Source organism: Gavia stellata, chromosome 2 (assembly GCF_030936135.1).
Source record: "Gavia stellata isolate bGavSte3 chromosome 2, bGavSte3.hap2, whole genome shotgun sequence".
In the NCBI taxonomy this organism is placed as follows: domain Eukaryota; kingdom Metazoa; phylum Chordata; class Aves; order Gaviiformes; family Gaviidae; genus Gavia; species Gavia stellata.
In genome coordinates this window covers 8,581,771-8,870,128 of record NC_082595.1, presented here as the reverse complement: position 1 = coordinate 8,870,128, position 288,358 = coordinate 8,581,771, and the positions used below count along the sequence as shown (strand labels likewise).

Below are 288,358 nucleotides of genomic sequence, written 5' to 3'. Positions count from 1 at the left end.
TGCATAATATTCCCATATATCAACATTTCAAAGTGTATTATATATACTGTGTATTTTGGGCACTTGATAAATTTTGTCCTTATGTGGCTGTGGCTCCCCTCAAATATGCTGGAAGTAATAAATTGCTATAATCAAATCTAATTTCTGAAAAATACCTGTGGGAGTAACAAACAAAAAAGCACGTCTTGTAAAAAAATGATAAATAACACAGAAGGTAGCAGTTTATTATAATCAGCTTGGCATTGAATTACAAAATTAAAATTATGTGGCCCTTGATAACTAACCCTAGCTATATACATGATCTGTGGAATTATGTTGCCTTATTTTGCATTTCATAGGAACAGTTCAAAGAAATATAATAGAAAAAAATGGATAGATTTATCACAAAGGACCCTGTAGCACAGAATATTTTGAGGAAAAGAATCCATTTATTTTGGTCTATTAAGAAAACTAGCATGGAAACTATTTGCTTAGAACCCATTAAGTATAAAACATTTTGAAAAAGTGTTAATTTCCTAAAAGAAACATCTATGCAGTAAGCAAATTACATTATTTCTGTGACTTATTGGTATGGAGCTATGTAAGCTAATGTAGCTATGCCATAAAGAAACTTCTAAAGGGTTGATTAAACTAAGCTTCAAGCTGTAGTTTGATAGAATTATTAAATTAATAATCTTTCAACAGTTAATTTCATTCATTTTTATAGTCTGCCTTCAGCAAAGAAGTTTACTATACTTTTCATTTAGAAATCAAGTGTGTTTTATTTCCAGAGATAACAAGAAAAATGGCTCCAAACTCTTGCATTACACATACCAATAACATTTGCTTTGCACTTGCACTGGCCTGAATTTTGGTGACAGGTAATATCTCCATTGACTGTCCCAGAGGTATTACAGTTACAGGGACTGCAGCCATCAGGGTTTGACTGTTGTAGATTGTAGAATCCTTCCTGGCACTGATTGCATTGTCTGCCAGACACATGTCTCTTACAATTACACTGGCCTCCAATCTAAAAAGATACAAAATATTATAGAATGATGAACATATCTATTTTTAGATGATACATTCATTAGCAACAAGAATGGGAGCATGAGTCAGGGAGGAGAAAACTTTAAATGGAACAGAAAAGTAAGCCTGTGTAACACATACTTTTTTAATTTGTTGAGAGAGAGAAAAAAAGAGAAATACTAAACAGAGTATAACTACTCAATTTTTAAATAGAGTTTAAAAGTCCTGTTCTTTCAAAACAGAAGGAAAAAAGAACTGGGTAAACAGTGTGGCAATATTTACCATCTGGACAAAGAAAACTGCAAAGAATAATGACAAAATTGCTTTGTATAAATGGTGAATTCTATTAAAACAAACAGTACTTTTTTGAATCACAGTTGCTGCAAATCACTGTATCATTTTCAAAGGTCAAGTTTTGCATTTTTTTGTTCAGATCATATGCTTATTTATTTTAGTGAAAATGTTAGTTAAATAAGAACAAAGCAAAGTTGAAAGATTTCTTTTCTGATTACTCAACCAAGATAAATTTTCTCTTCCTTTACAGAAGGATGTGACCCAACAGCTCAGTATCTGAAACCCTCTCCCTCTTTTCTTGGTTCAGCTGGGATCCAAGCGTTCCACTTCAGTGGTGGGATATAAAGGCCCTCTCCTATTCCCTAAATGGACAGCATTGCTATTTGGAAGGAGCGGAGGCATTCTTTGTTATGCCTGGGCCATGATCTGGGACTATTTGCCTTGCATCTTGTGCAAGATTAAAGTGCTCCTGGAAAGCTATCTCCATTTCAAATCTCTGAAAGCCAGAAAAAACCCCAATGTCTATATTCATCACTTTCCGATATGGTGGGAAAGCTGACCACAGGGAAAGGGCAATGGCACAGGGATGGGGAAACGAATGGAAAACGTCAGGCAACACACAACATAGATGAGAACAGGGAGTGAAAGCAACACAGAGATGCAGGAGATGTGGATTGGCAAAAGGTTTAAGATTCATAACCAAGGAACTGAAACTAACTTTTCTAACTCAAGTGTTCTGGGGAATGCAGAGATGGCAGCAAACAATTAAACTCTTACAAATAATTTTCTTTGGGTCAGAGTATTTTTTTCAGTGCAAATGTTTACAAATATGAAAAAGTATACAGCGATTCAAAACTAGTTATTCATCTACAACAGCTGTAGGTCAGTGTACTTTGCTTTTAATGAGCTACCAGAACAAAAATTTCTCTTAACAGTTTTCTTTTTCATCTTAAACCTATGAGTCAGGCAAAGCTGAAAAAACAGAAGGGTCCTGTGGCACTAAAGACAAAGCTACTTGGAAGTTCCATTTAAAATAAACGTTATTATCACAACCTCCAATCTACAATGAAGCTCTAAGCTTTATTAATACAAGATAAAATAGAGTATTTCAACATCTAATAGTAAATTGTCAGTGCAGAAAACACTGAATGAAAGTTAGAGAAGCATGTATTCCTACCCATTCCTCATAAAAGGATCCTGTAGTCCAATAAAACCTCTTCAATATGCTTTAATGATAGAGATCTATTACTGATTTATCAGCCACATTTTTCAGGAAGATGAAGATATTAAAAAGGCAAGAAAACAATATTTTATAAACACCAGGCAAGACAACAGCAAGTACGAAAAGGTAAGAGTTAAGAGACCACAATAGCAGAAAACACAGCAACAAGTATTTTCAAGTTATTCCCTTTTAGACTGGATTTGATCTAGATATTTAGTTTATTATAAGAGACCCAGTCATGCATCACAGCCATTCATCAGAGAACTCCCATGTGAAAAGCAACTCTGAATTTAATCCTAAATGAAGAAAAATACCTAGTTTAATACATAACTGTAAAAGAAACATTTTGTGTTAGTGATCACAGCATACTCAGATTACACAATAGCAAGTATTGTATAAAGATACCTCATTAGCACTCAACAAACATATAACTCACACCCCAAAAAACTTTAAAGTTACTCCAAAAGCTACCATATGAAGGAAAGCATTACATGCAAAAAATCGTCTTCAAAAAGCGGAAATCAGATCAAAATAAGGAAGTTAAATAAGAGAGGATAACCACAACCAAACTTTAAAACCAGAATAAGGCAATACAAAAATCAGCTTTTAAGGAGCAACATACTTAAGGCATGAAGGGAAAAAAAATATTTTTCAAATGTCAGAAACAAAGGAAGACTACCAGAGAATCAGTGAGGGCAATAAATAATTAAGTGGTATGATCAGCAGATTCAGACTGGACATCAGAACTTTTCACTAAGAGGGAAGTGCAGCATCAGTAAGAGGATGCCCAGAGGAGAGGGTATGTGGAATCTCCGTCCCCAGAGGTATCAAGACTCATCCAGACAAAATCGTGAATGACCAGATCTAGCGCTGACAACAATCCTGCTTTGAGCTGGAGCATATGATCAACTAATGCTTCTATAGTTCTGTGTAGCATTCAGGAAAGATAGAACCACAACAGAGATTGCAAAGACAGTATTTCACAGCTGTTCACTATGAAAGTGGTGTTACCATTCTATATTAGGAATGATTTTCAACACTGGTTTCAAACCAAAATGTCAGAAGTAAAAGATTTTAGCAAAATCTCATCTGTTGAAAAGCGACTACACGTACGTCAAGACTTCTAGATGAAATTAAATATAAAATTACTGAGTTATTAATTGCTTAAATCAACCTCAGTAAAAGAGGAATAAAATCATAAAAGTTACATCAATCTCCTTAAAAGGCTGTAAGGAAGTTTCTGAGATGTACAGATTAGTAGCCTTTTTCTGTACAGAGCAAATTAATAGAAATGAAAACATGAATTTGATATATTGGAAAAGACTGGTACTTTTTTTTGCAAAGAAAAATCATGCTTCATGATTCTACTGCATTTCTTTAAGTCAGCAACGTCTGGAAATATCGCATATACTGAACCAAATGGATGATCAAAAAGTCAAATTAATTTCTACATCAAGAAGTACAAACTTAATGCCTGGGGAAAACCAATGCTGACTATACGTAGACAGTGATGAGCACAAAATTAGCTATTATCACTCAAGAAAGAAGCTGTTAAAGCTTCTCCATTCCCCCTAAAAATAATTTGAAAGCTCTGAGGCAGTTAAAAAGGCAATAGAAATAGTGGAATTATTAGGAAAAGAACTGAAAATTATACAGAAAATGTCATTCTGTCATAAAAATCCACTGTGTATCAACTTTTTGCACAATTTGTGTATCTGGTTACCCTCTTTAAAATAAAATAGGTCAGAATGAGTAGAATAAGCAAAGATACAAATGAAAAGAGACTAAAAAAAAAGAATTTGCAGTTTGGAAGGAGATGACTAAGATGAAGGGAATACACATCTGTAAAATCATTAATGGCTTATAGAATGAATATTCGTTATTTCTCACAATATAAGAAGGAGAGAACACCTAGGAAATCATCAGAAAGCAAACTTGAAAGAATGAAAAAGTACTTTTTCTATACACTTCAAGTGTATAGAAAAAAATACACTTTTTTGAAGTGAATTAAAAAATGAGTTAGATTAATTCCATATATGGACACCAAACATGACAACTCAGATGAAACCACTGAGTTCAGCTCAGGTAGTCCCAAAACCATAAATAATTGGACTCCAGAAAAGTATATCACAGAAGGATCGTGTTTCTTTTTACCACCAGCTTCTGGTAACTATCAGAGAGGATACTGTGCTGCCTCATTTCATTCAGTATGGCTATTCTTATCATAAATACATGGAAACCCAAACCTAAATGTGAGCAGATGGTAGACATTTCCTGATGCAACAAGTGAAATATGTAGATTACTGAGTGCTAAGAGAAGCAAAGAGCACCAGTATCTTCAGCATAATTTTAAGTGTTAAGCTATTACAGGAAGCAGTAATTTCCATCCCATTCAATTGCAGAAAATATATCTTCTCAAACTTTCTCTTAACAGGGTAAAAAATTATGCCAGAAGAATAAATATAACTTTTCAGAAGAAGGGAGAAATATCTGGCCAACTGAAGAATACAATTCAAATTTTCTCCAGGAACCAGCCAATGAAACCATTTGGAGATCTCCCTATATAAATTTCCTCCTACCTTGCTGTCACGTTGAAGAGAGTTTTCCATCTGTAATTAATACAAGTAGCAACTGGTTTCCTGGTTCTAAAAAGAGTAAAAGTCTTTCATGGCAGTTAGAGGAAGATATAGGAAACTAAAGTTTTTCTTAGAGAGGGAAGCTTATCAGATTGCTTCTTAATAGATCTGAAAATAGGTTTCTAACTACCAGATTAGAGGATCTGTAAATAATCCACTGACATTCTTCCATAATACTGATTTCAAAGTCTTGGGGAAAAAAGTCAAGCAGTGGGATGGGGGAGAGAATCGCAAAAATAAAAGTAAGAAAACTTGTGGGGTGAGATAAGAACATTTTAATAATTGAAATAAAATATAAAAATAAATTGTAGTGAAAAGGAAAATAACAAAAAGAGAGAGAAATAAAACCCAAGACAGACAAGTGATGCAAATGAAAACAATTGCTCACCACCCTCTGACGGATGCTCAGCCTGTCCCTGAGCAGCGGCCCCCGGCCAGCTTTCCCCCTAGTTTATATGCTGAGCATGACATCATGTGGTATGGAATATGCCTTTGGTCAGTGGGGGTCAGCTGTCCCGGCTGTGTCCCCTCCCAACTTCTTGCGCACCCCCAGCCTACTCGCTGGCGGGGCAGTGTGAGGACCAGGAAAGGCCTTGGCTCTGTGTAAGCACTGCTCAGCAATAACGAAACCATCCCTGAATTATCAAAGCTGTTTTCAGCACAAATCCAAAATTGTGCTCCTGCTAGCTACTATGAAGAAAATTAACTCTATCCCAGCCAAAACCAGCACATTACATAAAAATCTAATTGAATTATGAAGCAAAGTGGTTGTTGTTATTATTTCTGTATATCTAGCTTACTCCGGAAACCACTGTATCACTGAGAATACTGGTAGCAATTAATATTTAAAGGTTTTGTTAACCAGGATTTCACCAGTTGTGCACTGGAGTTTACTGAACCTTCCCCTCCTCCCCCTGCTCTGTCATTTAAAGAAATAGACTTTAATTATGCTGGTTATAGACGAGCAGAAAGCAATCTGTTCTCCTGTTGCTTATGCCTGAGAGGCCTGGTTCTGACCCAAACAGCATGCAGACAGAAACAGCCTGTCTATTAATATGACCATCTCGGTACTAAATGGAAAATATCTGTCTAGATTTTTCACTACAAAAATGAGTCTAGCCAAGCATTACTACCAAGTGTTGGTGTATCTTGGGACCTCATAATTACAACTGTTATTTGATACAGAAAATCACTGATGCTCAGTTGGCATATATCCCTTGTGTCATTTATAATTTACAGATGAAATATACATTAGTCCCATATCCTTGAATGTAAACAGGTATAAAAAGTATGCAAGCAATTTCCTCCTGCACAAATCACAGCTACAGCATCATTGTCCTTAATCGGGAAGCAAACTACTTGAGATTTCTGAATTTTAGATATACCGAGTAGTTCACATTGCTTTAGACAGTAGTGATAGCACTCTAATTGGGGGACACTTTAATCTAACTCATCACATCTAGAATTACAAATTCAAAGAGGACCCTGTTCAGGAACCCTCCCAATGTCCAATTACTGAACTGATACAAGGACTTAAGAAGATATTTAAGTATCCAGGACAAAGGGTGACATATTCCAAAGAATTGTCTTAATTATTGTTTAGGGTACAGCAAACTATTTAGCCATAGCGCTCATCTAGTAGATATTCAACACGTACATATCATGGTCTCAGAAATATATCTTCCAAGTATTTAAAATCTTGTTGACCATATGTATTCATACATTATAAAATGGGACTTGCTGAAAAAAACAGCTGGCCTAAGCCTTTCTGAAAGTTCAACCCATCTTTTTCTCCTTCGATATCCCTATAATTTCAAATAGCTGTTCTTTGGTGTCCGTAATAGAAGAAACATACTGCCAGAAATGTAATCAGAAAGTGTCTCCAATTCTGGAGAATAAATGAGATGTGGCTTGATGTTTCTAAATAAAAAACTAAAGCTGACACTTTCTAAGTTTCTTTTACCAAAGTTAACTTCTGGTTTTGAAGCCCAAATCACATGACAAAAAAACCTTTTGCGACTGGTTGAGTCATTACTAATTTCAGTTATTTACTCTCTACCAGCACAGAAGCACCTTCCCTTGACCAGCTGGCAATGCCTAAAACTTACATTTTAAGATCCATGAGTATATTTAGTTTTCACATGAAATTACTTCTGCTCATCCTGCCACTGCTGGCTTTGCAATTGATTGGTACCGATCTCTATGTTCTGCCTTTTTGATATAAATGCTAATCAGCTACTTCTCACTACCTTCTTACTTGATGCAAATTTGGCAAGGACCCCAGCATCCAGTTGACTGCACTCTCAGGAAGTGGGAGGGGAGCAAAGGGGTTGAGGACTTTTATTTTCTCTTCCTTTTCTTCAGGTTCAGAAATGAGAACTGTAAGGTGTGCTGGCTCACACACATAGGTTAATGGTCTGACCACCAAATACCTGAGAGTATTCTCAGTATGTCAGCTTTGGGAATTGAAAATTGAATAAGCAGCAACAGCAAAGTTCCTTTTCACTCCCCTGCTCTCTCTTCTTGTCATCACATACGATGACTTTCAAAAGTCAGTAGCTTTCTACTACTTCTGCTCAAAATGTAAAATGAGGTGTTTACCCTCTGCCCATGACACTCCAAAGGGTGGGAGTGAACCAAATCCCCAAAATAACTTAAACTATCACAGAAAACTAGCATTTCCATGGTACAAAACCCATCAGAAATTAAGCCATGGAATTATTTAACATAAAAAGCTCATTTTCCTTCATTTTAGCAATAAGATTAAAAGCCTTCAATAAAGGAAAATCTAGGATTCAGAATACACACAGTGTTTTATAATTTGATTTTTTTAATGGACTCCACTATGCACATGAGCTTTTCGTTGACACGTTTGCATCCTTTATATTCCTTATTCTATTTCATATATCTGTTGACTGAAATGCCCTTAATTAACTGCTTTACATATGTTCTTTCCCTTGTAACACATATTCCGGTTATTTATTGTCAAACACAATAAATGGGTTGAAAACTGTGTAGGTGGAAAAATGAGAACAGAGGAATGCTCATTCTAATTTTAGATCAAAGAATTTATCAACTCAGAAATAAAAGTGCTACTTTGGTTTAAAATATGTATACATACATAGCCAGCTTTTACATTATGTTTAAAAACATTAAATCAAACATTCAAAATTCTGAGGGAAAAAATGAAGAAGTTCAACAGAGCAATATTTAGGGAGTGTACAGGGAGGTGAAATCTGAACCCTGTTCAAAGGCTTACTTGGTAGCACTGGAACCTATGTTTTCATTTGACTCCTGAGAGAAAACACAGTAACTAATCTTTTGTTCATCATCATGCCTTAGGAAAAGTTTTCTTGCAACACAAGAAAATACAGTTGCCACCTTGAAAGAAGGCAATTAAGTCTTTGCAACTCTGAACAATACCCTCTGCAGTAAAGTACAGCTTCTTTGCACCAATAAGTATATGATATATATTTATTTGCATGTTAAGAGTAAATTTTTAAAAATCAGCAAAAAGCTGAGTAAAGAAAGATGCCTAAATTCACTGAGACTAGAATGGTACTTCCAAAGACGAGGTAAAAGCAATAGCAGCACTTTCAGCTTTGCTTAGAAACAAACGCCCTGCAAAAGAGTGCTTTTTTCACACCATTATATATGGCATATTATAATAGAATCATGAAAGGACTACAAACTGCTGTGCCTGATTGAATATGTAAGCATTTGTAGAGCAGTCTGGGTAAAAAGCTGCACAGGAAAATGAGTCAAGGATTGTGGTATAAGGGCCAAAAGAAATTAATCTCCAGCTCTCCATACAGAGCAAGAATGATCACATCAGCAGTATTCTGGCAGAATTTTCTCATGTGCGAATGGTTAGGGAGAAGGGAAGAAAGGCAGCCAATTCTTCTTTCACTCTCATAAAACTCAGGCATGTCAAATAATTCATCTGGACTTTTTGATGGTTTGCAATATTTTGTGACAAACATTCACAAAGAGGATGCGACCAATGCGTGTCTTTTCTACACTGATTAGATGTCAATAACCAGCACAGAAGTGGACAAATTTTATCAGGCTGTAGCAATTCTCTCTTGTACCCACCAGTCTCAAGGGAAGACTCTGCAAAAAAGTCTAATGAACTGCTCATAGATGTGCTGCTACACCACTCTTCTAAAAATCCACTCATTACTATAAGTCATAAAGTTAAAATTTTGAAGTTTTTAGTATGTTAGTTTGCACTTTAAAATACAAATGAAGTTACACACTGATCTGTAAGTGGGCATGACCTACAGATGTACGAGAACTGAGAACCTATGCAAGGGAGAAACACTACACACCTACATGCATTTCTCACCAAGGGTAAATAGGTGAACAGAACAGGCATAAAGTTTTCATGATCAGTCCAAAGAACTGAGATGGGAGTAACTGTGTTACAGTAAGTTCTACCCATCCTGTAAACTATCTACATAAACAATACTTCGTTTGATGAGTAAATATTCTGATTGATTCAATAGATTAATTTGTGATTCAATGGATTAGTTTTGGAACTCTCTACCTCTTGGAACTTAGTGACACAACTCGCACTTTGCAGAAAGACAAAAATCTTGATAAACTGCATAAAACGGTAAGTTATGCAGTAAAAGTGTATTCGGTCCCATTTTTGGTGTATTTCCTTGAAAATTATCATTGTGACATGAGAATTAATTTTCATGAGTAGAGTCCTTATTCCTTACAATTCCATCTTCCACAGGTCAAATTAGGAAACACTTCCTTCAATGATGCCTTCCTATTTCATGTAATTCATTTCAGCCTTTAGTCCCCAGCCTTATTAATCTATTCTTTAATGCCTCTTAATCATTTCTGCCTGCTCTGCTTCTACTGCAGCAGTCAACTGATGCTTTATTGAGCAATACAGTCTCCCCCATTTTATCTCCCCGTACACACTTTCATAGTCAAGCATCATCAATGTTCTTGTATATTTCACTATAAAGCAGTGATTTCTGTAAACTACTCTTCCTCTGATTATTCATTACAGCTAAAGTTGGTTTAGGTTAACATTTCACCACAAACCATGGACATGCAAATCAGCATTTGTTTTCATTTCTCCTATACCTTAAAAAATAGTCCTAACATGATAGTTGTGTTTTTCAAGTGGGTTTTTTTTTTTTTTTTTTATTTCTGTGATGCTGGCAAAAAGTATCATCTTCAGAAGACAGAAAATTATAAATTAATTTTTATTTGTACTACAGAGTATTATTTTCAAAAAGACATTGTGCTTAATTTGCATATGACTCAGCATATGCACAAGTCCTGTGAAGGTACACTGAATCAAACTGGGCATGTATTTGTACCACTATAGAACCAAGGATGAAAATGCAACAGGATCCACAAGAGGTTACTGTTAAATGAAATGCAGTAACAAGAGACATCATATGAAAAATGCTAGAGATTGTTTTATGAAAAATGTTTGGAAAAAAGAAGAGACAGGAAATGTGGCAACAAGCTGAAGAAGTTCTATCTCAATTCTCTGCAGAACAAGTTCTACCTTTAAAATGTTTTTTAAATACATTTCAGACAAAGAAGCTGTTTCTTCCCTATTCCTAACAAAATTTGGATTTTGGCAATGGACAGGACACATGTCAATAGAACGTGAACCACAATATATCTTTAATATATGTTCAAGCCTTTAGACACTTTTCCTGCTTTTTTCAACATGCACGTTTTGAAAGTTAAGTAGATTTACTATTGGACTATGTCTTGCATGTCAAGGAGGTCCATAGGCTTAAAAAGCATAGCTGATGGTGTTCTCTTTTCAGCATCACTTTGTGGGTTTGTTTTTTTTTTTTTTTTAAGTGGACTTCATGAATACAATGGGAGCTCGATCCTTGTCTTATTACAGGGAAAACTAGCTTAATTTTAGTTCAATTACAGGCTCAGCTTATTGAATTTTCAAAATCTGTTAGTAATTTTAAGACAGTATCAAGACCTTCAAAAACACTCAAAACCTGAATGTTTTAACATTACTGAGTGCACAGATACCGGTTAGTATCCCAAAACAACTATTGACTTCTGAAAATTCATACAGCATCTTTTATGTTTGTTGCTGATCTAGAGGAAGAAGTCTTCAACAGTATATCTCAAGTTGCTTTCTGTGTTTTCTCGGATTTCAGTCTCTGATGTAAGTCAATTATCATTTTGAAAAGGCTGAACTTAAGCATTTTCTCTAAAGTAGTTACCATCTAAATACACTTTGTAAAAATCTTACTGCTGTCTACCCAGCTGATTAAAATGTTTTGTTGTTTTTCCATATTGAGGATACTTACATTATCACACAGGAGGCTCTGATTTTTGGTGCCTGTTGCGTAACAGTCACAGGGTTTGCAAACATCAATGGCTGAAAGATCTGCACCTGCTTGTCTGTAATGGAAATCCTTGCACAGCTCACAGTTCCTACCTGCATGAAAGAAAGGTTATGCATTATGGCTTCCAATTCATTAAAATTAGCTGTATAATTCAAAATTAAAGACTCTATTCCTTTGAGAGAATTCTATAATTTTCAGGACGTCCATTTTAATGCACCTTTCATCTCTACCTGCCAATTTAGTGATCCAGAGCATATGAAACAATGAACCTGTTACAAACTATGTTTTACTCCATTAAACTTCCATCTGTTATATAATACCACACTTATATAAAAGCTGTGCCATGCAAATGCCTATACATTTTTTGGAAAAATTATCATTGAACCTGAAACTTTTCTTTTTTCCCTTTACTAGACAAAGCCAAGAAAACTGAAATAGAAGCGAACTGTTAAAAAAAGTATTCAAATATACTACTTACCCAGAATAGAAACCTTTACTCAATAAGCAAGAAACTGTCATTAGAACAAAATTTGACAACATTTTTAATGTTATCTGTTAAACTGGTTTAATTAGAAAGACAATATTCTGGATTTAAATGCTCTAGCTCATGTAATGGAAACAGCTTTGAAACTATATGTTCTAATTATTTATTAGAATGTGTTTTGCACGGAAGATTTTATACAAGATTGGATCACATTTTAGCAGTATTTTCCCGTAGCTTAAGTATTGACATAATTGTAATTACTGCACTATCTGGGTAGTTTAAAAATACATATACATGAGAATTTATTGGAATGTCAGCCATTGAGCATTACTAATTTCAGCTGACACAAGACTTAGCCAAAAAGTGACTGTAAAACAAATAGTCCATTCTCTTTTCTGTGACTTACCAACTGTGTTGTGTTGACAGTTATCACACACTCCACCGCTACCTCTGTAGTGTTCCTGAGGAAAAGGGTCCATTGCTAAGTCATAGTGGCAGCTTACTGCATGGCTGTAACATTGACAAGGTTTGCAATTATAGGCATGAACTTGGTCACCTGGACGAAAAGGCTTGTCATTGTACAATGGCATGCAGCGGTCACACTGAAATAAAAAAAATAAAGAAAATAGTTTCTTTGCCTTACAAGAACACTATTATACCTCTATATTCATGTTTTGTTTTATGTGGTTCCCCCCATTTAAATATTACAAATGTTGGTTTCAGACAAGAAGTGAGAAAGCATATAGAGAAATAACAAAACCATTGCTTTTCTTTTATTTTTAATTTTTTAAATTTACCTTAACTACAGATTAAAGTCAAGGAAGGCGGGCAGAAGAATAAAATTTTAAGTATTAGCTACTCAACACAGGCTAACATCCTGAGATTCAGATTCAGTTAAACCTCTAAAGATGCAGAATGGTGCCCAGAAGGGGCACAGAAGACACATTCACTTAATGCATCCATTTGGATGCATTTTAAACAATGTCTGTTATTGTAGTTTGTAGTATTGTAGTAACTGTAGTTTGTACAGTTACCATTTGATCTTGTGAGTGAAACAAAAGGCCTCCTATGACCAAATATGTGATGTTGTACAGAGTATCTGAAATATCAGCACTTCCTAATGTGCATTTATCTCATGAAATTTTCAAGACAGAAATTTTAAACAAAAAACCATAAATCTCTACATATATTCAACTCTGTCAAGTTATATTTTAAATATGACAGCAATGGAATACTAGAATACCAGGTGCATTTTTTAAATAAACATCTAAACAAACTGTCTTGGTTTCTTCAATTCTTTTCAAATTTATTATATGCAAAGACTAATGATATTGAAGTCCTTAATTAGCTTAAATCCAAACCAGTAAAAATATTTTTAAGTAGTTCAGGAGCACCTCAGAAGCTCATTTTTTATTTGGATGAACTCACAATACTACTTTCTAAGTAGAGCTTTGTGAAGAATGTGAAATTGAAATAATCTTCAGTTCATAACAGACTCTACAAAACTTCAAGGAGAAAATTGATTGTTCATCAAGAACTAAAACCAAATTGGATTTCTTAAAGTTAATGAATGGATAGCATTTTGGACAACTACATTCTTATGGTGAACAATCCAACTAGTTTTTATGAAATTGGCTCAAAACACGGCACATGTTGGCACTGGAGAGATGTTTATTTAGAATAATTCTTTTAATTTAATTGGCATTACTAAAAGTTCATTCACAAAATACTGGTACCTTGCTTGATCTAATTTGCAATTATAATTTCCATCTTTCAGAAGGAATTTAAATGCTTCAAAATAAATGGCTTCTGTAAAGTATTTGGGTAACATCTTTCTTCTAAAGGTCCAGAAGTGTGCTTGTTTTTCTTCATGGCTACTATTCCAAGCACTATTATAATTACTTAGGCCCAGCGTGCCCACATGACCTATACGCTGACAATTAGGAAACTACACTGAAGTTTCTAAACTGTTTCACTCACAGGTGATGCTGGGAAAGCATGGACTGTGGGTAAAATGAGAAACTGAATTAAAAAACATAAGCTTAAGATAGTCCAAGAATTGTGAAGCAGTCACAACTCATAACAAAAGCAACTTGGGAAAGAAAATGAAAGCAGAAGAATTTATCCACTGAAATTTAGTTTTAATAAACAAAATTAACAGTAAGAAGTAAGATAACAACCACTGCAACTTTTTGCAATCTGTTAAAAACAAAACAACAAAAGGCACAACATCACCACAGTGAGAAAAAAAGGAGGTTTCAGGATTAAAATTAGCAGGGCTTCACTTGAGACCTTGAACTCTGACCCTTGTTTATCAGAAGAATCACTGCCTAAATTGTGATTAGCCCAGTTTAAGTACACGGAGGGGAACACCTTGACCATGACTGTTACACAAGTTACACAGCTTAAACTTACTCAAGTCCTTCCCTTGTTCACATCCACCTTTCCTCTCTCTAGTCACTCCCTTTGTCTCTATGTTGAGGCAAATCAACATTACACAGCACCAGCAACATGAGACAAGAGGGTTCATTCAGGCATTGCACAACTTCAAAAGTGCAAGAAAGAAACCAGAGCTTCCAGCCAAACCGTCCCACTGATGCAGCTTCCTCCTCGCATGTCTACGGAAATATGTCCTCCTTGAAAGGAAAACCGTACCGGAATTGCTACCAACCTGCCAGCCCTGAGATTCCATTTGTGCATGGCCAGTCACACAGCTGCTGAAAGCATTCATCAGTTCAGTTCAGTTTTAATCTTACATCAGTTACTCATGCACACCTGTGCTTGTACCTATTGTTAAACTACACACAAGCACTAAAGAGTAAGAGAGAAAAAGATGGCATCTGATTACATAGCACACAGTCTCTTTGAACTACCATGTCTCTTTTTCTATGGCTTTTAAAACTTCAACAAAACTTTTTAAAAGCCTTATTAAAACAAGTTGTCATTCAGAAGTTGACAATGTCTGTGAAACAACTGCTGTTCTAGCAGTTGTCACACCTGTATGCATTAAAAAATGTGCACTGGACCCTCACCTCATCCTGCTGAGTTTGTCACACCTTTATTAGGTTAAGAACTGCATTTAACTTTCAGACTGGCTGTGTTCAACTTTCACTTTTGGTAGTATCATGACATATATATGGCAGTCCTCAGGTCTTCGTTCACCAAATGTAAACTCTGCATTTGCCCAAAGCATAGTTATTGAGATTTTCAAAGGTTGAAAAAGTTGAATGTTTTAGAATGTTCAAGAATGTTAATTCTTGACAAAACAAGCCTTTCTCCATAACCATAAAACCCACAAACATGCAGATGTCCTTATTCCCAGTTACATCTAGGCCCTTCAGAAAAGATGTTAAATATATGGCTTTTCCTATGGACAATAACAAACATGTCCTCTTGATATATAGTATCTGAACCGCTCACCTTCTGTGAAAACAGTTTTCTGAGAAAACATTACATGGAGCCAGATGGTCAAAATACCTAGGTCATCTTGGCCCAATTCGTTAGTCTAAAATGATGATTAAAAACTTATTTCTGATAATGAATTCAGGATTTTTTAACTGAAATTATTAATAAAAACTTAGCTTCTCAAAATTCCCGAATCCAGCACACTTACAGAAAGATCACCAGTGACTTCAACCTAAGCTTTTATGTGCCAAGTTCCTTATTAGTCACTAAGAATGCTGAGGACAGTGCCTCTGAAGAAACAGTCAACAACTATTCAAAGAAATACTTCAGAAGGCAACGGTAACAATACTTTAAGACTTGCAATAAGTCATGATCAACTAGAACCTTCTACTCCAACACTTTTAAAATATCCCGCTGCTTGCCTCTGGGTGGCACCTTTTTTTCTTTTTCTAATGTTATATTATGTAGAATTTATTCCTTTTTTTCTTTTCCTAACCTGTGTAGGAGTTCCCATCTCACACGCATCAGTCAAAGTTCAGTTGCAATAACCAGTGTACATACACACCTGTAATACATATATTGTACATATGCTTCTATAATATACATACGTCATTAAGAGTACACAGATTTAAAAATCCACTGAAGTGATATCAAGGTTAGAATGCCACCTTCCCAGGCATTTCGAAATGCTGTCTTGTCTTTGAAAAACTCCATTATGTGTGTCACCCAACCATGTTTGTTTATGCTGACCTGTAAGTGTTGGCTATAACAGGATAGTTAATCACATACTATTTTTCCCTTCCTACAAGATCCCAGTCTGTACCCAAATGGACAGTATACTTTCACTCCATTTAGCTTCATTAGCCAAATAAGTATGGCTTCTAGGCAACATCTAGTCCAGTGCAGCTTAGCCCTGCTCTGAAGACAGTTGTCTTAATTTCCCCACGGCTTTTCCTCAGCACCGTCACTACTGCATTTGACTACCTATCAAGACCGCATGTTAGCAGAGCTTAGAACCGTATCTGTCTCTTATGAACTTCCCAAAGACCAAAGAGCTTTTAAACTCAAAAGCCAGATTTTATTAGGAAAAAATAAAACTAGAACACTCTAAGGGACTCCAAGTGACTAAGGAAGACAGAATGGAAAGGAAGAGTGTCTTACAGGGTTCCATCATAACATTCCACGTACCTTAAAAGGGTGCAACATGATTTTAGAAACTAAGCACAGCCATAACAGATGGTTTACAAATGCCATATGCCAAATAGCATTCTAAGAAAAGATACTACTGCTGCTTTACAATGGCAAAGTGACTGACAAAGAACCTGACTGGCAAAGAACATAAGATCTACCATTCTGAATGCCAGATTCCAATAAGGGGACACAACTGAGATCTCGGACACTGGCACAGATGTTGTCAGGCAGCATAAGCTATATTTCTACTCAATTCCTTTTTTATTTAGACTTTTTTTGGTGAAGTTACTTGAAGCCACACTAAGTTCTACAAAATCAAAGCATATGAAACCACACTAATTCTGACAATCAGGCTGCTCAGTAAATTAATTCACACTTAAATTCTCCAGGATTAAAATTCAAAGCTATTTTCAAATCAGGCATCCACTCCATCTAACTCTCATTTAGACTCCTACCCTGTAGGACTTCTGTAAAACAAAAGAGAGGGAGAAGGTACGTTTTGCAGCTGATGAGTTCGGCATGTTTTCTGTTTTACCAAAGCTCTGACTTGCTCAGGATATTAAATTGTAACAGATCTTGTGTTTATTTTTCCCTCTTTCTACTTTGTCTATTTGGAATAAGCCTTTGAATACCATTCTCCTGTAACATTAGAGAGTGCTGTAGCCACAGTTACTAGGTATTCTAGGATTAATTTCACTCTTCTGAGGAAGCTATTGCATGGGATTTTTTTTTTTTAAATAATAGTTTTAGTGGGGTAAAAGAAAAAAAAAACAGATTGGCTAATCAGTTGGGCACTTATATGGAATATGTGAAAAATCATAGAAATTCAATAAATATATGTGGCACTATGATTTACAACAGCTACTTCCAACAACAGTGAAACACCAGCCCAGTTGTCTCTCAGTTTTCTTTCACATTAAATGAAATAAATACCCTGCACAGTAGATAAACCCCTGAAAATTATTTTCAAACTGGAACAGCCTTCTTAATTTCTGAGAGGTAACAATGACAAACATAATGCTAGTTGCCATCTGCCTACCTTTTAAATAAAACTTACAAACGTTAGATCAAAATGTATAAGGGATAATGACCACTTCACAGTTCCTTCGGCACGTCATCACCTGTGCAACAAATCGTGGGGTATCTGACTGAGACTGCAACAAGTTCTTTCAGTATTTCAGCAATGCTTGTACATGAATTGTTTTAGAAGCCTGGATCTTTGAACTGTGAAATTACATCAGTTTTCCAGGGATGGATTCATGGACAAACCCATAACTTCCACAGACATGTCAAAAGTTATGTAAAATTTTCAGGCAGGTAAGACTGCTAAACTAGGTGCCTTTCTGCTTGCTGTTTCCTAAAACTCCAGTCAAACAACTGCCTGCTTGATTTCCCTTCTTTTTATTCTGATATAACCAGCTTCCTCCCAGGCCTATCCTCGGGATACACAAATTATAGCACAGAGCTTACCAAACAGTGCATTTTTTGTTAGCTTGCTTGCTTCTGCAAGCTAGAGGTCTTTGTTACTGAGTGACCACTTACTGTAGTTAATATTTACAGCTCCTCAGGTACTATGTATCATTAATTCCAACATCTAACATGATGATACAGATTGACCTTTAACTAAGATTTAGATAGATTCTTCTGTAACAACATAAAAAGCCTTATTTAACCAATTCTTGGTAAATCAACAATGCTATATCCAGTTTTCAGATAGCAGATGGTTAATTATTAGCACAGAAACCTCTGAAGAGCTGAAGCCTTTACTGTATATCCAGTCACTCTCTCATTTCCATTCATACCCTCTAAAGCATTTACCAGAGTTGCTTTATTTATTTAAAATTCTATTTTCTATTATTATTTCTACAATTATTCCTGTATATTTTGCCATTGCCCTTCTCTATTAAGTTCTGTATGACCAATTTAAAGGAGGCTCTGAGGTTGTAAGGTAAGGCTGACCTTGTTTGATTGTTGTCTTTTTTCATGGGCAGTTTTTCATGTGACATCATGCAAAGTTTTTGAACATACTATTACTCGTGTCTATAAATTAGTCTTTGCATTATAAATGTTGCCAAAATCTGCACTCTACTCTTGGTGCCTCCATTTCTGTTTGTAAAAGGCAGAGCTATTTCCCAAAGCAGGACACAAGGCATTTACAGAACAATTTGTAAATGGAGAAACTGGACATTTTTTTCATGAGAGACAGACTCTGCGAAGATTTATTTCCTCTTCTTTCTTAATGTGGCCCCTCAACATCTGCAAGTCCTTCTTAAAGCATTCCCTTCTTCCCACTATCTCAAATTTCATAGCAACATATTTCTTCATCAAAACAGAACTCAGTAAAAAAAATCCATTTGGTATGTCAAATTTCATAACATGGTGATACAACTAACTAAACTAAGATTTCCATTCGTAATGAATTATGCAAATTTTTAGTTTCTGGTATTGCTTTGCTGCACAACAGCTAACCAGATGTATATGCCAGATAAATCCAAGATGGTAATTTTAGTTGTATTAAGTGTAAATGTGACAAGGACATACTCTGCCATATGTTAAGGGCTTGTCAAGGGATCTCTGATTTCTGGTGCAAGATACTAAAAAAACCCCAAACCAAAAAACCTTCTTATACCCTCCTCAGTTGTGGTGACTTACTCACTGCTAGCACAGGACAGAAGTTAAAAAAGATTGTTTGCTGACAGTGTATTTTCTTCTCAAAAAAATTTGCCCCCTCCCACCCAAAAAAGTTTGTTTGGAAAGTTCATTCATAAAATGCTTAACTGAATCAAAAATAATAATAATAATAATAATAATAATAATAATAATAATCTTAAAAATGCCTAATTCACTGAGGTGGGAGCCTGAGAAACATAGGTGCAAGTCTGTAAGGCAGGGTTTTATCAATGCCAATGATAGTCAAAAATCAGGAAAGATTTTGGTTTTGCTTTTAAGTGTTTGCCTTACAAAAAATCAAAACCTTTAAGCTGTTTGGATTTCATGTAAATCCTTGATAAAATTCAAAGCAGTTAGTGATATATTTGCAAATATTAATTCTATTTTATTAATACTTCTATTTTATTTTGTATTCAGTAGATACTGACATGGTCATTAAAGAATGAGGAAAATAATTAAACAACATTCTTATTCTACTCTGAAATGCTTAAATTAGCTGTATTCATTCAATTATAGTTACAATGCACATATGCCAAATCAAAAACATGACACTCATTGGAACAACCCATTAACATTGACAGAAAATATCTGATAAGTCAGATACATCATTAAAATGTATTTGGTTTATTTTCACAAGGTAGCATAAGTCTTGCAAAAGTGCTTCGTGAACTTCCAGATCTTATTAAATATTTATAATTAATCCCTACAAAGTAACATTTCACAATGTGTGTTCTAATTAAAGGGACATTGTCAGTTTGAATTTTTTTTCTAATTTGACCCATCTAAAACCTTCAAATTTCTGTTCAAATCCCATTTAGACTGTATATCCTACACTTCTGCTTAAAAAACTAGAAAACTTAGATCACCTATGTTTCACATGATCGTAAGCGCAATATCAAATGCGCTCAGGTTAACACTTCTTGTTCTGTTCTAGCACGGACTGCTTGGGGGTTTTTTGATGCGAGTTTAGTCTCCCCTTTGCTACTGCTGTTGCTATTCCATAACCCCTTCTTAATTTTTAGAAAGCCTATTTCCAAAAAGCATAAATGTAGCAAGGAATACAACACGTACTCATGATGGAAATCTAACATTCAGTGGGATTGCAGGATTCATTCTTTTGATGTAACTAATTTTTTCTTAACCTCAACTTCTTTTCTTTTTCTTTCTTGGGGCTTTTTGGGGTTTTTTGAGATAAATAATTAATCTAGGGACAGAATCTTTTCCATTATTCTAAGCTCTCCTCTACATATTTCTCTAGAAGACCATGACTTATACTAAACATCCCCATTTTGGTTCTCCCATGGCCAAAAATTACAAAACTAGTAGGAAAATTGTAATTTTGCAACTTGGTAAGATTCAACTACACACTACACGTCACAAAAACCCTCTTTATTGAGAAATGCTCTTATTAAGAGCAGAGCAAAGAATGTATTTTCTAGATTGTATCTAAATTTTTTAATATGGCCTTTTAATTAATTCCAAGAAACTTAACCTTAATATCAACTATCTGAAAACACAGAGCAATGAAAAGTAATATTAAGTTTGTTCTTTTATTAGAACAATCATGTTGCTACTACAGATTATTTTAAAGATAACCAAATGTCATATATGACTGTAAAAAGTATGGGAAATTGACATTTCCAGGCTGTCCTTAAAAAAATAAATAAGATCAAAGCTCAGTTTTCAATGTTTTAAAAAGCCACTACCCAATTCACTGGTTAGATCAAAATAATGAATAAGACCCCTAAGAAAACAGCTTCCAAATAAGTAAGTACAGGCATGTCTCAGTATTTTCTTAACTGTGCTCAAATATGCAAGAGACATTTAAAATCAAGACCAAAATGGTTTAACTCTTCATATCTTAGACATATTTTGTAAAACAACTGCATTAAAAGACCACCTTCTTAGCTGAAGTCAGACACTACAATCTACAGATTTCCCAAGTATCTACAGATGTTCCAAGTATCAGAAGGTAAATGGTAGTGTTTTACTTTGGATTAGGCATGCAATTTTGAAATAAATCTCCAGATTTTCTGCATTTACTGTGCTTTGGTTTGCATCATGGAGCTGTCTTGGACCATTTGAACTGTTCCCTTTCAAATGAAACTAAATTGGAAACTGAACTCCAGGACTGTGCCTACTATGCTCCATCTACTGAATGAGTCTGGAGCCCACACGACCAGATTAAAACTACTGTAGAGTTAAAAAAAAAAATCCCTGAAGCACACCTGCTGTGAACGTTGGGTCTTCAATACCTTTTCACTCTACAGATCATTTGCTAGTTGCTACAGCAGGTAGAGCCATAATCTTTATCAGATGCTGACGTTCTAAATTCAGGTTTGCATCTAATGTTTGAAAGTGGCATAATCCACTAACAAGAAATCAAGTCCCTGAACACAGCACTCCTGACGGTCTGTGGCAGAACGGCTTTTAGCAGCAGGGCAGAGAAGTTTTTGTGTCCTTATTTAATACAAACCCTCCTATGAAAAGTTTCTGTGTAAAAGCTGGGACAACACCAACACACATACACACACTCTTTCCCAGGACTAAAATGCCAATTTTGAGGCTGTTCATAGGTGACATAGATAGACAAAGGAGATACTAACATTATTTCCTTCTGTATAGCTTTCCTTCACGCACAGGCACCTATACAGTTCCATAGCTGCGTCGCAATTGTCAGCATGGCCATGACAATTACACCTGAAAGAACAATTGGTAATGAAGAAAAAATTAAAACATGGAAACACATCTGTTCAACAATACATAACATGGTCACAAAGACAATTTTGTGTATTACATAGTCTGGTTCTTTATTAAGAACAAATAAACACCACCAAAGAGAATGTTCTTAAGTGCAGTAACCTACAAAAGGCTACTTTGCTCAACATATTTTTAACTACCAACAATTGCTTTCCAAGAAAATAAAACCTAACATGTAGTAGAGCTACTGTTACCTTATGCAATATGTAATGAAATCTATATTTCAGTATACAACACTAATATGTAAAACTTTATTAAACAAATGGCAAGTATTCATTAATATTAAGCCTTACAGTGTGGCTATAGTTTTTCAAGAAATCTTAAGCGTATCAAGCATCATTTTCTAGTTTAACCCATTTTGATCTCAGTTAAAATGTCCATTTCTTACTAAAATAAAATCTTTATAGAGTATTAGTTAATAGGCAATAACCATCCCACTCTACCTGAAGGGCTGCTCTTCTGGAGGCATGGCATAGCTTTGCAAACTACAGCTGAAATTATTTTACTGTTACATAGTCACCAAGATTATAGCTGTTTTAGTAAAAACACATCTAAATCAATAATCAAAATGTATTAGTAGTGCAGAGAATTTTAAGGTAAACGTGACCTCTAATGGGGTGCTTTCTCTCAAAATGAGAACTACCAAAACAATTTCAGGCATAATACTTATTAACAAAAGTCTGCACCATATGCTTCTTGGAAACTATTTCATGGCCAAATTTGCATATTACTTACAGGGCATAATTAGTCCTTTCAACAAGACAGCACACTTATCATATACAATAAAGTTGTCAGTCACAGATAATGTAACACTTTTACTGACAGCTGCCCAGTTTTAAAAAAAAAGCTACAGCTAAAACAAAGAATGAGCTCTGCATTAAGACTGTTAAAATTGCCATGTCTGGGAATCTATAATGAAACTTGGAAGAGCTACTGAAGTAAAGCACAAGCCATGGTTTCAATCATAAGCCTTTGCTTAGAGGCATCGGTAATTCCAAGGGAAGGACTGCTCTTGACAGATTTGTGTAATAAGTATAATTAATTTTAAAATAACATGTGAGCAAATGTTTAAAAAAACCAGTACACTAATCATTTCAAACTTGATGCACTGCTTCAGACCAAATTCCCTTCTCATTCGTAAATGTAAAAGCAGAACGACTTCATTAAATTTTAGGCAGGTCATTATATACTTTGCACAGGTATAATAGTTGGAGGCAGTGATGGGTGGGGGAAGACTTCCGTAACACTTACCTTCCGCTGACTGTAACTTCATTAAGTCCATAGTATCTATGCCTAAAATTTACCCAAGACTCATTAGTATGATACTGGCCATGGAGATGAATCCTCACTTGTGTAGCTTTTACAAATTCTTGGAGAGATGGAGTATTGTAAAAATCATTGTAACCAGGTCGGTGATTTGGTTCCGGGGTAAGAACACTAAAAGTTAGATTACCACGAGAATACGGTGTAAAGCTGTTTAAATAGAGAGGAAGACAAATGAAAATCAAAATATCACATACTTTACAGATTCTATCTCCTAATATCCTTTTTCTCAGAGAGGGTCTCCACTTAACTATACATAGGGGGTTTTGTGATTTCTGAGGAAAATTCTTATGTCAGTGGATTCCCAGTTACCAGAATTCAAGCACAGGGAAAGAAATGTCCTCTATATATCTGTTTTTCCCCAAACTGCCATGCTCTTCTCCAGACCCTCAGTTTCCAATTAAAAGTAAAGCCTCTAAAGGGCAACTTCAAAATATCAATAAAGTGTGACTGATAGTGTCATCTGTAAGTTTTAAAAAAGTTTAACACGATGTCTTTAAGAAACATGAATTATGCTTGAACTACATATGGAAATCATTCAGATGATTAACATGATAATCAACATGCCCATATTGTTAATTATATACCTGCTAAACAATTATATTTTGAATTCCAGCGTCACTGGACTGTATCATCTCATTCGATGAGTGAGCAGAATTAGAAATACACACCACCCTCCACTGAGTGAAGTGCAAGAGAATTTAATGGAATGTAGCAGGATTGAGAGTAAAACTGTATATTTTAAGCTCAAGAAGTAGAATAACAGTCCTGAGAATTCAAGCAAAGGCTGAGTAAACAAGTATATAAAAACTGCACATTTGCACAATTTGGTATGAATCATATCTCATATTGGTACATTTACTAGGCAAAGTTTAGCTACGAGTAGAACTTGCCTCCGCAAGAGGCAAGAATGCCTACTTATTTGCACACCTACATTGGCTCATTAAAAATAGGTATCCTGGCACCTGACATACAACAGTCAAAAAATGTAATTCTTGTCACTTCAAAATGTCCCTGAGCTTTTGAAGGATGAGACTCATAGTTAGACTAGGTCTGCTGAGTCATATGCTCTGTCTTCATGAAGGATTTTTTAATGTACTGTGCCCCTATCCAGGTCAGTCAGTGCTTCACAAAAAATCTCAGTGGAATATATCTGTATACTTCTGTGAGGGATACTGCCCTCTCTTCCCCTCCGCAGAAAGGTAAATAAAGTATTTTTCTTCCATGACATATAGAGCTGCAATGGAATTGTTAAGATGGGTAATGAATGGCAGATGAATGACACCATCTTGGTATAAAAGCACCAGAAGGAACAGCAGAAGGACTGTAAGGCTGATGGCACCTAGATAAGCAGGTCCTCAAGATCTTAGGGCATCTACACCAGCTTCTCAGGAAACCAAGAAAACAAAGGTGATCCTAAAACAAGGGTCAGCCAATATTCAGACTAAGCAAAGACTCAAGCATCTGATGGGGGGATGAAGGACAGTGAGCAAGTCCTAACTTACAGAGATGGTACAGGATGGAGAAACTAAAACCTTAATCACTTTCATCTCCTAAAGGACACAAAAGAGTCCATTCAGTACTAGCATGTTGTCACCAAACCAAGAACCCTCAAGCCATGGTAAGGATTTCAAAGCCAAGGTCACTTGCCTTCCATGTCAACCCAAGGAGTCCTGGCTAGGCCACCAGGATACAAGGACACTGGTGTCTAGATACTGTACAGACGATTTGGACATGTCTTGGCACTTACAAGTATGCCGGTGAGAGAGAGAGGGAGAGAGAAAAAAAACAGTTTTGTTTTACAATAAACTCATCTTCCTGTCCTATAAAAGTCTCAGCAGGGAGCTCTGCTACACTGCTGACACAAATTTGGAGCATTGTTCCAACTGTAACTTCTCTCTGAGTGCACAGAATACTCACCGTTACAGGGTATATTTCTTATCTTTTAAACAAAGCTTTCTGTGCATCAGCTGTACCCAAAATTATTCATTCGTATCACTTCCTATCATCATTTACGTCATAATCAAAAGGGAGAAACAGTGCTTCTTACAAAACATTTATGGAAACAGTTTATACTTAACTCCTCAGTTTGTTTTAGAAAATAGAAAAATACTTATTTCTGGGCTAAAAAGGGCATTACACCTCATTTGAGTTATTTATCCAGGGATGTTTGGCTTACTTAAGAGATTTCCCTTCTCCTTTACCCTCTGCTCCAAGGATCAGCAATAAAGCTCAAAGTCCTTTGCTGAAAAACGGTGTAACTCAGATGACCTTATGCTCCTCTCCTTAGAATACTGAACTCCTGGAGAACAGACAAAGATGCTGACACTTGAAAAGTCTTAGGAAGGTAGCAAAAGTGAAACAATAAAAAAAGCAAAATGCCTACAGCACCTGGTACTGTATTCTCTGACTGATTTCCAGCCAAGTACTAAAGAAGCCTAATACTGACTGGCATCTGAATTCAGGCAAGAGATGGTGCATTTGAATATACATAGTGGTATAGATTCAAATATATATATCTATATGTACACACACGCGTGTGTAAAATTGTAATATATGGTAACTATATAGGCTCTATGGTATATTTATGAAATGTATATTGTATCTATTATATATTTTTAAATTTGCACATGCTAACTGTCTAGTAAAAAGGCTTGCAACGTGTTTCTAAAAAGGTAATGATCCTTCTCACCATCCAAGTTTTATTTTGGTTCTTGCTTAGAAAGATTAGAAAATGTCTAGATACAATTTTCAACCCATTTCTTACATGATTTGCATGATTAATAGTAAAGCTGAATGGTTGGCTTTTGTACTTAAGTTTGGCCTCTCTAAGCTTCAGAACAAGTTGCACTCTCGGAGATCATAAGGAATACTTTCACATTCACTACATAGTTTAAAACAATCTGTTATATCAGCACTTTTCTCCACTCTTCATTTCAATGTTCTGCAATTCTACTGACAATAGCCCGCCAAAACACAAGCATGTAAAATTTCAAAAGTCTAGCTCAAAAATAACAGAGGAATCAATTGTGTCACATTCCTCAATGTCTGAAATCTGATAAAATTGACAGATGACCTTTTGGCACTCTTCAATTGAAAGGTCAAATTTGGAATCTTTTCTATACTCAGCAGCCCATAACAAATGAGTATACCAAATTAAAAGATTCTAGTTAATTTCTATGTCCCAACGAGATGTGTCAGGATGTTACCTGTTAAAAGCATCTGTATTACGCAGATAATACCCACTCATACCTAGGAAGCTGGAGACAGTTGACAGAGTCTGGTTTTTCCAGAGATCCATTGTTATCCATTCCAAAAATACTGCAATTTTTAGCAAAATACTGCCAGTCTTCCCAGTTTAGATCATCTCTCTTTTTCCTTTCAATTCTTATTGCTTCAGGGTGTGGGCTGAAGAACTGCAGTATAATATAGAATACCTACAAGAAGATAACAAATTTATAAACTGATATTAATGGCTAAGTTGTAAAACAATGGGAATATAAACCTTTTTTCTGCTTTACCTCTTAGAGACAGAAAAAGAACTTATATTTCAGTCCACATATTCCCAATTAAAAACAAAGATAACCTTTTTTGTTAAACAAGCTCTTTGATCTCTCAGACATTATTACACAACTGAACTGCTGCATCAGAACTCCACTTTTTCTTGAAGTCCACTTGAAAATGCACTACAAAGTCAAGTACATGATTTGTAACAGTAAAATTATTTTGGTAAAAATGAAGGGCATAGCTTTGTGTTGCCAACTATTTGATCAGTTGTTTGTCTGATAACAGGTAAATTTTTAAAAAATATATATTTTTTTTTAGGAATCTCCCTATTTTTAGCTTGGAATCTCATCAAATACCCTGTGTTGCATTAAAAAGCACTGCACCCAGCATACTGTTTATGCAGAAATGTGTATGTGTCAAATAAGCCGAGTCTTAGAACTTCATAGACATTTGAACTGACTTTTAACTGAAGGACTAATTCTTACTATGTAGCCAAAACCTGTCATCATATTCTTTCCCTTCTCCCCAATAATGAAAAAAGAATAAAAGATAAGCTCGCAAGGATACACAGAAACTTGGTAGAGCCCCTCTTGTGAATGCAGTCCCACTACTGATATGTCCCTCCTTCCAAGACATCCTGACACTCTTCAACAGTATAGTGAAGTTTTAGGTGTGATCTGGCCTCTTCAGAAACCTTGCCTGCTTATTATATTCTCCTTCCATATGCCTCAGGAGGCTAAACTACCACCTCCAGAACATGTATAAACCAGAAATCCCCTCTGATATGTCAGCATGCTGCAGACATGTGAAATTCTATTTGACTGCAGTCAGTTTTCTACCAAAAAGTGTGAAACAAACACCTTAAGTTTTAATAGAAATTAAAATTAAAGTTGAAATTTACGTAAGTGGGGTTAAAAGGGAGCAACCGATTTCTAAATATGAGTGTCTTCACACAGGATATCCACTGTGGTATATCTATTCTAGATTACTGCTTGTTACAACAGCCAAGGCACATCCAAAGTGAATGACATTCTCTTGCCTTTTGCATTGTTTCATGCCAATAAAGGAAGTATTCTTCCTGGTCCCCTAAGGATAACCTCTTAAAGCATAAAGGTTTGAATTTCCTCAAAATTGTAATGAAATGTCTACAAAAATATCTTCCTAGTTTTGATTTAATAAATAGCAAACGTAATCTTATCATTACCTGATACTGTCCATTTTGTAAATCTATTGTGATAGAAACACCATGATCCAGACCTGCAGTATTAGCAAACACAGATGAAATCCAGGCAGTCCCAATGTCATCATCATTGATGTAATACAGAGGATGAGCTTCTGCATCCAACCTCAGCACTCTGTCATTAGTGGTATCATCTGCACCATTAGGGATGCAGTACCTCTGTACCAATGGGTGTACACGGGGATGACTTCCAGGACAGCGGCACTCAGACTGGGTATGCAGATGAGGAAATTTTCCAGAGAATACTTCCAAAATGTCTCTGTCACAGCATATAAAAAAGTAATTACATACATGATAATAAGGACAAGTGCCGCTTTGTGCCTCCAGGCTCACACAAAGTTCAGCTTAGGTTATAGTAGAAGCCCTACAGGCCTGGTTTAATCTCACATAATTGGGGCAATCAGCTAGGAATCAGGCCACCCAGGGTCCCTATGTGGTAAGCAGCAGGCACCTGCAAAAGGTGTCTGTGAAGAAGTACTCTGGCGTTGCTTTCGTTGCTCCGCAGACATATATGGAGCCAAGGGAAATGAGCTCCTTGCTGGGGTGTCTAAACCTAGGTAGGATGAATCCAGCCCTAGATGCAAGGAGAAGAACTCTAACATTTTATTATGGTATCATGCCCGACTCCCATCAGTGAGTTGAACAGTGTTCTTAAGCATACCATAGCATTGGCATATTGCCTGTAACCACAGATGAGTTGAATGTTTGCGCTCAAATCCTCCAAAAAGACAACCTTGAGCAATATCACATTCCACCCTAGAAAACCTGGATAGAAATATTTTCACTTTTAACTAACTTTAATACAAATGGCCACTTATTTAGCTACCCCAGTCTGTGATCACTCTAGTTACTTCTTACAGCCCGTGTCAAAGTCATTGGGTCACTTTAGTTCCCTCTGACATCAGCAACTGGAACAGATACATAGGTAGGTAGACAAGCAAGCAGCTAGATATATGAACAACATGGGCAGGTTACATCTCTGGGGTAAAAGAATGATTTTGTGAGCCTAGAAGATGCTGAATTTTTGAATTAAAAAACTCTTACTTTTCCCTTTTTCCTGCTTTATTAGTAAGAACATAATTTTTGCATACTTATTAAGCAAATAAATACTTGCTAGCTGCCACTACAAATTCCACAGAACCCAAAGTTACAGGACCTTTTAGATAGTCATAGACTTAAATTAATTGATATGCAGGCAAGACTTTCCTTCACAGTTTATTCCAGATAAACATTTTGGACCAAGTTATTTGTGGATATAAAACTACATCTACAAAGACATCGTTAGGTCACAACATTTTGTAAAATACCTTATCTTTCAATTTTTAAACTTTACTCATTTCACTGAATTAAATTGTAGTTCAAAGGATTTGACAAGCATTGCTCTGAAAGAACACAACCAACATGGTTTTCATATAACTTGGAATTCAGATTCCTATTAATACTTTAAATTCACAGTTCATCGCAATGTCCTGCAGACAGCTGAGCTCCTAGGAAACTGCTCTACATCTTATTGAAAGACTATCACTAAGTAGCCTTAAGGTCTGCAGTCATGAGTGTCACTGCATGTAGCCTACCCAGAAGCACCACGCAGACAAATAGGACCTGACTACTTCTGGCCAGCTTGAATTGACTAGATTAATCCAGCATGAGCTGGATAACAAAGGTAACATTTCTTTGTAATGTGCTAGGAAGGGAGGCTGGAGGGCAACAGAAATTGCAGTGGCAACCATAATTTGGCCTCAGGGATGGAGGAAGTCAAAGCAATTGCCCAGGGCTACGTGGGCTGATCTGGCAAAGTCATTGGCAGCTTATGGTGACAGTCTAATATAGAAAGCAATGAACAGTTAAGACAATAGCACCTCGGGGTGGGGGTGTGTGAGTGTGGTGGAGGGAGCATCAAGAATACCTGACATGGACCTTTGATACCATAGGGAAGCTGAAAACAGAGGAAACAAACTGCTAAGCACAGGAGCCAAGCTCACAGCCACAAAGCCAGCATGCTGACCAGTTGGAGTGCCTGTCCTCTTCACTTGGATCACTAGTATTAAAGTGGTCTAAACTGGACTGGCCTGCTATGTTCCCTTCCTCACCCCACAGTTTACATGGAGCTTTGGGAAAGCTTGGCAAGTCTCATCCAGCAGGACTGAGCTTATCAGCACACACTATTATGTCACAATTATGAAGAGTTGATAAAACCTAGTTTATAAGCACTGAAATCTAGCAACTGGATTGATTCTGCAAGAACACTTACTAAGTCAGGTTGTAACAGGGACAACAATAACAAGGAAAGCACATGTTTATTATTGAGTGTTGAGCTTCACAACATATATGCTACATATACTAGCTATATTTAAGCAAAGGTTCAAAAGCAAAACACATTAAGTTGTTGAATTTATTTTAATTCAAGATTTTTTAGATTAAAAGTCATCTTTGAAATGAGGTTCAGTAAACTACATCATCATAAGCAATCATCTAAAGGAGACATCAGAAAAGCACAATACTTTGGGAAAAAAGCATATTGTTATCTATTCTTTCTTCTCACCACACTTCTGGTTTTTTACAAAAATAAAGGTTCTTTACCTGTTTGTAAGTGCCACTGGGTAAAATCGAAAATCTTGCATTCTTCCAACAAATTGCTCTAAACCTAAGAAAATATACTATCAGTAAGTAATCTATTGAGCAGAAGGCAGCTTTGCACTGCATGAGAGCACCTTTAATTCAGTACTCAGATCTCTCTTGCACAATTACCCCTCCTGAATGAAACCATCTTGGACCTGGACAAAACTATTGAGGGCAGTGACTTAATTTTTTTATAAAAAAAGAATGATTTATAATAACTTTATAAGAACATTTTGTACCTATCTCTTTTCTGATTAGAGAGGTGGCACAAGGATCGGCTCATTAGACAGAAGTAATGAGCCAGTCTATGTGCCACCTCTAATTAGAGAAGAGATACAGTAGGTACAACTGTACCTATCAATTTATACAATAAAGATAAAAAGCATTTAAAAATATTCCTTTCTTTTATACATTTATTAGTTATCCAGTATTCAGAACCAAAATCGTAACAAAACACATTTCCAAATACAAGCTTTAAGAAATGGGGCACAGAATTACTTTCTTGCCCAAGAGCACAATAGAGTTGTTTAAGTGACATATAGTTATATTTAAGAGTTAGCTTCAAATTCTGCATGTTCCTGAAGAGCAATAGTCAGTGTTCTTACATCTACAGAGGCAAGAATTTGTGGAGAGCAACAAAACATCCCTCAGCTGTTCTGCAATGATCATGTTATGCTGTAGTACATATAAAATTCTGTATGTAGATGAAGAGTAACACTATCGAGCATGAGTAGAGGTTGAGGATTTCTCATTCTGGTGGTGGTTTACATGAGTATTGATAGAACTGAAGAACATGAACAGCAAGAAATCTTCAGCTCAATTCCTGACTCTGGAGAGGAGTGTAGTCTAGTGGCCATGCACAATGCCATTCTGTAATAGTTTCATGTATTTACTCAGAAATACTATGATCGTAAATTGATGGCCTGTGTCACTTCACAGACCTATGTTTTGGAGAATGCAGGAAAACCTATCTATATGCAGTAACACATAGAATAAGTTACGAACTTACAGGATCACCTATCAAACTTTCCCTTTCAGCCAATCTTTTGAGAAAGCTAATTGTACAATCGGAATTTTTTCCTGCGGGAAGATATTACTTCTCAGCATATAGATAATTTAATGACTCACACACATTTTTTTAACCACATTGTGCGCATCTTGTTTTCAATATTCCAGTGCATTCCACTAAAATACTACAAGGTTTACCTGTGAAACTTTGTCCAATTTGCAGTGTACCATCAGCATCAGTATCTGCAACTGTTCCTACAAGAATCCTTGAATCAAAAGGTGTGTTGTCATCTTCCCAGCCATTCAAGAAGAAACTAATTCTGCTGTGATGCACCTATAGAATCAATGCAAATGGGGAAACACATGCTTCATTATGCAATCACTGATTTCTCTATATGTTGCATCTATCACTGATTAACCATTAATATTACTTCAACCTACTTGCTGTCTTTATTTTTGGTGCCTACTGGAAGTAGATACCTCTTTTCCATCCATCCATTAGCAATCCAGTTAATAAGATCATCGCTCAGATGCACAGAGTATAACATTTCTACAGCGGTTAAATCAAAGAAGAATCTACAGTACAGTGATCTGGTGGGGAGGGGGAAGAGAGGAAAAGGAGAAGGGTCTGTTTCACAAGGTATGAGGCTGGTTACAGCTACTTCACTACTTCAGGCCATGGGCACATGTTACAGCTGTCAGAGCTCTTCTCATACACATCAACTCATACAGGCCTCGAGGGGTTATCTACCATACTCAGGATAACCAAACGCAGCACGTTTCAGCCAGGCCTCTAACACCCCTCCGAAATGCCTCCCTAACCCCAGCATGTTTCTTTCTACAAGGGCTGAAGGGAATGGTATAGGAACTGGCTACATCTGCTATGCACCCAGTGGGTAATTCTCTTACATCAAGGGAACCCTTGGCTAAGAATATGCACTCAGCCAGCACCCCAGGGTACTGTTTTCTGCAAGCGTTTCCTTCCCTGCCAATTCATTTTAAATTTGAGCTAACGTTCATAGAAATACTTTATGGCATTCTCCCAGCTCCACAAAGTCACAAGACGCTGAGCTTTTACAAAATACTTTTTTGGATTAAAAATCCTCATGTTTAGGTGACATAAAATTAGAAAAAGTTTAATAATATCAGAGTGCTTTTCAGCCTTACATTTTACAAAATTCAATACTCATTTAAAAACTACAGGCACATACAAAATGAAAACTGGAGGCATCAGGGCTATAGTCAGCTTCCCATTAATTAAGTTATTATAGAAACTAAGTTCAACTTATTCAAAACTTCAGAACTCTGTTGAATTGTTTACTGGATAAACTTAATCTCATTTATTTTAGAAAGTGATTTATTTGCAAAACTGAAATGACTTGAATTTTAGCAATTTTTAGCTTGCAGAAGGCTTATTTCACATGAGAGCTTGGTAGCCTTCAGATTTTGAAGCATCGTTTTGTTGTTGCCAATTTAGAGTGTTATTTCCATTTTGCAGATATGGATGCCTGGTGAATCGTGTCTACAGAGGCCAAATAAAACTAGAGTGCTTTAGCCTGTCTTGATACTCATGCTAGTCAAAACAAAATAAACCTGGAATAATTGCTTCCATAAGAACAATATATATGTGAGGACAAATAGAAGGTTTACAAGCCAGAATAATTTGTTGCAAAGAGGAAAGCCAGCACCTGAAAAAATAACAGTTTGGAAACCACAATATAAGCACTCACAATGCTATTCCACCAACAAAGTCTTTCAAATTTCAGACCAAGATAAACAGACACCATTATCTATAAATCTGAGCTCAGATGATCAGCATCAGTGCCTCAGGCAACATGAGTGTATCAGTATTTTAAGAAAGAAAATATGAAACGAGATGGAGATTTTTGTTTGGAATTTTGTTTTATTTAGGCTTCACACAAAAAGACGAATTTTTCTCCTTAAACTGCACTTTCAAACATACAGATGCATGCTGAGCGTTATTGCCATTTCCAGATTCAGTCAATATTTCCCAAATTTAGGCAGGAATATTTATTGCCCTTCCACTGCTGGAAATTTGAAGGCTATTATCATAATTACTAAGCCTTGAGATTTGTTCAAAAAGTTATTGCATATGAGTTTCACTACTCAAAATACATCTCTCCATTTTAAATTATCTTTTGTGTTGACACATCAATGACCTAAATACAACAGTTTTTTATTTAATTTTAATTCAAAGCCCTCTAAACATCTGATGCCCTATTTGCAAAAGCCTGAGTAGATGTATATATGGTGGTTACATTGCATTTTTTTTCTGCATCACATTTTTTACAGCCTGTTACTGTCATTTGGTGTTTGACTGTTATCATCATAAAAGATACAGGCTTTTCTACTTTGTTATTTGTAGCATTATCTCATGTTTTACAACATCTTTGCACAACATGCCCGCACATGAAATATAACTAGTGAAAAGTTCTCAGTGGTATTAATGCATAAAAAAGAATGTGGTTCCATCTCTACTGTCTTTACCCAGCCAAAAGCTGATGAACAGCCAATTTTCCTTTATCACATTAGCACAGCCATGAGGGAAACACATTTGTTCTAGTCAGCTACACTAAAGATACTATTACCAATCTAACATATACATGTTTTATATCAGCAGTATTCTCAGAGTATGAGGGAGCCAACAATATATTAACACTAGCATGACAGTTTATTTAAGAAAAGAAAATTGTCTCTGTAGAGGGACAGAAGTTAGAAATGTATGGCTAAAGCTCAGTGTCACTGGTCTAATAAAGGTAATAATTCTTAAGCTTTCTTTATAGCAGGTAACACTCCTGTGGCAGCTCTGTCATATCATTCAAATAAAAATGTTGTCTTTTACAAGTTTAAGAGTACCTTTATTTTTAGTCAGATATGAAGCATGTTTCCGCTTTCCTGTTTTCACTGTAAAACATTTGTAAGTGGAATTCAGAAATGGGCGCACTCACCCCCATCAGCTCCTTGCAAACTTGCCGTCTCAGCTGCAGCTTCTATAGGACCCGACTCTGCCTCCCCCCGTGGTAAGCAGAGCACTCACCTTCGTGCACCCCTACTAAAATCAGTGGGACTATTTATGACTTAAAAGTGACAGAATCAGGCCCTAAATGACCAGGTATTTTTACTTGTTGAAAAGAGGCGACTAACGACAATTTTAAATCTCCCTCCCCCTTCCTCCCCCACCAATCTCTTTGTATTAAATAGGATTTAGAATAGTTGGGTTTAATATAGCACATCCCCAAGGTAGCCCTAAGCACTTTACAATGCTGAATTGGATATCAGTAGTGCAGTGACTGTGTAAGGCAAAGGCAGCAGTCATTATGCATTTGGCAGTAGCTCAATGTAATGATCCCCCTGCTGGTTATTAAAGGGGGTATGAATATCTGACATGGGAGGAAAATGCGGGAGGGAAACCATGTGTGGTATAAAAAAAATCCCAGCGGCTCTCCACTGTGGGAGGAGAGGAATGTCTCAAAGTTTGGTGTCAGTTTAGACTAAGCTAAATAAGAAGGAAGGCTAGCACCGAATTGGCTGTTTGATGTGGTTATTTAGGGTCTCCTGACCGTTAGCATTAAATTGCATACAATACCACAGAAATAAAAGATGAATTTCACTCCCGACTAGGACAATAGGATTATTCCCCTGTTGTCTTTATTAATAATGTTCTATAGGAATTTGCCCCCAGAGAGTAACAGGAGATGGGTAGGAAAGGCTGGCCTCACTGTTGTGCAGAGCACAGGAACAGAAGCCTGGAACATCAGCACTCTAATCCCAGTTCTGAAGCCACCTCTCTCCCCCATGCTTCCCCATCTGTCAAATACTTAGCAAATCACCTCACAGGGAGGTGGCAAGGATTAGTTACTAAGATAAATTCACTCCGCAACTACATTAGCCACTGCCAATGCAGAGCCTAATACCAATTCCAAGCAATGGAAAATCCATTTGATGGTGAACTGAGATGGTGAAAGATATCCACAATCTTTCCTCTAATAGCATTCTTGTTATGATCCAGAAGAGTTTCAAAGATGAGGGGTGCTGAGCCAATGAGCTAATAGGCAAGTTCCTTCAGTGCACCCCAAATGATGCTCTTACGGTTCTTTGTCACAAGCAAATTGCCCATCAGAGCCAGCAATACCAAATCCAACCACTTCCTACCTAGGAAAAATTTCCCACCCTATGGGTCGCTGCAGTGCAGAATGAACAAGGAGACACTGAAGAACAAGCTACCACTTATAAAATGAGATAGGGACAGACAAGGCATTACAACTGTTTATTTTCTCACCTAAAGATCTGTGCTACTCAGACCCTACCCATGAAAACATAACAATGAAATTTAAAATGAATTTTGCCACTTGGTTTGGATCAGGCAGAGCTGTCATGTAAATAGAAGCCAGTATTTTCATGCATTAACTACTAACAGAAACTTACACTATATTGCAGTAACCTGTGTAGCAAAAAAGAAGCATCACAACCAAATACTGCACTTGTACTGGCTAAGACTGAGGGACTAACTGGCAAAAAGCAGAAGCAGGGGAGCATATAGAAGCATGGTAAGCACGTATGATGCTGCTCCTGAATTCTCTTTGAACTTCAAACCACTGGCAGCTCAGAGACTTCATCAGCCAGCCATGGTTTCTATATATTTAGTAGCTTTCCACGGATTTCTTTTGCATGATTTTGTATAGCCGCTCCTTGAATGCAAAAACTTGTACTTCGCCCAAAGGCACCCACTGTGTAGATTGATTCAAGAATACCACGGGTTTTTCTTTCTCTTTTTTTTTTTAAGCCTTGAACTATAGTGTTATCTACACGTATAATGGTATAATAAATGTATAAATAAATAAATAAATAGTATAACAGGTATACATAAACAGTATTTTTACAGTTTTCACACAGTATTTCAACAATAATTACCAATACTCTTTTCAAAAAAAGCCTAATATTCCTCTTCACTGGTACAGAGACAAAAGACATTTTGGGAATCATGAAAAAGACACAGATATATTGATTCCCCTTTTTTGAGCTACCATGGCACTTTCCAAGCCAAAGCCAACTTGGAGGAATTCTGAGACCCCAATCTACCAAGATTTGCCTTTCAGGTAATAAAAAGCACATATATTTCACTGCAACACACATGTGTGATATCTGGCACATTTAAGCAACATACACTTTTTTTCCACACACATTAATCGTCCTGTCATCAAAATGTCCTGCTACATATATACAAGGCAACTGAGACAATTTTCCATGTAGAACTGAATTGCATCATTCCAGCCAAAATAAATGAAGTGAATTCTTGTTCAGTGGACACTACAATCTTTTTGCATTAATAAGATTTTTTTTCATTAACAATAAGTCCTAATAATAATACTACTCACATACCTGGCAAAATTATTTCCAATAAATAAGATAGAGGAGAGATGTGGCAAAGAATCTTTTATGTTCCATTAAAAAATAATAAAGAATACCTAAATATATCATAGCCAAGCTCAAGATCACTAACCAGAGATCAAAACTCCACTGCACTAAATGAGATACAACCATTAGATGCGGTAATCTCTTCCCCAAATATTTTAGAATTTATAATTATTATATGTTTCAAAGACATACCTGGTTTTTAGTAAGTACAATCTTTTCCTTTAGGTTATTTTTCCTATCCTAATATTTAATGGCACTGGAAAGATTTATTAAAATGTTACAGATAAATTAAAGGGAGTTATTTCAAGGCAACATTAATCTCTTCTACTGGTTAAATATACATTCTTTTTACTCTTATTCATCATAGCTTCTAGTAACCATAAAATACAATTTAATCTTAAAGTTTCTTCTCATCATCTATTGTTCCAATAATTAGATCACAGTGCCTGGCAAGACAGATGAAGAAACCAGATGGATTTCTTCCCAGATTTGCAGGCCATAAATGAGGAGTTCCACAACAGAGACAACTCTGGCACAAAAAATGAAAGGAAAAAAATCTTTTCCAGTCATTCAAGCCAAATGATACCAACCCTGGCCTATTTAGTTGTCCAGCCAACTTAGTGATGGCAAACACTTCAGCTGTAACTTCAGCTCTTAAGGCTATTTATACCATCAAAGAAAGTCTCCGATGGCAGGGGCAAGAATGACCAACACATATAAAACAAGGACAAGGACCAAAAATTCGTCTTCAGATAAATACTAGTAAATGGAATACATTCCAACACATGTAATAGACACCACTGTTTTCAAGTAAGATGAAAAAGAAGCAGTTCAGGGATTTACGATATGTACTGGACAGTGAACAAGTTTCTTCCAAATATCAGGTATCTGCAAACCAAATATAAAAAAAAGCAAGCTAATTTTTAAGTTAAAAATGCAAATTTAGCTAGCTGCAAATGCAAGCTAAGTTTAAAAATTAAATACCAAGTAAAGCATAAAGCCTGTTTCTCAAATATGAGAAAAGCAAATTCTCCTCCAAATAGGTGCACAAAAAATAAACTGTAAGAAAAGTCAAATAAGTCAGTATTAGTTTATCCTTTAAATAAGCTCTATTTGCACAGCAAGAAGTTTCTCAGAAATAGAAATAATTGTATAATTATTATATAGATAATATAAATAATTATAAAGAAGATGATACACAATATGAAGTATTCTAAAGTGCTTTATGAAGAGCAATTAGGTAGCTATACAATTTACCTGTAAGGCATTACAAAAAAAAAGTTCCATTTATTTTCCAGATCAGGAAACTGGCAGACATGACCCCTCCCCTTAGTTGCTATAAAAGCTAAAGCAACTCCGGAATCAATACAGTTACACAGGCTTTACAGAAATGTAAATGAAAGCAGAAGTTAGCATAAATGATTTGCTTAATCATTCAGAAATAACGAGGTATCAGAGATTATGAGAAATCAGGAGAAGCTGTGACTCACCCAGCTCAAAAATTGCTACACAACATACTGTTACAATTGCTTACCATCAGTTAATTTGGTATGGTTCTTATAAAAGTTGCTACCTAAACAGAGCTTGCTATCTGTTAAAATAACCAAGATTCAGAAAATCTTTTTTCCTTCTAAACATACTGCAGATTTGTTGCATCAGGAACTTTTTCAATGAGTTCATTGTATAGAAACAGACAGTGTATTAACATGCTTTCTCCCAAGGTGAGAAAACAGATTAAGGTTATGACCAAAATGACAGGCTTGTGGCTTCCTTGAATACTTTAATAGAGTCAACAAATCAACAGTCGTCACTGATGACAACAGATGAGGGAAGACAATAGATGGAAGGAGGGGAATTAGTGATGCTGCTATAACGGTCTAATCAGAAACTTGAGCATAAAAATCTTTTTCACCTTCAACCTGTCTAAATATGTTCTTTTTGCCTGCTCACATAAAGATATACGGCATATTCTACCACTGGTGGACATGTGGGTTCACATCTCTACTCTGTGAAAGCAGGTGTGAAACAGAAGTGTAACAGTTAATAAAAGATACAGTAAAGGATTTTTGCATATCAAAGAGGTGAGACGCACACAGGTATGTATTTTGGTATTTTCTTGCATAATTGCAAATCTTGCTGAAGCTGCAGTTACAAAGGCTTCCACACATTTTTAATATTTTGTAAGTGAATTTCTGTAAAGAGGAAAGGTCAGTGATATGAGCTTAAGCAACACAAAGTGGACAAATGGAATTCTGGGGAAAAAAACAGGATTAAACCAGTAGCATGAATCCAAGTTTACTTTCAGCCGTGATTTAAGCAGAGCTAGCGATCAAAAAACACAGTGCTGCATTTTACATATTTTTAAAAACCTGGGCATCTATGTGCCCCTAAATTTATGCATCAGAAACAGCAGACAACTTTCTGACACAATTCAACACCTTCTTCACTGAATAAATTGCAGAATTTACACATATTGAACATCCATCTCAAAGGCTCCTTTACTATCCCCCAGTTCTGTCTTATTCTTCTTATTTTGCACTATTCTACTAATTTTTATTTCTCCTTTTTAATCTACTACATTTACTTTTACCTTTCCTTTTTTTTAAAAAAAACACAAAAAATGTAGTGAATACAGGTGGGAGCAGATTCCATGCCCCCAAGAACTATTTTTCTCAAACATTACAAACAGGAAACAAAATAAACTGTTTATCCCAAAATTCTTCTACTCCTCCCAAGCCTTCAGGTAATGTCTCTGTCAGCCATCTTATAACTGCTTTAGAAAATAAAGAGGTGCAGTAGTTTTCGTAGCTTAACCTCTGCAGATGCGTCAGGATTCCACACCACACTCAACGACCTCCTCCTACTCCACACATTACTCACCGGCACTGGTGCCCAGCCTGCTCATAAGTTCTTATATTGCTTACCTCTCCTTACAAAACACCAATTGCAGCCTAACTAAAATGTAAAACCTTAGCTGAATGGATGATTCAGGAATAAGCACCATCATACATTTTTGTAGTGTAAATACATTTTGGCAGTGATGACATTATTGCTAGGGATGTTTGGGCAGATGTCTTACATACATCAAAATCCTCTGTGCTCTTTTCTTTTTTTACTTCCCCCTCTCAATGACAAGGCTTACAAGCCTAAGATAAAGAGAGTTCACTTTTAGTCTTTTGCTCTTTGCATTTTAATTTTTTTATTTGGAATGAAAATTGAGACAACACAGAGGGAACTTGGCAGATCTAAAGCTTGGCAAGAGAGAAGGAATTTATGTAGCAAACATATGAGAACAAGAATACGTCAGGAGGAATTTGTCTGGGATCTTGTTCTCAAACAGAACAAAAAAGATGCTAATAACCATGTTAATAGTGACCAGGGGATGAGGGGAGGGAGGGGTGTGGAAACTAAAGAATAATATCCAGGAGGAAAAGCCAGCTCAGATAATTTATCTGCATTACACTTAACAGATGATTGGTACCTTCTATACCAGTAAAAGAACTTCCTGAGGAGTTTGCCAGTGAGCTTGGTGCTGCTTCAGCTAGAACCCTGTCTCAATTTCAAATGCATTTCTCTTTCTTACCAAGTACAGGAGAAAAGAACTACAACCTTATATAGCCATTACAGCTACTTAAAATCTTCAATGCTGTTTTTATATTGTTTGCCCATTATCTTATAGTAAATGCAAAAGATACACATATAATAAAATTTATTTTACCTGCTATTATTCACATTTCTAAATTCTTGTGTTTCCATATTCAAATCCTATACTACCCTCACATGGCAAAAAATGAAGTTTTTAAGCTACAAGATCTCTGCATCTCTGAGAAAACCCAAGCCTACTACCCACCCCTCAGTATTTCAAGCCTTTGAAGCAACTTGGCTGCAAGCTTGAAGGAAAAGAGCACAAGATAGAGGCAAGCTGCAACCCTGGCATCTACGTAGGTTTCAATGTGATGCTTTTCACACATCTTTGGTTCTCAGGCCAAAGAGCATTCTACAGGAAGAAAACAAAGGCGGCTTGGGGCCATTCATTGCAACCACTGACTTAAGTCACAGCATGGTCAGGGACTTTACTATAATGATTTTAAAAAAGAGAGTGCTTAAGTTAGCATTCCTGGTTAGGGGAGGTTCCTTTGCTTCCAACTATTCTGTCATTTTTAGAAGGAAGCCCTGCCAATGTAGTTCTAGGCTGAGATTCATTATACAACCACAGCCAAAAATTTAAAGTCAACTCTGCCCTTTCACGAGAGCATGCCAGTCTAGATGAAATATGCAACTACAAATGTTTTAATTTATTAAGTATTTTGTATTTAGTTCATTCATATCAAAATTCAAAGATGCTGTATTCCTACTCTTCACTGAGAGAAGGAAGTAAAAACTCTAAAATCTCCGTTTTAGCACCTCCTTAAGCTCTATAGAAAAATCACCTTCGGCTTTTAAAAACAGGAACTGAAGTTGTGAGTGAGTGGAAACAGTATATGCACAAGCTATTTGGTGTTAAATCACTGAATTTTTCTTCAAAATCAGGATGCTGCTTTAAGCTGACTAGGAGCCTGCATAGGGAAATAGTTTGAAATAATTCAAAAATTTAATTTTTCTTCAGCATGCTCCAAATGAAGTTTCAATATATGTAAGTTCACCATAAGCAGGATCGACTAACTGAATCAGTGAATTAAACTGTATTTTAACCCAGACTATTTTAGGACCGTTAGAAGAAAAGACCTGGAAAGGTGCCTTTCTTTACAAGATTTATAGGGTATGCACATACACATCAGCATTTGATGACACTGTGCACAATCTTGTTGCAGAATCCAGAGGGTTTTAACTTTTACTAATATAACAGGGTAAGAACACCTGTGTTGAATATATTTTCCTGCGGGCCAGCAAACTGGTAGAGTACCAGGAAAACATTCTAAAAGGGATAATAATTTTTCATCTTTGGTTTTATCCTCTACTCCTTTCTTTCTTTTATTCTTGCTTTTAGACTTTGACAGACACTTTTCCAGGAGTTCCTGATAAAAAAATCCTCGATTAGATGGCTTTTGAAATTAAAACTGCCTAAATGGGAAAAAACACCATTTTTTTAAATACTGAAATTGACTCATCACAACATTCTGTCCAGAGATAACAAGTGGACTGACTAGTACTTCAGCTGTGAATTTATTTAAATGTAGACATACACATGCAGTATTAGGAAGGCAAAAACAGGATATGAAATAAACATAAGGCATCAGCTCTAAGCTCACTGTCAAGAGTATACCAAGGCTTCTAACCACAGAGTTCAGCTGAAGGTAACTATCTGTCAAATATAATCTGTGCAAGTGAATATGCTTAAGCTGGTGCTATGAATCAACCAAAATTGCTTTGGTCTTATTGACATTCAATTGCAAGAAGTTGCAGCTCATCCAGTCCAATAGACATCTGACAACACCAGAAGTGCTTCAGTGACAGAAAGCTTTAAATACAGATGCAACTATCATCACAATACACATGGAACTAAACTTTATGATCCCTTATACCATCTTCAGAAACTGGTCATCGGCTGGATGCTGTAAGACCACATGATCATCCTGTCTGCCCATTGCCAATTTCTGCAGTTAACGAATCACTGAGACTTAAAAAAAGAAAAAGACAGAATACAGATTGACTGACAGAAAAAGACCACTTGATCTTTCATCACTGTCCCATTAAAGCTTTCTCCGAAATCCACTTTTGCCATTATCATCTTTGTTTGCCTTTTAAAAATAAAACACCAGATCAAAATTTGTTCAAACACTTTGCTTTACTTAAGGGCCAGATCTTCAGCTACTATAAACTGCCTTCAGCTTCAGCAATGCCATTTTACACCTGCCGAGATTCAGACCTCAAATATGTTAAATTTACTTTCTTCCTCACAGCTGTTCTTTGCACCTTGAAATAAGATGTCTGGTAATGTGTGTATGTGAGATGTTGGACAATAAAGCGTCTTGCTTACTGGGTCCCAAAAGACGACTCAATTTGTGTCCTAACTTTGCACAAAAAGAAAGAAACTCCACCTGCAACCATCTATGTGCTTGTTTGACCCTTCTCTCTCAGAGAACTCCTGCCATTTCAGCAGTAGATGCTCCAGCACAATATCTTTTTCTAAAAATATTCATATAGCCCCACTGTCTACATGAGTTGTTACGTACCCACTTGTTTGCCCTCCCCAGTTCCTGCTGCCTTATTCCTTTCCTCACCATTCAGTGAATTGAAATCATCCCAGAGCCACAAACAGATAAAGGAAGTTGGGGAAGAAGAAATATGCTTACTACATACAGCTTGCAACCATGTTTGAGGGGATACACAATGTAAGTATTTTTGGGGGGAAGGGGGGAAGAGAGACTCACACCCATGTTATGAGCACTCTGAGCAGTTATGCCCATGCTCTGAGAAATCCAGTGTATAAAAACCAGAGGCTTGAAGAAGCAGCCTCATCAGGGGACCACAGGGACAGAACTGTCTTAAAACAGAAGGGCTGGAGAGGATAAAGGGGCAGTAGAAGAAATGGTAAAAAACAGCAAAGGGGAAGGAAAAAGCATAAGGTCGGGAGGGGCAAGTTGTCTCTTTGCCTTTCCTTCTTTTGCCTCAGGCCCATATCGGCCTTTCCTTTTCTTGACTTAACTGGGATGAATTTTAATTGCAGCCTCTCTACGTGTTTTATACACTATGTACTCTCTACTCATGTCGAGTGGATTTCCCATTCATCACAGGATTGCAGGCAAAAATCCCGGGAGCATTTTGCTTTCCTTCAAAGTTAGCTTTGCTAAAATCAATAACTTTAGGGCTGCTTCCTCCATCTAGCACATACCCCCACCGCACGACCATTTCAAATTTCATGATTTTATGATCATTTGATTTTGGTTCTTATCTCCATATACAGATTTATGTTTGCAATCTTTCCATGATAACTGAGACAATATTCTATACTGTTTCGATAACAGTATAAAGGCAACAACCTTACAGCAACAGTGGAAACATGCTTTCATTTGTAATTTTAACACAGTCAATATCCTAACTGATCTCTAACAATCTCTCTTCCTACTGTCTCCTCCTCAATACCCCAGCATTCTTCAAATCAAAGTTCTGGTTTTCTTAGGGACCCGTTTTATGTCTTACATATTTTTATTGCTTGGGCTATTTTTCTGACCACCAGCCAAGAATCACAACTACATTAAATTGTCCCTACCTTGTCTAGAAACCACTGAACTTAGTTTAAAAAGAAGGAAAAAAAACCCGACTAGGGGCGGGGGAGGGTGGGGAGGGTGGGTACAGGGGTGTTTCCTACTGCACATTGAGTATCATCCCTCAGCAATATTGTTACATCTCTTCCAGCTTTATATTAGCTCGCCCTTCACTAAAACTGTGTGTCTTGGCATTTTAAATCCCCCTTCATTTTCCTGGTTGTCTCTCTTATTCCAATAATATCTATCTTATCCTTGAAAACATGTCACTCCAATTCAGCAGTCTTATTACATATGGTCCTAGCATTTGTGTAAAATATATTTAGCTTTTCTTTTTGCCCTCCTTTACTTTGCTTTTTCACTATCTCCTACAATGTTAATCCCTTCTCAACAGGAAATGGTTTTCCTTCAATCCAAGTCTTTCTTTTTGTGCATAGATCCACTAGTTCAGCTTGAATTCCCTGAAGAACAACATAAATTAAAAAAAAAAGGTGGGGAGGGCAGAAAGGGGAGAAAAAGGTTGACCCCTGGAGTGCTCCTGAAGCAATTAACTCTCTGTTCAAGAACAAGCCATGTATTAATACAAATTTGACCCCAAACAGTGAAATCAGAAAGCAACTGGAATGCAGACTGAACCATAACGTGGTGTAGAGGCTTAAGACAAACTAATAGCTATTTCATGAATAAAGCCTTTAAGATGCAAAAATGCAAGTAACAGCAAGCAGAAGGATTCAAAATAAGAATCATGTATGTCATTAATTTTTTGGACAAGGGTAATTTTAGTACTGTGTTAAAAACTGAGTGATACAACCCACACCGTCAATTATCTGATAAACAAGGCCGAAGACAAAGAAAGATCGATGTGAAAAGAGACAGCTTTTGAAATGGTCTGTATTTTTAAAGAATTAGTATTTAAATAAGTAAACCTTGTTTTAAAATAAACAGTTGAATCAGAGATTAGAGATCCTTCTGCCACAGAGCACGCATTCCAATTATGGATTGGCAATTTTCATTTAATCTTTTGTTGGTGAGTACTTCACCAGTATTTCAGTACTATGAAGTAATATTAAAATGGTTAACTACAGCTCTGCTGCTTTCTACCCCAACCAGCACTGTACCAATGAAAAATATTCTTTATTGTCTGTGTCAGTAGAGGTCTATCAATCTATTACTGATGCCTCAGGACAGAATAAATGTATCTGGGCAGGGGAATGGCAGAGAGAACCCGACAGCTCAAGATTGCAAATACAGTTTCTGTTAAAAATGAAAGTAATTAACAAATAAGCTTTACTCTAACTATTTTAACCATTGATCAATCTCTGTTCTTTTTACATGGAAAGGTTTAACAAGTGACTCGTGCTGCAAATGAGTTCCAAACAATAAAACATAATAAGAGGACCCTAGTCATCAGATCTGAAAATACGTGGAGAACAATTGCTTTCTTGCTGCATAATGACTCTATTTTCCCCAAGTCACAGAACAAATCAGATCCAAGATCCGATGATCGCTATAGTAACATGAAAGGAGACAAGTATTAAGGATTCAACAAGCTGCTTTTAGCAGCTAAAACAGGTACATAAAATAGGCTTGCCAAAATTAATTGAAACAAAAGGTCTGAAAGTAAATTTTAGATAATCTCATAACAATGCATGTTTTCTCTCTGCCCCCTCCATTTAAAATACAGCACAACCACTGATTCTGAATTTTCCTGAACTACTTGTAATCATGTAAATTAGGGATGAGATGTAGATGTCAAATGAAACGTCCCTTCTGAATAAAGTCTTTGTGCTTCACTAGTCAAAGAATAAGCAGATACCCACACAAATGAAGGGAGCTGTTACTAATAAACAATTATTAACCCTGTATTACACTATCAGCTGTGGACTAAATTCTAGTCTTTTGAATTGCTTATATGTGAAGAATTTTGCACTACTTTGCACTGCTCAGTACTGGGGCTTGTAAGTCATTCCCAAATTTAATGCAAGAATACATTGGTGCAACAATAGCTGAACAGCTCTGCTGGGACTAGAAGGCTGAAAATCCATCCCTCTGTCTCTTTTTGTGATGATTTACATAAGAAGAAAGCAATTATTCTTGCCCTCTGAATGCCTCACCACAAAAGTTCCATGTATCCAGTTAAGGGATTTCTGCAAATAACGTCTCATCTTTTCTTTCAAGGCTTAGTTTCTCTTCATGGTCAAGGATCCACAAAATTCTGCTTTTGATTCCTTTCATATTCCTCCCAACAACCTTACTTCAGGCCCTTCCCTCCTCCTCTGTGCCCTGCTTTCTTCCTTCCATCACAAACTCCTTTAGAAATGGTCATTCAACTATTCCTTTGTACTGTAACTCTCCAACACTCTTTGATGACAATTCACTGTAAGCTTCCATTTTCATTTTTTAATAATAACTGCTTTTCTCCAGAGTTACTAAGCATCTTACCAGCAAAGCTTTGCAGTAGATCGAAACTGTGCTATTAACTGCACATAGACCAAACCTGATTTAGGAGGGCTTTGGTTTTTTGGTAGCTTATTGTTGGTAGCTAATTTTTAGAAAAAGCTCCCTCAACCACATTTTGGTGGAGATGGGCCAGGAGAGGACCAGGGGAGGCTGCTCAGAAAGTTCACAGTGACTTCCTGTGCAATTTAGTATACAGGCATCGAGTTAAGGCATGGAAAGGCCCAGGAGATTACTGATCAACAGCAGAGACATGGAAGCCAATAAACACAATTTAAGAAAAAGGGTAAAAGCCCTTCAAATATAATAAAAATGCACTTAGAAGTCCAACAGAAGATTGGTAATCCAGTTTACCAACCTGTTACATACATAATTACCTGCCTTACAGACAAGAGGTACATGCATAAGCCACAAGTAATTAGTAACTTGAAGAGACAGAATATCTATTATCAAGACTCAAGCAGACTGCCTAGAGAAGCTCAGAGAGATGAGAGACTTTTTCTGTTGACCAGTCCTGACTCCAAGAACCACGAAAGTCCCATGGAACATAGTCATCAAGCTAGAAAAAGAAAGGCACGTATCTCAGAGTACTGAGGATAAATCTTCAGGGTAAGAATTTCAGTGGAAAGAAACAGAAACTTGCAGTTCTGAAATGTCAGATTAGGAGCAATATTGATAGTTCAATCTATGCTGCCACTGAATATCACATGCTGATTTGCCTACAGGTGCAACAACAGTGAACTGCACAAGATATATAGGCCATCTACAATCAGAGTCAATAGCGATGATACACTTAAATACCACTGGAAAGGAGAGAGGAGAGGTTCAAGAGGAAAACATTTTGGCTTTAATTCAGAAGGCAGAAGATCAAAGCCAGTGCCATTCTTTGAAATGCTGCCAGTATCACAAAGGGTCATACAAGCAAGGTCGCACGATTCTACACACAGCCAAGCAAACAGTGCATGGAAAAAAATATTTAGGTCAATTTGGAATTGAGACACTTTTCTGGAATACATAGAATCAAAGAACAGTAAGCTTCTCCTACACCCAAATAGGGCCAGTTTACTTCTTTATCAAAGTAGGAAAGAAACCAATCAAGTTTAGGGAAAAAATAACTTAAAAGTATCTAAAAAAACTTCCTAACTAAGCATGCACATAGAGTGTATTTTTATTAGCCCTGCACAGATCAAAGCACAATACAAAAATCAAAATTATAGACATAATGAGTGACCAGGTCTTGAAGCAATTGTTTTGATAATCCATCAAATCAAGTCTAAACAGGGTGAATTGGTTGGAAAAACAGATGGATAAATATTATATATATAATATATAATGGAAAAGGCAACATGGCTTTTGTGGAAGGAAATCAAGATCCAACTTTGAGTTCTTTGAAGTAGTTAAGATGCACGTGGATAAGGAAGAACTGACCAATATAATATTCTGGCTTTCCAGAAAGGTTTCAAACACAGTAGAGATTAAATGTCCACATTTCACACAGACAGAAGTTTATCAGGAGGTAACTGCAACAATCTCTGCTATTTAACTTTTTGTATAGGCTTGAAAACAGTGGTTAGTGAGGTGAAAAAGGATGTAGTTAATACATCCAGACAGTAAAAGTCAAAGCTTAAAGTTACAAAAGGATCTCAAGGAACACGCAATAAAGTAGCAGACTAAATGTGTTAACCACAAAGTAGTAGACATGAGAAAAACATTCTTAACTATGTAAACAAAGTTCTGAAGCATCACTGCTCAGAAAAAGTGGTCTTGGAGTTACTGTAGGTAGTCATACACTAATGAGCAAAATGCTCAATGGCAAAGAGGAATAAAATTCCTTATTGGGAAAGAAATGAAAAACAGAGCCACAAAACTTCATTGTTTAGAAGTTTATGGTGGAAAGTATCTGGAATAACAAGTGGAGTTCTGACCCTTGCATCCCCAAAATTGTGATGGTATAACCCCAAAAGTTTCAGAAAAGATCAGTGAGGATGACCAACCTGCAGAATGGCTCCAATATAAGGAAAGATCCAGTTTATAAGCAGTTATAACATGCTATCACGTTCTATAACCAAAATATCAAATAGCAAGAGAATGATAAATAGAAAGCAACTGACAAAAGAAATTGGCAAAAACAAATGACTAGACAGCAGATTTAAAATAAAGAACAATTTCATACAGCCATAATTGCATATGAGGAACTCAGTGCCACAAGATACTAGCAATACCAAAACATAAATTATAAAAAAGCACTAGACTATTAAACTAAAAATAGGTCAGTCAGTAGCTACTGAATACAGTCTAGCTTAAGAAGCTTCAAAAACACTGGTTGTCAGAAAACAGATCAGTGATGTATCTAAAAGCAAGCTGTTTCTGTGCATCTACTCTCTTTTCACACTCAAAGACATATTATCTAGACACACAGTTCTTAAACACAGCAAAAACACAGCAGTTCTTAAACAATGCAAAAATTACAGCACTATTGAGCTGAGGTGTTGGAATGAGATACATGGACAGGAGGAGTTCTTCCTCCTCTTTCATCCCAGAACTTACTACTTTCCAGCCAAGCTGATAAGTTTTTCCGTGCCAGGAAATATTCTTTGCTTCCATGAGAAAATGATATATGAAGACTTAGCAGAAGTTTCCTCCTGTGGACTGCCACCAGCACATATAGATTTTTGCATTGTACACATGTAATTTATGTCACCTTCCATTTGTTGCATGCATAGGTGATAATGCAAGATGTACATGAGAGTTTTCACACATAAATAATGGAGGTTGCATAAAGGACAATCTGAAAGTTTCATCTTCCATTTCTCGAGCAGACTTCTGACTTAAGTATCTGTCTTTAAGCTACAGAAACCTGAACCAAATGTAGTAATTACGTTGGTTTTTTTTTTTTTTAAATAATCAGGAAAAGCAGAAGCTGCTCTATTTGGCTGTACTCATGAAGTTTTTAGACTCTTATCAAAAAAGTTTCAAGTATCTTGTGAAAACATCTACTTAGCAACTTGCACAGCATAAAGAGGGAAGGACTATGGTTCAATATCTGTGATCCATCTTTACCAGCAAAGAAGTTCAAACCGGTTGCCAGTTTTCTGCTCACACACTGTGAATGCCAAGAACTACCTTCTGGAGGACCTTCTGCTCACATTGCAAATGGTGTGCTCCAAATGGTGATACTCCAGTGCACAACTTCAAGCTTGGTCTCTCCAGAAAGGAATCAAATTCAGGCACATCAGCAGTGCTCTTCAGTAACGCAAGATTCCAAATAGACAGAAGGCAAACCTATATCAAAAAGAATTCTTCCCATACACAAAACTGATAATGTAGATGTACCCTGTGAGTGTTATCTTAATGTTTAACACCAACAGCCATGTCAAGTACATGCAGCTACTTCCAATCTCTCAAAGCTTGCTCCCTACACAACTCAAGGGCACACAAATGTACAAACGGAAGAGCAGCTGTCCAGCTGCAGAAGTGTACCTTAAGTTACACCAAGAAATACATATCTGGGAACCCACTTACAAGAGGCGTACATAAACATATATTTAAGAGATTAGTTCAGAATCAAGGGCAATCTAGTTTAAACAATATTTCTTTGCTTATGTTTCTCCTACTAGAACTCCAGATTTCTAGCAATCTGAAAATAGTTCATTCCAATGACCACAGTTTAATTCATAGGATGCTGTTAAACAGCACACATCTCTCTCTCTCTCAGTTCTTCTAAATCCAGCTATGCAATTTTTACTATTATTCCTAATATTGAATTTGAACACTTGAAGAACATCTTTTTTTCCCTTTACCTTTCAAAACATTCTCCTCTAAGAAGTAGGCAAGCTGTTTCCGTATGGAATGACACAACTTTTAGATTCATATGCCACCACAATATTAAATAACAATTTTTTCCAACGAAAAATATGCTTACAAATGATATTTTCATGTACTGTAACTACACATGACAGAAATAGATGTATTACTTATTACAATGGTCACTAGAAGTTTGATTCACAGCTATTAATTATCCTAAAAAAAATTATGGTATGCTTAGGAAGAAGACTGAAAGTAATTTTCTAATTAATAAAAAGCAAAACACCCCACCCCCCACAATTCTAGAGTAGCACAGATCATTATTTATGTCTACTTTACTCTTTTTTTATATAAAAAATAAAAATTAAATAAAAAAGCAAAAACACACCAGATGCCAAAAATACACCCTTAAGAGTTGCAGGACCTTCAAAGATTTGAGACTGCAGGAAAAAAAGGCAGCAAATCATTCCTAACAAAGTGCTTCCATTATTAAAAATACAATTAAATTGTCTGCCACATATTTTTATATAAGAAAAAAACTGCTTGTAGAACAAACTGAAACTTAATGGATTACAAATCTCATCTGAAACTCTCCAGACAAATCAGGCATAGCTTCTGCAAACCATTCAATATTACTTCCTCCCAGCACTGGTCATACAAAGGCTTAATTCCATTTCTACCATATATAATATAGAGTCTGTGAAGACTTCAGTGTTTTTGGCATTTGCAATAGAAACAACATTCATAATTTCCAGAAGTGTAGTCAGGATGGCATTGACAAAACCTGTATTTTTGGCATTCTCTGACATTACAAACCTGGCCCAGATGAAGTTCTTTGTCTTATATTCCCAGGCAGCTGTTAGACTGTAAATCTAAATCTGCAAATATGCAAGAACTTGCCTGAACTCATATTCAGGCAAGAAAGGAAGTAGTTTAAGAAACAGTACAAGTGAAGAGAAGATAGAGGCATCTAGAAAACATCCCATTTCCCAAGGAGCTGAAGTTATAACAATAAAGAGCTTTCAAATCAATACAAACAGTCAACATCCTAGTACCCATGGACCAGGAGAAGAGAAGCACCACAGTAGGACCTCTGGATACAGCACAGCAAGTTACAAATATCAAAGAACACCAAGGCTGCAAGTTCAGCAGCAGTATCTGAATGGCCTGCAGCTGTAGCAGATTAAATGATGAACCAGTTGCCAAGAGAGCTATTCTCATTGTTTCTAGGAACAGCTCTGTAAACAGACACTCAAATACATTATACAGACTGTAATGTGTTTTATTTCTGCTGTCTATTGGGACAATAGCACCAACCGTATGGATAGACTGTATCCTCCTAAATATTTTCAACACACAATTGCAATTAATAGATGAAAACTCGAATATGTAGAATTGATGCAAACTCTCCCTCCCTTCTTGGGACTGACAAACTACTCCTAATAGATAGTAAGTGATGACTTCAAGCAGGAGATCCAAGTGATTTCTTAAAATGCTTTCTCATGTCCTTACTAAACTTAGGGAATATACAGTTTAAAACACGTCGTATTTAGTAATACATACAGAGACTATATAGAGTAAATGTTTTCCTCCCTGCTTTTAAGTCTCAGGTTCTTTGCTTTTAATACAAATTTTAAAGTATTCAAAAACTTGTGCAGAAAATAAAAGGATTCCATAAATTGGAAAGGACAAGTTTTCTCTTGATAGTCAAACAGTTATGATGTAAAGCGGTCTCATTAAATCATAAGTACTTTAACCTTTTCTTGAAAGAACTGGAAGATTTAAAGATTTATAAAGAAATTTTGCCTAAACTAGGAAATGAGTCATATTTGACATGTATTGAAATGATAATGCTGATTTCAATAGGCACTCTAAGAGCATTTTCCTCCCAGGAGAGTAATTCAGCCATGGTTACCTCTCTGCATTTAGATTTTAAACTTACTTTCTAAAGCTTTTAATGTGCTATAGTCTGCCAAAACATGGCAGAGTTACATAGATATGATCAGGTAAAATAAAGGCTAGTAAAAAGATTATTTTTATAATTGCAGACACTAAATATGAAACAAATACATCAATCTGACACGTTCTCAAAGAATCTCCCATTTCAGCAGCCTTGTTTGTATCCGAAAATTCATGTTTAAATTCCACTCTTCTTAATTGATTAAATAAATTCTGAAGTATCAAAGGGAAAGTGAGAGACCCTTAACAGTGAATCTGAAAAAGAAAATACATAATGGAGCTGCTGATACTACGTGGCACAAATCTGATATTGGTATTACTATGCAGAGATAGTGAGGTACACAACTGGCCTTAATTATGTATTGCTATGCCTTCAATTTTTTTATTTCTTTAAAAGTTCATTTTTTAAGACACCAGTTTTCCTGAGGTTTCACTTCAGTGTTTATCAGATTCTTTTAATTTAATGCTATATATCCTTTTACTCCACTGTGTCTCTTCAGAGTTTTTGCTAATATATACCTAAAAAGATACAGTGATAAATATCATTAAATCAACATCAAACACACAGAAGGACTCTAAATCTTTCAGAAGCCTGAAGAACTTGATCCTCACCAACTGAAATCAACTAGAATAGTGGCATTAATTTAAAGGAGACAGAATCCACAATTTATGGATGTAAAAAACCAACAAACAAAACTGTTTGAAATAAAAGATAAGCTCCTAAGCAGTGGAAGATAAAGGCAGACATCATTAGAGAAAAATAAGTCATATTAATTGGAGAGCAGAAAAATGGTCAAAATTCACTTTTGTTGCAAATCTACTTCGACTTACCTCAACAGAACATTTCAAGGATGACTTTTCTCAAATGTTTATTGGGTATAAAGAGCTAAGAAATGGATAGCCAATAGCTCTGTCAGCAATATACTGCATATTAAGAAGACTGCATAAACTATTAAAAAGTATGAAGTTACTCTTAGACTGATGCCACCTAGTCTCAAGTAGCTTTTTCAACAGTCCATTCCAAGACTACTAGTGACTCACAACCAACATCCTGCTGGCAGCAGTTGTTACAGTAATATTGCAGGAAAAGGGGGGAAAAAAAAAAAGAAAAAGAAAAAATCCCACAGTCCACCTACCCTACTACATAACAACTGATAATTACTAATTCCCATCTTTTCCTGTTGGATGCACTATACTACATTACCCTTTTTATAAAAGTTACTAAATTTAAATTAAAACAAAACAATAAACCCCAAACATTTTCTTATCCCCACTATTTTGATCAGAATGCTTTTTCAGAAACACTCTGCTGCAATAGAACAGACTCAGTTTCCAACTTAAATAGTCCCTTTTTCTGCCTGGTGTTTACACTCCGACAGATTTAGAGGAGAAAACTCTATGACTTCCTACTCTTCACTATAGTTAATTCCTGAAAGAAGGTTCTCCAAATCATCTTCCGTGTGGCCTGCGTAGGGCCTTTCACTGTCATCATAGGCTTAGTAGCTCTGTTCTGAATTATATTCCTTAAGCATGAATGACAGAAATTTTACCCAACATTTTGCATGAAATCTCACCAGAGCCTGGAGCAGCAGCAATGATACTTTTCTCTCACTACTGGGAACGACTCTCCTGATATGTTTCCCCAACACATGCCTTTTTTGTAGCCATCATGCCAGTAACTCATCATCACTACCTGCGACTACTACTTCAGCAATTTTCTAATGATTAACTACTTAGCAAGAGGTTTTGTGAGGGATTTCAAGTTCAGTACTTTGCATTTTGTAATACCAAATTTTATTTCACACCAGTTACCCTAGTCCTTTCAGTCATGCCATTCTTCCTGTATGACATCTTACTGTTCCTCTTCCTGATGATGCCTCTCCACATTATGTTCCCAGCTAGTATTATCAGTACACTCTTAATATTTCTGCCAATATCATTAATGAAAATATAACATGAGGCTGGTCCAAAGACTAATTCTTAAGGAATTCAATTACTTTTTTGCCTCCCTCCTCCCCCACCCCTGGGATTACAAGCAAGTTCCTTTGAGCACTATCTATTGCCAACCCTCCCTATGAGCATTCCCTTTGACCCTACAACTTCTCATGGGTTGTCACATCAATGCTAAACTGAATTCCAGATAGAGGAAATCTGACATGTTTACTTTGCCTGAAAATCAGTTTTCTCATCAAAAAAGCTAAGAGGTTAGACAGTCATGAGCTATCTTTAGTAAATCCATGCTGCATTTTATCCGCTTTTTCATTTAGTTCCACATCTTTATCTATTCCTTCAAAGATCTTTTCTAAATCCTCATATGCCACTGTGTCAAGACAAATAGGTCTCCATTGCCAAGATCATTTTTCTTTCCTCTTTGTACAGGCTCTGGCTGGGATGGAGTTAACTTTCTTCACAGCACCCTGTATGGTGCTGTGTTCTGAATTTGTGGCTAAAACAGCATTGATAACACACTAATATTTTGGCTATTGCTGAAGAGTGCTTGAACACTGTCAAGCCTTTCTCTTTTCCCACTCCACCCCCCCCCCCCCATCCCACCTCAGCGGTAAACTAGGGTTGGGCCAAGAATTTGGGAGGGGACACAGCCGGGACAGCTGACCCAAACTGACCGAGGGAATATTCCATACTGTCTAGCCTCATGCTTAGCAATAAAAACTGGGGTAGAAGGAGGACTTTGGGGAGACAGGGGTTTTACTTCCAAGGTGGCTGCTGCTTGGAGACCGGCTGGGCAGTGGTCTGCTTGTGGGAGGTGGCAAGTGATTGCCTTTGCATCACTTGTTCCCCTCCCATTCCCTTTCCTTCAGCTGTTAAACTGTCTTCATTTTGACCCATAAGTTTTCTCACTTTTGTTATTGGTATTCTCTCCCCAGTTCCACTGGTGGGGATGAGGGGGCCCTAGCTGCTTGGCTGCTGGCCAGCACCAATGCATGACACTCATCTTCCTAAATGTAAGCATTATAGCTCCACCACTGACTGATTTCCATAAAGTATCCCTTTGTCAAAGGATTTTATATACCAGTTCTTTTAGAATTTTTGGACAAAGACCATCTGATTGCATCAGCATGTACACAATAAGCTTGCAAATTCATGTTTCTCCCTCTTTATGATAACTTCTGTTTCCATACATTAACTTCTGTTACCCAGCTTGTTTTTTGCTCTGTGACTATTATCATTATCCTTATTGAAAACAGAAGCAAAGTATTTATTTAGTTTGGACACCTTACTCAAATCATCCTTAATCTCAAGTACACATTCACTGTACACAGGTCTTGCCTTCTTACACAAAAAAATTGTAAGAACTTTTTACCATTTGACAGCCATTGCAAAGTCTAATTCAGTTTGACATCTTCACAGTTTTATTTCTATTCCTACATAGCATTTTCTGTGAATTTGCTTTTCCATTCCCCAGTGCTTGCAGATTCTGCCATCTCTAACTGCAAAGGTGCTTATTCACTCAGATAAGCCTGGGCACTACCATCTCCAATTTTTTCCTTTGTTAAGGGCAGACATTCCTCTTAATTCTATTGCTTTTATTTTTAATAACCTCCAGGCCTTTTTTCCATTCAATCTCTGGGCTCCACAGTTCACCTTGTTTTATTAAAGTAGTCCTATTTTGTTTGTTCTCTTTGAAACCCAAAAGTGTACCTACAGAACCAAAGAACTGTTTATTCTTCTATTTCATCTGAATCTAGTTATGAATACTCAACATTATTTTTGACACCCACACCTCTAACAACACCCTCATCACTTAACAAAGCTGGTATCCACACTTTCTGCTTCAGCAACTACTTGATGAAGAAACCTTTCATGCAGAACATACAGGAATGTTTGGACCCTGCTTTTGTTAGTAGAACTTTAATTTCCCAGCTATAGACTGGAGAATAAGTCTCTGCAATGACACAGTTCTTAGTAGCAGTTCTCTCTAACAAATTACACATCTAAATCCAAACCCAAGGATTTAAATTCCTAGATTACCTCAGTAGAATTCATTTACTAGCCTTCTCTTCCCCTAGAATTATTTTATTAAAAAAAATATTTTCGATCTGTTCTGTCCTTTCTTCTTTCCTTCTCTCTTATCATTTAATTACTATTTGGTGCTATTCCACCATTTAGCATTCAGTTTTATCATTCCTGAATAGGCATATGCTCCTATACCTGAATTCCAAACATACCTGTCATCCTACCATATTTCTGCTCTCTCTGAACTCAGTTTCACATCTGCAACCAGTACTTCACACTCCTCTGCCACAGTGACTGTTGCCCAGCATTTATGCACAAATATTTCAGTTTTTCCTACTGACCACAGGAACTCCCCTGTTTGCAGGCTCCCAGCTCCTACTAACTGCTTGGCTTTGGAGACCTTTGGCCCAAGTCAGTCTCATATTAGGCATACCTATGTTCAGGGATGGACTTGGACCCTAGCTCCTTGGCAGGGCAGTCTCTCTCATGGTCAGCTACATCACTCACACATACACTCTTCACAAAGTACAACCAACCTGCTAAAAAACAAAAATTCACCAATCTGCCATGAACACTTATCAAAACCAAATCCCACAGTCCCCCTCAGCTGTTATTCCTGTCACCAACTTGGCATGCAAAGCCTTGTGCCTCAATCCCCGATTCTTTGGTTGCAGCCACTGGGTGTGCCAGCCAGCCCGCCCCTGTCCTTTGCCCATGCGCTGTCACAAACAAGATGCATAAAATCCCTGTGAGCCAACCAACAAGTATTTCTTTTTTCTCAGGGGCAGGACACATTAGACAGCCCTATTTGCTAACCGTATTAGTAAGTACTAGCATTTGGTAAAAAAACTTTTGTCCTGAATCAGACATACCTGTAATTTGGTCTGCAGTCACTGAGCAACAAGGCATGATGCCAAAAACTTCTTTTCCTCCCTGTCTACCAGACAAACATGCAATACTGTGCATGGCTTTGAACAATACTTTGCAATACACTGTGGAGAATATCCGGTCAAGTTTATATCCAATACCATTTACGAGGTAACTATTTTGACTCACTGTTGTCACCTGCGTTTCCACACAGGCCAAAACCACCACAGAATTTAAGAGAAAAGCTACACTGTTAAAAAGTTTTGTAGCCTCAGGGAAAACAAGGACCAAATATGCTTCATCTACCAGAAAAGCCCTGCATATTGAAGGCCAGGGATATTAATTGCAGCATTTAATGCTTCTAACTTAAATTTTTGGGAAACCAAACCAACTGTCAATAGGTCAGATGCCCACACCTCTGGCATAAAGTTAAAACATTTTCATAATAAATGAAAGAGATGTTATGACATACACCTTCAGTTACCACCAGTATCTGAATTACATTACCTAAAAGTTGTAAAAGTACATACTTTTTTAAAAAATAATCTGAATAGCTTGTGTCTACTATGCTTAATGCGTAGATAATATAATTTCTTTATGTAAAATTCTGTTCAGCATAGCAGCATCGCATCCCAAACCTCCCCCTCTTAAATTCACAGATGAGGTTTGTAGGGCTCCTACAACTCCAAATATGGCAATGCGGCTATTTGCTCCTTTTTTTTTTTAATTACACTTTTTCCACATACACAAGTTTTGTTACATGCACAAAAACATATCCATTCCACATTTTCAACTGTCTTATCAGGAACAGTTCTTAGTCACCCCGTAAAAGAATATTCACAAACATTACTTTTTTTTTTGTCCAAAAATCATATGAAGCAAGCTGTCAAACAAGTGTGAACAGATTTTTTTTTTTTTTTTTTTTTTACACCAGGACATGTGACCCTGCTCTGGCTAGATCCCCAATAAAAAGAATGCCAAACAATGATCCAAATTCTACAAAGTACCTAAAAAGGTGCTGAATCTACTGTTTAGTTAAACCTAATAGCTTGTGGCTAAACATCACAGCCACATACATGACATTTCACATCCAACAACAATTTCCTTTTTGTTTCTGTAGAAAGAGGTTATATAGCAATTACACTGATAACACCATACCTACTTCAAAACCATCATGGCTGTAGGATGACTGCAAAATTTCCTAATTTACTAGCTACGGAGCTCAGCCCTAGGGCTTGTCTTTGCTAGAAAATAAAGGTCATGCCTACAACAGTGACACAGAACTGGGATTGCTAACCCTTTACAGGTATTGGAAGCAGTTTCACCTCAACAAGACAGCATGGAAGTCTATGTGGTCTGACTTACTTGGAAAAACTCATAAAGTAGTAGTAGGCCATTACTGCACTCAGCCCCCTCTGCTGCCTCTACCCCAGGTAGCTCACCTACAACCCACAGAAGGGTCTCTCCTCCACACTGCAGTGCCCAGACCTACCTCGTAGGTATCACCAGGGGAGAAGGCTCGTTAGTTGAAGAAGTCAAAAGTCACACTTGTGTTAAGAACAGGTGATTTGTACTTTCAGGTGTAAGCTCCAGGCTGTCCCACTGCCTTTAACTGAAATTACTAGTGCCTATAAAACTTCATAGTGCTTTATCTTCAGAAGACTTTTTCATCAGCTTAAGGAAACACCTATATTCAAATATATATCATCATTATATATAAGTATACACCATCATCAAATACTACTATTGTGTGAAGACACAGATGCTGCCATACAAATGTTACTTTTGCATATTTTGTATGGTTTCTCTCATATTCTCATTTTCCATCTATTTCCCCATTTACAGAAAAAATACTTTTGGACAGCTGCTGAAAGGAAAAAACCCCAAAAACAAACAAAAACAAAAAAACCCTTTGCCTAAAGTTTCATAGCCAGACCTAGTGCTAAATGGATGATGCTGCATCCACTGTCATCTTTAATGAGAAGGTGAATCCTGCAATACCACAAACCACAGAATGTAAGGTTCTACCCTATGTAAGGTTCTACCCTGAGCTCAGAAACTTGGAAAAAATATTAAGCCTGCAGTCTCCGTAAGGGTCTGGAAGCTACATTTCTTTACTTCTGCTGTGCATTGAACAACTTTCCCCAAAGAAACAAAGGACCAAATTCTACAGAGTGTTTGAGGGTTCTTTGTAATACAATTTAAGATGTGTGTGCGTGTATTTATATCCAGCCCTTTCACTCTTCACTTTGCTATCCCAGGCTTTAGCAGTTTCTGAGGCTAGTACAAAATGTGGCTGACAACAGCAGCAGTAATATAGCACCCTTGGAGTGTCTGAAGTGTAAAGTTCATTAGTTCTACCTTAAGGTCACTCTTTTAATCCAACAGCCAAAATCTTATTCGCACTACCATGCTGTTATCCTGGAAAAAAGAAAACCGCAAAAAAATCAAGACGTCAGCTTAGATACTTCTTACAAGTGACAAGATCAACACTAAAAATCCAAATCACAGTCAATACCTTTTAGCAAGTTTCAAGAAAGCAGCAAAACTATTCTTGATTGTGCTGTAAACCAAATGAAATTTTATAGAACGGATAAAGGAAATGAAGGAAGGAGAAGATAAACATTTCAATACCTGATAATTGTGTTTTGTAAGTATTAGCTGAACTTGGCTTACAAATAGAATTTACTAGAGCATCTGTTGGGAATTACAAGATATGCAAATAACTGAATTTTAATTTCTTCTGTGTTTGTTTACTGATTTTTGTACATACAGTTTAAATTTTGACAAACTTAATTTTGCTTTATTCTCAGTGGATATGTGTACCCTATTTAAAAAGTTATGTCAACAGAAGACTTTCAGAACACAAGGATTGTATTTTAATAATTCTGAATCATACTTTTAAAATAAGAGGTAATAGCTCTGTAACTTACCAGCTTGATTGATCCTGCACAAACTCATACATGTTTACTTATGTGCACTGTAAGAAGTTCTTAAAATTAAATGGGACACACCTCTGTAAGATACGTACATCAGCATGTATAGATGAGGATGACATTTTCTTTTTTAGGAAATAATCTCAGAGACCCAAGACTTTATCGATAACATTAGAAATAAGTAGCTTTTCCTCACCCCAAATACTCGTGTTCTTCAGGGTGAGATTTTTCAGTCTTGTTTGCTCTGAAGAATGGACACAGAATTTCTTTCCAGTGCAAAATTAGCAATCGCCTCAAAATGAGCTCCCAAATTAAGATCCTTACCTACAAGACTCAAGAGTTACCATTTACATCCCCCAATTTACCCTTTTATATTTATACAGTTATACCATTCTCACACAAATGTTTGTAATTCAACAAATATTAAATGATTTTTATTTTACTCACCTGCACACTAAGATGAATCCATTTCTTCACAAGAATTCTCCCCAGTGTCATTACTTTTATTGGTGGCTGCAAACCATTTACTGTGCGATAATAAAACATGGTCTCTTTCTCAGAGATTGTGAGTTTGAACACAGTCTGCCCATCAATAGCCTTTTCTATCACACACCTTTGGAAATAACCAAGAAAAACAACATAAGGTCAGAGGCACACACATATACACATTCTTGCCAAGGTGCTATCCTGTAAAGTGATGCTAACCAGAATGCATTAAAATAAACGTTAAAAATACAGCTCTTGAGAAGATGCTCAGTGACAGTGAAAGTCACAGGATGTACAAGTGTAAAAGAACTTTAACAAAGATACTTTCTGTCTTAATCTGTGAGATATGTATTTTTTTTTTTAATTTAGTCCATGAAACCCCAGTTCATTTGGGGGTGGAAGAGGGGTCCACTTTGCCTCCTTTCTTTAGGGTTCCATGACAGAAACCGCAGTGGCTGGCGAGCACTGTGGAGGTCTCTACTGCACTTTTCATACAAAGCTGTGCAACATAGTACATCCTGTGGAGGCACTTAAATTTTTCTTAGTCTAACAAGGCAAACGTACTATAACCACAAAAAAGCAGTACGAATGACATGTTCTGGAAATAAGTCTTCCATCTTTCCATCAAATCTGCCCAGGTAAGGTAGCAACAACACCAGCTTCCCCTACAATCTCCCTTTGACACAGCCTTTCTTTAACCCAAGAGAACCAGAGCAAGGCAAGAAGGCTATCCAGCCACTTGTTAGGGTTTTTTTCCCCCAGAGATTTCACTTCAATATCAAATGCAACACTGACATATAAGGTACAAAGAATACCATCCACAGCAACCCATATTGCATATCTAGCTGCTGAAATAATCTTGCCAATCCAATCATCATGATGCCAAGGGTCCTGAGAAAGCATAGGCTATATATGCTTGTGAAACAGCTATGTATTTTATTAAGGTAATCATTAGTATAAGAAAAATCATAAAGTTCTGCATTCCCACTTCAGGAGGGCTAAATTTAATCTCCTCAACAAACTGGTTGGAGAAATCCCATGGGTTAGGGCTCTAGAGGGTAGGGGGGCTCAAGAGAGCTGGGTGATACTCAAGTCCCACTTCCTCCAAGCCCAGGATCGGTGCACCCCTAAGAGCAAGAAATCAGGCAAGGAAAGCAGGAGACCTGCATGGCTGAGCAAGGAGCTTCTGAAAAAGCTCAAGTGGAAGAAGGAAGTTTACAGTACGTGGAAGAAGGGACTGACCACTTGGGAAGATTACAAGAATGCTGTCAGAGCATGCAGGGATGAAACAAGGGAAGCCAAGGCCTCCTCATTTAATTCCAAGCCATGGAATTAAACCTGGCAAGGGATGTCAAGGTCAACAGGAAAGGTTTCTTCGAGTACATCGGAGGCAAAAGGAAGACTAGAGAAAATGTGGGCCCGCTGTAAAACGAGACAGGTGCCATGGTGACAGATGATGCAGAGAAGACAGAGTTACTGAAGGCCTTCCTTGCTTCAGTCTTTACTGCTCCAGCCAGCCTTCAGGAGCCCCAGACTCTGGAGGTAACAGAGAAAGTCTGGAAGGAAGAAGACTTTCCCTTGGTTGAGGAGGATCCAGTTAGAGACCAATTAAGTAAACTGGACATGCACAAATCCATGGGTCCTGACGGGATGCACCCGCGAGTGCCCAGGGAGCTGGCAGAAGTCATTGCTGGGCCACTCTCCATCATCTTTGAAAGGTCCTGGAGAACAGGCAAAGTGCCTGAGGACTCGAGGAAAGCCAACATCACTCCAGTCTTCAAAAAGGGCAAGAAGGAAGACACAGGAAACCACAGGCCAGTCAGCCTCACCTCCACCCCTGGAAAGATGATAGAACAGCTCGTTCTGGGCGTCATCTCAAAGCTTCTGGAGGAAAGAAGGTTATCAGAAGTAGTCAACATGGATTCACCAAGGGGAAGTCATGTCTGACCAATCTGATAGCCTTCTATGATGGCATGACTGGATGGATAGATGAGGGGAGGGCAGTGGATGTGGTCCACCTTGACTTCAGCAAGGCTTTCGACACCGTCTCCCACATCATCCTCATAGACAAGCTTAGGAAGTGTGGGTTAGATGAACGGACAGTGCGGTGGATTGAAAACTGGCTGATAGAGCTCAGAGAGTTGTGATTAGTGGCACAGAGTCTAGTTGGAGGTCTGTAACAAGTGGTGTTCCCCAGGGGTCAGTGCTGGGTCCAGTCCTGTTCAATATATTCATCAATGACCTGGATGAAGGGATAGAGTGTGCCCTCAGCACGTTTGCTGATGACACAGAACTGGGAGGAGTGGCGGACACACTGGAAGGCTGCGCTGCCATTCAGCGTGACCTGGACAGGCTGGAGAGCTGGGCAAACAGGAACCTTATGAAATTCAAAGGCAAGCGTAGGGTACTGCACCTGCGGAGGAATAACCCCATGCATCAGTACAGGTTAGGGGCTGACCTGCTGGAGAGCAGCTCTGTGGAAAGGGACCTGGGAGTCCTGGTGGACAACAGGATGACCATGAGCCAGCAATGTGCCCTTGTGGCCAAGAAGGTCAATGGCATCCTGCGATGCCTCAAGAAGAGTGGGGCAAGCAGGTCGAGGGAGGTTATCCTCCCCCTCTACTCTGCTCTGATGAGGCCGCATCTGGAGTGCTGTGTCCAGTTCTGGGCTCCCCTGTTCAAGAAGGACAGGGAACTGCTGGACAGGGTACAGCAAAGGGCTACAAAGATGATTAGGGGACTGGAACGTCTTTCTTATGAGGAAAGGCTGAGGGACTTGGGTCTTTTTAGTCTCGAGAAGACTGAGGGGGGATCTTATCAATGCTTATAAATACTTAAGGAGTGGGTGCCAGGAGGATGGGGCCAGTCTTTTTTCAGTGGTGCCCAGTGACAGGACAAGAGGTAATGGGCACAAACTTGGCCATAGGAAGTTCCATCTAAACATGAGGAGGAACTTCTTTACTTTGAGGGTGGCAGAGCACTGGAACAGGCTGCCCAGAGGGGTTGTGAAGTCTCCTTCTCTGGAGATATTCAGAACTCGCCTGGATGCATTCCTGTGCAATCTGCTCTAGGTGAACCTGCTCTGGTGGGGGGGGAGTTGGACTAGATGATCTCCAGAGGTCCCTTCCAATGCCTATCATTCTGTGATTCTGTGATTTCAGCTGCTTGAGAAATCCAGTCCTCAATTTACTGACCCATGAAAAGCCAAATATTTTAACAGTTACACCAGACTAAATTAGTGCACTAGGTCCCAAGAGAGAAACATACAAAATTTGTACGAGACCAGGATTTACTTAGACATATTTCAGGGGGTAAAAAAACAGAACAACAAAAGAAAAACCCCAAAACTTATCTACTGATAAGCATCTTCACCTACTATGCATTTATAGAAGAAAAGTATCAAAAACGCTGTTCTTTGATACTGCCATTATTCACTAATTCACCTTTAAATCCAAGAGAAAAATTAATTCATTTTAACTGTTACAATTTCAGCCTGCTGGAATGTTTTCAATAAAACAACTTGCAAAATGCAGACTTCCGTTTTCCAAACCTTACTAAAAACATGTTTCTTAATATATTGTCAACTGGTCTTTTCAATATTTTGTTTGCTTGTAAACATGCTAGTTTTCCTAGATAATAAATGTGAGGGAAGGCTCAGCTAAGTAGCAAAATATTTAGGAATTGGATTTACCCAGTTCCTGGATAAACAATAATTGGATAATCCAGTTTTCTGTTTATTTTAGTTATCTAAAACAAACATCCCCACATTTTTTTTATTCCCAAAGCTGTCATGACTTTAAGAAGGGAAGCGACCTTGATGTACATCACTTTGAAAACTGGAAAGAACAAATGTGAATTGTGACTCACTACTGAAAGAGAAAAATCAAGAGGAAGGAAACGGGGGCGGGGGGGGGGGGGGGTGTAGAAAAAAGGAAAAAAACCCTAACTAGTGCTAACATAGGTGAAGTAGGCATAAGCATTACTTCTGACTCTGAGCAGAATTTTCCATGCCAGCCATGATTACAGAGAGAAACCACTGTTCTTTGTGAAGTTTCCAACTTCTGGTAACCTGCAGTTCCACAGAGCCAATTCCTGACTGCATAATTCTCCGTGATGGGGTTGGAGGGAGAAAAAGCAAACAGTGCAAATCTGCTTGGTCAGCTTTCAAAGAGAAAAATATTCTAGTGAACCTAACACATCTGCACTGGTGATCCCCACACATTAACTGGCGCACTTGCAAATGGGAACAGCTGCACATGTTCAAAATCAGATGTAAGGTATCTTAAGGCAAATCCCCTTTTCAGTCTAATTCCTAAGGTAAAACATCTGAATGGATATAAAGTAATAAGATATGATTTTAGTCCTTTAGATAAATAAAGTTTAAAAAATACACCTACTGCGCACTTCACAAGCAGACCATTCCCCCTGACCCTTTTGCATGTAAAAGGCCCCAGCTCATTTCTCTCCCACCACCAATGTCTTCTGGTCATCTAACTTCCAGTTAGCCCAGTTCATGCTAAATTCATGTAAACTGCCTGTAATGATTACTCATATACACTAAGCTTCTACTCATATTCTTATCCTGTTCCATTGTGAAGGGTTATCATCATACACCATTTCCTATATTGTTCTAAGGCTTACTTACAGACTACGCACAGGCTTACTGAAAGCATTTATATTAACTGATTAGTACATGCAGTAAGAGAGAAAGCATGGGGAAAGAACAAAATTCAGGGACAAGAGCTCTGCTCGCTTATTGCACTTACTGCCTAAAGGGAAAGTAAATTTAAAGACTGGAGTACAAATGTCAGTGTTTTCTCACTATTCTGTTGCTTTTCTTCAAGATTTCCAATATGCAGTGACTTAAAAGCATACCTACAAATATCTATACTATACATCTTAGAACAACATTAGGCTTTCAAATAAATCTGTAACATGACCTGACTTTTCTCTCTCTTTGTATGAAAGTGTATTCTTTCCCAGATTCATGTAAGAAAACTTGGTATATGAAATTGGTGAAGAAAATTCTTGATGTCTTTGATTATCCACATATATTTGCTCTCCCAGAATGTCACAATCTTTAAAGGGCCTTCAGACTTTGGGTCCTCGCATCAGTACCTCTCACTTCAGCCAGCACAGTAACTTCTAGCAGAAAAATCCTGCTATTCTCTTACACGGGCACATGCCTAACAGAGAAATGTCACAGTCTTCACAAGCATGCAATAGGATACTATACAGCAACACACCTAGCTTCTTTCCTAAGCACTCTCTAGCAGCCAGACCATGTTTCTTCATGCTGAATGTTACAACATTAGTATGGCATGTCCAAAAACCATTAGTCTGCTGTACTTGATGTAAGAGCACTTCGCCAGTAAACAAAGTACCTTGTTAAACTTTCAATTATTCTACTGGTAAAATGAGCAGCTGGTTCTGGCTCATCTTCCTAGTGTTGTGATGGCAGCACAAAGACTTTGTTAGAATGAGTCCCAGTTCAGTGAAGTCACAATTTTCAGAACTGGGCTCTACCATTGTCATTTCTATATGTTGAATAGCAGCAGTCTCACAAGGCGGAAGAATGAAGTGATCTATTACAAAAATCAAATAAAAACATTTAGATTTTAAAGTTATCTATAAAACCCACTGAACAGGAATATGTACATTGTGTAGTTATTAACATAGCAGCAATTGGAAGCTAATGTTTTGCACTAGTCCGTGGATAATCAGACATCGGTAGAGTCTGGTTTCTGCACAGCACTTAATCATTTGAAACTAAGGACATACATTTCATTGTTTTAGGCTCCATGAAAGCAAAACCCTATTCCATTGACAAAGAAGTTTCACAGATCTTACTCAACACATCACTACAACAGCTTGCTTGGAAATTAGTAGGACATTTCTGCTTCAAGTTAGGCATATGCTCCGCTGAACAAGACTTTTATATGCCTGCATGTCTGTGGACATGAACTCATGGCATAGGACAACCCCAAGAATAGACTCTCTGGCATTCAAGATTCAAACATTATATAGGAAATGCTGTCTATAAAAGACACTAGGCCAAAGCTCCAGAGACACCTTTACACACATACCTTCAGCTGAGCTGATTTAACTTAAGCTCAAACTAAAGTCTCTTTTGCTCTGCAGATCTCATTTATTTCCCCTCCATAACCACAATTTCTATAGCTAGGTTGATTTTTTTTAAAAGTAACTATCCTTTCATAAAGCAGACTATAATTTTACATATATCATTACAATTTTAGACATTTCTATTATTTCTGATGATTTTCACACCCCTAGACAACTTACTATTTCACAGCAACATGCAAAATAAGTATCAAGAATGCTACAACAGAGCAGATCATTATTTTCGTTCTAAGAATAAGTTATGAGTACAAACACAAAAACACTTGAGACATATACTCTGAAGGAATGTACTATACTTTTTGTCTGCTTCACTTTAAAGAGGATCTGCACAACCAGGGTAAGAATAGGAGGCTCTGCATTTTGTGATAGATGAAGGGAACTTTTTTTGCAGGATTTGCGATGCATTTTTCAAAAAGCAAGATTTTCATTATAGTAAGGCTCAGTCAAGCTGAAGGGCCACTTAAAACAGCAGTATTTGCTAAAAATGTGACATGTAGGCAAATAAGAGAGGGAGCATGCTTAGCCATGTCTAGAACACCTAGTGAAACTTCAAGTTTTGTTCAAGTAGCAACACGATCTCTCATTCAGTCAGTATTCCCCAGATCTTCCAGAAAAACTATGAACGACCACTCTTCTATGGCTCTGAAATACTCATTTTGGAAGATCTAGGGGGTTACCTTGTTTGGTTTTAAGGAGTAAACTTGTGTTGGAGGATTCCTAAAATTTTAGATCAGTTTTTTCCATCATGAAAGCAAAAACAGCACAAACCCCTAACAATATATTTTCCTAGCAGCTTTTAGAAAAAGGAATGTGAATTAGAAATACAAATTTAGATTTTTAAGACTAGTCTCGCACATTATGTATGAATAGTTCCCACTGAAAGTAATTGGACTATCATCTAGGTCAACGCCACTGAAACTGAACCTACTTGTCTTGACATTTGGGAAGACCCCAAACTAAATACGGCTTTAAAACGTCACAGTTTCTCACTGTACCTTTTTAAAATTTTAAATAGCTTACTAATAATGACCGTGACTACAATGATCAATTTTTTTAAGAGCACCAGGAAAGTAAACACCTTCAATACTACTTACATTACACCTTCTTGCTCAGGTTTCAACCATACAGTTAATGTAAACGAAGCTGCAAGCCTCGGAGAACGGGGAGTAGAGAAGCAATCCTTGTGATTATGAAAAATAAAACTAGAAGCATTGCTGAAGGACCCTGGATGCAAGTCCCTTTTGTCCTCTGTGATACAGGTACCAAGGCCTTCTGAAAGAAGCAGTGTGTAGGAGGAAGGCGACGACCTGTATGGACATTCCTGAACACAAAACCTCTGGGTGCAGGACATAATACTTTCAACAGCTACTGAGCTATGACAGAAAGTACTTCGATCTGGCAGCCCACAAGTGGCTTGAGTTGGCACGATTGACACATTCTTGAAAGCTCCCACATTTTCAAGCCTAGGGAAATGTCCCTGAGAGCTGACCAACACAAAGGAGTCATAATAAGTTAAGATTAATGTTTCAATAGCGTGAAACAAGAAACGACACCTCAAGGAAAGAGCCCAGCAATTCATGTTTACAAAAAAGCTCCTCCTGATTAAAGCATCTGTAAATAAATAATGATGTCCATGTTGGTAGCAATGTCCTCAGGTGGTACGCTTTAAGAGTTTAGGTAGCGTTTCATCTTCAAAACACCCATGCAAGGACTCAGTCGCAGGGGACAGCTATGTCTTCTGGCCAGCGAAACACACGTGGGCGACAGCCGGTATCTGCAAACCACAGAAAACAGACACAGTCTGTGAGAGGAACATGCCCTTTTGCACCAACAGAGGCAACACCCCACTAGGGATTTTAAGGGTTCGAATTCTCCTTCCAAATTTCCACCAGCAGACCCACCTGCACCTTCGCTGGCTGCGGCCAAGACGTCTCTCTAAGGGCAAGGGGGCTAGGCCGACTCCAGCCCACACACTCACAGCTGAGCGGAGTTTATCCCAGATCTGTTGCATCGCACGAGGCCGACGCTCAGCTTTACATTTTCAGGTAACAAGTACAGAATAAGGCAGCAAACCAGGACATGCAACTTCAGCACCCAAACGTCTTTCCCGAGGGTTTCAAGCTAGTTCCTTGAATCTCACATTTACAATCCCCCGGCGCTTACCTCAGCTTTACACCGCTATCTGGGAGCTGCTCGGCACCATCCCCACCGCGCTATTTCAGGGTACGCTGAGGGACACCCCCCTGCCTCCGCTCCCGAGGCGCGCTGGGTGCCAGCGAGCGGGAACGGCGGCCTGAGCCCCCAGCCATGTCTACCGTTCCCTCAAGTTGAGGGCCTGCTTCATGCCTTAACCCGCTGCCCACCTCACGCTGCTCCTTTCAGCGCTCGGCAAAGCTGATTAAAACCACGTTCCCCATCTGTCCCCCCGTGGATCTTTCTAATAGCGAGCGCCTGCGCTGGGGCTCACCAGCAGGCTGGGTAGGGGCAGGCGGCAAACCGCGCGATGGCAGCCGATAAATAAGTTGATTTACCGTTATTTACTCCGCCCGGGAGAGGAGCAGAGCGGAGCGAAGAGAGCGGCGCGGCGCCCGGCGGCTCCCCGCGGCAACGCCGCCCGCGGTCGCCCGGCAACGCCGCGGCCTCCTCCCCGCCCCCGCGGCCCGGGCCCGCCGCCGTCCCCGTCCCCCCCCCGCCCGGCACCTGCCGCGTTTTAAAGCGGCAGCAGCAGCAGGCAGCAATGCGGGGCGCACGGCTCCTTCCTTCCTCCCCCCACCCCGGCTTAGCTGTACACGCACCCACTCCTCCCCCGGGACGAGAAGGGCGGCCCGCGGGAAGCCATTCCGCTGCCGCCGGGGTGTGCGGTATGAAATATTTAACGCAGTCCTGGGCAAACGGCCGTCGCCTCAGGAGGGGCGGGCGGCCTGCGGCAGGCAGGCCCCGGCTCTCCTCAGGCCCGCGCTTCAGGCTGCGGTTCTGTGGGGCACCCTGCGTGGTTCGTGTCGGCGGGGTCCGGCCGCCTTTTCTGGGGGGGGGAGGCCTTCAGCTGGGTGCGTTTGTCAAGGTCTGCCTTGTAACGTTTTGGACGCGATGAGTTTGCTGTCTCTGGGTCAGATTTTCTCAAGTTTTAGGGTCAGACTTTCACTGGGTAGAGAAAGGGGAATGAATTTCTTCTAGGCACTGAAAGTAGGGTGGGTGTTTGAAGTCAGAGGACCAACGGAAGAGCACAAACAAGAGCAGAGAAGTGCCATAGGTACGCTTTCCACAGCAAAAAAAGTGCAAAGAAGAAACATTGTCAGCACCTTCAGACGTTTTTGACAAGAACCTCATTTCTCTCTTTGGTACTGCTATGCAAAGCAAACAGAAACAAGCTGAGAAGTTGTCATCAGTAAGCTGAGCATGAGCTACAATAGGCTGTTCATATGTATTTCTGGACAGAAAAGTGCCAATTAATACCTCCCCTGAAGATATATAAAGCATGTATAAATTTTATCTTCATTATGGAAGTTGCATGAGCTGCAACCTGGCTGGTATCTTTCCTGACGAGTTCCTGTCAATTACAAAGCCTCCAGTAACTTGTCACCTTAGCATGTTTGGACTTTCACTAGCTATATAGTGACAAAATTGTTTGGCAACATATACAATTGCTAAGAAATCATCCTCTGTCATAACTCTTAATGCATTTTAACAAGCCCTTCATCCCACGTCAGACAATCTCCTCAACTGTTCCTGGAACGTCTCTGCTTTAATACAGATCTTTTTCCTAAGGTCATAAAAGATAAATAGTAATTCCTGCTAAAATGTTATCAGTCACTTTGCAGTGTTTTCATGTTCTGGTAGTCTTTAAACACTGTAGCTCTTTTGTCAGAATTACCTTCCCAGAAGTATTCAAACATAAAGAACTTTGTTTACCACAAAAGGGATGAGGGGAAAACATTGGTCTGAGGTCTGACAGAAAACAATGCAGTAATAAATTCCCAGACACTAGCTACCATCTCGGGCCATCAGACAACATGGGAACAGCTAGGAGTCATGGAACATGCACCTGACAAAAATGGGAGTTACCAAGTGACCAAAGATACCAGACTGTGACTTGTGTGCATTTCTTGGCATTCCTGAAGTATACAAATCAGGCTTTGCTCTGTCCCACCTCTTTCTAGCAACCAGCAAGGCCTGCTCCAAGAATCCTTGCAGGTCTAACAGGTATCTGAAAGGAAATTCAGAGTACATTCATCACAAAATGCATTTTCTGTTATATTCTGCAAATACTCAACAGCCCCACCACCCCCCAAGTACACCATAGCATCTTCCATAGTGCTTAGTTTGGGAAAATGGCCCTGACTCATGCTACACCCTCTATCCCCAAAGATAACCAGCCCAGCAGAGATCATGATTTTTCCCTTTACGTATTTCATCCAAATACACAAGATAATAGTATAAAAACCTTGCAAAACCACATTGTGGGCTAACAGCACAATTGCCCAGGTCAAGGATCACTACACTTTTGTCAAGGACACCATTGTACATCACAAGGAAAGTGAATAAACTACCTGCAGGAAAGTAAATAGGTGAGAAAGCATCCAAAGGCCGTTGCAGCCAGAAACAGGCATGCAATATAAACTGTACCACAAACAAAAAACCTGAGAGTGATTTTGCAGCAGATACTATGGATCCTGTTCACAGAGTGTTTTGAAGGCTCTTTAATATACATACATGAAAACAGTCAAGAAAGTGTGCTAGTATTATTCATTTAACAGAATTAGAATTGTGGCACAAGGAAAATGACCTAATTTGAATGCTTCAAGCTTTTAGTTACAACTGTTCATCTCATCAAAAAAGAAAGCCTTCAATAGCCACTGGGGAGCTCTAAGCCACACAGATGCCATCAGAGAATCTGACCTGCATCAGAAAGTTGTGACATAACTGGGAGCCTGATCCTAATGATTCAACCCGTTATATCCATGGCAGATAGCATCCAAAAAAGCTTTCCTTACCAGCTGCTTTCTTAACCCATGGTAAGCAGAGTCTTGGGACCCACTGACCGCTCTAGAAGGTTGGGGCAGGTTACTAAGGAAAAGAAACCATAAAGCCTAGTTTGCTATACAGCAGTCTGTGCCTTGACTGGAAAATTTTGAAGACCACATGTCTAAAATTTATATGCTCTGAAGCAGGCATTTGATATAAGAAGTCATCTTTCTATAATCAAGTTATAAGCCTTCAAAAACACCAATTTGCACATGCTCAGTCGAGCATCTTGTTGGAGATGCCAAAACCAGAGACACTAATTAAGTTTGCATACAGGGCAAACTTAACACCACCATTTCCAAACTTCAATGTGCTCAACTTTGTAACGATGTTAATCTGGTAGGAGAAAAAAAAAGGATGAAGGGAGACAGCAAATGCAGCAATACACTTCCTCAAAAGTCCAATGATACAAAACTAGTTTGCACAAACAGTGTATAATTGCACATGTGTGTTTTACACTTATACAACGCAATACCAACTTAAAGCTTAAAATAATTCCTTAGAATCATAATTCCCGGAACTATTGAGGTAGAATTTCAGATAATCCATTTCTCTCCCCAAAACACCATGGGTGTTCTGCACTGTCACAATTGCTTTTTAATATTTGAATTAGTGGTGAGCAAAGTCTTGACAACTGATTTGTTCATCAATTTTGCCTTGTCTTCTGTTCATAAAGAGTTCTGAAAAACTGAAGAGTTCCGCAGTATATTTAAAGCTTTCATTTGTATCATGTTCTGCAAACACCTTATACCAATATTAGCTCGTATTTGTGCAGTGTTGACTAGTTGCATGCTACTAGTTTTGCTATTGTGTGAAATGACCTATGTAGACTAACCCATGCAACATGACTTTCAAAGGTTAGGCTCAAGTGTACAATTCAAACTTAACTTTCAGTGAATATTCATAAAGACTTGTTTTTGAGTGCTTTTTCTCGTAAAACTACAGCATTTGAATATTTGCAGGAAATTAACATAAAAGATCCATTTGCATAGCCAAGTCAATATTTATTTCGAATTTAACTGCCTAGCAAAATTATTTTTTCCAATATTTTGCAAGTAATAATAAAGCTACAATGCAAGTACATTTTAATAGCTAGAGGGGAGTTGATCATGACAACCCAGAAATAATTAACAACTTATGTTTTAAAGGGGAGGAAATTCTGTATAAGCCAGTGAAATAAATATTAGAGTAAAATTTTCTGAAAGCACAGGAGGAGGCGGCAAGTATTTTATAGAGCTGTTAAGAGTCTTTTAACAGCTTTAGAAGTACAGTACATCATATCGTTTATTTTAACACCAAAAACTTTCTTTGTTACTAGAAAGGCAGAAATGAAAGACTCTTTTAGGCAACAAGTTCTACAGGCTTCCTTCACTTGAAAATACTGAGCTAGACTGTACATCTCCACACAGTAAATCCAGTGAAAGGAAATCTCTGCAAGGTATTCTTTACACATATTTTCTTTTGCATGACCATGGTAGGTTGAAATAATGGCCTGTCCAAGCAGGAAGGGCCATCCTATACAGCTGTAGCACTTGGGCTCTAATAATTGACCTTTTCTCTCCCCACAACATCTGTTATTTCCTCCACACCTCTCCCCACCCCAATCAATCATTTGCTTTCCTGACAGTTTCCAGCACAGGACATGTCCAAGTAACGGCTTCTCTTTTCTTTTATTAGCCCATTCTCCACAAAAAATTCTCTAATCCGTCCCCTGGCCTTCAACCCTTTCAATACATTATCTGTACCTAATTAATCAATTCTCTGTTTTCATCAACTGATTATCAACACCTTCTCCAGACTCTCAGTCAAATCCCTGCCCCTATTTTTCATTTTCCTTTAGACCTTCTCCTTTAATCCCCTATTTCATGGCTGCTTTCCATAGCTGCTTTACCAGGCACCCCCTTCTGCTTTATCATCATTAAGCAACAAGCATCCTGCTCAACCTTGAACAAGCTGATCTCACCTTCCTTGCCCCAAGCCTTCTTTCGGGAAAACATGATTCCACATCTTCCAACTTTTCATTCCATCCCAAAGGAGGCTACTCCAGCTCTGCAGCTGCCTCCTCTTCTCTTTTTGGGTCCAGTTACAGTCAGTGCCTTCAGCACGGTCCTCAGGTAACAGCAGAGGAGGTGGACTTTGACTTGGCATATACATGTTGACAAACTGAGAAGTTACATTAGGATTTGTCCAAGTTTCATATAATTAGGCAACCAACTTTTCAACCAGCATCAGGTCCCTCAAACACTTCTCTTCTGCCCTCAGAATCCTTATTTCCCACTGGTTTCTTCTTCTGCTTTTCAACATATCCCTCTCCTTCACAGCACATAGCCCTCACTAATTCTCCTACCTTTAGTTTTCCTCTCTCTCTTCTATCCAGCTTCCCTTCCCTCTGAAAGTTTCTACCCTGAACTCGCCTCAGTCTAAAGTTCTCCAAAGTTTGAGGTAAATCCCTTTTCTTCAAGGGCTCTCTGTCTTCTGTATGTCCTAAAGGAGAGACCTGGAGGAAAAACTCCAGAGCCATAAAATTGTTATTGCTGTGCTTTGCCTAGCTGCTGCAGTAGTAGGCCCAGTAATGGTGAGGTAGGACCTTCATCTCCAGAACAGAGTCACACTGCCCTTCTTTCCTGTACAAGACACATTCAATGTCTCCCCATGGCAGAAGGAGCAATTAAACCCTTCCTGCTGCACCAGCAAGATCCTTGAGGAGCAGCAAGAGTAAGACATAGGGGAGGAGCTGCTGCTGTCTCCCCATCTGCTCCCCTCCATGAGGAACTAAGAAGAAACCAAGTAAGCCTGTTTTCTTCCCTTCCTCCCACCCCTTTACAGCTCACCTGTGCCAGCATAGTGCAGTATTTCTCAAGTAACAGTTATCTCTTCAAATCATTTCCAGCAACCAGGACTGATTTACTACCCCAGCCCTGAAAAGACACAGCTGCTTTGGGAGCATAGTACAGTTGACTTCAGGTCCTCTTTCCACTTCAGACCGATATGGAGCAAGAACTTTGCCATCAGTACTATTTCACTCCAAAGTTCCCCTGTGCCATTATGTGCCATCTTTCAAATGCATGCAGTGCCTGTAGAAGCCACATGCTTTTCTTTAAAGTAGTGATTCCTCAGCTCCTGGCACCACTTTTCTTCAAGAATCATTTAAAAAGTGTGTTGCATTTAAAGAGACAGCCATCTCCCTAGAGCCACTGAGTTAAGCTCTTTACACTTCCACCTGTGAGTGAAACACATTAACATTATTCATCATCCTAATGCTGAGATGTTCATTATTCCCAGTTATGTTCAACAAGTATTATATCTGCTGTAACTGCATACACATTCTTGCATAAAGTAATTCTGTGCACCTTATTCTATACTGTAAATTCTGAGGACCATTAGCACACACTGTAGGATTCTGTACTTTTCTAGAATTGTAGGATAATTATAGGCTAGTTTAAATAAAATAAATAGACATCCTTCTCATAATAAAATTCAGATGCTAGGTTAAGTGAGGCTATCTGAAGACAAAATAAAACAGTCAGAAAGTCCAAATTCTAATTAGAGCTCAGAAATCAGTAATTGTGCATGTCTGTGTCTTAGTTTCCTGATCTACAAATCGAGAAGATTGGCAGTCACTTTAGCAAAGCACTATGAGATGTGCAGGAAGGAACAAAATACCAAAGAATTACCAACTGCAGTAAAATTTCCAAGTTTAACTGTCAAATGTCAAAATGAACCCTTTTTCTTAAGTTCAGGAAAGTGCTTAACTTAGCAGTAAATCTAGTTTTGGTTACTAACAAAAAGATCTACTATTGAAAGCCAAAAAAATGGAAGTTTCATATGCTGGCCGAATGCTCCAACAGACTGGTCCTGTGAAATGCTAGAGGGCAGTCAATAATTAATATTCCAGGGCAAAGGAAAATTGATAGTAGGACCCTGCATCTTTATAAATCTTTCTTATATGATCAACTAAAACAGAAATAGGATCAATAACATGAAAATACAATCTAATCGTCACAGCAAGGAATCATGGATTTGCATCTCTACTGGTGAAGCTGTTTCTAAAAGAGAAAGCCTAGAAAGTCCTTCAAAATGCTGGGCGACAGCACACGGTAAGAGAAGTGACTGTAGAGGAAACAGTCCCCTTGTTTTTCTCCACAAAACTCCCAGTGGAGTAGCTCTTTGAGGAAAGGTTGATTTAACCTCATTCTAGTTTCATAATAAACGCAATCTAGAAAGCAAGTCCAGTGGGAGATAAGCACATAGCCGAGGAAGTATGTCAGGACAATCAGAGGGAAAGGGTGCTGCTAGAAGATGCAGCAGAACCAATCTAACAGCTGACTGCTGCCCAAACAGGCAGTCCCACTCCATCCAGAGGATTTAGCAGATTGAATCCACTCACCAAGGAGTCAAGTTAGTGCCAAAATTGGATACAAGGGTATTAGCAAGAACAAGATCACCCATTCTAAACATAGCAAGCTTTATAGATAGTGTCAGTCTTCTTCAAGGAAGCACATCCCAAGTTGTGTATTTATTTGATCCTTAAAATCTCCTTCCAAGGCCAGGACTAGTGGCAGTTTTTGAACCAGTTATGTAGACCGAGACATGACTTTCTAGGACATGATGCTTCCTAGTGTCTCTCCCCTTCCCAGGAGCTTTAAAGGGGAAGAGGGCCCAGAGAATTTTAAGTGTCTACAGGGCACTCAAAAACTACTAGCTAAGTCAAAGAGGGATATATAAATTAGTTATACCGCTGATGGAAAAGGAGGCAGAACTCAGCCATGATACATTCTTCTTGGCTGTACTCAGCCCACCTGTAATTACACCTATCTCCTTGACAAGCCACAGCACATGATGCCCAGGATCTTAACAGATACAACAGAAAACAGAGGAAGAGGGACAGAGTCTGCATGTAACAGAAATAGAACATCACTAAATCGACAAAACCATAGGAAAATGTATTCTGTTTGTTTTGTGAGAGGCAGAAATACTTTACGCCACTATCATTGCATTTTCATGACCATCCTAATGAATATGCACAAATGTCAGAGCAATTTTCATCAGGACCATGCAAAAAATGCAAACAATTGGTACAGCCATAGTCCAATTGACTTCTCTTTGAAATCTCTGAGTAAAGGTAAATACTAATATCGCAGTTTCCCTAAGGGAAGAGAAATAAACTGTATGTGCATCAATATGCTTATACTGATATAGCTGAAGACTGGGGAATGCACTGCTTTAGCTTTATCAATATTGCTAAAACAATGCAGCTTATGCATATAGAGAAGGTTTAAACAGCAGGCAATGATCCCCTTGCACTTTGCACATAATTTATATTAAATATGATGTATGTATATATTTTTAATCAAGCTCATTTGCTTAATACATATTTTATAAATCTCATAATTAAGATATTTTTCTTGCAGAGTTGGTCTCAGAGCAATGAAAAACCATCGAGCTCAAGTGAGAGGTTCTAAATAGCTAGGGGTTCCTATAGCATTAGCTACACATCCATAGTCTTAGACAGGGAGTGGACAGAGAAGTCTCATCCCGTTAGGATAAAATGCAAAGGCGAGTGACAGCTGCATTCACAGGAAAAGCCTCAAGACCAATGAGGACACATGACTTGGCTTGGGCCCAAGCAACACCGTCGAGGTTTAAATCCTCTCATTCAAGGACACCTTGACAAAAAAAACCCCACACAAATGTCTATATTTGTGCCTTTCAGCATTTGGATGTTTGGGATAAAGAGAAGTAATTACCATCATCTTCCATACATTTGATGTTAATTTATTATATAAATTTTACCAAGTAACACTAAAGATACCAGCATTATATCAGCATGACACAAGTATAATCGACTATAAATGAGAAAGTGGCCTCATACTACAGTCCAGTTTTCAGGGGCAACATGACTATTAATGAATCATCTTATTTGCATATTTAAAAGGTGCATTTTACTTCCTAGTCACTAAAACATTCCAGAAGTCCTTTGTTGAAACTAAGTTCCAGAAGAATGCAATTACTTTTCAATTAATCTTTACAAATTATTCAAGTAGTTGTCTACCAAAAAACCCAGAAGCATTCGCTTTAAACTTTTTTAAAACTTACTAAAAATTAACTCAGTCATATAAATATGGCTGGTGTCACATAAATATGACTTCATTATTTGTATTCTAAGCATTTCACTGTACATCCAGCCTTTTGACACTTCTGTTGTCTACTCCAGAAGCTTTCAACAATTGAAATTATTTTCAGTTTTAAAATTATTTTTAATTTTTACATTTATCCAGTTATCTCCATAACAATCTAGTGTTCCTACAGCTGGAAAAATTAACAAGCGTTTGAAAGTTTCATACATTAAGGCACTGTATTTAGAGGAAAGAAAAAACTACTGACTTCAGTAGTCCACCCTAGAAATAAATCTATTATGAATGTCAAACGACTGGTGATATTCCTTTCCAGTTTCAGTTAATTAGAGAGAATAGATTCTTCAAAGAATAGAATTTGGTATTCTGATATTCTGTAAACTTTTTCAGATACATTTCAGCTTCTAAGCTTGTGAACAAGATCCATCCCAGCTGTAGCTCTGATCTTGCTAGCCATCCTGTGAGGACTGAACTTTGAGGCTGCTGTTAAGGCTTAGTAACTTTTCAGGAGAGCTAGTAATGGCATCAGGGTTCAGATGAAGACATGACAGGTTGGTGGTTCTTTTACCTTCGACAGTTCATTATTTGTGGGCAGGGAGTGGATCGCTTACTCCATACCATTTCTATTCTGCTGGGAAAATTTTCTCTTTAAATAAAAAGGAGGAACCTAAGTGATTTCAGAACAGACAGAAGTTTCCATGATTATTCTTGCAACCAAAATCTCTATTTAAGGAAAATGCTTTAAAAGTTTTAATGCCATCAAAATTTGTTGCTGGCTTTTAATCCTCTTGTACTATTTGGGTTCTATGTACAATTTCCAACTCTGTTTTGCCTAAAATCAAGATATAAAGGAACTTTAACTTATTTTTTCCTCTTTTTTAGTGAATGCAAAGGACAAGAATGTTTTGCAACTACAAAAAGGTTGATATTTAGTCATATTGGTGAAAGCACTGGCAAGTACTATAGTTTCTCTGAGGCTCAGAAAAAAGTAGGACCTCACTATCATCATGAGCAGAGCATCAGATTGCACTTCTAATGGTATTTGCTCTCTGTGGGACAAAGGCCACCCCATCTGTAGTTATAGCAAGCACGCTTTGAAATCACATTTTTCCATCATGAAATGTGTCCTTAACCTGCTGCACAGGTTGAAGGACATACCCTATCAATCCATTATAATTTAGCGTATTAAAAGGAAGTTCATAGTTAGGATTCATCCTTCTCAGTTTATTTTACACAATAAGGCATTGTTTGCTGGATATCCAAAAAAATGAAATTCGAGACTGAAACAGTTTTGTCCTTCACAATTCAGTATTACAGATGTGTGTCCCATCTTTCAGCCTTATATGAATAACCTGATTGAAATCTGCAAGAAAACTTACTCAGAAGGGCTGGGGGACATAAAATTGATATGAATAACTGTAGCAGTTCTATAGAAATTTTAATTTGGAAGTCATGATCCAGGAAGATACGGTGGAACTCGGAGCACTCATACAACAGAAGCAGAATCTGGGAAACTCTGAAGCTGACTCAAGCCTTCAAGTTGTGTGGAGGTAGCCCAGGGTATTGACTCAGGACCTCAAGCGTGACTAAAACCAAGAAAGCTCACGTTACCCAGCTTAAGTCTTGTTTCTCTGTTTTGTTTTCTCATTTCAACTGCTGAACTGAAACGTTCAGTGTCAAAGTAACATTATGTTTGCAATCTGGAGATGTATTCTTTCTCTTTTGACAGATTCACAAATTAGTGTGACTCAGCCCCCAAAAGCCAAACTGGCCAGGCAACCAAGACCACAGTCAGCTGCTGACAGAAGTTCCAGCTTTCAGAATGTAAATTCCTTTCCACCTACCATGTGCTGACTTATAGGAGACATTGTTCCTCTTAGGATATTTTAAAAGGGATTTCAGGAATTGTTCTCATCTTCCTTGCTTCCAAGATGTTTTTGTGATACATTACCCTATGTAAAGATCATATTCAATTTGTGGAACAATTGAAGCAGTAAAAATACAAAGGACAGTCTTCCAAGGCTTTACTTCCAGGAAAAAAATTAATCACAAATAAATCCGGAAATTAACAAGAAGGAGAAACCAGAAATCTGCAATTTGAAATTTATTCCTGTTCTATAATGCTGAACTAGAGTCTGCTTCCATAAAGCTGTTTCATAATCTTTCCTGGGCATCTGTTTAAGGAAAGGATAACTAAAACTGAACTGGGGTGAAGTGTTTGCTCCCCATAACCCATGCATTGTCACACACATCTCCCAGTGTCTGGCCCCTCTTCCCTTTGCCTCTGAAGACAGATATTTCCCATTGCTAGTGCTCCCTCCTACTTGAATGAGATGAAATCTCCTTGTAGGTAAATAGAATAAAAAGGGAGCTGACAAGATACAGTGTCTTGTCTTCCCCCTGCTCCATTCCCCAACTTCCAGTCTTTTTATTTTGAGCATTTTCTGTAAAGGCTTTTGTGTAGGAAGTGCCTGCTAGTCTTAAGCATTCGTGACCAATATGTCAATCTCTTATAATCAAGAACTGGGATTCTTCTCCCTGCCACGAAAAGCTCCCGAGGGTGTCCACTGATACATCAGGGAAGCCTGAACTAAACCACCAACAGCAACACATAAAAAGAGAGCAAAAATAGCATGAGGAGCAGGGACTTGAGGGTGTTTGTTTCACATGATGCCGTGAAGCCAAATACTCCTGGCTATAAAAAGCATATGCGAAACACTACTAGTCTGATAAGTAGGACACTTTTTTACAAATTTAAATAAAACACTGAGCATCACTGAAATAATCTGGAACCTGTTTGATATGTTAGTCCACAATGACAGCTGGACAGCAGTGATAGGGAACTTCAAAGATGCTGAAAACCTTCCTTTTGAAGCTGCCAGACTGAACACTAGCTTTTTATTATAGAAACTGCCCCCACTCCCCAAGTGGAGAGGACTTATTTCACTGCATTGCAGATTAATATGGAAATAAAATATTCATGGACAACTTGCCAACATACTTCAGCCTGGATGTGGAGGACCGATTTCTGTAGAAGTAATTCAGTCCATGTTTTCTCAACCTTTAACTTTTCTCTTTAGAAAGCCCACAAGGGGAACAAGTTCTGCTGTGACTAGATCTGCTCAGTGGAAATTACTTTATTTGGATACCTACATTGCCTCTCTTCCTGACACACCTCGAGTCAAATTTACCTTCATACAAGCACCACACAATAACTTCGTCACCAAAGCAAACTGGATCAAGTTGAATCAGCAGACAAGCAATGAAATATTTGCATCATTTTGTATTAAATTCCAAACATACATAGGACAGAAGTAATACTCTCATACATTACTTTTCCACTTGAGCCTTGCTTTAAATGTTAAGTAATTTGATAATATTTACCAGTACCCTAATTCATGACGGGAGAATGTTAAGAACTGTGGAATAAGCCCTCACTAAGCAATTGCACGTCGAATAAGGTAATAAGAGTTTTAAATACGTAACTAATAGGTTTACATGCTTTTTGTACTGAGTGCAGATAGAGAGAGCTCTCTGAGGGTAATTTAGTCCATCTAAATAGGGTTCCTTTGGAGAATAGTTCAAAGGAGGAGCGAAGCCACAGCTTCTGGTCTTGACTGACTCTCCAAGATTTGAATCTTCATTTCCTTATATGAATACTAATATGTCAGAGGTATATCTTACTTATATCTAAGAAATGTTCTAAAACCTTATGGCTGTATGCGATTTCCCTGTTCTCTGATTCAACTGCAAAATTCCTCAGTGCATTACATATTTAAATGTTTACTACTGTAATAAATATTAAACATTTTTCAGGCAACTATCCCAGATCAAAATAGCAAGCAGCTCATTTATGTCAACTTTGGACTACAATGAAGTGGTACTTAGATACATTCAACATTTTCGGCTTCATAGTTGAGTAAGTTAAGCAATTTGTATTAGAATTTGTTAATATTCATAATTTGAAACAACTTATTTTGACTAGTTACAGGCCAGCTCTTTGACTAGCATGAAGACAACAAAGTTACTGCTCTCACAACGTCATGTAAACCATATCCCTTGGCTTTGAAGACTCCTACTGACTCAAATCACAGCTGAAGATGTAGCCCACAGTTTCAAATTCACTGAAAAACATTTAAGCCTTCAAACTTAATATTTGCTTGTGTTCATGCTATAAAGCTCAATGACTATAATAGTCATGGAAAATTAACGCTGAAGGGGCACGGACTAATTTGGAATGAATTTGTTTTAAACATGGATGAAGACAATTCATTTGCCTGATTGCCTAGAGAAATGAAGTTTTGGATGATGAAATTGAGGCCAGCTGTTGAGAGAACAGGAAACTCAGAAAAACCTGCAAGAATATGAGAGCGAAGACAAGAGTCAGCAATGAGGAGAAAATTGTCTAGTTTTTCTAGGGAGTCAAGAAAGCAGACAATCTGGAGGTGAACTGACACACCAATTCTTATGAAGAACTGTAAATTAAGTTATTAGAAATTTTCAGCATAAAAAGCATGAATTAATTAGTTTAAAAATCTCGTTTATGCTTCTGCTTTATAACTACGTGGGAACCTTTCAAAATAGACTATCACAAAATATTTTCTAGGTAAAACTTATTTTTTCTGATGTGTTCTTAATTTGCTGCTGGAGCCAAACCTACTCTGCGGCTGCGTGATCGTCAGTCTGTCATAGGGAGACCAATCTCAGCATCCATACTAGGAGGATGTCATTTGCACATAGGCTGGTCACATCATCACTTCTCTTCTAGACCTAGGGCTCTACCACACATGGATGGGTTCAGATCTGTCAGGCATCTTAAAAATTGGAGTTAACCAGCCAGCTATCTGCAACAATAGGGACTGTCTGAGGAACTCAGCTTTACATTTTTGCAGTCTGCATTTACACAAAACCCATCAAATTGACTGTGGCCATTATGAGCTTCTAATTAAACCTCTCTGAAGACAAGGTCACAGGCAATTAAAAGGAGAAAAAACGTTAGCAAAAGAATAACGGCTCCAACTTCGGCAACTTTGCTTTTGAAAACCTTCAAATACCACAGAGCTTTTAAAAGGAGAGACAAGATACACTGTGCCTTAGGATGGTCTCTTCCAGCTTGGCATAGAAAATACACAGCTTAAGGTCTGTTTCTCCCAAAACAGAAAGCTTGCAAGAGTCTATAGCTTTGAGATAGATGCTCAAATCAATTATGTTTTAGTGAATATATCTTTGAAAACATACTCTTCCATTAATGCACCCCAAAATCACAAGGCTTTTGCTTTACAATGTGACATTCTCATAGCACAAACAATTTAGCTGCAATTAAAGGAGAAAACACTTAATACTTTGGTTTGCAAGCCAACCTGAAAACACAAAGCCTGACTAATGTACGAAACAGTCTCTTAAATCCTTAATAGTGACTTAAGGAATAAAATAACAAAATAAAACTCTGTGGAGGTTAATGCAGCTACCAGATGGGAGACTTAGAGAAACGTCTGCACTTAGCAGCACGAGGAAATCTGAAGGCCAATATGTGCAGATATTATGGCAGATAAGGTAGTGGAAAGTAATCCTCACAATGAGATAATATAGCTTTTTCATATCATTATGATATTTGAAAAATGTAGTAACTTCATTTGAAATATCGACATCTAGACAGCATAAGCTATAACATTAATAGGCTGAGTAAAGAGAATAAATAGTTTTATCCTATTTAATCATAAATTTGGTTTAATGACCTTTATCTGATTATATGAGCAGCCCAAGCAACAATATTAAATAAATAAATAGAATATTAAAAGATTGTTAGCAGATAAGCTGCTTGGAATTTTCCAAATTAAATGTATTTTGGGGGAGGGAGCTCTGTCATTTAACAGTATATACATTTTCAAAATCAAGATGACTGCACAGGTGCTCCAGCTCAGCCCCAAGCCTGTTGCTGCAAAAAACTCTCCTCGGCACCCTAGTGGGAATCAAAGGATTTTTCAGGAGAGATGCTGGTTTGGCCCTTAGTCACGTAGAGTTAACTTTCTCTTTTGAGAAAACCTGAAAAAGCCTCATAACTATAAGGTATTTTTTTTCTTTTCTGTTATACACAAATAATAGTTATTATATAGTTTTCTAATGTGCTTGACCTTAAGAATAAAAAAAAAAATCTTAGTTGTGCTCTTAAGCTCGTGTTAAACACAGGTAACAAGTTTCTGTTCCCAGGTTGACACTCCACTACACACAATTTGTTCTGCCTTGCCTGAACAGTCCCCCACACATTTTCTCAGCAATGGTACCAGCATGAAAGAAATCATAGTTCCTCCCTTCCACCAGTTTTCTCCCCTCTTTAATTTTGTTTCCACCCTTTGTTTTCTTAACTTTTCATGCAGCCAAAATTTGAACTTAATTGGAGAACTGATTCACTTACAGCCGAAATTTTTTGCCATATTTGGGGGGGTGGGGTGGGTGTTTGGTTATTTTAGTTGTCTGGTTTTTGGTTGGGTTTTTTTTCAGTTGTTTAAGCAAGATCAATTCCCTAGTCTTGTTTCCAGCATCATCACAGAAAGCTCTCATGACATACCAGAGCAGGCAAAAGATTTAAATCAGTACTTCTACTAAAGACAGACCTTCACCATAAGTCAAGGTGCCTGCTAACTTTCTAAACAGGCTTGATTAGTAAAGCAAAAATAATATATTATAAAGAAGTTCTCAAATGCAGGTGTTATCCCAGAATGACACTGGCTGTATGATCAGGACAGAATGTTTTATCCTGGCTTATGGATATATTTGCATCAAGAGATCAAAATGAGAATTTTATCCCATTGGCATGTATAGAATCCATTTTTTAATGGGAAAAGAAAGTTACAACATGGGCTCTATCTTTGTAAAAGATTTATATACATATATATCTCAGATACAGCAGAAAAATAAAATATTGGAGGCAAACAAAATGAGCCTTAATATGAGTTAAAACAATACTTTTGTGACTGACATTTTATCCTTGCAAGTTTCCTAAGTCTAAAATACTCTTCAGGTGAGTTCTCTACCTTGAGATTTTCTCCAGTCCCCTGAACTTAAATTTCCACTCTTGGAAAGCTACCTACTCAGGTCAAACAGGGAAAGCAACCGCTTTCCTCACCAGGTGGTGATTCTCTAAAAGAAGAGCACCACTAAGCACTGCTGAGAGGTATCTGCTGGCAGAGCTCAGCTGGGTATGCTCAGAAGCAGCAACCCTGTTGTTAAGTGACCTCCACCCCTACACCCCCATCCCCAGTGAAATGCTCCTCCTACCCTGCACCCTGAAAGGAGCTCAGCTGAGGTTCGTCATTTTCTAGATACATTTGCTTTTGGTCTTAAATTACATATTTAAGTTTGTAGAACAGAGTACCTGACAGACACATGGTATTTTGCTAAAGAATTTTTGCTTTAATTGTAGCAATAGGTTACTGCTAGTGAAACAACAGCTATATTGAAGATTCAACCTATATACACGTCTCAAAACAAATTATGTATGCAATAAGAACCAGAAAACATTCTGTATTTCATTATACATTTGATTTTGAAATATATATCATATTAAAACTTCTATGTATTTGCATTTTCATAGAGTAATGAAAAAATTAATTCCGATACTCACAGAACAATGAAATCCAGATTTCTATAGAATTGCATTCCCCTACCCTCCTTTCTCATCATCAGTATCCCTGGTTTCCCCTTCCATATCTCTTAAGTCACCCTGACTTCAGCCTCCTTCCTTGACTTTAATGAGAAACAACTTCTCTGAAACTTCTTGCGCACCAATTGCCAGTCAAAAAGCCAAAGAAAGTAACACTAAGCTTCAAACTTTCTGTCAGAGAAGACTAATTTGAGCTTCTCCATCTTGCTGTTACCTTTCATGAAACTTGTCAGAACTGAGTATTCCTAAGATTTTTACCCTCTCCTCCTCCCCCTGCCAATTCAGGGTGGAATAGGACAGTGGGTTATTGCTACTGCCTAAGCCTTACAGTTTAAGAAAGCAGAGTTCTGCCTTACACAAACTGCAAGAACAGATGCTGAATGCTTTCCAGCCTTCTTTGCAGCCTACTGAATGTATTTGTTTGGGAAAATATAAATGACAAATTGACTTTTAGATTAATGGCTACCATATTGGTAATGCACAAATCACTTTTAACAGCCACTATTAACTTGGTAAAGAGAAGCTTGCTAACTGCTCTTTAATTAAGTACACTTAATGACCTTAAGGGGATTAGTAGTCTTGTCTGATAATCAATAAGCATGGCAAGATTGCTGCCCCATAGACAGGGGCTAGAGAACAAAATTAATCTGTGCAGATTAGTTCTACCTAGTTTGGTTTGTTTGCCAAGACTGTTTCAAAATTACTTCAGTTGAATATATTTATGAAAAATACAAAGTGGAACATGTTTTACACAAGACTTTTCCTCATTTAGCCAATGTTAAAATGGCATATGCGCTTGTTAAGAAAATCCTATATTCTGAGCAAGAGCTAGTGCGGATCAGTTTAGAAGAAATTAAAAAAAGAATGAATACCCATGTTGCAGTCTCCAGAGACAGCCAGGGGGCTGAAGGGAAGGACACTGAACATGGTCCCCACAAAATGATCTCCAGAAGTAGCAGAATTCCTGCCTGCCACTGCCCAAAGCCTGAACTGCCCTGCCTGCCTGCACGTGTTTCCCTTCCTCCTCATGCTTGGCCCACAGCCATTCCAGCAGCTAGAAAAAGCTGTTGGACTACCTGATCTCAGTGCCCTTACTGTCACCATTGTCCCTATTTGACAGCAGTAAGTAACAAGCTTTTAAGACGAAATGCTGCTTGTTTTCTGTGAGAGCTGAACCCCCTCCACTCATCCATAAACACACCGTCCATAACCTGGCCTTAGCTGTTGGAGACAGACACCGTCTTCTCTTCTTCCCCCCTTCACTGCCCTGCTTTCCCTCTTCTGCCCTCCACAAAATAATTACAATTCAGGCTCTAGCAACACCAGCTCTGCCCAACTTAAGTGCAATTATACTCTCCACTCCCCAGCAGCTCACCTTCCCATAGCCAGAGTTCCCCTCCATAAAAAGGGTGTGAAGGACTCGGCACTGGGAGCATCCACCCTTGATACCCCAGCCCTTCTGCTCAAGGCTGCTCAGAGACCATGTTGCCCCCACTCACGCAGGTGTCTCTCCTCAGTGGGTGATCTCGGGCTCTCCTTAGAAGGAGCTGCAAGTGTTCTGCTCTTCCTCCACATAACATGAAGTAGTTTGTTTTGTGGTTGTTACTGGGTATAGAATTTTGTCATTACTGAGGGTGTAAGAGAGATAGAGGAGGTGTTACTACTGATTTGCATGCAGGACAAACTTCAATCCAAGACAAATTTTGGTCCATTGGATAAAGCATGGCAATTTTATTCTTTCCATATGCTTAGCAAATAGGAGGGAGATTTTTGCAAAAGAGAGATATGGGCGTAGATTTTTTTCTTATTTTTAAGGTGTCTGTGTCCACCTCAAGATACACGCTTCTTCCCAATACAAAGATTCATCCCTCCAGTTTGAGGGCTGATGTTCTAAGGGTTTAGAAGAGAAGCCGGCAAGCTTTGCACAGCAATAACACTGCAAGTGTAAAATGCAGAGGAAAAGTCCAAACTAGCAAAAATATGCTCCCTTCCAAATGACCATCTTTCAGGCACAAATATATACTTACAATTTTATAGAAATTCACATGATAACGTAAGAGAAATAAGCAGTTATGCTTAGGAGTAATTTATGAGTGGTACAGTATCCTCAATTCTTCCCTTTTCCCTGAAAATAAAACTCCTCCCCAGCTCTTTCAGTTCAAGTGTCATGCCTGCAGTAAATCAAGTGCCTTAATTGTAAAAGAGAAGCCCCTGTAAGACATGTATATGGTATATTGACACTTATGCTACCAGAGCCATAGGGATATTAAAATTGATTTCCAACAAGCTGAGGCCTTCTGTTTTCTAATCCTGTGTCCCACAAATATATATTAACCCAACTCCCTAAACAGGGGTAATTAGCTTCCAAAAATAGCTGCTCATATAGAAGATGGAACATTGACGTTCAGCTTGCCTTCACATAGTTCAACTTCAGCTGCCAAAGTGCACAGAACAGTTTGCATACTGACCAGGATGAAACTTTATTGCTCTCAGCTTATAGGAAAGCCCTCACACTTGATTAAGCACTTAGTACATAGTGACCTGATTAGGATCCTCTTGCTGTTACTTGTACCCATCCACCATTTTTTTCTTAATTACGTTTTACCTTCCATACTATACGTTAGTCTCTAAGGCCTTCAGGTCAGAGATGCTTTCATTGTACATGCTTATAAAGTGCTTCATCACCCACTCAGTCTGAACAGCAATAATCCACACAGGCTTCAGGATGCCCAGGTTTTTAATCATAGTTAAAACAAACCACCAACCTGATGTATTTGAAGTGGCTCCTGTTAACACCAGCATCCCTCTCAGATAGCTCCTGGCAAAGCAAGACAGGCAAAAAAGCTGTTTCACCCCAGACTAGATCTTGTATCTAAGCTCTAAAACAAATCTGACTCCATCTAGCAAAAGATTGGCTTGTCTCTTTCTGCCTTAAATACAGGGGGATGAGGACCTCCTGTTCCTCAGGCTTAATTCTCCCAGGGCATCACTTAAACTCATGCCAGCTGAGAGCAAATTAGGATAAAGCATCTGGAAGCCTCATGCTGGGAGCAGGTCTAAGTGAAGACCCAAACGGCCCCATCAGCTCCAGAGGGGAGCCCAGCTCAGACCACCCTTCGGTCAGGGCAGCGGCAAAGGCGGAAACGAGGCCAGGACACTAGGGCTCTCCACACCCCCTGAACTGTCCTGCCGCTTAAACAAAACGTAGGCTAGACCTATCACTGTCTAGCACAAAATCAAAGAGCAATGTCCTGATTTTTCTGTTAAGATGCCTCTTTATCCCAGTATCTGCCTGCTACTTCCTTAGCCTTGTGAGCCCAATTCATATTCTGCACTGACTTAAAAATAATAATAATAAATGAATGTAACTCTATTGCCTCCAAGAGGGGTAGGCTGTTATAAAATGGACATAACAAAAAAGCAAGCTGGAGTCTTTATCTTCTTCCCTGATGAGTATTCCAGTCCTACATATATTCTTTCTTTCTGTCCACACTTGGCTCGCTCTCTCGCCCAGCTGCATTTTCTTTCATTTATAGGTCTCTTTTCCTTTCTGCGGACTTTGCTTCCCTCTTCTAATGTGGACATGACCTTCTCATCTTCAGACTTTTCCAAATCCATGGGCATGCCTGATGACTGCTGTTTGCTACCCGTTCTGGCCACTGTTAATCTATTTATATTAACCAACCTCTGCTCCTGACCCCCCTTGCTGTTGGCATGGTCTGTACTTTTTAAATAGATGTTTTGTCCATTTGGTAAGTAAGTAAGTCCTTTATGATACTCATTGCTTTGCAAAAATGAAGTCTACTGAAAGAAGTGCAATTTGACTGGGCCACAGTGCCAAATAATACAAATAATTTATCTTTAAGCTGGAACATCTGTTAAGATCATTTGACTTCATGAATGGCACTTCTAAACTCCTTCAGCCCAAGGAGCATGTTGTGCTTCGCAGGTATTGAGTCACCTGTGACCTGCTTTTAGACACTGATGGAGCAAACAGAGGAATAAAGCCTCAGAGCGACCTGTTGTAGTGATTTGGTTACCAGATGCCATTGCATTCACTGCAGCGTGACCCGATGTGATCCAAAATCTGATACATTTTCTATGAATCACGCATGCTCCACTGTCAGATGTTCTCCCCATAAAAAAATACGAGTAAGTAAATGGAAGTAGGGAGACAAGTTAGTTTTTCTTTGTATTTAATATCACTTTCCTCTGCCCAGCTGTTTGTGTTGCAAGGCTATAAAGAAGTGGTACAGTCCTAAAAGGATGTCGTAGACGCTCTTGTTTTTCTTGGAGCTATAAACCATGTTGCGGGTAGGCTTGCGGATCCTTTTGTTATGCTGTGCTTGTGAAAAGGTTTTGTAGCGGAAAGTGACTGACCTTAATCTTTTCACATTGGGAGCTGAAATTTTTTTCCCCCTGAATCTTCTAGCTGTAAGACAGAGTCCATTTATATGTAAGATATAAGAATAGCCTGGCTCAGCAAGTCATTTAGAAAGACATTTGGTCAATGTAAAGGAGCAAGGGAAGGAGGGGGAAGGGATCCCCCTCTCCATTGTACACTTTTGTCATGGTCACCTTGTGAGTGGGTCTCTGTGTCGAGGTGACAAAGGAGCAAGGGAATCAATGTAGGAACTATGTGAAACCTCATATATTGCAAGTATAGGCACGTTTACATCTCACAGCATTATCAAAGACCATCTTAACAATTTGCCCGAAACCCATCAACGTACCACAATCTCAAATATATCAAAGACAATTTTTTTTTGTTGCCGTAGTCAGAGGATAAGATATAAATGGGAGAGGACAAAGAGTCATGGAAAGAAATTGAAGAACTTGTTCATTTTACTCCAATCTGAGATGCAAAGCAAAACCAGCGCAGTGCTGTAGTTGTGTGCATCCTTCGTTGTTGCCTTACAACGTGCGGATTTGGCCTCAAGAAGCGACCTATTCCCTCCCACAACAGTTTATTTTATCCATCTGTAAGGAGTGGAATACATAGACAATATCATTCCTTGCCTACATACATGGACTGATTCATTATTTTCCACAGTATTAGTGAGACACGGGAACTTATTTCCACCTTGTAGATGGAAAAGAGCCAGTAAATGGATGTCCAAGCTCACATAACCAAACTAGAGCAAGACAGAAACTTGTTATTATGGATTTGTATTCCTTCGCCCCATTGCTACGCATTAGAAAACACTCATGGCCAGGTTGCTGGCACTGCTGCAAGCTATTCATGTTGCGCTCTGCAGATTTAAACTCCGCAGAAGCAGCCACTGTTGTACAAGACTTGTGCCGCAGCTTTTAGGGTAACTTGAGCAGAGAGAAGGAACCAACCCAGGATGCTCCAGAATATGGCTGATCTCAATCTTCTGGAGCAATATATGACTGCCAGGGGTAGACTGACAGGCAGCCAGTCACCTGGGAATGGGAAAAAAGAAGAAGTGTCTTTAAACCACAACAGCACAGCAAGGGGAGATAGATGGGAGAGTGACACCCTTTTCGGGAAAGAACCCTTTCAGAGAAAGCTGATAGCATGGAAGTCACACGGAGACTGCAGTGGCAGCCAGACAGAAAGGATAAACACACGTGTCTAGTCAGACTATATTGCACTGTTCTTTCTTTTCTTCTGTTTTTTTTTTTTTCTTTCCCAGGGAGGGGAGGGAGAGTTAGGTAATGCAGCCTGCAGGTTTTTCCGTACTATGAGAATCAGGTTTCATCAGACCCCTGCCTTTTTCTTTATTAACAAGCAGAACTGCTTTCTGCATTTCTAGAGAGGCCGCTCTAGATTGTAATGCCTGGTCCCAAGCCTGAGCACAGAGCATCTGTAGTGTCCACTAAGTACCACTCACACAAATCTTGGGGACACAGGTAACCTCTATTCCATGGCATTCCCAGGGCCAGCCCCAATAAACTTTATACTGCTACTGTAGATACCTCTTTCAGATGAAAATAACAGCGTGGGCTGGGGTCCTGAGCGCAGAGCCGTCAGCCAAGAGCTGTGCCGGGCAGCAGGGTGGGGACAGCTCACTTTCTGGAAGGAAATTATAATTTATTTCCCCCCCTACCTTAAATCCAGTGTTTAAGGCCAGCATCAGTAATGCAGTGCTGGTGCCGCAGAGAGGAGGAGCAGGAGGAGCCTGGAGAGGAAGAAGGAGAAGTGAAAAGGCTGGGGGTAGGATTTTCTTTCTTACCACTTCTTTCGTGCTCATGGAAAACTGCTGTACGATTATGCTGAGGTTTCACAGCAGAGTGGGAACAACCTGCCGGGAGTAAACTGAGGTGGAATCCACAGGCGCGGTCTGGGATTCAACCCCTGCTTGAAGAGGTTATTCCACGTCTTCAACTAAGCTGTACAGCTCAGCCTATACCTATATCAGGCTATAGGCATCTGACTCATTAAGGTATTTTTGATACGTAGGAAAGGACAAAACTATTTGGTGAAGGTTCAGCTGTAGGTAAGCAGAGAGACCTGCGTACCTGGTGAGTCTGTGGGGCGATAAGCTTGCAGGCCCTAGGGAGGACTGAAGCACTTTTGTGTCAGAATATAGAGATGCTCACTGAGATACAGACCCAGGTATTTTGTTTTAAATTTTAATCGGGGTAGCAGCAAAGAAGGAAACTACTGAGGATCTTACGGAGTTCTTCCATTCAGTACCATGGAGGAGCCCTATAGACCCCAAGTTAACCCCGAGTTAGCAAGTAACACTGGCACTTCTGTGACTCCCTCACAGCCTGGTATGAGAATCCTGCCCTTATTGACTTCGTCTTACTGCCAGTCCCTCACCTTGTGGACATTCCCAATGAAGCTGTGAAATTAGATAGAGCATGGTAGATTGAACTGGAGAGTGTTAGGAGTGCAATTCGTAAAGCACTTGTGATTTAAAACTTTTTTTTTTCTTTTAACCCCTTTCGCTTGCCATTTACCCTCTAACTCTCTCTCTAAAAAGCATGCCGCGGTGCTACTGCAGCAGGTTGCCCAGCGCCCAGCCAGGCGAATGTGCGTAGTTTGCAAACCTTGCCTGTGTTACCTGCAAGGAGAGCCTGTAAAGACTGCCATCCCCAGCCACACTGGCCCATGGCTCTGGCCGCAGCGGTCCCTGCTCTCTGCCAGACAGACCACGGCTGGTGCGAGTGGCTGGCAGCTTGTGCAAGGGGCTGGGAAGTGCAATCGAAGGGGGATCACTGCAGGGGAAGTGTACCCGACAGTCCTCCCCTCCCCAGGACATGGTCCTCCCTCTGCAGGAGTGTGGTGGCTCCTCTAATAGATGCCTACGTCTTGATGCGGGGCAGATAACCTGCCCTTGCACCATTAGCTTACAGGTATCGCCTTGCCCATGCTAAGATGCCTGCCCTGCACTACTCAAGTGCCTCTTTGGGTAAAGCATCTTTCAGCAAAGCAGGGTACAAAAATCACCCAGTCTTGAGATGGAGCAGCTTTTCACTGGCATGAGCACTCAGGAGGCAGGGAAAAAGGTGAACAGCAAGCGGACAACCGGGCCCCATGAGTGAGAAACGCAGGGTTAGAGCCAGTTTTTAGGAAGACAGAGATGCAAACCCGCAGAGATGCAAACGTCATCTGCCCCCCTCCTGGCTCTTGGTGCTGGATTGAACAAGGCAATCATGGCACTGCCCGGCAGCTTGTCGGTCCACGGGATCAGCTGCTCGGCAGCGGGCAGCAACGGTGGCATCGGCTGATGAGCGAGGAGAGGCCACGAGGCAGTACAGAAGTAGAGGATTTGTGTTAAGGCTTCGGGACTGTCTTAAATCTCCGACATCTGCCAATTTAAGTACAGCTGAATTGCTGGATAATTCTGCTGGTGGCGCTCCTGGGAACACCCAGCCTGAGCAGAACAATTTTGAAGGAAATTACATGAGCTGGGATTTAGTGTTGTCGCTTTAGCTTGTGGAAGAGATAATCTGGCCCATTTAATGTGGAACAAAATTTGCTCTGTTTCACAGGCGTAAGGAGATAGTTTTGCCTTGAGAAAGCAGCGGTAAATGACTCTGAAGTCCTGCTGTCACTCATTCGCTGAGCTGCTGTAATATGGAGTGGCAAGGGCTGTTTTCTTGGGCCTCTTTCTACATATAAGTAACGCTCTTTATAAAGAACACCACTTAGTCTTATGACAAAATTCCCGTAGTGTGACACAGAAGAGCATTGACATCATTCTTGAAGGCTGGAGAATTTATGGCACAGTTAATTATTAATTTGGCTGGCATTTGTAAAGTAGAAGGGAGTTCTTGTGCTTTTAGGCCATGCTCTCAGTGTGTAAATCTCTTGTATGGCTGCCATAATAATATTCCTGCAGCTATGTTGTCACCTATTGTAATTTTTCTGCTAATAAGAAAATTTAAACTAACCAGGAATCCTAAATTTGGAGACTAGTTGTTTATTTCAAATATACTCTAGAGAAATAATAATGCAGTTCTGCTCTGAATTTAATTTAAACAGGAACAGGCAAAACAAATCTCTGCGGAGGGCATTTGACAATAATAAAATATTTCTCCCAGCGGGTGAGCTGGTAGCAATTGTATTGTTGCCATCAAAGCTCACGTTTCAGCAGGTCATTACCATCATAACAAGCCCTTGGACCAACTGGCATGGACATGCAACATTGAGCTCCTGATGGGCACATTATTTCAGACCTTTAACTTCATGGAGAACAAGACAAATACTCCTGGGAACGGAGGATTATATTTTGAAATTCCTTTCTTTTCTGTTCTGCTTAATAATAAGAGCCTGCGTGTAATCAATCTACCGCCACTTGCTTTTTTATATTAACACAGATTGTAAGGAGCCAGGCTTGGGAATCTCAAGGCTAAGAAAGAGCGGCCTTTAATCTCAACAAAATACTAACGATTAGCATGGCTGGGATGTGGCAACGCAAACACTTTTGAACGCTTGTGAATAAAAATGTTAACAGCAAATAAATGCAACCATATTCTTTTCTATAGTTACTTTTTTTCTTCTTCTTCTTTAATAGCAACCACAAGGAGGAAGTTTGTGATCTATATGTTAGAGACAACCCATACACACAGAATCAGCACCTTATCAGACAGGAAAAACACACTCCTGTGAGGCAGCTACAGCGGGCAGGCTGTATCACAAAAGATATAGTAATTAGCAAAGTGCCATGTGAAATCAGAGACCTACATTACACCAGAGAGATGAAATGCAAAGTAAAGGGAAGGTGCAAGTAAAAAAAGCTGTTAAGGAAAATAAAGAAAGGCTGTAGAAAAAAATTCAGAAAACAGATGGAAGTTGTCAAAAATCTCAGGTGTTTTTGTGCTTAGGGTTTTTTTTTTTTCCCCAGTAGGGTATTACCAGGCGATGCTGCAGGAGGACACTTAAAACTGTACAGCATGGGGGCTTGTCCTACTAAGGACAGTATTTCCACCTCTGTTATCTTTCAGAATCCATCTTTTGGTTTTGGTGGATTGTATTTTTTTTTTTTTTTTACATATTTAACCTCTATTAGCATTTCAGCAGCATTTGGCATTGTGTTTTAGGAAGCACACATATCTGCATGTATAATAGCACTGCCGGGTGCATGATTTTCATGTCATTTCTTTAAGGAAGGATCAGCTGGAGGGACCACACCAGACTACTTTTTATTGGTGTTTGCCAGACCTTTTCACTCTGTGAACTCACAAGGTCAAAAAAACCCGCCAACCAAACAAAAAACCCAAATTCCGTCAAGTTAGACAATTAGTTGGATGTGAAGCTCTAGAAGCAACTCGGAGCCCGTCAGAAGCCCCGCGCCGTTTAGTAGCCAGCTCAGCAAGCAGCGCCTTTTCCTTTTGCATCAATACTGACGGCATCGGCCAGCTTGCGAGCGGGCACGGGTGCCAGCGCAACAGCGTGGGAGGAGCGGAGTGCTCCCCGGCCGGGCTGGCGCGGTGGCAGGGGTAGAAGGCTGTCAAACAAGCACCTACGCTGGCAAAACCGTGCTCTTACACTGGGATGGCTTCTTTTATGGGGGGGGCAGGGAGAAGGGGAGGGGAAGTGCGATGTAAACCATGTTAGTCCAAATCTAGTTTCGCTGAGCTAAGCCATATCCCCAACGGGGAGACTGTCGGTTTACCATCTCCTTATTTTAGCCAAGTGGTGTTGCTGCAGCCACAGGTTGGGGCTGCAGCGGTTGAGAGCTGTAGCAGGATGTGTCAGTCCAGCTACGAATGCCACCGCCCCAGGCCCTTTTTTTTTTTCTTTACAGATTTAGGTGCTCTTTTGATAGTTTAGAGAGGTTTGTGCTCCTAGCCAAACTCCCGACAGACACCTACTGAAACATTTCTGCCTGCCAAAACATTTCCAGCGGATTTCTGTGCCCGTCCTGGCTTTGCTGCAGAGACAGTGTAGGGAGAAGACAGAAAGACAGCAAGAAAAAAACCAAAACAACTCTGCAGAGTTGCATCCCTAGAAGTGGCTTCATCTCAGCGGTCCCTGTATTTTTTCTTCCGCGACGCTCATTTTATGACTGTATGGTGCTTCATGAGCCTCTCATGGAAAATGGTACAGAAATATTAGTTACGGTTTTTTGATGGTATGTGAAAACTTTAACCAATGGTGAGAGACAATCACACGTTGAGGAAGACGAGGAGTACCACTGTTTACATTTTTTTTTCCTTTTGTGCGTGAAAATTTGTAACGCTACTTTTTTCACTTTGAAGTTATGGTGCAGGATTACGTTTTCCTTTGAAGAGGTACTTTGCAACAATTCAAAATCAGAACACTCAAAAAGGGGGAAACCCCAGTTCTGTGCATGCGTACGTATGCGTGTATCCATGCCTGTGCAGACAGCAGCGTCAACACTAAAACCCAGTTTTGACCTCCTTTGAAGAGTTCACGCAGGATTCATCTTTCTATTGTTCTGCTGCTCCTCTTACTGACCCCCCCCGTTTCCTCGGACAGTTAAAACACGGAAGGCACCGGTAGCAGGGAAGAGGTGCCCGCCCATTTCAAGGCATATTGCTTCTGAAAGAGCGCGAAGCAGAGAAAGCCCCCGGTGCTGCCCCGGTACCTTGGCTGAAACAATTCCCGTCCCTGAGCATCACCGTTCTGTTCAGTAGCCTTTGTGCCATCAGCCAGAACCTCCAGAGAACGGCCAGCAGCGAAGGTGAGAAATAGGTTGGCAAACACAACGACAAAATACTATCAAGATAGGCTAAAAAGCAAGAAAAGCACACATTAGCACTTCTGCGATGGCTCCAGAAGGGTCCGCAGGCAAGAGGGGCTGACCCCGAGCGACCCGGCGGAGGCTGTGGCCTTTCGGAGGGGAAAGGCTGAGAGGGCGTTCACCGCCAGTTTGCAGCCCTGCTGCTTCACCCCCCTGCGTCTTGACGACTTAGCCGTGCTCTTCATGAACACTGATCTATAGTATTGCTCCGGTGGCTATTTACTTCCATTCAGAAAAGCTGGATCAAAGAATACAGATTTTTTTTTTGTTTTTTTTTTTTAACCCAGAACACATAAAAGGAGTCTCCTGCAGGAGGAAATGAATGACAGACTCGTTGTTGATGGAGAAAGCAAACACGTACTTCTAGATGATATTAATGTGATCTTAAAATAGTGGGAAAGTTTTCTTTTATGACATTGACAGAGAGGCAATGATTTTGAGTAATGCAGGTTGATGTGAAGATGCTTTAAGATTAAATAAGTGCTATATAAAGGCCTGTCAGCCTGAATTCTAATGTGCTATGAGACATTTTGCATATTTAAGAGTATGCAAAATGTCTTGTACCACACTGGAATTCATTCTGACAAGGCTTTATATAGCATTTATTTACACTCATATTGTACTTTAAGGGAGAAGGGATAACGCTGGCTCCTCTTTGAATGGAAGTAACAAAAGGTAATGCTAACTGCCCTGTTTCCTTCTCCGAAAAAGAAAATAAAACCAAAAAAACCCCACAACACAAAAAATAAAATAAAAGCAATCAAAAGTGGAAGCTTGTTTAATATTGCTCTACCATCATCCTGAAAGGCATAATAATTTGAGTTACACATCTGAACTGATTGGAGTTACAGAATCATATCTCCTTTTTGCATTTAACAATATATACAATATAAAATAAATACATTTACACAAATGGACATTGGTTGGAGCACACGGTATGATACACATCACAAAAATATACAGTTGATTGCTATACAGATGTGAAGCCCATCTACAGCTATAGACATGTTTGTTTTTATTTATTGTTTCGTTTCGTTTTTTAACTACTGGCTATTATGCAACTCCTGGATTATTATAAGCAGTTTAATTTTTTTTGTCCTTTTGCGATCTTTGCACGATAAGACTGCCATAAAATGTTTTCCTAGGCAGGTAAACAGAGACGCTTAAATAATTAAAATACAATCACCAACACCCATTTTCTCTTCTATAAGAAAAATAGCAGTTTTAATTTTTTATATCTTTTTACGTTATCATTTAAATGCAAAATAGTGGAATAAATACAACAATCTGATCTGATTGAAACAAATGTGTAACTTCTGGGAGTTACACAATCATATTGCTTTAAATAAGAAAAAATTAAAAAATGAAGCAAAAATAGAAATTAAATTGTTATGGCTAAAACATACACCCTTTGAAATTTTCCCAACACTTCACATTAAGTAAGTGGTCTTGAAAGAACTCTTCTCCAGCAAGGTTTAAGATGAACAACATTATAAAGCCCGTGCAGTTCTTTTAGCTATGTTTCAGGTAATGCTTTTACAGTCTTGAGATACTTGTTCTTTTGCAGCTCCAAAAAATTACAGAAAATGAAAACTAAAATTTGCACCGTGTGCCTTTAACACATCTCCATTTTTTGTGTGTTTTTGTATACTTCTAGTCGATTGGCTTTTGACCCTGAAGCCCAAGTTCTTTAATGTGATACAGCAAAAACAATATTTATATTATATATTTATATATATATAGTGTACTTGAACAGTAGCAACTTAAACCCTGCACAAACTTTCTGGAAAATAAACTTTTTTTTGCACTCTTACATATATAAATAATCTTATAGAATCAGCACCTTTTTCCCAGGAGTTGTATTTTTTTTTTTGACATTTTTCAAAAGGGATGTGCCAATTTCTGAACTCCTATCACAGCTATAAATTTCAAGTTATTGACCATCTGAATGAATTGCTAATGATGATTTACCTAGAATCACACTACAGTCACTTCTCTACTGAGAAAACACAATCTACAATATAGTCCCATATAGCTAATGATAGATACACAGTTTTTTTTTCCTAGCACGAGGCCGATGGAGCATCAGCCCATTGTTATTTTGTTTAAAGCACACAACGTAGCAATAGTTTTGGAAACTTGTCCGCACCAAAAAAGTTTTGCAACAACACAGAGCGAGTTAATAACAACATCTGAGAGATGATTGAATAAAAGCTATATTTACAGCGTTTAAAAATTAGACTTATCTATAATCTTGAAATATTCAAAGTTTTATTTCTAAGCTATACATTGGTATTCTATAATAAACTGTTACAGAAATTATCCCTTGTTTTGAAAATATTATGATTTCAATGTGTATCTGTTCATAACGAGTATTTGTTTGGAGTTTCGATCTCTTAATTATTACTAGGAAGAACCTTATTACCGGTAAGGAATAGAATATACTACTGTAATCTCCTGAGGAATTGTACATCCAATATTGTCTCTAATTCTACCCTGTGTCTATAAGCACACACCACAAGAATCCAAACACCACAAGAAGAACAAGACAACAGTCTTTGAATGCAACATAAAAATTCAGAAAAGCACAGCAAACATGAAACATTGAAAAGCTGAACTACATTTCTTTTGTTTGTTAGGATTACAATTTTAATTACATCTGTGTACATAGAATAAGGATGTTCACATAGTACAGGGAGCAGCTACTAACACTGGTACATTGGTATAGCATTTGATGGAGGTTATTGTTTATTGGTTATTTAGCGACTGTAGTTTTCTGGGGGCATCTAATCGGTTTATACATTAGATTACACCTCGTAACAGTCTTGAAACTGACTGACTTTCATGCTGTGACAATACTGGTTGAAAAGCACATATACTGGTTTAGCTACTTGTTAAAGATTGCCATTTACAAAACAAAATCTAAATCAATAAATAAGGTATAGAAGTGTTTAATTCTTCAATTTGGTCAGAAGTCTACTACTCTGATTTCTTAATTTTGCAAACGTCGGCATTTGCCTTATTGCCACTAAGCTACTATTGGTTCATAGGGTTTTTCTGCGTGTGAGGTTATAATTTTGCAAACAGGCAGGATCTCGTTCATTTGCAACTGAAGCAGTTAGAAATCACGTAGCAACTATACCTTTGTACAGTCGCTGTCTCCTAACACCGTTACAGATTGGTATTTGACATGGAGCATTTATATGTTAGACTACTCGAATATACTGTAGGTGTAATCTAATCCTTTGAGTCAGTGAACATTTAGTTATAAACTGGAGCTCATGTTAAGAAACTGGATGTTTTGGACCAGACTGGCACACAACATAAATTGCATCCGTGATAATATGCACCTTCCCTTCGACTATTGCTTTAGTAAGATAAATTCCCACATTAATAAATGGCTGAAAACTGGTAAAGCTGGTACAAAAAAATCTCCGTTAGTAAGAAGAAACAAAACATTTAAAAAAATCTTCCTTCAGGATTCATTTGTCCTTCATTATTGTTCATCATTGTTCAAGCCAGCACAAAAATGCAGTATTTCTTTCTCTTTAGTATTGCATGAATGAATAAAGCTTAAACTAGTCCCTGAAAAAGTTACATTGTAGCTAACCTAAGAAATATCTGGAAGACTTGAAAAAACAATTAAGGAATCAAATGGCTGTAACTGATCTAGATGGAAAATGCAATGATAAGAAGCAGCCGATGCATCGTCGCTTAGTCGTCTAATTAGAGACTGCTCCTATGAAATCTAATACTGCATTCAGTCAGTTCATCGTGTTGTACTGTACTGCTAGGTACGGTGGTTCTCTCTTTGATTCCTTTGTCATTGGGGACATTATGGTTCATAATAAGTTCACTGGCATCCATATTATGGATTTCCATCCTTTGGCAGGCCTGGCTTCCATCTCTCTTCAATTAGAGACCTCTTTTAAAAAGTTCAGCAGCAAAGGAAAAAGAGAAAAGGAAAAAGGAAAGGAAAGAACAGAAAGGAAAAGAGAGAACAGGAAAAGGAAAAGAAAAACTGCATCAGAAAGACACAGAAGAAAAAGTTGAAAGCTGCTTCACAGTCTTGCTGCTAAATATCAGTGCAGTCATTTTTTCCTTAATTAAACACTAAGTTTCTTTGCCATTATTATCCTGTTTATTTTCCCTTTTTTTTTTTTTTTTTTTTTTTTTTTTTTTAAAACGTGCATGATGGGGAAGCCCATGATGCTTTAGTCAGACCTTGGCCTCCAGCATTTCCAAAAAAAGTTTGTGCATGGGGACTTTGCCTTCCAGTTTGATGTTGTAGAAATGCTGCACAGCCTTGGTGGAGGTTTGCCTCAGAAGTGGGAGAGTCATCAACATCTTGCCTGCGCGACGTGGGTCTTCCATGTGCTGCCCGGCCTCATAATCCTGCAGAGCCTCGTGTAAGACGTCCTGAAGTTTCTGCACTGCCTCAACATCCTCTATGTGCATTGAGTCTGCAAAACAAAGGAGCAACAGGAGGTTTCAGTTTGGTGTGCTGAAAGGCAGGTAGCGCTATGGCTGCACAACACTTCCACTGGTTCTGTCCATCCTCTTTCACTAATTTCTATACTGACCTTCAAGAAAATACCTGGAACCGCTGTGGAACTACAAATGTATAATTAATTCTGTGTAAGTAAGCCTTCTCCTCACCCTCCTCAAACAAGTGAAACAGTCACCTTTGCTGCTGCTCCGTAAACCATCTCTTACAGTTACTGCTTTGAAGAAATGATAGTGCCAAAGGGCTGTATGAATTGAGGTCTGCGCTTTATCAGGGGAGCAAGAATGACTGCCCTACTACGGAAAAGCTCGGTAAAATTGTGTCAGACTCGGAGGCTGTGGAGCTGGAAGCCCATGGTCGTTACCCACTTGCTCAGGGACACTAATCACAGGATTAGGACCACTGCACTGACACAAGGGAAAAGCAGGTTTGATGTGATTTCCTGATAGGTTTAGCAAATTCTTTTGCCTCAGGCACATTTAGACAGACAGGCAACACTTACTGTGTTCCCGAGCAGCTTTTGCTCTGTGAAGCGAACATCTCCTACAAGGTGTAATCCTTCTCTCCCACCCACTCAGAGGGTGGTTTATCTTGTTATTGTTGGGGTTTTGCATTTTTTCTAAATCACTCAAAGCAAGCACCTCACCCTGTACCTTTCCAGGTGAGATGTTTCGGCAGTGTAAGTATTGAGTGACAAGCCTAGACACAATGCACACCAGGAACTAAATAAACTAAACTGCTGCGTGACCCGGAAAGATTAAAGCAATGGAAGTGTGAAATAAAAAGAAAAGATCTGACTGAAATAACTGTAAAACCCTCAAGAACATAGATACAGAAAGGGAAGGTGTCCCTCAGAACACACAGTTACTGGACTACGCTGAGATGACTTTGGACGAGCAGCCCTAATTCTCTGGCTTTTATGTAGTCACAAATGCCAAAAAAACCCTGATGTGGTCCAAAGTGAGGTGAATGCAAGTAAGGAAGAACAGTCATAGGTGAAAGAAGCCACCAAACAGCCCCTATCAGCTACCAAAATTTGGATGGTCCACAGACTTACAGAGCCAATAAAACACCATATGAAAATACAGCTGCTGCGAGCGGGTGCAAGTCCTAGGGACAGGCTACACTGTGCAAGCTCAGCTCAGGGTGAAACTGGGACACGGCATTATAAAAGTATATCCTTGAAAACTCTAGTCAGTACAACGCTGCTTTGCATCTTAATTTTTGGTTTTGGAATAAAGCTCCTGTTCCCCCACAGAAATAACGGCTGCAAACTTGGACGGTGAAGAACCCACTTCTATCATCGATTCCAAGCCCTGTATTAAGCAGTATGATGCTCTGGATCAGTATTTTGACGGAGGCTCGTGTTTTATCCCGTTGATGATAACAACAACAAATTTTGCGCAAGCTCAAATATCTGAATTACATTTAGAGAATTAAGATGCATCTAAGATTCATCTCCTAAAAGCTGACGTGCAATGACTTCCTCAGATAATTAGGCCAGATAGTAAATACCTCTCTCTTTTCAAACACAAACATGTAAACCAAAACACAAACCAGTAAGTAACAGGTTAACAAAAATGTTCCAGCTTCTATTGTCAAAACAAATGTGCAAATTGAAAAGAAAAAAAAATAAAAGTTACAGCTCCCGCTCTAAAACAGACACTTAATTATATACAAGTTTGGATCATTTAGCACGTTTTATTGATTCTGATGACAGTTTATCTGTTAATTACACATAATGGAGTCCTATGGGAATTTTACATGTTTAATAATTCTGAGTCTTAGCGAATCCATGCTCTAAGAAGCATGCAGTTAAGACATACGCTGCAGGGATGTGATACCGCACATCAAGGTGCACTGTGCTGAAAGCAGAGAAACGCAAAAATCTCTCTCTTAGGGAAAAAGAAAGCTACGACGTTTTAAAAAAGACGACAGGGAAATATTACCTCTAGCAAAATTTAGTTCAATTAATGTGAGACCATTCCCCAAATCCATACATTTTTGATAGTTTTCTAACACGGCAATTCTATTAAATAATTCTGTGTCAATAAGAGAAAATCCCTGAATTCTGTGTCCTACAAACAGATGTAATCGATACAGACATGCTAACACACACATACAAACGTGACTGATGTCTTAAGCACAGCGTCCAGCCACCGGGCTTAATCTGGAATGCAAACTCCAAACAAATTGTCGTCTTTACTCCCTGACGCTTTACCAAGTCCTTGGATATTCACCGTTGTGCTATAGAACACACCATGTGCTACTCCAAATCATTTTTCCATAAAACATGCACAGTTTGTGCGGAAATTACACATCTTTTCCCCCTCTCCCCAGACCCACAGTGCCAGGACCAGATTTGCTGGGGAACTAAACAGCAACAACATGCTTGGCAAGTCAAAGACTGACTGTTCTTGTGAATTCTTTTTTACACCATATTGCATAAAGAGACAGGTCTTTCTCGAGAGCCTGACTATAAATGTTTAGTTTTTAACCCTGTACAAAACCGGTCTGATTCTTCCCAGAAGCAGCACTTGTAACTGCAACCATGTTTGAGTTTGCAAATAGATGGATGGAGTCCAGACTAATCTATTTTTCGCACAGAGATAGCAATTTGGCTTGCAGGGTTAGGAATATATATGCTCTACATATTTCTTACACAGAAACTGAGCGAGGAGGGAAAAGAGGAAGAGAGCACTCCTGGAAAATGCAAGAACGGAAGGTGAATCAAAATCTGCCCTCTGATACAGCTATTGCACTCCATGCTCTCAAACTCTTCCACTGTGTGGACAACATCTTAAAACAAGGGATCTTATCCTCTCCTTGCAGGGGTGATTGTATACCATCCCTCCGGTAAACAGAGCAATTGCTTACACGAAAAAGTAATAGTAGTAAAGCATTTAATGTATTTGTTGCTGTCTTTGAAACCAATTTAGCAGCTAGGAAGAACGTGACCAGCCAGCTCTCCACCTGCCTAATGCAAGCACTCTGCTGCCAAACAGCGGTTCATGGAGCAGTTTAGGAAGCTGTGCCTTGGGAAACAGATTTTGTCACAGGAAATGGGGTAAGAAAAAATAGCAGAGCGAGGGCCACTTCCAAACAGTGGAGAGACTTCAAACTGTTCTTTTAAAATGGCGCTTTAGCTTCAAAGATTTAAAAATTATTTAATCAAATCACTATGATAATTTAACTTCCCATTTACAGAAAAGATTCAAACTCATTTCAGCTTTACTCAGTCCAGGGTCTGCTAATGTTTAAATGCAAAATCTGTGCTATTTAATTAGACCATGATTCAGCGCACAGATTGCTCAGGAAAATACTAATCTCTACAAAGACCCTTCTTCAAGTTTTAGCCTTGCAGTCTGGAACTTCCACTGTATTCCCGATATTAAATGGATGTAGATCTTAATCCCTCAGGCGCAAGCCTTTGAAAATAAGGAAAATGGTTGAAAACGCTGAACTAGCCAAGGGGAAAAGAGGAGGAAAAATAAAAGAGAAATCTTTTCAGTAACTACAGACTGGCAGATGTAGAAGTGAATTCAGAGCAGGTTAACTTATTGCTGATAAACCCAATCCTCACTAGTAAGAGAGGGCAATGTCAACAAGAACCACTACAATTTAAGGAAACGCAGAGCCTGTGTGACAATCCAGAAATAAAGAAATAATTCCACAGGCAATACAAAATTGAATTATAAGTTAGGTACAAACATTTTGAATGTTCTTCCTATACAAAGAAAAACCCTAGATATTACACATTTTTCTTTCTTTCTTTTTTTTCAAGTGGCTTTGTAGACAGTCTGAATAATTTACAAGTACATCCTACACAGGTAATATCCAGAGGAAACCTATACCCAGATGTAATACACTTAAAAATCAGTGCCTATATAAAGAATGAAATTAAGCAGGGTAATTTGAAAGTGTCGTCATCTGAAAGCAAGGAGGATTTGATCTTAAATGCCCTGCAAAAAAAGGACCCTAGGCTGGTGAAACTGAAGAGCTCAACAGACAAACACAAGACTTGTTGATACAACATGTCACTGAGAACATGGGATTTCAGTCTAGAAGGGGGAAAAGTTGTTACTAATCAGTGCTGTGATGGGAGAGGGGGAGATCAGCAAATGAGGACAGCAACTCACTGAGCTCTGCTTTGAGAATCTCATTTTATCCTTGCAAATGCTTTGTTTCACCATCACAGGATGGGAAAATAGAATTGTACCTCTTGTGATCAGCTGATTGATTGTATCATTGTGCAGAAATGGGAGAAAACTAGAGTTCTCGTCCAAGAAAAACACCACAAGGTCCAGACAGAAATTCAGATTACAATCTACCTCATTTAAAATTCAAGCTTCATCTCAAATGCAGCAAACAAACAGCCAGCCAGCCAGCAATCGTTTAGAACACACCACAAAGGATGACAACTGGCTAAAGACTGGGAAGCGCCTGAACTGGGGACAAGGGGACCTCTCCAAATACTGCTCTGAGGAAAGTTAAAGGCTGGTACGTATGTGTTTTGTATATAACATCACTAAGAAGCGGTAGAAACCCAGGGTCTCAAATGAAGTATTTCTTCATGTCAGACGATTCAGGCAGCATAAAGGACAAAATAATTATAGTGAATCAAGCAGCAGGGAGTATGCAGTAGCGAACGCACACATTAAGATGCTGATAAAGCACATCAGAGAGGCAAGTATCAACAAGTACTTGAAAGACAGCAATTGCTGTGACGTTTGTGATTCCGTATAGCTGAGCAGTTCACAAACCCAAACCGGATACAGCAGTTTAGAAAGTTGTAGGATCCTGAAAGAACTGGATGGGATGAAGAGTAAGAACAGCAGGCAGAACGGTTTTTGCTTTACGTAAAGAAAACAAAATGCTAATCTGGATTATGTCTCAAATGAGAGGAATTTATTATCTAGATTGTATAGCCAACCCAACCCCTCCCCCAAAAACCGCCACAGGGTTTATTGATGGGTAACTGTTCTCAGAATTACAGAACCCCTTCCGCTCCTGCCTGAAATGTATGCCACATTTACACAGGGAAACCCGCATTTTTGCAAAGTGCTTACCCACATTATATTTCTGTATAATTTTTTACAAGAAACACAACACACTGCCATTTTGAAAAGCATATTGCTTAAGATAGAATCAACCCATGGAAACTGTCGATAGCAAATCAAACCAGGTTCCTGGTTCCCTCACCCAGCAAGAATTCCCATCCTTCTCCAGTCTAGAATTGAAATTGCTCCAGATACTTACTTTTGTCCCCGCTGTGGGGGGTCAACAAATATACTTAATTTTGACCACCTATTTGCCTGTCTTTCCTGAACAGAACTATTTGCTGGCGCCTGCATGGTTAGGCTAAAAGAGGAGCACGTAGACAAACAGAGTATTTTCCCTTGCAAAAGAGTACGGCAAAAATTATCTGACCCCTGGATTATTCTACTGGAAACAAACACTTAATTGGAATATATGTTGGAAATTGAAGAGGAATAAATTAAGAATTCCTTGTCCATAGGAATTATAGGCAGTGGAAACCAAAAAAGTAAAACAAAGGCTTGTATTATTGATTTTAGTGAACAAGGTCCTAGTCTGGATTGCACTGGTTTGGCCTACTTTTAAGGACAGACACGAAAACTGAAGCCTCAAAACAGTTTTTTAAAACACAGTAGGAAACGAAGACGTAGTAAGAAAAGAAATTACTTCACAGAACATGCCTATTTATTTCAGAGACTAACTGGATTAGCAGTGAACTAAAACCACAGACATAAGGTAAGTTAAAACAGAGTAAACCACCTTTTTTAATTCCTGAAATGGCTTACTTTCTACTAGGATAGGTAGTGAGGGCAATAAATAAAGGAGCGCTTCTGCAATGCAGAACAAATTGCATACTATGAACTGGTTTGAGTACCTACTCAATAAGGCTACTAAAACTCTGGAAAAGGGGAATTTGAATGATTGAGCTGGGGGGGGGGGGGGGGAGATACCAACTAAAAGAAAATGTTGAATGAATGCTTCAAAATCCTTTTTATCCACTACAAGATACAAGTAATTGCCATTGTTCATCCCAGTGCTTTCCTACCCAGAAAATCCTCCTGTCAGCACAGCGCTCCCTCCCCTCACGGTCCTGCCCCAGCGGGAAGGAACCCGGGGCTCCGTCCTCCCGCCGGCCTCTGGGCTGGCCTCGCTTCTTGCCCTTCCTGAGTCTCAGGCTGCTGACACGTAAACAGTATCTACCTATTTCATAACTGAGTGAGGAGTACCTCCAAGTTATTCAGTTACTAGACCAACTACCAGAAAAAGAAAAAAAAAAAAAATTAAACCATTAATTAACTCTGCTACCGTTTGCTTAATGATATCATTAAGCAAACGGTAGCAGAGATATTTACTTTCTCTAAGAATTGTGGGTGCCATCTATTTGATTGCATGAAAACAGAATATGAGGAAGAAACTGTGTTCAAGCAACATGAAAACTCTGACTATAGTGGCAACATCCTTTTCTAAAAAATCGTTTCTATGCTGTACCACTCCCTACACAAAATTACATGAAAGAGTTAACAGACCTTGCTATTTATATTTAGCAAAATAAATATTGGTAACACACCAGTAACACACACAGGTGTATATATATATTTACTATATGCCTATTCACAATAGAGATGTTTTAGTCATGAATTCTAATACTAACAAGATGAGTAAATAAAATCAAATTTAAAAATTGGCATTATTAGAAACTAAATATAGTACGTTGTGACATAAGATAAGCCACAGTCTATAATGGGAATAAAGATGATGTCCTGTGGAATAAGTGATTTATAGGGTTCTACCAATTAATTTTTATTACAATAATATTATTTAATGGTGATAGCCTAGTGCTCTGAGTACACTGTTTTGGTGGCTGGAAAACTAAGTAAGTTGTAAGAACAAACTCATTTTTTTACCAGGATAGATGATCATGTAACTTTACTGGCATCAATGTTCATCTGTGCTTCATTATGCTAAAATGCACAAGATACTTCTTGGTGCCCTTTCCTTCAGTACTGAAAGGCTGCTGTGTTTTTTCAGGAGAGTTAGTAAGAGAGACCAGAGATTGTGATGGTGAGCGGAGGTCCGTTTCTCCTTCTGGTGGTAGAGGCTAGACAGCTACTCTTAGCGGTTAAGATTAAATTTTCAACAGTGCATAGGGTTATGCTTTTAAGTGCCCAGCACACACATTTGGGTCAGATTTTTCAAGATGCCAGGAGTCTATTAGGCAGATACACATGGATCAGATTTTCACATGTGCTAATGTATTTTGACACTCCAGTTCCTCATGTTATGTCTTAGACGGGAACTGAGCTTCTCTTAAAAATCTGGTTTCAGTTGTGACTCCGAAGCTCTTCTGCAACATTTGGCCTGAAGGCACAATTTAGTCCTTACTGATTAGGCAATTTCAAAAAACTGCTCACCTGCAACTCCCTGTTTAGTATTACCTAACGGATGCATGAAAGCATTTTCTAATACAAAAGAGATGATCAGGTCATCTTCTCTGTGTCAGAGTGTTCACGTGTCCGTGTGCGCACTTGCGTACAGTTCAAACATATTTTGTAAATATTTCACCTTCCCTTACACACGAGGAAGTAATTGGTACATGCATGTTTTGGAAACCATTCAAAGTTGATTTTCTGCGTGGGTAAACAAAGTGCTCATTGGTGCCGGCTTGCTTCATTTGGGTGGTGTGAGGTGGAACGCAGGGCAGTTGCTTCCTGCAGCTTCAAGGGCCCTACTCGCTTTTGCGTAGAGAAGGTAGAGAAAGAAGGAACTCGTGACACTGACAGGACAAGGGCAACGCTGTGGTGAGAGGGACTTCTCTGGAGTTCAAACATAAAGGCTGTATTAATTACTATTGAATCAATGCAGGTGTTTAGAACTAACCTGATAAATTCCATATTAAGCACTACCTATTAGACATAATTGTTGAAATCATGCCTCTATAGACTTCAACGTGCACAGGACTGAAATGTCTATACATTTCAGTATTGTGCTCTTATATATGTATCTAAACTTTTCCGATGCTATATGCACTCCACTTGAAAACAGTGACAATCTACAAGGTTGATAGATCTTGCATTTCTGGAAATTTATAGAAGCGGCGTGGCATTGGCCAACCCTGCAAAGGCAACATTTGATAACGGCTGTCAGAGAATCTCCCTGAAATATGGCTCCTCCTCCCCGCATTTTAGAAGCCAGAAGGCAGGATTATCTCAGATCGAGTACTGCACAAGTAGACTCTGTAGGCCTAAAGAAAAGTTAGCAGTTGGGGTGTTTTAATGCTCACGATACTGAGATTTGTTGGCCAAAGCAAAGCTTATGATATTTATTCAAACAAAATACAATCAATATGAAGACAATCTACAATTTCTTTTTCTGCTTCTATACACCAGCAGGGAAAGTAGTATGACACCATATCATAAATCACTAACACAGACACAGAGCTATAAAACCATCTTTGTCTACTGCTTACGGTAGAGGCAAACTGGGAATTTTTCTAGACAGTGCAGATATGGCAAAAATGTCTGAAACTCCTAAGATTTCTTATTATACTTCATCCATTCTCTCTACAGCTATAAAAAGGCTAATATATTTTAAATTGGAAAAATAAATAGTGAAAGTTTTGGAAGAAAGCAGACGTAGCAACAAAATATATTAAAATGTGAATTGCTAACTGATTTTATAATAGCATCTTATTTCTTTTTTTGTTAAAGCTGCATTTACATTAATCAAGTTCATAGTTACGTGAAAATAAACTATTTCTGGTTTTGTCTACAAAACAAGACAACAACTTTAATTTTACTTTAAATTTAGTTTTACTTTAATTTTATTTTTACTTTAATTTTACTTTCATTTTAGCAGCGTTTGTAAATTAATACACTAGGGATCTGATATTCTTTGATGGGCCGTAATTCTGCAGGTGCTATTTTACACCTACAGGTGTAGCTACAGCTGATAGCAGTTTGGTATCTGCTGCATGTACAACCTGAAGCTGAAATGTTGAATGTCAGCAGTCAAAACATTCTGTTGAAAGGGAAGTCGAATGGCTGGGCTGCTTTTTAACTCCTCCTTGCAACAGTTTGATTTTCAAACAGCAATTTTGTTTCTTTTAAGATGAGGGAAGGAAATGTTTTCACCTAAATGTGCCCTGAATTTTAGTATGCTGAATTGTATTTATCTCTGACATCATCCTGGTTGTAATTCCCAGTGAAGTTAATGAAGCTACAGATGACTTTGACACACTCTATGCACAATGTATGACTAAACTTTTTTTGGCAGCAGTATCTTTTATTATTACTTAAACACCGCATGTCTTTTTTAAGGGGGGAAAAAAGTGTGAGTGCTATTTAACACCATATCCCTATATTCTAGACACTTATCCTTTTTATGAAGTAAACTACAACAATATTTCTAATTCAGTCTTTGAATTACAGAATCAAAATAAATACAAAAAACCTTCTCATTTTAGACTCCTAATTCCAGATAACTTTCTTGCTCTGTTCATTAAGCATGACCAATTTTGAGAAAAATCATTCTTGGAGCTGCAAAGCATCCTCAAGTGCCTATTTACCATGGTCAAAAATTACAAATAAATCTTCAATTAAAAATAACTTTGGTCTTTGAGAGGCGTTTCAGCATTTTGTTTATCCTGGAAATAAGACAACATTCTAAAACTAAGGGCAGAGTTAGTGGGGTGGAGAATATTTTACAAAGAAACTAATAAGCACTTTGGCTTTGCATGTTTTTGAATTATATTTCCAATTAAAAATGCAGAGTGCTAAATCACATTACAAAGACAAATAGGAAAGTACAACTTCATTGTTGAAAACAATTTCCCTCCTATCAATCTGAGGATTCATGCATCAATATTGTAGATGAACTGTTAATTACAAAATCAATTAAAAAATTATTTCTAAAAACAGTCACGCGTCCTGGCTCTCAGGGGGGCAATTTGGGCAGAAGGTCTCATCTCACTAGGACCGCGCCAAATCACAAGTCGTCATCCACAAGTAAGCAAAAGCAATCTGGTTTTTCATTTTTCAGCGCGGCTGAGCCCAGCCTGAGATTGATCGTCACATATGGCCCCAGAAAACAAACTGTCAATACCTTGAATGCTGCAGAATTTGAACAAATAGCCGTCCGCCCATTCAAGCCACTCATTGCATCCCATTTAACAGATTTTATTGACAGTTTCCTTCTTGTAATTAAAGGGAAAACTACTGGCCAGCAACCAAGATAAAGTTCAAAGATAGGGTCAAAACAAAAGCAGATGGAGGGGCACGGTGTGACTGTCAATGGAACATAGCATCAGAGCATGTTATTGACACACAGGTATCTAATGATCGGCACGTCATTAAAGAGGGATCTATCGTGAACTTTATGCAAATGCTAAAAGGGACTTAAGACCACAATAAAGCATTAAGGAGACACAAAAGGAAAAACAACAAAGCACAAACGATTTTTACTTATCTGACAGTATTCACTGCTTCAGCACTTTTAAATTCAAATGCAGGAAAAAAATTCTGAGATTTTTAACCCTTGCTGCCCAGGTAATAATTTTTGCAGAAGCATTCTCATAGATGCAGAGAGCATCCCTAAGGTAAGGTGTGGTCCTTGTGAGATTAAATAAGAATTTCCTCCCACCTCCCATAGCCTGAATTCACCCTATCAAATAAACCAGTGGCTGCCTTTAAAGAGAACGTATATAGCATATTCTCATGCATCCTTGCTGTTCGTTTTAATTGCAATTATTAGACTTGCCTGGTTTATGGAATGGATTTAGGAGAACATCTATATTCATTAGAAAGGATCTTTGCCTGTAAACCACTCTCCAAATCATACAGTGCAGTATTCTCCACTCCCTTAGGAACTTATTCCACCATTACTTGGAACAATTAGAACAATTACAATTAGAACTTAGAACAATTACTTAGAAAAGCAAGTTTGAACGGCTTGCTTTGTTGCCTTTTAGGCTAAGGTCTGATTAGCAATTTCTTATTCTAAACCCGTGTTTAAACCAAGCGTGCAGAAAGTATTATGGAGAAAAAAAAAAAGTGACATATTAAAAATGTAGCAACCGTCATGCCACTCTGCCAACCTGAATTAGCAAGTGCTATAGCTTTGAGGGTGACAAACTCTTCTTTCTCCAGCTTCATGCTCTTGTACTTCTTTACCAGCTGCAGTATGGCATTGTTAAGGTCAAGAAGGCCTGCCAATTTGGATTGGTCTTCATCCATAATATAATCTTCAGCATATACGAGCTCATCCTCAAAAGAAAGTGACCGGTATACAACACCGAGAATCAAAATCTCCATCCAAGCGCTCTGCAGAAGGCTCATCTGGTCAGCTAGAGACAAAGTGGAGAATCCTGAATAGGAGAAAAATACAGGAAAAATATTAAGCATGTTTGGATTTGTCGGAAATCTGATCCTTTTTTTGATTTATTTTTATATACATTGTGACAAAACATGTACGTCCTCTATTATTCTACCTTCTGCTTTCATGCCTCTCCTCCCCATCCCACTACAGGAAAGTAAATCAGTAAAAAATAAAACGTTTTCTAATCAACACACAAAGTTATAAACAAGTTGGAATTTGCAGGCTCTTTCTGCAAGAATCATATTAATTTGGGGAGTATTGCAGTGACAGTCTGTGATTCGTACGATGTCATCTTTGTTCTGGAATACTCATTGCTTAATTCTAAACCTGATGCTGTGAAACAGGGATCTGATGACTCTGCTCATCATTACCATAAACCGAGAAGGATAACTTAGGAGACAAGAAAACCCAACTTTTTTAAAAGGGAAGATTTGATGTTTTAATAGAATTAAGGTGATTATCACAAAGAGGAAAATTCTCTTTGAACTTTAACCTCAGGGGAAAGAGAAGTAACACCTACCCTCCTCAGAAAAGACACTAATTACTTCTGTAACGGCTCCAGCTTCTACTACACTTGTTGAAATAACAGGGTGGCATATTGAAGTGCCAACTGAATAGCAGTCACGCCACCCTTTATCTGAGGGCAACTAAAAATTTAATAAATGCCTCTTAATGAATTTAACTTTTGATCTTTTTTTTTTTTCCTGCTGTCTTTCCTAATAGGATCACTAAAGGCAAACACCTTTACTGTCTTACCTTTTCAGACTCTTGTTTACAGTACCTGTTAATTTATTATATCAAACTGCTAATACCCCAATCACATTAGGAGCTACAGAACAATATGGGAGAGGAAGTGATTTTCCTGGCCTGTTGGTGAAATGCAGCAGTTTGCCAGTTGGCACCATCAACCACAAGTACTTAATAAAATCATCAAAGGGGATTAGTCAAGCTTTTCTTAAAGGGTCTTAAGACATGTCTGAGGCTTTCATTTAGTTGTTTATGGAGCTGCTTACACGTCCTTTGACAGGGTTCCCGCTGTAAGAACATTCTTTCTGGAGTTCAATTACGCTTAAATGCATTTTTCTGTTTTGAAAGTCGAGAGTTACAGTCAAGCAGGAATATATCATAAACTAGCAAATCTGCAAGGCATCTACTCCAAACAAGATTTTCTCTATAAGCACTAAGCAGCAAAACTAATACAATAAAAAAGAAAACCCCACATCCAAACCACCAGGCATCCATAAAAAATGAAACATAAAACTGGCTGCATGCTCGCTCTCTCTCATTTTTCTCCCCCTCCTTATTTGTTTTCATTTTCTCTTAGTGTCTTTAGAGTCTTGTGATAGAACTGTAGCTCTCTGCCTTCAAAAAAAAACCAACAAAAACTGAGCCAACACCAACAGGAAACCCTTGAAGAGGCGACAACGGAAAATAACACATCTGCGATTAAAATAAGTAAGCGGGAAATGGAGAAGAAATAATAATTTGAAAGGTTACAGGGAGGAATTCATGATTTCAATTAGCTTCAACATTTCTGTTCCTTCCCGTCTTTCAAGAACCAGTTTTTCTGCAGTAGCAGATGGACAGAGAACGTAGCCTGCAGCACCGTCCTGTGACAGCCCCATTCTCCCTCCCAGACACTGCTGTTAGTAAATAGATTTACACATTCTCCAATCTCCACACATCTTTCTGCCGAATAATTAAAAGCAGGATGATTAGTTTATTGAGTGGAAGGAGGAACTTTTTTATTGAGGTCCATCCACGATTTTATCAGGGCCAGCACTTTTACGGTTGTCATGAGGGTGCAGGCATCCAATTTTTCTTATCTGCCTGATTAATACAAACGCTGTTTCAGGACGCATTAATTAACAGATACAAATCTACGTTCTCATGGAAGGATCAATACAGAGAAGAAAAGAGGCATCAATGTGAATTTAGTGCTGATGATGGAGAAGGCACTCTATTGACATTTACGTGCATAGAAACTTTAAAGTTGCAGTGGAGCCCTTTTGTCCCTGTGATTTACAAATTAACAATTTTTCAGGTATAACAATGTTTCACACGCTTCTGAGGAGTTTAATTAAGCAAAAAGCAATAAAATCAGTTTCGATTAAAAAAAATTTAACCTGCAATTTCTCTCTATTCTTTTTTTTCTGAAAACTCCCAACTTCTTTCTTTTATTTACTTACCTGTTTTAGTACAGGTTTGTTGGTTTGGGGTTTTTTAAATAAAAAATAATGCTATGTTTCAATAACATTTATTGTGTGCCACAGTCAAAGGAAATTACACATGCCCTGTGAGGGGGAATAATGGGATGTTGCCTACAATTTATTGTACTGTACTCTTGAAAAATCTGCATTCTGGTGCAGTAAAAATACTAATTGTTTCTATATGACACATACAAAATCAAAAGAGATTTTTTACATCTAGAAAAACTGGCAAATATAAACCACACTGTTCTGCCCTCCAATAATAAATCAAATAAACATGATTATTTTCTTCCTGATCAAAGTAACTTTCCCTTGAAAGCCTGCTCAGTGAAAGCATGTTTTAACTTTTAAAGGCATCCCTCGTGGGAATGTAAAGCTGCATCAAGTTGTAATTAATCTGGTTTTGTTTTGTTTTTTCAGAAAATGTGAAAGCATCCAGCATGTCTCTTGTATCACACCAATGCCCTTTTAATAGCTGTTCAGCAAGTCACAGTTAAAAGAATAGATTACACAGGCATACGTATTTACATACAGGGATTTATTTTTAATTGTTTGGAGGAGGTTATACTTATTTCATGCCAAACTCTGCTCTCAGTCTCGGAGCTTTTGGTGTATGAATCCCCTAGATCAGCCACGTTCTGTGACAAGTGGACATGCTCTATTTTAAAATGTAACTATTTAAAAAAAGATCTCCGAATTAGACCTAAGTACACTTCCAGCTTTCTGGACCGGTGGTAGCCTTCCCAGTCACAACTGTCATCTCCTTCCAAACCGCCCTGAGATGCTGCATGACGGTGTGGTTTTGAACTCTGTCGTGCATTGTGTGGCTCCTTAATCCTTATGAGTCTTGCAGGTCATCGTTTTAAATGTAGAACTGCATAATGGCTTTTTAAAATACAATGTTGTGCACCTTCTTCCCCTTTAGCATGTACCATATTGGTGACAACTTTGATCTCTTTCCAGCTCCCTCCCCAAGTCAATGCCATTTAATGTATCTCAGGCATTTGCTAGCAGAACGACTCTGTACCTTGACCTGCAGTTAAATAGCATGTTTATCCGCGATACAGCACACTCCAAATAAACCAGTTGACAGTTTGCAATAACGTCATTTGGAAGGCTTGAAAGGCTTCTCAAGAGTCAGGTAGCCCTGAGGTAAGAAGCTTGAAGGAAGCATGTTTTGTGCCAACCCTCCTGCCATCTTCTACTAGACACTCGTGTGCTTGACAATGATGCCATGGGCACTTGTCAAGATTTTTTTTTTCCCTTTTTGCCTAGCAAACTGATGCACTTTGCAGTCAACTTACAAAAAAGGCTAAGCATTTGAAAGTGTGAAGGGCAAAAAATATCTGACGGCCAGTCTTCAAAAATACACTTCCATTTCAGAAAGCATAAATGTTTGTTTCCTGAGCTGAGTGTTGACAGAAATAGGCTGCAGCGCAGGCATATGAATTTAACCCCTGGTAGGCATTCTTTTCAGTGCCTTTTTTATGTGGCTGAATGCAAGCATTGTAAATCTACAGGGTGTCTCGTAATATCAGTTAACAATAGCATTGATTTGCTGGCTACAGATATTCTTCCTTCCTTTTTTTCCTTCTTTCTCCTCCTTTCAGGGACTGTAGTGTTTCTTCAGCTAAAAATAGATACTTTTCTACAAACAGCGTCTCACACTCGAATTGTAATTATGCCGTAATGACTCACCGAGATCACTGAGTGTGGATTGAGAAAAGGTTGATTGAGCAACCGAACATATGCTTGGGTTTTTTTTTTCCCTTTCGCATACCAGTAAACCCAAAGCTCAAAGGAAGCAGAAATAAATAGGTAAAAAGGCCTTAGAATTTTTACTACAGGAACAACGGGCGGTGAGCTGACTGCGCTCTGCAGCGCTCAGCACTCCAAGCCAGCTCCAAACACAGTTCGCAGTCTCTCAGACGGGGCTGTTTAAACCACAGATCTTTTCAAATATCAGCACATGCACTACTTGCTCTCTATTTCACATTGCACGCAGCTCCATGCTAAGCAGGGTAAATCTTTTATATTCCTGAAGACCCTTTCCTCTACTTCATTAAGATGGACTTCATGGACCCTAACTCACTAGGGGCTCGAGTGAAGCAGCTGCAGATGGTCAAGTGCCAAAGTAAGATCTGTGCCTTGCACACAGCGCTCCGAGAACTATTGGACAAAAAAAGACAGTGGCTGGACTTAGCCCTACCGTTATTTTCAGCCTTAAACATTTGATGCAACGCCTAAATCGGGCTACTCGGACTCGAATCCTACTTTATTTCACTTGGCAGTGAATGAACTTCCCTTCCTCTCTGTTATGTGTTTAGAAATCTGACTATTTGATCAAACCAGGTATGAAATTGCTAGCAAATCTGGGAGGTGCTCGCTTTTTCCAATAATCGCCTCCCATTTATTTTACCAGTTGTTTTTGTGATTGTTAGTTTTATGAGTAAAATATTCTTCTTGCTTGCCCTGGTTTGTACTTCAAATATCTTCATTTACATTTTGTATAATCAAAGCTGTGCTTGAAAATGACATGTTCACTAGCGTGTTGCAGATTCAATATATTTACACAGTTGAAATATCAGAGTTGGATTTTTAAATTATTTACACTTAATTTTGATAGATTAACTTCCTTCTAAATGTTTTATGGGTACTGATGTTTCCAGCGCAATTTCCTTATTTCAAAAAATGATGTACAGTCACCACTGTCGAAAGAACAAACTGATATTGTAAACACTTTTTAACAAAAACTTTTCCTTCAGCCAGATTACTTTCTTTAGAGAGTGCGTAGCCTCATGGTCAAATGACAGTGGGCCAAGGACTTATCCCTGCTGCACAGAAATGAATGTAAAGAAACTCCACTGCGTTTCAAGATCAGACTCGGGCCCAGCGCGCTCTCGGACGTACCGCTGTCACTCTGCCCTCCTCTCCCTTCCTGGCACGCACTCAGCGCTTGCCTGGATCCATCGTACTTCAGCTGGCTTCCAGGGATGTAAACAAAGGCCAGGGAAATTTCTGCTAGGGCTACATAACGTTTTCGAGACATGAGCACGGTATTTGCTGAAGGAAACCTTCATAGCCTGACTGCCGCATAATATTACTCTCTCAGAAATCCAAGGAAGAGGATGGCATGATTCTTTTTTTTTAGGGTACATCTAAAGCTGAATCTCCCCCCCAGATACGAATTAAGAGATCCTTTTTATTATATTAATCCAAGAAAAAAACGATTTAATTGCATTTCAAAATATTCTGTAGTCTAAAAATATGTATCAAGACCCACAAACATTTCAGCTGTTATGAAAATCACTAAACAGAAGGAGAGTGTGCTCACTAATCACCAAACATATTTCACAGATTATGGATGAAATTTGGTGAAAGCTGTCACAGAAACAGATACAACTCATTATGCCAGGGTGAACCCATTATGTCATTTTTTTCCTTTTTCTTTTTTTGTTTTTTTCATACCCATTTGCTCATGGAGCCCCTGGTCAAAGGGCTAATAACTGCACTTGATGCCATAGCAAGCTGAAATTTAAGTACGACTGAGGATTTTCATGTGAAAGGTGTCAGCTCATGAAAGAAAAAGCACAGGTATTTGCCCAAACTTGAAAATCACAAATCGAGTCCCAAAGCACAAACTACAGCTGACCAGAAATACAGCCAAAGGCTCAACTTACGCTGTTTGCTGGATTCAGCTTCCAAGCTATTTAGAACTGACGTGCTACAATTAAAATTATGTTTAGAAATTAGTTTCATCCAACAATTTTTGCACAGTAAAACTACCGCCTTTCCTGAGCGGTGCTTTGCTATACAGCATCTCCTCTGTCCCCATAGCAGAGCACCGCAAAAGCGGGACCGGGGCTCTGTTGAGAGCGGCGCTCTCTGCGCGAGGAGTCGTGACTGCCATCTGTTAGCTGTGCGGCCGCGCGAGAGGGAAGATCAGGCTGCGTACACAGAGGTGCCCAAGAATTACTCTGAGTCGAATACAAAAAGCAAAATGCATTGGGAGAGCGCTGGGATGTCTTCAGCCAAGCCTGTGCACTTTCTTAGGCTTTATTTAAATGTGGTTGTATTTCTAACTCCTGTCCAAGTTCTTATAAAATATACATTTTTTTTATACTTCATAATACGAAAAAATGCCTACGATAAGCACTTTTTCACTAACACCTACCAGTAAAGCAGGAAATGCCACACAGAGCACCAAGAAACCCGGGGCTTTTATCACGCTACTTTCATCTCACTGAAACAACAGCAGAGCGATGGCACGGCAATAAAAATGCATTCACACTGCATGTCCCTCTCAATCCATTATGAACAATGGATTCTCACTAAGCAAATACTCGCTTGTCAGAAGTATTTGCAACACTGGATTCATTCAGCAGGACTAAGTTAGTGAAGTTCACAGCAATTTAAAAGCAGCAAATTAGACATTTACAAACAGTGAAGATGCTGCTTGTCTAGCGTGACCTTTCACTCAAGCTATAAAAAAGGTGTTAATGTAATTTAAATACCATTTAGCAATAGTTCTGGTTTATCTTTTACCCTGTGAAACCTTACATGATAACACTAAACACGAGCAATTTAAGCTTGTCATTTCTTCCCAGGGTAAGATGCACACAGGGAGATGTAACTCACTATTGTTCAAATTGATTTCAGTACTTAAATCAGAGACATCCCTCTCTAACCACCCAAATATTTCTAGGCAGCTACTTTTACATTTTTTATTTCTAGTTACAGCACAAGTTCTTGTGAGCTCCTTCTTTAGCAACAGTAATGGAAAGGAGCTGGAAAGTGTGACTGATTAAGAATGTCCCCCTGACTTCACCTTCAGTTGCTAATACTCTGAAGTGAAACATTAAAGATAACAAACCTGGTGCGCTACCCTTGCTTCAGGACAGATTTGGTAAGACCTCCATGTATGGAGTACTTTGTAATGGCATTTCTGGAAACATATGGTTTGAAGTACTGTACTCTTTATTTCCGTTAATTTTCATTTCACACCTTATTATTTCAGTATTCACTGAGAAAAAGGAAAATACAAGACAATAGATTTAAACAGATTAATACTTGGTTTTCCCTTTGGGCTGGTTTTACCACTGGAACTTCCACAATTTTAAATAGCTTTACTCCAAACTCATACCAACCTTATATTAAAAAGAAGCCAGGCCAAACACTTACATTTTGATTTATCACTAGATGCTCTGAGAACGGAGGAAGAGCTGATAAGTAGTAAACTGCTTTCTTTGTTTTTCTGTATGTTAGACAGTTGGCACTCCTTGTGCATTACCTTCTCTGCAAAACCCTGAGGTTTTGAATTCTAAGATATGGACAATGAAAAAGTTTTAAAATTCAGACTAGCTGAATGACTAGTCCAATATGGCCCAACGTAGCTGTAGGTCTCCGTAAGGTCAGCAATACCAACTTTCAGATCCCTGAGGGTGATCTTTCTAATGCGCTACATATGTGATCTGATCTGCTTATTTGAAGGTAACTCTTGCAGATCTTTAAATTGTAACCTTCGAACATGGTTTGGTTAGACTATGGGGTCTTGTTTGTCTTCTTATTGAAGATAGCAGAGGCAGATGACATGACATGGTGTGCTCCTAAAACCATCTTTGCCCCTGGACTTGAAAAGTCTGCGGCTGGGGTACCGCATTTTATATGCTTTTTTAAATGACTGGCATATTTTGAGGTATCACCTGTGTGCCCAGACATTTGCAGGGGAGAAAATGGAGCAGGATTGTACTTACGACCCTGACTGTTTTCTTTCACTGAGCCTGTATCAAAAAAACCCAATCATATTTTCAACATAAATATTGATTTCACACAAATTTTCCTTCAATCTGTTGTGGACGTATGTATTTGAGTATGGATACACTAAAGCCAGATTTGTGGGTGAAAAAATAAAAACTACTTTCTGTCATTAGTAAAGTGACTGTAGATGAAAACCAGCGAGTATCATGAATAGGGCTGAATCTCTTTCAAAGTCCAATCCAGAAAATGGTAACACAGTTCAGCTTAGAAGAGTCATCGCTACATGTCCATACCCTGTGTGTGGTATGCCTTACCTAGATCCTTCAGAGTTCAGCTAGCAGGAATGAAACTACAATCACACATAATTAAACAGAGAGTCCACCCTTTTCCTTTTTTTTTTTTTCATTTTTACTGAACTAAAGAAAATAAAAAGCACATGAATTTGAGAGAGGAACCTAATTCAACCAATAACAACAATCAGCGTTAGGTCTGGCACTGCTTACTTCAATCTTCGTATGCATCAGCCTCCCAATGATTGCACACACAGACTGGGAATATCAAAAAATTTGGAGTTCAAGCTTCCGCAGCCTGGTGCACATTAGGCTTCAAAACCAAGTTTGTTGGATTATTTTATAGCAGGGTTTTTTTTTTTTTTTTTTTTTTTTTCCCACAGAAAATAGGGATTTCTTGTGCATTTAATACGTGCTACCTTTTACTAATAACCTCTACAGGTCTGCTTTGAGAGTGCTTTTCCTCAAAGAGAGCTGGGACACTGCTGTTTGCCTTCTGCTCCCCTGGGGAAGCCACCAGTCATTTCCTCCCTGAGAGCTGTGGCAACCCCTGCTCCCTCCATCTTTCCATCAGGCAAAGTCAGGGTGCCAGGAATTCCCCAATCATGTTAATAATATGAATCCAATACTGGAATGGATTAGCATATGGAGACAACCATGCTTTTGATCCAATCAACATATCTGTGTTAACCCTGCATGTGCTGAGCTAGCTAAAATCGCTTTCCATAGCCAAAGCAAAAACTTCAGGTTGCAAAATTTTGGGTAAACACACCCTTTCGCCCTCTGGCAGGAAAATGACAGCTCAGAACACCGTCCTACACATCTTCCTTCTTCTTCCCAGTTTTGAAAACTTTTCTACAGGTTAGTTGATTTTCTTAATGCACTGCAGATGCCAAAAAATTCAAATGATGTTTATAGTCTCCCTGGTATGAGGGAAGAGAGTCACACATATTCTCCTACATGAATGTGAAATTTCTAGTTTACCTAGTTGAGTGTATATGTACCATTAAGATCATCTCTGGAGGCTATGTCTTAAGTCTACAACAGTCCACACACAGAAAAAAAGAGAGAAAAAAGAAAAAAAAAAAAAGAAAGCTGCCTGATTCTAATACACCTAATTAGCCATCGGCAGACTCTTAATTGCATACATTAGGATGATTCCATAGTGGAGATTAATTCTAAATATACCCAAGCAGCTGGTTAAGATGCCATGGATTACAGTGTGGACTGTACTTTTCCACTTAATTAGATATCAAAATTAAGCAGCAACAAGCATTTTGACATAACGGGGATCAAGCCGCCGCTTGGCATCCCAGAGCTGCACTAAAGTGACCGCTAAACAGAGCCGCACAGATGGAGAGATATTAAATGCCGCACTGGAAAGTAATTTCAAATAATAAAATATCAATATTTACATTTTAATTACCCCTACTGAGAGCCGCTCTGTCATTTTCACTATTGCCGACGCAGCAAGGGGTAGTGGAATGACATTGCGGCTCTGACTGCAATGACTATTTTGTTTCCATTAAAGAATGACAAGTGTTTTAGAGGCAGTGACACCCAGTGTGTGAACAAGAATGACAGCAGATCAGAAAATTCCTATTAAGGGAATAAATGACTCAACAAGAGAATTTACTTCAAGCAGCCGGCTCCTCCCTGAAGCACATGATCCTTCTTAAATTTTCTGCAGAAAGTTTATCATTAGAGGTGCCTTGGGGAAACCTTAGCTTCTCATAAAATATTTAGAATGATAGGACTTTACGTGATGACCGGTCAATTTAAAAACAATAATACTCAATGCTCATCCTATCTAAGAGTTGTATCGAGAGTTTGTATGGATCAAAATAGTTTGAAGGGGGGAAAAAAGGCATGTAGTGAAAAGGAGATTACTTCCTGTAAGACCTGGAGGTTTTGACGGTGTGTGGAGAACACCAGGGTTATTTTTGCTGTCTTTTCATCACTTCTACTACCACTGGCACGCCCCATCTGGATCACGATTTGCTGGCCTTCAGAATTACACCCAGAGACCGATCACAACAGGTAATGCGCACATGCACAGGCCTCCCATTTCTCCCTGCGTATTCCTTGCACACACATAAACACTTTTTCTTTCAGTACGTACATCAGAAGCCCCCGAGACACCTTTGCAGCACCTTAGGAATCTAATTACTCCTGATCCGGTCTGAGGTCAATCTCATGGAAAATATTATATTACATCTGACATGCTGCATTTACAAAGAAGAAAAGGAAGGAAGAAAAATATCAAAACAGTAAAGAAAAAAAAGTCTTCCTTGGGGATGTCTGTCAAACTGCAGAGAACTTCAAAGAATTTCAATGGCCTCAGACACAAGAAAGCGCGTAAGAGAAAATCCTTGGTCAGTACACCCCAATACACAGCTAAGTGACCCTCCTAAGTCCTGGCATGCATTTATTTAATAACGAGCAGAGCTCAACTTCTATAAATGTGACAAATGGCTAGAACAGACCATGGGGGGAAAAAGGCATGAAAATTTTTACAGAACAAAAAAGGAACAGCTTTATGGCAGTGACTATTGCAGGAGTTTTAGAACCAGCTTTGGCATTAAGAATTAGCAGTAAAGTACAAAAACGTTACTCTGACATTAGCTGCTTAACTAGTTGATCTTCTTTTCTTGCCTTTTTTCTTCACTTCTTTTTCTCCCCCCCTGCCCCTTTTTTTTAAGTACCCAGGAAGTACTTCTTAAGCATCCCTAATGCTTTTAGGACAAGACACTTCCCCATTTCTCAGCCACTAGCACCTTTTAATTTCTGAAAGAGCCACGGTTGAAAATCTTAATTAATTGTTCCATACTGCTTCAGGATCATTATGCAATGTAATAAAGGCCGTGTAATTATGAAATTTTACAGCCATTACCAAGGCTGATGGCTCGTATTTCATCCTCAGCTGGACCCAATGGCTTTTAGCCACTCAGCTCCCCTTTGATGAACTACAGACAGATCTATCAGGCCCAAACAATATCCAGGCAAGGCGGCTATAATAGCTACCTACAGATGAAGCCATAGATAAAGATAAACTATAAATCTACACACAAATGCAGGCACATTGCCTCAGGATGACAGAGGGGAGAGGATGAGACACTTGGGAAAGCCGGCGGCTTGTAGAAAGGCAACCGTCTCTTTCTGTCTCTCTTACTCAGTTTGGAATTTGTTTGGTTTCTTAAAGATGTAAAACCCTCTCATACTTCTCCAAAAAAATTACATATTTTTTAAGGACTATGCATTTTTCTATGGAAAGCAAGGGGTCACTTTATCCATTTATTAGATTTGACAAAGGGGATTTATATGGACAAATCAACTCATCCTCCAAATGAAGAATCCTAGTCAACAAGCTTCAAATCATATTCTTAAAAGTGAATCCAGGTCACTTGCTTCTGAGACTGAAAAAAGCAAAACATCCCTGATTTCTAAATGTATTATCCTGAGCAGATGCACAGAGGTGAAGTTAGATGATAGGCTTTCACTGGAGGCAGCACCAGAGATGCAATTTCATGCAACATTGTCCTACATTATTTTATTTTCAGTTTGAAAATGAAAATACTTCTCAAAACTCAGTGCAAGTTAAAGGAACAAGGGGATTAGATATGATCTTGGTACCTGCATCTCCAGAATGTACTTTATGGAGGTGACCTCTATCAATGCCCTCTTTAATTTATGACAAAAGCCCTTCCAAGTATGTATTGTCCATCCCTCCAGAGTGAGACAAGGCTAACTAAATCATGTCTAGGTGAGAAAAAGAGATGGAGAGCTGCAGCATCCTGACCAGCAATTAGAAAAAGTTTTCCTGAGGCTTCTGCCTACTATGGGATCCATGTCTCCTCCCCCGAGGCTGAGCACTGCTGAAGACAGTGGAGTACACGTTGATGAACTAGCTAGCACTCAGTTCCTAGTTTCCTCAAAACTGAAGCCTCGGCATTTGGGCTGCCTTTCTTTCAGGTGTTTGGAGCCTACTCCTACAATTAGAGTTCAGAACAGAAGAGCTTAGAGAGATGTGCCCCAGGCAAAGAATTTCAAAATCACAGCAACTCACTCTGGAGCTGCTACTGTAGAAAGATGGAAATAATGCATAAGGAAGAGCCACGGTGTTATCATATACATAAAAGCAGCCAGGTACATGTATAAGCATGTGTTTGCATAGGCCTGTGTACGCATGCATTTGTACTAAGGAAACTGAGCGTATTCTAAAAGCTACCGAAAAGAATAAGGATCACCTGCTCATTAACTTGTATTCTTTGCTTATTAAAGATGCTTTTTTTTTTTTTAATATAAAAACTTATCTTGCTGAAGGACAAAATAATAAGGTGATCACCCAGGTCAGACCAGAGAAGTATTTACTGAAACAGGGAACAGAGTCACAAAGGGTCACTGGTCAGCAAAGCTGTAACTAAGACAGGCAAGGGAATGTGCGATTCAGGTTCTTCCAGCATAATGCTGAGGATGTTTGATATATGGTCTTTTAAGGACCAGTATATGCTGTTAACATGCTTTATTGAAACCGCACGTATAGTGGGTATTCACTGTACATGGTGTGAATTAATTTATTCCTTGCAGTGTATGTGGAAGCATCATAAACATTCTTAATGGGAAGAAAAAAAAAAAAACAAACCCAGACCAAAAGGTTTAAGCATATACAGTACATTAGAACATATAAAATACCAGACTATACAGACACCGCTAGACTCCGATTCCTGGACAGCATTTTAAACTGCCTTCTTATGCTCTAATAAGTTACCTGAATACAGTGAAGACCTCAGCTGAAGCATGGACTATGAGAATTGAGAAGACCGGATGTAGACAAAAAACTGGCAGATCTTTTACCTCCTCCACTTCCCATCCAGTTGACTCATATTTAGCCAAATTAGCATCAGCCTCATGGATAAGCTCTGTAGCTTTACCTCTTTTTCTCTTCCCACTCACTCATATCGGTAGGATGAAAAGCAGACACAAATATACTCAGCAGGAGCATTTTTCAGAGCAAAAACTTCAAGTAAGAAGTAAACTCAAAGATGTTATTTCTATAGGAGGCAGTAATACCAGTTTGCTACATCAGTCTAAGAAAAATGATTAGAATAATGTCAGAAAACACATATATAACACCCTACAATTTCTGTTCTACAAAAGAACTGCATGAATTTTTACTCACTTTGGTAAGCGTCCATGCTGTCAGAGAATGCGTATCAGTATTCAATAATGTAAGATTACTGCTACAATTTTAATCAAATACAGCACAGAAGTATGTGCCGATCAGAAAGTTAGGCTGTTAATTTGTGGTTTACTGCAAACTGCCTTGAAACAGAACTGGCTCAGGCATAGCGAGACAAAGTTTATTTTTGCCAAATACGGATTACTGCAAAGGAAAAGGGAATCAGCATTATAAATTTTGTGATAGACTTTCATTTCAGTATTGGGCTTAAAACATTTTCCTTCTTCAAGTGATTTTTTTTTTTTTCCATTTAATAAACAGTTACATGCAGCTTACGCATCAGTATAAAGTGTTTTTAAGAAACCTGTTTTAGAGAACACATAAAGGAGAGTTTTTGCTAAGTCTCTAAAAAACCTAACTGCAATAAGACCATACTCGGACACAGAGAAAGATATTAGCATAAGTACGGACGAAAAATGGAATGGAAATGGGGGTGTAATTGTATGTTCTCTCTTTTAAGATTCACCAAATGTGGCATAAATCTGTAGCTGCTATAATGCATGCCATGCTTTACACTGATTTTCTACACTTGGTATTCCCTAGCTGAATTGTTTCTGAAGTCTATGGTGATTTTTTTTTCTACAGCAAATCAGCAGTTTTTCAGGAGGTCTCTGTGCAACCCAGGGGTATGACATTTACTAATGTGTTGAGATTCAGGGATTCTCCTTTGTAGAAGCCAACACTAATAAGAAAGATATGGTTCAGTGTCCTGGGTATTCTTCCCAGTTTTATTAATTAGATGGAAAGCTTCTCCCTCTGGAATACTGCAAGGTATTTATTAACACTTCAGCCCACAAACTAGAGTAAATTTACAGTGGTGGAGGTAATTGTTACATACACCAGCTCTTGTTATCAACTTGGCAGGGATAAGCAAAAAAAACCCAGAGGTTTAGATTACGATCTTTTTCACAATATTTTAATTGTGCTTCTTAATCTGCTAAATTAAAAACTATAGTACAATCTTATTCAGATCACTGACAAAAAAGATCATATCAATTTGCAACAAAATGTATGAATGCTCCTATCTCTTTTAATTATACAGAGAATCTAACAGTCATATTCAATATGGCCACAGAGTGTCTAAGATACAAACTCTTTCTCTTACAGTTGTGCCGCCTTGTCCCTCAGCACCTTCACATTTTATATCCAGTCTCCCATCTTTCAAGGCACAGATACCCTTCCCTAGCTGATCTTTAATACGACCACCTTCTTTCTCTTCCTTCATGTTCAATATGACGAGCTACTCCCACTGCTGTGTCTTAGCAAACTGGTGACTGATAATGACCAGGCAGGCAGTCAAGAATATCTCAGTTACTTATGTGCTTTACAAAAGAAGCATTAGGTATGCTCAGATCTACTTCACATAACCACGTTTCTCTCACCATCGCTTTCAGCCTTCCCTTTCTTCACATTCTTCTCCTGTCAGACCCCTTTTGGGCACCAGTAGGCCAATTCAAAGCATTACCAGTGGTGCCCTGTCCTTAATTAGTGCACACTAATTTACCTACATGGTTTTTTTCACTGTGCAGCTCTCAGTTCTCTGGAAAGCTTTACTTTGATTATGATTGGGCTTTCTCTTGCATTCCTCACCCTATGTTCTACATTCTTGCAACCACAAAGTGTTGGGCTCTACCATCTGGTATTTGGACACATTTGTCAGTAGTTTTAGAAATTGCACAGAAAGCATGGTTGCGCTTTGCGTGGATGTGCCATTGGAGAAGTCTGAAACAGAATTTTAATGTGCTAATACTGATGGATCATTTTTTGTTTCTTTGGCTTTCTTCTTGTCCCATGATTTACTTTCAAATGCCTGTATCTTGCTGATCCTTCTTTATGGTGACAAGCCACTCACTATGGCTTTCCTTATGTACTTTGTCTACTCATATCAGTGATACGAGAAGTAAGGAGGTGAGAATTTCGTCACATGTTCTGTCAAAATATCATGTTTGCTGGGCTCTCAGGCAATGTTGGGTATCAAGGCCAAACCAGCACTGACTCGGTGATGTTTGAGAAAGAATAGCCATAAGAGATGGCTCCAAAAACTCATTTGTAATAATTCACTGCTGCTGTGATTGGCTTTGTAATAGAGCTAAATTTGAAACATTCCCACTATGTATTTATATTTTCATTCCTTCAGTATCAAAGTAACAATTAGATTGACAATGGATCCCACTTAGCTATCCTGACTGCGCAGGGCACACATCATTTATAGTTAGTTGGCACTTGCCAAATACACCCTTGTCAAATGCCTAACGAACTTACTAAAATCAGCAGTTTTCAGGAGCGTATCACAGATAATGTCAGAGGCATAGATGAAGTATGAGGTACGTGTATACAGGAAGAATACAAGAAAGACAATTTAGTCTCCAAAATCTACCACTGACTTTCTCTGTGATTCTGTTGGCGTCACTTAATTCCCCTCTGTCTCGCAGTCTTTCTGTGCAAGCTACGGATATATATATTAATTCACAGGGCTGCTGTACTGTTTTATTCCTTTAATGTTTGAAAACAACAACGAATATTTACACAAAGAAGAAGGTCTACAAAGTATATTCAACATTCTTGAAAAGCATATGAAATGGATGAAGGGATAAACGGTTAAAATGTTTAGAAAAGGATGGATAAGCTCTAGCCCGTAGTATATAAAATAAATAAACTGGTGATGCATTGTGCTCACATCTTTCAATCCTAGCGTGCTGTGAATCATATTTAGCGTTTTAAATCTATAGCTCTCAAAGGACTCCCAAAATTGGAAGTATAAATCACGGTTTCAACATAAGGAAGTTAAATGATTTGCCCAAGGTCATATGGTAAGTCAGTGTCAGAGTCAAGAAAGGGACTTTAGCCTTCAGCTTCTAGTGTTGGGCTGTCTCTATGGATTATGGCAGATCTTTATGTCTGGCTTGAACTAAAGCCCTCTGAGGCCAGTGGAAAGAGTCCTGCTCACATCAACAGGCTCTGAATCAAGCCCACATAATGAAACAGTTTCATGTTTTCTCATACTTTGCCCGCTAGCCAATTGTCAGAAAAAGACCAGAACATAAAGAGGAAGTTTAAATCGAGCAGTACAACAGAGTTTGAGAGAGCTTCTACTTGACCAGGTTTTCTTCCATGTATTTCTATGGATGCAGGACTATGCACACAGAATAAATGCATTTTGCATTTTATTAAGATGAACACGAAGTAAAACTACGACCTTAACCACATAGTGCTGACTTTATAACGCTGAGTAAGAGGGTCAAGTGCACTAGTGCTATAAAACTGTAAACAGACATTGATATTATACTGTATGTATGAAAATGCATAAAATACATTTAATTAACTCTAGGTTGTGACACAGACTGACAATTCAAAACAGAAATTTCAAAGCTATGCCTGACACCTTTCGAGTCATTTTGATCTCTCAGGAAGATACATTATTTAGGCCAGATTTCTATACATCTGTATGTATTTTTTAATATTTGAAAAAAATGCATATTATTTACCCAATTGCCTGGAATGCCTATTGGAGAAATACATATTTATTTTTAAAAGCAATCCATATATTATTTACTCAGTGAATGAGAATGACTTCAAAAAACCGTTCTGGTCCATCAAATAAATACATATTTATAAATGGTTTTTAAAATGCGTATTATTTACCCAATGGACTGTAATGGCTCTGCTAGTGCCGTTACAAGTAAATATGTAATTAGCCACATAATAAAAAATCCCTACAAAATTTCTCTGAAAAGCATTAAATTTCCATGTGTCAATGTACAATACCTTTTCTATTGTTATTATTTTGTTTTTAAACAGCAAAGCTGATTACCCTATGCTAATGACTAAGGCTTTGCCATATTTTAAAATCCTGCTAGCTCCGCAATTATACAGAACCTAAAGTTGAAATCCACATTTCTTTCTTTTAAACTAGTATTTTATAATTCTCATCTTGCAGTTGGTGCAACTGGCCTGAATCTCTCTGCCAGCCCCACGGACACTGACCAGACTCTGCATAAAGCACAGCTCCATCCGCAGCAGCAGCAGCACTAACTGAGCACTCGTGCTAGTGAGGAACTGAGAGCACGTGCTACAATTTTGTGTAGTTCTCACAAAAGCTTCTCCACGCTGCTAGCCAACGCACCTGCAACACTGCTGGACCATCTTGGTGAAGACCTGCCAACCTCGTACAGTGCCAAACTTTACTTGTTTGTTTATTTATTGATTTCCACACGGGCTATTTTCTACAGAGCACTAAAGATCCTCAAAAATGCCGCCTTCTTGTGAAAGCGAGGGCAGGATTTGAGACATGGAACTCCAGGGACAAAATCTACTTTATTACCCAGTCCTGTATGAGTTCGTCTTTGAAAGGATGTAACTTAACAGAAGCAGCCATCCCAAGTGTTTGGGATTTTGCTAAGAAGAAGAATTGCTAGGCTTTGCCTACGAAAATAGACACACACTTGCAAACAGGAGTGAACAGTGCCATTTTTAGTAGTGCACGTATGTGCTGGAATAAGTGTCATACATCAAGATGTAAATTTTATTCTCTGAGCTGAATACCAGGTGATTAATTCTGATAGCATAGTGATCAATTGGTACAGATGCTGCACCTGAGCAATGTTTGTTTCTGTACACATTCGTAACAGAGGTGCTTCACTAACACAGGTGTCACTTGCATAGCTCTGCAACATCTCTGATTTCCTGAAAATATGGACATTAGTACTTAGGTTATATGTAGTTCTGCCAATTTTTTCAATTAGACCCATTATTGATTTGATGAAAAAGCAAATGAAACATACCATGGTAGTATGTAAATTGGTTAGACAGAACACAAGGTGCTGGTACTGAGCTTCTTAAGCACATGGCCTCTGCGTGCAGCTTTTACTCACCAAAGTCTCTGGAGACGACAGAAACGGGACACTTTTGCAAGAGACCTAGGCAGCATTAGTCTAGCAACTGAGGTATGAAACATCCAGGAATACGTTAATGTAAAAAGATCTTTGGAAAAAAGTGCCAGGAAGCTCAAACTTTGTTAAGACAACAGAGCTGAAGTTGCTCAGTTGCTTTATTTTAAATCTGGAATAAACCTCTTGTTTTCATGAAGCTGCTACAGATTTACACCAGTTTGAGGATAAAATTAGGTAAAAACAGCTAATAATATCTTTTGTTTCAAAATACCAAGAAGAAATATTTGTTAATTGATGGTACATTGTAAGTTGTCTAAAACTCTGGCATGTGGAATCAACACCGTGTGCAGCCTGCAAGTATTTCTCTGCAATTTTCCATCACCAAAGAACAAGAGTTTTGATGCCGAGAATGAATAACACGCAGCGACCATCCAGGAGTTGACACGTTCGTGTTTGCAAAATCATTCTCCCCACCCTTTGCTCCTTAACAGGAGCTCAACCCGATGGGGAGCTCAAAGCAAGTAGGTGTGCTCACACAAACTAATTTCCATTTAATTAGTTTACCAAATCAAATCAAACAGCTACTGTGAGAATTATTTTTTCATGGAGGAGGCTAAAGGATCTCTCCAAAAGTCACTCCAAAGCACCTGAGGTTCAGCTTCTCGAAGCAGGTTAGCTGAAACAAACACAGCTGACAGGATGCTGCAAGAGCAGGTCCAGCCAGGGCATACAGCTCATGGCAAGAAGTTTCTTAAGGTCAAATACAGTAAGCCCACTGTCTGGCTTTCGTGTGCTGGAAACCTACATAAGGCAGTACAAGCCTACAAAATCCTCTTTTCTTATTTCCGCATAGCCACTTGTGTCGTAGCAGAGAGACAGTATTTTGCACTCTCTCTCTCTCTCATGTCACTCAGCACCGTAAGAAGGCCCAGTAATGTAATTTCCAACGGGCCCAAACTCTTGTTGAAAGTAGCGGTCTGCCTGCAGGTCTGTACTTTTAGGGTCTGTACCCTATACTATTAAAACAGTCTAAAATATCGGGGTAGAAGCTATGCTGTTTAAGACAAGATTTGGGTTTCTTTTGCCAGGAGTGCTGCCAGGATACCAGCGTATGTCTTTTTCTCTCTTGAAAAGCATGTAAATTGTTGTATACAAATAGAGCCATTAATGGAAAGCAAGACATTGCGAATCAGACAATAGACATATCAATTAATCCACGGGATGCACGAGGCAATCAATTTTCCCAAATCAATTTTTAAAAAAAGGATAAAGAAAAACAATTTTAATTTTCACTCCTTTAAAAAGATGGGGACGGGAGGAGGAGAGAGAAGGAAGCTGGTGTGCCAATCCTTCTCACTGTCTGTCTTCACTATGTTCTGAAATTATTAAATGTGAGCTAACTGTGAAAAACGGATTCTGTGTCACTGGAAAAACTGAAGTTTCAGATTAAAATGTCTAAAAAGAGAAGAAAAGAAAGAGATAGGAAGAAGGTACCAAGTATTAGGAAACTTTTGGATCTCAGTCTTATAAACGCACAAGGTGCCTGCACTGGGAAAAGGGGTAATGTTTCTCTTTCTGTGCACTGATGGAAGTGATGTCCTACAGCATTTCAAGTCATTTATTGAAGTTTGGTGGTGGTAGTGGGAATGTTGTTAAGGGAAGTAAAAAAAAGCAATGTCCATTTGAAGCTTGTCTGTGAACTTTGCATGAACCGCCAGGAATAATGTAGTGTGATGACAAGCCAGTTATACCTTCCACTAAATTTGCTGTCTGGAATGAACTGAAATAGTGTTTGGTTTGTGTAATTACGTCCATCTATCTTTATATTCCAGCGGCATATCGCAAATTGAAAATACTAAAAATTGACTGTTGGTTCTGATATTTAATGATTGCCAAAGACAAGACGATGATTTATTGGTTACTTACCGATGTGACACATTTGCATCTTATTAGACGGAGATTACTATTCCTTAAAATGCGGACGAGGCCTGATCATGTCTGATGGATTGATTTGATTTGCAAATGTAATCAAACTAATAAGAGGGAAAAAATGAGCAATAATGCCTTGTTTTTCAACTGGCAATCACTCCCCTGCCAACAACGCTGATATCCCTGACTAAGCAGCCTTCACACAGTCTTCCTGTCTCCTCAAATAAACAAAGGGATGCAAAGAGCTTGATAAGAGGATAACGAGCCAAGTATGGATGTAACATGGAGCCTGTACCTCAGCACTATACAAATGTATCAATGGGAGTACCAGGATAGGACTTACTGTGCCTGCAATTCTTAAAAAGCAGTGAGCAAAAAAGCCAAAGAGCAAAACTCAATGATAAAAAAGCCTTTACTGAGGGAGGGGAAAAAAACTTCCTAAGAAAAGGAAAGTGGTTTTAATTTAGGGAATCCCAGGAGAACACTCCTCACCAGTACAAAAGTTACAGAATAAACACCTGGAATTCCTTGACCTGACAGGAAGTTAATTGGGGAGCGTATTTTGGTCACTACGATTCGAGCAACTGGAATCACTGTCTGTAGCCACAGCATCACAGAACCTATTTCCAGAGGCATGCTGGATGGTGTTTTAAAATCCTCCAAATTCTAAAAGCAGGCTTTCTGTAGATTTTTATCTGCACCATACTGATAACATAAACAGCTAAATAATATATTCCACAATAAACATTCTATCATTCTGGCTAGATGCTGATGTTTCCATAAGGGCTGAAATATGGTTCTAGATAAGAACGGACTCTTATTCTGCTTACAGTAAATGACCCTAATTCTCCACAGTAGGATTCTCTTCCTTGTTAATAGTAATAAAAAAAAAAGCCTTGTGCAAGGAATTGCACCAAGCCCCCCTCCCCCATTTAAACAAAAGTGGTAAGTCAAGCAGAAGGCAAATAAAAAAGCTCTGAGGTCCACACAGGTTTCAGATTGTGACCTGCATATTTAGGGATTGATCCAAAGCACAGCGAAATCAAGGCAAGTCTTTTATTGGCCTAAATGGATTTTCATACAGAGCTTTACTAAAGAGGGAGGGTCGAGTGTGAATGTTGACAGCTGAGGAAGTGATCCTACAAATATTTGGGAACACAGAGAACTCTGCACAGTGGAAGTGTCTGTGTAAATAATGTGATTGTACTTCTTAAATATTTTCAGGACTGATTGCTAATTTGCTTCACTAAGGGATATTCGATAATGTAAAAAAAAAAAAAAACTTGCTTTAGGGAACAGCTATTATGAAGTGTCAGGGTAAAAACAAAGTTGAATATATAGCTCCAATTACCATGCTCAAAGACCTCAAAATATTTTCATAATTTAAAGTTTTACAGCTCATGTAATTTATACTTATTTTAACAGTGGAAAAGCATCCTGGTCAAATTCCAATTAAATAATTACATTTTGCCTACCTAAAATTCTCACTGCATTTTTAATTGGATAGGACACACTTCACTGCTCCTCCTAAATTGTTTAGTGTTGCCGTTCAGTATATAAATAGCTACCACTTTCTACCATGGAGACAGTACACTTGTCCGCGTAGCTATCAATGGCAAATTCTAGTTCACCTGTGTTGGCTGTAGTACTGGAACTTGAGTCACCCGTGGCAGCCTGTGTCCCTATCTCCCCCTGTCATAAGCTCTTTTTAGGTGTATTTTTTTCCTCCAAGCAGGTCCTCTGAAAGATTGTATGTCTGGCATTGATGCCGGCTGATTACGCTTAGGAGTATGCAAATATTCCCTGTCAACACCCTCTTCTCTTGACTGTCCCTCCTGCAGTGCCCACCAGAGCCTCCTGTCAGGCACTGCCCTCTGTAGGTTTATGACAGTGCTGGAATTTCCCTGCACAGCATCTGCACTGCTCGTTCCCAACTCTTCCCTGTGTTCCTCGCCCAGTGCCTTTCTGAAGCACCCTGTTCCCCAGTGGCCGCCTCATTACAGAAACCATGGTGTGGTTCATATGTGAGGATTATGCTACACAGTAAGTTACTCATCATCGTTGAAGTGCTAGGCGCAATCCTGTAATCACTGTGACCTCCAAATTTGTGTTGAATATACTAGGCAAAGTGTTCAGCACAAGTCATTAACGGTGTCTGGAAAATGCTCAGTAACTTGAAACGCAAAGAAACTCTTCAAAATAGACTCCTACCAATTTCACTGAATGAAGATCATCTGGAATTCCCAATGCATATTGCATGTTAAATCTGTAGCAGAAGATTCATTGACACTAAGCAACACGCTCCTGAACACACAACGGTTAACTTTATCTCTGGGAAACTTCAAAATAGTTAAAAGTGCAGAACAGATCACAGAGTAGAATGGCTTTCTACAAGAGACCAATGGGGGGAAGGACTCAAAATTCTTCTCACTGCAAGTGCAGTTAATTAATGAAAGACACAAGGGTCACGGTAACTTCCATATGCTACCGGATATAGCTTGAATCGTAGCACGTTTGGAGTCTAATGCCTGCTCATTAAGGCAGGCACGATGCTATGGCATAGTTATAAGAAAATCTCTGGCTAGAAATACACCCTGCAGCCTGCTAATGTCATGATATATTTATGCCAGTAAATGCAGTGTCTTCTTTGAACAAACATATGAGCAGCAGCCATTGCATGCTAAACTGTTCACCTCGATCTCTCCAACAGCTAGATACACGCAAACTGCAGATTTGCCCCCACCTCCTCTCCACCCTCATCACAAGCCTTTGCCATAGCGTTCTCATGCACAGCATGCCAGGACCTGGTAAGTTAGCTGACCCTACTTTTCAAGTGCCATTTACGTTGAACTTGGAGCCTTCTGCGTCTGTAGTTGGATCTCATTTTGATATTTGATTTCACCTCAACTGTTAATGCAGCTGATTGGAATCGATGGTGCACAACATGGCAGATGAAAACATTTTGGGGAGAAGGTTCAGAGCTATACTGTGAAATTTCCACTCGTCTATAATACGTGCCTCAGAAGTTGGGGGTGGAAAATCCATTGGGCTGACCAACACACTGTCAGAGAACTTTCTCTTTATAGAACATGTTTTCAAATGAAAGGAAGGTTCCGTGTTTTTTCCTCGCATGGAAAATTACCCAAATATTCCTGCCCACTCTACAGTATTAAACTTGGAGACAATGAATTAAAATAACATGGAAAACTGACTTAAAAGTTACCGCCAAGTAAGTGTTCCATCTAAGTAATTAAATACAGGAGCGTTCAGTATCTGCATTCTTTCAGTTCTGTGACTTCTGTGTTTCTTGGGATTCTTTCTCCACACATATATGTGCATATAAATGTGTGTGCATAAATTGAGCGCTGCACAATAAAAAAGCTGACCAGCAGTGAAGGCATGAGTTCATAAAGGTCCTGTATGATCCAGCTGATGCAGAAAGTGATTACCGCAGACTCATTTTTTAAAACTGCCGATTCTGTTATCAGACTGGATCAAGCCTTGCCATTACAACCCAGGTGCTCCCTTGCTATCCCTATACTATATATAACCAGGCCCAGGTCACCATGTGCTCTGCCAGAAACGTGCTGACTGGCTAAGGGGGCCTTGCAATTCAGGTGATTAATCCTATTCTAATGTAGGTTAAGCAGGTGTGAAGCTCAACTCATCCAGAGAGAAAGTAGAGGCATCCTTAGAATTATGGTCTTTAACTGGTCTCAGCTGACTTTAGGAAACTAGACCATCCTGTGCCGCTGACCCAGCCGTACAGGTGGAGACCTGTCTGCTCTAAATCCAGTCTGAGCAATCAGCTCTTTTTCCCCTCCCTCCTCCCATCCTGGATTTACAGTATCAACAAACATGACTGAAAAGATGCTCTTCTCTTCCCCACCCAAAACAAAGTAGATATATTTTTGTTGGAGGCTAAGTTAGATGAGTAAACCTGTTTAGTTTAAAATGGACTGAAAGGTTACCGTAAGAGAGCTATGCTGCTATAATTTTGCTTCTGGATTCCCAGCGTGTGCTATGATCCTTTCAGGGGCCAATTTAAATGACAGGTGACATTCATGATCTTATTTCCAACAAAGCCTTCAGGATTTTTAAAACTGACAAAAAAATCTCTTTGTTTGGATGTTCTTTAAACTCTGAATCTGGCTTGAAAAAAGCCTTATTTTTCTAGAGGAAATGAGTCCCATAAATACAGAAGTGATAGTGAACATAAACGATAGGCTCAATTCTGCAGCATTTGCCTCTTCTGCAAATTCCTCACCTAAGGAATAATGTCAAGATCTGTTCGAACTTCCTTACTGTGTTTCTGAGCAAGGCATCTTCCTGCCTTGTGGCCACGCGTTACTTGTAAGATGCTGGCCATCCTTCAGGTATCGCTTGTACAGTTAGGGGAAGTTTGGGAAAGGATGCCCCCTTCAAAGATTATTTTGGAAGTTTAAATTGTTTCCTACAGCATGCTCCGAACTGGCAGTCTTTTAATATCAGTTGAACTAAATTACGGAGGGTGGAGGTGGAATGACTTCAAAGAGGTAACACGCCCGAAAATCTGATGTGCCCAGCTATCTCCTGTACGGCAGTCCAGACGCTGTCCCACTTGCAAAAGGTCGTTATTGCTGAAGTCTCACATTCAGCTTGCTTACAAAAAAAAAAGAGAATGGAGACTACAGTAAAATTAAAAAGGTTAAGATACATTTAGACTCCCTACCCTCTGGTAATAAGATTAATTCCTTGTTGGCTCAGAAGAAGGAGAACTGAGTCATCTGCAATTTACACAGACCTAATCTAGTAAACCTGTTTGTCACACAAGAAGTGGGTACAAAGGTGAGCATTGTTGTCCTCCAAGTGGAAATACTTGCTTAAAGCTCGATTCTGCACATTGCTGCAGAGACTTTGAGGTGGCGAGTACACACAGGGACAAAGAAAACTCTCTGCTCCCACTGATATACTGAGGACTGATGGGGGTTTATCCCTTCGGGGCCAGATCCTTAAACAACAGAGGCTGGCATAGCACATTTGGCTTGTATACCCACACAACTGATCCTACCGAATGCTCTTGGTCTGTCTCTATAGATTAACTGGGCAAACTACCATACGTATTTTCTTCTACAGATTCTTGTTGTAATGCCTGATTGCTGAGTAAGACCAAACCATTTCCTATGTTTTTATTTTGCATCTTCTTACCCCACTCCCCAAGCCCTCCCAAAAAAACGTCCAGATGTGCTAACGGAATGGATTAATATTTTTTTCTTTTTTTCCTCTCCTTTATTCTATTCAGCATCACCTTTGAACACCTTTAAATATGCAATGGTGTATTTTCAGCCTCATGGTACTTCAGTAACACAGTGTTTGCAAGTAAGGCAGCAGGCTGTGTTAAGTCAGGCTACAAGTCATCCAGGGTAACAGCACACCCTTGATTTTGCTAGAACAATAGGGAATGTCTGCTACATCTTTTTATACTCTTGCATTTAAGAATCAAATAATAGCCATTTTTGTTTACAGAAAGAAAATGAAAAGCACTGGCATTCATTACTGTTGATTTGCTCTCTTTTTATTAATCATTTCTTATTTTTAAAGGGCCACAGGAGTGAACAACATAATGCAATGGTAGGAAGATATTTACCAATTTAGCACCTCATTATAAAACTACTCAGAAACCTCTTTGTCTCTCGTTTAACGTAATAATTATTAGTGGCAACAAAAGTGGATCCCACACTTGCACCATGATTAGCAAGTGATGAATTTGGGTTGAATATATTGCATTTTGCTAAGTAAACCTTATTATATCCCAAATCCTCCGTCTAAAAAACATCTAATTTTAAGAAAATAATTTCCACTCCTGTTTAAATGCATGTTTCCAAATTAACCAGTGATATTCTACAGAAAACTGCCTCTTTTATGCTTGAAGTCTCCAGCTGCCACACAATTTATATCTCTTTCCTCCCCTCTTTGTTTTTCAGCCATTTTCCCTGAATGTCAAAGTCAATTTAGTGCATTTCACTTTGCTGAATAAATCAGAGGCGAAATCCTTGCTAAAAGTGAAAATTTGATTTGCTAAAAGGAGCTTAGGGCAACTATTAATCAATATATCCAGAGTGTCAAAGCTAAGGCCATGATAGACATGCATTCATTTGGAGATTGGTTGAGGCAGATAAAGGGGGACACTGGGAAAAAAAAAAAGTGCAACAGCCAGACAGTGTAGTGTGTATGTCGGGGGCATGGGTGGAGGGAGAGGACTGTTCAAAAAGAAAAAAAAAAAAAGAAAAAAAAAAAGAAAAAAAAAAAGAAAAAAAGGAGACAGTCAGTCGGAAGGAAGAGGCAAGTACTTGTGTATGAATAAAAGGTAACTTAATAGAGACATAAAGTCACTGTTTAATTCTGATCTTGAGAGAAGATTGTTTTAATGAAAGCTTTTTTTAAAAAAAAGTAAAACATAAGAATTGAGCCAAGTTCTTTTGTTACCTGTTAATTCCATTTTTTGGTTTTGTTCATTCTTAAACAAGCTTTTTCAACAAATAGATAGGGATTTTAAAGCCAAAACTAGCAAGAGTTCCAGATGCTTTGGTAAGAGTCTTACTGCACATTTATTTTATATCCATGTATAATTTGCAGGTGATTAGATGTTTACATGCCTGGGATTATATTCTTTTTTTTCCCTGGTTAATTTAATGCTAGTGAAAAATGCCAGAGGTGACTATCCTAGAAACTGAAGTGCTCTTTTTACCCCAGGACATCTATGTCTAGTGGTACAGAAACCTCCTCACCTCTCCATTGCTGTCTGTCTCAGTTCTGAACTGGAACCAGTCTTTTCTGATCAGCACACATACTAAGAGTGTGTACATCTGTAGTTGCACACAGAGCCTACTCATTTGTACTGCAATCAGCTAAAATTTTGCCACTGACTTCAGTAACAGATCCATCAAGAATAGTCTGCCATCATATCTCAGGTGGATATATGAAATAATTTTAAAATAAACAAATGGACCTTTCTGTAACTACCTTTTACCACACTGCAGATTCCTGTTTTGTTTTGAAAATGCTAAGAGACTGTTGACATGTTTATTCATACATTTTCCTGGAAATCCCACCTCCTCCCTGCCGTGCAAAAACACTCACACCTTCTCTGTGATACTATTTGCAAAAAATTAGAAAAAATAAAAAATGCCACCATTCCTAGCACTTCAAATGTTGTTAAAAATATTGATACAAGCAGTGGGAGAGATGAACTGCTGGCATTTTAGGCACACTGCTGTTCCATTCTGCTCAGAGTAGCTTGAATCATCACGGTAATCTACACACTGGCAGTGTCAGGAGGTCCATCCATGCTAATGCTCAAAAAAAAACCCGACAGTCAACTGCTGATCTCCCATATTGTACAATTTAGTGACAGAGGTCAAGGAAGTCAGTAGTTTTTGAGAAACCTTTTGGGGGGAATCTCCACCGGAAAGGCCCAGGGAATGGTCTGCCTCAGATCACGTGTGTCATACAAGTTGTGAGTTCAAGAACATTTCCATCATAGGAAGAGCATGTCTGATTTCCATAATTAGTGCATGTTTGTAGAAGGAGTTAAAAGAAGAGCAGATAGCAGGCTTTTGATAAACAGAAGGCAAAGAGAACTTGCAAAGTGTCCAAGATAGCACACTGATAAAGGGCAGGATGCCCTGATTCCCCAGGAGGCTCAAGTTATTATCACTACAAACGTCTTAGTCAGCACGAAACAGCTCATACTCCATTCCACGTTACATGAGCAGTAAACAACACATTTACATGTCCGCCTGTCTGTGGAGTGACAGGCACCCTGTGACTGGGGGCTCTAGGACAGCTGCAGGAGTCCTCCCGTTGTCTGAAATGGTCCTGGAATTCAGCTAGCAGCACAAGGGACGAGAGAAGGCCTCAACCTTAGCAGAAACAACAAATTTTACAGCAGCAAGCAGCATGGTACAGACATGCAGGAAGACATCCATTCCCCTTCCAGAGCTGAGATTCTGTATTAGCTGCCCCAATAACAATCCAGAGAAGGATTTGGGCATGAACACGATGCTGGCTATAGCTAAAACGTACGTGATTATATACACCAGGTAGTTCCAACACACGATTTCAGTCTGTCTTCGAAGTCCTACCAGCATGAATACTACCACGAAGTAACAGTCAGCATTTTCTTCCTGTCGTTTAAACACATGCTGTATGTCCACTAAGATGTAGATACATAAACAAATACGTGCATGAGAACAGGTACATATATACCTAATTCATATCTGCATGGATGTACCACATATGCACACTCTCATGCTTTCTTGAACATTAGCTTTCCAACGGTGATTACGGTCAACTTTTTCTCTCTACTTTTACCTACATGGGGTGGTATTTATGAAACAGATGATGAGAAAAGGGCATTTTAGAAATGACAACTTTGCAGCAAATCATGTTCTTGTTCAGGATTAGAATGTTAAACTATACCCCTGAGAGCTGCTTTGGAAAGGAAAGCTTAAATATTGTCCTCCACAAAGAGTATGCCGGAACAATAATGTTTCATAAAACATTAACACTAAACTATTCAAAACATCCTTGGATTTGCTCCATCAAAATCATGCCCTCTTTTTTTTTTTTTTAGTACTAGCACCAGTGGCAGTATCAATTTCTAAATATTCCCTTTCTTGAACACTGTTACTGCCAGCAAAATAGGGACACGGTTGAAGACAAACAGGCTTATTTTACTAAATAATGTAACTAGTTATTTTTGATGTATTAGTCTGATTTACTGTTTCCAAACAAATTTTTCATTTTAAGTGCAAAAAGTTGATTTCTATGGTCTGGTTGATGTTTTTTCATGCATGCAAATTTTTTAGAGAACATTTTGTCTTTACCTTCCTGTTATGCACATTTTTAAGAGCTTAATGTTTCCTGTCTCCACTTAATATGAAAGAACATTGCACATTTTTGCTGAATGTCAATGAGATAGTTACATTACAGAATTCGTGCCTAAACGACTCTGATACTGTGACTAGGTATCAGCAGAATCCCACTCCGTACTGGAAAAGAGTTCAATCAATATAATGCAACCAATATAAAATGGAACATCCCCAAAATAGAATGCAAAAGGTAGGAAATTCAACCACCAGTAAATATGGAATTAAGCATGGGTCTCTTATTTAAAAGATACATAAAATAAAATACAACACAATACAACAGAAAAGTCTTGCAGAGGCTCCATAAATATATTTACAATCTATTTAGGTCATTTAATAGGGGTTTTGTCTCATCAGGCAGGAGATGAAGCAGCATCGGCCTCTCCCTAAGCACCTTCAGCATTTTACTAACGAAGTAACAGTACATCGGAGTATTTTAATCTGACACAAAGAACAACAATAGATCTGACTGCTGGGCTGATAATCTTCTTATCACACCCTGTGAAACCTAGCTCTAATATTTGACTGAGCCTCCATTACTCGGCAACACATTCTAAAAAGGCCAACAATGGAGAGAGAATGAAGTGGAGTGTGGAAGTACCTCCATATCTACATAAAAGAGATTAGAGGCGACAGCGTTCCATTTTACAGCTCAATCATATTGTGTTAGCATGCGCTTATCCGAGCGCGGATGAAATTGAAAGAGAAATAAAAAAGAGTCAGGCAGATAGGAACCAGAAAAGCGAGGCATGAGCAATTTCCAAGGATATAAAAGGATGCTAATGGCGGGGCCCTGTCATTCTTAAAAAGGGCTATTAGGGCACCATCATCTGTTCTTGTGCCCTTACGCTCCTCTAACTAAAGTCAAGCATTTCCTAATGCCATTGTGATCTTTTTCTTCTTCAGATAAGACATGGTCATGTTTCATAACAACACACTTTCCATTTATTTGATTTATAAATGCAAGGAGACTAATTCTATTTACTGATAAAGGCTTTCCATATATATTTTTCTTTCAATATTTCCTTTTGTGGATGGCATAGACTTTTTGTTCAATAAAAGCAACTATTGAAATGTTTCCAATAGCACAAAAATACTAATGATTTTATGAAAGCATTTGAACTTTGTATAATTTTAAAACCTTTTTTAGTCCATGACTGCAATGGGAAACAGTTGGCCAGGGCAGAATGTATATTGCATTGTTACCTTTTTATAGATAATCTCATTAAAAGACTTTCTGTTAGAATAGCAAAAACATTATTTTGGTTTCTTCCACAAAAACAAATTTTACTTTGAATTACAATGCTTTACAGCCGAGATCTTTATTAGTTATTAAACACCTGATATATAAGGGCCTTTAATTATACTGAGCCTTAAGAAATCACTATAGTAAAGAAAGATTTGCTGATTGCTGCTTTGCTGTGCTAGGCACAAATTCACTACTGGTATAATTAATCGATTCCAAGAGATTTACACCAAGGATTTACTTAGTCCGCTAAGCTACAGCGAACTTTCATGCAATTTGCACTCTTTTTCTAACTCATCCTTTTTCCAATTCTGTTATGTTTCTGCCTACAGTAACATTTGTTAGCTTAGAAAACAGTCAGCTAGCGCCAATCCAGCTCTTCTACAAGTTGTTTTGTGCCAGAAATAAGCTGAGCGTAAGCAGTCCAAGTTCAGCAGTACTCCATCATTCAAAACCAAGCTACAAAAGCTCATCACATTTGCCCTTTAGCATGTCAAGCCCTTTTGCATTTTTTGTGATCAAATGCCAGACAACAAGCATAGATTTTATCACTGCCCTCTGTTACCAGAATGCTTATAAAAAGATTGTCTTTATTTCCTTTTTTTTTTCCTTCTCATTCCTAAATGGACTCAGGTGAGTAAACTTAGGCAGTGTGACTTTAGCATGGCAGGTGTGTTTCTGAGTTTACCTTGTAATAAAAGGCTGCCTCATGGCAGAAATGTTCCTCAACTGGTTCAGATCGCAGGCTTTAAATTTTCAAGTTTACAGCATCCAATACCTTTTCCACGCTAACCAAAGCCATCATTTTAAAGGCTGCTCAGTCTCACCCCTCTGCTCTTCCTACCCCTCCAGCCAAATCAAAGCTACACAACATATTCACAAATCAAACTGATGAAAAGTTCCCCTGCAACTACTATGGAGCACGGCTAACTTCTTTGAGAGCTACTCTATTTTGGTTAAGGTGATCTAGGTATCTTCCAAAGATGAAACTCAAACTCACTTATTTAACTCATTTTGACTTAATTTGGGGTGCTTTATTAGCAACCAGTGTAAGACAAAGTAGCCAGTATAATATAGAGTGATGTTTAAATTAGTTTACAATTTGCTTGGGCTCATCTAGAACTGCTCTGAACAAAGCCATTCAGAAATGTCAGCTGTGTTCCTAACCACTGTAACAAATTGTTGCCTGAACGCTGCACACCTAATGACTTCAAATTAGCTTCACTGCGATATTGCCTGACAGTTCGTTACGACTGTTAGCAACATAGCTGGCGTATCATGACCAATAAATTGGTTTCAGTGTGGGCTGGGAAAGGGACTTCCATCAATTTGATTAAAGAAATTACTGTAGCATTCAAAGCATAAAGACAAACTAGTTTAAGGAGACAGAAATAAGTTAACTGTACCAGAAAAACATTGCTTGTGATACAAAAGCTTGTTTATACACCATTTGTGGCACAGAGAATGACTAAATTTCATCTGTGTCGCATACTGACTATTTTAGAGTCTGTAGGTTGTTGTCGCTCATCTAAAGTAAAATAATGTTCCATAAATGTACAAAGTGTTTTATTATTATTCTTTGTTAGTGTTTGTATTTATCAAAGATGACCCAGAAGCAGCTACCAGAAGAACTGAAGCCTTGTGCTGTGCCTTGTGCACAAGGGAAAAAAACCCAGGAAGACTATTTCTTTCTATTTCTTTGCGATTTCTTTTGATACTAGAAATAAAATATATTTAACTTTGATAAACAAACAACTGACTGGATTATTTATTCTATTATTACGGTATCCCAAAATCAAATCTAAAATCAGGATGATATATTACTCAGAGGAATTAAAGGTTATCCATTCTTATACTCAATAAGGCTCCACTATCAAAATTAGAAAACTAAAAGCTGATGAAAACACACCAACATGCTCACTCATCTGCTGTACTAGAAAAATACCTTAAGAAAAAAGCCAGTCGTCTTTGTGTGACTTTACCATTTCTGAGAAGTGACAGACTGAGAACCCTGGAGACTCTCTATAAGCTTGTCTGCTAGCCCACAGAGCAAGCACATTGCCCTCAGCAATGGGGGGAAATAAAATATACCTGAAATGTTATCTGAAGAAATAGCTAATCTGAGAAACTGCTTTTGATGACCCTCACTTTTCTTGCTAGTGTCAGTCAGCTTTTATAATATCAACACATTCACATGATGTAGACCGCAGTCCGCTTCACGCAGACCAAGGAGCTACTAAACTGTAAGAGACCTCTTGGTACAATTCAGCTCTCACACTAGTTCATTCAATGAAGAGAACAATTCTTCTGTACCATGCCAAAATATAACTGAATTTTTGCACCTCCTGTGGTCAGTATAAGATAGTGCTGCCTTTATGGAATAGAGGAACCAGACTTGCATTCAACTACTGCTGAATCAGATGAGTACAAAGGAGAGCACTTACACTACCCTTCATACCAGGCTAATGCTCTGGATAGCAAGGCAAGTTTATCTTAATAGAAGTGATACATGAAAAAAATTCATTCACTGAGCAGCATGTAAATCTTATTAACATAGTAACACTCAGAGCAACAATAATACTATTTCCAAGGTAAGACATATTATTATCTAACCTATGTCCTATGTGCATAATCTGGAGTCTAAGAAAACTTTATGCATTGTAGTGAGAGAAAAAATCATCTTTTTTACCAGAACAGAATAACCCACGCGATGATTTCTGTATGTCATCTATTTGCAATAAATACTGGATGTACCTGGAATATGCTTAGCCCATCCAATGATCACCACCAGTTCTCTGTCTGCCAGGTCACAAAGAGTGGTAAGCGCTTTGATGTCACTGTCTGGAACAGTGGGGTCAGGCATAGCATAGATCTTCTCCGGTTCAGCCACCAGCAAATGGGAGACAATCTTGTTATCTGTAAAAATGGTCCAGAACAGTCCAAGATCACCAGTAGCATCATTCTACTTTTCAAACAGACGTCTCATATTTCAAAGTGCACAAGAATTTGTCTTAAGATACTGGACCTAATTAAACCTTATTGTAACTTCACTGGCTTCTACAAGTGGTTACAGCACAAACAAATCCGATCCATTAACAATGTTTATCAAGCTAGACACGCCGTTGTTAAGAAAGTAAATTTAATGGAATGTAGAAATACATGATCACCTCTTAATATTGGAATACAAACTTTGTAGAAAAATATTCATGCATTATAATGTATTTTGGACTGTCCAAATAGAAAAGTTGTGCCTTCTTCTGATTACCTGCAACCCTCCGCCTCCCCAAAGGCAGGTGTATTTTTTGAGGGAGTAAATACCACAAGCAATTGGTCAGTCACTAAAATGTGTAACTTCTGTCAGTGACTCCAACTACGATTCTTTGTTTTAGATGTCACTGTTAAACTGTTGTAACAGAAATGGTTTCAGAACTTTCTCAGTGCTCATTATCCCATATATCTTATATTACGGGTATCCTCCTGTTAAAATGTTAAGAATTAATTTGTACTCCTTGGGGCTTATGCTGTGAGAAAAGCAGGGTGTTCTTAATATATTTGCTTTTCAGTGAAACACAGGAATTTAGAATCATGTATAAAAATAGCTTCTTTAAGTACAAAAAAAGCCAGCCAGGAATAGCTATTAAAATCAATGAGAATAAAGAATGTAAAACTAAGGGAAGTATCTATAGATGCAGACCCGACCTCAGAAAACTGTTTTTGTGCAAAGAATGATACTTTATCATATTCACACAATGGTTATTTTTACCTGTATAGCATTTTAATTCATTAATATTTACTTTTTCATCCAGATGAATTGTGAAATCTATTTGGAATAGTCATTTAAGTTGCAAGGAAAAGTGGGGAAAAAAAAGAGTAGGAGAACCTGGAAGATTTACTATACAGTGTTGCTTTTCTATAGTTTATAAATAGTATAAACATAAAATGAGCATTATATCCATGTGGAGGCACAATGGAAATATCTTATCTCTATACAGGAGCCTGATTTGTTACTCTGAGAAGGCAGAACTGAAAAATGGGAAAAGGACTAATTCATTAACCCTCCTAATACAGGATACATTACTATACTTCTCAATATATTCATGTTTTACCTTTCACAGTAGGTACATCTTGTGACCTCAAATGCACCACCAGAATTGAAAGCCCAAATATCACCCTTTAGTGAATTTACACTAATCTGTTCCCTTCCATGATAAGGAGTCATGAGGCTTGATATAAATGGGATTCCACTGCGAGAAGGTGCAGAGTGTTTTCTGACTGAAGAGAAAGCTGACAGAGTTAGTATAATTTTCCCCTTCTGCATGTAAGTGACAGGATGGACCACGCTGTCCTTCTGTGGAGGAGCTGCAATGGAAGCTGATGGGGACGTGACTTGCCCAGGAGCATCCAAGAGGCTCCTTACCAGCCCATGACAGATTTCCATAAAATACTCACTTGATTCAGATTTCTGATACTTTACTGCTCTTTAGTGACACAGACTCCTCGATTCTGATCTACTGTCTCCACAATTTTTGCCTTACTCCAAATTTGTGTGTCAGAAGCTGTGATATACGTTAGCCCTTCATAAAATAAGTGCAAGAGCCAACTAGAAACCATCACATCAAGCATGTTTTATTATAAGGGGATATATTCATGCTTTATATGAACTATAGGAACCATGCCAACTGAGTAATTCTTGATCTCAATATTCTACTGATTATCAAACTGATTAACGAGGAATCCTATTCTTATTTAAAGATGACAGATGGTAGTTTTAACTTATATTGGCAAACAGCCTTTGCACATAATTTTTTTTTATTTTTTAAGCAGTCTTTTCATATCCTGTTTGATTTCACACAGAAAACACCATCTTTTTAAGTGAGAAAAGATAACATCGCTTCTTCCCAAATTCCAGTATTTTTACATGTATTGAAAAGTAGGATAAATAAATTAGAGTTTCTTAATATCAAAACACATATAACTGAGGACTTCAACTGCGTGGTTTTTTAACCAGTGCTAAATGAATGAAGAAGCACTCACATCCCCAAGTTCTGGGTTTTTTCCCTGCATACAGAAGAAATGGGCAAACAACCTCTTTCATTTTTTTTATTAGGCTCCTCACCAATGGCTTTTTGTAGATGATTCAGGAATATTGTATATTTTGACTCAGGATTCGCAAAATTTCAAATTCTTTTTATTTTTGCAATCAACAAGATCTACAGGCAGGCCATCGGATTCCATGGTGAAGCTGGAAAATACAATACAGGCCAGAAGTAGGTGCAGGAAAGATACTCCAAACACCTGTCCTTTCCCTATAGTGGGAAAAAGCTACCTGTATTGGAGCGTGCATTAGTATAGACCATAGGAAAATTCTGAATGTACTCAGAAAGCTCCATCACTCAGGAAATTGAATAGCCATGAGCACTGTTTCTAGGTAAATCTTATTTAATGTTTCCCTAATTAGAATCAATAGAACCCAATTTTCATTCCTGTGACTTTGTTACGCACAAACTATCAGTCAGGTTCCAGAAAACCTCCCAGGCTACTTCCACACAAAACCATGTCTTGACACTTATCTGACAGGATTTAAAAATTAACTTTTATAAATGTTTGTTACAAAAATGTTTGTAATCGGACGAGCTGAGGAAAATGAAGGGAGGCACTTAGATAATGAGCAATGATTTATAAGGAGGTTAGTTTATCTCAGACAAATGGAGCTTACAGAAATTGGTGTAGTTATCGTCTTAAAGGTAATGTAATGCACTACTTTGCAGTAATCTTGGGTTTACACAGAGATTCTTGTGTTTCAGTACAACAGCGTTAACCTCTGTTCATATTAAATGGCTTGGGGTTTTTTGGGTTGATTTTTTTTTTTTTTTTGCCTGTTTGGTCTTTGCTTTTTTGGTATGCTAGGCTATCAACATTTCTACTCAATGACAGTATCAAGTAAATGAAAAACTGACAATCTGTGCACCCAGGAAAACTAAACCTCTAATGAAATTAAGCATTAGAGTTTATTAAATTTTATTGTATTATCAGAAAGTTTTTATTATAATGTGCAAAATCTGCTTAGTGCAGCCCTAGATTGTATTTACAGAACGGTGAGACAGCTTACGGAGGCTGAGTAGAAGATGCCAGATTGGACAATTGAAGGAATATAATCAGCATAATGTTTTTTGGAAAGGCAAAAGGAAACTATGCCATATGTTCACTTAAGCCTTAATTTTATGTAAAACTGGCTGTTTTTTCTTTGACACAGCTAAAATGCCCTTTCACTTACAGTTCAAAGACTGTTTATTTGCTCTCCAGGTCCCCATATGCTCAAACGTGTTGTACACAGCACTGTCCCCTACTGGGGAACACGAATGGGAACAAATTCTGTTTTCCATACAGCCAGGTATTTTCAAGAGCCTAAAACTGACATGTGTGTTGTCAGAGGCATAGGGGCAGAGGCAAATGGGAGACAAGGAGGAGTTTGCCCTCCTTATTTCTCTGGCTTATTTCTCTTTTCTAGGAACAAATTAACCTTCTCAGCAGGAGCAACTGGACATGTGTATTCTCATTTGAATTCGGAATAGTTTACAACACTTTATACAGCGTGTGTGCCTTTGCAGGGTAATACACTAGCCTCTTGCATTACAGCTATAATGCTATTAAATTTACTTCATGGAATTAGTACAGTCGCTGCTTGAGTTTATATAAGCTGCAAAGCAAAACCCCTAACTATTTTTAGTTAATCGCAAAGAGGATGGAACTTGTATTTTAGCAATGAGATGATCATCTCTCTCTCTCTCTCTCTTAATTTCAGCCTGGCGAGATACAATCAAGGACATTATTAAAACATAACAAAACAAACCAAAAAAATCCATAAGGGTACTAGAGCCCAAACTACCAATCTATGCTTGTTATTAGTATGGCATATTGCTGTTGTAATCTAATGCTAGGTAGTATATTAATCTATAGGTATAAATTAATGAGGCTCTTAATGTATTTTCATTGGGAGATTGAGCAGTCAAACTCATTTAGTTAGTGAAAACTACAAAAATCAGTTTCTTGTGAAATCTGAAACTAGAAGCTTCAATGAACTAATGATCACAGTATGAACCATTTTACATACCACTGAAAATAAAGACAACCTGTAAATGTAAAATTTGCACTGCATAAACCATGCTTTTATACACTTCCACCTGTAAAAATATTCTTTGTTCAACTCCACTTGAGAAAGACAAGCATATTTAAAAAAAATATGTTAACAGCTAAAGGGATATAGTGTTCATGGTAGCATCTTCTGACCAAACCCTTGCCCCAGTCAGAATGAGCTCAGCAAACAGGACTAGGAGTCAATACCTTGTATTCAAAGAGAAATTTTATATATCTGGTGTACTCACATGGCTTTTTTGCTGGCTGAACTAGCTGAGGGTTCAGGTATGGGCTATTCTCTGCATCTATTCTGCGCTTGTACTTCTGGCGACCTCCACGTACTCTGTCTAGGCGGACACCTACGTTAGGAAAAATAAGCAAATGTAATTAAATATATTATGAAGATGCCTCTCAGGTAACAATCTTCTATCTCCTGCCTTCCAATATTTATTTAAAATGCATGTTTATTTCAAAAGACTAATTTTAGAAAGCAAGGGAAAGCAGCACTACAATTATTTGCAAGCTGTTTAGATTTTCACACATGCAAGACTAAATATACAACATCATTTCCTGTTCATTTAAAACCATTTGTTCATTTTTACATATTATTAAAGACAGCTAACAAGTTTAGTTTCCATTTGAAAGAGTCTGATCTGAAGTCACCTTTGCCAGAAGCGTAAGTTCAAAGCTATAATAAACACCACGGATATACAAGGCTAACATTATGAGTAGAGAAGTACAGAGAATTAGAACTTCAGAAACAATGGGTGCTGTATAGAGTTTAGATAGTCAGTCCCAATGCTTTTAATTAACATGGATTAACATGGCCAGAGGATACAAAGTAAGTATCCTTAGTAAAGTAAGAACGTATATGTGATTTAAAGACCCAAAATGGTTCATGAGGGTTTGAAAGAAATTGTGTGGGTGTTCATTTAAGGTGTCATCAATGATGAATTAACATTTGTGTTCTACCTCCAAATTGTTCATTGCTTCAGTAAAGCATTCTGCTATCTGTTTTGTACGGATATGTAGGAGTTTACCTTCCTGAAACAAGCTACAGCTGCTCTCATAGACAAAATGAAAAAAGGGAGGGGAAAAAGAAGATGGTAGGTCCTATAAAACAATGTAGTATTTCTATTTCCTTCTGAGTCACCCAGGCAAATTTCCAGACAACCAGGACAAATGTCAGTATAACCACGTAGTAACATAACACTGAAGCTGAAAAATTCGGCATGTATGCAGGGCAACAGGACAAGTAATACCAACTCCAAAATTTGTACCTGATGACATGGATTTAACTAGACAAGAATGCAAGGACACATTACATACCAATGTTTCCCTATGAGTCATGTAATAAAGTGCAGCTCACTCTCTCACTTTTCTTTTCATTGTCTGTTTTAGCTCTCTCCCCTCTATCTTTTCTATTGCCATTATTGTGCCCTACTCTACTACTTCCCATCTCCCTGTTCTCTCTCTTGCAGGAAGTATCTCCAGAACTGGCTTCTGGACTGCAGAGAAGCCACCACCAAAGAAGTTACAGTTTATGTGCACAGCAAGAAAAATAGGGCACAGAGTTTACGTGCTGCCCATGAACCTGCACTGGTAGCACAGTCTCGTTACCAGGAAACATCTGTCAGTCCTCGTTTATCCTCAAAAACCAAAGAGGATTGACTGGGTTTTGGTGAAGAAAAGCCATTTTGCCAAATAGGCAGAAATCCAAGGCCAACTCTCTTTGGTTTGGTTTTGTTTCTTCTTCTTCTCTATTTCTTGCTCTTTTTTTTTCCCTGTTCTACCTCCTACTCTCTGAGCTGGCATGAAACTAATACACCAGAATGCTCACTAGCTGAACCATGGAAGACGGCAGTTTACAGATTCAATTCCGTGCTCCTCTACCAGCGGGGAAGGCTTTGTGTGCACTGGGTTCTCATTCACCCAAACGGACTGTTGGTATCTATAAAGGTTAGTAACACAGGAGATACTTGGCCTAAGGTCACAACCGATGGCTGCAACTATAATGCAGTGAATTGTATACAACAGTGCTCAATATTTTTTGCTCACCAGGAAAGTGGGTAGTGATCACCTGTATTTAATAGTAAAATTCCATTTGGTTTACTGCAGAAGACTATATTTCACTCCCTGAAACTCAAGAACAACATTTCTCGCAGTATGTTACTCATTATATTTATATATATATATAATATAGATATTATTATATAAATAATAAAGCTAATCAACCACGTACCCAAACAGGTCAGTGTATAATTATGAATGAAATCTTATATATGGTATTTACCTATTTCACCACCAAACTTGCAACCTATTTGTGGTCTAAGCTATCTTATAAAATTCATGGTGATTCCATCAACAAAACATGCTAATTTTTTGTTTGGTTTTAAAGTTATACTTAGAAATGCATGATATACAACAACACTTTAAAAATTGATAGTCAAAAGCTTTTCAGAGCTAATGATAACACAGTGTTCTCAGTCTTTGAATTGGGAGTTTAAGCTACACCTGAAGGAAATGACATCCAGGACAATACACTGCCATAAAAACAAATAGCAAAAGACCAAGGTTTGACAGTTGAATATTCAGAAATAGGCGGAGGATTAGAACAAGCCACATGCGATATTGGTGGGATTATGAAAAAGACTGCCCAGCATTTGAAGAAAAATAGATAGAAAATGATTTCTGCATAATTCAGATGCCATCCTTCTTTCTGCTTGGGAGCAGATTTCATAGTGATAAAAGATGGATAGCATCAGATAGAAGTATGTTTAATCAAAAAGTAATGGAACTGAAGCTTAAATTAAAATAATATAAATCTACCAAGATGAACAATTTTTTTACCTCCTTTGCATTTGCAGAGATACACATTCAAGCCATTCACACACTCAATGGAAGGAGATACAGATGAATGTCACAATAGCAAAATTATACATAGATCCAAGTACTCACCTATTATACATAGCTATACCTATAAATACAGCTACTTTCTTTTTTAAAAAGAAAAAATTACAATTCTAAGTAACTGGGGAGTAACAGTATTATACATATTAAAATTACTTAAACCTGTAATATAACTAATTCCAATTCTAATGTGATAACATTTTTTATAACATAATACCAACAGAATATAAATTAGAGGTTTATAAATCTTTCATTAAAACTGATACGGAGTATACCATCATTTTAGCTCCTAAGCTTTCCTTGCTCTTGGTACCATTACGAAGTAGCTATTTTTGAATCGGTTTCTGATAATCTAACGCACCCTCAGTGGTATTTTACTTCCCAAGAGTCTTCATAGTAAAGTACATACAATGCAAGACACCACTTAAGAAAGTATACCCATCTGATATTCCATAAAAACTTGTTGGAGTTTGGCAGGTAGCAAACTGAAATCCAGAGGTTCCTGTGTATATGCATGCATTTTCCCCTGTAACTCCTATAGCTGGTATGAGAGAATTCATTACATAAAGATATACTTATCTGCTCTCAAGACATTTAACAGCTGATGCTGCCTTTGTTAGAAAAACAAAGGGAAGAAAGAAAAACAATTTTGTCCACAAAGATCTTCATTTGGGGCAGGAGGGGCTTAACATCTTGATCACAGAGGTAATTGCTATAATTCAACACATACGCTGTACTCAGACTATTAAAGAGGTCATCGTGGCACCAAGCTAGCGTACAGGGAGAAGTTAAGTAGACCTCTGCTTTAACTCTGCTGTGCATGTGGCTTGCCAGAGTCTTCAGCAGCTCCGTTCACTCACCCTATCAGTCCTCAACCATAAAGTGAAAAGAAAGATATCCGCCCCGCCTATATAAACTCATGGCACATCTCTGAATGAATTGCACTGTACATATTAGCATTACAGTTTTTTAAGGTCAAAACATCCATTAATGTCACTGAACAAAGCTCCTCAAGACAAGCAAGTTGATTCTCCACATTCCCCAACACTGAGTTTCATTTTAAAATTCTTCAACAGAAAAACAAAACCAAAAGCCCTAATGAGAAAAACAGGGATGACCACAGGGCGTCTTATTTTGATACAAATAGAAAGAATAGGCCTGCTACCAGTTATGATACGATTTCAACAGTCAAGTGCAATACGTTCACTTTACACCTTAGGACATGTACAACTCAAGAGCTCATCTGTTCAGGACTGATGGGCAGTCACACATTTTGACATAATTTACCAAGCTCAGAAGATAAGGATTAGACAAGAACTGTAATATATGGAGAGATGGCAACTATGTAAATAAATACAATGCCTACTTTTTTAAAAGGCGGCAATTGCATACATACTAATACAACATAAGAATTTCTCCAGCTGGCCTTAAGCCAAAAAAACAAAGGCCTCATAGTTACTACACAAGCTTCTACAAAAAAGGTTCACCTCCTGGTTCCTCACACAATCTTTCCATGACCTTCTATCAAATGCTTACCAACACACAACAAAACGATGTTGGGCACTTACTCTAAAGTCAAAGTGTCCACATAGTCGTACACGGAAATAACTGAAGACCAGAGCTGATGTACAAAATGAGCTACCCACCAGGTACTTCAATCTAAACAAACTTAACATAGGCAAACCTGAACTCCTCATTTTTTCTGTATTTCCTCATCTGTTCCTCCCTCACCAACAAACGCAAATTATTATTCCTGTTCTGTACTCCTTTTCTCACACTGCCTTGAAGCCCTCGTGTGGGACAGGTACCCACTGTGACTGGCGCTATATAGTATAAAAGATCACCCTTACCCCTGTATATCACTCTTTTTGCAATTCAGGTCCTCGGTATGATAACCATATTTCACAGTGTCATCCATTTTTTCCATACAGATCCACAGCATATTCAAAGTATACTATTTATTCCCTTATAATCTACCTCTCTTCCTATTTTCCATCCCCTCCTTCTTACCTCAGCTACAAGTCTCCAGTGTTCATTTGTCCACTTGTCCCACAAACACTCCTGTCCTTTCCGTGGAGCTCTATACCCACAGGAAATCCTCAGGCTAACTTGGAAGGCATTTGCACAATCCTTCAAATCAAGACCTACCAATACTAGGACGGCCTATGAGAAATTGCTTACTACCTATAATTGGGGAAGCTTTTTATTTTGGAAAAAATAAATCTAATTCACTTAAATATGCACTAATGTCTGAATAAATCAAAACTCCCTCCCTTCCTTCCATCCAGTACATCCACAAAGAACAGGTTTGAGATTGGAATCCAACCCGCAATTTTGGCTTCCTACAGAAATTTCAAACTCTGCTCCCTTTCCATCCCCCCTACATGAGAGATTTATGGCAAGCAGACACAGTCTACACTGACGCCATTCTGGCAAGCTCCACCTCTACCACAGCACTCTATATATACTAAATATATTCCTATCTCAATTTTTGCGATATGTAACTGGGTTAACGATCGTTTTTCTACAGATGTCTGTAAGACAACCAGCATTGTCTTAAATTTTACAGTAAGATCAGTAAGAATGGGTACCCACATAACTGCATCTTGCCAGGCTTTAGAGGAACATCAGTAGCAGAGGCAAAAAACCAGATTAACAGCAAAACTGGAAAGGGCAAAAGGAATTTTCATGGCAGGTTCTGGTGCGGTTCTCCTTTGGAACAACATCTTGATAGAGTGTTCCAGTTCACTTGAACTTATTTGTAAGATTGCTGGGTAAGTTTGTGTGAGTATTATAAACTCTGTGTTTTGCATTATTCACGCAGAATGGGAAAACCAGTTCATTTTTCCACCATGGACACAGACAGAATGTACTTAGAGATAAGAATGCATGGTCATCTAGTAACTCTTTAGACAATTTAGTAATCTCTGTAGTTTGGGATTAGAAAACTGTGAGACCAGTGCATTAATCCTACAGTCTGAAAAATTTGTAGTGGAAAAAATACTTCCACTTTAAACCACAAAAGAGCTCTCTCAATACAGTAGAAACATTCAGGAAGTAACACAGCATGAAGAAGAAGGATAATATGAGCTATCTTTTCATCTTGATCTGCATATTTGTTTTATGTGCCGAATTGTAAGGATACCAGAGAGCTTCTGAAATCAGTTCACAAAGAATTTGGATAGTACCATGTGCAGGTAAAAACTCGGCTAGAGATGTAAAATACGTGTCCATTAGGCAGGTAATATTTTGAAAACAGAGCCCTAAGTCATCAAAGAAGAGAAAAGCTATGACTCACATTAAAGCTTTCCTGATCTACAGCTGAATTAACAATTAGCAGGGGAAGGCTTTAGTGTTTTGTCTTCTGATCGCTATCTGCACTATTAAATACACTATTTAGTGTAGCATAGGAAGTCTAAAAATCATCCTCCTACTTTATATTCAGTCAGTACCAAAAAGTATTTGTTAATATACGATAAAATTGGCTGTTGTCAAGAGGTGCCTGTAAAACAATTCCATTCAGGAACCTGCCCCTTACAAGGGACTGAAAGACAAAGCAGTGTTTATTACTTTAATATCCAATTTGCTCTGTGACTATAAGTTGCTTAATTTATCTGTTCCTCTGACAAAGATTTGGAACAAACAGTTTATTATTATCAAAAAAAAAAAAGTAGTATTGGGCCAATTAAAATAATTAGTGAATTTTTTAAGGTTGAAAAATCAAAAGGGAAAAATATTGCTTTTGTAAAACAAGTGTTTCAAACTAATGTTTCATTTCAGATTTTGCTCATGTCTAATAATTAAAAATGGCAACCAAATGTAAGTAACATTTTCGAAAATCCATTTTTTTCCTGGGAGGAGGGGATGAGAAGGCTGGATTTTGGCAAAAGAACTGAAAAAAAAATTCTCTTTGGTTAAAGCCCAGAGGGTGGGGGTTTTTTTCAGTTTGACAAAAGAACTGATAAATATGTTACTTACACAGCTCAGTACTCAACCTCTCTTGAAAGGAACATTAACTTTGCATGAACTAATCATCTACATACTGAATTTTTGTGCACTGTCATTTATGCATTAGAACATAAAAGTACATGCATAAAATCCACTTAGTTTTCTCATGCAAATGAGATTTTGTGTAAATAAATTCTATTATTTCTTAGCACAAGTGATTTCCATTGCAGAATGGTCCATAAACAAAGATGTTCACATGAAGAAAACATGGCATAAAATGTTTAAGAGTACTACTGTTGCTTTACATTTTTTAATGGTTCCATATGAAGCTAAGTATCCTAATCTGTGACACTCACAAATACAAATTAGGTCACATGCAACAGGTGACAAGTTTTAATTGAATGTCTTCTGTCTGCAATTCTGACAAAAGGTGAATGGAAATAAATGAGTCTGGCAAGACAGCCCTGAGCCTTACAATACCCAATATCTCATTATTTTTAAACAGCTATCTATAAACTGATGCTGACAAGCCTTGAACCTTTTATTTCTGTTCAAGAAGAGGTGAATGTGCAGAAAGGAAGAAAAAAAAAAGAAAAACAGGACAGCTACTCTGTTGCATTAAACATGCAATACCCATTATTAGCTCTCAAATATCACAAAAGGATACCTTTTACACTTCACATAAGAACTTACAAAAAATCTGTTTCTTTTCCAGAAGAGATACACCCTATGCACTCAGTTCCTACTGTCTAAATTTGATCTTTTCTGAGTGTTATCCTACCAGAACTTCATTAGAATTATGCTAGAGTCACGCTGATTATAAAGGGACTGATATTACGTCACTAAATACAAGCTACAAAACTTCCACTTCTTTTCCTTCACTTTTCCGAAATGAGGAAGAGCCTATGTTGCAGCAAAATGTGCATATTTGTAAACCGTGAAGGAAAAGCAATACAGAACTAAGACTGTGAACATATAAAGCCCTGATGTTTCCGAAATGAAACAGTGACCATCACATAATACTTCTCTCTACATCACCTGGATTACTAAAATACTAATAACTAGGAAGCAATGTAAAATAATGCAAAAGCTTTTATGAATAACACAGAAAATAACGTTGCTAATTGCACCATTAAATTTCATGTCAATGTGCTTATCTATCATAACCATGCTATATAATAGTATACGCCTTATTTTTTTAATTATGCATACAACGTCCTGGGACAAGGTATAAGAATAAATAAAGGCAATCTATCACTACCTAAATACCACAGTTCTTACCTTAATTTATTTAAATATAGCTACACAAGATGCTCTCTTGTTTCAGAGTTCAAATTACAACCAATTTAATGAAGTGGAGCTTGCTGGGCTGTAAAGTCATTACCGCATCAATACACTTGTAACCATTACTTTAAGGTGACAAGCGCAGACTGGGAAAGTCAGCTTGGCTGATGATCCAAGGAGAGGGCATGGAACACCAGGAGACAGAAAGGTCAAAAAGTAAGTCTGAGCAAGGCCATACCAATGCCTGAAGGTCAAAAGCAGGCCTTTATTCTAGATCACATCACCAATGCTTATAAAGAATTCAAGAGCTATGCTAGTGACAACTCTAATAGAAAAGAAGTCTAACTGAGGTTCTGGACCATTTGCTGGCGACTCTCAAGAGAGATGGGAAGATCGAAATGAAATGTGTTATAATAATCAGACTGTGAAGTGCCAGTAGCATGAATCAAGATCTCAATACCCATTTCAGATACAATAATGTGCAGTTTTACAATATTTCAGTTAGTGACTTGGATGATGTGGGAATTCTGGAATTAATCTGAGATCCAGAAGTCACGGGGACGTTCTTAATAGTGTGAGTTGAAACACTTATATAAAATCATATCAGTCCTACTGGGACCAAGAAATAGCTTGCTTAGAATCAGGATTTCTATCTAGAGGAAGTGATTTCATTTTGCTGGAACAGAACCAGAGAAAACAAAAGGATCGCTCTTGTAATACTAGAACTTTAAAACAGATGGACAACTCATTGAAATATTAAAAATTCTTTACCCTAACAAACATGTTCTCTAAGTTTGGGTTTTATTCTTTTCTGTTTTATTATCCTCGTCTCTTTTTTTTTTTTTCGTTGGGACAAAATCTTTCTCATCTTCCTCAAGGAGCAGCCAGTCTGTGCTGAACTGTACTAGAGTAAGACAAGCAAAATTTAGTTTCCAAATTGCACTCATATGGCAAAGCAAGAGAGATTTACCTTTTCAGTTAAGGTGGCTTTATAGTGCCAATTGAGTCTAAATTGGCCTTAGTGCAAAAATATGTGTTCTCACAGAATTTTTGACTTCTCCAAGGCTATTCATGGAAACACCATTTTGACATTGCCTCTTCTCTTAGCACACCTGTAACAATACTATCTCTCTCTGCAATCTTTCTCATATTTATGCATTGAGTAATTATGAACTACACTTTTGTTGGTGAAGCACTATGCAATTCTTCCCTGCTTTATTTATTCTTTTAAAGAGTAAGATAATGATTTGTGGAACCTCATCAATTTCACACTTCATCCTTCAAGCTTCCTCAAAAGGTACGGCAGAATACTGAACTTCTTCCCTCTTTCTTCTGCATGCTGTTTTATGGCACCGCAAAATCTAGACGAGGTGGCACAATGGGAAAACAGCCCAAGCAGCTTACATCACATCTCCACCTCTGGTTGGGGCTAACACATTTTCAGGAGCATTGTATTTTATCATGATTTATAGTCTAAGTGTACTTTATCAATTTTACCTATACAAAAGACTGCATTGGAAACCAGAATACCTAAAGTAATTTAATGAGTGCATGCCAGCCTGATGCTAAAAAAAATGGGCTACTTTTAAACCTAAGCATCAACTTCATATGAAAATGTGGGCTTGGAAAATGTGATAGATAGTCTTCCATCCTAGCTTTACTTTTGCAGCCAAAATAGGAGCATTTTGCCTTTTGTATTGTTATTTTGCTTGCAAATTTTTTTCAGGATTAGATAGGAGTTACACAACAAGGTTTCATTTGGGGTCTCAAAGTACTCTTGCAGTACAATTACAGGCTAATTCTAACTTCAAGATAAAAGATCTTATATTACTAGTTTCAGGTGTCTTTGGCAAATGACTTGGCTTTTCTGTACTTTGCTCTTCCTGGCCACATACTCTAACTTTCTGTTCCTTAAAATTCTACCTGTTACAAGAGTAAAGTTCAATAGTGGCTTATATGAGTTCATAGTACAGAGGGCCACATGTTATGACTGTGAGGAATTTGAAATTCCTGGTTCCTACTCCCCTTCTGACTTCTCTGAGCAGTTGCTTATTTTAAAAAAGGGAGTCTTTATCTTCTACTTAGGTAGGAAAAAAACAGTGATCTATATTAATATGTTCAGACTGGAAGGTACTGACATGCCACATCACAGCATCTTCCTGCGCAGTGCTGCTCCTGCCTGAAAATCTCAGAGTTAATGACAAAGAATAAATTTAAGTTTTTTTGTTTCACTATTTGCAGTGGGTTAAAGTGATGATTGTTCAACAGCAAAACTAAAACTTCAAAATTAAGTGGCTAGATGGGCATCAAATCAAGACATAGCATAGTAAAATAAAGAAAATAATGTAAAATGTCAATGTGGTGGAATTGCTTCCTATTAGTGTTACCTTGTAGCATTGTGTTGAAAGGTGGAAACAAGGAAGGGAGATACGTTCTCTGCCTACATTATGGTTTTTGGAGGTGGCAGGTGAAAACATTCCAATTTGTGCAGCTTAATGAACACTGGGAAAAAAGCACTCAGAAAGAAAGCAGTTGTCTCTTCCTCAAAAAAAAGTTGGGTAGTAGTGTATCTAATGATGAGTATAAAGGTAGAGTCTGTAAAAAACCGTAATCATTTACTCACAAAACTGTATTCAGTAATCAACAGAAAACCAAATTAATTAGATAAACCCTTTACAAATGGTATTCTATAATTTCTGGTCATGACAGTAACAGCTTCAGGAAGTCCTGCAAGAGCATTAGTACAGAATATTTTCGTCTAAAATGTGCTACAATTAACCTGAAACTTTCTTCTGTCCCAACCACTCCCTGGTATTAAGGAATGTAACTGATGTGTCCTTACTAGTAATTTCAAGTGTTTACTCAGAGGCTAAAGACAGCAAACTAATTTTTAGTTCAGAATTAAAAATCTGTCTGCAAAGTTTCTGAAAGCAGAGGGAAATAAGGGTGTATAGTGTGTTTCTAAAAGAATGGTGCTTTATCATAGTTCCTCATTGTGCAAATGTATTTGTGTCTGCACATACATTCTTACATATATGAGAAGTGTTCAAAGTCACAGACTAAACCAGTGCATAAAATCAAAATGTTGTAACATTAAATCCCCAGTGCATGTTTGATTAAAAAACCACCTGATTTTCAACTTGGGAGTGATTCACTCATAATGGCCTTGCCAGGAGGGGATTTTATAAATGGCCTTTGCCGAGGCTCAAAATCCCATCCATAGAACTCTTCTCAAGAAATTTCATACAAAGTATCAGAGTGTACAAACATTTGCCCCAACATTTTCTAGAGCACTGAGAATACTGCAGATGTCAGTAGAAGATCTGGTTGAAAGGATGCCGTCAACTCAATTAAAGCCTTTACATTTTTAAATAGATATTTGTATATTTGCATAAAATTACTGAAACAAATGTTTTAAAAATGCACTTTTCCTTTGTCTTTATATAACCTTTCCCCTGTTATTCCATGAATACCAGTATCAAAGAATTGTGCACACATGAGACTCATACAGGAGAATCTGGCTTTACCAGCTAAACCCTGAAAAGAACACCAGATTAAATTTTTCCAGTTCCTATAACAAGTGTGGATATTCTGTGTTTTGCCTTGGTAAAGCAATGGAAAAGAAAGTGAAACACAAGGAGGTAATGGGTGTAGGCAAAGTTCTGTGGACATAAATGAGAAAATCTAAGTAACTCTTCATTTTGAATTTCAAGTATTCTCCTGAACATATTTAACACTTCATTCATGCCCAGAGTGCAACTGATTTATACGTTAGCTCATATATCCTGCTGACATCCTGCCTAGCACGCTAGAGTGACGGGTTATCCTGGTTGTGGCCTCTGCAACTCATCTGGAGGTAATACTTCAGCAATTAATGGAAAGTTTATTAGTGATACCGCTTTATTGATACTACTGCTAGAAGCTTTCTGTACAAAAGCATAATGGTTAGCCTGCATATTGACTATTCTTTTGTAGTTAGCAATAGGAGTGGATTAGAGTTAATGCAGAAAATCCCAGTTGAAAAACATAACTATAATGTGCTCGGTGTTCTCCAGCCTTTTTGACTGTCCATAATGTTATGCACAATAAATACTACAAGGTAAATTGATTTAACTTTAATAAAAGACAATAAATTTTGAAACAATTAGACAATATACTCTGATTATAAAATGCACCTGCTCTAAAACAGAAAAAAGTGACAGTTTTCTTCGAATCTCATAGGTAATGTTGGGCCTTTGGAAAATGGGTTAATAAATCCTAGTTTTCTAAACCAGGCAGACTGATATACTGCAAACTTCCCCCATTACAGTTACAGTAGATGTCTATCAAATTGCTTATGAGAACAAATTTATGGAAAATATCCAAGAGTAATGCTTTGTTCTTATTAAAATACATGAATATGTATGTAATTTTAGCCAGACTAAATGAACAAAACAAAACAAAAAGAAAGAGAAAAAAGGTCAACAATTGTTGTCATGAGAATTATTCTTTTCCACAAGAAACAACTCCTCCCTGTTAAAAATGCCTTTATTTAAAAGATGTTTGTCTGAGGAGAATCTTTTTGTTTAAATTGTAATGGCAACTGCAATGAAGAAAAAACATGCAAAGTGTACAAGGGTATCTTAATACAAGTAATTGGGCGACATAATTACATAAACATTATTTAAAAGAGGAAATAAAGCATAAAATTTCCTCATCCCCAGGAATTATTTTCATCTAGAACTTTAACAGATGCAGAATTTTAAAAAAGTAATTTAGTTTTAAGTCAATAATTCCTGGCAAGCACAGTCTATCTAAATTGGCACATGCTTACCCTTCTGAATGCAGATCTCAATGGGAATATTCACCGCATGCAATGCTAAACACACACATATTTTATTTTTCTAGAGGCCATAAAAAGAATATTTACTAAACAGGAGACCAAGGTCTTCTCACTCAATGCATTGCTAATCTAGCATAATTCTACTGAAGTCTGTACGCTCTCCAGAGTTAACTTCTAAGGGCAGGAAGAGCAATTTACTTCCACAGATTTTTTATTTTTTCCGCCCTGTTCCTTCTAAAATTTTCTGCTTTCTCTCCTATTTCTCTCTCAAAGTTCTCTTCCCCCCATTAAAACACTGGATTCATTCTTTCTTTCTTTTTTCTTTTAAACATGTAACTATACATTTCTACCTGGATTTCATTCCTATGGATTGTGACATCCAGTTTAAAAGACATGAAGGCTAAAACAAGAGTAGAATTTACTGGGCAAAAAGATGACAGGTTATGTACAAAATAACCTAATTAAACAAACTCACAAACAGAAACCTAGAGACATACTTCAGGATATTTATAACTAGCACCCACAAAACAAACAAATGTGTATAATCCTCTCACAAGGATAGTTTTTGAGCAACTTAACCACGAAGCATACATACAAGTCAATCCAAAATTGTGTTTGTGACATCCACTGCAACATTCAGGTCTCTTCTCATCATCATACTTCTAGTATAATGATGAGAAGAGACTTAACATACTAGCTCACCATAAAATTCAGTAATAATTTAATTGTATTTCATCTTCATCAGAAACCCAAAATTTCACGCAGAAAGAGCCTTGAACATATTATGAAACACCTTTTCCAATGTTTTCTTCCGTGAAACATGTAGTGCCTTTCACCTATTACTAGTATATGTTCCTTCTGCCATATTTGAACAGGGGATTCTTTCAGTTATTCTTTTTTTTGTCCTTTGCTTTTGATTGAAACATTAATAATTTTGAATTATTAAGTATACTGTTCTTTTGCCTTCAGAAGCAATCATTTCAACAGACGTTTTCCTAACATTGTTTTGCAAGTCTAAATTCACTTTCTGGGTTTTTTTTATACTCCTCCTGTCTACATAGTCAAAGTATACAGGCTAGTTCACGTAAGATTTATTTTACTTGAAACATTTATATACGTTTGCTATGATATAAAAGACATTAAAATTCTTAGGTCAAGAGAGGACAATCACAACAATTCATGCAAAGTGGAAATAAACCACATGTGAAATATTTACTTAACACTATTGCCAAGAGTATCAGAAATGCTCTTAGCATAATCATAATTTAGTTTTAAGGCTTCTTCAGTTCCTTTGAAAGTCAGCTTAAGAAACTATATATCTAAAGGAATGATACATAGAATTTGGTTTTATTACTAATCCATTCTTCTTGATCTAACCAAAGAAAGCACAAAAGAAACAGATGCACATATAAGTCCTAACTTCTTAACTGAATACAAAGGGCAGTTAAATTGTTCTTTAACATGGATGAGTTCCCTGGGTCCTCTGAGTTCCCCACGAAAAAAAGTAATTGCTGTCACCTCTGTGATCAGGAAAACAGACGTAGGCTTAAAGGAAAAGACGACATGATCCACAATGTGCTGCAGTGAGTACACTTCTCTTTCTCCAGCAGGAACTTTCGAGAGAATGATCACCAAAGGCTGCATGTGCTTTGCCCAGCACAGTGTAACCCGAACAAATTACACTGCATTGCTTAATAATTAATAAAAGCTAAGAGTCAAAATTGTGCACTTATTCTTTTACCCTGCCTTACATAGGTAATCCTTCAATACAAATACAGGAAACTGAACACAAAGAAGTAAAGGTCTTGAGAGCTGTTGGCAAATAAAGTCTTTGTGCAGTTCAGTTTTCAGCATTTAGATTTTGCCAGTCCCTGCACCTCCAGATTACTCCCACAAAATCCAAAATTGCACCTAGGACTGTCCTTTAAGCAAAACAAGCCCATTTCTTCCTCTTCCTCTTTTCCCTCTCTTTGACCTTACAACTTTCTCTTTGGATCAGAACCTCCCTCTGCAATGTGCTTTGTTTGTTCCAGAAGGTATTTTGATCCCGAGGTCAAATTTGCATCCATTTTTAGATGTTCAAGGTTTTTTTCTACTAATTTTAATCTGGACCAGATATATTCAGAAGAATGGCATAAAAACATGCAGAGTTCTGTACAAGAGAGCACTGCTTATTGCATCACTATAACAGGAATAAGATCTTGCCTGTATTTTCAAAGGAAACTGATGCAAACATTTTTCCTCAAAGCCTTAACTTAGTTAACCTGCACAAAAGAAAGGAACTGACCATTGAAGAATGTGCCTGTAAGTATGCTTATGTCCAGCAAAATTGTGCATCAGTTATAGCAAACATCAGTATGTTTTCTGGAAATAGTCAGCCATACTGTTTATTGGAGAAAATCAAAACAGACAGCACTGAGGATGGATCCTATGAGGATGGCCTTTGGGACTGAATATGGGACCTTTTTTAATCAGTGATCTCAACAGTCTTAACAAATCAGGTATTTTCTGATACTATTTCTTAAGGTTTTACATGTTTCCCATTTGCTGACATGGGAGATTTATGTGAACATCATACACCTTGGCAATGCTCAGGAGCATTTGTTTCTTGAATTGAGGCAGGTTTTAGAAACTGTAACACAATTCATTTTTTACTGCCTTTTCCCCATTTTACAGAGTTAAGTTTTCCACTTGTCATGCCATTGTGTCAGAGTTGGTGTGGTATGGTGGATTGATACCTCTTTATTATTCTCTCCAGCTTGTGCTTTTCCTTTTAGATTGCTCAGTGATCTTCTTTTCAAACTATCCACGAAGAGTGGAAGTATAGTAAACTTCTCTATGCCAAGTTTGTGTGGGGTCTGTTGCTCTCTCAGTGATGGTACTTCATATTTCTTGAAACGGGTTAACTTGCAGTTAAGCACTAGATCAATAGGAACCTTGCCAGATATCTAAATACATCACCCCAGAAGAGTTAATAGTGGTAACTGGACCTTTAAATTAAGATTATGAGCAAAAAGCAAAAATGAGAATATACTGCAAAATTTAAATTGAGACTCTTATCTTTGTCCAGTCCCTTTCACATTCAGAGTGAATTTTAGTACAATTTCCACAGACCAAAGAGTACTCAAATTCCACATCAAAAACTTCCTGAAGTTCAAAAAAATTCAGAGCCAGAGTTCTGTGATTTTGATTGGTACCTTCCCTACATCCAGAACGGTGTGGTCCATTTTTTTATTCAAAGCCATTTCCACAAAACAGCTCAGGACCGATGCATCCCAACAATGAGGAAGTCAGGCAAAACCACCAGGAGGCCTGCATGGATGAACAAGGAGCTCCTGGACAAACTCAAACCCAACAAGGAAGCCTATAGAGGGTGGAAGCAAGGACAGGTAGCCTGGGAGGAATACAGAGAAATTGTCTGTGCAGCCAGGAATCAGATAAGCAAAGCTAAAGCCCTGATAGAATTGAATCCGGCCAGGGATGTCAAGGGCAACAAGAAAAGCTTCTATAGGTACATCAGTGATAAAAGGAAGACTAGGGAAAACATGGGCCCTCTCCGGAAGGAAACGGGAGACCTGGCTACCCAGGATATGGAGAAGGCAGAGGTACTCAATGACTTCTTTGCCTCAGTCTTCACTGGCAAGTCCTCAAGCCACACTGCCCAAGTTGTGGAAGGCAAAGGCAGGGACTGGGAGAATGAAGAACCACCCACTGTAGGAGAAGATCAGGTTCAAGACCATCTAAGGAACCTGAAGGTGCACAAGTCCATGGGACCTGATGAGATGCATCAGCAGGTCCTGAGGGAATTGGCAGATGAAGTTGTTAAGCCACTATCCAACATATTTGAGAAGTCGTGGCAGTCCGGTGAAGATCCCACTGACTGGAAAAGGGGAAACATAACCCCCATTTTGAAAAAGGGAAAAAAGGAAGACCTGGGGAACTACAAGCCAGTCAGTCTCACCTCTGTGCCTGGCAAGATCATGGAGCAGATCCTCCTGGAAACTATGCTAGGGCACATGGAAAGCAAGGAGGTGATTGGTGACAGCCAACATGGCTTCACTAAGGGCAAATCATGCCTGACAAATTTGGTGGCCTTCTACAACGGGGTTACAGCCTTGATGGATATGGGAAGGGCAACTGACATCATCTACCTGGACTTGTGCAAAGCATTTGACACTGTCCCACGCGACATACTTGTCTCTAAATTGGAGAGACATGAATTTGATGGATGGACCACTCGGTGGATAAGGAATTGGCTGGACGGTCGCACTCAAAGAGTTGTGGTCAATGGCTTGATGTCCAAGTGGACACCAGTGACAAGTGGTGCTCCTCAGGGACTGGTATTGGGACTGGCGCTGTTTAACAACTTTGTCGGCGACACGGACAATGGGATTGAGTGCACCCTCAGCATGTTTGCCGACAACACCAAGTTGTGTGGTGCGGTTGACATGCTGGAGGGAAGGGATGCCATCCAGAGAGACCTTGACAGGGTCAAGAGGTGGGCCCGTGCAAACCTCATGAAGTTCAACAAGGCCAAGTGCAAGGTCCTGCATGTGGGTCAAGGCAATCCCAAGCACAAATACAGGCTGGGCGGAGAAGGGATTGAGAGGACTTGGGAGTGTTGGTTGACAAGAAGCTCAGCATGAGCTGGCAGTGCACGCTTGCAGCCCAGAAAGCTAACCGTATCCTGGGCTGCATCAAAAGAAGCATGACCAGCCGGTGGAGGGAGGTGATTCTCCCCCTCTACTCTGCTCTCATGAGGCCCCACCTGGAGTACTGCGTCCAGCTCTGGGGCCCCCAACACCAGAAGGACATGGACCTGTTGGAGCAAGTCCAGAGGAGGGCCACAAAGATGATCAGAGGGCTGGAGCACCTCTCCTATGAGGATGGGCGGAGAGAGTTGGGGTTGTTCAGCCTGGAGAAGAGAAGGCTCTGGGGAGACCTTATAGCAGCCCTTCAGTACCTGAAGGGGGCCAACAAGAAAGCTGGAGAGGGACTTTTTACAAGGGCATGTAGTGATAGGACAAGGGGTAATGTCTCTAAACTGAGAGAGGGTAGATTTAGATTAGATATTAGGAAGAAATTCTTCACCATGAGGGTGGTGAGGCACCGGAACAGGTTGCCCAGAGGAATTGTGGATGCCCCATCCCTGGAAGTGTTCAAGGCCAGGTTGGACAGGGCTTTGAGCAACCTGGTCTAGCGGAAGGTGTCCCTGCCTATGGCAGGGGGGTTGGAACTAGATGATCTTCAAGGTCCCTTCCAACCTAAACCATTCTATGATTCTCTGAAAATACAGTTAAAAATCCTCTACATGGACTTCTTCACTTTTAGTATTACCTAATTAAAAGAGGGGGAAATTATTCTCCTAGTTAAATAAATATGTAAGACAGAGTAAAAAAGCTTTTCATACCCTTGTTTTTTATTTATCCCATTCTATTCTATTGCTTCTACTCTGAGGAACGCACTTTTATCTTTGTACTAAACATAAAGAAATACACTCTATACTTTACATTTCTTAAGCCATGGAGTAGACCATACCACTAAGGTATACAATCCTTGTCAAAACTCCATGCAGCCGGCAATTGTCACAGTGAACTAAACAGAATGGGATTTCAAGTGCTGGATACTATACTTAACAGCCAGAAAAGCTCTTAAATCTTGTTTAAGAAAGAGAGGGCATAATTCATCTAGAGAAAATCCTCCTTTGGCAGCATATGCATAAGAAAGAAAGGCTGTATGTGCTGAGCTTTAAAGGGAAATTGAAAATAAAAATTTCTATCATAAGCGTTCTTCACAACATAAAAAAATAAACAAACAAACAGGTTAACTATTATGTACATAATGTCTGAAGTATCAGTAAAGAAATTTTACTGTATGTGCTGGCAGAGATAGAAAAGGGTTCAACTTCAGTCACGTGGACCAATGCAACTCATAATGAAGTGAACAGACATTCACCTGTTCGTCTCAGACTGTTGCTACTGAACTGGGCCATAATCAAATGTTTTCTAGATAGTTTTCACATGTCATGCGTCATAAAATGAATGGTGATTCCAAAAGTATAATGCCAAAACTGGTTAATGCATATTATTTGATTTTAAGAAGTGTAAAACTAAGTCAGTTTAGAAATTAGAACAGAAAACGTATCTTATTACATGCAATTGCAACACAGTCCATCCTGCCAATGGTAAAGATCAATGGCTAGGCTACTAATTCCACTACTGAAAATAGGTTGGGAGAGACGAAGAATTCCTTTATGTCCTTCTCATTCATCAACAGATACCACAAAAAATTAGGCGGATTATTTAGTGCTAGTTTCAATTTACATTATTAATGTGAGGAACCAGACTAAATACCATTTTGCAAGAAAGTAAGCATTGCAAAGGAACAAAGCTACTGTAGAGATGCAAATCTTCATTTAAAAACATCAGTTGGTTTTGGACATGTCTTCCCCCCCTTTCAGTTCTGATGTACAACTGTTAACAAAACTTTAAAAACTTAATTTGTATGTAGGATCAAAGAAAATTGGTGGTTTTTTCCCATCCAAATATGGGATCTTAACACAGCCCATGAAAAAAACAGGTAAGTCTATCTTTCAAGAGAAGGTTTTCCATCACATTTTATTCTTTATTAAGGAGCGGTTTACCTGAGGACATGCTTAAAGATCAGTGGCATGTTCCACCGCACAAAGATCTGTTATTAAAATCAGGTGATTTCATACATTTTCTTGACAAACAAATGCCTGCAGTCCTTACTCGGAGAAAACTCTGACTGAAACTCCCATGCCACTAAAATCCCAGTTGCAGACTTTTTCTAGCATAAGTAATATTCAACATATCCTCCTAATTAATGTAAGTAGTATTACTGCCATTTATCTTTCTTTTTCATTGTTTTTTTCTTAGTTACTTCTCCTGCAAAATGCACTGCGTTTTATTGTTAATTGTGATAAAAAAAAGAAATGAGCCAAATCAATTACAGTCCTCTGTCAATCTGTATGGTTGAGGCACAACTTTTACTGTTTTAATTAAATGAAGAAATGGGTCTATTGTTTAAAGTCATTAAAGAAGGCAATTCAAAACTTGAAGTAAAGCCTTTCTGTTTTTACTGAGGGGCAGAGATGCCTATAAAAGCAATGCAGGTCTCTATTTGAATTTCATAGCAGCTGTGAAATTTATTAGAACCACAGAAACAATTAGCTATCCATTTTTTCTTTTAGCTAAAGTACCACTACCTCTAAAGGGTTTAGGTTGGGAAGACATTGTTACCTACAAAATGTTGCTGTGACTTTAATCCTGGGCTAGCAAGAAGACAGAATCCTCAATGAAGGTGGAAAGCTAACGAATGAACAGGAAAAACTCTGAAGTAAAAACAACAACAAAAAGCCATGCAAGTTGTCAATGACAAGGGGAAGGTTAGTGGAATTATACTGTTTATTATCAACATAAAGCTGATCTTTTATATGACGACAGTAAGTTCCAGTCGTATTCCCATTAAAGTCAGCAGAAGTTTTGCCACTGAATTCAGCTGGAACAACAAGGGCCCTCTGCATCGAAAAAGCCCATCAGGCCAAATTCAGATCAGCTGGTTAACAAAGGTAAAACAAAAGAGCCAACAAAGAGCCAACAAAGACATCGGTACCAGTTAAAACTCCTTAAGCCCTTGAAACAGTATTAACACAGCATTTTGAAGTCACAGGAGTAAGTCTTAAAAGGGTAAGAGCAGCCCCAGTTATAGACGGTACTTCCAAACTGCAATCAGCAGTTGCTGAGTGAAGTGGCTTTCAGGGAATCCTTCCTCTATTCACGGACGTATGCATATACAGCTATGAACGTACACCCAAGTAACAAGCTGTTTCCCAGGCAGGCAGTGGTTTTTGCAAGCACCAGTTATAACTGCCATTTTATCCCTCTCAGTCCTACTGAACAGGAGCACAAGGTGGGCTAAATAACACTTGTAGGATACAGGTCCATGCAATACTACTGCCCACTACGCTAAATGGGATGTTCCACACATCCTTGGCAGACTTGAGATGAGCTTTGGGAAATTCATAGCCTTGCTCACTATAAGGTGTTACCGCAATCAAAGGTAAGAAGGCATCAGAGGGCGTATCTGCTGATTACACGGTACGTATCACTGTTACAGTCCCAATCCATAGAAAGAAAAGTGAATGGCAAAAATTCCACTAACTTCAATGGGCTTGAGTGAGGAGTTATTTGTTGTACAAAGTCTTTTTAATCGCTACAAAGAAAACTTGCAACAACAATATAGAGATTTTTTTTGTGGAAATTGGTAGAAAAGTGCCACCTCACCTGGAATGCAAAAGAAATAACTCACTGGAGCAAGCTGAAAAAATAAAATGTTTTACTCTCATGCTAATTGTATTTTGTATAGATTATATATATAGAACACTAAAGTATTATCTTAATGTAATGATACATTTAGCATGTTAATTATATAAAAAAATTATTCTGAGAAACCTGAATTTCAACAACAGACGTATTTGTTATAAAGGGGATTTGACATATGTGTGAAACTGGATAAAGGGATTTTCAATCAAAGTCTGTCTCCTAGCAAGCTCTATAGTAGAGGGTTGGCACAACAGGGAATACTGAGTAACTATGAAACTACATAATGACTCATCTTTACTTTTCCTTTTTCTGACTCACTCTTTTTTGTGATCAGCAGAGGCTCAAACACCAAGACAAGTTGGGAGAGTATGCTCTTTAAATAGTCCCCTTTTTCACTCCAAACATCCCTGGGCCAGAGGGATCACCAAAGAAGCCAGACTAAGAACAACATGAAACATTATTACTCTTCTGGTTTTCCCTAAATGCTCTAGGTAGCCGTCACTTTATCCCATGTACACCACGTTCCATTACTGCCCAACCTAATAAAGACTTCTGTCACAGCGATAGCTTTTCATCTTCAGAGCTCCCTTCTCCTCTCCTGATAAGGCTGCCAACTCTACTCTCTGTAAATGAGCTCATGCGAACACTTTATTTTCAGCTTGTGGAAACAAAAAGGGCCACTGCTCGGCTTCAGAGCTTGAGGGGGTGGTTTTCTATCTTCAAAGCATGACCAAGGCGTTTGAAAGGGATTAAAATTAAACTGGTAGGCTTAGCTTGAAATAAGAAACTTGAAGCAGGACTACTGCACTCACAAACCCTGCTTTTTCTTTAAAAGCTTCAGAAATCCCTTGAAAATGGTCAGTGTAAGTAATTTTTATTTGTGTACTCTTAAACCTTTGGCGACTGCTTAGATAACACTGCTAGCCAGTAACCCATGTTATGATCAATAGCCGACATAGCTGAGCATCTCCCTTACAGGACAGATGGTTATCCCATCCCAGTGCACTCAGTTCAAAAACCTGTGAATCGCAGCTTCAGCTTCCTTATCCAAACATCAAATAAATGAAAATTTTTTGCAATCATCAGTGGCATATGTTTGCATCTGTGTACATAATGACTTGGGCCAAACCTGAATTGACATGTTTCATTCAGTGACACTCTAAGTATTGTGTGAATGTCCAATTCCTAGCACTGTTTGCTGCACAATAAGGAGACGTGAAAGAAAAACAAACTTTTACAGAGACTTCCCCTGCTGTTAGATTTTATACATAAAATATGTTTCAGCAGATAGCTACTTATTATCTAGCGCCTACAAAAATTTGTTATGTTTTTAAAAGTTTGCATAAAATGTGTCCTTAGGAACACAGCAAATTAACTATCCACCTCTTAAAATACTTTGCTTCCGTATCAGCTGTAGTTGGCCAGATGAAGAACCAAGAGAGCAGTGGCTCAGGGCATAGGTATTCCTACCATATAACAGTTGGTTCAAAATCCACTCAAATAAAAATTATTTGCTGGTCTCCCATCGCTAATCTGTCCACATCAGGAATGTATCAAAGAAGTAGAACAACTTGTTCAGCTCAAGATGAAGGCCCAACTAATACAAATATCTGCAGTTAAAACCTACCAGAAGCATTGGTTTAAAGGAAAGATATGTGGGAGTACGAAGTGGTCATTTTGCAAAAATCCTTGGGTTTTAGATATGGAGGTTTCCCTCAAGGTGCCCTCTACATGGTGTCATTCTTCAAGACTGGAAATCTACTCTTACCACCTTATTGCTATTATTATTTCTAGATGCATCATCTTCAGAGGCCCAATATTGCTGTCCACTGCTGTACATTGTACATTTCTTCTCTCTAAGAAACTTCTTCGAGGAATAAAGAGTTGGAAATGGTTGTGTCCAAAGATACTACAAAACACTACAAGAAAATACAAAGCTGGCCAGGACTGAACACTGAAGGAAACATGAAAAGGAAGCTGGACAAGGATGGGCTTCCTACACCATAAATAGGAAAGGGAGTTTGGGAGATGGTTTGATTAGGTTCAAAAGAACCAACTTCTGAAATCACAGCCAGTAGCCAAACCAGCTGTTAGAAACCGCCTCCAGCAAGTAGCAAAGTGCTGTTTAGTAACCATGCCATACATGCTTAGCTTGACAAGTGGGTACTGCTCTACACACCCAACTATGCAATCCTTGCCATCTTCATGCTCCCTGGTGCCTTTCCCCACCACAAGCTATTTGATATTCCTGAGTATCAAATGCAGCAAAGTCCTGGAAACAGCCTGGCTAGGAAACAGCTTTATGTAAACGCTCGAGATGTCCCCAGGAACCTTACTCACTTATGACTGTAAGAGTCTGAAGTGGCTCTGACTGTGTGAGGGACCACAACTCTGCAAACGTTTCATAGAGTTGGGAGAAAAGCAGCCATTGTTACAACCAAATCAAGTAGCAAAATTAAAAGTCATACAGAAACAACAACAAATGTTTTCTCAATGTTAACATTTAAAACCTAATCTAAAGTTTGAGTGATTTTAAGAAGTTCTATAAATATATCCTACGAGAAATATCTTCTGCATATCAAAATACACTGCATATTGAAAACAATACCATTAAACCCAAAGGCGTGTACGTAGGATAGATTTAAAAACAAGTTCATGGCACAGCATTGGCCTGATTTGCTTCTGCTACTTACAGCAGTTTTAAAAGCCTATTAACTTCAAAGGCACAGGACTAAGTTACTGAGATTTAGCAGGCCCCCTTCATACTCTCATAGCATCTACATAATGCTACCATAAACCTACTATTCTTAATAATAAATTATATTATTAAGAACTGGGGCCTCTGGCCTCCCTGGCCGAGCCATTAATCTGTTCCTATTAGCATGTAGGGTCTACAATGCGGGTTGGATACAAAAACCATTAGTAGTAACTAATTGCAATTGACTAATTGATGACAAGTGACTGACCTTAATCATGTGGAGGGACTTCGGGACCTTCTCTTATTGCAGAAGAGAGGTACTTTTGCCACTCGTAGAAGAGGTACTTGCTTTATGTAGCTCAAAGCCAGTTAGCATTGCCCAAGAATATTTATACCATGTAGCCGCCATTTTGGATTAACATGCTATATTCTATTCACCTGAGGCTGTTAGATCATTGTGATTCACGATATCATGATGACGTAACTGAAAATGAAAGTGTAAATCAACATTTGTTCTGCTCCATCTCAAAATAACCATCCTTCAAACACTATTTTGGACGTTCAAAAGCCTGTGGTTATCCTCTCTTTAGTTAACATTGTTAGCAGTGAGGATGTACGAACTCAACTTTCGTGCCTGCCAGGGTTCAGATTTGGTTGCTGTTGTCTGTCCCTTTTTAAAGGGAAAGGAAAACTGAACTCACGTGCTCCATGAGATTTAAATTTTTAAAAGAAAAGTATTTCAAGCTTAACCCAAGTTAGATTATTACTGTCTTTCTTCTTTTATCATGGAAATGTACATCAAAAAAGGAAAGCAACTATAGTCCAGAATAATTTCCATTTCCATGTGACTTCCTGCTCCACTGCAGAAACTTTTCCACCCTTCTCCATTCCTGCACTCCCGTTTCCCTCTGCAGCTAAAGGAAGTTGAGAGTATTTAATATCTGGTTGGACAGGCCAGTTAAAAAACACCTACAAGGAAATATCTTGTTGGCTAAGACACCTACAATTGCTACCATTCATTCACAGTAATGGACTTTGAAAATGGTCCTTAACGAGCACACAGGCATTAAAGAAAACCTAAACAGAGTTGCAGTGCTCCATCAAAAATTTTGACCTGAGGCCACTAAGTGCTTAGTGTTATGATAACTCTTGAGCAAAGACTGGAACACTTGAAGGGAAAAAATTCTTTCCTATCAGAACAGAGCAGGCAGCCCTATCTTCTGGGGAAAAAAAAAGCAGCACTGTTTTAAATAGAAGATCAACAGAAAGTAGATGACATTAGGAAACAATGCAAACCAAATTTTGTAGCTAACTGAAATAAACTTGAATGGTAAATCTAGGATGTTGCCTGTCTAGTCCAATGCCTTTTTCTTTGGTTTGTGTTTATAAGAGATTTTGCTGGCTATCTTAATCACTTTGTATCACGCAGCAAGCTCCAGAGAATAAGCGAACAGAACCCTCTCAAGGCCAGTAGCTGAATTTGGGTCAGACTGAAAAAAAAGGTTTAGTGGCCTGCACTCCCTGTCTACTGAAGCTTTCTACCTGGATGGCTGTACCTCTGCTGAATTACTAACAATAACGTTTCTCTGTCTCAAAAATCAAGCGGGCATTGCTTGGAGTAGCAAATACTGAGCTTTAGGAGAAACATTGTTTGTAAAAATATAAGAGGATTTTAAAAAATCACTATCTATATTCTGGCTCTGTAGCACTTCAAGTCACATATATACTTAATAAGAGTATTTACTCTATAAGTCTTACTTTAATAATGATAGTTCTGAAATATCTCTCCCATGCCTAGTTTCCTTTAAAAAATTACTGCACTTAGCTAGAAAAAAACCCTTTCTGTTTTTTATCCCTCAACTGCTATAGTTCTCAAAGTCTTCCATATTTTCAGCTATTATCCCTTTCTTGCAAAGAGCCCACTTAATAACGTTCACTCTAACAACCTCATTTATTTTCCAGAAAATTAACTCAGTTTCAACCCTGATTAATGATTTCATCTAAATGAATCAAATTAAAAATTGAAAATTATATTTCAAAAGCCAAAGAAAAAAAAATTGACCATTTCCAGTTAACAAATGATCCTTTCAAATATTAAAAGATGACCATGAAGAGTGCGTGATAGTAATGAAATCTAACTGGGGCCTACTGCTTATCTGGAGTTCATGAAGGGGGAGAAAAGGGAAAAAAAAAAAACCTTTCTGCATTGTTAACACTGAAGTCTCTTGGGATGCCAAACTGACTTCCACTTAGTCTTTGCCTGTAATCAGCATACCAAAATAATATGAGAATTTCAATGTTAATTAAACTGGTAGGGCTGGAGATGCACCAATACTGAAGAGGGATTAGGAAAGCACATAGTACCAATAACCACATCTGTTAACAAATCCTCATCTAGGAAAGAACAATTTAACCTTCCCAAAACTGCTAATACCTAGTTACAGGCTGTCTACTAGGGAAGAGAACGATCTTGGGCTTTTTTAAAAAAAAAAAAGTCAGCTGTATTATCTGACGAAAAAACAGTTATTCAGATCATCACATATACTGTCTTGCAAGAGAAGAGAGGTCCAACCCATTAGACCCTTGATTTGCTTACAAAAGGAAAAACTAAGTTTTATTTTTCCTTCCTTTTTGTACCCCTACAATTAACTTTGTTCTCACAAAAATGTCTTTTAAAAACCACGATTATTCTACGTATTTTCCAGGCCATGGTGCTTATCAACTAGTAAAAATAAGTCACCATTTATATTGCTAGATAAATAACATTGCATTTTAATTACAAATTTACTGATGCCATATGAAATATTCAATGAAAAATTGTAACACGTAACATTCATCTTGGAATTGGGCCAAAGCACGGAGACTGATACTATTCCACTTCGCCATGGCAAGGAAGACACTAGAGAAGTTTCTGCTTACCAGTTTGATTTTACTGAAGGTTCAACGCTTGCATCACGGTTGTTTCACAGTCATCTTCGTAACCGTATGCAGTAACCGTATAGAAGTGAGTGGTAGAGCAGTACGGTTTTTTGTGGATCAAGCCTCAGTGAGTATCTATGTGACACAGATGCCTGTTATTTTTCCTGACCCTCATGAAGCAGACTGTCCCACTCCATTGCTTGGAGCCAGGGACAACTCCAGTAGCAAGGCCAAATACATAGATGTTTCTGAAAATTTAGGAATTACCTGATGAAAGAAACTGGAGGCCAGTCCAGACAGACATTTCACAAGCTTTCCAAATGATCCTGACATACATTTGTAACCAACCTGTAACACGCTGGATAATGAAACCTTGGCACAGATGATGCCAGTATTTCAAGCTATGCCAGTCTGGATGCTGTTTGGTGATGTGGACAGACTCCAAACAGGCTGGGTAAGAACTGCAATATTTAATTTCTGCTGAAATCTAAACCACTGCTGAACCTACACTTCCACTGAAGACAACACCAGATTAACCTGGAGTGCAACTAGTCCCTCCTAATACAAAGACCAATGTTAAAGGAATAACAGCAATTGAGTTGAAAATACACCGAAACAAGCATAGTCGTTACAAAATTGAATATTTACACTGGTGAAACTTCACTGAAGTATCTCTCCTACAAAGTCTAGCATTGTCCTCGTAGCTCTCTTTTGTAAATACCAAGAAAACTGTGATGGAAAATATATTTCAATGTTATTAATCCTCACCGAGAAGCTGGAAATGTATTTTTTTTTTATAAAACAGTGTTCTAATCAACTTCGGCTTTGCTAGATTGGAATATTTCATGTCAGGTCACTGTCTCAATTCATGATGCTTTTTACCCCTCTGAATTCTAGCCATTCAGAAATTTGGCTTTCATTAATTCTCATGAAACAAATATCCACCTTGGCTTTCTCTGGTGATTTCAACCTTCGCTTAGAGTAAAGGCAATCTCTCCTTGGTCCCTGCAGTTCCCACTAGTATAGAAATCCCTGCTGATCACTATCGGCACGCACTAGAGGCCCTATCCATCTATAAAAGTGATTTACATTTTTTTCATAAAATGAACAGGTTTTTCTAAAGGCATGGCAACACCTTGAATTTTTGTCTACTAGGAGCAATTTTATATTCCAGTATGTATGCACATATTGGGTTTTTTGCAACCTAATCACCACCTTTGACTGGTTTTATCATCAACTGGTAGCTGTTTCCCCTGCACAGTTTTCCTACCTGCTATCTCCTTTAGCTGCTTTCTTCTTATGTCTATCTTTGGCTGCATAAAGCTTCACTCTTACGCTAGGTGTACCTTTAACACCACAAGCAGATGTGCTAGCCTGCCATGTCAGCCATAATTTGATGCTCGCTAATCAGAAACAATAAAGCCCAGCACTGTGATCTTACAAACGCGAACCAACACCAGCTTTGCAAATAATCCGTGGTATAGGACAAAAAAATCTTGCAAGAACTGCAAGCATTTTCTTTTAAAGCAAGGGGGGAAAGCTACAATACCACATACCTTTAATTTTAAAATGCCCAGGAAAAGGCTTTTCTACGTTTTTGTTACGAATGAGTCCCTCATATCCCTCTGTCCTCTAGGATATGTCCTCCATCTCTACAGTGGATGACTACATGGTATTCCTTTAGAAGCCCATCAGTTGACATTCTTGAATCATACGGACCAATTCAAGAATGCCTTTTAATTGTGTTCGGTTGAACAAGAAAAGGATTTAAGCTTATGCAGAAAGTTCAAAACAGCCTTAAATTTGCTGAATTTTTGCTGAATCTCAGTTAGATAGCGAGCCACGATACATTTGTTACCAGGAACTCTGCTACTAGCAGTCAAAGAAACAAGATGCTGAATGCTTGATCAGACCCGTTTTTCACACAGCAGAACTGAGCATTAACTTGCTTCAGAACCTGCATCTACACAATGTACTACAATGCCTTGTTTCAAAAGGCAGAGGTGAATCTTTGTGTTTTTTCGTTTGTTTTGGATTTGCATTTACTAGGGATCTTGCTGAGGGGTTTGGGGTTATTTTCATCTTTGGGGTATCTCCCTGAGGAATTTTATTTGCGTAGCACCAAGTAGTAAACTGAACTTTATGCAGTTACCACTCAGACGGCAGCAGAAATAAAACTTAGTTATAACTAAAGGGCTCAGAAAAAACAAACTTATGTAAACTACTTCAAGAAATACAGCTGTAATTCAACATATGTGTACAACAAAAGAAGCCTTAGGAAAGAAATGATGAATGTTTGAGAAGCTACAAACTTTCTATTGCAAAGTCACTGAATAATTAATTATAGCCTCTCAGAAATGTATCAAACCAGAAATAAAACCTATAAAATCACCAATGAATTAAGAATATCAAATATATTAACCATAGTATAAAACAGGCATATTTCTAGGAGACAGACACAATGGGAAACTGTCTGCCATGACATTTCAGGATCAGAATTGCTGAATTTTAAATATAATATAGCTTATGAGTAAATAAATAATATATAAATGTTACATAATACATGATATGATAAATATATAGATACTCTCCACTATATATAGACCTGTTGTATGTATATATAGCCTTGGTGTATTAATAGTGATATATTATCACTATTAATACATATATATGCTGTGGGAAATAAGGTATATGAGTTTATACTCACTGAACAATATATTCTCGTTCAAGGTCACATTAAATCGGCCAACAGTGTTGGCCAAAGTTGAACTGATTTCTCTGGGGAAAGCAAGAGCCACATGCTTTGACAATCACCACTCCCTCCATAATCCCAGCTCTTTGCACTAAGGCATGAAGTTTTATAAAAAATGTCTTAATTATTTTTTTTTACATTTTTAGTAAGCCTTATTCTTGACAATAGCCAAAACTTTACCAAAAAAAAAAAAAAAGGCAGTTTGAGTAGTATAATAGGGCAGAGGAAATTTTATTCTAAACACCTAAAGTTTGCCAAAATTTTATGATGAAAAAGACATTGTTAAACTGAGAAACATAAAGGACCCTGAAAGATAGTCACTACCAATCCCATATTTATACTGTCTTTCTGTATGTAACACACTCTGGACATGCTGCTGTAGTACTTGCATCTGCATTGATACCTGCTGATAGAACTTGCTTATTATTTTCTTTCAAACTCAAGGGTTCTATGAAAAGATCACAAAAATGCCTCATTTTTTATCTGTTAAAACATTGGAAAAGTCTAACCCCCAAAACTACTACAGCCAAATTCACACTTCCTCTAGAGTAGCTGCATTTCTGAAGCGACATCACTGAAATTCCTTTAATTCAAAATGAACAAAATGGTGAAAGAATAAACAAAAGCCTCTGTTTCATCCTTTAGAGATGAAAGCAGTAAGACGTTCCTAAAGCACTACAAAGTGCTGAAGTTGTTGCTATCTATGTAATACCATGAAAGTTGATTTTGGTTTACTTGTTTTTCCTTACTGTTTCCAGATAGAGGTCTTAAGTTAGGAATAAGAAGAGATATAAAGTACTTGAAACCAAATTCATATCAGTAGTATAAAACAAATCAGGGAGTAGTAATAAATGTCAGCTGTAGCAGAAAAGGAGAGTCACTGTTTTTTCTCATACTTAAAGTGAAATACCTAGCTGTTATCTTTGTGCCTGCAGAGCCTCCCTATTGTAGATTCAATAATACAAGAGGCTTCTTATCAGCAGCCCGGGTGACTGATTGGAGCTGTGATATGTTTAGACAATGCACTGTATTTAACCGAATTTACAGATGCCCCAACTCAGACCGGAGTAGTAAACGCCAGAGACTAATAGGAAATTAAACATGTACAATGGACTAACTCCATTTGCTCTCACACATTGTAATGTGTTTAGTTAACTTACTCATAGTCACACTTTATCTTTTTCTCCATGGATTCTCTAGGATATGTTTCAAATTGGTCAAAGATTAAATCTTCCTTTCAATTTTTTTCACTATTTTATTGCTGCTTTCCCTTATTATTTGCCACTCTTTCTCTTGTGCAGATAAGCTAAACAAGATGACCCCAGGTATACTCTGCCAACCCAATTATCAGATAGTCAGGAAGTAAAGCAAGGGTACAGAAGACTCCATAATATTAATGTTAATATAACATGAGAGGAACAAAATCAGCTATTTATCTGAAAGAAATGGTTTATTTAGCTCATTTGAAATTTAACTGAATTTTAATGTACCTGGTAAGTAACAAAAAGCAAGCGAGACAGAGAGTGTATGGTGAACACATGCAGGTACCTAGTTTGAGTAGGTCACCAAAGACATGGTTTAAACTAACAGTTATTTGGTATTTTCATTAATGAAAACAGTATCAAATAAGTATACACTGAATAAACCATTCAGAGAAGCAGAGGCTTTACATAGCTCCTGAATCTTCTTCCCCATAACAGAAAGGAGTAACTTATTTTTAGATAAATTCCAGGACTGATCTGTGCATCTACTTGGGTCTCTTGAAGAAAAAATTTGCAAAACCAAATTCTTCATTAATGCACCAACCAGAGTGTGGCTGTATTGCACTGATTAAAACTAAAGAATTTTAACTACTATGGAAAAAGAAAGAATATTGCAAACAAAACACATTCTCACAGCCAGAAACATCTTCAGCCATTATATTTACTATTTTGGTTCTAAAATAAAAAATTCAATTAAAGTTCATATAAAAAAATCTTAGGTCTGAGAAAGAAAAACAGGACATACAAAAGGTTTCCAGACACATGCACAAGGAGACAGAAACAGCACTTGCAGCTTTTTTCCATGCTACTACCTGACCTCAATACTTTTTGGGCCAAATCCTGCATTCAAGTAGCCTGGCAGATTTAGACCACTTGCAGAAGAAAGGACCAGAATTAGGACTAGGTAGGTGAAACAGTGGAATATGCCTTATCAACTTGCCAGAGAATTAAAGAAAAAATTTGGAAAAAATATTCACCCACTCTCCAAATATTATCCGCATAACTAAGTTAATTACTTGAATGCTTGTCTTGAAAGAATCAGTTATTAGGTCTCCAATGGAAACAATGTATCAGAATGAAAGATTTTCAACGTGATCAAATAAGGGAAATCCCAGGTTTCTAATTTAGAAAGTGTCATTACAAAAATATACTTTTCTAGGCTCTGGGTTTTTTTATCAGACGTTATAAAAGAGGACATAAGATATTACCATTAGGCTTTACTTAATTTTTGCCTGTCCTATTGAGATCTTTATCTATTTCCATTCCTTGCTGTATATCCATTATCCACATGGAAATTAATTAGTAAAATGGTAGTTTTCTAACAGCTTTCCCCAGTACAATATTTGCCACTGTACAGAAAGATCTGCCTTCTAAAAAATTAATTCTTATTGATTTTTCTACCAGAAACTACCTTCTTAAATTCTTGGGTAACACCTCACTAGACAAAGACTAATAAAACAATCATTATGTGGTAAAATGGGCTTCACAGGAAAAAATTTTTCAACTAGTGGGCAGTACTACAAATGTTACTTTTCGTAATCAGGTCTGATAAGTATTTGCAGCACAAGACATGGATAAATCTTTGACCAATCTTTAATTAGTATCACTGATGAAATATTTATTCTTTTAATATGAATCTAGAAATCCAGTGAAGATATGTTTGCATCTTTTATCAATTTAAATAATATCTTGCTTTATTGCTTTGGTCTTAAGAACAGACAGGCTGAAAAATTATTTGTACCCATAATAAATTTCTGGCTGCCACGGTCTATACAGTTATGGTAAATATTTAATACTGCCATTTAGATCACGGAGACCTCCTGAATGTGCAATTCACAATATTCTGCGACGGACGTGTGCAAATGTGTGTGTCCACTTTACAAAACATTAAGAAAAGTATTGGTAAAGAAGTTAATAGTTGCTCTAATTTTCCAGCTATAAAACAACTGACCTTTTATACATAGGACTGAACTACTCGAGTCATTGAATCCTGTCCTCCGTAATGGTAAGCAACCATAGAAATAAATACCTGGTTTAAGCGGGTCCACAGAGTACCTACTCTCTGCTCCAACTCATACCATGGAACAAAACAGGTTTCCCGATACTATATAACACAGTCCTGAAAGATCAAAAGCTACAGCTGTTAAGTATGCCACGAGTAGACTGCAGGTGGTTTGACCTGTGTATGTGTACATGTACATACAGAATTCAGTATATAACGGAGCCACCACAACTCAGGATGTACACTGAACTACACCCACGTTGAAGAAGAGTATGTAAATGGATATAAGCCATACACCTCAAGCTGTAAACAAACCACCAAAATGTATAAAGAAAAATAAAGACAGAAGTGCTAACCATCATCTATACATTATCACCATATTGCCATCAGGGTATCATGGCCATATCCTTCTATTCTTGTCTCTGCTCTTTGCAACAGAGTGGATTTCTGATGACTGCTGTCGAAAGTGACATTGACACAGAAGAATAGAGAGTATGAATGAATGCAAGAACACACTCTGGGAAAAATAATACAAACATCACAAATGCAACGCAAATGAATGGAGTAGTGAGAGCCTATAAATAACTAGCAATGCTCTTGAATGGTTTTCTCCCTACTCATTAGTTGTTACTGCACTTTCCACAAACCTATCGTATGTTGTATACCATTTGAGTCTTTGCCTTCACTTTCATTACACTACTTAGTCTAAGTAGATACAAGGACATTATCAGGAGGGAGTTATCTCTGTTTGTTGTATGTGCTGGAGTTTTAAGAGAGGACTGTATTGATAGCAGCATGGTGTGGTTTATGTTTGTACTTATCTGACTGCAGTGTAATGGAGTTCAGAATACCAATAGAAAAGTTACTGAAAAAATACCCAAAATAGTAAGAGGGAAAAGAACTGGATGTATGAAGGGGATACAAAACTAGGCTGAAATCATCTTTCATAAAGCTGGAATTAAAAAGTCAGGTTTGTTGGGAATATCTTTCATGATGTTATGGTTTAGCACTAAGAGGTTCATCCTGCACCCAGTAGCTCAGTGACAGGGTTGCCAGTTGCTGCAATGGCATTAGAAAGCATGCCTTTTGTTTATCAGTACTCAAAAATGAATAGCTAATTTATCAGCTCAGTTATAAATTCAGTGGAGTAATGCCCCATTACTCCACATTAAGCATCATCATGAAGACTAAAATTTGGTAGAAATCTTTTATATTTAGGGAAAATAAGAGGGAAAATAAGTTATTAAAACTTGCAAAATAATTTTATCTCAGATAAAAATTCAGTATGAAAATTAATTCGTCATCTTTTGCTAGTTTAGATTGCTTTTATTTAAATACATTTAAATAAACCTTCCTGGGACTGATTAGATGATAGTTCCGTATAAGGCTGTATGACATTTATTGCTATTTGTGTTATCATTACCTACACACAACTAAAGATAACTGTCACCATTGTTTACGCTACGCAGGGTGCATGCATCTACGCGCTTCATTATTCCATCTAAAAACCCTTACAGTTACAAACATTGCATAGCCATCCCCAGATTTGGCCTGCAAAGACAAGAAGTCAGAAGTCAGAAAATATCAGAACTGATATTAGTTCATCCAACCTTAATTTCTGCTTTCTCTTGCATCAGACTTTATACAGAAAATTAGGCTAGTAATGCTCAACTTTGCAATAGCCTTTTGCTCTATGTTATTACTAGCCTGTACATACACAATATTCCAGATACATTTTTGAAACTGAGAAAAATAAAACAATTTGTAAGATTTGCAAGTACAGAAGCCTTTCTCTTTCGCGTGCTTTGTTAACAACCTTTTAACACTTAAATTTCAGAACAGCACCACTGATTGCCGCCAGAGGATCCCTACCACCTTAGCTTGTAGCAGAAAACTCAGAGACAAGACAAGGGTCACTTACAGGGCTACAAACAGTCTGGCCCATTTGTCTTCCCTTGGTCTCATGCTGTGCGAGCTCATGCCCCAGGGATCACCAGGCCACTTCCAGAGGTCAATACTGGGGATAAAAGTAAGTTCTTTATCTGTTTTCTCTCTCTCCTTCTTTCCTCAAGAAAATGTGTTTGTGGGTTTTAGACCAAACCCGTGCTCTCGAAGCGGTCAGGGCCCGATCGGTCCATAAGCTGAATCTGCGTTGGGAGACAGCAGCCTGGTTCTCACTCCCTCCCCACTCCAGAGCCTCACCAACTCCGTAATTATTTATTATATTGTCAGCCAGACAAAATTTTCATGAGGAATGAAAGCAAAAGAAGGACAAAGGCAATTTTTCACTATTTGTGTTCCAGCACAGGCTGAATGGAATTTTTACAGGACAAAGCATAAATACTTCTTTACCCCAAGACAGAATCCTTTGCCAAATAAAAAAATCCTGCTACAAATAATGGAGTTGGAAAACCTTCTCAAATAAAATGTTGCAAGATTGTTTGGTAAATAAAAGATGTTTAGTCACTCAAAAAGGAGGGGCTTTTCCAAACTCTGGTTTGTGTTCTCTGCTCTCTAAGAAGTCAAGAAAACACACTGCATTTGTTACTAGGAAGGGAACTACCCAGTTCTGACATCTGACCACAAAAAAATCTCCTCCCAATAGGGAAGTCACCGTCTAGTCTCAGGACTAATGGAAAGATATTCAGAGATCTCACTGAGCAGTTCATACCTCCAATCCCAGTCAGAAAAAATACATTGCAGAGAATATATGCAACACTTCAGGTTTGTATAAATTTTGGGAAGAGTTTGTGAGATTTTGATTTTCATACTGGCAATCCAGAATCTGAACTGGGAGTACAGTCCTTAAAGCTGACATAAGAAAAGGAGAGAAGATGGTGCATTTAAAGGTTTACGAGATCAGTCAAAATTCTCACAGTTGAGGGGTGAGCCTTCCACCGCTGTGTTTCTTCTTAAGATTTAAAGACTGAAGCACTGGAAGACCCAGCTTGGATTGACAAGCTGCTAAAGGAGGTGGTTCTCGTCGCAAATGGACAACGTCAAGATTATGAATGATGTACCTCATGAAAGAGACCAAGTGTGAAACCTAAGAAAGCATAAGCCTGAAAAAGGAAGCTGTAAAGGGCTGGGAGAAGGGGCTGGGAGAAGGGGCTGAGAGGGAAAAGTGTGATGTAGAAATCAGGATTTTTTTGCTCACCAGCTACTCTGTATGAACACATAACAATGGGAATTACTTTCAGTTGTATTCATCCTGGTCCTTGGTCCTTTCTATGGAAGGGTATAAGGTTTCAATTAGTACAGCCAAAAGTAGGATTTGGCTTACCAACCATATTTGATGTGCAAATAACATTAACTTTTTGGCCTTAAACAAAACTTCCAACACCACCAGAAAGGGCAAAATTTTCCACTGGAGAAGACAGATTTTTTATTTTGTTTTTGGAAGATCCTCCCTTTTTCATTTACATTCACTAATATAACTAAATAACATGCCCAGTATACAGCTAGCAGTTCACGGAATGATCCAGTGTTACCATCAAATAATTTTTCTTATCCCCTCCTTTGTAAATAAGGTGATTTAAGGATCTTCAGAGTTTTAAAGATGTTTAAGTTATTTAAGTGTAAAGGTTGGCTTTTCAATCTTGAATAATTAATACTTTATGAATCAATAACCTCCCCTACGACCCATTTTTTTAAAAAAACTTACGCTATTTCATATCAATTTACAAAAAGAGCAACTTCTTGCTTTACTACTACAGTGAAATATCACTTACAAGCTTTTCAAGCCCATGTTGTCTATGTTGCACTAAATGTGAAAACTGTCTCCCTGATTCTGCACCATGCTTTACAAAAAAACCACACCGTTTGCAGATCAAAGGGAGACGATTTATGCTTTCATCCCAGCTGACGGACGATTAAATTAAAACAGATCAGCAGTACAGTGCATGGGCAGGTGGCTTTAGCTGCCACTGTCGGCCTCAGAGCGATTAAATTGCGGTGGAGATGGAGGGCCTTCCGCTCTCATTCCCGCACTTACAGATCAAACGGTGACAAATGAGATGTTACTGCTCTTGTAAAGCAAGGCTACAATCTGTCAAAATCCAACATAATTTGTGACCCTACGTGACATCCTCTTTCTCTTTTTTTTGACATTTGAATACAGTGATTGTACTAGAGTCAAGTCCATTTAAGTGAATATAGTCAATTCTATCTAAAGGAATATAGCCTGTTAGCTCCAACATGGTAGCTGAATATATATCTGGTTAGTACTCCAGCGACCCTTTGTGTTAAGTGCATACCATTAACAATGAATTCTGATTTTTCCAAGTTATATAATTTGATATCTTGACAGCTCAGACACTTAAAGCACCACTATTTGTTTTAAATGGCTTTATTTTATTGTTTAAATGTCAGTATCAAAATAAAGTAATGCATACAGTCTTGTCAATTCCAGTGCAGTGGGAAGTGTTCCTGTGAGAGAAAAAAGGCCTTGAGAGAGTTTGTTCTAAAAATGGACTAAAAAGTCAATTATGTCTTTTTGCTACATCCTCAAATGACTTGCAAAATTTTTTTTACACCGGGTCTTTTGTTTAATGGGTGCGCTTACCAAGGTACTGAGGAAGGAAGCACAAAGGGATTGCGGCATCTTACTTTAAAGAAACTGTCAAACTGATAAATAAAACCTTCAAGTAAACATAAAGAAAAAAGTAACTGCATCTGTATTAATTTGTAAACATTTGTACAAATTGCCAAAATTTGGCATAGTATCACTCGGAAGATCAAAAGTATGAACTCTGCCCCAAACTGCAAATTAACACAGTCAGTGAAAATCTGATTTGGAGAGTACTTGCAAGAATTTACTAAATCCCTGTATTCTTGCTTTTCTTTTAAGGAATAAATACAGCTTACAACACAGCAATGTTGTTAGATTTTGACCATATCTATTTCCAGTAACTTTGGGGTTAACAAGTTCTTCTTTACTGCAGCCAAGAATTTACAGCATTTATCGTTCTCTTAACGTTTTAGGGTGAGCAGTTTAGCTATCTACCACAAAGCAGTCAAAGATCTGATCTAGGGGCTCTTTATATTTTCTGTTGACCATTGATCTTTGGGCTGGATAACTATACCCTCCAGGGAATTAAGTTAGAAACAGCTTTATTTACAAAGAATGAAGATGCATACAAAATCTCTCAAGTGAAAATCTTAGGGGAAAAACAGATACGGTACGCTGAGAAGTATTTATACTTAAGACACATACAGCACGCTCCATTTTTATTCTTCAGTCAAAATGTAAACCAAACTTCTTTCATCACATTTGCATACATTCCCTGTTTAGCATATAGTTCTTAAACTGGAAGCGGTGGTAAATTTGCTAATAAATACAGCCAGCAGCTAAGGTGCATGCCATGAAGCTACTGTAGATAATCTGCCATGTGCAGGAAAACCCAGCTAGTGGCTGGCCCCATATTTGGCAAATTATATACACTAATCCTTCCTTATCGTGATGACCCTCGTAGCCTGTCTAGGCTTCAAGGCCTGTCAACACCCTATTGTTACCGATTTATAAAAAGGAAGACTCAGCCCATGTGCCACGCTCTATCCTTCTAACCTTGCCTATTAAAGGCAGGGTCTCTGCAGCCGTCTGACATGGGCGGGGGCGCGGGGGGAGCCAGTCATGTCTATAGTTTACATAGGCAGCAAAACGGCACTTCACCCTGAACAGAGTGCTGCAAGGCCCCAGGGTCATCAGGTCTATTATGTCAGAAGTGCATCAGAGGCGTCTGCAATAGCTTATGCCTACAGCTGTGCGGGGCAGTAGTACACACGCTCGGTAAGGAAGTGTATACTATAGCGTGCCAGCAGGGATACGATGTGTAGAAAAAAACCTATAAAAGAGTGGGCTCGGAAATAAAGCTGTAACGCAACAAAGCAAGAGCAGTGTTTCTGCCTAGTGCACCACTTTTTTTGCTATTAACTACCTATCTAGGGGAACTACTTCAAATTCAGTATTAGGATTAACACTATAGTACCCAGATGAACAAGGTAAATGCTGAAGGTACTTCGAGTGGAAGAGGTTCCAGGTTATCAGCAAGGGGGGAGCACAACAAAGCAGTTATCAATACCAGTTACTCCAGCAACTTCTTTGCAGTAGAATCTGCAGTTTCTTTCAAACTGCAAGATCACTGGGGCAGGGAGAGTCACACAGTGATAAATCCAGTCCACAAGGCTTGAAAGAACAGCAACAAATGTTTCTCTGCTGTTTGTATATCCAACTGTATTAGCAATCATCTGTTGATTTGCACCAAGATATCCTATTGTAATGACAAACAACTGCAGCACGGGATTGCCAACTGGCCCATGTTTAGAGGAGATTACTGGCTTTTTATGAGTTCTATCTGGCTCCGGTTTTTGTAAAGGCTTTTCTAGTTTTATAGGCTGTCGCAAACCACAGAGCTGATCTCATTCCACTCTTCTTCCTTCCCTCATCTCTCTGCTTCTGATGTAGATTCTGTACCAGTCACAGGGGATGTAGGGCAGGCTTTCACCTTTGACTGCAAGCATGATAGGAGGGGAGAGAAAGGTGGCAGAAACATTATTAACTTTAAAATATTTCCTGTTCCTCCAAGATGAGAATAAATTGTCCCCACATGACTATGCGGGATAGAGATAAAGTGTTCTCCACCCTTTTGGAATCCTCTGCCACCTCAGGGTTTTCCTTCCACCTCCCTAAATAAAACTCTGCATTGCTTCCCATCAATAACATTTTTTAATGATTTAAAATGTGTTCAGTTTGTTAGGGTTGGTTTTTTTCCCCCACTGCCTATTATATTTTTCAGTGACGCCTTCAGATTCTGCACCCAACCCATATCTATTGTTTCATTAATAAGGCCAGCTAAGAGTCATATATTTCTGTTTAGCTTCCCGGGCAACAAAATGGAAGCACGTGTGTGGGTAATGCTAACACAACCAAAGGCCTCCTAGGAATAGAGCGAGAACACAGTGCCTTTGATTTATAAATAGATAACACTATTTATAATGCATAAACAAAATGTTTCATGATTTGTAACACTAAGCCCAAGTAGTTATATTGTTAAAAAAAAAAAATCCAAATGCCTACTGTCTACAGAAATAGAAACACTTATTTACGCAAGCATCATGAGGGCATGGACTGGTATTATAGGAACTCCTGCCAATTCAATGAGTACTTGCTAATTACTGTCCCGTATCTTCAAGGACCAAAGGGGCAGAACAGTGCCATGTGAGGCAACATGGTATCATGTAGCAGAGCTGAATGCAATCCAGGTTAGATTTAATGTTCAGAAATGATCACATACTGTATTACTCATGTCCAGCAACAACATTTTGCTTACAGGAATGCTAAGCTCCTGGTCTTAACCACAGCCAGCACTTGTTGCTACTGAAAGATTAATGTTATCTCTGTATTTAAGTAACCCTTATATATGGCCAAAATTAGACTGTAAAAAGTCCAATGGTCTCGGAGTTAAATTGTTTTTAGCAACAGCCTACAAACGCATTGCTTGGGCAAACCATCTGGGTCCCAAATGAATGATGCCTATACAGCAAAGTGTAAGAATGCCTGTCATAAGCAGTGGCATAATTAGTGCCTTGCACATCACTGCAGAAATATTTCAGGAGGGGATAAAACAGTTTCTTAACTTCTACTGGGCAAGGTGAAGCCTTATTATCATGTCATGTTGACGAGTGAAAAGGGGAAATTGAAGTTAAGGAGATAATACCCAACTAGAATATAAGGGTTTGCTTTTTGTGTATTTTAAATGCAAACAATGCTCTTTCTGTCATTAGTTGTGTAACTAACATTTTCTATTCCTACTGAAACATCTGTATTTGTCACTAATTTTGGCAAGTATATTGCTAGCTTACTGGTCGTTCCTTCTAGCTGTGGAATGAATAAAGACACATCTATTTCATTTCTAGTTCTCACGTTGGTGGGGTAGCCTACATTTCCTGATGCTAAACTCAATAAAAACAAACAAAACAAAAATCCAAAAATATCACAGCTCTGTGTGAAAATGCCACTACTCATACTTGAACAAAATTGTATAGCAGTTAGAATTAATCAAAAGAAAAATGTGAGAAAATGTCTCTCTCATTTACCAAGTCCAGCCACAGAAGTCTCTAAGATTTTAGCAAATGTTCAATGTATTATGGATCAGGCCTAATTTATAATTAAATTTGCATAGCAAATCAATATTGCTGGTTAATGGCATTGATAATTTACTTTTGTGATTTTAATACTAAAATTCACATTGTTAAAACATGATGCAAAAATTAACGTACATATTGTATTGCACCACAAAATAATTCAAGCATACAGTTATTGTTGTACAAAAGACAAGAGCCATTAACATTTGATGGCCAAGTCAGGGTATTAGAATAATAATTTTAAAAAAAAGATGACCTACTACTGTTCTCTTGCTATTTAACCCATCATATAGTATGTGTAGTATAGTAAAACTGAGCCTGCATTTATTATGGGACTAAAATTAAACATCATTGAAATCAAGCCTTAGGGTTTTGTTTATCAGTGTACATTGACAATAGAATAGATAAAGTACTCATGCTTATGAAAAATTTAACATCTTAAGAAACACTCAAGGAGACTTATTTCTGCAAAGTAGTTTTCTAAGCACAGAACCCTCAACCATGTTGCACAGGGTTGGTTATTTGCCACATTTATTTGATTTTTAATTCCTCTTTCATTGCTTGCACATAACTATTAACATGCAAATAAATATCTACCTGGAAATGTTTCTTTTGAACACTTCTCTTTTACCACAGACTGTCCCTTTGAGAGCAAGTCAGCTTTTATTTAAGACCGACTTCTTCTACAGGGTTTATTAGTTTTGCAATTTAAAATTAACTTCTCTCTTCTAACAAGATAATCCTGAGCAGGACTTTCAAGCACTGCAGAACTAATAAACCACATGCAACCACACACATAAAACCACAAAACAATATTACAGAATTCAGTGTGTGATGGCATACTTTTACAAAACATCTTTCCAAATTAGGCAGTTTCCATTTTGTTAGGAAAATCCCATCAGAACATTCAGTCTCATCATCTTTTCAAGTTTTTTATTTTCCTCTTTACAACCTTGTTCCTATTTGGTTTGGTTGGTGTTTTTTTTAACTGCCGATTAAAACTGTTCTCTCACAAAATTTTTAATTACTTAAAAAACCAAACCTCTCCTGAGAACTGAATAGAAATGTTTAGGAAATATTTCTCTAATTAATTGTAGGGAAACATCCTAAACAAGTTCACAGCCTGTATTCCTACAAATCAAAACTGCTTCAACATATAGCTCTTTTTTTTTTTTTTGCTGTCACTGCTTTGTTCATTCCTGATGCTCTGTGCAAAAAGGAGAATGAGCCCCCTTCACCTTCATTTCTTGCTAACTTCAACAAAAGTTATTTTGTGAGCACTTGTAAACAAAGGACGCCAGACTGAGCCTTTTCTGTATTCCAGTGTATAACTTGCCACTAGATTAAAACATATTCCCCAGTATTGCAGAATTATGTGCTTAAGCTGCCATGTCTTCCTTTACATACTGTAGCAAACCTGTACACTTGCAAAGGGCTGAATCTGCCTTATATCATCAGTTGTGACTGAATTCGCAACTTTGTTATGCAAACCGAGGACAAGACACAAATTAATTTTTCTGAAATTCATTTGCTCTTTCCCAAGCCTGGGTGTGACAAAGCCATCTGCAACCTACTTTATCACACAGTAGACAATGGGAAAAACTCCCCAGTTCAGCAATAAACACTTCAAACTAGTAACATAAAAGTGACTAACTGGTTATTGCCCTGTTGTTCTTCAGACAAAGAATTCTCTCATTTCTCTAATCTTCCCTCAATATAGACAAAAATATTTTCTTCCCTGCCCAACACAGAGGAAAAAAGAGAGATGAGAGGACTTTATGCCCTTTCCACACTCCACCCTCTTCACAGAACCAGTGGTTTACTTAGGACCCAAGCCTGCTACAGCCAATGATCGTCGCAATTATCTTCAACCTGGCCCCAGCGACACCCAGCAAAGCTTTCCACTCATGGATCTTAGCCCTCTGTATGCATCGAAACTGTCGAACAGAGAAGAGAAAGGATAAAACTGAGATTAAAATTACTTTCCTGCAGACATGCTGAGCATGGACACCTTCTGTATTTCAGTAACATGAGACCAGTCCATGGGCATTCATGGGTTCAGAACAAACAGTGTCCTAGCACAGACGCCCTTGGGAAAAGAGAGAAGGGAAGAAGAAATATTTATAAAAAAAAGAGTTCAGGCTCACATACTAATTTTTGTAACATAAAGAATAAGGGAAAACGCTGGTTGAATAGAGATAGATTACTTATAGACTATGTGACAACCAGCGTGCACCAAGATGACACTTTTTTATTAAAAGCGCTTGGACAACTCTCCTGCACAGCTCCTGGCTCATTTGGAGATCCTGTCCCAACATGACCTCTGAAGGTTCCTGGTGTCTGGTCAACATAGGGAACAAGAAAGACAAAAGAACTAACTTAAGACTGTATTACATGAAGATCTTTGTGGACTGTAATCCATGGGCTCATGATGGTGGATTGGCGCAAACAAACTGAAGCAGAACAGCTTTACAGTTTTAAGAACAATTGCTGATTACCAACCATTCTGACTAAAATTGACATTTCAGAGAAAACTGATACTCATTCTATACATATTGTACTGATTTAAATTAAATGTGTATGTCAATACTTGGCAGAAATAAAGAAAAAATCATCTGTTGATGGACAAAACTAATACTCGTGTTGTAAGAGGAAAGGGAGGAGGAGGAGAAAGGAGAGAGAAAAGACATCTTGTAATGCAAGAAGTTCAAGCTATTCTTTTCCCAAAGTGCGTGCATGACTACAAATGTTAACACCTGCTATTTTTGTAGCAACAGCAAATCCCAAAGTATTTCACAAATCAATCATATCTTGAAAAAAGAGAATAAGCATGGGGAGAAATCCAGCAGATCGCTCACAGTGACGTTGTGCAGTAGTTTAGGACGGGAAGTAACAGGAATACTTTATATCACCAAAATTAGAATTTCATATAAGAATCCTTTCCAGAGAAAAAACTTCAGATTGCACTGCAATAATACACCAAATGGCTGGGTGGCGGTTAGAAAGCTGAGAATGGGAAGCTTTTAATTGTTATAAGTTCCCATTAAAAAAAAAAAAAAAGGAAAAAAAAAGAAAAGAAAAGAACGTATCATCTCCACATTTATTCTGTGGGAAGCCTATCTGTTGTAATTTAAAGAACGCAGCTTGAGACACACAGAAATATGCAGAAGATACTATGGAACTGGACAACTTTTAAATTAATTTATCAAACTTCCCACGATTCTGTGTTCAAAGAAGGCAAAGCAATCAATATTAAGCAAATAAAGTTCACCTGCATCTATCTAAAGCAGTATCTATCTTTGTATCTAAATACAAAGCTGAGGGTGAGATACTGCAATTGGTTAATGCCTAAGGCTTTCATCTCTGGAGACCTGGGTTCAAAGCCTTGCTCAGACAACAAAGCAGCACATTTACAGATGTCAGCCAACCAAATTTGGTAGCTGTTTCCCTGAAATACTGACTATCTCTTTCCTTGTGCTTGCAAAATATATAACTAGCACTAAGAGCAATCTTTCCCACACATGTTTCCATCAACCAACCACTTCATATTGGCGTAATTGGCCACCCCTTTTCATAAGAGACCTAGGACAGAAGAAGCAGGCTTTAGGTCATGCCTACGGTATATCGGATGTAGAAACTGGCTGAACTGTGCTGCTGGAGCCTTTTCTGCCATCTTCATCAATCTACTTGCTGATATGATTGCCATCAACATCATGTCACCTGCACATCTTTTAAGGGGATATTAACGTAAGGATTATTTACATGAAAAAGGTTGTGATTTTACACCCAAAGTCTCCATGTTCATGATCAATTCAGCTTACCCAAGAAATAATGAGTAACAACTTCTGGAAAATAACCACTATACATAGATGTTTGCTGCTGGCAAAACCAGTTTCAAACAGCTTAAAACTTAAGGGACTCTCAGATGACCAAATACCTGAAGGAAAATCTTCATCATATGCAAATACCCATGCAGTGCTTGGACTTTTCCTACAGTGCACAACTTTAAAAACATTACCCTTGTAGACTTGTTCACTCAGAAGACAATCAATTAGACTCATCCTTCTTTTTACTTTACTACTTCTCTCTCTTCCTTCTAAACATTCAAAGACACATCAAAGTCTAAAACTGGAGTTTGCATCTCTTTCTTTTCAGCATGCAACCTGAAGGTTTCAGTAAAATTTGCAATTTGACTTTGCTACAGATGGATAGATAGGGATGAAAGAATGTCAGCAATTAAAAAATATAGCAAGTTATGTTAACACTTTGATCTCTGTAGGGATCATGACTTCAGAATGTTGCAGAAACTAAAAAAAAAAAACAGGCTGGAAGTGATAGCATAATTAGAAATGGTCATTTTACTATTTTCCAGTATCTAATGGGCTTTCAAGTCCTATTTTAAAGGTTCAAGAGATTTAAAACAAATGACATGAACTTCAGGATGTTTGAAGAACAACTTCTCCCTTCTTTCATTTACCTGATCCCCAATTATATGATTCCTTTCTCTAATTGCCTTCTTATTTCATCTTGTTTCTCCACAGAAAAGTTGGCTTTGTTTTGGGGAAGGAAAAAAATTAATTCTCTTTCCAAGAAAGATCTTTGTTCCCCAAAATTTTCTCATCATCGTCATCTTTCCTAGAGCAGAGATGAAGCCTCACTTTGTCGCTTACAGAAAAACAGGGACCACCAAAGGAGGACTGTAATGTTAATCTACGAATGACTGTAAAGCTAGTTGATTTTCCAGAACTACGCACTGCAAAAATACTACTGTTGCATTTTTCTGCTGTTTTGTCTGAGTCCTGCCACTTTGAAACTCAATTCTGTTTCTTAAAATACCAGACTTAACTCAGTTTTTACACTTCCATTCTGCTCCATCTAGTGGATTATTGATTTTTGCAATGAATTCTGCAACAATAGTATTCTAATATACCATGCTGGGTTAGCTATTAGGGCAAGGGACCATGTTCAAATGATTATTTTTTTGGCTTTAGATGAAACAAATTAAGTCACATTCCTGGGTACCTGGAGAAGACTATAGGATTCTGGCAGCATGTTCATGCAACATAAATGGGAAAATGGTGTCATTTAATTATATCACTGAAATGAGACTAAGTAAGGGACAGGCCTTGATTACAAGGGACAGGTGGCAAAATTTCTCCTGGTGCTTGCACAATTTACTAGGTCAGTCCTGGGGAAAAAGAATATTCCATGCCTGCGCTGTTTTGCTAAGACATCGATATCCTCCAGGCTTCATAGCCTAGATTTCAGAGTTTTCTTCCTGAACTTGGTGATAGGCAATATTAAGTTACACTCTTGATAAGCTGCTTTGTTGGCACGGTATGAATAACTTTATTCAACCAATGTCTCTTTAGTGCATATGCATTTTTGGGTGGGTTTTTTTCTGTGCAGCATTGTTTATAATGCTCTCTTTAAAGACTGCTGTTCAGGACTTCCGCTACCTTTTCAGAGGGGTGTTTAAGGTAACGAGAGTTTGATTGATGAGGGGAAAAATTAGGTAATTAGTCCGCCCTCATGTGTAGCTCACTTCAAATCAATGCAGCTTTTAATGGTAAGAATATTTGTTTTCTTTTCAAAAGCAAATATGAAAACCGTTAGCCAACAAAAACCCCCGCATCAATGAAACAATAATACCCGTTCATACAAAGAATCATCAGAACCAATGATTCAAAGGCAACGCTATTCACTTGTCTAGTAGGCTAGGTGTAGGATGTGTGTTCTGTGAAGCAATTTACAGCATAAGAAGAAAATACTAATTTACTGTCCCAAACCACATAAAGTTACTATGTTATGCTTGGTTTCAACTATGAATCTAGCTTGCAAAGTATAAGGGCCTATCACCATAAAAACTAAAAGTCAGTTGAAATACTAAGCCCAGAGTTTTCCAAAGAATTGTGGGATTTTTAAATACCTATCGTTTGTTTCTAGTTTTGATTTTTTTCTTTAACATGATAGGCAGCTCCAGTAGTTCATTATAACTGGATGAGATAAGACTAACTCCAGATTGATTTGCTTTTCAGGATTTTATTGTAATAGTATGCAGCTAGATAGCACTTTCTATCAAAGAATCTTGAAGTGTTCCATAAATATTAATTCAATAAGCCTCACAACATGCCGGTAAGATAGCTCCATATTATTTTATCTATTATATTTTTGCTGCAGGCACACAAAGTAGAAGTGACTTGTTCTGGAATAGAAATTGGTCTTGATTCCAATCCTCTCATTTAACCACTAGAATTACTCTCTCCATGAAAACCCGGCTGCCTTGAGATCAACAGCAGCTTTGTCACTGACTTCAACGGAGCCATGATTTCATGAAAAGAAAGATAAAAACTTCTTCCTTAGTAACTTGCAACTGAACATTACTTTTTAAGGTTCAACATCCTGCATTAGTTAATGTATCTTCACTAAGTTTCATCCTAGAGACTTCACCAGAGAAGCAGTAAGTGTTTTAAGTATGCATACAACTGACCTGATATATTATAATAGCGCTGGCAATACGACAATACAGCCCTCTGCTCTGTAGTGCTGTAATTCATAAGAGTCACAGTTCTGACTTTGCAAATAGGGCTGCAGACTTAATTTTCAGAAGTGACTTCCATTTTTACATTCACAATTTTGCAATCACCGTAGTTGTGAGAACAGTGATATGCATTAAGGTAATTGATTGTGCTTTGAAATCAAGTAATCAAATGAGCATCAATTAAGCCTGCAAATGTTTGAAGCCACAGAACTACAAGTAGAATTATTTTTCCTTGCAAAGCTCTCAGCAAAATACACTAGGCAAAGCTGTGTCTTCTTTCCAGATCAGCCTCGCAACAAATATTTAGTGAAGATATCAAAGATTCAGACTGTGTGATAAATGAATTTAGTACCTGAGGGATCTATATATGGTCTTTTTCTATTTCAGTATCTCACGTTATACTTAACAACCAAATGCAACAAAAGGATATATATGTCCTATGTACCACAATGCCTAGCTTCTTCCATCTGCCCCACCCAACAGAGCTGGAACCTGAACTGAGAACCAGGCTCCTTGTACAGAGCATGGGGGAAGTTAGGCATCTGAGAGCAGAGTATAAACAAGCCAACGTACACACACTGCTGCCTCCTACATCTAGTTTATATGGTCAATTTATATGGAACTTTCAGACCTATCCCTCCAGGCTTCCTGGAAATGCCTTGCTCCATTCAGGATTCGCAGCCTCATTCCTGTCCCTACAGGAAGGTAGGTCACCCTGCCTTTTCTCCAGCAAACTTGCATTTCTTCTCGTAGAAAATGTAGTAACATCAGTTCCTTCAGGTTTAGAGCACTTACACAGATTTAACGCCCTCCTCTGTCTGAAGGAATGAAAAGGTATCCCAGCTCCTGGGAAAAGGCGCTCTCTCTAACTGTATGGTGAGGCTGTTGGACAAAACAGAGAAAACATCCTGGATGCAGAAAACACATCTCTCCCTTCCCACATCCCGGTGGCCTGCCTTAAGCTGCTGAGGCGTAGCAGTGGGATCATCAGTATGTTAGAGAAGAAAGCAACCGTGCTTGTCATGGTTTAGTCCCAGCTGGCAACTAAGCACCACACAGCCCCTAGCTCACTCCCCCAAGGGGATGGGGGAGAGAATCGGAAGAGTAAAAGTAAGAAAACTCGTGGGTTGAGATAAAGACAGTTTAATAGGTAAAGCAAAAGCCTTACGCACAAGCAAAGCAAAACAAGGAATTCATTCATCACTTCCCATCAGAAGGCAGGTGTTCAGCCATCTCCAGAAAAGCACAGCTCCATGATGCGTAACAGTGACTTGGGAAGACAAACGCCCCTTTCTTTCTTCTTCCCCCAGCTTTGTATGCTGAGCATGATGTCATATGATGTGGAACATGCCTTTGGTCAGTGGGGGTCAGCTGTCCTGGCTGTGTCCCCTCCCAACTTCTTGTGCACCCCCAGCCTACTCACTGGTGGGGTGGGGTGAGGAGCAGAAAAGACCTTGGCTCTGTGTAAGCACTGCTCGGCAATAATGAAAACGTCTCTGTATTATCAACACTGTTTTCAGCACAAATCCAAAACATAGCCCCATACTAGCTACTATGAAGACGACGCTATCCCAGCCAAAACCAGCACAACACTATTATTTTGTATGGGTCTGTTGAGGTGTGAAGGTGTACTCTGAGAACGCCTGCCAGAGCGAGCTCTCAGGGGACTCAGACGAACATCTTTGGTTCTAGAGTTAAACAGAAGATAACTAGTAAGCTGTTCAGACCCGTTAAAACACAGACGTTTCTGTGTTTGCACAGACATATGCCACTGCAAATGGCTACAGAAATTTTAAGGGCACTATAGAAACTTCAGTGGCATGAACTCCAGCAGCTGGGTACATCAGGAAATTCCACTGTTAGAAGATGAGTAGGATTTCCCAGGACTGCCACTTCAGATTAAAGCGGATAAACTCCACCCAACACCCCACTCATGTAGCTAGAGTATCTTGGGGGAATCTAGCATCATTTCAAATTGGGTTATTGTTATATATGCAAAATTCCCTGCTGATTCCCTGCTTATATATGCAAAATTCCCTTCATCTCAGGTTATCGTTTAACATTCCAGATTAATATTAAAACAAACAAACAAAAAACCCTAGCCATTTTTAAGTTACAAGAAAAGAAAAAAACCTGTTCAAGATTGTTTGAATACTCAACCTGAATCTGCAAATACCTACTACTGCGGATAATGTTTGGTGCTTTACTAATTCCAATGAAACCACCAGGAAAAACCCATCCCATAATAAGTGTTGGCAGTAATGCATCCTGAAATTGTAAACTCCTGAGGCACAAACCTGTCTATAAAACTCTTGGACATCTAAGGTGCTATAAAAATAATAATGCATTCAGCTTTATGCAATTTTCAGCTAAAAATCAGTCAATCCCTCTTCTCTGCCCTCCCTCCTCCACACAGTTACCACAGAAATTTTCTTCTGTTAGGGTAATATATATTTTTAATGCAAAATTTCAACAGGAACCATTTTTTATGGTCTACTAATAAACCCTTGAAAACAGGGATTTATAATGGAAACAGTGACGGACCCTTAACTACAGTGTATGCAACTATAATAAAAAGAATTAATGTAGTCAATTTGTACTACTGTTCTCAGAACAAAAAAAACCTCTATTTCAACTGCAATCCTTTCAACAGCTGATTGGCAAGCCTGTCCATTTCTAGTCTGCAGTGTTGTCAGTTGTCTTCAACATGATAATGAGCCTGTCACCATATTCAAATAGCCCTGTGACAGCATGTTTTGTGAGCATGACGTCCACTGCAAAGGGTCTGTCAAAAAGCACCTTTCAGAAAATGAAAAGAGAATGCTTTTCTGATGATCAATCTAATTTCTTCATAGCTAAAAGAGGGAGATTTTTCATCTGATTTTGTCAGTGTTGTGTTGCATTTGTGTCTTCAGATAATCCTGTGTTCTGATGCATAAAATTTTAAAGTTATCTGTAAAGACAAAGTGAGAAATAATAATCTTTTTTGAGTTCACTGGGGGCTTTGCATAAAACTGCAGTACTACTGGCTTTCCATCACATTAAAACTGGAGGGGGGAGGGAATGGCATGGGAGGTTAGCTTGTTACCAGAAGCAAATAAGGCTCACAGTAAAGATCTCAAAGTCTACACACTTCATTTGTTAGGGTCTTCACTCTTTCCCAAACAGCCTATTAAAAAATCTCCCTTGCTCTGTGTGGTCCTAGTTAAGTATGACCAGGTTGCATGAAATTCTCCGGCTTTCAGACCAAGGAGGGAGAACATAGACTCAGGCAGAGCTCTCGAGTATTCTTATGATTCCAGGCTGTTACAGGAGTGCTCTAAAACTTAAATATTCTCTGAAAAAATTGTTGACAAGCTTATGACACAGTCACTACAGAAAAATCATGTTGCACAAGCCCAGTGTTTTTCAAAGTTTTGAAACAACTTTGTTTCCTTAAATATTTGTGAAACCTATAGTGTTAAGATACCAAACGTGGATTTCCTCTGCTAACTACTGAGTAGTATTAAAACTAAGTAAGTATTTATTACTACCTAGTGTTTTTCAGGCAAGTAAGAACATGAGGTTGACGGTCATATACGGCTACAGTCTAAAGGCTGTACCTGCAAGAATCCGGTGGCATCTGTTTGAGGTTAGGGACAGACAGATACTACAGGTGTGAACATGCAACTTACCATCATCACATTCAACATTTGCCTTTGAAGGACCTGCACTGCTTTTGTCTTACAACCTCCATTTTTTTCTTCTGTTTATACATATGAACAAATACAATACCCATAATTATTCTGCCTATAATTCATGATTAAAATTATGAGTGAATAAGGAATTTGATTAATTCAGGTCTAACAAGCTGAAACACGACAATTTTGCTTACAGTCAATTGGTTTTTTGTTAGCAAGAGGAGAACTTTATACAGAGGAACTGAATTTTAAATTTGGGTTATACAACATGCTATTCCACACTTGATAGTGTAATCCAATATACCTGTAACTGAATAAATTGCAAAGGTAGGATTTTTAAACAGCTAAGTGAAGGCATCTAAGCATTACGCAGCTTTAGACAGCACAAATGGACAATCAACATTAAACATGACTGATTTTTAAATTCTTCGTTGCTCAGCTGGAGGGAAGTATTACAAGGCCAAAAACCAGAGCTGTGGACAGCTGGCTTTGTGCAGTACCCATTCTCTGCCTCAATTTTCAAGCCATTCATTTCTTTGGGGAAAAAAAAATAAAGAAAGCAAAAAAAAAAAAAAAATTCTGAACTAGGCCATGCAAACATACAAAGCAAGCTTGGGTCTCTAGGACTTTCATTTTCTCAGGGAGTCGTCACCACCCTGAACCCTCATTAAAGCTGAAGAGATGCTGGAACGGCATTAAAATGAATGCAAACCATTTGCCGCAATCTTCTGCTCACACCATCTCCAAATGAAGGCAGGCATTGCATAATCCAGGCAGCTAGAGCTCCTGACAGGTGGATGATTTATGCTCATAGTCGGAAGAATCGGAGAGCCTGCAGAGGACACAGCGTGAGCAAGGTGGTGGCGAGACAGATGCTCTCAGTGGGCTTGCAGAGGCTGGCAGGCTCCAGCTAGCTCAGGTGCAACCTGAAGACTTTAGTACTGAACTCATATTGCCTAGATTTCAGCACAGCAAGATACCATTTACAATATTATGTACAGTAGATATACTATCAAACCTATCTGTGAGCTATTTATCTCTCTCTATTTGTGTATACACACACAGAAAATATAGATTTTTTTTTTTTCCTATTTGCAGTTCAACTTACTGTGTTTATGTTCACTTTGTATGTGCATATTCTCCATCAAAAAAGAAAGGGCAGATTAGGACAAATTCTGCATTGTTACAGCCACACAGCATAAGTGAAACCACCAGAGTTGAACAGATGTAAGTGGGGGAAGAATTTGGCTCTAGCTTGCAGAGAACAGGGATAAATCTGGGATACTGAAAAACCTTTCAGTGTTTTAAGAGCGTTCGAAAGCTAGGAAAAAAATGACCGGAGGAAAGACGAAAACATCCACAGGTCCAAATGTGTTGGGGTATTCTAGTCACTTACAGTATGTGTCTGCAAAGCACAGGAAATGTCACAATCACATTGTTCTGAAGAAAATGTGTAATATTAGCAAAGTATAATGAAAATGACACTCGTGTCACCTACTTTGTTAATCTTTCAATGGAACGAGTTCTTCTGTATTATTCAGGGGCATCTAAAAATCCCATCCAAAATTGCAACATCATTTCCAAGCATGTAATACAGCTTCCTATTCACAAAGGAAGTATGTGTAATAGATGGGGGGGGTTGAACTTTCCCTCCTGTAAGCAAGAGACTGGTCTATTTAATAGTAATAAAAAAAAACCAAACCAAAAAAACCCTACACCACACACTCAAAAACAAGATCGTGTACCTGTCTGAGTCACACAACTATATGTTCGTTCGTTCTTTAATACAAAAGGTGAAACCAGAACTAAATTATCCTACCTTAAGCATGGCAACAAAATAACCAATTCACCTGCCTCATACCAGACCTGCCACATTTTCCAATCAAACCTGTCACTTAATTAAGTATGTAGTTTTCAGGGGCAACCAAAGAGTTAAAGCATTCAAATGTGCACACTGCAGGTTATCTGGGTTGAATCTGGGACTTTGCTGACTCTCAACTCCTTTCCACTTTAACAGATGGGGTCAAAGGTGGAACTGCAGATGAGAATTAAAGACACATACATCCCTTTAATCAGATAACACATTCAAAGACTTGCAAATTCCCAAGAAGCCACTTTACAGGCACGTGTCATGGGCTATTCCATAAAGGGGGAGGTAACTGTGGAGAGGAGGGAAAGAGGACTTATTTCAGCTAACCAGCATTAAAAAAGGCAGGAAATTAGAGAAAACAAATGGGAACAAAATGGGATGGATTGCTAGCATTCAGAATGCTTTCTGATTGCACACATCTCCCTAGAGAGGAACTCCAACGTTTGAAGCCTTCACACTCTGCATCCAAATGCTTTTTCTAACTTCATTAAGCAGTCGTGTTTAAGAATACTTCATAACAAGTATTTTAATTAGAGAAGAGCTGAAGTATCTTGCCAGTATGGATATCTCCAGCAACACCAGGATGCCCAGGAGGAAACACAGTCATTCAGCCTGACTAGTACTCACAAAACAGTGCAGGTCAGGTAACGAGAACCTCAAAAAAATTAATGATTCTGTCTCTCACCTGGCCAGAAAAAGACTGCCTAGAGGATATATGCTTGCAGCAACTATTTTCTCATCAGCATTCTTGTGATACAATTGCGGTATGAAGAATAGAAAATCATGAAAATGAGAGAAGATAAAAAGAGAAGAAAGAAGAATCTTATGTCATCTTAGCTAGTCTGTGGCGTTGTTCTCTGATTACTGCATTCCTCTGCATCTCACGCAAGACCAAGCAATGGGGCATGTGGCATGCTCTGTCAGATGAAAAGCATCAGCAAAAACTATGCCTGTACACACCAGACTCAAAGGTGTTCCAACTTCTCTTTTTGTCTGGAATACAGTCAGAGATTTGTATTTTGGGGTGAAGCTCTTGAGGGCTGTTGAAAAGGAGGAGCCTATTCAGTCCCTTTATAATAAGATCATTACACTTAGAGCTTCCCTTCTCAGCCTGATCCTTCAGCTGAGGTATAAATTAACAGAATCTTTTCTAGTACATCTTTGAGCAAGAATTCACAAAAGTAATACATTTAAACTGGTATTTTAAAACAGCTTTCTACTTTTTAAGGTAAATGTTCATTCTCCTATTTCGATATTTAGCAGTCTCATCTGTCTTGAAATTGGAAGCTTAAGAGATTTCATTAAAATTTTGAGAGGGAAACCAGCAAGTGGCTTGTGAACTTAAAAATCAGTTCAGAGCAAGACCTTTCCTAACATTCAATAATCATGGGCAGGTACCCTCTATCTGGATCCAAGGTGTACTTATGCCATCTCTTAAGTCATCTTATCTTAACTGATTCCACAAACTATATCCAGAAATGCAGCAGATTTGGTGACTTATGACAAATATGTTCCTCTTCTCACGTTTCAGTGGATAACCCTTGGGGTTGGCCACGCAATGAAATTTAAGGTGCCCGTTCCTTAAGCTTTCATTGAGTTACAGAAAATATGAAAATAAGATAGAACTTAGGAAATGTAGACACTGGACACCATTGTAAACTCAATCTGGCAGGCTGTCATGAAAAGCAACATGTGGCTGTACAACTGTTTGACAAATGATATAAGACTGATCTGTTGATTGATTCAGACCAGAACGAAAGACATGGCCCGTCTGGAAAGCCTTTCTCCAGTCAGCCACCCACAAGACTGAAAAGGAATATTAGAAAGAGACAAAGGGCAATGGTGATGCAATAAATAATTTTGATATGGCTGACTAAAAATGACAAGAACAGCACTGCTGTATGGACTACCTCGGCTAGAAAAATGAAAGAAAACAAGGAGAAAAAAGGCAAGGACGATGGTCGTGTCTGATTTGTTGATTCCGAGGGTCTGCATGTGCTCAGCATGCAGCGAGTTACCAACATTCTCTTTTGTCAGTCAAGCAGTTTTGCTGCAAAACATTTGCACCAATTCTGCCACTGAGAGCACAGACTGGAGTTAAGCTGATTATAGAATGGTATCACGTGGACTTTCTTTTGGAAAGTATTTAATTTTTCTAAATTAACTATTTTAATAATTAACTGTTTTAACGTGGACTGCAATAAGATCCTATGCAAGCAAGTTGTACAAAGCGTTGATTTTGGATCTGCTGCACTAAGACTGTAAATCACATTGACATCTGATCTTATACCTGATGCTCCTGAGAACTAAAACCAGATGCTTAAGAAGGGAAAAATAGATAAACATATTAACTTTGTTGGAACAATAAAGAGCAAACAGGACAATATTGATATTATTCAGTAAGTTAATGTATTTAACGTAGCTTGTGTTTGACTTTCACCAGAATCATTAATCTAATAAAAGACTACTGAGGCTTAAAATAAAGCTATGTTTTTCATTTATAAAGATTAATAGCTATATTAAGTCACTATTACGAGGGAAACAGACTCCCCCCATAGTTTCCCCTTTCTGTCATATAAGTACCCAAAGAAAATAAAGAGAAAGAAAAAGAAGAAAAAAAGAAACAAGAAAAGGTTGGTTAGATGAGATCTATTACTAGAACAGCTAGTAAGCATGGCAAAATTTGACATAATGACAATTCACTGCTGAAGATGACAGTTATTTCAGATTTCAGGCTGTTGACTTTCAACCACAAAAGCCACATTACCAACTGCAAATGAAATAATATTCTAGCCTCACATAGTGACTCAGTGGGTAGAAGTGACAAAGACTCACCACTGGTAAAAACACCTCCAGCTTCAAAAAGGACAGTGACTGACCAGAGGGAGAAGACTGTGGCTTAGTTACATGTCCCAATAAACCACGTTGATTCAAAGGTTTTTTTTTTTTGGTAGGACAGCAGAGATTTAGAAGTGTGAAGTATTTGAGGGACAGCACTATATGAGGTCAGAGGTAACAACTGATGGTAATTTTAGTGCTTCTCAACATGTTCACTGCTTTGGCTGAGTGAAAAGGCCAAGAAGAGTTCCTCAGCCTCCAAGCTTTTTGGTGCCAATCCATCCCAAGCAGCAAAAGTCTGCCTGTACATCTGCCACATGAGTTCTATTTAGCAGCACCTACACCATTTCAGCACTTCAACCCAAATAATCCTACCATACATCCTGTTGTTTCTACTAAGATTTTACACAGCAAGTGTCTTACTGAGGAGATGCGAGCGCTGCCCAAGTAAGGGCTAAGTAAAATACAAAAAGGAATTGGCTCCAAAGTGGCTTTTTAGAGATGCATATGCAAACACTGCTAAATGCAGCTTCTACCTGGGATGGTAAACCTATTCCATTCAAGCAGGGGATATGCAAATATCTACACAGCACAAACAGAGAAAAGTGAAGAACACAAATAACATTAATGACACTCTTTACAAAATGACCCCTATTTAATATAGGGCAGGACCCATGTATAAGAATTCAAGCACTCTACTATAAATGGCAGTGCCATATTGATGTATGTGTTTATGGATGGCAGAGACCAAGAATGAAAGGCAGCTATTTGTCTGGGAGCTCATGGGAAAAGATGCCATATCATACACAGTCCTACATCCTTCAGGCTTGTCTCTACCTTCCCTCATCACTTATATTGCTGTCACTGTATTTTCAATGCATAAGCAAATGTTCACAGGGGCTAAATCCACTGAATATCTTTTTTTAAAAATGGAATAGTAATTTCTAGAAAATTAGAAAAATACTGCTTCCTTATTTTAGAATCAAAAGAAGAAATATGACAAATGAGGATGTTCAGTTAAGAACCTCAGATTGTACTAATATTTTTCTCATCATAAAGTGATTAATTTTTAATGGTATTCCAATTTAAGTAGACTTGTGAATCTGCAGAACCTACTCCTAATTCTGACGAAGTAATAGGTAAGGCAAGTGCACTAAGAAAAAAACCATAGATTTTAATCCTATTTAAAATCTTTCAAACTCACTATTCTTAATAAGAAAATTACAAAGTAACTATAGGCCAAATGCATTCTTCACTGATGCTTGCCTGACCCTGCAAACAACTGCAGTCACTGGGATTCTCACCAGTGATGACTGTGGGAGCAGAATCAAGCCTAACATCTAATCCCAAGGAAGCTGCAGATGAGTGCAACAACTTTGACCCCAGATCTGCAGATGCTAACATCAAAAAAAGTACATTCACAAATCTGTGGAAAGCCAAGAAATGTAAACAGTTATCAAACACAGACGTATAAACAATACTGCTTTCTCTACATTCACTTCATACCACCTCTTTTATGAAAGTGGAGTATTTGTATATAGGGACAGCTGCAAAACAAAACTGTACCTAGAAAGAGAGAAATCTTGTTTAAAGACTGAGTCCAGTCAATTGCTGGGACTTCTCTGTTTCATTCCCAATGAGATTATGGGGACCAAAAATGCTCAGAGGCAGAACATAAACCAGATTGGCACAACACTGCAACACAAGCACCGTGAGAACTTCTCAGGAGGCCGACAGCTGGTCTTAGCTGTAGGTACTTTTGTGTGACTTCTAAATCCAGAAGGAATATCCACATCTCCAATAATTGCTTTTTCTTGAGTAATTTTTTAATGGATGAATAGAAATGCGAGTTGCTTTAACTCACTATAAACACTAACCTGCAGTTGAATAGTTTGTCCTTCCTCATCAGTTATAGAGAGTGGTTATAGTCATGAGCCGTGTTTTAGGGCAGACAAATTGGGCTGTCAGTTCTAATGTGTGAACTGGGCTATCAGGCCACATTTTGGTTAGGAGGAAAGAGGCCTACTTATGAACACCAACAACACTTAGAGGTTCGTTTCTATTGTTTCCAAGGAGATTTAACAGGTCCCAGTATATATTAAACCAAGCACAGGTTGAATGAAAGAAAGAAAAGGAGAGCAAGAGGAAAGGGGGAAAGAAAAGCAAGGGGAAAGAAAAGGAGGAAATAAAAGGGAGGAAAAGGGAGAAATTGAAGGGAGGAAGAAAAGGGAAGAAGGTGGTAAGAAAAGGCAGAAAGGGGTGGAAAGGGAAAAGTGGGGGGGAAGAAAAGGGTGAAAGGGGGGAAAAAGGAAAAAGAAGAGGAAAAAAACCACTTCTGAAAAATATCTGCACTAGAAACCAAACTCCCTCATAATACACTGAAATGTAGAAAAGGGTCAATATTCAGACACTTCAACAGAAGACACACCATGTTATCACGATGTTATAACACAGGAGCTTTGTTTAATATCCTGCATTAATGAAGGAGCTCCTTAAGTGTAATATTACAATAGAGAGCATAAGAAATATCACTGAGGTCAACGCCGCTCTATTAACTGTCATCCTGTAGAGAAATATTTTCTTTGAATACCACTAATGCTTTCTCCTTCCCTTTGTTCTAATTTCTGAAGGCAGCAGAAACTAAAACTTCCTCCACAATAATTTCTGGTTTCTTCTTGGCAGACTAATGGTATTGGACTTGTGAGCGAAATTTACCTTGGCAATGTCCTATGCACAGGTCTTTTCAAAGGAGATGTTGTTAGGAGGAATCCTATTAAGCAGGCTTTTTTGTCAGCCTCAAAACATAGGTGATAACACATTTTTAGTTATAAAGAGGATTGCTTAGCTTTATTTATTATTTTGAGAGAGAATCTATTAATCTGCTCTTGTGCATATCATGCATCTCTTTATGTAAGAATAAACTCAAGCTGCCTATTCTCCTTGCTGTATCGGATTCATTTTCATAGATTGTCAAAACCAGAAAGGATCAATATGATAATTTAATCGTATCTGCTGCTTAACACAAGCCAAAGACATTCATACGGTAATCTTTGCATCATAAACTCAATAATTTATGCTTTAAAATACATACACCTCTTTTAAAAAAATGTATTCTTATATTTGAATTAATGAAATCTCTCAAAGTGTGAAGCAAAACTACTTTAGAGAACCCCAATTTTAGCATGTTAAGAAAAAGTTTAACTAACGTGTAATAATCTTCTGTTTCATTACAGTACTGTGACCATCTAAAATGCTCAAACATTTTAAAAACTGTCAGTAATTGCTTTTATTCAGATCAGCGCTGATGAAAAAAGCTTAAAATACAGAATGTCTTTACACACAAGGCAGCTTCTGACTACTGCCTTAACACTGCCCTAGGGATGCCGAAGTCACTTTGAGGAACTGTATGAAACATCTTAAAAAAACCCAAGCAAAATAATGAATAAGAAGCGTTAAGGGCTACTCAGTGAAGAGTGTAAGCACAACATGCTAACTGTGCTACTGTGATGGGAAGGGTTACGCTGAAATCAGCATTGCCAGATAACAAGCTTGGTGAATTTCAATTCATTTTTAGAGCCTGAATGACTGCTAACATACTAGCAACAGTAAAGATTCACAGACACGAAAAAGCATATTGCTGATTTCCCCATACCATAGATTGCTCTTCATTTGGCAGGTTTAGCAGTCTAACGTAGCTCCACCACCTTCCATTAATACTAGGTGAGGATCTGGTGTCCCACTTTTAATAGCTGGAATTAATAGCTAATTAATAGCTAATTAAGCTGGAATTATGTCACTCTGTCTATTCTAACTGGCTACAAAGTTGCTGTTGATAATTTGTAATGGCTGTCCATTCATAAGGAAAATACAAACATACTTATGCGAAGCAACCCAAATTTTCTGTCATTTCATTATGGTATAATTTACTTTTCAAATAAACTTAAATTTGTTTCCTTATGTATCACCCACTTATGAACTACACTTTCTGCAATAAAAAGCAATGCAGATCAGCCACTACAAACAACCCATAAAAAATTCTGAAAACATCCAGATATCAGAGATGAGATATATGGGAGATGCTTTGGTGTCAACAGTCCTGTAAGAAGTATGAAGTAGCATGGCTCAGAACAGTAAGAGCTAAGACCGGATATAATATTTCAGATGGTCTAAAAGCTGCGTTAGTGCCACTCAATAGGTTTCCCCCTGAACTGTAATTTTTAACCTTGCTACAATATAGCAACAGATAAAACTGAGGCTATGACTTTGCCTGCATGGAGAAAACTGAAACATAAAGAATAACCTCTTGAAAAAATAGTTATGTGAATGCTCATCTGAAACAACAAGTAATTTTATTTTTTAATAATTACTCCAGTGGAATTATTTCCAATTGCAATATTGTTTAAAGAAACCACTAGGGATACTAAAACCGTGTTTCTCCCCAGACTACACAAGAATCTTTATGTTATTTCATCTGTTCTTGTGAATCTGAGAGAATCCACCAAAACATAAGCACAGTCAAAGAAACTGTATTTCAGGAGAACCAACTGTGAACCTCGAAAATCTGGTATTTCATAATACTGACACACAAAATTAAAAGTAGAAAAATGTAAAATCTCTTCTTCAAGTAAAGTGTATTTTGTTGTGCTGCTAATAACCATTACCTAGGAAAGTACATGAAAATATGACACCCTCATATTTGTCATGTGCTTAAAAGCTCATCAGCATCTACTGAATCACAGAATCTAAGAATCGTTTAGGTTGGAAAAGACCTTTAAGATCATCAAGTCCAACCGCAAACCTAACCCTGCTAAGTGCACCACTAAACCATGTCCCTAAGCGCCTCGTCCACATGTCTTCTAAATACCTCCAGGGATGGTGACTCAACCACCTCCCTGGGCAGCCTGTTCTGGTGTCTGACAACCCTTTCAGTGAAGAAATTTTTCCTAATATCCAGTTTAAACCTCCCCTGGTGCAACTTGAGGCCATTTCCTCTAGTCCTGTCACTTCTCACTTGGGAGAAGAGACCAACACCCACCTCTCTGCAACCTCCTTTCATGTAGTTGTAGAGAGCGATGAGGTCTCCCCTCAGCCTCCTCTTCTCCAGACTGAACAACCCCAGCTCCTTCAGCTGCTCCTCACAAGACTTGTGCTCCAGACCCCTCACCAGCTTCGTCGCCCTTCTCTGGACGCGCTCCAGCACCTCAGTGTCCTTCTTGTAGGGAGGGGCCCAAAACTGAACACAGGATTCGAGGTGCGGCCTCACCAGCACCAAGTACAGGGGCACGATCACCTCCCTACTCCTGCTGGCCACACCATTTCTGATACAGGCCAGGATGCCGTTGGCCTTCTTGGCCACCTGGGCACACTGCTGGCTCATATTCAGCCAGCTGTCGACCAACACCCCCAGGTCCTTTTCTGCCAGGCAGCTTTCCAGCCACTCGTCCCCAAGCCTGTAGCGTTGCATGGGGTTGTTGTGACCCAAGTGCAGGACCCGGCACTTGGCCTTGTTGAACCTCATACAATTGGCCTGGGCCCATCGATCCAGCCTGTCCAGATCCCTCTGTAGAGCCTTCCTACCCTCCAGCAGATCAACACTCCCGCCCAACTTGGTGTCATCTGCAAAGTTACTGAGGGTGCACTTGATCCCCTTGTCCAGATCATTGATAAAGAGATTAAACAGAACCAGCCCCAATACTGAGCCCTGGGGAATACCTCTTGTGACCAGCTGCCAGCTGGATTTAACTCCATTCACCACAACCCTTCAGTATGAAGCATAACACATACTCAAAAACCTCCATACACCTAGACTTATGTTTTCAAGTAACAGTCCATGGGCTAAACCAAAATGAAGTGTTCCTCTGGATCAGCCTGTGGTAACTTTCTTGTGCTACTCAACAGGAGATGCAGAGAGGAGCCAGGACTTTAATCCCGCTCCAGCTCAGTCCAGCATGACATTGCTTTACCCTTCCTTCTCTAGCTTCTGGCCCACAACTTCTAAATTGTTAACAATCTTGATCTAGGTGTTGCTGGCTATGCCTTATCGACATCCTTGAGAATAAGTGTAGAAATTCCCCACTCCACCTTGTATTACATGTGACCAGAAATCCAATTCCCTCCCCAGGGTTTGACCCCAAGATACAGCCCCAAAATTCTAACACTAGGTCTCCCACAGAAACACTGAATGCTGTACGAAAAGCACCATTATCTTCCCACAATAAATGATTTAGCATGCAGCTGTCGTAAGGGAAGCCACTCAATATTATTTGCTGTAAGTGGTTGTCGGACCTTGCCCTAAAAGCTAAAATAAAACTCAGGATCTTTTCCCAGGCACTGAGATTTCTATCATGAATTTTATATGACAATTCACAAAATGACAATGTAATGAAGTCCTTCCAAATGTGAAGGGAAGCGCAATGTCTGATAATTGTTTCACTGAGGATTACATTTTAAAACTGTGTGTTAAGGAAATTTTCTAGAAGAAAACTGCCCACTAACAGGATAAGATTTCTACAGAAGATGCACACTGGCAGATGTGCAGAAGTTCTTGTAAGGAATATGATGCTCCTCTCAAAGCTGCTTAAACTTGATTTTATTTCAGGTCTGCAACTAAATTTTTTTTGTAAATAGATTTAGGCTGTCAATTTCCAGGCATGCTGTGCCATCAGCATGTAGAGACTGCTGTGACAAACGTGGAGGCTGTAGCAGCAAATTTTATTATAAACTGGTAATTGAATTGAACAGGTTTACATTTGAATAGATTTACTGCAGCATGATCTCTGACATGCTGCATGGGACTAAAATCCTTGTCTGTACATAAAGAAACATTTAAGATACACTGAACTGAAATAATTCCTGCTGTAAGTCCATGCTAACCAATAAATTTACACCACTTTACACATGAAAGAAGTAAGTGTATCATTTTTCTTCACTCTATGCATAAAGGATGTCGTCAAATCCAAAGCCAAAAAACTCATCTCCAGACTTTCCCATAGGTAAAACCAACACCACCTGTCTCCAAAACTACTTTCCAACAAGAACAGAAGAAAAAAAGATCTCTATTCCAAGTACAGTTCTAAAAGTGTGGTATGAATCAGTATGGTTTCAAAAGTAAAAGTGGCTACTAAAGCAGGAAAGAAAACAAAATGCCCTTGTAGGTTCTTTTAGGTTGTCCTATGAGGTGGTAGGTAAGCAATACCTGAAAAGAAGATAAGCTAACTCTCCCCTAGCTGAAAAGACTTTGTATTTAAAAGTACGTAGAGATCTTACTGTGTTTTGACAGAAAAACTCACACAAGAAGAGTGGAAGAACTATGATGTGCCAGGACAGGCGCTAACGAAGGAACCTTCTTTTCAAAGGAATTAGTTATTTTGTCATTGTAGAACTTTCAGAGGAAGGTATGTACTTTTAGGGTAGACAATTTACGAAATTCTGACTACAAAAACTTGTGGGATTGATTTGCATCCATAGACAATGATCATTCATGCAAAAAATCTGATTCACAATCTGCATCTGAATTGTCTAACTAAATTATCTCAGTTACCAAAATCGTGTTCAGAAACATAGTAAATCTGCACACAATTTTGTAACTGAGATGACTCATTTGTAGAAGAGTCACTTAATTTCCTCATGCAGTCCCAGAAGCTGCACACAGACTAGATTTTTTAATTATACATGTTAATGGATGTGCAATGCTGCCCCCAAAAGTGGAAAGAAAAGGTATAAACCAATTCACCTGTATGCACTCTTGGTTGCACTGTTGCATTTCCAAACAAGTTGCTCAATATATCTGTATAGTAGATTACTAGTGATATGGGGTCTTAACTTACTAAAAAAGACGTTAAGAAGCATAGTCCCTTTCAAGAGGTGCCATGCTCAGACATTCCTTTCTTTCTACAGTTTATCTAAGCATCAAAATTCAACCTTTAAAGAACTGCTTCTAGCGGTCAGTTATATGAGAACTTTGGCGAGGAAGGAACCATCCCATCACCACTGGAAGTGAGGGTCAAATCCTGCCGTTCTTACTGAGGCAAAATCCCCATTGAATCTGACAGGAGTTTTGCTCAAGTAAGACTAAGGACAGCAGGATTTGGCTCACAGGATCATAGCATCTGCCAAAGCAGTTGCACAGAACAAGGTTTATTCTTAGTAAGTATAATCCAATAAGAATATGTCTGTAGGTGCGTGATAGGCCTAATTTGTTCATCATCTCTCCACTGGTCTATGTTCTTGGATTTTACCCTGATAGCTGTATACTTAAACCTGTTTTAAATTACCATCAAACGATTTGCAAAATTCAGCCATTTATTAAAGCTGACTTTTTAAGTACTGACAAAGCAAAATTGTATGGGACTACTTTAAAGTCGTTGCTTAACACAAAATACTCTCCACTGGAGACAAGGTTTACAAGACATTACACTGATTTTATTTTAAAAGGTTATCTAGCTCAGAGGTCCCTGACATACTCTGATATTCTTTCTTGGTGGTAACAGTGCACTACAATAATAATGTATACGATACATGCATATAAAAATGTGTTTTTGCATATAAGTTAAGAGCAATAGAAGTGCATGGCAGGCGACCAAGATTTAAGGAATTGCCTCTTTCTGTAACATAGATGAATCAGGTTCCAGGTGAGACAGGACTGTTTCTTGGAAACATCTTCTTATATTTACCTGTTTAATATCTTTGAAATATAACTGATGAATTAAAACACTCAACATATACTTAGAGTGAGGGGCAGGGGTTCTCACATGCTTAAAAAAAAAAAAAAAGTGTGGATTCTCCTCTTCTGTATGCCATTATTTGCTCCAGTGTAGTTACAGTAACTTCAGTAGACATACTCAAGATTTATACTTATTTAATTGAGAAGTAACCCTTTTGTTTGTCCTGATAAAATGAAGACTGAGTTAAAACAGGGAAACGAAGGCACAGTGTATATTTCTGTAAGAACTGGGACGGACTAGTGGTGGATAAGGAATGGAGGAAAGAAATCTTTGAGAATTCATGATGTTAAATTGTTAAGGAAAATGAGAGGATATATTCTGATGATTATTCTATTAGTTACCTACTGAAGAAGACTGAGTGCTGGGGTACATTTTGCTGTATTCCACACAGAAATGTTCCACAGAAGGTGAACTCTCTATCGATACACCTTGATTCCTTAGCTTAGAAACAGACTGTCAGGAAGAGCAAGTATACATGGAAATTGCCTTTACAATAACTGATCAGAACACTCACCGACCTCTCTTCTTTCCCGATTGCCCTACAGTTGTTGCATGCATTTGCAGAGAGATACATATTGACTTGATCAGTCTTACCTTCTTTCAGCATGCCAACTTTTAGACACTTCATGAAGCGGCAGGCTTGGCAGGACTTGCGTCTGCGCTTTGTGATTTCACATTCATTCGTTGCTGGGCAGCTGTATTCTATGTTACCTGTAATAAAAAGTACAGGAAAAGAGAGGTACTCAGAATCTCTGACTAACCAACACAACGGATATACGAAGTACTCATACAATTGCTGTTGTGTTTAATTTTAGAATATATCAAGAGTAAACAATGCTATAGAAAGGAAACACCTTTCGAGTAAAAATAAAAAGCTGAGTTAAAGGATAAGATTTTTGACTTTTTTTTTTTTTTAATCTAGACAGCTATATGGAAAAAAAAATATACACAAAACCACAACTAATGTGAGTCTCTGTCTGGCTCCAGGCATGGTCCCTAGCAAAATCCTTCACATAGATTATTCCTGCTGGTAGGAGGAGGAAATTTTGTCATTGATTGTCTGTACCAAGCCCCATGCTTAGGCTCCAACCTGAGCACTCTCCGTTTCCTTTTACCTATTTCATCAGTACTTCTTTGGACAGAATACAAATAGGAGATTGTCGTGCTTTATTGCACAGTGAACTGTAACAGGTACTACAGAGCTTCACCCTTCTCCTTGCACCACAGTAGGCACAGTGTATCAAGCAGGGCTCACCGGCATTGCTACCACCACATCTAGCATGTTCTACAGCTGCCGGGTCAGACCTCTCAGTCAGGACATCTCCCCTTCTCTCTATACTTTAGACAGAGTTCTCGTACTAAGAAGCATCAGAAATAGGATCATTCCTAGCAAGTTGTCAGAATGACAAAAACTGGGGGAGATGCTTGCCTCTGCCTCTCCCAACTCTCCTTAAGGCCTAGAAACAAGCTAGATCCTTAAATGCGAGTCCTCCTGGGCAAAGCAGTGTCTCCATTTTTTTTTTTAAATTACTGCTTAGTACATATTATTTATCTCCAAAAATAAGAAAAAGAAGCCTGAAAATTAATGGGTAAAATACGTATGAGTAATTTTCTTTACATTTTTTTAAATCACATCTTTGGGGATCCAAGTCCAAATGGGAGAACGTCTATTGTTTTTTGCCCTAGTACCACTGCACTTTTCATAAAACAGCTTAGCTCAGCTTGTTCAGCTGCCCAGCCACGCATCCTATTGCCCATGACTACATTCCCTATGGCAGACTTTGCAGCAGTCAGAAGTTTCACCAGGAAACTGACTTTTAAATAAAGTATCTTCCCCATCAGCCTGTCACATCTTGCTTTAAAGGTATTTCTTTACTTTCTAACCCTTTCCCCCTGTGATTAAGTGCATTAGTATCTTAATGAAAATGCATTCTGTTTATTGCCCTCTTGGGAAGCAAGAGGTCATCACACCAAATGCATAAATTGTCATCAGAGACAGTCCGAGCATAATTGCAATTTTGCTGCTCCATGTTCGCTGCACTCGGGGTCCGTCAAAGTCCCCTGAAACATGTGCAGGTTCTAATAATTAGCATAGAGTCTGCCTGGGACCACAGCATTGATGAAATATTTCAGAGTTAATCACACTTTGTAAACACTGATTTATATTGACTACCTTTCTCCAGACTGATGTCTCCTCATTAAATATCACATTAGTGGATTGCAGGATTGCACAAAGACTCAAATGCTCAGCAACTGCTAATTCAACAGGAAGTAATACTTAAACCACTTACATCTATTGAAAATTGGTTAAGTATTTATGGTAAAGGAGGTCTGCACGGCATGATGTATATTCTGCCAATACAACCAGCATACTTTGCACAACCTTTTCAGGCTGTTGCGGGCTTTTATTCCTCTTAAACATTGCTGCATGGCCGACTTAGCAATGCTGGCGAGGAAAACAGATCTTGGTATGTCTGAATGCTAACGGTTCTTATTGACAAAACTCAAACTTCTGTTTATTCCTCTTCCTCAGCTCCTAAGAAGAAAGCTAAGAAACTGAAGAATATGGTGGGTAGAAAACTCAGCACAACAGTTCCTGCAAAACTTCTTTCGGGTACGTATTAGCAAAGTTAGGAAATAACAATACTGGAAAGGATATGCTGGGAAGGATGGTAAGGGCAAGCTTAAAGAAAGATTCGCATTATCCTTTCACACTCTAAAGAGGCATTTTCAGTGAGGCACAACCACTGGACAGGGAGACCTTCGAAGCCTTTCACAAATTTTATCTAATTAACTTCATCATGTTACAGTAATAAATGTATTACCATCCCTACCTAAAAAAAAACCAAACAGGGAATCAGAAATGCTTTGCACAAGATCGAAGATATCTTTGCACAAGGTCAGAAATGATCTTGATCAAAAACAAGATCAAGATTACAACACAGAACTTCAAGCGGCAAAGCTCTGTACCAAGGCAAGTGGAGCACTCCCACTATAGCCAGAGTCTCTGTGCAAAGGCACAGACAACAAAGGTACGAATGTCGACACCTGAAAGTAGTATTCAAAACCAGAAAAATGTAAGCAAGATTGCTTAGTTCCCTAAACAGACACTTCTAATCCATATGCTGACATTTCAGTTTTGCACAAAATCCTGTGAAACACGGCAAGGGTCTGTAGTGTGCAGCACATCACGCACACACAATGTAACTTATTTTTTCCTGCAAATTCTTGCCATCTAGAGAACTCTAAAATGAGCTATTATTCTAGTCACTTAGATTCCAGCACTTTAGCTTAGAGGGGGAATTTTCTATCAATTTAGGCTGCTTTACTCTAATGAATTATATTTTACAGCAGATGTTCGATCTTAATTTTTCATGTTAGAAAATAAACTCGGAAGGTGTTGGAAAGAGCTCCTCCAACGAACTCAGAGTTACAGTAACTGGATTTATTGCCGTAGCAAAGATCCACATCTTAGCAATGGCTACTGCTAGTTCCCCTAAAGTGCTTCAGCATTTTGGAATACAGCTAGACTACAGTAAGAGTTCAAGGAAACTAACACTTTGTCATTATTTCACATATGAATGTGCTATTTTATCAAATATCCCCACAAATAGACTTCACTTCTGTCAGTGAGCTTTTCTTACAAAAAAACCCGCAAAACCTCATGGAATTTTGCAACAGATATGTACCTGGATATACATCATACTCAAAGTACATTTTACCTAGCACTCAAACTATTAGTGGATCTATTTTGGTAAAAACTTGAATTTACTGCACATTACGGGTCATTAGAGCTCTCATAATTTCTTATTTACTTTTATACACTAAATATAAAGAAACAAATTATTTTAAGAAGTGTTTGGGAATCTGTACAATTTCGTTAAGTGCACTACATACACTTAAGATGCTCAGATCTGCATTTTATTTCAGTGAGGAAGATTCAGAAGGAAGCTCTACCAGTTACTTATTTCCTGCATGATGCTAGAGGCTGAAACTGAGCAACTAGTCAGAGTAGAAGTTGAGTTTGCCCAGTCCTGTCACCAGTTGGAGAGGTAGCTGTGTTACACAACGAACAAAATCAACATGGCAGCTCTGAGTCTTTAAACTGGGCTGACAAGAACGATTGAGTAATTTATAATATCTCCTGGCTGGTTTTCAGAAAGGACTGGGCTCTGATTACTTACTTCAGCGTCTTCTGTACAATTAGTTTGCAGGCAATATAATTTTCTCACTCCTTAATAGAATCGTGCAGCTAGCTGGCTGATAGAATAACAGCATATATGTAAAACTCCTGCCTGAAGTGCCAGAGGATAATTTGTATATTCCTTTCAGTAGCGTAATGGACTTTTACAGTTTGGCAGTTAAAGGGCTGAGTAATGTAAATTAGTATGACGTTTGAAAATAAAAATATATGTCAAATCTTCACTCCCCAAACACATTGCCCTGTGCCGTAATAATACAACGGGATTTATGCCAGCCTGAGTCCCTTTTCTCTCCTCATGCATGGAGGAATGTTTATTTAAAAATAGTTCCTTTTTTCTACTAATTGGTTCAATTTTGATATCTCAGCCAAAAGACGAGAAAATACTTCTAACACACAGTGCCTATCAAGAGCAACTGACTCACTAAAAATATGATACCATTTGACCTTGAGATAGCAGGTGAACTGCTAAAACTTACGCTGCGTAACTGGCGCTCTGGTTTTAGATGCTTCAGACTGTCAGATCTTTACATACAGCTCGAGGATAAGTGGCCCAAGTACCATTCTTTTCATCTCACTGATGAGGTTTGGAGGTTACCTGAATGAGATCTGGAGTCATAGTACAATTTTAATGGTACAGGGACTTACTCAATGGCTTTACAAGCCAGGCAACCGACTGGACTTAGCCAAAATCCTCGAGACCATTTTGGCCATTTCTTGCATGGAAGTGACAGCAACACTCAAGGTAACAGAAGAGGAGCAGTGAGAACCATGACAAAGAAGAGGCCACTGAAAGCACTGGGCCTTATGCCTTGGCATCTTATCCCAAATGAAGTTATTGTCATCAACAGTTACAACTTTAGAACCTCACAGATATCAAGAGTGCGAAGCCGACTCTTAGAAACTGGCTCCAATCTGTGGGACAGGCTGAAACAAGGGTCTCTCTTCCAGAAATACTGACAAGAATAGAAGCCGCAGACAGCAATTCTTAGCAGAAACTTTATTTCCCTTTTCACACTGCAACATTTGATATTATAACACTAAAGGTGTAAGACGATTGCTATGAGCTATTGGAATATGCTCAGAAAATCTTTGGACAACTAAAGACATGAGGAAGACTGAGATTCAGGGTGAAAATATGTTTGGAAGAGTAGCCATGAGCCACTTACAAAAGCAGGGGAAATGCTGAAGACATTCTGAACTTCTACTGTGTGGGAATGTAGGTCCAGAAGAAAGAAAAAAGAAAAAAAAAAAAAACAACCCAAAACAAAACAGAGGGAAATTAATTATTCTTTCAATGTAATAATTTTATGCTATAATCAGCTCATGAAACGGTATTTCAGCATCTCTTTATTTATATTCAATAATGCCCCATTTTTCTCCCAAACTTTCTCTTTGAGCTTCTGTAACCTAATACCTTTTTTCAAAAACTTGTATTTAAGTAGCAAGTGTTCTCATTATTCTTAATAGAGGCTACTGCATCACTGGATTTAAGTCTTTCTGCAAGAAGGTTTACCCTGGGTACCACCTTCATGCTCTGTTTTCCTGGGTGACGGACCCAAAGGAATACACCTGCTTGTCCGTGGACTGGCGTGCATGAAAACTCTGGAAAATGAAAGGTAGCAAGGATTACAGCTGTAGGCCTTATGGGAATTAATAAAAGAGAAGTCTTAGAAAGAGAGACAGGAGAATCTAAGCCAACAGAGTGAATTACTGTATGTTAGGTCACACCTTGATAGGTAAGCCAACCAGAACAGAAAAGAATAGTTCCTGAGAAACGGAGAAGTAGGTGCTGTTGGAAATAAAAGAGTAACAGGCTAACTTAGGAAAAGAAGGATAGAGAAAAAGTCCCAGATGGACTTAAAAATGTATTTGATGTTTATAGCTGAACTGAGTAAAGTAAAAATATTTTCTCTCAGGTTAAAGTTTCAGTTCTTGCAGATTCTGTTCCCTACACTGCAGTCAGAACTCAACTGAATTTAAGTATGAGTAAATATTTTCACAAGTAAAAGTACTCCCATCGATAAGGTTTCAGAAATGGGGCCAGGTTGGAATGAGGTTGGATTTGAACCTAACTGAATCCAGTTTTGGGTGACAAATCCTTGGATTGATTCACCTGATACTGTAGATACCTCTATGAATTATAAGACCTATGAATCCTGCTACATGTCATCTGGAGCTGATTTAGGCTAAAGTTGACTATATTCACAATTCTTCACCCAGATGACTTCAGAAACAATATTGCACACACAGAGTTACAGAACATTTAAAAATTTGGTTCCTAAATGTCTCTAAAAAAAGTATTTTTTTTAAGATGATAGAACCATGTATGAAGGATTATGCTTACGTCTCTGTTGCTTGTGTTGCCTTTTCTGTTACAATAAGAAACTCAGAGGCAGCAGCTAGTTTTTAAATAGCTCTACAGTGTAAGATGGTGTTTGACAGAGGGACACAGCTTAAAAGTACATTTTAAATGAAACCACTATGTTGAGTTGCTTAAAGAAGCCAGTGTATTATGTTCCTGAACTATAATATACTTAGAAATTCTAAAAAGTATTTTTTATTTCTTTTACTTTTATTCCTAGAAAGTGACATGAATGGAGATTTAAAATGAAAATGTAAGGGTGATGCTGGTTGGTCTGACTATATGACATTTTGCCTCAGCCTCTAATTTAGGTAGATGGGTTTCCAGCATCATAAAAACCACCATGATTTTCAATATGAGGCTGATATTAGGGGGTGTTGAATGACACCTGCAAGGGCCCAACTACCTTTGATTCCCACTGGAGTCAACTTCTTTATCTTCAACAGAAAGGAAGGACATTTAGGTCATCTTAAGAGAGAATCAACGCTTCGAAGACACAAATAGAACTGACACCCTGCCGCCTGGGAGTCACTGAAGAGTTGTCCAAATCAGAAAGACTGAACCATCTACATTTTGTCCCTACCGGTATTTTATGTAGATCGATTTTGATACATCCTACCAAGGTAGCATGGAAAATTGTCATTGTTTATGAGCACACAGAATATCTCAGTCTGTAAAGTTACAAACGGAGTTACTTTCACAACAGTTAAAAAGAGTAATTTAAAAAGTTATAGAAACATTAAAATAAATCACTTGCTAGCTGAGACTTCACATGTGTCTAGTTTCAAACTAGACAGAGCTTCATAAGTGGGCTGGAAGCTTTCAGAGATGTCTATAACAAATAGAGATCCAGACCTAATTATAATGGCCTTGATACATGCCACTGTACCAGTACTATTTGTAAACCACATCTCTTTCTGAGTATTTCTGATGAGTTTGAAATAGCCATGCACAAATCAGGATGCTCATTCTTATTCCCTAATAATCTAAATGCAGCATATAATTTACAAGGCTGTAAGGAAAGCAGAGATAGAAAAAAGGATAGAACCATCTGTATACTTTTAAACTTCTCTCTGGTTCTCAGATTTCAGCATGTTTACATTTTATTGTCTCATCTTGTTTGGCTGCCATAGTTACACAATGACATTATGACAGGATTAAAAGACATGTTGGAAGGAATTAAAAATACTTGCTCACTAGTTTGGTTGGCCCATAGGCACAGAGAAATCAGGGGAAAAGGAAAGATATCTATCATTGCTTGCTTAAAATATTCTTTGAAAGAAATGCTGATGCACAGACTTTCACTTCTATAAGGAAGGTGAATGATTTAATCAGTTAATGATGGACGCAGGTGACATTTAGCGATAGGTTAACTGGAGGGCTGCCATCTTTGCACCAGAGCCAAGGTCCACAGACTATTGCACCAAGATGCAGGCCTCCACCCTATCTTTCTATAAAAAACCTATAATCTTAGCTACCAGTAAAGATGCTGAAAATCCACAAAATCTTACTCAATTTGCTTTCACTTCCTCCACAAAAATGATGTGCAGAATTATAGGAATCAGCTTTGAGACGCAAATTAACCTTTGGAAGCCACTTCAGTCATGTGCAACTTCGATCAAACTTTATGTTGCCCATTTAAAATGTCACCTTATCTGAATTTACATAGCTAGTTCTAAATTCCCTGATTAAAACTTCCTGATTAAAAAAAACACAACCACATATTTACTGTAAAGTGTTTGTACATTTACAGATCAAATTGGCTCAGTAATGGGTAAACACTCTAAAGAAGGTTGAAAAACCCAAACACTAAAGGAATTAAAAAAAACTTTGAGTAACCAAAAAGGTGAACAAAGTACAAAGCAGTTTAATCTAGTTCCTAGTTTGGGCAGGCTTTGAAGATCATAGGAACTACATTATTGCAGAACTGTGGAGCTGAAGGCTCGTAGGTGACCAGCATAAAATGAGATGACAAACTTGGTATAGTTCACGTAATGACCAAAAAGACAACACTATTCCCAGGATGGAATATTTCTTGTTTGTGTTAGGAGACATGGACAGGCAACAACTCTCAGGGATAAAGCTCTTAAATGAAACAGTCAGAGTATGATTGCAGGGCTTCTTACTACCTATTGCTTTACTCACCCTGCATATTAACAGAAGATTGCTGTCTCAATACTGCTCATTCAACAGTTTTTCCTTAAAAAATAAACATGTAAAAAAAAAAACCCACCAAAGCCCAAGAACTGCAAGGACTATTGAATGCAAAATATTTTTAGCTTTTGTGAGGAAAATTCAAACACTGTCCAAGGAAATAATAAGTAAGCTCTGACACTTTTGCAACATGCCTTACCAGGAAGGCAACATATCAATACCTAGGCTTTTCACACTGCCTTTTCATGCTAGTTTAAAGAGTCCAAAGACGACAGTCCTGAAGATTTGGAAGGAGAGAAGAAGAAAGTTGTCTGGACACAGGCCATTATTTTAGAGAGATGAAGGCTAAAATAAAACAAAATAGTAAACTGTCTTTGAATCTGTAAGTCCTATCATCCTTCTACTGAAAGCAAGAATACCATTTCAATCCACTTGCAGAAATGTTTAAGTTACGGGCACTGAGTAATTACATATAATTAATGCAAAATGTGTACTTACTAGCCATTGTGATAACTGAGCAAATAATGAGAAATGTATTTACACTAAATATTCACTACAAGATATCTAGTAATATCTATCTGTGCCAAACACAAGACTTTGCACCCAGCTGACAACTGAAAATTCTTTTTTTATCTCTTTCTTTTAATGACATCTTGGAGTTTTCAAGATAATACAGTGCACAGCAAAAACTGTGGAGAGACCCTAAAAATCAATGGACCTGTAGCTATTTTTGGACGTTGCTATTTTCTGCTATCCCTGGTGTTAAGCCAATTTTGGGGAGATTTGGCTGTGTGTGTGTTTCTGTGAGACATCTGCAATCAGCTACCATGTAAATTATCCCAGAAGCAAACTGAGAGCTGCAGCTGAGTGAGTACTAGGCTGAGCAGAGAGAACATCCAGTTCTCCCATCCCTTATATGTCACAAAAGGGGGCAGAACGTCATTAAATTCTACTATGACCTAAGAAGACACCGATTTTACATATTGAGCTGGTTTTTTGGTGGGGTTTGTTTTGTGTTTTTTAGCCAGGTAATTTCTTGTTTCTAATTTTTTCTAATATTACTGATTTTTATCATAATCTATACATTCTTTACCACAGCCCCAAACGTATTTCTGTGCTATGTTAAAAATATATATTCAAAAGAAGACAAAATTACTCCTTCTTGTAATTCAAGACAGTGTTCATTTAATTTCTTTACTTCTAAGAAAATTAGCAGGGATTGCAAGAGGCAGGAAGAAGAGGAGTATAAATCTGTCAGCCAGGAACGGATATTTTTTAGACTAAATTGCTGTCATCTGAAAGGGAATTATAATCTCCATTACCCTTAAAAACAGATGTATACTCTACATTAGAGGGAAATTCGCCTCGTGTAAGGGGCTACTAGGTATCCTGTGATGCACTTCACTTCTGCCTTATGTAAGATGCTGGTGGTGTACAGATACCGTGCCGGCTCTCTGAACAGCTGCCCGTGGCTTTCACCTACTGAGATTTCAAAAGACTCCTTTGAAATGGAAAGAATGGAAAGACTCCCATTGATTTAGTGGAAAGGACATCAGGCCTGACATGAACACAAGATGTGCTTCATAATCTAACTTTATCAGTTCAACCTTGCTCTCACTGAAGTCAGGGCAGTTTTGCCCATGACTTCAACAGGAGCAGCACTTAGGTTCTACAAGTCTGAGTTAATTTGGTAACCGTTCAATGATAAACAAGAAAGGTTTGGGAAGCCAAACATTCTTTTTCACATAATCTATAGTTAAGTATCCATCACAATTAAATTATTAGCATTTAAAATAAGCAATTCTTTGAGCCAAGACATGTTATCCTTACATACCCAGAGTTACAATATTTGACTCTTCAGGTAGTCTGGTTTACTATTCTGTATTTATAAATTTCTTGGGTTTTTTCTGTTTTCTTGTTTTCTTATTTGCAGTTATGCAGTAATCAGCTAATTTTAAAAACAAGCAGAGAAAGAATGTGATATGAACCAGAAAGTGAAATGGCACAGGGAAGAATGACCTCTAGGAACACTGGGACTAAATACTATCATTTAGAGCAAAAAAACCTCAGGGGAATTACTCTTCATGCAAGCTTTAAGGTAGAATTTGCCCATTCAAAACATGAGGAGTACCTTTTTCTTATATGCTTCTTGTTACCTACCACAATCCATGGTTTGATTCACCAGAGTAAGTAGCTTCCATTATTTTGGATGGTATCTGAAAACTTTTAGTACTTGTGTCAGTTTAGTCAGCACCATTACTGAAGATGCTGCCATGACGTTATGATGGTAACATACTTCCTATTCTTAGTTTCTTCATTATTGCTTTTCCATTCAATGCTTGGTTTTGCCTTACTGCATTTTTTTTTTTTTGTCTTCACAGCACTGTCACCTGCTGATGCAGCTAGTGCTCAAACCGTACTGAGACTTTTTGCACAGCTGCCAGTTCTAACTTGAGCTGCGTGGCCAAGTCCAGGTTGCTAATCTGGAGAATGACGTCCCTGTCTTGTGCTTCCATGCCCAGAAACTTGCTGTCTGTGGTGCGGTATAAAATTGCAGGCTACCTATTACTGCCAGAAGTCAACACTTTAATCAGTTAACGTTTCTGTGGCATTTTTTCATGTTCAAAATACAACTAAAATAATTGCGCATCAATTCAGTTCTGTAGGACAGCTATTACACAGCAATTAAATACCATTTATAAAAACAGAGTTGCTAGTTGGTGCTTGAAGTTCAGCAACCACAATATACAAATTGCTTCAGTGGAAACATTTTTTGAGCTTTTCTGAAAATGTTCTTGAAGGTCAACTGAAATCACCTACCTCTTTTTTTACTTTTTCCAAAACACAGACTTGAAATGAGCATACTGTTTCTGCATACCCACTCATTTTACATATGAACCCAGGCCACTAGGAATCTTCACAGGTATGTTTGTTTACTGGTTGCAAACATTGTAACACTCGGCTCCATTAGAACAACTGAAGTCTAATGCTCCTTTTTAGTGGCTACATGGCCATCATAAAATGGGTACTTCATGCTGGTAGAAGGCCCAAATCCCCCAGTAGTAAAATGGATGAGAGGAGAAGAAAATGGCCATTGTCTCAGCTATGGATAAATTAAAATAACACTCATTATTTCTCCTTATTAATTTTGCACTAAATAGGGAGGTGCTACATTTAAGAAATCTTGACCAAATGTTTCAAATTTTGGGTTATGTGACATTACAAACTGAAAATAGCGTTATGCTCCTTATCATAACTCACTTTTAAAAAAAAAATATATACCACCAGATTGCATTGTCTTTTCTGAGAATTCCAGGTGCTCAACACCTATGAAAATCAAGCAGGTTTTATTGAGGAGCTTAAATTTGGACTTAGCAACCTAATTTTAGTCTCTGAAGTTTGAATTTAATTTAATGTGACACTATATTCCTGTACAGTCCAAGCTTGGCCTCATGTTCTTTAAATAAAGCACCTTCAATTTTATTTGAAAGGGTGATATCTAAATCCAAGTAGAAGGTTATTTTATCTCCATAGGTTCTGAAGCCAGAACAAGTGGTCAGGCGAATTATCCCATTCGTACTAATTTATGCCAAAATATGTGGCGTATTTGTAACAGGTATCAAGAGCAGATTAGTACAAAGTACTGGGCAGAGACCAAAAGCTCCCTTACTTATCCTCCTTAGAATGTGATCTTACAGGTATTTGTTGAACCTGTTTAAGGCCGCTGTTTATCGTATGAGTGAAAGACCAGTTATTAATACACTGATATGCACAAGGCACTACACCATTGCATTTTGTTCCAATTTTAAATGCACTGGTGCTTTAACAAAAATAAACTGGATTTCTGTAACAATTTAAGTATGGTAGTGGTGTAACTAGGAGCAAAACCCAAGCACGATCCCTGTGTGCCAGCCACAAGGTGTGTTCAAGAGGCATCCATGACAACCTTCAGAAAACAGTTAGTTTTCTTCACAACAATCACTTACGGGAATCCATGAGAAACTCATACAGAAAACAAATCTGAATGTGCACCGGATGGCTCCAGTGTTTTTCTATTTTTCATAATCAAAATAAATGTGGCAGTGGGCTTAATGTGACAGACAGAACTCCCAAAGAAGCCTAAAGGGGCTTTTTCATGAGTAACGTCTGTAGGACCAAACACTATGAAGAATGAAAAGGTACAGTCTGAAGTCCTAACAGGATTTAGTCCAGGATTGTACTATTTCACTTTGAGCAAAAGAAAGAAAAGAAGTTTAAAGAATAACTAACCTTGAATTGTCCTCTTGAAGAAAGCCTTGCAGGCCTCGCAGGAAGCCACTCCATAGTGGTACCCTGATGCAATGTCACCACACACCAAACACAGTCTTTTGGGCATCGAGTTCAGCATGTATTCACACTTGGTCTGTGAATCTTCAGCGATGGTACTGGAGCAGTCGTCATACCGTTTCCTGACTGGCCCGTTGCCCCCAAGCCCTGTGGCCGAAGGGTAGAGGGGAGGTGAGTCCAGCCCATTCTGATGTCCATTCATGGTGGAACTGTAGCTCCCGCTGGCGTCTGAGGAGCCACCGGGGCTGTGGTGGTTGATGCTGTCCGTCAGAGAGGCAGGGCTCGACGGTTCCGTCTTGATGTACGACGAACAGCTAGAATCAATGTGTCGATCTTTGCTTGACATTCTGCAGAGAAGCCTGTAGTGGGGAGAGAGAGAAAGAAGAATCTGTGTATTAAAGACAGTGCTCTTTAAGGCTGCTCTGGAAGGGTTAGGGACTGCACATCATTCATTCATTAGTCAATACCTCTTGTTCTACATGAAGGTAATCAGCATAAGGGCATGACAGAGCTTTGTCAAAGCTCCAGACAGGCAGTAAACAAAAACTTTAGAGACCAAATCCGTCTGCTGTCCCCTCCACCTGCCCTCTAGGCTACATGTCAACTTCCTATCAACTCTAAATTCTGAACTTGTCATCTAGCGAGTCCAAAAATTTTAAAAATCCTATTAGATGACTTGGCTATTAAATGTCTTCCTTTTTCCATCGGTTCTTTCTTTCTGTAAATTCCATCATTATCAGGAACAAGTATCTCCAAGTTTGATCACATAAATGTTCTGATCTCTAATTAGTATTTGTCAAGACACTTGACTAAAACACATATCCATCATCTATTGATCTGATCCCAGAATTAAAGAGCAAGTCTCCCACCGTCTTTTTTTTTCTTTATTAATATTGCTTTATTATAGATACAGCTATTTAGTTAACGGAGTAGCACATCAACTGGGAACTCTTAACAAATAATTAAGGCTGGACTCCATTTTCACAAAATCTAAGTGAAATGATTCATCAGCTCTGGCTGCAATTACTTTCTAGCCATTATCCTCAGACTAACCACTAATAACTATGCCACTATCCCATATATCTGCAGCTCTATAGGATCTGACATTTTACGTGTTCCATTCTTGGATTAAAAAAAAAAAAAATGTATTAGAGGAAATTTTAGATAGAAGTTTTGTCTTTCAGAAGGTGAGATTCTGTCTTACTTCTCAGTTCCAACATTTTCAGAATTAAGCATCTGATATAAAACCATAAACATTTGACCTGACAAATTAATGCTTTATACAGGGGGGAAAAAAAATCTTCTTTGTCTATTCCATCCTCAAGTTTTTTATTATTTTTAAACGTATTTTAGGGAGAACAAGGGACAAAAATAATAATTAGAAAGCTCCGAATCAGATACTACCTTCATTTTCTACAGCTGTGTTTATGAGACCACAGTAGCAAATGGCCTACCCAGCATTTTCCTGACAGTACTCTCAGAAGCTGCCAAAGTACAGATGACGGTTATGAGCATTTCTCTAGAAACATTTTCAGCAGAAAAGCAACTACCCCATAAGGCCACACACCTGGAGCTATAGATTCATGTTTTCAAAGCAAACACATGAGTCCAGACAATTTGACTGACTTAACTTTCTACAGACATTTTTGAGATCTTGTCTTCACTTTTTCACCTTTTCATCCAATTTCTACTTCAAGATCCGGAATCAAATTCATCAATGGAAAATAGACATAAATCCAGAGTTGGCTTCCTTTCCAATGAGGATAACAGAGATCAAAGCCTGAACCTTCATTAAAAATATCTGATTAGGATGAGATTTACCCTAGAATCAGTGACCATGGATCTTTTATTTAGGACCTTTCAACTGTTGTGATTTTTACTGTAAAATTCTATTGAAAACAAATGACACATGAATATGGAAAACAGCCAGATAGATGTGGAGAAATGTTACCCTCCAAACTTAAAATCAGTACTTATCTGGGAGGGGGAAGGAGCAAGCTATTTGGTGTCAGCAAATAAACCAAGGAAATGGGAAGGTTAAAGCAGTGAAAATATCTTATTACATTGGACCACCTGCTTGTGTTGTCCTTTCCTCAAGAACTGAAGGGGGGGAAATCCCCTTGCCAGCCTGCAGTAGCGTGTGCCTTTTCTTCTGCATCTGCTGCCTTGTAGCCGTCACTGTTAATGAGTGCTGTAATTAATAGATAGCTCTCTCTTGTCTCTCTACTTGCACTCTGGGCTAAGCACTTTTCTCAAGTCAACGTTTGAAAGAAAGCGGGTCGGCACTGACTTACAGCAGCTCTGCGAATCCCTTTTAATTTAGAGCACTTACACCACCACTCCACTTATTACCTTATAATTACTGGACCGCTCGCACATACATTATGATCTTAGACTAGAGTTAGAAGTTATTAGGGTACTAAAACATGGTGTCTCTCTGTCTCTCTCTCCTCCTTGTTTGACACTGAATTTTATACAGCTACGATTAAAAATATCAATTAACTTTCACATTCTACCAACTTATTTTTTTACATTATTTTTCTATACACTAACACGAAGGTCCTTTTATTCACTAAACAGGTACTTTGTCTTCTTTTCATGTCCCTGCTGCTGAGACGCCACATATAAAGTCTCAGAATACAGCAACAGGACTCACTGCCTACAGTCTGTCATAACCAGCTTGATGGCACATTCTTGTCTAAGACTTACACTGCTGATTTTTTTTTTCTAATTTGTGCAATAATGAGCTCGAATGTCACCCTTCCCTTCCCAGAAAAACCATTTCAATTAATTAGTTGTCCAAATGCATGTTGCCTTAGCCAGTGCAAAAGTGGGTATCTCCCACTCCAAGCAGTCAGAACCGAAATATAATCTCAGTTCTACAAGCATTAAAATCTGATCACCAGTGTTGCTTAGGCTAAAGCCAGTCTGCTCACGCTTCTGAAGTAGCAGTTTCTGGTACTAACCAAGATAGAGCTGCTTTTGGATACAGCTTAAACGGTACAGACTGGATTGGTGCATGCTGGCAAAGTACAAATGCAGATAAAACATTAACCATTCCAAGGAAAAGCGAAAACAACAGCGCCTGACTCTGAGAGCAAAAACTTTCTCAGTCCCCGGAAGAAGGTGAAGCAGAGGCAAGGCTGGGTACTAGCTGTGGGTGGGCAACAGACACCTACTGCTTTCACTCCTTCCTTACTGTACCACATCTGAACGAAAGTAATTCAAGAGCCATCTTATACTGATGGCAGGTGGGACCACCATCAAATTATCATGCTGAACATTTGGAATAATGCCTAAGCTAGATCTCTGTAAAATCCCTCCCTCAGTTCCCTCCTAATTACTACTTAGCTCGTTACACTGAAGAATTCCTAGACACCATTGCATTATAGTCTAAAACTACAGTTGGAGCTTAATTCTCCCTTCCTCTCTGTGTCTGAAATTCTACAGCTCTATTATTCAAGCCTGAAATATTCACAACTATCTATAAATTCAATTGTCAGCCAGTGGGTTTTATTCTAGACCTCACTTCAATCTAAAATTAGAGGCACTAAAATTCACATTAACTCTAAGAGGAATGTAGTGAATAAGACTTTATTTCAAAAGAACACCTTTTTGTCAGAAAGAGCTATTTTCAAGATGATGGCTTTATCTGCATTCAAAGAGAATAAGCCCAATTCCACATTGTGCTGTTAATGCAAAATTTTTAGGTCACATTGGATTAATAAAAATCTAAATTTAGTTAAGGTTTATGAATAGAAATAACATGTGTCATATAAAAATGTACAGTATTTATTTTAAAGCCTTGGTGGGGTTGTTTTTTTTCTTTACTAGATTTTAAGTCAAATAAATGGCAGCTCCATTTGCAGTGGGCTGGTCTCAGGTAAGTTTTCTAACAACTGGTAGCTCTTGGGTAAACTTTCCTTCCAGTAACTTTAGGAAAAGTAGCTAGTTGGCTCTAGAAGCATTTCCATGCCCATGTACAAGAGAAACTACATAGGATGCTGCAAGCCTCAAGGAATATGCAATATATAGCATGACTCTTCACATCTCTACTAAATTTACTTCACAGTTCTTCATTTAAGTAAGACCTGAAGCCAGTCACTGCTGGCAGAAAGGTACAATGACAGAGCCCTTCAATATGCAACTCCTGCTTTAAAATGGTCTTAAACAATAGCGAATAAATTGTAATGCTATCTGCTTATGAAAGGTTGAATAGATTAAGAATTTATTAATGCAATCACATTCACATTTCCATCTAACTGCCACATTACTAATGATATTGACAGTGCTGACACTGGCTGAATCAGTACCAATATACAAGTGGAGTGCAAAAATTAACTGCATCTGATTACAGCATATAGCCTTAAAAAAGAAAGCCTTCCCATTTGAGCCACTGGTGCTCTTTATATTCCATGCATACATGCAACTGGTTCAGAAAGTTACTTTTCCCTCATCTCCCTTATTACCAATACCTAAAGGAAGTCAAAACAATATGCCAATACTTCATAATCTGTGAACACATTTCATGCTCGCTTTTCAAGTAGGAAAAGCTCTGCTTACAGCATCATTCGCTACTTCAGAGATGTGCTGATGGTTTCAGTGACAGCAATAATTAGTCACAATAATTAGAGTGAGCACCTTTATTACAGACCAACACAAAAGTCCACTTTTATCTGCGCGAGAAGTTCTTCTTTTCTTGAAGAGAGAATTACCCTATTTCCATAAATGTCAGACTAGCTTGTTAGCAGTTGACATTTTTAATGACAGCTACTACATGGGAGCATCAGCAAGGCAGGTGCTATTGTGCACACCTAGGTACTTTTTACGCTAACAGTGCAATCCATCTGGTTTTCCTCCGATGCATTCCTCTAACTCAGACGGATGTCGACCAAAAAGTTCTTAACTTGATATCCTTTAACTATGAAAACCAATGCATGAAAGACAGTCTTGGTCTAGGTGACACGGTAGGTCTGTAGCAGAGTCAGGAATGGAAGCCAGCTCCTTGCTTTGACCATAAAGACCACCTTTCCTCTCAAATACTGTGCTTACTCCCGGTATCATTTCACAGGTCTATACGAAAATCCGTAGACAGAAAACATGGCAGCATGTTCCAGTGATTTCCCATACTCTGCTGCTCTGAATGTAAGAGCGAAAAACTGTTTGTTTGGAAAGAAATGAAAATGTTGCTTCTTGGACCAACGCCCACAACAACACCTCAAGAGTTTCACCGGGTCCTGTTAAAGAGCTGAGTAACAATTTCAGCCGAGCTGCTTTACATTGAGCATTTTTTTTCTGCTTCAGCTAATTGCACTCTAGTAAAGTGGCAAAATGTGAATCACTTAGTAGGAAAATGGGCACCAGCTGCTATTGTCAGAGAATGGAGATGCCGAAGAAAAGGAAAGTGACTGAATGAAGTGTCATGTCAGAAATCAACGGTGCAACGTGTGATTTGAGAAAACATGACTACTTTACAGAGACAGGGTGTCATTATGGCATCACAGTAATACGATGCTTTGACAACTGCTGGGTCTAACATATCATCATTGCATTAAGGTGCACTGGTTTAGTTGGGGGAAGGAAAAGAAAGGAGTTCTTTTAATAAGAAATATCGTAAGGCCTGCTTGGTTAACCTAGTGGATGAGATCATTAACTGCAAGGTATTGCTAATCTTGCCCCATGCACGCACAAACAAAACTTATGATGCATTAGGTCTTTGTTAATGAACACACATGTACAACCATGTAGTAAAGAGTACCCTGTGCGAAACAGAACAGCTGTGGTGGGGTTTTTTTGTTTGGGGTTGTGGGGTTTTTTTAAACAACTGTTGAATGTTTCATTATTTTTTGCAATTTCTTCTTTCTTTTCTGTTTTCTTGAAACTTTCACCACTTCACCTTGGTAAGGGAAGCCAATGACTTCTTCCAGAGCAGCTGTCATAGCCACTAGCAGCCGGAACAGAAGAAGCAATGCTTGAAGCCATCATGTTGTTACCAGCAGTGGCCCGAGTTAGCTAATGATTGCTGACAGAGGATCCAGCTTCCCAAACAGTTATCATTGCTCTGTAGGCAATCTACCAAGCTCTGCTGAAGCACTTCCTACACACAAGGCAGTGGAAGAGGACACCGCTGCAGGGTCATTTTTGGTTTAACAAAACAAGCCATTACCTGCAGCCCTTCACATTTGCACCTAATCTGAGAGGCTGCGCTTAGTTTGTTTTCTGTGCTGCTTTTAAAAAGCAAAATTTTCAAGTGGCTGATTTGCAACTACTGCAGACCCTCCAATATGGGGGGAATTTTTTTAACCTCCCCTCCCTCCCCTCCAGTATATAAATATTCATTATTGCTTCCCTTTCTATTTCACCTTGATTCCCTGTGCTTCCTGGTTGATAAACTTTGTTAACAAGAAGGAAATGATCCTGAGATACCCCAATGTGTTGCAAATTATCACTGTTGACAGCTTCTGCATTTAAGGATTACATCTGATGCACCAATGCATACTAGTGTCATTTATCTTTAGCTCATTTCCTTGGACCTATTTCAACTGAGGGTGAGCATCTCTTGTTTATAGCTCTAAATACTGTAAGTGAGCAACTGGCAAATCAATAAAACTGTTAAATGCATAATAATACTGTGTAATTACTTATATGATGTTTTGCATAATTAACTGTCTGAGGTGTTCCTTGATATAATGGATACTCAAGAGTATGGAATAACCTAGAAGCCTATAAAACACACCCTGTTTATACGAACAGAAATTATGTTTAAAACTCTCATTCTAATAATCCAAATCAGGCTTTGGCACCATATGACAGAAAGCCTTTCCTTCCTGCCAAGTCTAAATCAATTCTTATGGCATTACTTCATAACTAACGTGATATTTCACTGATGATGACTATTACCCTGATTACTTGGAAGTAATGTAGTAATAGCAAAAATACACTTAGATTAAACAAACTACTGCTATTTAATCAATATTATTGAGACAAACTAAGTGTTTTAATAAGTCTGTATAGATGCACTAATGCTGGTTTAATTAAATGTATCCTTAGACATGCACAAGCTCTGCAGCATACAGATCCTACGGTTTGACAGACCATAACATTACTCTTCTGAATTTAAAAGCTGAAGCACTTACAGCCAACAGAATTTAAATCTTTTCAGACTGCAAAATGATTATTCTTTACATCAGGTACTCTTCCGGGAACAAAAAGTAAACAGGAAAGAATACTCCAAGACCTTGCACCTTTGAGCCAAAACACCCGACATCTGAAGAGATGCCAGCCCTCAGTAACACAGTTGTCCAATGCATCCAATACATGTCACGGCAACACACATACAAAAACAAACAAACAAAAAAACCTCCAACTGAAAGGCAAAAAATAAAGCTGATATAAAAATGACAAAACTGACCTTTATTTTTGCACATGTGTATGCAACTGATATCCTATGAGCTGTGTTATGCACCACTACTAGCAGGCCATCGCCACAGAAAGATTCCTGCAGAAAAGACTTGCCTACTTCCACAGATTTCATGTATTGCAAGTAGAAAAAGATACTATTTTGCTATTTTGATATGCTCTGATGATTCAGTTTTCAAATACTTAAAAAAAAAAAAAAGCAAATACTGAAGAGAAGGCAACACAAGAAGTAGATGCCATTTTAAATGAATCACAGAATCACTAAGGTTGGAAAAGACCTGTAAAATCATTCCGGAATGCCTGAAAGTTATGCATAAAAGAAATGTACGATTTTGTATTTTGTGTACATATTATGGTTCTGATACAACTTAAACGTCAGTAAATATTTCATATTCCTACTTAATTTTTAGGTTTCTCTTTTTCTCCTGTGTTTCTAACATTTTTAGACAGTTAGAACATGGCTCTTGTTTGAGTTACAACCATATCATTAGAAAACTTTAGACTTACATTCTCTCATTTACTGGTTTCTAGCCTAATATTACATATTTTTTGTTGCTACAGTACTTAACATGCCTCAAATGAGTCAGCTCTTCAGTGCCTAGGGAGCTGCACAAACTCACACTAAGAGACTTCCCATGCCCGAACAGTTTCAACCAAAAGGCTGTGATGTGACTACTAGAACGATGGCCAAGTTTCACCATATGAAAATCAGTATATCGATCAGGAAGGGTAAGATTTTATTACTCTATTTTCAAACTGCAGCCTAACGCTTTTAATTCATATCACATGTTGGAAGACAGCAAATCCCTGGTTAAGAAGTTTTTCTGTGATGGAACATCATTTTACTTGCGGTTATACTCCAGTGGTATCAGGTGGAGTCCACCTGATGTCTCTAGCCCCCAAAGGACATGGTAAGGTGTCAGAGTCATGTGATTATTAATTGTGAGGATTCTTTTTATTAAGAGAAATCAACTGAAACAGCAAAAGAAAATAAAATGCTACATTCAGCTACTTCAAGGGAGAAAAATACAAAACTACAAAAATAAGTAAAGATTTATTCAAGAACATAACAGGCTTTCTATAGAGGGATTATTTTGCAATGATTAGCGCATCAAAAGCAGTTACTTGCACCAGTCAGAAAGCCAGTACTACAGATCAGAGAGACATAGCTGTCATTCACCACTTTCCACAAGGAAAAAGATTACAAAAAAATGCCTTCGGTCTCAAGAGAGAGTCAAAGTTTGCATCATCAGATTTTTCACAACTTCTAGCAGCAATTTCCTTCCATCGCTGAAAGGCAGAGTGTAGGTGTGCGCACACCGTGTACCTGTCTCCCCACCCAGCTCCCTCACTGATCTTCTGCAGATTTGTAACAGAAGAATTATAATTTGCCAGCCAAGTGCTGTTAAACTGGAGAAGCGATTAGAAAGAACATACCAGAAATAGCATCAGAGAGTGAGCGTCTTAAAAGACTCAGGAGTAAAATTTATAAAGCAAGTGATCCTTCTCCCACCCCCTCACTCAGCTGGCTCCCGAGTGTGCCCTGTCCTCCCAGCCACCCGCCACCGGCTTTAAATCCCCCCTACACATACATGCACGCACAAGCAACCAAAAAGCTACTTGGTGAGTTGGAAAATGACGTTTTCCTGCAATCAGTGTTTAAGTGAATGTTTGTCCCAGTGTGTTACACCATGCTGTCAGCTAGCAGCAGGGAGTCGTTGAGTTGTTACCACATTTGATTTGACTGCCAGTAGGAAGCTTTATTTCTACCAACTGTTAGTTGCCAGCTCTAAGGATCTTCTCTTACTTTGAGAGGTTTTTGGTTTGTTTTTTTTTTAGATATAGTCCATTATTTTTCTCTTTCACTCTGAGGACTTTCAGTGTACGGCAGAAGCATCTCCACGTCTCCATACATCACAGCAGTCTCTTCACTTACACTTTCTGCCTTAAACGCAAAAAAGTAATTGTATTAAGGCAACTGTAAGTCAATCCTGACTCACATCAGAAAAGCGATTTTTATATCTGGACACCTGAATGAGAGGCGCAAAGATGAATATTTACATAAGCAAACTGAAGCAGGGGAATTTTATTCTGACCTTTTCCAAAAAATGTGGGATTAGAGACTAGAGGAATAAGTATGGAGAGATAACCTGGGTGGATTTTCCTTCCAAGGAGAGTGTTTGCTATCCAGATCTTTATATGCTTCCCAGACAGAGTTTTTAGTAGGGCTTTTTGTTTGCTTGTTTATTATTCACGTATATCCTGAAAGGTTTCTCCTCCATCAAACAAGATCCTATAACTTTAACAGTTGTTTACAATGATTCCTCTTCCTACACAATAATGATGATTTTGATAATTAGGATCTAATTATAATGGATCTGACAACAACTTCCAACAACGAAAAGCATCTTTAGAAAAATGAAAGCATACGCGTGAATAGTACAGGGAGGTGGGGTGGGGGAGAGAAACACATTCCTATGAGACAGCCTGAGAACTCAGGCTGAATGAAAAAGTAATTAACACTAAAGAGCTAAAACTGTAATTAAAGAAAATTTCATTAAAGGGAGGCAGGTGATTCCACTTTCCTAAATATGACAAGGTGCTGTATAAAAATAAAATAGCAGCCGGTTTCAGTGAGTGGAGCAGGAAAGCCATGTCTTTAACCAGATCAAATTCTCGAAATTGGCTGTCAAGACGGGATTGTTGTGATTTATACCCGTCTATCAAGCGCATGAAAGAGAGAGACAGGAGAGGAAAAGAGGCAAGCTGCTGTCGCTTCCATTCGCAAAGCACCTTTAATTTCCACGGCACCATCTGTTACCAAATCTAATTCACATTCCCTCCTAATCTGGTTTAGTTCTGTAACACTAATTCTTCCACTACTCTTATGAACATCGCTCTCAAGAAGAAGCTTTGGTTCTGGGTTGGTAAAAAATTGAATATTATACAGTTAAGGTTCTGGTGACTTAAGTGAAGCATGCTGCCCATTAAAATGCACTCCTGGTAAAAGGATTTGTTTCCAGTCAGTGCAGAGATACAGAATTGCTCACATTTGAAAAAAGTCATGGAGGGAGGAGGGGAGAGGAAAAGGAGAGAAAAAGGGGAAAAAAAAAAAATCACAGCTGATGATAGGAAAGTAGGCTGTGGACATGAAAGCAGAGGTTGTCATAAAATACAATTGTTGTCAAGTTTAGTCACTTTCAGTACTGGCTATAAAATCACTTTGTCACGGTCTCATATCGAAAGCTTGAAACTGTATTTTTGCTAAGGCAACTAAAAGGAGTGAAATGTAAGATTCTGCAAGGGAGAAAATATTTCTTTCAAATTATGAGATGCAAATGTCCGTAAGAAACCAAAAAAGTAGGGACAAAAACTGAAAGTGGTTTAAAACAGTCTCCCGAGCACCAGCATCTCACCAAGTGTCACGGTCTTACTCTTAACTGTGTGATGATGACAAAAATCCCAATCACTTTTGTGGGACTTGGAAACAAAGTAAAGGACCAGGCCTTTCCTGTGGCTAAGCGTTTTCAGGCAGGCAGTCCCTCATCTGCTGGGTCTCGGAGTGACTCAGCTTTCTTCTTGGTTCCCACGCAGAACTCCTTGACCAGGTCTTCTCGTAATCAACATAAAAAGAAAAAAAGGACCTAGACAAATATTACTACTAATAATATTATGGTAATATTTATTAATAATTCTCATCTTTTACTTACTGATTTTAACACAGATCTTAAACTGCATTTCTGGGGAGTACTACTATCTCCCTCTTACAGATGGGCAAAACAAGACACAGAAAGGTGAAGGGTTGCCTAACGCTGCTCAGGGCTTGGAACAGAATCAAGGTTCTATGGAATCCCAATCCAGTATAATTTGCATTATATCTTAATTTTTTTTTTGCCACGGCTTTGATAAAAACATGCCTTGGAAGTCTGAACACTGATTTCTAAGAAGGGAACTTGCCTTGAACTCCCAGAAATAAGATCTTTGCTATTTTTAATTATATCGTTTTTCCTAAATGGGAAAATTATTTTAAGGTTAAATTAAATCTTTTCTTATTCGTCCATTAAAATGTTTATTTTTCTGTTAAAGTGAGCCCAATTTCCTTGTGTGTAGTCTTCCCAAAAATAAAGCCTATGGCAAGAACAGCTTTAGCCAGCACAAAGGGTAATGTGTGAGTAATGCATAGCTGTGAATAGCCCAAGGTTTTTATGTTGGTTTTTTTTTTTAAGGATTTGAAATAGAAGAGGAAAACAATATCAGAAAAAAAAATACTTTGATAGAACAGTAACATTCTACAAAATGCAAAAAGAAGTGCTAGTTTTCATTAAATGAAAGAGTAATGCATAAACAAATTCCTGGCAAAAGGTTACAAATTTGTAACTGCTGTGAAAAATCCATGAACGGACACGAATTCTGAAGAAGTCTCCTCCTCCAATATCACTGCTTGATTCACAAATTGCTTAAATCATCCGGGTAATTTTATAAACGGTGTTGGGTTTGTTATTTTAATGGGACGAGTAGGTAAAAAAAAAAAAACAAAATCAAATTTGTTCCAAATACAACACATCTGCCATTCATTGTGGGTCAAAACCTTGGGTACAGGGGAATAGACCCAGCAACTCTGAAGCTCTGCAAATTTATACTAGCTAATGATGTTATTCCCCAACCCAGCATGTGATTTCAGAGGGTCTAAGGTCCTGATACTCCGATATGCAAGATGCAAGTGGATTACCATAACCTACTGCACCCAAGGAAAACCACACTGACATCAAAGGACTCAGAGGGCACAGCAGTCTTTTTCTTTTTTCCTTTTTTTTTTTTTTTTTTAAATACACTAAAGCATTTCAGTGATATGAGCCCTGGCTGTTAATGCACAACATTTCTATTTCCACACTATAAAGTCCCTTAACATTTGTAAATGAAAACTATAAGGAAAAAGATCCTCTTCCTTTGAATTCTTACTCTTTGTTTGTTTATCTGTCTTGATTCTGGAAGCACTGGAAATTAAAAATAGGCAAACCAAATAGTTGAGTATGTTACTTGAGTATGGTACTGATGACCGAATTCATCACATGCTGAGATAAATCAGAGAATGTATAGAAGCAAAACCTATGCAGCTTAAGTCTTTTCTAGTCTGTCTTGGATTTTAAAGTGTGATTACAGATTTTTATAAATAAATAAATAAACATTTGGCTTTTCACAGTTCCCTGTTCTTCACATATTACTACGTGTAATTCAAACCTATTTATGCCACCGGGTTTACATGTCAGAGATTTGCCTCTGGATACATGCAGCAAAGGTCAGGAAGTAATGGCTTTCACTTTTAAAATGTTTGCATGACTCCAGCGAGTTTGCAGGATGAGCTTTTCACAAAGTCCTCATACGGCTTCTACTCTTTTATCTTTTGCCTTCTATTTTGGTGGGAGTCACAGAGAGAAAAGAAGGAAATTCAGCATATTCCAGAAAAACTGTCTAAAGTAACAAATGTGTACCAGCCCAATTATTACATTCAGGATGTTGCTACTTGCAATTATAAAGCAATCCTATCAATATGCTGCAATTACTACACGCTGAACCTGTGGCCATCTCTTCTGTAAGAAGTCACTGAGACACTTGTCCAAGAAAAGCTTTACATGAACAGATCAGCATTAATTACTCCACACTGCAAATTTCAGCTGTATTTTAATGACAGACTTGCTTCAATTATTTCAACAGTATAAAGTATGGATCAAATATTTATTTCTTGTAGATCTAAAAGTTCTGCTTAAGTCGACTGGCCTTGGGTAAGCAATGAAAGAAAGACTGGCCTGAAGAAAGCACTGCATTCCACCGTTGAACTAAATTAACACACAGGTTTGATCCTGAGAAGTTTTGTGCCTTGCTGGTTTCAGCACAAGTTCAGGCTGCTTGGGAAACTGAGTATCAGCCCTGGTCAGTTAATGGGAGTGCATTAAATGATAATTTTACCAGATTGAGCTTTATATTTTATATCATTATAGGACTAAAGTCTCAAATAAAAATCCACCTACATTTCACTAAGCATCTGCCTAGAATATACACCAAATCTGCTCCTCTCCTTCACTGGTTCTTTACACAGTAGAAGGTCTGACAGCAACTGGAGTTCTCAAAAATAAATTACGAGCAACCAAGATAACACCAACATACTCAAAACCTTAACTGCCCATAGTTGGAAGCTTAATACACCGAGGGTGTTTGTGGAGATCAGCATGAACACCTAAAGGAGGCCACTCTCATCTACCCCTAGATGGCTGCATCAAACATACTGTCAAATCCAAAATGGGACATCAACTGAAACATCCGTCACAGGACAACAAATAATGATAGCCAAATGATGATGTGGGATTGGCTGACTGCACATTATATGGGCATGGTTATCCTACAGGTTGTATTAAATACGAGAGCTAAGATTTATGTTACGGGTGATAAGGCCAAGAATGCTGTAAAAGTGAAAAAATATGGCAACTGTATGCAGTAGATCACTACTAGGATAATTATTTATATTAAAAGTTCCCATTCTTAGACTTCCAACATGTAGGGATAAAATTCATATATTCAAAGAAGACATAATAATAACCTGTCAGCTTGTGGTGATGGATATGTTTTTAATCCAAATGACCAGAGTTTCCAGTCTACCTGTCATAAAGGGACACAAAAAATTGAATTTTCCTTTCATAATTCTTTAAGTTGAAAGTGAAAAACACAGAAGCATGATAAGTGGCTCATTTCAGTGGACAGATGGACAGGCAATAGTAAAAGGTATGAATAAAAGGCACTGTTCCTTCACTAATGCTATTTTCGCTTGTTACACACTGCAACTCAGAGACAAGTAAGGTATTCCTTCCTTTGACTTTTCAAGTACACCCCTATATAATCTAAGTTATATTCCATACAATACGAGATTGCTATAGAGACTAAGAAGTGTATTACACTATTTAGTTGTCATTCGAAAGCAATCCTGCACAAACTAGCACAAAAGCACTACTTCATGTGCATCTAACTGACTTGAGGTACTTGCCCACAAAGGTCTCCTATTCTTAAATTCTCTGCTACTAGGAAGGAGTATCCCACCTGTATATTCTAATTTCTAAAAATTCACTCCATCAAGGAACCCTGGCAGAAATTTAATAAATCTGTCAGTCCCTTCTGACGCAGAAGGAAAACTACACAGCCCATCCCTGTCCCCTCCACCCATCACACATACAAACCCACACCGTATTTGCCACAAATCTTTCCCAACCTGCATTCTTCCGGGGGTAAAAATGACAAAGAAATTTAACTAAGTTAATTTTAGGTGCTGAAAATGTAGACAGACCGCTCAGTTATTTCATTTTAAAAGATCTTCATTTTCCCATCTGTGTTATGGCAATTTTATTCCACATTCGGCAAATTTACAGGAACAAGATGTTCCCCTGACAAATTAATCACTTTCCAAGCATTTTATCATATAAATAAAATATCACCTCAAGAGAGAAAATCAGCTCAATCAGTTGATTTAACCCATCTTTCGGGGAACTCGTCTGAAACAGATTGAGCGCATTTTTTCTGAAGAGGGACTGCACATACAGCCTCCTGGACTCCCAGCTCATATGGTGAGGTTTTTCCAAAAGAAAATGTTTAAGACTAGCTGATAGCATGCAAGATTCTTAAGGTAAGAACTACATTGCTGCAATGACAGACCTCTATCAGGAACAGAGACTCATTCAGATGTTGGTATGGCCTTTAACTGAGGAATTACATCTCCCCTTAGATCACTGATAACTATTTCTGCGACATTTCTCTGGTGTTTTGCAACAATCATAATATAAAATATATATTGTTTTCAATAATCTGCTCTAATGTTTTCAGATTCTCACAATAAAATAACACAGGTAAAACTCCAACCAATTTGCAGCTGACGCAACTTGCGTTTTTTTGCTTGGCTTTTTAAAAATTCCCCAGTGCTCTCTACTCATTTTGGAAAGTAAATTTTATTTTTGTTTATTTATGAAAAATAAGAGACTGGCAACATTAGCAATACAATGTATGAACAGTAGACAAGGGGGTTCAATTCAAGGTTTCCCAAACTAATCCTTAAAACAACTCAATGCCTTTCTGGAGCGAATCTCTCACTGAAGCAATTTAACGTCTCTGCCATTTAACCTTTCTCCTTCTGCCCTGCTCCCCCCATTCTCCTTTCCATTCAGAGACTGCCAACAAGAGGTATAAACAAGAACAAGAAGGACTACCTCTGTTTATGCTACTAGAATCTAAAGTTGTTAGAGCCAAACAATTTTAGCCAGATTTGTTATTTTTTACCTGGAGTTAGTAGTATCAATACAGGCTTTTTGCATTTATTCCAACACTCTAAGGAAATACGATAACAAATCACTCTTTTGCCAGAAGAACCACTCCGCCAGACAACACAGATACGTAATTGTTGCAACATAACTATACTGTTCAATGAGATATTTACAATATTTTCAACAACAAAGTTGTGTGTGCCAAGGAAAAGAATTCACACATCTAGACAGCCTTTCCATCCCCTTTACTCCCTCAGCAAAATGCTAACTTTACCTCCCCAAATACTAACACATGAAAAATGCATATAACAACACAATTCACTAACCTACAAGCAGGAAAACAGTGTGTTTTATGGAACGCTATCAAATAGCAACATAAATGCTAGTATTTGCTACTTAGCCCATATAATTAATAATGCTGTAAATAGCCACATTAATACTACGAGGCATCAGTATTAAAAGCTGCAAGCTCTGCACAACCTTGAATGGCTTAAATGTTATCAGTAAAGAATGTTTAGATGAACAATTATGAATTTACATCCTACATGTAAATTCCATATCCTACATGTATCTTTTGCCTACTAAAACATTCCTGGTTTAAGTACTTTTTAAAAAATTACTCCGGGAGGTCATGAAACACAACAAAGAATTCTGACCATAGGTCAAGAGCAACTTCAGATCTTTAAATGGATGCTGAAAACTTAAAACAAAAAAGAAAAAAAAGCCAAACACAAGACAACTAATCATAGTACTTCTTAAACTTATTCTTTTCTATATTGGGGAAATCTAAGTATTTGTTGTGCAAGATGCAAGTGAAACAGGCCAACTGGAAAGGGTTTATTATCCATTGACCCCTTCCTCCAAGTACTTAGCCAGGAAATTTACTACCTGGATGAAGTGATTTATGCATGCAAGCTTTGCAGGATCAAGTCCCAAAAATTAGTGTTTCATTTAGGGCGCAGATTCTTCAGCTTTCACTAGAAAAAACGGCATTCTAAACATGAAGTATGGGTCATGGGATGCTTGCTTCTTTCCTTGAAATGTAAACAATGGAAATAAGTATTTTTCCCTATTCTCATTAATGTATATTTTTAAAAGACTTGGAGCAGCTGGAACCTTAAGCCAATGGAAGATACTCTGTTTTCGACCAGTACACACAAATCAACAATTTTTGATCTAAACATAACCGAAACCAGTGCTTTCCTTGAGCATGAAGTATAAAGTTCAAACACCGTGATGAGAAAAAGTACAGGGAGAAGATACTACTTTCTCCTCACTTACATCTTTAAAACTGAGCAGAAGTCAGTGAGTTTGAGTGACATCAGAATACAACTTTGAATCTAGCATTCTGCTAGATACTGAAGACCCATGTGCCAGTGCAGCCACTGTGGAAGCGGATGAAATTTTATTCCATGCAGTAAACGCAAAATTGCTTTCAAGATTCAGCTCACCTGAATTTCAGGATCGGGCCAGCACTTTAAAAAAACTTACACAAATGTTCAAACCAAAGCATAACAACACCTAGCCATTCACAAAAGGAAGGGCAAACCTTGCAGACCCCATGTAGGGCAGAAAGCTCCAGGATGACAAGCAACCTCAGAAAACATCTATTTATTCTGACAATATCTAATTGAGCCAAAGCATCTTCATTTGGTACACCTTTCACAGCCTGCTGATGTACTACAAAAATTTTGCACATAGCATTTAGATGCTTTGGCCTAAACGAATGTTTGAGATGCACCAAATTCCTTCAGTTGGCCTTTAAATTAAAAATTAAACTTTTCTTTTGAAAGTCATGTCCTTGCAGTTCTGAAATAGCCACTAATCCTTTTATACACCATAAAATATTCCCATAATTTTTTTTCCCCTGCAATTGTTTCCTGATTCACCACAGAACATATACTGTACTCCTAAAATCATTTAACAGTGGAGTCAATCTACAGGGAAAACGAGAACTCAAAGACCTGGAAAGTTAAGAACATAGAGTTGAAGTTACTTTCAAAGGTTAAATTAATCTTCATTTAATGGGGGGATCATGTAACTTCGGGGATCACATTTTAGATGGAAGATGGATATATACACTGACTCAGATACTTTAAAATAGTCTCCAGGATCTCAACTTTTGCAAACAAAACCTCTTTCATCTGAGGAAGATACAGGACACAGAACCTTTTAATTTGAAAGATGACAAAGTGGATTATTGGTTAGTTACACGTGCCAGTAGGGTGATCCATTACCATGGACATTCTACTGCAAGTACACGATGTCGCCTTAATAGTAGCTAGAGCCTTATTGGCTTAAAAAAAAAACGTAAAAAGGGTTTTGCATGTGAATTGAACATAATAGGTTTGACATGGACTAACCTTAAAGAATCCAATCCACTCAAATCCCTTTGAAGGCTGCAGCTGAATTTCATGCAAATCTTAGAGAAGTAGGCAGGCTGTTGGGATTTCAAGATGCTGTGTCCCTTTCTTCTGCAGATCTAAAACCAGGCAAAACAATGACACAAAACCCTCCCACAATTTCAAGGATTCCTCTTAAGATGATTCTGGTTTTATTCTTTGGCCCAGGAAAGTTTGACACTTAAAATTAGAAAGCAAGAAGAATCTTGCATCAGGAAACATATCCAAATACGAAGCCAATCTTTTATTTTTTAAACACAGCATTGGACTAATGTTTCCTGCATTAAAAGAAAAATCTGACACGACACCACTATTATTAAAATGTTTAGAATAGAATGATTAACTTCCTATGCTCAAATCTAACACTAATGATTTTTATCTTTTTTTTAAATAATTCAATTTTAGCAATAAATAATCCACCACAGTCTAAACTTTCTGGTGGTCATTTTGAAATTCAAGCAAGCAACTATAAAATAAAATTACTCATTTTTTCAAAACCACTGTAACAATATGAAATTCTGTTTGCTCACCCCCATTAAAAATATCTAGGAAGATTTAAGTGTTCCACATTCACATAGGCACAAAATCATATACATTTTTGTCGGTATAACAATATAAACATTGACAGCTGGAAAATTATTTGTTTGATGACTGGATTTAATCTTCACCTGATAAACATGAGGGGAAAAGGAAAAGGATTTGTCCACTGCTTTTCCTCTTTAAGAATAAAGTACAGATGACTACAAATGTAACTAACTGTAACCAAATCAAAACCACACAGTGTGTATAAAGCACTGACTATGCAAAGTAGTTCTAAATTCTTGGTTAACAAAGGGCACAGAAAGCCCTTAAAGGAAATATTTTATTTCTGCTAAATTAATACCTAAAAGCATTACATTTCATCAGTTTCACTTAGGTTTAAAGTCCCCAAAGATTCTCCTCCTGAAACCAGCTATATTTTATGTGCAAACCAGGCTGAGAGCTATCTAAATCTAGATAAAACTCATTGGCTTGTAATCTTCACAATGATCTATACATCTAAATCTATATGCAAATCAAATGCTCTCATGCATTAACACATTCCAAAGCATCTAAGAGTAAGAGAGTGCTTTCTCCCTCTCACAACCCCCCTCCTTTGCTCCTCTCCCCCTCTCTTTATTTACACTAGCTACCTAAATAATTCACACTGCCTTCTTTTCAGCCTGAATGTTCTTCTGTTGAAGCCTGCAATGAGCTATTGCAGTAACCAGATGGACACATGAATGCAGCAGGTGGGACAGATGGCAGACCGCCCTGTCTGACGCTGGCTGCCTCAGCTTGGACTGCCTTTTCCTTCCAGGTACATTATCATCAGCGTAGCAGAAAGCAGTATGCAGAGGGAAAAAACCCTTTACATACAATACTATAGGAATTAGTTAAATAAGTGACCCATGCTTCTTTGCTTTTTAAACCAAAACGCAATTTACTTAGAGTGTGTAAGCAGCATTTCCCCTCTTCCCTTCAAGGAGAAAAGTAATTTCTATTCTCCAGCAAGCCCCTGAGTGGAGCGCATTAAAAAAAAAATGCCTGAAATCTTATAAAGATCGTAAACTCATGACTTCCCAAAAATTTTGATTCAGCTTCACTTTCCAAATAACTCTACCCTTTCACAGGTAACTGTTCTAATTTTTCTGTACAAATCTGTATCTTCTGGTACATGGGCACAGTTTTTAGACGAAGTCTTAACAGCCATTATACATACAGTTTCCATCTGTGTAGTGTGTTCCCTGACCAAATTTCTTCTGTTTCCCATTTCAGGAGATATATAAAACTGATAGTTTATTACAAAAGATTTGATACTTCTAGGGAAAATGCAAACAAAAGCTGAGGCAGTGAGTCTTTCTTTGATCGCAAAAATTAACATTTTAATATGTTGCTTTCCTCTCTGGAACGCTGGGCAAAACATGGTGGAGGTGACAGTAAGAAAAAACTCTAATATGCGTTTTGAGCAAGAACACATGAAACTGAGAAAAAAATAAAACTGGTGACACATCTGGCAGAGTTTGATTGGCATCAGTATCACTGTACCACAGAACTTACTCTTTATACAAAATGTGTCGCTGTCCAAATGAGCAGAAGTGATTAACTTCATACTCTTTTCAAATCAGCAGTGTATTATTCAGTGTATTAATTGAAATCAATGTTTCAAGGACAATTTTTAAGAATCATGTTGAAAAAAGGTATCAAATATAAGCAGTCAGTTAGATGCTCTGTGCAATCCTATACTATCCAGATTTGTCTCTCCAACCTCTTCTCCCACCCCTTGTGCTACATCAACCACAGCAGCCCATGCTGCTCCCTGGTCTGCCTGTCTCCCTTTCACAGTGCTTTCCACCCTACCTCCTTTTCATTAAATGCACCTTCTCTGAACTGACATAGAGGAAACCACCCACCTCTCCCTCAAATGCCAGGTAGAGTTCTGCTGATTGACAATAAAACGATCCATGCTTCCTTGTTAGCCTGAAGTTAATACTTTTATTTTAAATTAAAAATACAAAACCACACACAAATTTAACGCAACTATATATGCACACATACAGAGTACGGTTGCACTTGCCGTAATAAAATGTATGTTGTGCCCTCTTCCGCAGCTTTCATGATTTGCTTGTATTTGTAGTCATCAAAGCTCTTGAAATAGCAACTACCTATATATTTACACACTGTACACCACAGTAGCATAACAGGGGCCTCTATATACCACCATAACAGAAATACTAAATAATAACAGGGTAAATCATATGGAATTAATTTGCAATTACACTCAACTACTGAGTCAAAAATATCTTTTTTCTTTTTTTTTTAATCAGAATAAGCAATTACACGATGATGAAAGTAAAAGAAAAAGTGTAAGGCAAGACATGTTCTGTGTTAGATTCTGCTCCCTCTGAGCATACTGGTATAACTGGAAAAAGGAACTGACTGTAAATAAACCTGTATGGGTAAACGAGTACTAGTCCAAACTGGCAACTGAAGTCTGAAACAAACAGGAACTTATCTCTTCAGAGATTTAAACACACTCAGTAGGGACTCTAATAATAATAAACATATAATATAGCATCTAGTTTCATCTGGCCCAGGGAGAAGACATAGCACTATTATCAAAAAGTTTATTCTTGTTTATTTCTGACCTGGCAGAAGCCAGGAATTACAGAAAACCTCAAGGGACCGACTCTTTCATGGGATGCACAGACTGATTTTTGAGGCCAAAGAGGTTAAGCATTTCAGATAAACTTTGGATAAGCAGCACAACTTCTGTATGCTTATGTGTCCTAACTGAAAATCCTGAACTTTAAGGTTTTATATTACCACCTCTCAGGAAAAAAAAAAAAACAGAGAAGGGAAAAAAAAAAAAAAAGAACAAAGGTAAAAGAATCCAGGGATCATACATGCAAGCTGACAAAATTATGCAATAGATTTTGGTACCACCAACTTCTAGAAATGGTGAACTATGCACGATCAGCTTCAGAAAAGTATTTCAAGTTATACCAACTAGTTTACAACATCACAAAGTAACAGTAAAAGCAGTGCACTTTACAGCTGGTATACAAATGCTATCACACAAGTCACTGTAATGGTATAAGCTGTTTACTCAACAACAATATATGAACAGAACTCTGAACATGCAGGAACACCCTCTTTAAAAATAAACCTCTGAGCCACTGCCAGGTTGTCACAACAGAACACACGCACTATTGGAGCAGCAATCACAGAACTAAACTTGGATTCAAAAAGTGTATTACATTGGTAAGCTTGTTTCACTACTGATAAAAAGTTAATACAATAAAAATGGAGAATTCCCAAGCCTTCTGTTTTCATGAGCAAAACTCATGGTTGAAACTGGTCATGTATATTTGTAGCACTAAAACTGTTTGTGTGTTTAACTATATGAGGGGAAAAAAATAGGGGAAGAAAGAATAAAATAATTCATATTGTAAGGCCACAAGACTGATACTAGGTTCTTTCTGGTTTGGACATATTTTCACAGTTTAGGTATTATTTTAAAATAATTGTTTTTAGTGGATTTATTAAATCCACTAAATTAATAAGGTGATGTGACTATTCAAGGTATTTTGGAAAATATATTCATTCTTGACTATTTTTTGCTCTCAAACCTATTCAAGTCTCTTTAACTTCCAATTTAATCTTAAACTTTGCATGCAATCTTCCTGCTTGTGTAATGCTTGCCATAGCTTTGTGGACATCATGCATAAGCAAAGCACTCATCTGAAGCCTGAGGCGTACCCTCAAAAATCAGACCGATACCTCTAAAGAAAGAGTTGTGTATGGACATCTTGACAGCAAAAGGAGTCGAGTTGCACAGGTGTCTGTGAAGACAGGATTTGGACCCTACAAAAGCAGCTATTGTTCATAAAAGCATTTCAGTAAAAAAATTTGTATGGTTAAATACATATCTATAGTCTGACAATTTGCAAGGAGTTACCGCTGATGAGAGAACACTGAACAATAAAAAAAAACTTAATTCTGTTCTATGAGGAAAGTAATTGTCAATCCCAATCCCATGAGAGCATCATAGGAAAGAAGACATAATTATACTTAAACTGGACTTGATATCAAGACCATTAAGTTGATTTTCAAAAGGATCAAATTTTCATTAGAGCTCTGCAAACAGAAGATCTGATGAGTTTTCCTAGGGCTGAGGTTGTAGGACTTCTGAAAATGCTTCAGGAAAAATTAGTTGTGTTTTTTGTGGGTTGGGGTTTTGGTTTTGGTTTTTGGGGAGGGGTTGAGGCTGGGTGGGTTTTTTTATTTTGTTGGGGGGGTTGTTGTTTGTTTTTTTTTTCCAACTCAAACTACATATATTGTGCAAATGCAGCCTGATAGATACTAACCTCTTTTCAGAGTCTCATCCAGGAATAACAGGAAAGAGGAAAAAAAACCAAACAAACAACAAGTAAAATTACACACAATATTTATGAAAAATTATGTCAGCTTAAACACATCTTTACCTAAAACATGAAAATTTCTCTGGTCAGGTAATATACTGATAGAGGCAGGGCATGGGAGTAGCTTATAAACAATCTTAATATATAACAACAAGTAAATTCTGCTTCCACTGCAAATGTATCCCCCCTAACTTTTAAAACAGAGCGTAAGTGAGGGCAGAATTTGATGCTGAATGTAATGGATATAATAAATACATGGCTTTAAAAGCTCCCAAATATGCAAAAGCGAAGGAATGGAAAAGCTGCCTTTTTAAAAGGAAATGTGTACAGAAGAAATAAGCAGACATTAAACCCTAAATTGTAAAGGTGTAATTTCAAAACGACAATACCATCTACCTGCTCCCCTATGTCAACAACAAAAAAAAAATAAACACTGAATGCTGACATTCCATCCTCCCTTCCCTCTGTTGCAAAAACTGAAGGACTAACTTTGAACACCTTGACATTTGCCTCAATGCTTCTGGTTTAACACTAACAGAGGCCTACTCTTGAAGGAGGAAAAAATGTCTTTAAAAATCACAAATACATAATAATTCTTGCACTTATTTCTCTGCAGCTGAGCAGAGCCATTTACATAGTCCACTGAACACTGTTTAGTAAACACGACAAGAGTGCTTCTATCTTACTGCCCTTGTAAAAGCAAGGCAGGGGTTCTGTTTTTAGTGCACACTCTGGTTCAGCGTTAATCCTGTTTTATGTTGTTCACACCTGCTGCTGACTAGCAGCCTGCTGATGGGTTGTGGTTTGTGCTGCTCTGAGACAATCCTCACCAGCTTCAACACAAGACTAATCACTAAAGTGGAAACAAAACCCCAACTGCTATGCAAGAACTGTAAAAGGGAAGAACTGACATGCACGCCTCATTCTCCTTACTCTGCTACTCCCAACTGTTCAAAATTTAACATTGGGGTTTAAGTGCACATGCTTATATTTAGTCCTCATGCCTAGCTTTTCTAAGAGTTCTTCTCCAGATAGCAAATCTTAGAGACAAATGCCACGGACACAACCTTTATAAATACATGCTGTGTAACTCACCTTTTCCTTGGTGCCTAAGAAAATAATAGGCTTTGCTCTAACAGAAGTACTGAATTTTGATAAAGCATCCTTTTGTGAACCTTTACAGAAACAGGCTTTTGCACATTTTCCAATAAACTTCCTTTAACATATTTTCACACGAAATACAAATGCTACTATTACAGAAAACAGCTTTTTTTTTTTAATCACAACATTGATCTACACATTTAAAAAAAAAAAAAAAGGCTATAAAGTCAGATCTTCCTCCCATTGATCCCAGTGGTAAAACACACCAATAGTTTCATTTGTACAGAAAATTGAATGCTTTACCAGAGACAAAAAGGTGATCTGTGATTAAAGGAATGGGTCTGGAATTATGTATTGCTCATATCCAGACAGAATAAGAAAATCAAGAAAATGAAAACCAATTACAATAGAAACCCTTTGTTTGGCAAACACATTGATGCAAATTACATATTGAGATCAGGGATAGAAATCATGAGCAACTTCACCAACTCAAAGCCTCAGATGTAGGCACTGCTACCTACAACAAAGTTTTGCACCAGAAAAGTCTCCAAAATGGAGGGCAGGACATACTTCTTTCACACCTACTTTAAGGTACTCTTTATATGACTAGAATAATATAAAGAAGCATCAGAATATTTGCAGTGTGAACTTTCTATGTCTCCTTTATCCTCTTATGCCATCTTGGCCTGGTTTTTTCTACCAAAGAGAAAGTAGAAAAATGCTTTCTGTCCAAGAGCCAAGTTCCTATATCTCTTAAACACTATATAAACCTTTTCATAAATAAAAGGTTGGTTGGAGGCCAGTCAAGGCAGTTCTCCATCTATTAAAATTTATTTTGCATCTCATGGGGAAAGACATGCTGAATGACCATGACCATCCTTTGTGACTTCTTAATTCTGCATAGGAACACCAAGGAGTTTCTGCCTATATAGGAAGATAATATGCATCAAGCAGACATATGTATTCCATGTTACAGCTTTTCATCCAAAATTCATCAGCAGAAACAAACCAAGATCAATCAATCTTTATGTAAATTCAGCATTTCAACCTCTCTTGCAATTCAGATGTAAAACCAAGGAAAAAAGGGGTCAGTCTCACTTTGTCTTACTATCTCCGTCTGAAGGACTTCTACCTCCTCTTTAGTGAACACAAGACTGAAGATATTGGCATAATGCCAACACTGCTTTTAAGCTTACAGAGAAAATATTATGGGGTAATCTTAGTATTTCCTGGTCACACTCCCTTAGGCAACTCTATACTGGTGCAAATGTCACATCCTGGCAGTGAATCCTTGGACACAGGCTCCATTTCTTCATTGATTTATTTTAAAATACTACCAAATCATTCATTTTTTTAAATCAATTATAGAGACTGATCCAAAATCTACTAAAATGAATGGCATTCTTTCCATTTAGTTTTGAATCAGGTCACTACCAGTAGAAGCGAAAGATTTCTTAAGACAGATGCAAGAGCTTGGCAGCAGGCTGTCCTTCATACCTTGGAAAATCTCTGCTAACTTATCTAACAATACTACAAAAACTCCACAATAATTTTGTCAAACAGCTGCATCTACAGTATTCCTGTTCCAACACTACCTCATGCGCAAGTATCACACATTTTTAAAAAATTAAAAAAAAAAGGGGGGGGGGGGGGGGGGGGGAGGTGGGGAGAAGCCCCGCCCCAGTCATCCATCAAGTGTACATCCAGGCCACTGCTCCTAAGAATTTTAATATATGCTAAAAAGATATAAAAAGACATAAAAAGCTTTCAGGAAAAAAAAAGTGCTTCAGAAGCTGGATTTTAATATTGCCAGGTGGGTTTTTTGCTAGATTATAAAGTTGACTTAAATGCCAGGATACCGCACTTCAGAAGCGGCAGCAGCTTACATATTGTCTAGTAGTAGTGGCTGAAGTGTATTGCTGATTCCAAAGCTAGGCTATCATCATCTGTGGGGGGGAGAATAACTAAATAAATAAATAAATAAAAATTGGCATTCCCTACCAACCTCACTACCTGCTGCCTTCGAGCGCTCTTTTCAAGTATGGCCTCCACAAAAAAAAAAAAGTTAAGACTACCTTATTTTGATTATAGTGCTTTCCCCAGGCAGGAATTTTTATTTCAGTTTGAATCCTTAAACCATTACATTTTCAGTGATGCATTTTTATATTTACAGTTGACATCTTCATAGAAGAATGAAACCTTTGAGCAACAGCTCTAAAGCATGAAGGTTGCCTGCAGTAAGTACTTAAATTATTTTACACCCAAATGGAGCCAGTTGTTTTTAGCTAAAATTTAATAAACCTTAAATCAATGACCTTTCTTTTACTGAAAGCCTGCACTTGGGAAAACTAACTTTCCTAAGAAACATATTTTGGTGAGTAAATGCCAAACAAAGGGCTATTTGAATCTAAACAGTTTCTCAATTTATAGCTTGTGAACATTCAGTTCCTAAATTCCCCACTGCTGCCTAATGTATAGAACAGTGGTGCCTTGGTTTAATCACATACCATTGATTTCAGAGTGTCACAGTGATCTCATTGACAGTAATCAATAATAAACCAAAATCAATCAAATCTGCTCTTGCCCTATCATTCATCAAATCTGAATATCCCAAAATTAATTGTAGGCACATGAAAGAAAAGAACCTGGAAATAAGGGAAAAAAGCTAAAAAAATAAAAATCAGTAAACTTTGAGAAGATAACAGTGCATCCAAGCATGCTTCATACCTGCTGGGGAAAGTTAACAATGAATCATACCTTGCCTTGCCAGCAAAGACTCTGAGATATACTCCTTTTCGAACACGAAAATACACAGCAACTGAAGGAGAGGACGTACTAGTAAATGATCAAACATTATTTTATGAACAGCCGTGTTACGTGCTGAATTTCAAATGTGTTGCCAGCCTATTACAAAATGCACAAGTATGTTACACTATGAAGAACTACACATTTTAAGTTAGCCACTGCAATTCCTAGAGCAAGAAAGGATAAAATTACTGAATTTCTCTACCAAAAGCGTGAATAGATGTGGCCACTTATCAAAAGAACTGTTATTGTTGCCGAGGTCTCCTCTCTCAACATATTCACCTGTAATTTTGTCAAGGTAATAAATCCTTCCATTCATTACAACACACTCAAAAGCACCCTGCTATTTAATTTAAATGGAAAAAAGGCCCAAAGTGTCTAAAACATTTACTTTTGCTAATGTAAAAGTGCTGGCATTTTACTTCATTCCTGATAAGCCGGTGCCAGTGGATGTGATTATTCTTTTCTTATTCAAAGCATATCAGTAGTTCGAAAGCACTCTCAATCTTATCAGGTGTATGAACAGCACAGTTACTGAAAACAGTTTGTACTGCTCCTCTCTCTTTCTGCCAGGCTATCAGATAAACCCAACTAACTGTATTTACACACAATCAAACATAAGCTGTGTCTTCAATATATGGTAGCCTGTTTCTGGCATGCTACAGGTTTTCTGCTTGACACTAGTTGTAACAAAAACACCATTAGTGAATTAGCTTGCAACAAAAATACAGCCACTCTACAGCATGTAACACAAAAGGGATGGGGGGAAGGGGGGAGAGAACAAGAGAAAAAAATTGTCAAGTAGGAATCACTTCCATCTTAGTATCTACCTGGTGCTGCTTGGAAAAGAGCACGAAAGCAGCAGGATTCAAATGCATTCAAAACATACCTGACACAGGACTTAAGAGCAGAGAAATAATTTCTTTTTGCTTGTTTATTTTATTCTCCTATCGTCTAGGAACTGTCTCTGATTTGCAAGGGGCGAGAAAAAGAAAGAACGAACGAAAGAAAAAACGAATTAATGAAAGACAGACAGAGAGACAGACAGAAAGAGAGACAGACAGAAAGAAAAATTGTTACAGTGTCTGACAGCATTTAAATGCCATTTTTGTCCAGGTCAAGACCATGATTTCTCATGATTCAACCTTAATCTGACATTAAAATTAAAAGACCCACCACAAAAACAAAAAACAACACTCCCCGCCGCCCCCCATAAGCCTCTCAGCAACTCTCCTTTTCATTCAGTGTCTCGGATACTGAATTTTCAGTGCTAATTACTGAGGAATAATAAAAGATCTACTACTTCAGAAGGGCCACGGCTTTGAAGATTTTGCTTACTGCACAGCCGTAGGAAATACATGCAGAACCTCCCTTCGTTCTTCTCAGAAGAAGAGCTACAACGTAGTATTTGAAGAGTTAAACGTTAACCTGGCTGTGCGCTGGGCACCTTCGGCTAGCTGAACGAAAAGTTCTGGAACACCGGGAGAAATCCTGAGTTTCAGCTCTTGATTAATTCCAGCCTTCTTTAGAAGCTGAACTTCAGTCCCCTCGTGGAGGGCTCCTTCCCACCACCCCCTCCCACCGCCAGCCTTTTGCCGAACACCTCCGATGGAGCAGCAAAGGGCAGGCACGTGCCACCACCTGAGCCCATCCTGTGCTTCTGTCTGGACTCCCGGCGCAGAACGAGCCATCCTCTAGATTTGTAGGAGAACAATGAGCTGAATTAAGCCAAGTGTGCAGTGCCGGGTAATTCAGCCGATTGTTGTTTCTCCATCTGTGACACCACGGCCTGGTGATTGATGGGACAGGTGTCATTCATACTAATGTCAGCCACCGACAGTGGCTGCTCAGCTCCTTAAATATCACCCAGCACCAACTGGGCCCGAGCAGCTCCCGCGTGGAGAACGATGGGGTGCCCGTGAGCTTTACTCAGTTATTGGGAATCTGATTCTCACCCCTTCAACGCTCGCGGGAACAGTTGGTTAAAGACATGGCATTTCATGCCACTTCAAAACATCTCATCTGTCCCACTACGTTAACGGCTGCTATGAGAACACTGCCAGGGAATTCTTTCACTGCTGGAAAAGTGAACATAATTTAGTAGAGGAAATCTTGCATTCATGGAACATTAAACTACCATGGTGGAAAAAAATCCACTTTCTGCTGTAAGAATTTTACCATTCTACGAAGATTATTTTGCTAGCAATCTATGAGCATTTGCCTTTGGAAACACATGCTAAATCTGTTTGTTTTTAAGATGAGACATGAGTTTTAGCTTTTATTTTTACGAGATGTTTTTTTCTCCTTTTTTCAAAAAAAAAAAGGTAAAGTAATTGTGCTACAGAAAAACCTCACAGACTTTCTGAAATTAATTCCTCTGAAAACTATTTTAGCATTGATACTTGTCAACCAAGCATAATACAGTCCATCTAATCAAGAAAATACCAACTTAAAACATAAAAGGACACCAGCATTCATCCTTCAAAAAAACAGGAACCAAATCCTGCAGCCAATTTGAAGACAGAAAAAAAATTTTCAAGAGCAAATAAAGAATACATAGAAAATTGCTTGATCCTTTCTCTCTGTTGCATTTTCAATATATGGAGAATTATACAAACTGCCAGTAACTGGCTATACAAAGAGCACAGCTAAGAGTACATAAAGGAGTATGATTTCACCATTTTGTTAACTATTATTCTTCATTATATTTTCCCCGTCTTGTATTTCCTTAAAAACATTCATGTGTGAGATAAAAAAAGTGTTTCTTCCAAAAATAGCTCTAGAAACAAACCCAGAAATAGGGGGAAAGGGGAAAAGAAGAGCAATATCATGGATAAGGATGGACTGAATAAAAAAAAAAACAAGCCACCTCCTCCCCTCCCACCCATCCTGGCACCTTTATATGGGAAGGAATTTCAGAAATGCTCAGGAACAAGTTAGCAATACATTTTAGATAGACTTCTTCATTACACTTGCAAGTATCTCTACATCTGCAGGACTTTAGATTGCTTAATGTATAGCTGGCTGGGGGGAAGCTTATAATTTTTGAATTATATTTTTACTCTTTTTTTAATCTTTTTTTTTTTCCCCCGCTTGTTTGTTTGGGTTTTTTCTGAGGCCATTCAAAACAAGCAACAGCAACTCCGCATCATCTTCTCATTCTAACTTGCCAAAGCCATCAATCTCTGATCACACCTATTAGAATCTCGCTGTAGCCAACACTACATTTTGCGACAGCTTGACCAGTTGTTTAAGGAAAGAGTGTGTGATGGAGCAAAGCTAAATCGACACATCTGTGATACTTCTGACACCCCTCAGCATGGCTAATATTAATTTGTTTTCTTTGGCTAGGTAAGTGCTGCCAAAACACATTACATACGGTATGTAGTTCCAATCAAAATGATGAAAAGGAGATGTGCAGTTTTTTTCACTTAGAGCAACATGAAAAGATCCAGAGGGGTAAAAGACATCCACGCTAACCTACAGAGTAATAACGTAAAAAATCTCAAATCACTTTATATTAAAGTTTGTTTTCAGAACACAACCCTTTAGGAGGATCTGCCCTCCCACATTAAGACTGCAGCTCAAATCCGCAAAGAGGTTTTACTCAGGGAAAGGGCATATAATTTTCAATATATGATAAAAGGATGTATTTAGACTATTCTCACGTGCATAGAGGTAACTCATCATATTTCAGTAGGTTATCATATAAATAAATGTGCACAATTCTGTATAAGGATATTACAAATGGCTTGATTAGACCGAGGAAAAGGAACCTATTTCATACACCCCGATATACTAACTTTCTGCAGTATATGGAAATCCTTCTCCAATTTCATGCTTAATGTTCTGTGTTAGTGTCATGAAAAATATGCGCTTTATATTTCTAATAGTATTTTTTGTTTTGCCTTGTAAATTATTTTGATCTAAATCAGAAAATTCCATCTAGATTTCATACAGATTCAGAACGGTGACCCACAGTAAGAATTATACATTCAGCAGTAAAGAAAAACAGCATATGCTTGTCTTACACTCCATAAAAGTACCTATATCACTCTAACTTTCATTAGGATGTTAATACAGATTTTTCCTAGGAAGCTGAAGAAAAAAAAAAAAAAAAAAAAAAAAAATTCAATTTTAAAAGAAATGGGAAATGATACTCTGATAAATAAGCTATGGAGAAGATAATTAGAAATGAGACAAGATTCCCTTTAATGCAAACCTGCTATATTAAGGAATAGCAAAGCCCTTCTTTGTTTGAAGGAAATACAAATTAATTGAAAAACATTACAAGCATTATGTAAACAAACACAAGAGATTTAAAGCTTCTGTAACATAGCAAATACATAAATTGTTTCACAGGACATACATGTCAAAAGGCAATGTTCTATCATATCTATTAACTTACTTGCCGAAGTGCTACTGAAAAGGCAAAACAGAATCCTTTAAAAATAGCAATTAAGTAATATCATCTGAAATAGCAGTACATAATTCAGTTTAATATTTTTCTTTAATGTTTCACAGTATTTTTACTTCTGGACAAGCAAACCGTAACAAAAAAACTATAGGACTTTTGGTGAGAACTAAGGACGATTAAAATGGAATGTGTATTTTATGTTTTTGTCTGAAGACATCATGATTTATATTAACAACCATATGTAGGAGGCTTTCCCCCCTAAAAATAATTATATTCTTTAGGTGTAAACATAACTGTGTGTCCAAGGACACATGTAGCTGAAAAAACAGTTCTCTCATTGAGAGCCAAAACTTACAGAAATATGAGTAAATATTAGTCATGTAAATCGCTTGGAAGGGGAAATTTTTATTAAAAAAATACAGCATCTTTTAAAAGCAAAACTGAGTACAAACACAGAAAATGCTAGATTACATGGAGAATCGGATATAAAATCAGGTACAAATATTTTATCTACATTGCTGGCCAGCTCTCTTCTCATGGATAAGAAAAAAATAGGCACATAAAAGCAGCAGGTTTTTGACAAGCAACTGCATAGAGGGAAGTTATATAGCTCTGCATATGCTTACTGTATACATGTCTGCATGCTTACACACAATAATAGCTGTACATTGCGCAAACTGCATAAGGAAGACACTATACACCTGGACACACACACATGCATAGGTATCTATGTATTTGAACTTAAAACTTGCTGTGCATAGACAGAGGATTTCCACGTAAAATGCAAATACATAAACCATAAAACCACACACAGAGAAGCTTCTACAGATATGACTGTATGCACGTATGATTACCTAACTCAAGCCTAAAAGAGGATACACAAAATGTAAAAGAACATGTAATAAGTGGAATGCCAAGCTGCAGCGACTGTTGGTGTCATCCCCGCACTATCAAACATACATATGAGTATGATTGGAGACAGAGAGGCTAAATATTTCACTGTCAGAGCATGTCGAGAAATGCAATTCATTTCTCTCTCATGTGCTTTAGGACAATGACAATTTAATACAAGGCCAGTGGATGTAAAAGAGATAAAAACTGAACAAACTGGCCCGGCATAATCACAGATTTCCTCTGGAGAGCTTGGTAGCGTAAGGCTCATATGCACTTGTAATGGATCAACATTTTATTGTTTCTTCCCTCCATGAATTTGCTATGAAGAAGAATTCATAGCAAAGCTTATCTTATAGACAGGCTACTTTAAGCTTCAGTAGGAGCAAGAGTTCCTCCCATTTTTTTTTTTCCTACTTATCCTACGCATTTCACTCATGCTAAGCAAAAAAGATAATTATTTGAGATACTTCCTTGAAAGGTTCAAATAAGTGGTTTTTTCATCCCTTCTTACACTTCCACAGGGGTGCAAGCAACCTCCCTGCAGGTCAAGGGTCAGTCCTTTAAAAACATTCTGTAAAATGAATAATCATGTCACTTATAAATAATTCATATTTTATACCATAATTTTTCTATCATAATTTTGCTCTGTAACATACAGAAATAGCAGCATAGCATACGGACTGACATATCTGTGAGAATAGACATCTCATACTTCGTAGCTACTCTAAGCAAAGTAGGCTTCAAGTATTGTTAAATATTATCATGGACAAGTTACCTTCTGTATTTGATGAATAGCACCATGTATTTGAAATTAATTGCAAAAGTAGGGTTGGCTAATGAGGCGGCCCTTATCTTTTCTCAGCAGTGCAAGCACAAGTATTTTTCTGCTGGCTCAATATTTTTTAAATGCCCAAAGTGCTATTAACTAAGTTGAAATCTGATTAAAAGATGAACGCTAAAATATTCACAACAGCTAATGCAGCTACACCAAAAAAAAAAAAAAAAAAAGCTAAGGACATTCTTATCTCTTTCCTTATCATTAAGCATGTGTTTTGAAAAATAATAATTAAATAAATTGTTCCCTACAGATTCTCCCAGTTGTTTTGCTTCCCATTAGCATCTTTGAAAACAGTTTGTTAAGACAATAGTTATTCTTTATTATGGAACTATGGGGATGGTGCCCTTCTACCTGTCTCGGTTTAAAAAGAAATTTGTAGGAAATGTTAAAGCTTAAGGACAGTTAGAAAAAGGACAGCATGCCTTAGGAAAAAAATGGGGAAAAAAAAGTACAGAAAAAACGATCAGCCATTCAAGAGAATTAATGGATATCCACAAGGGCTTTGCTAATAACACGGGTTAATTACCACTGCAACGCACCAGGCTCAGTAAATAAAAGAGCACAACCATAAACACATTAAAATGAGCAACCATCACTAAAAGAGGGGCCAGCCTCAGTAAATGAAAAGCTGTCAGACGGGCATTTCGGCACAAACCCCTTATACTTTCTGCAGGATTTAAAAACTTGCCAGCAGTCTATCAAAACCAAAAAAGCAAAGACCTACGACCAGGAACAGAGAAGGAAGAATGGACCAAGGCCTGCCTGCTGCCCAAGGGGAGAACACAGGCAGTCTGTTCACTCACCCACACTTGGGGGCTGGCTTCACAATACCAAGCTGCCTGCCACGCTACGCACTGGGTATGTGTACGGAGGCCTGGAGACTTTTGACTTTAATATTAACTTGGGGATTTAATACTTAATAACAACTTTAAATAGCTATCTAATAAGACAAATGCATGAGGTTAAAGATCTCCACAGCGTTGAGTAAACCGTGGAGTGGAATCAAGTGCTGCTTCCCACTTCACAAAGAAGCGTTCTTCATTCCACCCCTTTCCTCCCTTTACAAATGAAAGACGCTTCTAAAATAAATTCTTCGGGAACGAGAAGCTATGCCAAAACGTTTTAACGAAGAGTGAAACTGACATAAACTCTTTTATGTTTGGCATATGATCACCTCACGCACACACATGTATATATTTACGTGCTGATGCATGTGGGTATACACACACGCTTATATTCATCCATACACAAACGTAACCCAGACAGACTCACACGGTAACTCCACAGACCATTCCCACATTGCAACATGAGAACGGTTAGAAAAATATAAAATGTGTGTGCCAACAATCATTGCACTGAAGTATTCACATGATGTGATGCCTAGGTCCACTTTTTAAATGTTACAGCCATTCTACACAATCTTTATTTCATGTCATCTGTGTATTTTATCTGTTGCACTGTAAGATGAAAATCTATGCATACTGTAACAGCCGAATTTGTTTCACATTTAAACGCTGTTGCACATTTTTAAATGGAGAAAGTAGGGAAACTGCTGAGGGTTCAAATTAATGAAACACAGTGAGCCACAAAGGGCAAACGTACGTAGTGCACAGAAGCTTTCTGGAGTTACAAATCTCCTCAGTTTTCTATGTTTGGCATTGAGAGATCATGTTTAAATTTACTAAACTAGTCCTGTCCGCCCCCCCCCCCCCCCCTTTTTTGGAGTGTTTCAATTGCCTTTCCTTCTTCCAACAGCTGTGACAACTGTTAAAACAGTCAGTAAAATTAAGTCCGCTCTATAATCCTTTAGTCAACGTTACATTTTAATCAGAGGTTGAAGGAGATTTCACGTTATGAACACACTGATTCATTTAGAATGATTAAATGGACACATATGTCAAAATGAGCAGATATATTTATTGCATCTGTTAGCTTATTAACTATTAGTAATTATTAGTGTTATTGTTTTTGCTGAAAAAGCAAAAAGCCAAGGTTGCAGCTGGCTTTAAGTTATTGCATTCTTTAACATGCTCTGCCTTAAAATCAAAGCATACCTTGTGATGGTCAGACAGATGTCTGTGCACTCCCAAAATGTTCGGACAATTTTTAGCTTGAATCCTCTCTCCCCTCATCCATAATGTAAGAACTGCAGAAACTGCTGTATTTATTTTGTATGTCCTTATGCTTCTACGTGCATATGCATGTGACAATATATAGTCAAAACAAATTACTATGAATATTAATAACGTGTAAAACTCTAGGGCTTATTGAGACAGAGAAGCAAATATGTTTCTGAACATTAGTTATTTCTCCATGTCCACTTAAGCACACATGCCTCAAACACTATGCTCGGACAATATACTGGGAGTGTTTTAAGATGACTTTTAATTGATCCAAAGAGGAAGAAAAAAATTAGTTTGAATCTTGCACCACAGCCAAAAAGACATGTGTCCCGATTTCATTTAAATGCATCTACTCTAAGAGGCTTATCTAAACTAATCATTCAAATTAGCTGTAAGAAGGTAAATTCAAGAAAGCTCCTTTGGGGGGGAACGTGGGACGACAGACATTCACCAAAAAACTGCCCAAAACTTACTGTCTTTTTATGTATTTTTATCAAAAACGTGTCGCTGTTAGTAAAAGCTGTAGAAACTGCATTCTTACGTTTATGAAGCTATCTTACACTACACAGCAGCTCACAGTGCACTGACCTATAAACCACATCTGAGAGGGCATCCTACCTCTGTTTGTTTCTTTTATTTATCCCAGAACATCACAGTGGGTTTCCCTGCCTCCCCTTCCCAAACTGCACATTCCTGCCAGCCAGGCTATTTGTTACTTCCCGTATTATTTCAGCAATACGCAATCACCGCAATTCACTTTTCATCTCTGGCTTAATTACAAATAGCAATGCAATATGCAGACAGTAAGGACAGCTAGTGGGCATCTACCTATAATACACTGTCACCCCTCCATACAGCCTTTCCACAGACTGCATCTAGGGCGGTGCTGGCTATTAGCTTGGGTTTTTTTCTTCGGTCTTACTGTCACCCTCAGCGTAACACGAAGGCACGGCTACCTAAGTGGCCGGACATAAAGAAAAATGAATCGGTGACAGCTCCCGTGATATACTCGTATTCAACCCCGGCGGTGGGCTGAAATCAAGTTCAGGAGCCACTCTCCTCCGCCCCGGACCGCCCGGCTTCGTTTGGGCGCCAGGCTTTTCGCCGGAGACACTCCGCCAGGTAGCCAGCAAGCGCCAGCCAAGAACTGCGGCTCGTTAAAAAGTATTTCGCTGCCCTTCGTAGGGCAACGCAGGAGCAGAGGGCCACGCCGCGCGGCACGGACCCCCGCAAAAGTACAAAGCACCCGCCGGTGCCTCACGCTGCCCGCCCGGAGCGGCGCTCCCCGGCAGGGCGGCCGTTACCTCAGGGCAGCGCGGCGGCCGGCCGTTACCTCAGGGCAGCGCGGCGGCCGGCCGCTCCCAGCCGTCGCCCCAGCGGCCGCGCGGGCTCCCTCCCGCCCGCCGCCGCCGCCGCCTCACAGCCGGCGCCGAGAAGGGAGCCGGCGCACCTGTCAGACTGCGAGCGCCGGGGCAGGCAGCGGAGCCGGGCGCTCGCCCGCCGACAGCACCGCTCCTCCCCGGCGCGGAGCGCCCCGCCGGCGGGCGCCTCCCCCCCCGCCCCGGCGCGCAGCCGCCGCGCAGTGCCCCGGGCCGGGCCGGGCCCGACGCGCCCGCGACGGCGCGCGCCCGCGGCCCCGGCACAGCGTTACCTGCAGCGGCGTCTAGGCGCCTGTCATGTTTTGGGGCAGGCGGCGGCGGTGGGGTGGGGGCGGGGAGCGGTACCTACTCTTCCTCGTAGTGCAGGGAGAGCGGCTCCGGCAGGCAAAGTTCTACCGAATCCATGTGCGCCCGGCGACCATTCTTCGTGCGCCCCCGCGGTAAATCAAAGTTTCCGTGGCCGAGCGCCGCGCACTTGGCACGAGTGCTCTCCGGGCGAGGCGGCGGCGGCAGGCGCGGCCAGTTGGGACCAAAAGCTCGCCCGCGCGCCTAATCAAGGACTTAAAGCCCCGCTCGGAGCTCATGAATATGAAGTAGGGCTTTACATATACAGTCCCCCCGGCCCGGGGGGACGGCGGATTGGTGGGGCGGCGGCCAATCAGGGGCCAGGGGCGCCGGGGCGGCCCGGCGCGCGGGCCGCGCGGCAGGTAGAGGGGTGGGGCCGGGGGAGCGGCCTGAGGCGGCGGCGGCGGCGGCGGTTGGGGCAGAGCCCGCAGACATGTCCGCGCCGCCGCCGCCCGCCGGGGGCTCCGCTCCCCTCCCCTCCCCTCCCGGCCGCGGGGAGGCCGGCTCGAACTTCAGGCGCAGTTCGGCAGGTACCTCGGCAGGCTCCCGGTTACGGCCGCGAAGGATCGCGCGTGAAGGTAGAGAGAGGATGAAGTTTCTGCTGCCGCTGCCCGTTGTGGCGTCGCGCTGTGGCGGTTGGGGCCGGGGCCGGCCGGGCTCGGCTCTCGGCGTGCTCTCCGCCTGCCGCTTCCCTAACCTTTGGAACCGCTGCGCGCCGGGGAAAAAAAAATAATAATAGCACCAGGTGGAGCCTGCCGAAGCTTCTGGGTAACTCAACTTTTATTGTCATCCGAGTTGCTGGGGGGGGGGGCGGAGGGGGCTGGGATTTTATTACGTATCATGTAGATAAGACATATAAAAAATTATATAAATGTATAATTATATATGTAAAATCTAAAACCTCATTTTGTAGATATTTAGAAAAGGACATCCCTAACAAAACTAGCACGCAAATCCGTCCCTTAACAGCACGGGTGCAACTGGGAGCATGTGCAGGTATGTGTGTTCATATACAGGTTAGCTACATCTTAACACGGGTATATATTTAAGGTGTATGCCCCTGTGCGAATATTTAGATGTTCAGATGTACATCTTTAGATACAGTACAGAGAAAAGCTCCATAACTGATAATTTCTTCTGTAACTGTGGGGGGATTATAGTGGACTAACTCAACCTGCCTCATTTTAACAAGATAAGGACTGCACCGTAGTAGGTCTGCAATAGCAAATCCGGGAGTGCGCATAGACCTCTACAGTGGTTTGGGGTTTGGGGTTTTGTAAAGTAAATTTTACCGAGCCAGAAGGGAAATAAACACATAGCCCTGCGTGTATGCCTGCATAAACATCACCAAGCCCGATTCCAGCAAACCACTGCTTAAAGCCAGCTCGGAGTTGCTCATCTCTGTCGTGATGAAAGCTCCCTGATTAAACTTGTTCCAAGAAAATGACCATACTTAAACTTAAGAGACATCGTTTGCACTGAAACACACACGCACACCCGTTTTGAAAGAAATGTTAATGAATGGGGGGTGCAATATTTTTTCTCTCAAAAGCTACTATTTTTACTTAATATTACAACTAAGAGAGGTTCAAAGTGTTTCTGCCCCTACCAGTGAAAACAGAGCAGGCTACTTCTGGCAAGAAGAAAAACCACACTGGAAAGACCGTAATTTTTTATAATTCAGCTCAACTCCTACAAAATCTTTTGTGACTGGAGCCCTACATGATGTAAATGGCAATCTTTTAGATCAGAATAAATCAGTGCACACCCTCAGAATGCACTAATACCATTCACAAATGGGAACGCAAATGCCCTCTCCAAATCTGTTTCACAGCATTTTACCAAATGGTAAACACAGCAACAGAACCCAACTCCAAAATACGTAAGTTCAATAGGCATGTTTGTATATGTTTACAGCAGAGAGATTGCAGTGTTATTATGTATTTAACCTTATGTGAAGACTGGGCCTGCTTCCTACTAAACCTGGTATAAATACATGCAAGTTTAGGAATTGGAACTCACAAAGCAAAACTACAGCTCTGACTACTGTATAGAAGCAGGTAGTAAAAGCTTAATTACCAGTAGCATTATGCTGTCTATATTGTTAAATGTGAACTCTGTAATTAAGATGTAAATTCGCTTGTGAGCAGTGAATTAAAAAGCTCTGAAATGTAGAGTAAAATCCAAGCACTCTGTAGAAACAGAGACAAAAAAAAAATCAGTTTTTATCAAATTTTAAACTGAGAGGCATTTAATCATGTTACAGTATTTGAACGCCCTCTTTAACAGTTTGATAAATGTGGATTTTGGAATCAAATCAGAACTTGAATATTATGTCTTTATGTATAGGTATCCGTATTACTATATAAACCCAAAATACAGTTTCTACAAACCAATTTACATGTGCGCATTGGCAAAACATGAAAATACAAATATATTGTTTGTACTGAGTGTTTCTCTGTCCATTTGTAGATTTATACCCAAAATTGCTATTTTTCAATATTTTTATGCTAAAATTCCTTCAAGTGATACCACGTGTGTGTGTTTTCTTATTTAAAAATCACCCATAATGAATCCCTATACATGAGTAATTTGATAAGGTCACTTTTCTGTATTATGTTCCCTGGAATACACCTTAAACTATGACAGCTAATCCATTTTGCAACTTAGTCAAAGCACAGGTTAGCTTGATTTCTACTTTTGTTCATTATCTCCTAAGGATTATATATTTACATTCAGAAAACATGATGGTCTCTTTCTTTCTGTCAACGTCTGTCTTCCAGCCCTCCTTTTCATGTTCACATAGTTTCCACTACACCTTGTTGGCTTGGTGTCCCCCACCCTCCTCTACACCCCCAAATAATACATTTTTCCTCTCCCCCTATGAACCATCACTACCTTTCTATCAACCATCTTTCACCCAAGGAAGGGGCTCTCTTCCCTGCCAGTGCTGCTTCTTGGAGAACCAGAAATACAGTGCTATACTTTGCATGTTGATAAACAAAGCAGTTGGCTTCTTCCCCCTGGGACTGAAGGTGTCACCTCCACCAGACTGAGGCCTAGAATTCCAGCTACATTCTTGAACTTGGGTTTCACAGTTACTGCTCAGTTTGGGGGAGGGAAAAAAAGATAAGAGAGAGATTATAGCAGCAAATAAACTGGGGCTAAGCATCGCTTCATTTTCTCAACCTTTTCTCTAGAAATAAATAAAAATAGTAGTAGGGAAAAGAAAAAAAAAACAGGTATCAGTTTACTGAATTTTATCAGGGGATACAGAATAAGAACATGCATGCGAACACCCATCTGCACTAACTTATCAAAACGTACAGTGCAAAATCTTACCACAAGGAGTCCAGGCAAAACAGTGGTCATGGAATCAGAGAGGGGAAGGAAAAAATCGTCATCAGTGCCTGTACCGGTCAAGGGGCATTACTGAGCAGAACCTACATTTCCATGTCTCTCTGTGCATATAATTTTTCCTGCGTGCCGAACAGCACATCATCAAGCATTTCACGTTTAAATACTATAGACATTTCAAGGCATCCAAACAGCCAGATTCTTAAAGCACAACTACCTCAAGGCAACTGAAGAAGTAAGACACAGTGGCACTTCACAGAAGCCGCACAGTGCATTGTGTCAAATGTGTATTTACCAAAAGGAGCAACCAGCTCAAGCCATCTGGGAAGGAGCAATATTAACTGCTAAGAATTTATTTGAAAACAAGTATACTGTTACTTTAGATATAAGGTGCCATGATGTATGACAATTTCTTCAAAGTCTAGCTGGAAAATACCATATGGTTAAGAATTTGAAATAAATGCCGAAGTATCATCAAATATGTGATTTTCTCTTTATTCACAGTCACTAATTGAAACACAACTCAGGTGTGCTATGCTATAGTGAGATCAACATTAGAACAATATTGTCACTGTATACTGGTCTTTTGCCTTTTGTGCTTCTCACTGGAAGGCACTTGGAGCATCCCTGCATATACCGCTAATGAGTTAAAAAAAAGAACACTACAGAACTTCCAGATTTTGCTCACCTGTTTGTACATAGTTGGACAAACTGTAGCAGGTTATTACTTTAAAGCCATCTGCTACTTCAGTCTGTATTTAGCATTAACTACTCCTTGTTTTGATCTTAGGGAAAAAAGCTCACATAACACAATCTCCACAATCTCTAGAACTTTTCCACAGTGCATTCACAAATACACAGAGCAAGGCTTTTAGCTTTTGCTGCTACACTCAGTTGCAGCATATAAAAAATGTCTCTGTGAAATAACAGCAATTGCCTTACCATGTTACCGAACTACATTCAATTCATCTGGTCTCAAATAAATACTCCATATTTTCTCCTCGTTTTATTTTCAAGGGCATGCGCATGGGTATTTAAATGACTGCCTTCACTGGTACAGAATAGCAACCGTTCACATTGCTATAAATGAAAATTATTCTCTTGACGAAACACCTTTTTGAAAGCCTCTGACAAAAAGCAAGAGAAAAAAAAAGGAAAAAGAAAGGGAGCTGCACGCACATTGCCTGTCACCCACCAAAAAAGGTCTACTCCCTAAAGATAATTCAGGCACACACTTCAATATGGATATCTCACTATTACCCCAAGCTCTTTTTTTAGTGTAAGTTTCTTCAGACAAGCTGAAGTGCGTTACTGTCTCAGCCAGCCAAGGATAAGATGACTGAGGGAATTCAGTTGCTCTGTTTAATTAATACAGGATTATTTCACTTTCATTTTGTGAAGCTAATAATATGACTGGTGGAATGTCAGTAAAAATTAAATCATAAACTAGTGCAGTACCAAAGGGAAAACTTACTTTAGTTATGGAGTATTCCCAGCAGAAATCTTGAAAATCTTATACATATTTACACTGATAAAATACCACATGTACTTCATGGGGTAGTGCGAGCTTTCCACAATCCTTGTGGCATGTATTTACAGAGCAAGAGTTAACATTTTGAGATTATACATTAATAAATGAGTTGCAGTTATATTGTTTCTTGAATGTTAAGCACCACATACTAAACGCAGGAACATGTTCAAGGTCAATGTCCTATTTTAGACCTTTTCAGCAGCTGTGATATTATGATAATCACACTTAAAATATTCCTATAGAAAGAGTAAATTAGCCCTTTTCACTAGAAGGATTATTATGATAAACAAGAAATCTGAAAGAGGGTAAATTCAGATTCCACGCACCCCACCCCACCCCCATAAATTGCTGTCCCTTACTGTGATGGCTTTTCTATCCAGGAATTTAAAAAAAAAAAAAAAAAAAACAACGCCAAACAAAACACATTATTCTGCACTTACATTACCTTTTGTTTTTCTGGAGGCCTCACCTATGTAAAAATATCTTCAAAAAAAAAAGTGCTTGTGCTTTCTGTTAGAACCAAAACATTCCAGCTGACATCCCATTCTATCACCTGTACTGTAGTGAAATGTAACATCCCACTAAATACGAAGGGAAGGAAGAAAACTTAGCATCAGCAGCTATTCCTAAGCAAGATTAGGGGTTTAGCTCCATCTAATTGAGGGATGAGACGCGTCCCTCAATGGGTCTCTTCCCACTCCCCCACCAGCCCTTCTACCTGACTGCAAGCTCAAAGTGCTAAAAATAGACAAAGAAGAAGATGGAGCGTAAATACCTCCCCAGTGAAAACACCAATAATCTTTACTGTGAGCTGACATGAATTGCCTGTTACACTGCCCTAGGATATCATGGTTTGAAGCGAGAGCGCACATACACGCATGCACAGAGCCACCAACCACCCTGGAAGCTCCCGTAACGTGTATTTGTGCATGTGCATGTCGCAGAGGCTCCTACCACATCTGACTTGGAGCCGGTACGCCTGCTGTACGAAACGCGTTCTCTCTAGCCTGCCTTTCCCCCCACCCCGACTGTCCCAGCCCATCTCCCATCACTCTTCTTCCTTTTTCTCCCCCTGCTCCCCCTCCACTCCCTTCGCTCTGGCATTTTTATTATTAATGTTATTGCTATTATTACTGTCCAAGCATAAGCTGATCCACAGGGGAGCCTGTGTAATTTAACCCCTCAAGCACTAAATTCCTTCACATGTGCCAAAGACACAGGTTTGTTGTTGCCTCCAGCAATATCCCAGGAAGACGAGTGATGGCGGTGTCATATCATCACACAGCGACTTAATCTATTGCGACACCCAGGGACCGGGTAACTGAAGAGATTTACAGAACATGCTCCCTGACTGAATACAAAATGTATTACCAACAAACCAAAATGTATTACCAACAAACTCAAGTCACATGAAACAAAGTGAAACAAATTTTACCCTCCTACGGCTCATCGTTTCCATGACTCTGCTTCATCCAATCCTACCACCGCATTAGTCGTCCCACCGCACCTCTTCTAGCTATACAACACTTTTTTCAACATTTTTGTTCTCCCTCCTTTGTTCTTCTCCGACTCTCTGATTAACAAACAGCCAGATCATGTTGAACTGCCAAGTAACATAGCCTCAGAAATCTTGTATCCATACACTAGATGACTGGAACCATCACTTACATCAGGGTTATCTCTACATGCTGTCTTTATGTTGTCTGGCATCTCGTGCATGCTTTTTAAAACAATAGATTAAAGGGGTTGTACTTTTTAAAGGTACAAGGAACGCTAAATTATAAACACTCACAGTTTAGCTACAACAAACACCGACAAGCAGGAAAGCATCTATTTTAAGTACTGAAAACAAAAAAATTGATCTGCTTGTCAAGCAGGGACTTTCCACATGGGTGTCCTACTTTTGTTATCCGTAACTATTAGGGAAGAATTCAATGTAATATAGAAGTATATAACTGTTCTCTCCAAGATCAAGGTGAGATTCTCTGTCTTCTAACATTTCACTGACCTGGGAAGCAAGAATTTGGCGTGGAATTAATACTGGAGACAAATGAGACTAATGAAATGTCCTCAGCTCAGGATTAACCTGACTGCTGGTGAATCAGAGCTTTCACCGTGGGAAATTAACAGCTCTGAAACAGTCAGAAGAAACAGGTACCAAAGGTTGAGCTCACGTGCTCAAGAGTAAACAAATCCTCCCTCCCCATAAGGTACTCGCTACCCTTAACTCATCTCGAGACACCTCAGATCTAAAGCAGGTAGAGACTTCTGTACTGAAGGCCACTGAAGTCTGTCCCTATGGTAACATCTCATTTTTCTTCCTGTTTATATAGCTTCTTTTAAATGCATATATCAGCTGACTGACCAAGCCCTTAATATTTTAAACTTTGTATATATGCGTATTCCGACTCCAGGTCAAATGATTTCTTGGACACACAAGTATATAAACCAAGTACAGGAAGGCGTTAAGAACATCTTGTTCTTTTCCCCAATCATTAATATGAAGAGACTTAAAATAAAGGTTTTCATGGATATACAGCTCCCAGATGGGTAAACCGTACGGTTCCAGCAATTCCAAGGAAACACGGAATTCACCACCAATTGCTCTTTTGGCGGGTCCTACAGCTCCATCCACCTGAACATCAAAGATCTAACGGTGTTAGAGGAAGCCGTCAGAGAACATATCAGGGTGCACTGAGATGCTGTTCACCGCTCCTATATTCATTTCCCACTTAGTGGTGGGTGGAGGGCCTAGAATACCAGCCAAAAATCTGTCGGTATACACCAATACAAGCGTGACAACCCTGCTATCTCTAGTAGGCTTCTACACTAACATTTAACGGGATAATATTAACATCTTTAATACAATACGTAAGAATCACACATTAACAAAAAAGTCTGTCTGTGGTGGTTATTACACTGAAAACTTTTTTTCTGACTGTATTAGTAAATATGATTAAATGAGACAATATAATAGTAACAACACCCTTCTGCAGCTGAAGCCTCCTATTATCACCTATGTTTCTGTCCTGTAGCAGCTTCACTCCTATTGACCAGACAGTTAGCCCTATTCAATTATTCAATCTCAAATCAATAGATTTAGCTCTGTGTATAATGGTTAAGGTGTAAACAATATGCATATGCTCTTCCAGCTTAATTCATGTGCTTGCAAATGTGTATTTATAATCTAATTTCCATCTTAAGAAACATGCAAAGCTAAGTTTTTCATATTAGTTTTTTTCTCTCACCAGTTCTGCCTCCATTTCAAGTGCTTCGTTTCCAGAAATTTAGCTTAACTTGCCTGTAACAGAAACTTCTATATTTCACAGATAAAAAAGGAAAAGTGAGAATTGTAATTATTTGATTCAAGTATGCTGAATAAAGCAATAAAATAGCAGTATGACTTTTAAGCAGATCCAGTCAATATTTTCCTGCTAAAGCACTCACTCAAGGTGTGAATTGATCCAGAAAGCCCAGCCTTTAGACTTACTGCACTTCTGACACTTGTATCACAAACCATTTGGTTCAATTACTGTAGATGCGTGTGTGCGCCTATACCTACACAAACACAGACGTAAATCTATTATATTATAGGCTCTTGGTTATCTACATACATTTGCCCACAAAAATACATAGTAAAAGAGTAAGCTGAACCAACACGTGTACGCAGAAGTGAATGACTTCCTCTTTCATTCTGGTTAGAAGTGACTTCGTTAATTTTGTCCCTCCCCGCTTCTCTGCTTAAGGAGCTTCCACGTGAGCTGATTTGCAAGCACACCAACTTAGTGTGCTACATGCCTTACTTCTCACCTGAGAGCCAGATTTTACATCCCTTTCTCAGACAGATGCATGTTAACTTGAGTAGCACTCCCTCCCCCCAATAAAGCACTGTAGAACAGATTCCTGACTACCTACTCCCTGAGAGCACATCCATGTTCGTGCATCTAGAAAACAGTTCTAATACTAGCGCCGTAATACCAGATAACCCAGAAGAATACAGTTACAACTTATCTGAGCACGAGTTCAAACAATACTACCCAATGAAATACTCATTTCCTAGGGAACACCCTTGCTGTTACCTGCCTTGAACCCCTCCAGGACTACGTTCAAAACCTCTGAAGTTCATAAGCATGAGGATGAGGGCAGGGAGCTCTTATAATACAAAAATCTAAAGCAAGTTCCGCATGCAACCATTACAATGTGATTGTTAAGAGACAGGCAAGAATTTCTCTAATACTGTCAGGGAAACAATAGGCTTAAAAAATTGGAAAGGCTTTTAGAAATAAAATATCAAAAGGAAAAGTTGCAACCGAGTCTTCCTACTGATCTGTTTACTCCAACTTCAGATTATCTGTTCCTGAGGCATTAACATAAACTGCTCCAGTCTTATTAAAGGCCATATCTGTATTCTTTAGCACTGTTTGCATTTGGTACACATATTTTCAGAATGCTAACAGTCTTTATTCAACAATGAATTTGGCAGAAAAACAAGAATCAGTTCTCTTTTAATGTTAGTTTTCTAAATAAATTCTCTAAACCTGATTGAGTTAGATCCTTGAATCATGCTTTGGAAGAGGCAACTCAGAGTTTCTGAATAAAGTGAAGCACTTAAGCAAATCAGACTTTTATTCTTCATCCACTGAGAAGCCTGAGATTTAAGATGAAAGAGCTGGGCTGCCTTTCTCTTTCCTTATCCTGCAAGGTCCCTTCATTTTCCCTGTTTTCCCAGTAGATTTACTTGCAAATCTGGTGACAGCCACATTTGAAGGCCTGGGGTCTGACTCCTGACCTCAGTTATGTTAGCCCTTCCCTGCAGAAGAACTACCCCTTGGATCACTGACTTGCTATTATTCTATGGTTAATAGACCTGACCTATGCAATATTTTTTTTATCTGGCTACAGCCCTATCTCTTAAGTCTCTATTTTGAATGAATACCGATTTTGTGACATGAAGTCCGCTATATAATGAAATGCAAACAATGAAAAGGCTAAATCAGTTTACAAAAAAATCTATTTGTCAAACAGTGTGGAGATGCTCCCAATTTAGTCCGGGCAGCGCATGCAGCTCTTGATAAGGGAGTTAAAACCGAGCCGTTCCACCGCATAAAAAGAAAAGCATCTGCAAGAGAGGTACTTTTTCTTTTGGAGAATCTTCCCTGTAACCTGTAGCTAATTATAAAAAAAATAAATAAATACCCCCCCCTTGGATTCTGCAGGAATTTTCCAACAGCCAGGAGCACTGTTATGGTAGGTAACAGCAAACGCCTCCCCAGCGCAGTCCCCTTATGTCACATTTGCATTTCTATTCAGCTACATTGCCTGACAATGAAGCAAATGGGTCTGCCTTATCTGTACAATTCCGGACAACAGAGATTTCTAAGCCATCCAAAGGAACGAGCTTAACATTCAGCACTCACCACCTCCCGGTGCCCCCCCGGCCCCGGGGGGAATGCAGTCACACAAACACCTGTCCGCACCGAACCCAAACCCTCAGCCGGTATCCCAAAAGGAACCGGTTAAAAGAATCGAAAGAAAATAACGGGAAAAGCTCTCGAGACTTTTAAGGAGCGTGCCAGCCTGGAGGAAGAACCCAGTCCCAACCCGCAAGATTGTCAGGCTTGCTTCGGACCGTGGCAGAGAAGTAAAGGAGTGTCCCCGGAATGGAGACGTAAATAATATCTCGTCACCCATTTGTGACTCCCTCTGTCTCTCTTAGGCTGCTATTTAATACAGCAGATGAAATCTAGAGATCCTTTTATCAGGGAAATTTCATATCACCCTAGCTTTCATTAGAAAACCTTTAGCAGCTAGTCTGGCTAACTCGTGCCTTTTCATTGCAGTATGAGGAAATTTCTGGCTAATTCCTTCAAAATTAATATCGTCTCATTTATAAGTTAGAAATGACACAAAAAAACCTCCAGAAGCTGAAACCTCGAGATCAAACTTGTGTTATGACAAGACTTAAGCCAGTTATAATACAGGCTAGGGCTTTAAGCAGCAAGAAGAAAAAAAATCACAGCGACACAGTTCTACAGACACTTTGGCTTCAGTCTGGCTTTCCATGAGACAGATAGATATATGTAAATGTTGTATCTGTCTTCTCGGGCCTCTCCCTCGCTCTCAAATGCTCAGTGTAACAAAATAGGCTTTGTGCACACAATGTGGAGTTGAAGAAGCATCCACATGTTTAATTGCATATACAGAAGGAATCTGGGGTAGCAAGCATGGAGAGGGGTGGAAGGGTGTCTGTCTTTTTGTCCTACTTCCTATATCCTAAAGCACAATATATGTTTTACGTAGCATACTGAATTTTACATTGCTAGTTTATACTTTAATTATCCTGAACTTCCAGGTAAGGTTATTCTTTGCTGTTGAACAAATGCTGAATTTCTCCCCAGAGGTGGTTGCAATGAGTAGCGATTCTCTATCTTTTTCTCACTTACACAGTTTTGAAGATTTACAGGCATGAATATCATCACGTTAACATAAAATGATATTATTATTGCCAAAAAACAAGGCAGTTAAGCACAGAAACAGTGAGGAATGCAGAACGCTTACTTGGATTCAAAGGAAACATGAAGCTCCTTAAAGCAGCCCGTTGTTTTTAATTTTACTAGTACTGATTCTTCAAAAGCTGCTGTCTGTTGTTGTTGCCTTTGCGTGAGTTGGATCAAGAGGTTAAGGTACATTCTGCCTGTTCAACTGCTAGTGAGGGAACAGCCAACTTTTATTATCCTTAGCACTGAAAATGGCTTTATTGCTGAGGAGGTATGAAACTACCAATTGTCCTGGTATCATTCCTCCTATAGCATTGCAGATCCCTCAAATGCTGTCACGGTGACAGATCACTTTTACCCTCAGCTGTGCAGGGACATGATCAAACTTCACACAACGTGTGTGCATATGGTGCAGTGCAGAGCAAAATTTAGTCCTTAAACTTGCTATGATAAAAATAAAACAGAGAAAAAAAATAATTGCTACTAACCTGTCAATATTTTAAAACATTTTTCTAGACTGTAGTGTTAGAAATATAATGAGGTATCACATACTACTGCACTGCTGGAACTACTTATGTCTGTTGACTTATTAAAAAAACAACCAGTACAGATGGAAGAGAGATACGGTAGCTGGATAGTTAAGAAGAAAAGTAAAGAAGGAAAACATTTTCCAGAGATTGGTCCAAGGTCTGCTTGAATCTCAAGTCAGGTCATCTAATAGGCTTAAGTAGTTACCCAAACGAAAATAACCCCTTGCCTCTGCTCTCTTGTAAACATACGAGGACAGAAGTTGCAGAGTACACTTTGTATGCATACGCTATGGATGCATGTATAGTTTATGCCTGTATATTGTATCTTGAAGATACCTATTGTGATGGTTTCTACAAGCCTGCCCCTTCTGGAGTAGAGTAAGCAACACAGCTGACCCAGAAGGATTAGATGAGAAATTCAACTAATTAATGAGCCCTGCAGGCAAAACGTCATTTCTCCTGCTCTTTGGGCCATTTACAAGGTCAGCTTTTTTTTTTTCTGCCAGCATCAGGTCAGACTTACTCGTCTGTCAACAGCTTTATCAAAATGTGCTTCTCTAATGGGCAAGAGTTTAGAATTATGAACGCAATATTTCCCCTTTAAGAAAATCTTATGGAACGCAGCTTCGTTCCCCCATCCCGCCCTGCTGTCTTTCTGATGATCGCTTTTCTGAGAGCGTCACATGGCACAATTTTCTTCCATCTGCCAGGGAAGTTTCCCAAAAAGTATTCCAACTTCAAGAAATGAGGAATCTGAATAGGAGACATGTTCAGATAGAACTCAGAAAAATTATCAGCTCACCTCATCTGTTTCTCTAGCAATATGTGCATTGTTACTATCCAATGGCCTCTTTGGTAATAAACTTGTCCCACCTCCCATCTGCTCTTCTTGCTGGCCTCCTGCCACTTCAGCCTCAGTCCTTTCCTGTCTTCAAGATGTCATTCAACTTCACTTGCTCCCCTACCCATTTGTTTCTCTTTCCAAGGGAGATCAAGCATACATCTTTCTATGTCTCTCGCTCCAGCCTTTAGCTTCTGCTCCATCTTTTTAGTAAGTGTCTATGTTTCTGCTCCATTTATCATAGTTGGCAGTATGCACTATGCAGGTGTCAAGGAAACCAAGAGAGAGTTCACTATTCATGATATTGCCTTTTCAGCCTTCTTGTGGCTTGCCATTGAGTGTCAGCTCCTTAACGCTAAGCTATACGTTGAAAAGAATGTGTATCAGTTAAAGACAAATTACTTAAGCCAACACAAGGGCACAGAAAGAAACAAGGCTGCTTTAAAGTTAGACCTTTTTCAGCCTCACTCTGATCCCTTTCTAGATTATTCTTCCTTTTATTTGTTCATTACCTGAGTTTTTATGTCATCTCTACAGCATTTTTCCTTACTGGCTAAATATAAGCGTAGAAGCCATTGCACAATGCTGGACATAACGTGCACACAGACCTCCGTAAACGCGAATGCCTCGTGCTTGACTTCAGTAAGTGCTTCCTTTTCACATCAATCCGGCCTTGTGTTTCACTACGTGTAATCCAGCTCAGAAAAAGAAGTGTCTTGGACTCAGCAGGACAGAAGTCAAAACTAAATCAGAAACACCTAGCTGGCTTTCTGCAGAGACAGAGAGCAAACTCCACCCATCCTCGCCACTGACTTGAGCAGGGAAGGGCAGAGCCTCCCCGAGGCCGAGCACAAGAGGCCTGTGTGCCGCTTCCCGTCAAGACCCATTGTTTTTAAGGACAACACTCAATTCCACAAACATATCATAAACGGCAAGCCACATCATATCCTGGAAAACTGGTTTAATTCACCGTCTCACCTGTGAGAAACTTCCCCATACGTACAATACTTCAACACAATACAGGCAATTAAAAGCAACTGCAGCATTAAATACTCAATTCCAATTGCAGCTATTGCTTTAGAATTGTAGAGAGAGGGGGCTTGGGGGTGTGCTTCGTTTTGTTTTCTGCTTCGAAAATACTTTTTATTCTGGCATTTCAAGTACAATGAAATGTCGCTTCATCATAAACTACGGAGTACTAGGAATAACTTCACTATCATAAGAATCTAGCTTAGTAAAGACAGAGAGCTGACTTGATGAGAATTCACAAAATGCACATATGACAAAGGTTTTCAGGCCAGGCAGTTCTTTAGACAAATGCCGTTTAGAGATACGATGAAACAAGGGGGAGAATTCACCATTGAGGTAACTACGGGATGTAGTAGATTCTGGATCACTTGATGTTTATCGTTGCACTAGTGCTTTTTGAAATATATGACATAGCTTGAATTGTTTTACATAAAGCCAAGTACAGAAGCTTCCACATGAAGTTTTTTTTACTCGTGATATACAGTCAAGCTTGATAATCACTACAGTCCCGTTTAAACTCAAACTCGACAAACTACTACATTCAAATTGCACACATCCAACACCAACACAATTCACTATTTTTTATTCCATGTGGCGAAGGACCGAGGACAGACGTCCCTTACAATCCTTAATTTCTAATGCTTCTGTCCAGGCCACCTTCCTGGTTTTACCCATTGTTAGTGTGACAACCATAATAAAGGTAGAATTTTTCACAACTTTTCACACCTTCTTTCACATAATTTCTGTGGAAGTGAGAAGTACTATTCATGTAAAAACAAATCTAAAATAAAACTAAGGGCCTAACAAAAAAAATTAGTTTATTGCCTTGCAAAAATTCTCAGGGAAGTAAAGTTTCGTATTTCTCTAACACAGTAAATATTATGTTGCAATTTGAAATTAAAATCTGAACATTTAAACAAACCATTTGCTGGAATTTCCCTCTTTTGCTAGAAGGCAATAAAATATATTCTAGCCCTCTGATCAACTATATCCCTTCGTGTTATTCAGAGACCACTACACAAAGTACTCACTTAAAGAAAATAGTAAAGTATACTCTTGCTTTAAAAACTGTGACCTATTTTTTTGTCTCTGTTACCCCACCTGAAAAAAACCCCATGCCTACAGAAGAAGGTCAACAGCATAGAATGGGTCAAGGTTACAGCTGAAAAGGCAGAAAAAGTGCGGGATAACTACACGCTGGGAACGGGTAACACAACTTAGCGGGCAACACGCGTGGCATGTTACGAGCAACGCCAGATTACAGTGATATAATGAAGGGATGCCTCTCATACCCTGAAAGACAAGGACAGCGCAAGACAATGACCCATCCAATTATCTCTACTCTTATTTTATTCCTCATCCTTCAGTCAACTATCTCAAGCACGGGAAGCACCCTCTTAAATCAATCCTATGTTCATTCCATTTATCCCTTTACAGGTACGCTCATTTTATTCTGGTCCACCCGGCGTCTGGGACGACTGAGAAGAACAAATTAATGTGAGCATGAAAGTCTAGCAGACTCGGTCTGTAAGGACCTACCGTGTATTTTCCTTGTCGCGTTCCCTCCCTGTTACCGAAGTGCCATTCACCAGCCCCTGGGGCAAAAAAGCTATTTAGCACCCCGTGCCGTCATGTGCAGTGGGGCAAATCCACACCCTGTTGACCACCACTCCATAGTTGTTTGCGTTGTCTCTCTGGTTCGACAGGTCTGTGCTGATGGCACCTGTTAAAGCTGCTTCAACTAAGCTGTTCTGCATTTGTCTGGCTGGATTTGGACTTCCCGGATCCCTGACTGAATACAAAGTGATTTGAAAAAACGGTGTTTGGCAACAAGCACAGTGGGGAGTACACTGTGTGTTGGTATACAAGAGCACAATGTGTTCTTCATAACATCACTGAGGGAGCATGCTGCTAGAATCTCTCTGCTGTCGAGATCAAAATGGTCTCCTTTGTTGTCAGCTGTTTAATAGCAGCTGTTTAATGTAATTCCAAATGATCTGCTTGAATGAAGTTGTCATTCTTGCAGTTCACTTTAATGTAGTAAAAAAAAAAAAACCCCACAGCTTGGGCATGTTATTTTTCTATTGTTCTTCTGAAAAGTTGCACTCTCTTATATTTCTGCTAGCCTATCAAAATAATAAAAGTCTGATTTCTCAAAATAAAACATGTATCTGAGAAAAAAAAAAGAGGCAAAGTATCAAATCTTTATTTCAAAACACTTTCCTTTTGGACACTTGAGAATGGTTTGATCAAGAATATCTTTGCTACTGAACAATCACACACAGAAAGAAGTGAACTTGTCAGCAAATACATGAGCAAAAAGAATATAAATTTCCATAGGTATTTCAAGACATTTTCCCCTAACGGGGTTTATAATTTATTTTATTACATTTCACAGAGCAAAAAAAGTTGTAGCAGAATGTTGCTACAGTGAAAAAACATATGTACTCTTCTTGATGATGCCGTTTAGCTTATAGAAATATGCTTTTATAATGTGCGTGGGTTTTGTTAAAATCTGTTTGATACCAAGGGTGATAATAAGGACCATAATCTGTAAAAATATTTGCAGTTCTCTGACGAACAATAGAGGGCACTGATGCTTCTAATCTGGCAAACGCATCACGCACCAGACAGACAAAATAGCGGTGCTACTCGTAGCACACATACCACATCATCTATGCTAAAGACATAGATAGTAGAGAGAGGATTTCTGTCTCTCAGGAAAGTTCTTTTTGTCCTTTAAACTTCTTTTTTTTTTCGTGTAGAAAGTAGGATGTGATAATAACACACTAATACTTGCAGCCTTTCAAAGTGTTATTTTCTTTTGTTCATTGAACAAAGAAGATGCAACTTTCCCTCATACAAATCCCTCTTCTGTGTACTTTCTCACCACATTCTTCTCTGTTTACCTGTAGCTCTGTACAGTAGTTCAAGGTAAAGCAATTCCACTGAGAAATGCAGAAGCCAAAGGATGCTTAACATGCGCGCTACATGTGTTCCCAGCAAGCTAATGTAGAAATATTGGCTACAAGCATCAGCAATTGAGACATACTGGGGTACCACCTGAAAGCTCTAAGTTAGAAGGGCTTACCAGGGGATCTTATACCACACTAAAGCATTTTAAGCAGTTTCACTTAACTCTGAAAAGACGCAGCTACTGAAAGTGGTACCTTCAATAAAAGGCAGATGCAGAGCAAGTATTCTGGAATGGTTCTGCACCTTAAACTACCTTTTCACTAGAAGCATTAAAAACACCCATTTAGAAAACAATTCAGCCTTTTTCCCAGAATAAATCTCAAGAAGATAAAAACTTTGTTAGAACTGCTAGTAGCTGAACACCATCTACCTTTTTTAAACGTTTACCAGTCTCTCTCATTGCTATTCAAAGAAACAGCGTTTATTTCTCAGCCTTAGAGATTGAAACTTGGGCAAGGGAGACTTAAAACCCAAACACCAACTAGCGATTGATGCTAACACTATGAAAAATTGGTGAATGCACTTTGATTAACTAAGAATAACTGTTATCTGGAGAAACATAACAAATACTAATGTTCTGGTGTGGTAATTTCAGCACATACTTTAAATGAAAAATGAAACACATGTCCCTGTATGTGCTGCAGACAGCAAAGTCTTTGTGAATTGTATGGCTTAAATTCCGACTCCTCAATTTCAGAAGCGATGCATCAGCTTTTCAAAGGTACCAATCTCTAGCAGCTCTTACGACGTTAGCATCTTGTTGGAGTTAAACGGTACAGCTTTAAGGCCATGTTAATAGCTAGACTCAAATCTGAATGCTGGACTCAAGTTACTTCCACTACAAAGGCAAGATACGCACAACTAGAGAAAGTAAGTCAAATTTCTGTCCTAAGTCAGTATGAAATATAGTGAGTTTCCACCTTCCTATCTGGAACTTTTAAAGACTTCTTGGCCACGGAGCCGAGATAGTCAACGCAAGTACTAGACATTCTTTATTTGACTATACTGAAAAGGTCAAAAGCCTACACACTATTCATCCAACCTTCATTGGAGCTTTCTGACGTCAAAAGATTATTCCCTAACTTCAAAGGGGTTTGTGTTGTTTGGTTTGGGTTTTTTTTTTTTTTCCTTTGTTTTTCTTTTTAAATATAACCTTAACGCAAGCATTCTGCCTTTTGTATCTTTATTTTTTGTGCCATTCAAGAGACTGGCCTTTGCATATTTCTCCATTTCTTTCAAGCAGTCATAAGAGACGTTGCAAACTAACAGGTAAAATACAAACCATGCTATGAGGGATTATCATTCCAATTCAGCATATGGTATTAAGTGCTATCATACTGATGACACTCAATTGTGTCTTACTGACTATCTTGAGAGACAAGTAACAGCCAGACACAAACAGTATCTGTGATGCTACCCAACACAAAAGGAAGCATATTCTGGCCATGGAGACAGACAAATTATTGCTTATTCCTATGCTAAAAGTGTAAACAGGAGACAGAGCCATGGATGCTAAGATATTTTGCATACAATAAAACTGCAGTGGGCCACAGGCATAGAAATACACAGACAGATAATACATATGTAGAGTACCTGAAAAAGAAGAAACATTTAAAAATAGGATAAAGACAAGAACCTTTGATGGGCTATATTTTAAAGAATTATTTTGAGCAACTCATTGCTGTTTTATCATAGAAGCTCTACACGAATGTTAAACCCATAGACAAAAAAAGAAAAAATATTGCGTAAAAATTCATGTTTCTATCACTTGTCCATGCATCATAAATTTTCCTTGCCTAGCCTTCAACAGCCCACCAATGACCACTACCCCTACTATCACTCTGTATGTCACGCTTGGCTGTCTTGCAGTCATTGCTTGGAGCCCTTACCTAGGTGGGAAGCTTTGCTGGCTTTAGTGTTTCTCTTTCCCCGTAAGTCATAAATATTCTTAAAAAGTAAGTTTATCACAAAACTGCTGGATACATAAAGCTGTAGATTCCAAATATTTTGAGGGACACGTGGTATGACTTGACTCTGCTACTTGACCCCATCTCTACATTTTCCCCAAGGTGGTGTCCACCATTTCAGAAGACAGACAGACAGGGCAATCAGTCACTCTCTCAACACTATTTTCCTGTCATTCTCCATGTTAGACAATACTGTATGCAAAGTGATCCAGATGCCATCTCCATACAGGTATTAGAATTTACTGGTTCCTAATCCACAGTTTTTATTTGATGGATACTTATAACTGCACTGGGCCAAATTTTATTACTAGTTACATCACTGAATCTGGACTCGAAAGGAATTACTTCACTAGAGTTAGAATGGACTCATACCAGCACAAAACTAATCTAGAGACTAATGAAATAAGAAAGAACCTTTATCAAACAATGATTCCAGCAAGGTCATTTTTATTCTTTTCCTTTTATTATTGACCTGCCTGGAACAATAACCAACATGGCTTGGAAATGCATTAGGAAATATCTAAACTACAGTTATGCACAACTGCTTACATGCTAGCAACTTCCAGAAAACATCCAAAGTCCTATATATCGCCCACATAATGATTTTTACAGAACTTTTACACCATCTTTGTGGAATGAATTCAGCTACTTCATCTAGTACAGCCAAATATAAAGATATAGCTAGTAAACATTATTGCAGGAAATGCTATAGATGCTGTTTCTTGCATTTTCTTCACATTCACCCATCAAATTTTTCTGCAACTAATCATTTGCTCTCTGTCCTGGTTCGTTAATAAGAGGGACTATGTTAATAACCAATCAGAGATTTCAAAAAGAATAATCCACGGTGATGGAAACAGAAGTAAACTCAACGAAACTTCTCTAGCCTAGTTCACAAAACTAGGTGAATATCGGACCTTTCTTACTCCTTACAGCGTGAGGGGTAGTTATTCATCCTGAGATTAATTCTTGCCAAGGATTTTTCCTCCAAAAGAGAAAAGAAGGAGCAAAGCGGGTAGATGTTTGCATCGCAAAGGCGCGCCATTACCGACGCCTGGCGTCAGCATTGGCTGCTCTCTGTACCAGTGAGACTTGCAGCACTGAATTGGTAAATGCATTCCACATTTCATGAACCCCTAAAGCAATAGTTAGTTTCCAAAACAAGACGCAAGTTAATCAGCAAATTGCAGAGTGTATCCTTAGAGCCAAAAGTATTCTCCTACTCACCTCCCAGTTCTTCATGTCAATAATGCAGAATTATTATTTTAAAAATAATTACGTACTCCCGATGCCTAAGCATAAACACAGAAAGGCTGCTCCAGCCTCAAAAAAGTATGAATATCCTTCCTTTTAAGCAGGAACCTATTTCCTAATGGGAGGACATGACTTTGAAGTGGTTTTTCTTTTCCATAAGCAATATACAGAGGTTCAATTATTCATAAGAGGGACTAGTCATGTAAATAAGGTCTGGAAGACTGAGCACCATGTTGCCAAAACACATCTTAAAGCACAAAAGACAATTTTAGCTTAGCCCTTGCTAGGAGGGTGCAATCTCAGGAACCCTGGCCGAAGAAGGCAGGGTTCATAAACCAGCATTTACACCGTGTGGGGAGACCACTTACGGCAAGTTAGAAAATACAGTGTGAAGTTTTACAACAGGAGATTTACAACAGCCAGAGTTGATAACACAAAAACAAAACCACAGAGCACCTATCTATCAAATGATAGCCTGAAAAACAAAGCACAACTCTCAAAAATCTAGTCTACGTGAAACCGATGCTTTGATTCCTCTAGAAAGGCTGAGGTTTGATGTGCAACTGTATTCAGTGGATTCACTAATTCTTTTGGTATGTCTTCATAAGGAGCACCTCCTGCTCTTTAAAACAGCAATTCTGCCCACTTCAATCAGAAACGGGGAATGATTTAGTATTTTTGTTGGCTGGTTATTTATAAGAGATCTACTCTAGATTAGTCCTGCTTGAGTGGCATCATAAATGGCTCCATTCCCCAGCAGTAGTCTACTTCAGATGGGAACCTGACAACCTCTACTTAGTGTGTCTTTCATAGTACACAATGAAGTGTAAAAACTGCTGTGAAAAAGCCTGTGTTTCAAAACAAACCATCTCAGTAATAAGCACGTAAAAACACTTTTTATTAATATATTTCTTTGTGTACAAAACAAAAGCTTAATGCTACAACAGGCTTTTGACAATGTTTTTGTTTGTTTTGGTGGGTTTTTCTTTCTCTAAATGAAGTACTGCAGCAGCTTTTAGAAGGTCCAAAATAAATTACTTGAAATAAAGCGTTAAAGTGAGGCTTATGAAAGGGTTGGTTTTTCCCTCATCACTGCTTAATAACGTGGGGTTTTCAACCAAAAAGCTTAATCAAAATCCAAAGTGGAAATCCTAAATTAGTAAATATTGAATTTAACCACTTTTATATCTCAGGTATTAGCAAATACCTTTGGTCTACAGAGATACAGCCCCTTCTAATCCTTATCTGAATTTGCAATTAAGACTTCAGAGCTACAGATATCTGTACACAGCTCTGTACACAGCTCTGCTCTCTTATTTTTAAATGATTGGACCCAAATCAAATCAGTCTTCAAATACACTGAAAAGTAAATGTCTGATGTCTAATTGAACTAATAGATAACACACTTTTTAATACTGTTAATGCTTAGTGTGGGCTTCACACAGACAGGAGTGAGGGGAGGGAGAGAGTTGGAAAAAATCTACACAGAAAACCTTGTCATTAGGTTATTACCATGCAGCTCCTTGGTATAAAGGTAGAGTAAAGCTAATATTCACAAATTATTTGTCCCCCTCCCCCAAAAAAATTTCTATATGTGTTAGGAGTTAGATTCTTCTTCTCTTTCACTAATTGTCACCTCCAATAGGACATTGTAAAGAGCCTGAAAATGAAGCACTTATGAGTTTTCTTTTCCAATCTCTTGTGGGCTTCTCTCAGTTTATCGCAAATGAACAATCGTGTTGGAAGGGGCACCGTCTGTTTAATGTCATTAGTGATTGTTTCATAAAACAAACAGCCGCTCCGCCATTCTGCTGCAGTTAATCTTAAATCTAAACGTGGCGGCACTTGGGGAGAGTCTCAAACATGGTTTGTTCTAACCAATGCAGGGCTCTTAATCTATTGCAAGTCAAGGCGCTTATCTCTCTGCTCAGCTCAGAGCAGTGATTTCTTTGTCCAAATATCAAACCAAACCCAGTTAATATCATGCTTCCAGGCTTTTCCCGAATATTTTTCCTCCTTAAATTGTGGCCAAAGCCTAAGGCATATTTATTTATTGCTTATACCATTTCATGCTTATTTTTCAATATTAGCAAAGTCAAACTATTTCCAAGTTAGTGCACAAGGGTATTTCAATGAGCTTAATCAGCCAGGTGAACTGATAACTTGGAGATTTACCTAATTGTGCTGGAAAATCATTCATTCTGGATTAGGCCTATAATGGCACACGTGTTTATAACAATTGAGGATTTTTATACAAAGGCCCAATCCAAAGGGGTATTAATCACCTAAAACTTTCATTAATGTTTATGGAAGCAGAGATTGTCCATCACTTCATGGGATCAAATTTACAGCAGCAGTAGTCATTTAAAAAAAAAAAAAAACCACGAAAAACCTCAACGACCACCAAACCCCATGCTGAACAAAATTTCACAATAACTTTTCCTAAGTGCCTCATACCATATTCCTCCTTGAGAAAAATGAGAAGAAGTTTATCCCATATGCTTTTCAGTGCTACCACACCCTTAGCTGGTACACAAGGGTAGGCATATTTTGGCAGCTTACATATTTAGGAAAATTACAATGCTTGTTTACAAGGGTCTTTGTGAAAATACAGAGAGAATATGTATTATGTACGTGTATACAATAGATTTTAACTCTCTTCTCACTTCTTTTAAATCTGCTCAAGTCTAGCACAGATTTCAAAGTCCTAAATTTGGAACAAATGCATACTTATGTTCTTGCAAAGTCAGAAGGAAAAAAATTTCTTTTGATCCGGTGGTAATCCAAATGAGTGGGTCTGAGTAACAGGACAGACACCTCTGACGGCAAGTGCTTACGTGGTGCGAGGGTGTGGAATAAAAGTTTTGCTGCTCTAGGAAAGCCCGAAGCATTTTTTTGGCCTTACTGTTAACAATGCATCATCCCATAAGCTCTGAAGGAAAAAACCTTGACAGTGGAAGAATACCGAGCATTTGTTCACCAAGAAAAAAGAATAAAAATAAGTCAAGTAGTATTAGTGTTCACCTCTGAGAATTCTTAGGGGTAAACAAAAGTTGTGGCAGGCAAAAATTGGTAGGCAGATATACCCCAAACTTCTTGTAAAATGCCACAATACTAATGC

At 38.4% G+C, this 288,358-nt stretch overlaps 2 protein-coding genes across 2 annotated transcripts in view; both read right to left on the bottom strand.

Moving 5' to 3' along the window:
- Window positions 1-68,568, bottom strand: part of USH2A (usherin) — a 388,501-nt gene extending 319,933 nt beyond the window's left edge. Inside the window, exons 1-11 of the mRNA XM_059835821.1 lie at window positions 68,084-68,568; window positions 60,810-60,975; window positions 31,922-32,057; window positions 30,677-30,740; window positions 28,061-28,355; window positions 26,602-26,786; window positions 23,278-23,499; window positions 21,873-21,966; window positions 12,407-12,602; window positions 11,478-11,608; window positions 814-1,009 (exon numbers count right to left, since the gene is read on the bottom strand). Of these exons, the coding sequence (XP_059691804.1) occupies window positions 814-1,009; window positions 11,478-11,608; window positions 12,407-12,602; window positions 21,873-21,966; window positions 23,278-23,499; window positions 26,602-26,786; window positions 28,061-28,355; window positions 30,677-30,740; window positions 31,922-32,057; window positions 60,810-60,975; window positions 68,084-68,568 (2,170 nt within the window). The remainder of the gene's footprint in view (window positions 1-813; window positions 1,010-11,477; window positions 11,609-12,406; window positions 12,603-21,872; window positions 21,967-23,277; window positions 23,500-26,601; window positions 26,787-28,060; window positions 28,356-30,676; window positions 30,741-31,921; window positions 32,058-60,809; window positions 60,976-68,083) is intronic.
- Window positions 68,569-101,180: 32,612 nt separating this feature from the next.
- On the bottom strand, window positions 101,181-265,393 carry ESRRG (estrogen related receptor gamma). Its single transcript, XM_059828903.1, has 7 exons — window positions 265,260-265,393; window positions 228,236-228,651; window positions 215,841-215,957; window positions 150,759-150,869; window positions 146,131-146,292; window positions 112,627-112,896; window positions 101,181-101,454 (listed from the first exon to the last, which is right to left on the bottom strand). Exons 1-7 carry the CDS (start codon window positions 265,313-265,315, stop codon window positions 101,210-101,212), a joined length of 1,377 nt encoding a protein of 458 aa, XP_059684886.1. The 5' UTR covers window positions 265,316-265,393; the 3' UTR covers window positions 101,181-101,209.
- Window positions 265,394-288,358: the final 22,965 nt, after the last annotated feature.

What these genes read in the sequence shown, in the direction of transcription:
- ESRRG (XM_059828903.1), bottom strand. Translation starts at nt 265,315, where the DNA reads ATGGATTCGGTAGAACTTTGCCTGCCGGAGCCGCTCTCCCTGCACTAC. An exon ending in TCCCTGCACTACGAGGAAGA is followed by an intron (nt 228,652 to 265,259) that starts GTAGGTACCGCT and finishes TCCCCACTACAG; the next exon opens with GCTTCTCTGCAGAATGTCAA. An exon ending in CTTCAAGAGGACAATTCAAG is followed by an intron (nt 215,958 to 228,235) that starts GTTAGTTATTCT and finishes TTTTTATTACAG; the next exon opens with GTAACATAGAATACAGCTGC.